The sequence below is a fragment of the Rhinatrema bivittatum genome, chromosome 18 (assembly GCF_901001135.1).
Source record: "Rhinatrema bivittatum chromosome 18, aRhiBiv1.1, whole genome shotgun sequence".
Lineage (NCBI taxonomy): Eukaryota > Metazoa > Chordata > Amphibia > Gymnophiona > Rhinatrematidae > Rhinatrema > Rhinatrema bivittatum.
This window is the reverse complement of record NC_042632.1, coordinates 24,577,507-24,865,864: the sequence shown is the minus strand read 5'-3', so window position 1 is coordinate 24,865,864 and position 288,358 is coordinate 24,577,507. Positions and strand designations below refer to the sequence as shown.

The 288,358-nt window shown below is 42.7% G+C and overlaps 3 protein-coding genes across 8 annotated transcripts; 2 read left to right on the top strand and 1 right to left on the bottom strand.

The window, feature by feature from the left end:
- Positions 1–81,978: 81,978 nt before the first annotated feature.
- Positions 81,979–103,634, bottom strand: NUDCD2 (NudC domain containing 2). 2 transcript variants are annotated; one of them, XM_029583577.1, is made up of 5 exons: positions 103,316–103,634; positions 102,004–102,052; positions 96,360–96,511; positions 88,045–88,154; positions 81,979–82,664 (listed from the first exon to the last, which is right to left on the bottom strand). In XM_029583577.1, exons 1-4 carry the CDS (start codon positions 103,502–103,504, stop codon positions 88,053–88,055), a joined length of 492 nt encoding a protein of 163 aa, XP_029439437.1. In that variant the 5' UTR covers positions 103,505–103,634; the 3' UTR covers positions 81,979–82,664; positions 88,045–88,052. The 2 variants fall into 2 exon arrangements, with proteins under 2 accessions (XP_029439437.1, XP_029439438.1); XM_029583578.1 differs by lacking the exon at positions 88,045–88,154 and having other exon boundaries at positions 103,316–103,631.
- Positions 103,635–103,852: 218 nt separating this feature from the next.
- Positions 103,853–194,334, top strand: HMMR (hyaluronan mediated motility receptor). 3 transcript variants are annotated; one of them, XM_029583574.1, is made up of 22 exons: positions 103,853–104,243; positions 111,622–111,720; positions 112,122–112,258; positions 115,257–115,334; positions 122,436–122,624; positions 132,480–132,563; positions 133,509–133,620; positions 137,704–137,769; positions 137,900–137,973; positions 138,058–138,144; positions 146,179–146,279; positions 147,011–147,097; positions 147,753–147,931; positions 153,884–154,032; positions 155,502–155,716; positions 162,388–162,501; positions 164,802–164,960; positions 165,990–166,145; positions 166,253–166,355; positions 172,096–172,272; positions 180,081–180,243; positions 194,254–194,334. In XM_029583574.1, the coding sequence occupies exons 1-22, from the start codon at positions 104,198–104,200 to the stop codon at positions 194,268–194,270; spliced, it is 2,592 nt and encodes an 863-aa protein (XP_029439434.1). In that variant the 5' UTR covers positions 103,853–104,197; the 3' UTR covers positions 194,271–194,334. The 3 variants fall into 3 exon arrangements, with proteins under 3 accessions (XP_029439434.1, XP_029439435.1, XP_029439436.1); XM_029583575.1 differs by having other exon boundaries at positions 103,859–104,243; positions 112,122–112,213; XM_029583576.1 differs by lacking the exon at positions 103,853–104,243 and adding an exon at positions 111,431–111,468.
- A 5,482-nt stretch (positions 194,335–199,816) lies between these two features.
- Positions 199,817–287,688, top strand: MAT2B (methionine adenosyltransferase 2B). 3 transcript variants are annotated; one of them, XM_029583557.1, is made up of 7 exons: positions 199,818–199,998; positions 222,664–222,858; positions 227,563–227,677; positions 235,440–235,592; positions 260,354–260,547; positions 275,014–275,127; positions 283,854–287,688. In XM_029583557.1, exons 1-7 carry the CDS (start codon positions 199,936–199,938, stop codon positions 284,022–284,024), a joined length of 1,005 nt encoding a protein of 334 aa, XP_029439417.1. In that variant the 5' UTR covers positions 199,818–199,935; the 3' UTR covers positions 284,025–287,688. The 3 variants fall into 3 exon arrangements, with proteins under 3 accessions (XP_029439418.1, XP_029439417.1, XP_029439416.1); XM_029583556.1 differs by having other exon boundaries at positions 199,820–199,998; positions 260,351–260,547; XM_029583558.1 differs by lacking the exon at positions 275,014–275,127 and having other exon boundaries at positions 199,817–199,998; positions 260,351–260,547.
- The last annotated feature ends 670 nt before the right edge of the window (positions 287,689–288,358 follow it).

The following is a 288,358-nucleotide window of genomic DNA, read 5'->3' as shown; positions in this document are numbered from 1 at the left end:
GACACAATACCCTTATTAAATAAACATACACATGCTTACTGTGACTCCTACATCGCTCTAAGCTTCAACAGCAAGAGGTAATGGAAAAAAGGATTTGCACTCATAAAGAGGGGAGTAGCTGGCTTATTACGGCGGTTACTACCCCAAACCAAATATGCCTGATACTTCACTTTCAATGCATATACAGCATAGCTCTCTGCTTCAATGACAGGGGAGAAGAATAACTGATACTTCACACATCCAGCAGAGCTCTCTGCTACAACGGCAAAGGAGAAGAAAAAGGGTTCGCACTCAAAACGCGGGGAGTAGCTGGCTTGTTACGGCAGTTACTACCCCAAACCAAATGTGCCTGATACTTCACTTTCCATGCATATCCAGCATGGTTCTCTGCTGCATCGGCATGGGAGAAAGACTGATACCTCACGCATTTCCAGCATAGCTCTCTGCTTCAACGGCAGGGGGAAAAGAAAAAAACAAAAACAAAAACAAAAACAAAAAACTGATGCTTCACGCATATCCTGCATAGCTTCAACGACAGGGGTGAAGAAAAAAAAGGATTCGCAATCACAAAGCGAGGAGTAGCTGGCTTGTTACGGCGGTTACTACCCCAACCAAATGTGCCTGATACTTCACTTTCAAGGCATATCCAGCATGGCTCTCTGCTTCTACAGCAGGGGAGAAGAAAAAAAAAAACCAACAAGAGCTGTACAACATAGACTAGGTAAAACAAATAAGCATGGGTGTAGCTTGCTTATCGCGGCGGTTACTGCCCCTACTACCCCTAACTAATCAAGCTAGATATTTCACTTGCATGCAGCTCCATCACTGCTCTCTACATTAATGGTGGGGGTGGAAGGGGAATAGAACAAGGAGCTAAGAGTAACAGATAAGAATGAGAGAAAAAATGTGTGAGGCTTGCTGGGCAGACTGGATGGGCCATTCGGTCTTCTTCTGCCGTCATTTCTATGTTTCTATGTTTCTATATGAGTAACATCTAACAATAGGACAGAAATGGGTCCCTTTTTTAAGGTCACATAGTAAACAGATGGGTGGAGAATATGGACATTTTTTTAAAAGAACACAACAGATCTGGTACTAATGACTGAATGTGCCTGCTGGTACTGGTGAATGTGAGGAGTCCCAGTGCCTTTCCGACTATTCTGTTTTTAATCTTTTGTCTAAGGTACTTTCAGCAGATATGTTATTGTGTTGAATAAGGGTATGTTCTATCCCTACTGAAAAGTATGATGCTTTTACTACTCGTGTGGAGTTTCTTACGTGAATAAGACTGGTTGATTTTTTTAGGTCCCAAAGAACACATGGTAGAGAAACAATCTAAATTACATAGACCATCTGTGTAGATGCCCCCGGAACATCACCCTTTGATTATAGTCAATCATTAGTTTTGCAGGATTTGGAGGCTGAAAAAGAATGGATAAAATTCAGTCTGACCAGGGATGAATTTTTGGCTATTAGACAATTGCGGGACAATAGATCTATTGTAATACACCCCACTGATAAAGGTGGAGGTGTAGTGGTACTGGATTTGACCATTAATAGATACATAAAAGAAATGGCATTGTGATGAAAATTCGATGGAAATTGTATCTTTTCATTACTACTGAGCCAATTGAAAAAAAAAAAAAAACAAACACGGTTGTTCTCACTGCCTGACCACAACAAAAATATATCCTCTATAAAATGCTTCCTCAAACGAATCCACTGCCATTATGTTTTACATTCAGACAACATCCAACAAGGCATTGATCTGTGCAGTCTGGGTAACCAAGCACCAGGGTAACTTGCTTGATGCAGCAGTTACAACCCTTAACCATAAGCCTTATGCTCACCTTTGATGCAACTCCAACATTACTCTCTGCATCAATGGCAGGAGGTGGAAGGAAATTTGAATCAAACAGTTACCAACAAGAGCCCTGAACTTGGTGGTAGATGAAACAGATAAGTATGGGAAAATAATGAAACAGATAAGTATAGGAAAATAAGTGTGAAAGCTTGCTGGGCAGACTGGATGGGCCGATTGGTCTTTTTCTGCCGTCATTTCTATGTTTCTATGTTCTGCAGCAATATTAAAACGATCTCTAAGAAAAGCAAGAAAAGGCTCCACAACAGAACATTTAAAAATCTCATTTGTGATACTTCGTTTTATACACTATCCAAACAGAATATACATAGCATAGTACTGATGGCAGAAAAAGACCAAATGCTGCATCCAATCTGCCCAGCAAGTAACTGCTGATCTGAGCAGGTTGCCCCAATGCCTTATGTTAAGGGTTTGAGAGAGTAATAGGAACCAAGGTGGCATGGTCTAGTCTCATGATTTTCCATGGAAAGAAAAAAAAAGAAGATTTTTCTTCCCATAGGAAATAATCATCGCTGTGGGGAGAAAGGGAAACCCAAAAGGTTATTCCAGCCAGAAGGGTTCTGCGAGATGAATAAATGCAGCATAAGTGGGTCAGTCAGTAACCCTTGGTAGTCCGGGTCAATAGGAAGCAGAAGCCATTAATAGAGTATCCTTGCTGACCACTTCATGTGTGTCCAATTATTTTTTTCTGACTATTCCAAATACATTTTGTCAGCCTTAAATTTCCTACAAATAAATCCTTTTGCAAGAGTTGATATTCAGGAACACCCCAAATATCTGATGCTAGTTGCCCAATGGTTTATGTCCTTAGTGAGCTGAGCTTTGAATTTTTCACGGTAATGGATCTGTCTCAGACCTCAGCAAAGCACTGCATTCAATATAAAATACAATATCAACATACAGAACCTGGAAATGGAGTGGTCTAACATTTAAAGCATGGGTCACAGACCCTGTGCAATTGATTTTCTATGCTCACTCTCTGTTAAAAGGACCTCATCTGTTTTAATCTATAAATTATGTATTAGCTTACAATTGTATACTGTGTGTAAAGACCAATTGGCATACAGCACAAGAAAATCCAATACATTAACCAAGTACTGTCAGGTTCAAGGCAATCTTTGAATGCTGGGAAAGTATTTTGTCTGTCTACTTACTAGAAATGGAACACCACGATTGACATAGCTCTCCTAGGCAATTGACTTCCTATGGATTCTGGGTCTCAAACTTGTACATGAAAATACAGCCTGCATTTCTATTTCCTTAGACTCTAAGCATCAGGCTGCATACATTTTCCTAATTATTCTAAGCCTTTTCTCCCATTCTGTGTCTATGGGGGAAAAAGCTTATTAAATCGGGCCTTTAATTTTAAATGTGATAATTAATTCTACCTAATTTGTTAGGTAAGATACTACTAAACTTGCTGGGCAGACCAGATGGCCCATTTGGGTCCTTTACTGCTGTCATTTCTGTTTCATGTACAGGCACTGAGTATAGGTCAGATTCTGAAAGATTACTATCTAGTGAACCTTTCTATTACATTCACTTCCTATTGAAGCCCCCCTCCCTTCTCTTATTGGATGAACCATGCAGTGAAACTTGAAATTAACCAGGAAAAGAATATTTGCTTACATCATTACATCACCAGACCTAAAACCCTTCTCTCAGCAATTTTATGAATGTGTTTCAAAAGCAAGACCTGAACAGGGCTGATGTAATAAAACCCATGCTAAAATTGGAGTTAGATTTTAGCATGGATTTTATTTAATGCATGCATTTAAAAAAAATGCAGTGCTCGTGGAATGCAGGAAGCTAAGTGACATGAAATAGACCTGAAGTTAAAAAAAAAAAAAAAAGTGTACTAAACAGAAAAAATGTTTTGACTCATGGTCCATTTGCATACCAACATATGCTTTAATAAAAAAAAAAAAAAGTTCCCGACCACTTCAGTGGTGTTCCTGTGCCTGATGCCGCCGAATCCCTTTCTGTCACGATGAAATGAAGTCTGGCAAGGCGTTCCAGGCAGCCTAGGTCCACAAATTCTCTTTCACTGTCTGCCCCCTCCACTGCCACTTGACTGTGAAGAAACCAATCCCCTTTTAGAAGGCTGTCCTTTCCGAACTGGGGATTAGTCCTGGTGAAAAGTCCAAGCAGGTGTCAATGAGAACAGACTTGCTGGAAGAGGCAAGGTTTTCTCTGGCAGGAGCTACCAGTGGGAAGAAGGGATTTGGAGGGCTTGGAAGTTCCACATGATCCAAATTAATGTTTTTTAAGGAGAGGAGGCAGGGATTGGGAGGACCTGGACCCAGATGTGCTGGACCAACTTCATTTTAAGGTGGGGGATGGGGAGGACCTCCCCAGACCTGGACTCAGCTTGATTTAATCCTGAGTGGGAGGGGGTTCAGCAGACTGGGGACAGGGAGGAAGAGAAGGGACCCACTCGGCCCACCTGAGTGGGATTTGGTGTCTTCTTTACCGCGGGTAGTTTAACATCTGCTCTGACCCAGGAGTTACATTTTTCTCGGTAAAGGGAGGCACACTAGGCAGCCTCCCCACTAATGTGCTTTCCTTGCATTGCAGGGTCATAGCTAATAAGGCTTAAAGAAACATAGAAATGACGGCAGAAGAAGACCAAACGGCCCATCCAGTCTGCCCAGCAAGCTTTGCACTTTTTTTTTTCTCATACTTATCTGTTTCTCTTGGCTCTTAGTAACCTTTTGGTTCTATTTCCCTTCCACCCCCATCATTAATGTAAAGAGCAGTGTTGGAACTGCATCTAAGTGAAATATCTAGCTTAATTAGTTAGGGGTAGTAACCGCCGCAATAAGCAAGCTACACCCATGCTTATTTGTTGTTGGTTGTTTTCTGTATATAGATCCACTTTTCTTCATTCCCCCTGCCGTTGAAGCAGAGAGTTATGCTGGATATGCATGAAATATCGGTCTTTCGCCCCTGCCGCTGAAGCAGAGAGCTATGCTGGATATGCGTGAAGTATCGGTCTTTCTCCCCTGCCATTGAAGCAGAGAGCTATGCTAGATATGCATTGAAAGTGAAGTATCAGGCTTATTTGGTTTGGGGTAGTAACTGCTGTAACAAGCAAGCTACTCCCCGATTTTTGTGAATGCAAATCCTTTTTTCCACATTTCCTCTTGCCGTTGAAGCTTAGAGCAATGTTGGAGTCACATTAACTGTGTGTATGTTTATTGAATAAGGGTATTATCTCCAGGTAGTAGCCATCATTCCCGCGAGCCACCCACTCTTCATTCACGTCCTCTAGACTTTATGGATCCACAGTGTTTATCCCACGCCCCTTTGAAGTCCTTCACAGTTCCGGTCTTCACCACTTCCTCCGGAAGGGCATTCCAGGCATCCACCACCCTCTCCGTGAAGAAATACTTCCTGACATTGGTTCTGAGTCTTCCTCCTTGGAGCTTCAAATAGTGACCTCTGGTTCTGTTGATTTTTTTGACAGAAAAGATTTGTCATTGTCTTTGGATCATTAAAACCTTTCAAGTATCTGAATTTGCATCAGACATGCTAAAGCTCACCACAGGTTTTTTTTAGCATGGGTTTTGTCACCCCTAAAGCCCTTTATTACAAACCTGGGCAACGTTAGTGCAGAAAAACCAGCGCTAAAATAAGAGTAAAAACCCGTAGTAGGTTCAGTGCTACTTATTATATCAGCCCCAGTACAAATGATACATTTTGACTTTGGGTGAAACATGAGAAATCCAAGAAATTATTAGGACCATGAGAGCAGAGACTATTACAATATGAGGTGCCTAAGGAGGTAAAGCCATCCTCACATTTTGAAAAATTTATTGTGTGAGCCACACTGTTCTCAAATTCCACCTATGTCTGGCGAAATAGCTACCCATATACTGGAGGTGTGCATATGTACATTCTGCAGCTGATTTGCGTATATTGGACCCTCTAGTTTCTAATTCCTGCACAGGGAGAACAGATGCTTATGGCAGAAAGAAGGAAGCAGCCAAACATCTCTGCTGGAGATCTGCAGCTGCTCATGGAGCCATTCCTGCTGGACAAGGAGCTGCTCCTTTAACCAGTGGGGAGATGGGGGGTAACTGGTCACTGTGACCACCTCCCGACAAGCTTTTGGCAAATAGCCTGTCCTTGTGTGCTGAAGGACAAAGAAGGGGGATTGAAGGTAATATCAGGCTACGCTGAGTGCTTCTCTTTGTCCTGTTGTGGGTAAATACAGATTCTTTCATTTAGACCTGCTTTAACTCTCACAAGCTATGAGTATGGATAGGGATGTTCATGTGTTCCAAATTTTATGCACATTTTGTAAACAAAAAAGTTTATTTTTTTTAGTTTCTTGCAAGTGGAAAGAACAAAAAATCTACTTACTATAAAATATCCAAATTTTTTTGGATATTTTCAGTTTGTTGAAACAATTAAAAACATACGGCCACACAACAAAATGCCACCGGCCAGCCTTGAGACCGACAACATTTTGTTTTCTGGCCATAAAACATTGGTGCTGGTCTTAGGGCCAGCCGGCATCTTTGTGACTTGGGAGCTGACAGGGCAGGTGTGACTGAGGATGGCTCCTGCTGCTTTCTACATTGAACACAAGAACATAAGACTTATGCCATATCGGGTCAGACCAAAGGACCATCAAATCAGTATCCTGTTTCCAACAGTGGCCAATCCAGGTCACAAGTAGGGACTGGCAGAGGAGATAGATTCCATGCCGCTTATTCCCAGGGATAAGCAGTGGATTTCTCCAAGGCCACCTTAATTGTTTATGGACTTTTCCTCCAGGAACTTGTCCAAACCATTTTTAAATGCAGCTACACTAAATAGCTTTCACCACATCCTCTGGCAACAAATTCCAGAGCTTAGTTATGCGTGGAGTAAAACCAAGGGTCCATCAAGCCCAGCATCCTGTTTCCAACAGAGGCCAAACCAGGCCACAAGAACCTAGCAAGTATGCAAACACCAAGAAGATCCCATGCTACTGATGCAATTAATAGCAGTGGCTATTCCCTAAGTAAACTTGATTAATAGCAGTTAATAGACTTCTCCAAGAACTTATCCAAACCTTTTTTAAACCCAGCTACACTAACTGCACTAACCACATCCTCTAGCAACAAATTCCAGAGCTTAATTGTGTGAGTGAAATAATTTTCTCTTAGTCTTAAATGTGCTACTTGCTAACTTCATGGAGTGCCCCCCCCCCCCCCCCAGTCCTTCTAGGGGGCACTCCATGAAAGAGTAAATAACCGATTCACTTCTACCCATTCTAGACCTCTCATGATTTTAAACACCTCTATCATATCCCCCCTCAGCCGTCTCTTCTCCTAGCTGAAAAGTCCTAAATGAAAATTAGTTCTTACCTGTTAATTTTCGTTCCTGTAGTACCACAGATCTTTGTACTCTTTGAAAGAGTAAACCGATTAACATTTACTCGTTCCACTTGTTCATTTTATAGTCCTCTATTATATCTTCTCAAAGCTGTTTCTTCTCCAAGCTGGAGTCCTAACCTCTTTAGCCTTTTCTCATAGGGGAATTGTTCCATCCCCTTTATTATTTTGATTGCCCTTCTCTGTACCTTTTCTAATTCTGCTATATCTTTCTTGAGATGTGGTGACCAGAACTGCACACAATACTCAAGATGAGGTCGCACCATGGAGCGATGCAAAGGCATTACGATATTCTCTGTTTTATTCTCCTTTCCTAATAATCGCTAGCATTCTGTTTGCTTTCTTGGCTGCTGCACACTGAAAATTTCAACATATTATCCATGGACACCTAGATCCTTTTCATGAATGGTGACTCCTAATGTGGAACCTTGCATTGTGTAGCTGTAATTGCAGATAAAAAGTATGAGGGAGAAAAATGTTTCTTCCCTTTACACATTTGTAGTTTTTAATGCAAATTATTCATATTATATTATCATATTATTCGCATTATCCTAAAAATTAAAAAAAAGCTAGTTGTGGCAAGACTTTATGATTATGTGTGAACCAAAGCATATAAACCAAACAAATGCTTAGTAAATGCACAGGTGTTATGAATAGTTCTGCCGCAGAATTTTTTCTGGGCCATATCAGATATTTGAGAAAACAATAATTGTATAGCTGTTTGTTTCTCCATTGTTGCACTGCATACAGAGTGTGGCTTGCTGCGGTTTATACAGGGTGGCCCATGGAAAAGTAGCCTGCCTCCATTGGAGATGGGCTACTTTTCCATGGGCCACCCTGTATTTCAGTTTGTGCCTGCACATTTCTGTGTGCGCTTTATGGTCTATTTTATTTTGTATTTAGTAAGGATCTGTGAGTTTTCGACAGATGTGACCAGGATGAGGTATTCTGCTACTGTGACGTTTCAGTGTAGTTATCTATAGCAACCTGACTTGTTCTGTTTTCCTGATAGGATGTGTATAGGTGTTTTAGGACCTGGAATAATATTTTCAGTGTTGCATTTTCATGGGTGGTGATCTTACTGTTTAAATGCTGACAGTTAGTGTTTCTTTGGTATGGGAAACTTACTATCTTCTAATTGTAGTTCAGTTTACTTATGGCTTTCAGAGGGCTAGGCCCTCACCCAACACAATTTACAATAGGCCTAATACCATAGGAGTTCCAAGTGTCTTTTTGCAGGGTTTCCTCATTTGTACTATAGCAGTGCATGTAAATAAAATATACATGTGATAATTTGAATGCCCTTTTTCATGTAAAATCTATTATAAATGCACAATTATTAATTATGGGGTACATTTTCAAAATTGTGCAAACAGCAAATTTATGTGCAAATTTTCAAAACTGCTCACATAGCATATGTATATCCACCTTCACACATATATACGTCCAAAAGAACGGGGCACTATAGGGGCATTCCAGGGCAGAGCAAAGATGCTATTTTATAAGAGACTTGTGTGCATATATTTGCCAACCTAATTAGCTGGCGTGATATTAAACATGATTATTTTCTAGTATTGACTGGGTGGGACAACTGGATGAACTGGGGGGAGCTCAGGCTGAAGAAACCAGGTGGTCTAGATAACCTGGAGGATGAGTGGATGAATGGTGGACTAATTGATAAACTGGTTAATTTCATTTAAGTGTAAATGTTTTAAAACTGGCCTAATCAAGTAAGACCTACTTTATTTTTGCACATAAAATAAACGCACGTATATTTTTAAAATAGGAGAAGTTCACATGTTCAATGCATTGCTTATATTCATATGTATGCATAGATACGCAGATATGTTGTAGGGTAAAAATATGAGAGTATGCGATAAAACTACACATACCCATATGTGCATATGCTACTGTGCCTAGTTCTTTGAAAGTTCTCCTCCCTGTGTTTTGAGGACAGTGGAGTTGGGGAACACAAGGCTGTAAGATTTACCTAGGGTGTCCCCTGCACCAACCCTGTGTTACAAAGCGTGTCTCACAGGGCGCTCCTGTGAGCCACCTCACTTATCCCGACACTGCCAGCATTTTTCCACAGCAGGAATGCCGCCTGTGCCCAAAGCATATCACCATGGCAAGGGACACCGCCATGACACTGCTCCCCGATATCTCCTTAGGCATATGCACCCCCGATGGCACAACCTTTAAAGGGCCCACGGTGGGAACTCAGCTGTGGTGCCCTGTGATGACATCACTGACATTTCTGTACTTAAGTCTCCCTTGGAAGAACCACTGACTCCTCAGCTACGGGGGTCTCCTACTTTGTAGTGCATGTTGCTCAAGTTCCTGGTGTCCTGTGTTACTAGTTCCTGTCGTTCTGTGTTCCCGGTGTATCATCCAGCCTTGCCTCATCCTCCTGCTTTCCTCATCCAGCCCACTTGTCCAGTCTACAGTATGTCCTCATCCATCCTTGGCTTGACACTCCGGATCTTGACCTCTTACTTGGTCCTGACTACGTTTGCCTGCAACCTGGATCTGACCACAGCTTGTTACCAACTCTGTTAGTCTGCTGCCTCCCTGACCCCAGTGAGCTTTAGGACTTTAGTTATCTTCATTGCCCTAGGGACCCATCTAAGTCCAGATAACTACCAGAACCCAAGGGCTCAACCTGCGGGAAAGGCAGCCAGTAAAGGTGGAGCTCCAGATAGTCCCGCCACAGGGCGTGTTTGTCAGCTGCAAGCGTAGGCCTTGTGGGTTCGCCCTCAAGGCTTTGTCAACTACGCCGCAGCACAAAGGGTTCATACACCCACTACCCTTCATACCCTGGGAGAATTCACCACACACAAACCCTCATCATTCACCTATTTCCCCCCCTTCCCCAGGGGGAAAATGCTGGGGCAACATATCAAGGTGAGCCTGGATGTTTCTAATCAGGTGAGTGGTGCCCAAACAATTAGGATGGTTTCTGTTTAGGCCATGTTTGCTTGGTCTCTGATTTCATCTCTTGGTACTTGAAAATCTTCTCCCTCCACATTCATAGTAAAGAACAGTGGCTTAGTACTAAACACCTGTATTAGTAATGCTGCTTTTCTCAGGGACAGCTCATCCCTGCTTGCAGACAAAGACCCCAGTGATTTTCTAGCATCAGGCGTTTTATTAACTGGTCTGAGAAGGAATAATTACATTTTATGATTTATGCAAAGAATGTACATAAGAGAATGACTAAATGTAAAGAAACTGAAGTGGGAGTGGAGGCAGAGCTGGGGGTAGAAGTGGGTGGAGCTAGGGGCAGAGCTTGGTTGTCCCCTTCAACCAAGAACCGTGTTCTGATGCTCCTGCTTTAGGTGTCAAACATCCACCAGCAGTTGTTCCTCACCTGAATGCTAAACAGTTTGATCTCATCCACCACAGTGAAGCCCTAAAACAATTCAAATATTTTCTACATCAGCCCCACTAAATGCATACAGTTTAATAATCTCATGCCATTTGAAATTTTACTTCCAAACTATCATCTAATTTCCTTTTTTTTTTTTTGCTTTCAGCATTGAGGAGAATGCAATTATACCAGAAACACTAAACCATCAGTGGAACATCTGCATATTAATACAGAGTTATATATTTTTTTTTATCACAGATAACAGGAATAAAAGCCTTAGCATCCTTTTCTTTGTTACCATGAAAGCCCACATACTTTGCATGGTCCTTGCAATATTAATCTTGCCAAATATAATGCAAAAACTTGCACATCAAAATATTCTAATGTGATACTTGCATAGAATGAAAAGCTGAATATTAGAGATGCAAAAATGCAGGCACTGTTCCAAGTTTAAGCCATCCCAGTCTCCCTGTAATTCATGCCAAGTGTCTGTTTCGCTGGCTAGTTAAGTCGATGGTGCTGGGGATTATCCAGAAAAGGAAAAAAGTAGAACAAGCAAGCAAGCTAAAAATCAATTAATTTGGAAACAGTTTAATTCCTGAATATATTTTCGGTAGCAGGAAAAAAAAAAAAAAAAAGAGGCTGCGAGTCAAATAATTCTATTAGGCCTGTTTACCAAACTGATGTAAAATGTGCTTAAAGTGCTTCCACAGGTAAGCTTTGTGGAATTTACTAAACTGGGCACCGCAACTGAATAAATCCCGTGGCTTTTTACTTGCATTTCCATGGCCGGGAACTTCATGTGTTAGCATCTCAGGACCACCATCTTAAAGGTAGGATGACCGCGTGGTCCATGGGACACTGTAAAGTCCCCAGCCCATAAATCTTTTTTGAAAGTTTAGCCACGGTTAAGCCCTGCCCTTAGACTCATAGCCCAAATACCTTTGCAAAAACATAAACCCCACTTTAGCTTTGCATCCATCCCCCCCCCCAAGCTTTCTTCACAATCTTGGAACATCTTCCAAAGGCAGGCGCTGCTGGCTGAGCCGCAGCTCTCCTCTGCCCTGCACAGAAGGGGCGAAAGGAGGATTCATGAAAAACAGTGTACTTATTAAAAGAAGGTAGGTCTTCAAGCAAGAATGACGACTGGCATCTGAAGGATCTGATGAAAAGGAAAACATTCGAAGGACTGGCTGGAAAGAAGAGAGGAGCTGGGAAAGGATAGAATGGAAAAGGAAAGTCGATTTATTGGGGATAATACAAGATAGCATACGTTTATTTATATTTTGTCAAAGTGAATTCTAATGAACAGTAAAAATGAAAAGCATTTCTCAGAAGGGCTGAAGCCTTTTAAGAAGTGACTTTTGCCAGCAACAGTCTAGTGGCAAAAACTTGCTAGGACTATTTGATGTGTCAGCCCAATAGCCTGTACTCTAAAGATCAATGTATTTTCTATCAAAAATATCAATTGGCCTTTTTATTGGTTGGCAGTGCAGGTCGCAGGGGTTTTGCAGACGCAAACTCTCAAAAGAGAATAGTAAAATAGTTTATACTGAAACTAGGAAGAGCAGTGAGAAACAGCGAAGCTACAAGAAGCCCAATCTTTGAGCAATGAGATCTGACCTCTCTTGTGTGCATCAGGAAAACTGTTAGTGTTCGAGGTAGTTGTGGGTGGATCCTTGGGCCGAGAGCAGATGACCACTCCCCCAGGGGAAGATCCCGAGAGGGACCACCGGTCAGGCTCAGAGTATGGAGGCAGACACATACTAGTTCTTTTATTAAACAGAATACTGAACCACCAGAGGTGGCAGTAGTGAGCTGAATTGCCCGGCTGGGCTGTAGTCCTTCAGATACTGGAACAGCGATCCTGGATAACTGAGCTGTAGAGAAACTGAATATAGTGAGTAGGCAGGGTATGCAGAGTTCAGGAACAGAACCTTGATGGTAACACTCACACAATAGTTCTTGGAAGCAGTCCAGGAGCTGGAATGAAGTAGGCCCTCGAGGAGCGAGTACCTGGTTCCAGGGAATGCTCTGAGAGAGAGAAGGTAACTCACTGATGTTGTAGGCAGCGAAGACTTCCTGGCAGAAGTGGTATTCAGTAGCAAGTCCGGGAACAAGGGCCCTCGAGGAGCGAGTACCGGTTCCAGACTGCGATCTGAAAAGCAAAGAGAAAGCGAGGCCCCCGAGGAGCGGGTACCCCTGGTAAGTCCGAGGACGCAGAGTAGCTTAGGTAGAGTAACCCCATGCTAACTCGATTTGTTAGCGATTACTGAGACCTTAAACATCTGGTGCAGATGACGTCATCTGAGGGGGACACCCCTGAGGTTCGCACCACTGCTGGTATTTCAGTCAGGGCCGTGCGCCACACGTGCGCCCTTAGGCTGCTGGGAAACATGGTGTGTGCAGCATCCAGCTGGTCTGGGGACGCTGCGGCAGCCAAACTTCCAAAAGGCAAAGAGGGAGTCGCCAAAGAGGTAAGGTGGGCGTAGTGGAGAAGTTGGGCAGAGACGGTCACAACAAAAACTGATTCTGTCTGCAAAACTAACTTCAAGCACACTCCGACTTGTGAGAGAGGAGAGGGAAAACTGGCAACAAGTTTCACACCATTGCAAACCCATGGCTCAGGCCATCCTCAGTTTCATGGACAAGATATTCACACTTCCCATACAATTCTCAAGTTCTTCTCTGAACTTCAAGATTCCCTGTTGGGGGTGGAAGACTTAGACCCTGAGTGTTGTTGAGACAGTCTTTGCATATGGCAGTAATAATCACGCTGGAAGCTAATTGTGGTTTCCAACTTAACAGACTACAATTGATGAAATAGTGAAAACGACTATTTACAACTTCTCGTTCAATCCAATCCATTTATATGGTATTCGTAGCTCTTCAAGAAAGCTGTGATTTTGTAACTCTTACTGCATTTTTTTTTGTTACCATCTCCTTTTCCAATTGCAGGGGTAGGATTGGAATTCCCACACAGAATTGTTGGATTAGGATTCCTTTCACTTCATTATGCGCCTTTTATTTCATTCCTGAAAACAGAGAGTAGGATTAAATGGTCAATTTTCTCAGTGGAAAAGGGTAAACAGTGGAGTGCCTCAGGGATCTGTACTTGGACCGGTGCTTTTCAATATATATATATAAATGATCTGGAAAGGAATACGACGAGTGAAGTTATCAAATTTGCGGATGATACAAAATTATTCAGAGTAGTTAAATCACAAGCAAACTGTGATACATTACAGGAGGACCTTGCAAGACTGGAAGATTGGGCATCCAAATGGCAGATGAAATTTAATGTGGACAAGTGCAAGGTGTTGCATATAGGGAAAAATAACCCTTGCTCTAGTTACACGATGTTAGGTTCCATATTAGGAGCTACCACCCAGGAAAAAGATCTAGGCATCATAGTGGATAATACTTTAAAATCATCGGCTCAGTGTGCTGCAGCAGTCAAAAAAGCAAATAGAATGTTAAGAATTATTAGGAAGGGAATGGTTAATACAACAGAAAATGTCATAATGCCTCTGTATCGCTCCATGGTGAGACTGCACCTTGAATACTATGTACAATTCTGGTCGCCGCATCTCAAAAAAGATATAGTTACAATGGAGAAGGTACAGAGAAGGGCAACCAAAATGATAAAGGGGATGGAACAGCTCCCCTATGAGGAAAGGCTGAAGAGGTTAGGGCTGTTCAGCTTGGAGAAGAGATGGCTGAGGGGGGATATGATAGAGGTCTTTAACATCATGAGAGGTCTTGAACGAGTAGATGTGACTCGGTTATTTACACTTTCGAATAATAGAAGGACTAGGGGGCATTCCATGAAGTTAGCAAGTAGCACATTTAAGACTAATCGGAGAAAATTCTTTTTCACTCAACGCACAATAAAGCTCTGGAATTTGTTGCCAGAGGATGTGGTTAGTGCAGTTAGTGTAGCTGGGTTCAAAAAAGGTTTGGATAAGTTCTTGGAGGAGAAGTCCATTAATGACTATTAATCAATTTTACTTAGGGAATAGCCACTGCTATTAATTGCATCAGTAGCATGGGATCTTCTTAGTGTTTGGGTAATTGCCAGGATCTTGTGGCCTGGTTTTGGCCTCTGTTGGAAACAGGATGCTGGGCTTGATGGACCCTTGGTCTGACCCAGCATGGCAATTTCTTATGTTCTTATGATCCTTGCCAATTGTAAAGGTAATTTAGAAGCTCCCTCTCAACTTTTAGAATTCAGGTTTTTCTAATTCAGCTTAGTTGATACACTGTAAAATCCCATAAACGCCATACCTTTGTCCAGATGCATTTACTCCATCAATCCAAACTCCTCACAGTCCTTGGTGATATCTGAAGGGCATCTCTCCACTATTTATTTATTTATTTATTTAAGGTTTTTATATACCGGCAATCATGAAAACATATCTTGCTGGTTTACATAAAACGGGAGTGCAGTATATACATCAAACTAGAACTATGGTGACCGAAGATGCAGTTACATTTAACAGGGTAGCAGAACTTGGAGAAAGAAGGAAGAGAGAGGAAAGAATAGAAATGGTTAGACAATATACATGTTAAATACTATATACAAAAGGCATGGTTAAGAGCTAAATGTTTTGAGGAGTCATTAGATTGTGTCATTAGATTGTGTCCGGGAAAGCTTGCTTGAACAACCAAGTCTTAAGTCTTTTCCTAAAAGTTAGGAGGCAGGGCTCCTGTCTGAGGTCTGTAGGAATGGAGTTCCAAAGGAGAGGGCCAGCTGTGGAGGTGGCACGATCTCTTAGGGTAATGTGTCTGGTCGTTTTCGTGGGGGGTACTTGGAGGGAGCCTCTTAAAACATCTCTGGTAGGTCTTGTCGAGTTGTACACTTGGAGAGGGATTTGTAGATCAAGGGTGGTGAGTTGATGTATGGTTTTGTAAATGACAGATATGGCTTTGTATATGATACAGAAGTGTACTGGTAACCAATGAAGCTCTTTCAGGATGGGAGATATGTGGTCTCTTTTCCTTGCGCCTGTCAATAGTCGGGCTGCTGAGTTTTGTACCATCTGTAGTGGTTTGGAGTAGGATGAAGGAAGACCTAGCAATAGAGAATTGCAATAGTCTAATTTCGAAAAAATGACTGCTTGGATGATCGTTCTGAAGTCTTGAGCGTGGAAGAGAGGTCTTATCCTTTTCAGGACCTGGAGTTTATAGAAGCAGTCTTTGGTTGTTTTGTTGATGTGTGCCTAAGTGATAGCACAGTAGTCAACACTACTAACTCTCTGAAGTACAACTTCTCTTCCCCAGAATAAATGAAGAATCATTCCTTCAGTGACTTTCATAGATCCATGGGTCTCTCAAGGTGAGTGGCTCCTACTCTCTTTCTAAATGGTAGCACTGAGTCCCTGGGCGCTCAGGCAGAGTAAAAATAAACCAGTTTCCAAAAGTTAACACAAAATGAGGAAAGAAGAGAAAACCAAACTTTTCTCCAGCTGGAATCATTAAGGGGAGAAAGGCACCTTTTCTTCTAGTCCATATATATTTGAGTTTCTTTCCAAGAAATCCAAAGGTCATTTTCCCATACACAAAACAGTAACCAGGAGCAAGCATGGTAGCATGTTGCTTCTGGAATAGGCAACTTAAAATTCTTATCTGCAAAATGATGCCATGTGTTTTTACAGGCAAGGACGCCACAATTCACTTCTCCCACATGGGGAATTTACTCCCAAACAAGTGAGTAGAAAAAAAGTTAACGTTTAAATAATTGGCGTGGTTCTTTTGTAAAGAATCAGTAAAGCATTCTACACTCTTAACCCTCTAATTACATTTGGGACAGTCACAAATTTACCCCACAATACTCAAGCATACAGTACAGTAAGATACATATATAACATTTTAGGAAAGCAATCAAAACCTATTACTGTAATAGTTATGAGCATTAACTACAACAGGATCTGCAAGTAGTACAGGCATTCTAAATCTCAGGTCTTGCTCCATCCTATAGACTGAAAATTAAAGATAAGTATCGTATCATCACATTGAATATTTTCACATTTATAATGTAAACCATTTTAAGTCAGTCTTAAAATCTTCCTGAAACACATTCTAAGACAACTCCTTTTCCTTATTTCACAAAGTACTTATTGGTCATACATCCAAAAAACAATCCAAAATCCACAAACCAAATTAATATTATGAAAAATACACTCTGGTAACTAAATTCAAATTTCAAAAGACACAAAGGCTTAATGTTTCCTCTCTTAAGGACCATTATAACACAAATGTATACAGTTTTTATGAGCAAATTTAAAAAGCAAAACATTTTTTTTTTCATTTGAAGTGTTCTCAAATAACTTTAGTGGACCAATAATTATATATGACCAGTAAAGCGGAGGAAAAGTTGTAATTAACTGCTTCAGGGTTATGATGGTCCTTAAGAGAAAGAACATTGTGTCTTTAGAACTTTGAATTTAGTTACCTGAGTATATTGGTCATACATAGCATCTGTGGTTATTCATACCTTACACCTGCCTTTTCTGTTCCAACCACCCCCTCAAACAAATGTAAAATGGACTGTCATTCTCCAGGCCCTGTAGGCGGACTGTCATTCTCCAGAGTAGAGGTTCCCAAACCTATCCTGGCTGGGGTTCCTCCAGGACAGATTTGGGAACCTCTGCTCTGGTATACGCAGTATTTTTTGAGTTAATTTAGTATATTAAATAGTAATCTCTCTTCTCTGGGGTTGCCAAACATTATGCTATGAAAGACAGGCTGAACCAATCCTGGTTTTACTCCATTGTGTCTATGGCTTACAGTTGCAATTTCTTTTTTTTTTTTTAAGATTTCTAGCATTTGTATATGACTTATTTGGTAAGCTGCACTGCTCCTTTTATGAGATATTATAAGAGACAAGTTTTTTCTCTTTCTGGCTCTTGGTATTCGGTGTATATCAGCACCTCACACACTACAGTGTGCGGAAAATCAATGCTGGAACCAAAACTTCTGGATCAGGCTTGGATTTTTCAATATGAAGAGTAGGTTTATGCCTAGGAGGGCAGATATCTGGGGAGAAGGGAGAGCAGTAGGCAGAACAAGAATGTGTCCTGCCCCCCAGCTTAAAAAAAAAATAAAAAATTGAAAAACCTACGCTGCTCTTCTGATGTTTGCCCATCATCGCTAAGGCAGAACAGTCACCATCCCAGCAGATATAGGGAAGGCAAATGGATATTTATTTATTTAAACTTCTCTTATTAACCACTTCCCCAGTTCTACATTAGATCTATCCACAACCACTCACCACTTGCTCAAAAGGGCCAGCAACAAACTAAGGAAAACGTCTGCCTCAGGTCCATGCCTGCAGCAGAGCTAAACAAAATTGCCATCTGCCCCTAGCACTCTCGCTGCCTGATGTGGCCTGTACTGAGGTTATCCAAAACCATCAGCTCCATTGCTCTCCACTCTGCCCATGCACCACTGTTCCCCTTCACCAAGGCAACAGGCCCTGTGCCACCACTATAGTCCCAACCCCTCCTTCTGATGGAGCCCAGATCCAAGTGAAAATTTACTGCTACTGTCCCCTTCACCTCTGAGCCAGCCCGGGTGGAGCCAAAGTACAGCTGCTGCCATTGTTCCTCACAGCCCACTGCAGCCATACAGATGAGAGACAGACTCACAGAGGAAAGTGAGGCCAGCATTCAAGTCTTCTAATCAGCGCCTACTTCAACGGGCTCCTTTTCTTCCTGTAGTAGTCAAACAGCTGATCTGACGGCAGGGGGGGGGGGGGGGGAGGAGAAGACCCAGCGGAAGCAGGAACATCTAGAGGCACCTGATGCAGGCCTCACGCTCCTCCTGACTAGGCTACAGGGAGGAGAGAGGAAATCAAGGTTTCCAGAAGGTTGGAGGAGCAGTTTTCAAGATGGGAACTTAGGAATACGTAGGGTGAGGGAGAGGGAGAGAGAGAGAGATTGGGAACAGAGATGGGACAAGGTTAGGGGGCAGGACTATCTGGGTGGGTGGGGGATGCCACCAACAGTGCCTAGGGGTGAAAAAAAACATAGATCCAACCCTGTCTGGGAGCCAGACACACAAGGGTCAAAGAGGCCTATGACCACTAAGCACTTGAACTGCAAGAAGCCTTCTGAAGGTAGATGTTAGGTTCCAGGAAAAGGATCTAGGCATCATCGTGGATAATATATTGAAATGCTCAGCATGACAGTGGTCAAAAAAGCAAACAGTTAAAAATTATTAGGAAACAAATGAATATCATAATGCCTCTATTGTACCATGGTGCAACCCCATCTACAGACTGTGTACAATTGTAGTCACCACACTGCAAAAAAAGATATAGCAGAACTGGAAAAGGTTCAGAAAGGGAGCAACCAAAATCATAATGGAAGGAAAATGTGAGGAAAGCCTAGAGGTTTAGAGGTTAAGGCTCTTCAGTCTGGAGAAGAGACTGCTGAAAGAAGATATGATAGCGGTCTATAAATTCACGAATGGAGAGGAATAAGTAAACGAGAATCTGTTATTTACTCTTTCAAAAAAATAAAAATAAAATAAAGAGATCCATATTCAGCTTAGCTGGATAAACCTAACCGGCTAACTTACGGGCCAATAAAGTTTTTTGTTTTCGTTTTTTTTTTTTTTACTTTTGGTAACTTTCTGGACCTCCAACTTAATATCGCCATGATATTTAGTCAGAGGGTGCACAGAAAAGCAGTTTTTACAGCTGCACCACTGAATATACCTATCTAAAAGTTTGCTGGATAGCTTATCTGGCTGACTCTCCTTCCAGTTACATCCCCACCCCATCCTACCCACCACTTAGCCGGCTAATAGATATGGTCATACCAAGAATTATCCAGCTAAGTGGTGGCCACTGATCCCCAGGCAGATATTCAGCTGTCGCCATTTAGTCAGGTAAATTGAAACTTATCCGGCTAAGTGGCACTGAATATGGACCTTCAAAAGACTAGGGGGCACTGCATGAAATTAAGCAGCACATTTAAAATAAATTGAAGAAACTACTTTTTCACTCAAAGCAAAATTAAGTTCTGGAATTCATTGCCAGAAGATGTAATAAAGGAAGCTGGCATAGCTGGGTTAAAAAAAAGGTTTCGACAAGTTCATGGAGGAAAAATTCATAAACCATTATGAACCAGGTCGACTTGAAGAATGCCCCTGGTTATCCCTGGGAGTAAGTAACATGGAAGCTGTGTGGAATGATGCTAAGTACGTTTAACCTGGATTGTTCACGGCTGGAAATAGAATACTGGGCCTTGCCGTACTCTTGGGTCTGACCCATTAAAATGTCTGATGAGTTGAGAACCATCTGAATCAGTATTGGCAGTGGTCAAGCTGAACTGAAATGACAATCTGCTAATGATAACGGGAAGCATTGACCAGGAAGGTTCTGGTGATGACACAAGAGCATATTTCACTGTAAACAAAAGCCTAAAAAATATCAAACAATACAGAGTATTTAAAAAAAAAAATATGTGCAATAGGAAAAAATCAACTTCTTTTAATAAACTTCTCTCAGATGATTTTTTCCACTAAATTTAGATTTGTGGCACTAGGAAACACTAAGAGCCTGACTTATAAAACAAGATTGCCATCTAGTGTTATTTTTCATCCTAAGTGGGGGGGAAGCAAGAAAACACATATCACCGATTTTTATAAAAACTCTTTACAGCTACATGAAGGTCTTAATTTAGGGAGCAGTAACAGGGAAGGCGGCAAACCGAATTGAGAACTCAGTCGAACCCCAGCTCTATAATAATCAATGGGGGACAGGCAAGTCTGAGGCAAGCCACAGGCAATAGGAAAAGACTTCTTGTGTTTTTTAAATTTAAAAGAAAATCCTAGGAAAACAGCAGTGTCATTTGACTAATACATTGCCCACCAAATGGAAATGTAATCACTTAGGGCTGGATTTCATCTTTGCAAAACCAGCAAACTAGATATAGTAAAATAGGGGGCAATTTTCAAAGGGTTTATGCTCCTAACTTTGGCTCCTAAATTGGCCCCATTGAAAATTTACTAGGGATGAGGCTCCTAGAGACCAAAATTCATTAGGCTGATTGGTAGACAAGTTATCCAGGTAAAATGAGCAGGGGCAGCTCAAGGCAATCTGCTGCCTGAAGCAGGGATGAGATGGCACCCACCCCTCCCGCAACCCCCTTTCCCACATACTCATTCACTTCTCCCCCTCCCCATAAGAACATGCCCTGCAGGGTCAGCCCAAGGGTCCATCAAGTCCAGCATCCTGTTTCCAATAGTGGCCAATCCAGGCCACAAGAACCTGACAAGTACCCAAAAACTAAGTCTATTCCATGCTAGTAATATCCCCATGATACCTCCTCTTTCATTACTGGTAGCAAGGGACCCTCTGCCTCACTCATGGTGCTGTTCTAAGAAAGACAGCACTGGATTCCTAAGCTAAAGTTTCCAGCTTCGCCTCTGCCCATCAGGGTTTTCAAGGTATAAAATAAGGTGGAGCCCATTTTTGTGAGGGCAGTGAAAGGTGTGACTAAAGTGGAATATCCATATTTGAATTGCAAGTAGTAGTGGGCAAGGCAGAGGAACCTTTTCAAGGCTTTAAGCAAACCAGCTAAAGCCAATCCTAGATAGTCTTCATTTTTTCGGGATCTGTGTGTAGGCCATGGTGAGAAATATCCCAGGAATCCAGTTCCACTTGCTCGAAGGTGCATTTTTCAAGTTTGGCATACACATGGTTCTCACAGAGTCTCTAAAGCACCTGTTCAACATGCCCTCTGTGCTGGTTCAAAGAACGTGAGAAAATGAGGATGTCATCCAGGTAGAATAGGACATGGAAGAGGAGATCTCGAAAGATTTCATTGAACATGTGTTGGAACACAGCTGGCACATTGCAGAGGCCAAATGGCATCACAAGTTACACATAATGCCCAATGTGGATGTTGAATGGCATCTTCCATTCATCCCCTTAATGTATAAGGATGAAGTTATAGGCACACCAGAGGTTCAACTTTGTAAATGTTTGGGTCCCTTGTAAAAGATTGAAAAGTCTGGTTATCAGGGGCAATGAGTGCCTGTTTTTGCACTGATGGCACCAAGGCCCCTACAGTTGATACAGAGCCCAACAGACCCATCCTTCTTCCCTACAAAAAGAAGCCTGCCCCTACTGGGCAGGAAGAAGTGGATAAATCCTCATTCCAGATTCTCCTTGATGTAACTTGTCAGGGCTGCAGTTTCTGAAGAGGATAAGGGGTTGACTCTGCTCCTAGAGGACATCTTCCCCAGAACTAGGTCAATGAAGCAGTCATAGGACCTGTAGGGAGCAGCATCTCAGTGTGTTTCTTACAAAATATATCAGTAAATGCTGCATATTGTGGTGGGAGTCCAGGGAAGACTGGTGCTGAAGTCTGATCTACTGGTAATGGTGAGGATGCCCAAATAAGGCATTATTATTTACATGAAATTCCCCAGCGGGCAATTTGCAATGCCTGCCAGTCAATGATGGGATTTGTATTGCATAAGCTAAGGCAAGCCAAGAATGATAGAGTTGAATGCCTTAGGTAAGACAACGAGATCTGTTCTTTGTGCAGTGCCCCAATCTGTAGGGTGAGCAAAGCAGTAGTCATGGCCAGGTAGCCTAGAAGGGGTTTTCTATAGATCAAGAAGATTTTGACTGGTTTCTCGAAAGTCACTACAGGGAGATGGTATTGGTGTTCCAGTGATTCTATGAAGTTTCCCACAGGGCCGGCATCCAAGGCGGCCATTTTGAAAATGCTTCGACTGAAGGAAAGCCCTTGTGAGGAGTCCATGTAAGGGAAATGACGTTTTGGGGGCCATTTTGGAAATGTTGAAGCAGGAACGGGGAATCCCAAACTATCCTAATAAGGATGGTGACGTCGTTAACCTCTGCTAATATGAGAGAAGATTAGCAGAGGTTAACGACGAATATTAGCAGAGGTTAACGACGTCACCATCCTTATTAGGATAGTTTGGGATTCCCCGTTCCTGCTTCAACATTTCCAAAATGGCCCCCAAAACGTCATTTCCCTTACATGGACTCCTCACAAGGGCTTTCCTTCAGTCGAAGCATTTTCAAAATGGCCGCCGATTACGTCACTTCCCTTTTATGGACAGCGTTCGAGTGCAGTCTGTTAGGGGTTAGCCCAAACCGTAGCAGTTTCAATATGGCCGCCGCTGACGTCATTGCCCTAATATGGACAGCCCTTTGTCCCAAAATGGCCTCCACAGTGACGTAGGTGCCCATATAAGGATACACTCACAAAATTTGGCGCTTTTTTTCGCCTATTAAAGGTCAGCGTTCCCTGATCTCGCGCTGCCGATAGTTCATTCACGGCACAGCGATTGACCACAGCTCTTTGACAAGGTAGTATACAGCGATACAAGTTATGCACCGTTCTAAGGTTAATACGGGGCGTTTTATTTCATGTCACTTTATTTATAGAGTGTTCACAGAGACGCCGTCCGGTTCAGCAAACTGAGTCAACGTTTTACACACAGTGAGTGTTCCTCCAACCTGCACTGCCATCGCATTCTAGTGGTGGGACTTAATATGCACTTATTCCCTCTTGCTTTTTTTATCCGCAGTAAAGCAGAGTATCCAAGGCAAGAAATAAAAGCAGTTATCAGTGGTATCCGACCCCCTGAGGAAGGAGGTTTCCTCCGAAACACGTCGTGTTGGCAATAAAGTCGGATTCGATCGCTTGATCTTCTTCATCATCAGCTTTCTACAACCTCACGCCGGATATTAAAGCCGCAAGTTAAGTACAACTTCACAGCACAGTTAGAGACTTTAAGTGCGTCGGGACAGCTCTCCTTACAGCGTCCCATAACATCCAGCTCACTGAGACCTATGATTATAATATTAAGAGAAGCTTGCACCATTATAAGCTCTCATTAAACCCTGACACAGGGTATGCGATATATGAGGTCTCGGTGAGCTTCCCACCCTACATTCTCTTCGGTAAGAGGACTGTAGCATTGGGAGGCGAGGGGCATACTGCAGCCGGCCAAACATTACTATCAGTTTGTCCAAGAGAATGACATGAGAGTCTGTTGGAAAAAGGAGAAAGGGCATTCTAAAATAACTGGTGTTGACAAGCTTGAGAACGATCTTGCAGACCAACTTGCCAAAGACAGTACCACTTCAGAAAAGTTCTGGCGCATGGAGGAAAGCCCCTCGTTAGAAGTCAATGTGGTAACCAGACCGCAGGCTAAACAAGTTGCCACACAGTGGGTCAGTGAAGTGTCAGCTTTTGAATTAGTTAATGCACAAAAGAAAAAAAACCCACACACACACACTCAGGAAGTTTTATGCCTATGTGTCCCATCACCAAGGCAGACTGTCATACAGATGAGGAGTTACAGCTTCTGTATGCTTTCAGAAATCAGTTTCAGATTAGAAAAGATCTGCTGCTACAGACAAGTAAAAATGGAATTATGCAGTGTGCAGCATCCCAAGCATATCGAAGAAACATGCTACAAGGACAGAGGCGATAGAATCACTTATGAAGCGCTAAAACAAGTAGCATAGGAACATAGTAATAATGGCAGAAAGATCAAATGGTCCATCCAGTCTGCCCAGCAAGTTTCTTATTATAGTAACTGCTGCTCTGGATAGATTACTGCCAAGCCTTGGGTTAAGGGTAGTAATATTTACAGTCAAAATCATGCAACTACAAAGCCCATAACAAAATTACTGCTAGCAACTTTTTTACGGGGCGAGAAGCCTTCATGATAATTCAGATAATGCTGTTTGAATGTGCTTTGCTTTTACATTTGGCCTTAGAAGCAGTCCTGGGCTTTTCCACTAATGTCTGCATATCAGTGCCCCAGAAGGTAAAAGTCAGAGCCCAAGGTTGGCTGTTGTCTGAATCCAATTCCCCCTTTTGCCCCCACTGTCAAAATGGAGAGCAATGTTGTAGTTGCTTCAAAAGCATCAAGGTTAACTAGTTAAGGAAAGTAATCCCCATGCCTTCTGTTAAGGGTAGTAACTGCTGCTCTGTGCTGTTACCCTCGTGTGCCCTTTTCTTCATGTCCAACCTCTAGCATTTACAGATCTGCAGTGTTTATCCCATTGCCTTTTGATTTTGTTTACTGTTTTTGTCCCCTCACCTCTTGTGGAAGGGCATTCCAGGTATCCACCACCCTCTCGGTGAAGAAATATTTCCCGATGTTGGTTCAGAGTCGTTCCCCCTGAGAATCTTAAAGTGTGTGTCCACATCAGGTAAGGACTGGCACTTAGAGCCATTCCCCACCGTATGACAGATGCCCCCCCCAGCCAAGGACTGTCACTGTAACGTCGGCAGGAGATAAAAACAAGCATGTCAAATTGAAGTGCTTCTGTAAATGCAGTCTTTCAATGTCATTTTATTCAGCCATAATTCAGTGAACTCTACTGGGATACAAGAAACCCAGTGTCTAATTGTCACAAGAGTGAGATCCACAGTTATAACAGCCACCAGCACATTTATGGCCCAGAATGAAGTGGAAAAGGAACACTTGCATATAGCACAGTCTTTTCGCCAGCTATAAAATGTTATATGAACTCAGCTGTCTGGCAGTCAGAAGGGAGCCCCTGGCAGCCCACACATGGTTATGGGGGTCAATTACAGTTCCTGCCAGTCACAATTACCTGGAAAAGCTATATGAACATCAGTGAATCTCTTCTTCTAATCAGATGCCAAACAATCATTAAAATTGCACAGTGTGTTTGATGCAGTTTGCTGATTAGTAATTGCTATATGAAGTGGCAAATCAAGTGGACTGCTTTGTATAATTATGTTCCAAACCTTTAACAGGAATAACCAGCACAGCATGGTTTACAAAGCATAAGTTTCGCACTGCAAGATTTTACAGCCAGGGCAATGGGCTATAAGAACAGCAGAGAGAACAGGCTATAGTCTGTACTTTAGTGCAGGCTGGAGAAAAGAGTCCAGATACAAAAAGCTGAAAACATAGGGCCAGGCCAGCAGGTACGAAGAGGCCAGAAAAGCTGGATGGGCATGCAGGGATGAGTATGCCATCACCCCATCATGAGATGCACTGGATTAAGCAGGTCAAATAGAGGTTCATATTCAGATAGCAAAGTTATCCAGATAAACTTATCCGGCTAATTTTAGAGATAGACTCAATAGGCAGTCGCACTGTTGAATATAGCTGGCTATCTTAGAGGTAGCCAGCTAACTTTAGGATAGCTTTGTCCTGACCAGACTTAGATGGCTATGTTAACTGGCTGAATATCAGAGTTAGCTGGTTAACATAGCCAGCTAACAACTCCCACCAGTTACACCCTTAACTTAACCAGCTAAATTCTAGCAGGCTAACATTATCTGGCTAAAATTTAGTCAGGTAAGTTCCCAAATATTAATTGAGCCGGCTAACTGCTTCTGAATATGGACCTCCATTCCCAGGACAGCTTCTCAACATCCTGGACCTCTCTTCCTCTCACACACTGTCCATGCCAGCTTCTGGGAGTACCGGGACTTATCCAGTGGAAAGGGCGATGGGTTTCAACCTCCTGGGTCCTTGTGCAATAGTGGGTAACTCAGTCAATCGAATTCACACCCCAACCTCTCATTCTTTCAGTCACTGGTTGGCAAATACTCATACAATAGAGGAGTCTTCAAGGAGCAAGGCACTCTTGGATAAAACATGGAATCCAAGGATGGTGTTCAACCGAAATTTACTTCAAGTTAAAAAGGATGATCTGGGATAAAATTGTTAAAATAATGAATAGCAAAATAAAAATCATAAAAAAAACTGTGGTTTGGGGGGGGGGGGGGGGCGCATGTGTACACCGGTTGAAATATGGCTGCTTGATGTCATTGCTCCTACCTCCTCATGGAAACGGTTTAAGATTAATTTGTTGCAGTGTGTTCTCAAAAACATTAAACAGCAGGGTTTCTAAATAAGCAGGACATTTTGGGAATATATTTGTTCCGTGGTTTACATTTCTTAGTCGAAATGCAGGAGTGGCTTACCTCGCATTTGGCTGCTGTCCTCACAGTAACCAATGGAGAGATAAAGGGTTTCCTATGCTTGCATTTCTTGCCTGGCATGCACTCTTGGAGGGGGTAAGGCTCCCTGTTAATTCTGGAGTACTAGCCAGATTAAAAGCTATCTGAGGAGACGGGAGCCATTTGTAGGGAAAAGTAACGGACACTGTGCATTGCAGGCCATCTAAGCCTTTCAAGGGAGGTTCAGCAAGTAAACAACCCCTCTGCCTCCTCTCAACCCTCACCCGAGCATTTCATAACAAGAGTAGCATTTAAAATTCATTGAACAGCAGGCCATTTTCAGCTTCAGTACTATTAGGGCTGTCTTTCTGTACAGGGATGGCCTACTTGTCTAAAATTTGTGCACTTCTCACTTTATTTAAATATCCTTTTCTACTGAGAAGAGTATTAGCCCGTGGACTAACCAATGGACTGCAGGGGGCCCTGATAGCAGGTGCCCTTTAGGACAGGTGGACTTCCTGCCTTTGGCCTTTTCCTAGGAACAAAAGAGGTGAGGGGGACAGGGAAAGGACAGAGACAGAGAGTAGCTATAGGGCTGGAGGAAGATGGGCTGAGAAAAAGGCTGAGAATGCAGGACAGAGAAAGCTAGCTGGCAAATGGAAATAGATGTAAAAGGAAGGTCTGGGAGAGGAACTGAAAGAAGGAATTCTGGCTAGGAGAGGAGGAGAGAAACTGAGGGGGATGAGACAGATTGAGAAAGGGGACATGGGATGCGAGAACAGAGGAGAGCATAGAGTCAGAGGGAGGATGTGACCTGCGACAAGCTAAGGAGCTGGCATAGGTGTAAGTATGTGGTGTGCCACCCAGGATTTGCTTCAATTGATTGGGGGATTGTGGGGTACCATTCCCCCTTGTGCATACATATAATGATAATATTACAAACGTTCTCCTTTAAAATCTTGCATGATACATCCATTATGTCTGGGGATTTCTAGCGGAAGGGAGGAGGCAGCAACCCATGCAGCTGTGGCCCTGCTTCTGGGGAGATGCTGACCGCTGAGCTGCCAGAACTCGGGACGAGCATGTGGTGGATCATCTCCACTATTTCCCTGCAGACGCGGGGTTCCGTGTAGGTGCACCCCTGCCTGCTATAGGGGTGTTCCACTCACTCCCACCTGAAGGATTTTACCTGGCACTAAGGTTTTAAGGTGGCTGAAACTTTAATGGGGGTTATGACATTTGACAGCCGAATTGACCGAATGATTGTAGATGCAGATTGGGGACCCGAGGGCCCTACATGCAGGGTGGAAAACCCAATGGCTCTGCATGCATCGTGGGAAAGGAGATGACTCCGCTTTCAGTATGGGGAAGCAGATGGACCAATGTCCTGGCTGATGTGGTTCTGGTGGTTGTGTTATTTTACAAGGATGATAATTGGGTAATTGCCAGGTTCTTGTGGCCGGTTTGGCCTCTGTTGGAAACAGGATGCTGGGCCTGATGGACCCTTGATCTGACCCAGCAAGGCAATTTCTTATGTTCTTATGTAGCATTTTAGGTTTTGGCTCTTTATGACTCTTACTCCTTCCTAATTATAAAATTGCTGGATACTGTTTCAGCTGGTCCCTTGACTGACAGGAGTAATGGAGCAGAAATCTAAATTACACAACTGAATTGTCTAAGCACAACAAAGTTCCAAAAGGACAGGAAATGACAGACTAGGTCCTCATCAGCTCAAGATTCCCTTTAATTCCAGGTAAGAGAGCTTAACTTGGATAGGCCATTTACTAAGGTGGATTTAGCAGCCTTGATTCATGAATTCCAGCTTCTGTGCACTGAAATTTCAGGGGCAATTTCTACTTTACAAAAGGATGTGAAAGACCTAAAAGAGTAGCGCTTGTTGAAATTCACAAGGCAGAGTAGTTTTTAGTTTAGTTTATTGGTTTTTATATACCGACACATCAGACAAGCCTTCACATCGGTAGTAGACAGACATCTTAATGCATTCTCAAACAAAGACCGTGGAACAAAAAATACAAATGCTAGAAGATCAACAAAGATTTTGAAAACAGAGAACAGTGAAAGTCAGGAATGTTTGAAATTGAAGGAACAGAGAAATCTGCAAGAAACAGCCAAGGAAATTTACCAGCAAGTTGTGGGGTCTGGCTCTGGTCAAAATCTGAAGCTGGACAGAATCCATGGAGACTCAGGATATGCAAATTTATCTCATGCATATTCATTGTGGAAACCCTGAAAATGCAACTGGCTATGAGGTCCCTGGGGCAGTTTTTGGGAAACCCTGGGCTAGGGTACTATTTTTGGAAATGCTTCCCAATAAAATTCCAGATAAGTTTACATATTACCTTCAAGGCAGTGAAGAAATTGTGTGGCACGGGGATAAAGCAAGAATATCTGAGAAAGATAAGGGATCTAGGTTTCCCTGATTTTAGGCTATATCAAAAAACAACATTTAAAAAACAGCATCTTATGTCTGCCCAAAAGGAAAACACTGGGTCAAATTGGAGAAAGACTGGGCTGAAGATCGGGGTGGGATTTATCTCCTTGGGACCTTTATTGGTCCTTTTTGGACACTTGGAATAAGGTGCTAGTTGGTAATCAGATTTCATCAATTCCTCCCCAATGCCATCTCTGGGATATTAATTTAGCATGTGCATCTTTGTAAGATGGAGAGAACTTCATTTTGATAGGGTCAGTGAGATGTATGATAATGGGAAAACTCTTTCAATTCAATTGCTAAGGTTAGGGAATGTTGATGTTGCCTGTGTTTCTGTCTAAAGTGTCCATTAAAAAGTCCTGTAGTAGGTATTTGTCTGCTTTTGAACAGTTAACATTCGGTCCTTACCAAAGTCAAGTTAACATTTCTAAATGATATTGCCTTCTACAACCCAAGGAATAGAATATGATTAGGAAAGTAAAAAGGAAGTGGGAAGATATTTTTGTTTTAAGTTACGAAAACATTTTTGCAGTATTAAAAAGGGAAATGCGATGTGCTGCTACACAGAAAAAGTGTATTAAATTCTGTATCAATGGTATTATATCACAGATAAGTTAAAAAAGATGGAACGTACGAGACATGACCACTGTTAACATAACTGCAGAGAAAGAGGCATCTTTTTTCCATATTTCAAGCCCTGCCCTTAAATCCCGGTCTATTGGCCTGAGATTCTCTTGGATACATCACTTTACAGATATTAAATTGCCTTTACAACCAATAGTTATAATCTCAGGCAAACCACAGAAAGCATTTCCTTTGGTTGCAGAAGGGGTACTAGTCTGGCTAATCATTTGTTAGTTGCAGCCAGGCTAAATGTTGTATGCCACTGCAGATCATCCTTAAAGCCCACTTTGGTTGAAAGGTTATAAAGTCTTTTCAACTGTGACAGTACTATGCTAATGTGCCCAAATATAGAAGCCTTTCAGTTCCAAAATTACACCTCTACAACTAGGAGTGGTTTAATTTAGCTCAGGGTAATTTGGGATATTAGAATAGCAGCCTGATATACAGTTAACATTTTCTGGAGCTCATCTATGCGTTGCTATTTGGATTGCAAATGGATGGCGTAGTTTGTTCTCTTTGATGTTGGGCTTTTAAGTCAGATACGAGACTATTTTCTATTGATATCTTTTTCCCCACATTTGGCATTGTAATGCTTTGTTCAATAAACATTTTTCTAAAAAAGCAATAAAAAGCTATGGTTTTCTTGTCTATAGTGCTTTCCCTATTCACATTCCTCTCTCCAAACCAGTTTCAAAGAACCCTTTTGTCATGGAGAGTGGGATAAGTCTCTTCAGTCCACCAGCATAAATCAAAGGGTAAGATGGAAAAAATCCCCTTCCTTCAAATTTATAAAATATTCAGTTCTTCAACAGCCAGCAGCCTCTGCCCACTATGTCTAGTCATGGGATAAAGCAGCCACCCTCTAAGATTTTCCATCTTCTGTTCTGGTCACAAGCTAAAAAACCCAGAGCAAAGTCCAGCACTGCCAAAGAGGGGATAGCCAACTATAACAGGACACAGTCAAAAATATCGCCAAACACTTCCAAAGCTTCTCAAAACTCCCGCTCTTCAACACCTCTTGGTCAATCCACCAGAAAGCAGAAAGATCCTTTTGCACATGCTAAAGGAGCAATTTATACCCCTTAGACCATCCCAAAAATGGGATCCCCAAAATGCAAAACCCCATAATAGATGGAAAACAGGGACAGTATTCATTGCAGAGGCAGAGCCCTGTTACAAATAGGTTACAGGAACAGATAAGGTTGTAATGCAGGAAACACAAGATCTAAGATCTGGAAACAGTTGCCCAGAAGAGGGGCAGGAGAACAGTTACTACAACAGGTTCAGGAAGAGGAAGAGAGCTGTTCTTCCAGTCGTAAGCAGACTGCCATGGACCAGTTGCAGCACTAGTGATAAGTTATTCCAGTTCCAGCACAAAGACATACTAAAGCATAGACTCCTTCCCCCATTACTAGTGGGATACATGGCAAAGCATGAAGCCAGGCTGTACGTATCTAGCATGGTAGATGAAAGTCATGCAGTTTACTGCAGAGAATGTTTCAGTGTGGCTTGCAGTCCTAGATTTTCTTGTAGTACTATGTAGTAAGAAAGATCTATCTAAATTGATTTTACCCAATAGTAACTGGGCAATAATCAAAGGTAATGGGAGACTTCAAAACTTCCCCCCTGCTCCATGGCTACATTTTATCCAGGAAAACTCATTACCTGCACAAAAAATTTAGCAGAGTAAAAGGAGACAGAGCTGGGGGCAAGACTCAACTTTTGCCATTGAGCGCTGATATTCAGCTCAAGTTAGTCAGGTAGTCAGAAAAATAGTTGTTCTAAAGTTACTTTCCCAAGTATGTTCCACTGAATATCCCAATAAAGTTACCCGGGTAACTTTCCCACTTACAGTAGAAAAGGATCAATAGGCCCACACAGTCTGCCTGGTTTTTCCAAGTTGCATTGCTTTAGCCAGTCGTCAACCAAATAAGCTCGTCTTCTGCAGGATATTGGTCCTTATCTAAATCATTTTTGTCTTCCCTTTGGCCCTCAACTATTCTGGATATATGAGCATACAAACTCCCATACTTAAATGAAAGCCCAAGCCCCATGTCTTTTATCCAGCCCCTCGATCCCGTTCTTACCATTGCCCTTAACTGTTCCAAGCATGCTTACATTTTGTCACAGTGCTGGTTCCACTTTCTCTCTCTACTGGTTATTTCAGGAATCTCCTACCCTCTCTGTAGAGTATTTCCTCATATTTCATATGAGACTCCCTTCTTCCAGTTCTCTCTCTGAAAGTATTTTTCTATAACAAGTTAGATCTAGTTGTATTTTATGCCTGCTAAATATCTTAATGTTTCTATGACACACCTTTTCCCTTAATATGTTTTGAGGGTCCAAAATCTTTTCAGTTTCAAGTTTATGTTGCAAGTCCTATAGCATCATAGAAGCCCCTTTAGTGAACAGATTCCATCTCTCAATGTTACAGTGGCCTCCAGAACTGGAGAAATTACTCAAGCTGGGGTCTCCTTAGTGACTTATCCAAGGACTGTCTTGTCTCCTTTTTCCTGCTGATACCACCTCTCCTTAGGCAACCAAGCATACAGATATTCTGTTGCTTTAATATATTCACTTTATAAATTATAAGTAGCCATACATGTGAGGAAAACCTTCAAATGCGTTCAAAGAGACTTCATACACATAATGTGAAACTGATCAATGTACTTATTTGTGGTTTGTATCTAAGAACCACTTTGAGTGATTAAATGCCCTTACACTGTTTGTAATCACAGGTCTCATAAGAACTCACAAAATTTACATCTAAATTTCATAAAACTAGCAACAAAATTATACAAGTTCATCGAATATAAACAAAAACACTTATCTTAGTGCTTCGTCTGATGATATGTTGCCATTTTATTTATTAACTGGCAACCTTCAGGTTATCCGAGAGGATTGCTCTTAGGTCTCCTTACTGCTCAACAGCTGCCAGTTCCTGTCTTTCTAATTGATAAGTGGCTAATGAATTTTTATACCCCATGGGGCGGATTTTAAGAGCCCTGCTCGCCGGGAAGCCTATTTTACATAGGCCTACTCGGCGCGCGCAGAGCCCCAGGGTTCTCCGAGGGGGGCGTGTCGGGGGCGGGCCCGGTCGTCGCGGCGTTTCGGGGGCGTGTCGGCAGCATTTTGGGGGCGGGTACGGGGGCGTGGCTACAGCCCGGGGCGGTCCGGGGGCGTGGCCACGCCCTCCGTACCCGCCCCCAGGTCGCGGCCCAGCACGCAGGAGGCCCGCTGGTGCGCGGGGATTTACTTCTCCCTCCGGGAGGCGTAAATCCCCGGAGAAAGGTAAGGGGGGAGGTGTAGACAGGGCCGGGCGGGTGGGTTAGGTAGAGGAAGGGAGGGGAAGATGAGGGGAGGGCGTTAGAGGATTCCCTCCAAGGCCGCTCCGATTTCGGAGCGGCCTTGGAGGGAACGGGGGTAGGCTGCGCGGCTCGGCGCGCGCCGGCTATACAAAATCTATAGCCTTGCGCGCGCCGATCCAGGTTTTTAGCAGATACGCGCGGCTCCGCGCGTATCTACTAAAATCCAGCATACTTTTGTTTGCGCCTGGAGCGCAAACAAAAGTAGGCCTATTCGCGCTCCTTTTAAAATCCGCCCCCAAGTGAATGGTAGCTTTTGTTTAACAGTTTCAGGACTAGGAAAGAAAATATGAATTCAAGCTGTAGCATATGTTTTTATTATCCATGTGAACTGTACTTATACTGGACAGTATATTTCACATTCTAAGATGCTGAAAGGAAACAATTTACGGTTCTTTATCTCAGGAAACATCATCAGTAGAAACATGCTATCTGATTTTCTCCCTAGGATACAAATCTGGTTGATAGTGTGTGTATGTCAATTGATCTCTGTGTTTTAAATAAAATGTTTTTGAGCAAAAAAAGAAAAGACATTTTTATAAACCCTATAGGTGGAGCAATGTCAAAGCTATCTCCATACAGAGAAAAAAAAATCAATGTGGTTACCTTACAGTTGTGGTTACCTATCAATGTGGTTACCTTAAAGTTGAACTTTAAATAGTCCCTAAAGTTGATGTGTGCTGGCAGAAGCCTTGCAAATAATAAATCTCCCTGCTCTTTGGTTTGTCTGTCTTTACTTTGTAATTACATGGAAAAAAATGCAACTCTAAGCAGTAGCTTCCCAGTATATTTAGAGGTCAATATTCAGTAAGCTGACTAACAGACCTAGCAGGATAACTTTAAATGGATGAAAAAAAAAAAAAAGCTATAATTTTCATAAAATCTAAAATACTTGTCTACTTATAAATATCCAGCTATAGCTGACTAGAACTATAGATGGGTAGCCTTGTATCCGAATACCACCACTTAGCCGGATACCTCTGTTCTCCACCTATGTAACAATATTCATGTGTAGCTAAATTATGCAGATATCCAAAGTGGCAATATTCAGCATGTAGCTGGATAACTCTTGCCAATATCTGGCCTTGTGGTGATTTTTGACACCTAGCCAGATAAGTTCATCATCATGTGGTACAGCCCTGGGAAGAAGCATGCTTTCTATAGGATGTCTTTTCATTTATCAAAATGGCTGCCTGCTGTTTAATGTATTTTGTAGGACCCAAAGTTATGTGCGTTTTGATGTTTTTCCAATGCAATGCAATGCAATCTGGAAGTCTCTAATGAGCAAATTTGCACAGAGTCTGCTTAAGCAGGTTTAAGGTTTTCTATTACCCTGATCTAAAAACAGCAATATGCTCCACAAACCAACACCTTTAAGAACTTCCATCTCTTGGCCTTTTGTTGAACATACTGCAAAGCTACATTCTCACATTGCTCCATCTCCTTTATGACAGTGTAAGCAGGTTTAGGGGTGCAGGGATTTGTCTGCTACAAGACACTGCCAGCTGCCCTCCCACCTTACTTGCGATCCTGTCAGGGAAAAGACAACATATATTCTCCTCAGAAATAGACTCATTTATCAGATTTGGCAGGACATAGGATTTAGAAAAACAACAATTCCTATCTAACATCCTGGCCACTAAGCACTAGTTTTCTCCTAAAGAAAGTTCTGTATTATGGGTGGTAACAAAACATGCCATAAACTTTAGTCCAAACACAACAACCAATGGTACAATGAAAATATCAGAACTGCCAAACGTCTACTCAGAAAAAAAGAAAGAATGGCGGAAAAACAAAAACTCTACCACACTAAATAACTATTGGAACAATCTAACAATACAAAAATATCATCAATAATGCAAAAAAGAATTTCTTCTCCAATAAACTCTCCAAATTTCATCATAACCCCAGAATGCTATTCACAATAGTTCAAAAACTTACCAAAACCACCCAAGATTCTACATGCACCAAACATGGAAGTGACGACTTTGCGGACTTCTTCAACAACAAAATAGCTCATCTCATCCAATCCAACATAACCAACAACCAGAACAACAAACTCAACAGCATGATAATTTCATCCTGGTCAAACTTTGACATTTTTATTTTATTTATTTAAAATTTTTGTATACAGACATTCGTTAGGCAAACATCACATCGGTTTCCATGTAACATAAACTGGCCAACAGGGCTTTACAATGAAACTGATAAGGGAACTGGGTAGTGGGGAGGAGGGGGGGAGAAACAAATGGAAAGTACTGTACAAATATATAAGCGTAATAAAGTGGTTTAAATATAGGCAATGAAAAGTTATATACAAGTATTATAAATTTGAATATAATGAAAATTATATACAATGTAACTTATTTACAATAAAAGTTCTGAGGAGGAGTTTGGAGGGGGAAAGGTATGCTTGGGGGTATGAAATTAAAACTATTATAAACAAAATGAACCCAGCCAACCATCCATTGGACACCATCCCAATAACCTCCCTCAAAACAATCGAACCAACCATTGCTAAAACCATCACCAAAATTGTCAATTTATCATTGACCAAAGGCTACTACCCCAAATGCCTCAAATCTGCTGTCATCAAACCAATCCTCAAAAAGAACAACCTGGATCCAGAAATCCTCACCAACTACCGCCCCATATCAAACCTTTCATTCCTAGCCAAAACCATTGAAAAAGTTGTACACACCCAACTAGATGATTATCTGGAGTCAAACAACATCCTACATCCATCCCGATTTGGATTTAGAAAAAACCTAAATACAGAATCTCTCATCTCCCTAAATGACATCATCATCAGAGGCTTTGACAAAGGTGAAAAATACCTACTCATACTCCTTGACCTCTCAGCCGCTTTCGACACAGTAAACCACAATATACTGTTAGAACGACTGTCAAATATTGGCTTTTCTGGTACTACATTACAATGGTTCTCGTCCTACCTCTCTGAACGTACATACCAAGTAGTGATCAACAACACCCCATAAAAAATGATTGACCTCAAAACTGGAGTTCCCCAAGGTTCAGCCTTATCTGCTACCCTCTTCAACATATACCTCCTACCCATCTGCCAACTACTAAAAGATCATGGAATCTCACATTTCCTCTACGCTGATGACATTCAGCTTCTAATTCCCATACAAAACTCAATTGAAGACGCATACAAAAAAACCTCAGATATACTTATCTCAATCAAGCATCTACTAAACTCCCTGAAACTCATAATCAACTTTGACAAAACTGAAATCATACTCATGGATAAAAATCCCAATCCAACTCCGCCACCCCTGACAATACTAGATAAACAAATGATAACAATAATCCCTACCACCCATACCAGGAACCTTGGAGTTACCATCGATGCTGATCTCTCTTTCAAATCCCACATAGTAAATAAAACGAAAGAAGGATACCACAAGCTACTAACCCTAAGACATATAAAGCCATTTCTCAACCCTTCTGACTTCAGAACCATCCTGCAGCTGCTTATTTTCTCCACCTTCGATTACTGCAACTCATTACTTATTGGAATCCCTTCACCATCCCTCAAACCACTCCAAATACTGCAGAATTCAGCTGCCAGAATCCTTACAGGAAAAAAAAAGAAACGGACACATAACACCCATTTTATCCTCTCTTCACTGGCTACCTATTTCTGCATGAATTACCTACAAATCAATGACCATCATTCATAAAATCCTAAATGATGATCTTCATGGACTAAAAGGCTTAAACATAACCCCCTAAAACCCACAAAGAAACCTACGCTCTAACGACGCAGGATTCTTAAACATCCCCACCTTAAGAGACGATCATCTTTCAACTACACGAGAAAGAGCATTTTCCATTGCCTCCCCCAAAATTTGGAACACCCTACCCAAAGAACTGAGGACCCAGCACATCCTGAAAACATTTTAAAAAGACCTAAAAACATTTTTATTCCGCAAACTCTATTCTATCTGACACCTGATCATCCCAGCCCTCAACAGAACTTGCAAGCATAATCCTCCTCTTCATGCTCTCCTGATGTACCCTCCTTTTTCACCCCTCCCTGCTCTCTCACTTGATTCATTAAGTTCATTGAAAATGTTCTCCTCACTATTCCGTTATTCAACAACTAAGAAAAAATGTTTACTGTTCCCAACTACCATGTTAACTCCATTTGACTGTATGCTAATTGCATATTTTGTAAACCATTATGATGGCTCTACCGAATAACGGTATATAAAACTCTACAAATAAATAAATAAATAGTCTGCTTAAGATATTAATACTTATGGCTAACTTACTTACCCCGGATTCCAACATCAGGAGATACCTCTGAAGCAGGTTCTGACTGAAGAGCAGAAGAAAGTGGGCAGGCTATGCAGGAAGGAGGTTAGTTTCTGGCTCTGGTGCTTGCCAGCTGCTTGGGCTGGTTCTCAACATTCCTCGTCTATAACTCCGTGTCACTCTCTACACCTGAGCCGGGGTCTCCTCTCTCCAATCACCTGTCCACACTAGGTCTTCTCCCTTTTCGATAGCCGGGAGGGCTGGTCTGCTTCTGGATCCCCTTTCCATTCATGGATTCTTCGGCACAGGTTTCAGGGTCGCTCTCAGGATCTGCTCTCTGGGTTTTCTCCCAGGGTTTGTGTCTCCTTCTTCTGGGTGGATGTTGCTTGCCTTCCTTCCTTCTACCTTGCCCCATCTTATACTTTCAACCTGATGAATATGCATAACCTCAGGCATAACCTTGTGGTGGTGGGTGGAGGGTCTTTTGCTGCATTGCAGGTCTTCCCCCCCCCCCCCCCTATTACTTCAAGAGGGATCCTGCCACATTGCAGGTCCTTTTCCCCCCTCCCATGCTGTATATCAGTGTTTTTCTCCATTTTAGGTTGCCCCCCCCTGTAAGGGTGAGTGTCTTTCTGACTTCTTCTTGCTTGCTGTCCCTGACACTTGCTTAGGATCTTAAGTCATTGCCTCTCTATCTGCTTTATATTTGCACAGGAACTGACAAACAGGCACATCTGAGAAGGTATCCTTCAGTGTATCAGGACAAGGCCTCTTCATTTTCCACAGTGACAATGTTTTAAAGTTCACCTGGACAAAGTTCCTTCTCTTGCTGCAACAGTGCCTCTTTGGATCCTGTCAGAATTTGGCCTGTACATGGCTATTATAATTCATAATTGGTGCATCAGTGGCAAACATGAGATATCTCCCTATATCAGGTGTATCAAGCATGATGCCAAACCTATAGCTGATTCTTAAGGTGCCAAAAGGATCTATCTGGTCATTACCTGATCATCAGCTATACAAAAAATAAAAATAAAAAAAACAAAACCAGAAGACAAGCATTCTATATGCTTGTCTAGATAATTTTAAATATAGCCGGTTATGTGACTTAACTGGGTAAAAGCTCTTTAACTGCAATTAAATAGCAATTTCAGAACACCGGATTAGAGGTATCTGGCTATATGGCATAGATTTATTCAGTTATCATTAAAATGTAGATAGCTGCTCATTTTTAGTTGTTAACCGGTTATATTCCTACCAGTTTCCAAGAGGTTGCCAGCACAGATTACTTTTGGCTATACTTATAGCATGCTTGTGACTGTTATCTGCTGCTTTAATACACAAAGACCACATATGTAATAGCAGGGGGAGAGGGGGGAATCACAGTTCATATCAGTTCAATATTCTTGTCAGTGGATCTTGCATAACACTGTCATTATGGAGTAAATATTTACCTAGAAGTGTTCCACAGTCTTAGAAATTGGCCAGCAACAGGTGCCTGAATTTTACAAGTCTGGTATATCCAGAATGCTCTCCATTATCCTTCTTTGGTGCATGGATCCCTAGTAGAATAGCTATGTGAGGAGAATATAGTAGGCACAATGATTTGGCAGACAATGTCTGTGTTATATAGTAAGACTCCTCCCATCTTATCCAGATATCTGAAGTGTATCTTCAAAATACCAAAGATGCATTCAATGACAGATCTGGTGTATTTATGAGACCTCCTGAATCTTTCTTCTGTTGGGTTTCTAAGTGGGATGAACAGCCAATTTTTTGTGGGTAGCCTCTATCACCTATGCAGTGGAAAAAAAAGAGAAGCAGCTTATAATACTTAATGTTTATGAAGACAAGCATGCTGTAAAGTGGCTGAAAGATGTATTATGTGGTGCTCTAGTACATAAAGCAGGAAGCTCCTGCATGGATCAGAGGCGACTGTATGTCTCACCCAAACAGTACAGTTTGGTTGTGTACAAGAGAAAAGAAGATCCTGGGGGTAAGTGATAAGGAAAGATGAATATCCTGGATCTTCTGCATTCTTACCAGTGTCACATGCCAGAATAGTAAATGCTAAAATCATACAATGTTGGAAGAAAGTACTTTTGTAAGCTCTGACTTACCTAGGAGCCAATCCCTTGCTACTTCACCACTCTCAAACTCCTCAAGAAGCCCAGAATGTGTGAGAACAAAAGCATCATGGCAGGATCCTGGATACTTGACTAGGACAACTGTGATGATGCCCCCGTCATTACAAACTACCTGCATAGTCACTGAATGAAATCCTTTCCTGTTCCTATATGCTCTCTCATACTGCACTGAAGGCCTTAAAGCCACATGTGTACAATCAATAACACCAACCACAGATGGAAAATCTGCCATGCTAGAAAAAAACTGAGGGGCTTCTTTTTCTGCTGTCTTGCATATAGGAAGAATATGTAATTGTTCATTTTTTTGGCACAGAGCTATAATAAATTGATTTATACAGTGAGAAGTGGCAGACTGAGCTATGCCAGTACTATCACCTTCAGTAGTCTACCAGTGGTTATAAATGCCAAGGCAGTGGTGACTTGTGTGTACTGGCAAAACATGGCTTTTCGGCATGGCATTCTCTAGATCCTCTTTGGCTAAGCTACAACTATACAGTGCCTATTAAAACGGTACCTAGTGAAAAAGATATAGTTGCAATGGAGAAGGTACAGAGAAGGGCAACCAAAATGATAAAGGGGATGGAACAGCTCCCCTATGAGGAAAGGCTGAAGAGGTTAGGGCTGTTCAGCTTGGAGAAGAGACGGCTGAGGGGGGATATGATAGAGGTGTTTAAAATCATGAGAGGTCTAGAATGGGTAGATTTGAATCAGTTATTTACTCTTTCATGGAGTGCCCCCTAGAAGGACAGGGGGGGGGGGGGCACTCCATGAAGTTAACAAGTAGCACATTTAAGACTAATAAGAGAAAATTATTTCACTCTCACAATTAAGCTCTGGAATTTGTTGCTAGAGGATGTGGTTAGTGCAGTTAGTGTAGCTGGGTTTAAAAAAGGTTTGGATAAGTTCTTGGAGAAGTCTATTAACTGCTATTAATCAAGTTTACTTAGGGAATAGCCACTGCTATTAATTGCATCAGTAGCATGGGATCTTCTTGGTGTTTGGGTACTTGCTAGGTTCTTGTGGCCTGGTTTGGCCTCTGTTGGAAACAGGATGCTGGGCTTGATGGACCCTTGGTCTGACCCAGCATGGCAATTTCTTATGTTCTTACTTATTCTTCTGAGAGGTCAAAATAGTTGATTCTGCATCTGTACACTTTCTGGGTATCTATCTACCGCTGAGCCTCTCTCCTTCACTGCTACCGGCATAAAATGGGAACCTTGCTGCAGCCTTGTAAGCCTACAACCAGAAGTTATACTCCTACAGTCATTTAAATTGCTGTCTGGATAAGATCAATCATGATTATTGAAAAGTCCGCTGCTGCAGATATCTGAACAGCTGTCCTAAGTTTAGCCACACATATGTCACAGCTAGGCACCTCTGAAGAGCTGAAAATTTGGCTTGTTTAGCTATGATTTGGCCACCCCAAAATGTCTTTTTTTTTCCTGTTAACTGGGGCCATTTATTTATGATATTTAGCGCCAGTTAACCGGAAATGCAGCCACTGAAAGTACCTTGTAGTCGGATGTTTCGATGATACTTGTTATATTATAACTTTTCCAAGGTTCTGTTCGATGTAAACCGGTGTGATAAGAATCTTTGTCTTGAACGTCGGCAAAAAGTTGTAAATAAATAAATAAATAAATGTGCTTTTTATCCAGCTAAGTGCCAATTTTATATGGATAAATGGTACCTTAGTTTTTGAATATAGACATCAATGTTTTACAGCATGAGCACTACCATATGTAGTAAGTACACCCCATATAAATCAGGGATTGCAGGGATCATAAAATATATGTCCATTTTATATTAAAAGGAAACTAAAGACATGGCTGTTCTGCCAAGCCTTTCCCACTACAAGCCCCACAGCCTGACTTAGAACTGTTCCATCTCTCACTAATGTAAATAAACAATCGCCAAATCACGCTTATTAACTATCAAGAGGTCGGCTCCCTGCCTCCCTCCCTTGTATATATTACTTATCTTCGTTCACCCTTCTTTATTTCCTACTCCCAGTTAAAGCATCCTTGTTATAATGTAACTTTTATTTCTCCTTTAAATTGTTCCTTGTTGATTGGTTGGTTATAGTTACTGCTTAGTTCGATGTAAACCGAGTTGATTTGATTTGTATCAAGAAAGTCGGTATATAATAGCCTTTAATAAATAAACAAATATATGTCCAGATAGCAAGTTACTGTATTCACTATAGTATCAGGCAGGAGCTGCTGTGACATTTTTACAGGAAAACTTATTGAAGATTGGATTTGACTTTAAGAAACAGACAGCACAGATTGGTTTACAAGCTGCTTTGGTTTAAACTGTCACATATTTTTCTAATAGAAACAGGATTTTTATACCAAAATTCTTAATTTTTTGATATGGGTCATACTGGCAGAACTCACCTTGGTTTTTAAGCAAGTCATCAGATCTTTGAAGGACAAGTCACCTGGAAGCTTAATGGAAATTGTATCAGATTCTGAAAATTGAGATTTTTGAACACTTCATTCTTACGGTACAATCTTTAAAGGTTCAGACACTGCACATATGTACACACAAGTTAGCCTCGTTGAGCCACACAAAAGGGATTTTGCTAAAATGTTTAAGTAAAACGTTTGATAAAGGAAGAGCAGCATCCAGAATCACGAACAGCTGACTCCATGCTCTGATTGAGGGAGATTTTACTGTCTCCCTCACAACAGTCAGATGAAAACAGGGAAACCTCTTAGAAAACTCATTACATCCTAGGATCATCCTGTTCATTATATCCTCTGCATCATGGGTAGGCAACTCCGGTCTTTGAGTGCCTGACTTCAGTGAGGTTTGCAACATATCCACATTAAATATACATGCAAATGCATCTCATGCATATTTATTGTGGATATCCTGACAAACTGACCAGCTTGCAACACTTGAGAACTGGAGTTGTCCACCAGAGGTGTACATCAAGGGTCAGCACCAAATTTTATGGCAAAAAGACAAAAAACCTTTCTACATTTCCTAAGGAGATGTTGCTATGTTGACCCCACATGGGCAGATTCCAGCTGGGGTGGAAGAGAAACCCACACCTCTTCTGAAGAGGAAAGATTCCCCATATCCAAATTCATTCACACTGCCACATGTTTGAACCTGAAAATGACTGTGGTGCCAGCATTCGAGGAGTGGTGAGTTGTGAGGTAGGGCTTCTGGCATGTTGGCAATCCCAGCACACCCCTGAGCTACATGTTCAAGTGTCAGTTTTTCCCAGTTCTCTCATTAGTTTCCCTCCTCTGTCTGTCTAATTCATCTATACTATTTTCAATTTTTTTTTCCAAACCCGAGGCATTGATTTATTTTTTTTTTAGTAATGTGTGTTCATATTAAACCCTTAAGGCAATGTGTCTTGTCATATATATTGTACTAAGTTCTTCTACTAGTGCAAATATATATTATCTGCACTGCCTTCAACCTTCCTGTACTTAGAGAGATGGTCCCTGATCTTGGTTGAAACATTCACTGATTTGCTCTGTCCTACCAAAAAAACACAACACAACATACCCCTGAAATTCCAATAGGTCTTTAGGCTGTGTCCTTTGCTCCTGTCCCTCAATTCTCCAAGATAACCCTAAACATATTTTAAAAGTGGAAACCCTGCTATTTATTTTTTCCATTTTGCACTCTTGCAAGCCATTGACTCTACCTATGATACATCATAAGCACTCCAGTACTGTACTTATGCCTTGCCCTCTCCAAAATTATTACTCTGGCTTGAAAATAGTTAAAGACTAAATGAAATGTAATGAAGTGTTCTTATCTCTATAATTAGCTGTAGGGACTGTTACACATCATGCTGAAGTGATTGCAGCAATTACCTGCATAATCATGACAAGAATAGTACAGAGTGCAAAGAAAATTATTGTAAAACCATGGAGGATAACATTCATAACGGCTCATGTGCCCATATACACATTTGTATAGGTGCAGGCAAATTTACTACTATATTTTATAATTCGTGCACAAATGACATAGCCATGTTATAAAGTAGGTGAACGTGTACGCACCTATGAACTTGTATGTAAAAAGTGCGATCCACGCAAGTTTGGACTTATCAAAAAAAAAAAAAATAGCGGTACTTAGCTGGATAAGTCTAAAAAGCTTTACTTGTCCATCTAATTAGATCTTTTCCAACTTACCGAGTATTTACGATAGCTGGATAAATCTGAAACAAAAGCACTATTTATCCAGGAAAGTTCAAATTTGTCTGTCTAAATAGCAGCAAAGATACTCCTTAGCTAGAAGAGTCAGAATTTAGACCAATAAGTGTGCAAAAATGATACACACATGTATTTGTACTTTAAATTTTAAGGGAATATATGAACAGATTTAACTCAAATTAAATGCATTTAACCCCCATAAGTCAGGGATTTTGTAACATGCGTGTGGCAATAAAATGACCAGTTCACCCAATCCATCTGCAGCTCGTGAAGACCCACCTGACTCTTGATCCTGATGTCCCCCCCATTTTATCTGTCTTTCTGATCACTTACTCCAGATACCGAGCAAGAGTAAATATACACAAGTAAAAAAAAAAACAAAAAAACACCTTACGTGCGTCCCTTTGGCAGGTTGGAAAATAATAAACGTATGCGCGTCACTGTTGGCCCCTCCTTGGAATACCCCTCCCCCGCCCCTTTTTTCACACCCACGTTTACTCGCAGTCTCCAATATACGGGCTTAAGTTGAGGTTTTTATTTACTAGCTTATATGCTATTTCATGCACGCACATATTTTTTTACGTGCACATCTTTAAAAAATTCACCTCAAAGTGCAAGCAAACATCCCTACAACTTATCTGAACTACTACCAGTTAAATCTGATGCACCCTAATGATTAAGGATGAAACACCACTGAGGTTACGAAGGGGCAGTTAAAAAGGAACGGGAAACGAGCATTTTATTTTGTACGCATTCTTATTCTCCCCGGAACTGCATAGCCATTGACTTTGATGCCTTTGGGTCTCAAAATGCTGGAAAGTTAGACTGCAATAGGTTATTTCTACAATCTTAAAAGCTGTGATACCTTTTAAAGGAGCAACTGTACGTATGCTCAGAACTTCCATCCTTGCAGAGGAATGGCTGCCCCAAAACAATTCATTGTAACTTATTGCCCACCTAGATTAAACTGCACCTCTGGCTGGATATATTTTAGCCCTATATGAACTGTGAATTAGCAAGCATCAGTTTTACACTGTAATGGCAGCAATCCCCTGGCTGCTCACCTTGCTGCTAGCAGAGAAGGGGGAAGGGAGCCGCGATGACGTTATTTGGGAGGGTCAGAAGAATTTCATAGGTTATCTTATTGGGATCCCGAATAGTGGCAATCAGTCTGAACATGAGGGCAAAATTAATGTTATGCAGGCTTCTCCCTGTGGGGCTGAGATGTTTTATATACCTCATTTAAATATGCATGAGGCTTACAAGCAGGGGATAATTTTCAGCCAGTGTAAGATCTGCAGATACTGTTTGCCATCAGACTTTACATTAATTTCAAAGTGAAAGTATGCACTTACTTTCACTGTGAAAAGTTATCTCAGGAAACCTACCTGCACACATATACGCTTGTTAATGTGTGTGGGGAGTTTCCCAGTGGAAGCTTTTGAAAATTAAGAACAATTCTCTGCATACACACCCCCAAAGCATCTCCAATATGCAGAGAAAAATATATACACAAGGTGCTTGTGTATTTTTCCCCACGTATCATGCAAGCAATTTTACAAGACAGCTGTGAAGTTCTCACTGTGAAGTTGATCCCCCTAAGCAGCTAATATTGTCCTTTTTTAGGGGATTCCATGAAAAATCCTTCTAGACAAAGCTCATAAAAACTGATGAGAAAAGTGGGTCAGCGTTGTTCACACTTCCAACTAACAAGAGCTCAAAGCGTGTTACGTGTTGGTTGTACATCAAAGCACATACAGTACATGGGGAGGTAATCTCTGACGTAAGGCACTAAAGGTAGCAGCAGAGATAATCTCTGAAGAAAAGTAGAATGGTAGCAGCTGCCCTAGGAACTGCAAAAGAAGAGCAGAGGGAGTCTGGAAATGAAGACAGTATCTGTCAGCATAGCAACAACATTAAAACAACATGAATTACTTTTTCAGATTAAATGCAGGTCACTTGATATTTCTCTCAATCAATTAATCTGCTTCTAAGTGAGCAGTAGATGACAGATTATTTGTTCTGCCTATTCACCCATTCCTTATCAGCTCTTTTTTTACTCTACTGCAACATTAGCCTATGTCTCATTCATGGTTCTGAGAGAATTTATCCCAAATCTCAAAAGGTTATTCACGCAAGACATTTCATAATAGCTGGAAATACATTTAACTAAAATTAATAACTTAACAGAGAAAGTAAACACAGAAATTAAAGATGCACCATAAATACAGTGACTGATTCAAGTCTCAGGAGGAGAGCTGCATGCTGATGAATGTTTATGCCATTTCTGATAACTGAAGGATATTTCATATCCCACCCATAGCCATATAAGAAATGTTTATTCCACTTCTATCTACACTTAAGTAGCCTGAAATGGGAGGGGCATGGTGGGGAAGGGCATTAGAAAACCCAACTCCTTCTACACTCAGAGCTAGACCAGAGTCTAACGCCTCAGTTTTAATCAAACAGAAGATAGCAAAGTCTTTTCTTATCCTTTGATGCTATCTGGTGTAAGATGACAAAATTACAGTGTGAGTGACTGGTCCCAGTTAGAAGTGAAACAGCTCTCTAGATAGAAAACAGGGATAGTTTAAAGACTTGGGTAGTTGCCTGCCATGCTAATAAATCTTATACAAAACATCATAAATTCCCCTACTGCGGGAGTTTGATGGCAAATACAGAACTTAAGACAATTCGATTTGGGGATTTTAATATGGTGTAATATCATAGTCATGGTATTTTCAAGTTGGATGTTTACATTTAGCTGACACTTGGGCACTCCCAGCTGCCTCAGCTATGAACACTGTAGGAAAGACACCACTGACCTTACATAAGGATGTGCAGCACTGAACCTGAGACCTGCTGCTCTGCACACACACACTAAACTCCTTCTTGGCATAGACTTGGACAAATGCTACACTAAACTATACAACCCCAGCCCTTCACGTCACTCCTCTATCCTATGCTTCCTAGAGATCCCCTGTCCAAGACATGCCCAACATGACTCCCCTAGGGAAAGCTGTGTATCAATACTCAAAATAATAAATCCAGATGCCAGAAAATCATATGATTAATACTAAATTATAAAAGTCTAGCTAGAAAATGCAAGTATGTATTTTGAACTGGGGAAACCTCATAAAGTGCCAATATAAAGATGCCTCCTATGGCTACTTAATCCAACTCCAATGTAAAGGTTGTTGGAAAAAGGTTATAATCATTGGAAAACCCCAGCAGTCCAGTGTAACTTAAGTGGTGTACAGCAAAATGATGCTATACCACTTCAAAACTCACAGTTCTGTCGCAAAGATGCTGAATTGAAAGCTTCATGCAATAAGTCTTTTAATCCCGACACTGCAATGTTTCGAGTGGGTTCTCTTCATCAGGGAATGACTTTTAAGCATGGATGATATCCATATGTCTAGGCTGTGAGAATTCACCTGAGAGAAATGTTCAAAAACATACGAACTTCATAATGATGAACAAACATCTATAATACATGGCATGATTTGGAAAGTGTAGGCTCACTGAAAAATGATAGCAAATCTGCTTACCAATAGAGTGTTGTGCTTACGCTGAAATTGTGGCAATGCTATTTTTCTGGGTCAAAAGAGCTTCTTCTTCACTCAGACTAATGTAATATATAAATGAAAATGAAAAGTATTGTCCATAATAAGACTCTCGGACAAGAATCGTGATCAAACAATGTAAAAGGTAGTTGCAAGAAAACGTACTTACATGCGCGATGTACTCTTATCGCTGCCTACACTTTCCAAATCATGCCATGTATTATAGATGTTTGTTCATCATTATGAAGTTCGTATGTTTTTGAACATTTCTCTCAGGTGAATTCTCACAGCCTAGACATATGGATATCATCCATGCTTAAAAGTCATTCCCTGATGAAGAGAACCCACTCGAAACATTGCAGTGTTGGGATTAAAAGACTTATTGCATGAAGCTTTCAATTTAGCATCTTTGCGACAGAACTGTGAGTTCTAAGTGGTATAGCATTATTTTGCTGTACACTTAAGTTACACTGGACTGCTGGGGTTTTCCAATGATTATAACCTTTTTCCAACAACCTTTACATTGGAGTTGGATTAAGTAGCCATAGGAGGCATCTTTATATTGGCACTTTATGAGGTTTCCCCAGTTCAAAATACATACTTGCATTTTCTAGCTAGACTTTTTTATAATTTAGTATTTCCCCTAGGGAAAGAGCATTCTCTACAGTAGATCCTACCTTATGGAACTCTCTACACTGTCATCGTCACAACACTGACGACTCTAAAGAATTCAGAAAGAAGCTTAAGACCTCTCTCTAACAATGCCTTCAAAGCCAGTCTGATCCATGATTAAGTTTGTCCCAGTCTTTCCCAAACATACTGTCAAGGCCTCAACTTAGGCCAAAATAGGTCTTGGTATTTTTTTTTTATACTTTTAATGTGTATGTTTTGTTGTACCCTGTTCCAAACTTTGGAAGAAGCAGGAAATAAGTGATTTTAAATGAATACAATGATCACTGTGGAGGTTGAATGCACAACCTTGCTGATAAATTGCATAGAGGAACACAGGCCTGTTGCACTGAATTGCAGCCTGGTCCAGGTTCCAGGCTAGGTTGTCAGCCAAGCAGTTGTAAGGCAATTACAACTGCTTGGTTGAGAAAAACTGGAGAAAGTCCACATTTGTTGCTTGGTGACCCAGCCAGAGAAGTTGAGAAAGGTAAGAACCATGGTCTAACAAAAAGTGACCAGCCAAATTAGGCAGAGAGAGGGAGCCTGGGAAGATTGTGGGTGACTATCTTTCCTTCAATTGGGAGTCAATCAGGAGTATTTTAAGAGGGTAGGTTTCTGGGTGTCCCTAAGCCTGAGCAGTGAAGTGTTGCAAGGGGCACACATATAGTCCAGTTGAGCAAATGGCTAGAAGTTAAACCCTGCTGGGGTCTTAGGCACCGACAAAATAAGCACACGCTATGAAAAACGTGAACTCTTGCTGCAGTAAGCTACTGCTATGCAAATGTAACTGGAGTTAAAATAAGTGCATAAACCTAAACATGTGCATGTTTAAGCTTATAAAAATGATTTATGCACAAAAACCATGATTTTCCAGCACAAAATATAGTTTATCCACACATGCTTTGTGCGCTCACAAAATATGATGTAAGAGTATGAACCATGGTTTATGTATATTATGTGTAGAATGGAACAAAATGGTCGCAAGTGGAAGAAAAAAGTTTAAAAGTCACGATAAAACGTCTGCTTGAACGTGACAATATTTAAGAACTTAATAAAGTCAGATGATATTTAATTATGACTCAGCTCTGTGATGGCACGTTTCAATCACTGGTCAGTCCATAATGCTTCAAGGAACAAACTGTTTATAGATTTGCTTTTGTTTTATATGCATTATTAAAATGTGCTTATGTAAAAAAAAAAGCTGTCACTGATTTCAGAGGCTGGATACAGTGATAGCTTCATTCAGCTAAAGTAATATTGACGGAAGTTCATCTTTTGAATGTTGCTATACTGGTGGCATCACACGAGTGAAGCATGTTGACAGGTTTACATCTGATAGCAGCAGTGCTATACCTACACAGCTCTCATTGTAATATTTCAATTTAACATTTGTAGGTTTTCATTCATATTTTTCATGGACAGTAGCCAGTGTGCCATTTCAGTACATAAAACCGAGGCTTCCCAGGATTTTCTTTTAAAGCCCTCTATTCTCTTACAATGCATGCAACACTGTCTGGTGCTTTCTTCCCGGCCAGGACTGCATCACATGATCAATTCGTGTCTATTTTATGCCACATCAGATCATCAAGAAGGTACAGTAAGCATCCGGCTCATTGCAAGAAACAAACATTTGCGAAACAGCCCAACACTTGTAACCCCACAAGACCCATAAAAAACCCCCCAAAAAACCCCCACAACTCTCAAACAGAGCTTGAATGTGGTAAATTCTGCAAACCCTGCAAATATTCTTAGAAGTTTGAAATGCAAGTTATTTCTGAACCTGAAAACTCCCCTCTCTTATTTGAAGACAGCTCTCAAGACAAATCATTACACTCAAGGAAAAAAAAAAAGTTATCCAGAAGAGACGCATTGGCACTGATGCACCATGAAAGACACTTCAGCACCAAAGCCTGCACAGCTCCAGGACACTCCTGGGTCCTCTTTAATGATGCATGACTGCTTGTAAAGGATGAAAAACCGACAAAGAGAATGAGAACCTCAACTGGAAAAATCAGAGAGAGGAGCAGGAACCCAGGTGGTGAGATGCAGGAGTTAGTAATGGCCTGCCCTTCCTATCAGTATCAATTTCCAAACCTCTGCCAGAACCCTGGACCTTGGCTGGCCAGAAGCATGCGACGTAGGAGAATCTTGATTCAGGAGGAGACAGAAAATAACTGACGATTGCAATTTTTCTAAACTGTTTTCTCAGCCTATTTGTTGGACCAAGGCCAGCGCTAGGTTTTTTTTTTTTATGCCCTGCTTGAACAATTACTTTTCATTCATTCCCTGTCCCGGGACCGACAAAGCTCCAGCTCCCTCCAGTAATTAAAAATGGACACCCCTCCAAACCCCAAATCTTCATCCCCTCCTCCAGAACACGTCTGGTGCCTTGCATTTCAAAAGAATTTTTACATGAAAAAGCACATCCAAAATACAGTCTTCTAAAGTAAAAAAAAAATCACTTAAAACATGCCTGTCATTGTTTCCCCACACTAATCAAGCACAAAACACACACACACATCATCAAGAATGCTGTGTAGCACACCAGTCTCCATGGTGCAGGCAGTGCGGACATAGAAAGAACTTGTATGGCCAAAAGGAGAAGCACAACACACCACCAGCATCTCTTCCAAATTTTAAAACCAAGAGGGGGGGTGAAGACACAAACTCATCACAATACACCAGCTCCCCGCAGGAGAAGGGATACATTGGCGTGGTGTGGACGGTCGTCTTATCTGCATGTGGCTGCCAGAGCTCCCTCCCTGCTAAGAACACTAACAAGCTGATGCTATATGGACACGCTAAAAACATGCATCCAAACTGGGCACACTTTTTTTTTTTTTTAAACATGCGCACGATCGCCTTTCCTAGGCACCCTATACAATAAGCATGAGCTACCATGCTGCAAAGGACATACTAGGGATAAATTGGGCGTCCCTAGCGCATCCATGGCATCAGGTGCCCAGGAGACGTGGCAGTGCGTGAGCTAGGAAAACAGATGCTCAGTTTACGAATGTCTGGGTTTTTCCCTCATGGCAGCTGTTTTACTGGCACAATACGCATGCATAATGTCTTTGCATAGTGCTACTTTCTGTGGTTCTTCCTACTTAGTAGCGCAATGATATTAAGCAGGAAGAACCACAGCAGCTTTTTTTTTGTTTTTAAGTTGGGCCCGTGACGTGCGGAAAGACTATGCCTGCTCCAGGGAAGGTGTAAAAGTTTACAGATTAAAAACTGCGCCTCAGGCACACAGGGATTTTTTTTTTTGCATCGTGGGCCAATAGCTAATAGCACTCATCACATGTAAACGCCTTTGTTTGGACAGGGGTTTTGAACGCACTGATCCCCTTATTGCAGCGAGGGTTATGGACGCGCGTCCAAAACGCACGTCCAACCACTCATTAAGATGTGCGCTAGACTGGGCCCCAAAAATCAGTCAAATCCAGGGCTCTAGGCATCTTCTCGGCGTCTCGCTCAGCCTGGGGGATTAGACAGGGGCTTCAAAAACAAAAAGATGGGGGGGGGGGGGGGGGAACGAGGAGGTGCGGTGTGCATTGTGTACACTGCAAAGTGAGTCCCAACTGTCCATGCTCTACCTGCTACTGATTAATTGCCAGACGCTGGGGTTCATGCTACAGCTAGGACACAGAGGCACATAGTGTTACACATGTTCTCAGAAAAGATTTTCTACATGTTTAAAAGCACGGCAAGGTAATGAGAGCAGAACCTAGGTGCTGGCCTGGATCAGAGTATCAGGCAACTGATCCAATCTTAAGACGCACTGGCTGGGAAACACTGATGTATATTATATATACTTGCACTGCTGTGGTGCCAACCAGAACACTGTCCAAAGAGACACTTGGAACCCATGTGGTATTAGGTCTATTGTAACATGTTGGGTGTGAGTTTTGACCCTTAGTCACCCATGAGTAAACTGAATTACAATTATAACATTGAGAAAGGAAGATTTTGCTGCTGGCCAAAGAGGATCGGCAAGTATTGCGTTGGGAAATTTTAGGGGTAGAGGTGAAATAGTGTGATCTTTTAGGGTATGTGCCGTAATAAAAAGCAACCGCAAGGCAGGTAATTCTAGTGCCTGTCTTTCAGAAGGCATTTGACAAAGTTCCCCATGAGAGTCTCCTGGGAAAACTAAAAGCCATGGGGGTAAGAGGCAATATCCTTTTGTGGACTGCAAACTGGCTAAAAGACAGAACACAGAGTAGGATTGAATGATGAGTTTTCTCAGTGGAGAAGGGTAAACAGTGGAGTGCATATTTATAAATGATCTGGAAAGGGGAATGATGAGTGAGAAGACCAAATCTGCAGATGAAACAAAATTATTCAGAGTTCTTAAATCTCAAGTGGATTGTGAAATTGCAGAAAATTATTTTTCACTCAATGCACAATTAAGCTCTAGAATTCATTGCCAGAGAATGTTAAGTTAGCATAGCTAGATTTAAAAAAAAAAAAAAAGTTTGGACTAGTTCCTGGACGAGAAGTACATAAACGGCTATTAATCAAATTGACTTAGGGAATAGTCCCTGCTTATTATTAGCATGGGATTTACTTATTTATTAGGTATTTGCCGGGTACATGTATCCTGGATTGGCCACTGTTGCAAACAGGATGCTGGGCTTGATGGACCCTTGGTCTGTTCCCATACCAAAACAGAACTAACTGCCTGCACTCAAACCTATGAAAATTTGACACTGTAAATATTATATTATTTTAAATATTATATTACACAGTAGCAGAATATCTCACTTTAGTCACACACACAACACAGTCAGACCCTCACCAAATAGAGAATAAGGAGGCTATAAACAAACTTGCAAACTGAACTGGAAACTAAGCCAGATTCTGTATGCAATGCAACCATGGAAAAACAAATATTAGGAATGGTGAGAAAATAAACAAAATCAAGAAATATTTCAAACAATTATAATAGTAAATTCTCTCCTAAAAACTAATTAACAGACTAGCCAAAATCTCTCAAACACCAATAAAATGTTTCAAAAACAGCAGACACCACCACCACACAATAATTACAATTATGGAAAACGTTCTTGCACAGATGGCAGTGAGGGACAATTAATAGATCATCCTGTGAATGTTGAGTGTGGGACAGTGCATTTAACTTAATCAAGCTGGATACGTAAACTGGACTTTCCCCTTTAATTTTAAACACAATGATTAGGATTTTGCATGTTATTCTCTGGAACACTGGGAGCCAATTCAATTGGACCAAAATGGGAGAAATATGATCAAGTTTATTGTGAGTCATTGAACAGCAGCATTTGGCAACAATTGTACTGCTCAAAGCCTACATTTGGGCAACACAACCATCAGAGCATTACTATGATCAATCGAAGATGTTATTGCTCGACAGCTCTCTGGCCTGACCAGACTTAGCCAGCTATGTTAACCAGCTAACTTTGAATTCTGGAGATGGCCGGATAACATAGCCAGCTAACAACTCCTCCCAATTACGCTCCTAGGTTAACCAGATAAATTTTACCAAGCTCCAACCATACTTTTTTTTTTTTAAAGCACTTCCAAGTTCTCCAGTCACACTCTTCTCCTTCCAGTTTCTGTGTCAGACTCCCCACATACTTTGTAAATCACATTTTTATTTCAGTCAGTCAATCTAAAGAGGTGACTGGAACATATCACCATCGTTGCTTTAGGAATGGATTTGACCATCCCTGTTTAGAGAAGAGCTTTGACTTTGAGGGTAATTTCATAAACAGCCCACACAGCAGTAAAGAATGGGCATACATTCACTTTTAAAATCCTTGGGTAATTGGCTCAGGACGCATACCAATTAGCTTGCACAGAGTCACATCTGCTCTACGTGCCTACTTTCTAAAATCAAACTCCATTCAACTTCGAGTCCTCAGCCACAATAAATGACTTAAGAAGGAGATTACATTTTGGAGGCAATCTCCATTGCACAAGCTGGGGAAGGTCCAAGAATATTAAGTATTGATGGAACTTCCCTTCTGGACTGCTTTTTGCAATTAGAGGAACATTGCATTGAATGTTGTTAGACTGTAAGCTCTATTGGGAAGGGACTGTCTTTTTGTACAGGGTGGCCTATGAAAAAGTAGCCTGCCTGCGTGGTACTGGTATTGGAGGCGGGCTACTTTTCCATGGGCCACCCTGTATATTTATACAGCGCTGCGTATGTTGTGCAGCACTATAGAAAGGTTAAGTAGCAGTAGTAGGATACGAACAGTATCTGAGACACAGGAAGTTTTCAAAAGCAGTGGGAATAGCGGCTAATATCCCTGTGACTGCATCAAAGAACTTAATTGCACGAACAGAGACCCTTCCAAGATGGCAGCGTGTGGGGATGGGAGGAAAGAGGTTGCAGGGCCAATTAGGAGATTCGATGGCTACTCCGTCGGACCGTGGCTGAAATTCTTGGGACATACTGGTTTTGAAATCTAGTTGGGTATTTTGGTGACTTGAACAGAGTCCCTTTGCTCTATTCAGTTTCTGTTATTCAGTTGAATACTATATTATCTCCAATGATGTTTCCTTTTTGTTTTTTCTTTTCTCTGTGACTTTTTGGTTGCTTATGGCTTTCATGAGATCAGGGGGAGCTCTTCCCCTTGAATTCTTATAGGAATCTCGAGCTTCCATAGCGATGCTTCAAAAACCCATTTAAAAAACATTATGAGTACCTAATGTAATCAAGGGATTGCATGGTTAATGGTTGGAGTTATAGGTATTTTGCTTCGAGCCATAGAGAAGGGAATTGGTATAATGTTCTCATAGCATTTTGTTTATGAGGTAGAGTTTCAACTCACAGACCCCAAAGGGAGATATTTGCAACTATGAATAAAGGCAGAGGGCTCTTTGTACACATTAGTTTGCGCATATGCCCTAATAAGGAGCAGGAGGCCTTTTTTTTTGTCTTGGAAAGTTGATAACCCACAGTGAAGGCTGCCTGACCATTGGAGGTGATTTTAATTTGACCAGGGTATCTACTTTGGATAACACTTCTCTAATGGTTTGTGGGATGCAGAGAGCATGTATTGCTCTAACTCATTTGATGGATAGCTGGAACGTGGTAGATATTTGGAGGCAGTGTTTCCTTTCTTCTAGGGACTATACTATCTTTTCTAAGCCATACAGCTCCTACTCCCGTATAGATTATTTTCTGTCGACAAGGGAATAATGAATAGAGTGGTTAAAGCAATGATAGGTAATATCACTTGGTCGAACCACACTCCTGTGTGGATTGACCTACAATTCACAAATTATGATACTGGCAAGAGATATTTGTGCCTAAATAAAAATTTATTAAAAGAGTCTTTTTGTGTCCAATTAGCTACAGATATACAAGAGAATTTCCATATTAATCAAGGGTCTGTTTCTCTAGTTGTTGTATGGAAATGCTCCAAAGCTGTTATAGGAGGAAAGCTGATCTCATGCTTCCTTTAGAAAGCAAAGGAGAAAACTAGGAAAGATCTTTTTAGCCAGTGTATTTATCTTCCCTAACATTCACAAAATTTCTTTAGCCCCTTTAGTATAAAAGAACCTAAATGCAACTAGAGAAGAACTAAAAGCACTTGACGATAACACCACAGCATATCAATTAGAATTTTCCCAGCAAGTCTATATTGAGGGAGGAAATAAGGAAGGAAGATATCTTGCTAGAAGGCTGAAGTCATTAATGGTCTGTAGCCATTAATGACTTCAGCCTTACTGATATTAGAAATTGCTTCTTGCAATTTTATGCTGATTTCTATAGTGAAAATAGTAAGATAGATGCATATTTGGCATTGGTACCCTTACCTAGGATCACAATGAACACCACTTAGTGTTATGACTGCTGAAATTTTACAAGTAATTAAGACCCTCAAAACTGGAGAATACCCAGGCCTTTATGGCTTTTCTGCAGATTATAAGCTATTTTCTCATATTTTAGCAGTGCCTTTAGCCACAATGTTTAACTGCTTAGAGAGAGTAGGTCTGACTCCAGATAACAATCTAGCAGGTATTACATTTATTGCCAAACTGGGACGAGACAACACTGTGGGTCATAAACCCATTTTGATAATTAACTTAGATCTTAAAATATTGGCTAGAATTCTGGAAGAGTATCTGAGCGTTATATCATCATAGTTATCCATAATGATCAAGCTGGTTTTATACCACAGTGAATTGTGGCTGAGAATGTCTGTGTGGATATTATTTGGTAGATTAAGCAAGAAAATCCATCTTTTACTCTCTGTAGATGCTGAAAGTGTTTGATATGATGCACTGGCCTTTTTTGTTAAAATCTCTGGAGAGCATGCATTTTGCAAAGTCCTTCTTAGGATTGATTGAGAATCTATTTGATGACCCACAGGCATGTGTCAAGGTTAATAGAGGATATGGGGACAGTGTTTTGGTTGGTAGAGGTACTAGGCAAGACTGCCCATTGGCGCCATTACCTTTTGCTCTTTTGTAAACTTTTTCCATTAAAGTTGGGGAGCTGTTAATATTAGAGTTAAATTGGGAAGCGCTCAATATAAATTATCCCTATTTATGGACTATATTCTATTTACATTGACTAACCCCGATGAAGCACTTTGCAGGGGTGGTGGAGGAAATGCAGCCATTTAGTGATGTGTCAGGATTTAAAATTAGCCTGGATAAATCAAATTCTGAACCTAACAGTTTCAGAACTTCTATTGGGTTGGCTTAAGCAAAAATACCCCTTCAAATGGGCTAAGCAAAAGATTAAATATCTGGCGTACACTTTATTTGTTTATATTTATTTATATTCTGCTTTTCAACACTTCAAAGCAGATTACATTCAGGCAATGTATTTATTTCTCTGCCTCCAGAGGGCTCACAACTTAAATTTGTATTTGAGGCAACACAGGGTAAAGTGATTTGACCAAGGTTAATAGTTATGTCAAGGATTTGTTTCATTTGCCGCTGTTAAAGGTAATTACAAAAGATTTGGATAAATGGGAGGGGTTGTTCTCGTGGCTGGGGAAAATTGCAATTATCAAGATGAATATGTTACCCAGATTCAATTACCTATTTTTAACTTTACCCAATGCCCATTGTTATATCTTCGGCAGTACTGAAATCATGGCAAAAAAAAGATATTTGACTTCATTTGTAAGCGCAGATCTCCAAGAGTTCAAGTAAGTTAGCTTTCAGCCTAAAAACAGAGGGGGGTCTGAGTGTAATCTAATGTGATATTATATTACATCTCAATTAAGAGCAGTTACAGACTGGAACAAGAAGGCCTCACAGAAGCAATGGCTACACTTAGAACAATACTTGATTGGCCCTCGCCTATTCAGGCTCCCTACACGGGAGCCTGAAAAATCATGGAGGCCATTGGACAACTTACCCCCATCTTTGGGAAATAGTCTTAGGCTTTGGTCCCTTTGAGTAAGAGGAATTACTTTTTCAATACTTTTCATTGGGTCTCCTGGTAGAGGCCTTGCATGCTTGGAAAGATAAGGGAATTTATTGCATGGGCAACTGGATGTATGGGGAAAAGTTACTGAATTTTAATTTCATGGTTCAGAAGTTTGGTCTGGCTACCCAGGAGATTAGCTTATACACAACTCCAACATTTTATCTCTTTGAGGGTTGTAGGAGATTGTCTATGGGAAAAATCCTCTTTGAAACGTATTATGACAAGGCCGATGTCTTAGACATTTCTTCTAAACTATACAGTTGAAACTCTGAACTGAAGGACCCTCCATCTTTCATTAGAGATTGAGAGGGATTTGGGAGATCCACTGACAAATTGAATGGGACCTCATTTTAAACACAAGTAAAATTTCCATATCAGATACAAAGTATTATTGCAACAATATTTCTACCCTCGAGAGGCTTCATAGGATGCACCGTCAGGCTAACAATAGATGCTGAGGGCTGTGATGAGGTGGGCTCTTCTACCATATTTGGTGGACATGTGGGCTAATGGCTTATTGGAAGCTTATTGCTACTTGGATTGATGAGATGGTGGGAGTGAAATATTCTCAATCCTAAAACTTTATTGAAATTACTGGTGCCAGCTGCTGATTGTTTGCTACGAAAGCTACTTACTCAGATTTTCTTAGCAGCAAGATGTAAGATTGCTATGTTCTGGAGATGTAAAAAGGTGCCAGCTTTGGGCAATATTTTGACTCTGTCGCAGAAAAATTTGGTCTTGAAATTTGGTCTCCTTTTGTGACTTGGTATACTAAGCGCAACCTGTAATTCTACAGGAGCTGTGGACTTGAATATTTGTACTATTTTAGGCAGTATAGTGCACAGTATTGAGACTGTTCATCTTTTTTTTGTCACTGTATGTTTAATTTTTTTGTCAGCTTTCATCAGAGTCATTGCTGCTCTTTGTATCTAGGTGGTGAGGGATGACTGGGGAACTAGATGGTGAATGGGGGAGGAACCTAGAACCCTGTTATTGTGGCCATGTAACTGTTTTGTTATTGGTATTGATATTGTTGTATTTGCTCTTTGCTGGTTATAATAAAAATTGTGAATTAAAATTGCAGCCAATTTTAGCTGCAATAGAAAGATCACACTAATGGGGAATATATCAGAAACCCCAAGTATGACACATGTGGAATAGCCATACAAATGCTCAAGAGCAACACTTATGTCATAGGTTGTATGACAGTCTAGGGATTCATTTTTTTAAAAAGTATCACATTTTGGCATAAATTCGTAGCTGCAAATAAAATACCTACTACAGCTATCATATCAGGAAGCAATCATTTTGTTTACTGCTGCACTGCAGTTCATTATTTTTAGAATCTGTTGATTTGATAACGAGCTCTAGCCTACATTTAGTTTCTAAAAGAATCGTAGAAGGAATTGTCAAAATTCAGCAGCTAGGCTGTAGAATAGCAGAGGGTGCCAATTTGAGTGCATATTTTAGGCATTAGCACAGTGATAATTGGCCCTCATTTTGTGTCCTTTCTTTCTGCTCTCCACAAATTTCACATTTTTATATAAATTGCAGGATTTCAACACTTTACTCAGCTAAAGTTGTCCACTACTTTCTATACAAGCCTTTAGTGTAACAGAAAAAGTCTGAGGGTTACACACGACTGTGTTATGCTATTCAAAACAGATCTGAGTAACCAAAATATGCAAAGTAACCTGGTTCTTAGACCAATTACTGCAAAGACATAATTCATGAATATTCATTGTAAACACAACATAAACCAGACCTTTCTGGACCAGATTAGAGATCCACTGATTTAAAAAGCTGTTGCAGTAGAGGAACTTAGGAAGCTTCCTGCCTCCAATTCAACATCTTTAGGTAGTCTAGGCCTTTAGTCAGCTGACGATACAAAAACAATGCCCTGCAGTTTATGGAGGTGACAGAAGTAGCTTATAACAGGAAGGAAACTCACTGCAGGGCATGTGTAGAACACTTCAGGTAACCTGCAAGAGAAAAAAAAATAGCCCAAACTGGAAAAGCCCTCATGAAATGTACACTAGATACAAAAGCTTCCAGCTGTTGCTTATTGGATTTTGATTCCCATGAACAACGTTTGTAATGCTCTGTGCAAATAACTGATTGCTGAATATACCCAGCTAAGTAGCAGGATAACGTTATCTGGCTAACGAGTTAAGCCACCCAGCGGCTGAAAATGGCCCCCATAACCTTTAGCACAGTCTTCCTGATGTGGCTTATTTCATTGCCTCATATAAATTCATATTAATACCAAAGGTTTAGCTTAAGAACAAAATAAATGCCATACTGGGTCAGACCAAGGGTCCATCAAGCACAGTATCCTGTTTCCAAAGGTGACCAATCCAATGCATAAGTACCTGGGAAGTACCCAAACATTAAATAGATCCCATGCTATTAGTGCCAGCAACAAACAATGGCTATTCCCTATTGATTAATAGCAGTTTATGGACTTCTCCTTCAGGAACCCAGCCAAACTTTTTTTTAAACCTAGCTACATGAATAGCCTTAACCACATCTTCTGGCAATGAATTCCAGAGCTTAAGTTATGTACTGAGTGAAAAAGAATGGTCTCCGGTTAGTTTTAAATGCGCTACTTGCTCACTTCGAGTTTCCCCTGTGTGTTCAAAAGAGTAAATGACAGATTCACATTTACCCGTTCAAGTCCTTTCATGATTTTGTAGACCTCTATCATATCCCCCCTCAGTCTTTTCTTCTCCAAACTGAACAGCCTTAACCTCTAACCTTTCCATGCCCTTTATCATTTAATTTTGGTCTCCCTTCTCTGAGCTTTCTCTAGTGCAATATCTTGAGATGCGGTGACCAGAATTGCACATAGTATTTCCATGTGCGGACTTACTATGGATAGATAATGCCTAACATTTTTTGCTTCTTTTAATGCTACAGCACACTGAGCCAATGACTTCAATGAATATCAACTATGATGCCCAGATTCTTTTCCTGGGTGGCAACTCCTAATAAGGAACCTAACATCATTAAACTACAGCATGGGTTATTTTTCCCCCATGCATCACCTTGTACTTGTCCACATTAAATTTCATCTGCCATATGGTCGTCCAATCTTCCAGTCTCACAAGGGCCTACTGCATTGTGATTGAACTATTCTGAATAATTGTGTCATTCGCAAATTTGGTCACCTTACTCATCATACCCCTTTTCCAGATCATTTATACATATATTGAAAAGCATTGGTCCAAGTACAGAATCCTGAGGCACTCCATTCTCTATTTCCTGTTTTTGAAACCAGGGACAATGCCTCCTATCTTATGACTTTTCATAGAAGCCTCTCATGAGGAACTCTGTCAAACACCTTTTGAAAACCCAAATACACTACTTCTATTGGTTCACCTTTATTCACCCCTTCAAAAAAAATAGCAGATTTGTGAGGCAAGACTTCCCTTGGGTAAATACATACTGGCTGTGTCCCATTAAATATGTCTATCTATATGTTCTGTGAATTTATTATTTATAATAGTTTCCACGATATTTCCCAGCATTGAAGTCAGGCTCACCGGTCTATAGTTTCCTGGATCACCTCTGGAGCCCTTTTTAAATATTGGGGTTACATTGGCCACCTTCCAGTCGAGGTACAATGGATGACTAGTGATGTTACAAACTACTTGTAATAGGTCTGAAATTTCATTTTTAAGTTCTTTCAGAACCCTGGGGTGTATATCATCTTGTCCAGGTGATTTGCTACTCTTCAGTTTGTCAATCTGGTCCACTACAAATGACTCTCAGAGAGGTTTTCTATGAATCTTTCTATGAATATTAAATTGTGTATTATATTAACTGCACTTTGTCCTCTTTGGGTCAACCTTTATATAAAACAGATAAACAAAAGAATGATATGATAGCACATAATTGATGACTGAGAAATTAATGCTAGAAAAATAGTGGAAACTATCCTAAAGAACAAAATCACAGAATATATAAACATGCTTTAACGGGACACAGCCAGTATGGATTTATCCAAGGGAATTCTTACCTCACACGTTTTTGAATGGGTGAACAAATATGTGGATAAAGGTGCACAGGTAGATGTGGTGTATTTGGATTTTCAGAAGGTGTTTGACAAAGTCCCTCATGAAAGACTTCTTTAATAAAAAAAAAACAAAACAAAACAAAAATTAAAAAGGTAATGGGATAGGAGATGTCCTCTCATGGATAGCAAATTGTTTAAAAGTCAGGAAATAGTAGGGTTAAATTGTCAGTTTTCTCAGTGAAAAACGTAAACAGTGGAGTGCCTCAGGGATCTGTACTTGGACCGGTGTTTTTCAATATATTTATAAACAATCTGGAAAGGGATAATAAAAGTGAGGTGATCAAATTTGCAGATGACAATTCAGCATTGTAAATCACATGCAGATTGTGATAAACTGCAGGAGGACCTTGCAAGACTGGAATGGCAGATGAAATTTAATGTAGACAAGTGCAAGGTGATACATATAGGGAAAAATAACCCATGCTATAGTTACATAATATAGGGTTCCATATTAAAAGAGTTACTACTAAGGAAAAAAGATCTAGGCATCATAGTGGACATTGACAATCACTGGCTCAGTGTGCTGCAACAGTGAGAAAAAAAAAAAAGACAAAAACAAACAACGCTAGGAAGGATTAGGAAGGGAATGGTGAATAAAACTGATAATGTCATAATGCCTCTGTATGGCTCCATGGTGAGATTGCACCTTGAGTACTGTGTACAATTCTGATTGCTGCATCTGAAAAAAGATGTTTGCACTGGAGAAGGATGACCAAAATGATAAAGGGGATGGAAACGCTCCCCTATAAGAAAAGGCTAAAGAGCTGTTCAGCCTGGAGAAGAGACAGCTGAAGGGAGATATGATAAAGGATTATAAAATCAAGAGAGGACTAGAATGGGGAAATGTTAATCTAGTTTACTTTTTTAGATTATGGAAGGTCTAGGGGCACTCCATGACGTTAGCAAGGAGCACATTTAAAACAGTCAAGCTCTGGAATTCGTTGCCAGAGGATGTTAGGGACGTTAGTATTGCTGGGTTTAAAAATGGTTTGGAAAGTTCCTGAAGAAGTCCATAAACTGCTATTAATCACGCTGACTTGGCCAATAGCCACTGCTATTACTGGCATTTGTAGCATGGGATCTATTTTATATTTGGGTACTTGCAAACTGGATTGGACACGGTTGGCAAAAGGATGCTGCGCTTCATGGACCCTGGGTCTGATGCAGTATAACAAATGTTACTGCTCACGCAAAAACGTGGTATTTTTACCTCCAACTGTTCTTTAAAAGTCCTTTTTCATGTAAATCTCTTATAAGTGCATAATCTTTAATTATGTGGGAAATAGGCCATGGCAGGGGGGAAATGGTGCAAGGCTGCAAGATTCACCTAGGATTCTTAAGACTTCTGTACCAACCCTGGTCAGGAGTCATACACATAAAGCACACAAGGAAACAGGAAGCCATAAGTGTCCAGAGCCAGCAGAGGCAGAGAGAAAACAGAGATAGCAGGAGACTGGGAAGCAGAAATAATATACTCCCTAATTTGCTCAGCATAGCAGAGTCTGACTGTGTTTGTCCTCTGATAGGGAAACACTCATTGCTTTCCATGCTACACAAAACAGCCATAGGGGTAGATTTTAAAAGGCTGTGCGCTTTCTACCAGGCGCGCGCACATGTACACACAATTTTATAATTTGCGCGCGCCAAGTTATAAAATCCAGGGTCGGTGCTCACAAGGAGGTGCACAATTGTGCACCTTGTGCATGCCAAGCCACGTTGCCTTCCCCGGCAATTTTTGGCAACACTATCTCCTGTCCCTTCACAGTCTCCTTGTCTCTGCTGTTTCTTACTCGCCCTTAGTGGTTATGGCAGCTAGTTTATGCAAGGGTTAATATTTCAGAACGTGAAGAACAGTTATTTAAATAGGCTTCTACCAGGCCAGGCATTCCTGAAGGGCCTGAGAGGAAAGGGATAAATCATTTCATAATTTGATGGCTTTGATGTGGGTGCTCATAGGCCCTTAGTCACAGTGAAACAATTCTTAATGTGCCACACAAGTAGTAATTATTCTCCTAAGCTTTTGATCAGACAGCCATTAACAAGTATATTGTAACATGACATTTACATAGAACATAGAAATGATGGCAGAAGAACACCAAACGGCCCATCCAGTCTGCATAGCAAGCTTTTGCACTTTTTCTCTCTCATACTTATCTGTTACTCTTGGCTCTTTGTAACCTTTTGGTGCTATTTCCCCTCCACCCCCGCCATTAATGTAGAGAGCAGTGTTGGAACTGCATCCAAGTATAATATCTAGCTTAATTAGTTAGGGGTAGTAACCGCCGCAATAAACAAGCTATACCCATGCTTATCTGTTTACCCAGACTATGTAATTCAGTCCTTGTTGGTTGTCTGTATATAGATCCACTTTTCTTCATTCCTCCCTGCCATTGAAACAGAGCTATGCTGGATATGCATTGAAAGTGAAGTATCTGGCTTATTTGGTTTGGGGTAGTAACCGCCGTAACAAGCAAGCTACTCCCCGCTTTTTTTGTGAATGGAAATCCTTTTTTCCACATTATCTCTTGCCATTGAAGCTTAGAGCAATGTTGGAGTCGCATTAACCATGTGAATGTTTATTGAATAAGGGTATTATCACCAGGTAGTAGCAGTCATTCCCGCGAGCCACCCACTCTTCATTCACATCTTCTAGACTTTATGGATCTACAGTGTTTATCCCACGCCCCTTTGAAGTTCTTCACTGTTCTGGTCTTTACCACTTCCTCCGGAAGGGCATTCCAGGCATCCACCACCCTCTCCGTGAAGAAATACTTCCTGACATTGATTATGAATCTTCCTCCCTGGAGTTTTAAATCGTGACCCCTGGTTCTGCTGATTTTTTTCCCCGCCGGAAAAGGTTTATTAACTTTGGATCATTAAAACTTTCAAGTATCTGAAAGTCTGTATCATATCACGCCTGCTCCTCCTTTCCTCCAGGGTGTACATATTTAGATTCTTCAATCTCTCCTCATAAGACATTCGATGAAGACCATCCACCTTTTTGGTTGCCTTTCTCTGGACCGCCTCCATCCTATCTCTGTCCCTTCGGAGATATGGTCTCCAGAACTGAGCACAGTACTCCAGGTGAGGCCTCACCAAGGACCTGTACAAGGGGATAATCACTGCCCTTTTCTTACTCGATACTCCTCTCTCTATGCAGCCCAGCATTCTTCTGGCTTTAGCTATCGCCTTGTCACATTGTTTTGCCAACTTCAGATCGTTAGACACTATCACCACTATGTCTCTCTCCTGCTCCATGCACATCAGTCCTTCACCCCCCATGGAATACAGTTCATTTGGATTTCCACTCCCCATATGCATGACTTTGCACTTCTTGGCATTGAATCTCAGCTGCCATATCTTTGACCACTCTTCCAGCTTCCTTAAATCTCTTCTCATTCTCTCCACTCCTTCCGGCATGTCCACTCTGTTGCAGATCTTAGTGTCATCCGCAAACAAACAAACAAACAAACCTTACCTTCTAACTCGTCCACTAAGTCGCTCACATAGATATTGAACAGGACCGGTCCCAACACCGATCCTTGCGGCACTCCGCTCAACACTGCTCTTTCTTCAGAGTAAGTTCCATTTACCATCACATATTGTCTTCTGTCAGTCAACCAGTTTGCAATCCAGGCCACCACCTCTGCACTCACTCCTAAGCTTCTCATTTTATTCACCAGCCTCCTGTGTGGGACCATATCAAAAGCCTTACTGAAATCTAAGTAGATGACATTGAGCGCTCTTCCTTGATCCAATTGCCTAGTCACCCAGTTGAAAAAGTCAATCAGATTTGTCTGACAGGATCTTTCCCTGGTGAATCCATGCTGCCTTTGGTCCAGCAATTCTTCAGACTATAGCTAGTTCACTATTCTTTCTTTCAGCAGTGACTCCATCACTTTTCCCACCACCGAGGTGAGGCTAACCGGCCAGTAGTTTCCAGCCTCCTCTCTGCTCCCACTCTTGTGAAGCGGGACCATCACCGCTCTTCTCCAATCACTCGGCACCACTCCTGTTTCTAGTGCTCTATTGAACAGGTCACGCAGCAGACCCGCCAGCACATCTCTGAGCTCCCTCAGTATCCTTGGATGAATCCCATCAGGCCCCATGGCTTTGTCCACTTTCAGTTTTCCTAGCTCTTCCCACACATTCTCCATTGTAAATGGAGTTACATCTACTCCACTCCCCTCCAGTTTCTTGTTAATTAGTGATGGGCCTTCTCCTGGGTCCTCTTTAGTGAACACCGAACTGAAGTATTCGTTTGGTATTTCTGCCATTTCTTCATCTCTCACTACACATTGATCCTTTTTCACCTTTCAATTTCACTATACCACTTGGAACTTTTCTCCTATCTCTGATGCATCTGAAAAATGTTTTGTCACCTCTCTTTACCTCTTTGGCAATCCTTTCTTCCACTTGACCTTTTTGCCGTCTTGATTACTTTCTTCGTCTCCCTCAGTTCTACCAGATATTCTTCTTTGTGCTCCTCCCTTTGGGATTCTTTATATTTCTTGAATGCTGTTCTTTTAGCTTTTATTTTGTCAGCCACCTCCTTTGAGAACCATATAGGTTTCATTTTTCTTTTGCTTTTCTAACATATAGATTAGTTGCCTTGATAATTGCTCCTTTTAGATTGGTCCACTGTTGATCCACATCTCTCTCGTTCTCCCAGCCTTTTAGTTCTTCCTCCAAGTACTTCCCCATTTCATCAGTCTGTTTTTGAACTGCAAAACTCGGGCCTTCGTGCTTCTTCTACGTATCCTGTGTGTGATATAAAACCATATCGTTTGATGATCACTGGGGCTGAGGTGGGCGCCCACCTGGACATCAGACACATTATCTCCATTAGTGAGCACTAAATCGAGTATAGCTCCCTCTCTCGTGGGTTCCATTACCATTTGTTTGAACAAAGCCCCTTACAGGGCATCCACTATTTCTCTACTACTGTTAGATTCTGCAGATGGGATTCTCCAGTCTACATCTGTCAGATTAAAGTCTCCAACGATCACTTCTCCCTTCTTTCCCATCTTTTGGATGTCTTCAACCAGATCTGCCATGCTCTTCCTTTTGATTTGGAGGCCTGTAAACCACTCCAGTATAAATGGATGCCCCATCATCTTTTTTTAGGTCGGCCCATAGTGCTTCTTCATTGCCCCATCTTCCTTGCAGCTCAGATGCTTGGATATTGTTTCTGACATAAAGAGCCACTCCTCCCTCTTTCCTATCTCCTCTCTGTCCTTCCTTAACAAGTTATAGCCCAGTATGGCCATATCCCAATCATGAGATTCCATAAACCATGTCTCCGTGACAGCAACAACGTCCAAGTCCGCCTCCACCATTAGGGCTTGCATATCTGGGAGACTGAGGAAGAGGTGTTAAAGAAGAAGAATATAAGTGAAAGGGAGTCACTGCAGTGAGACATGGACAGCACACAAACTGAGGATCACTGGGTTTTACTGCTGGGAATGCTGGCCAGACTAGAAACCACATGAGGCTGAACAAGGATAGTTTCTTTTCGTGATACCTTAACAGAAAACCAAGGCAGTTCAAGAAAGAGAAGGCAAAAGAACCCACAAGTAGGCAAGGATCCTGAAACAAGGAACTCACAATAGGTAGGAACAAGATAAAGAATTCAGGAAACAGGAATTTGAAGGACAGGAAGCAGGGAAGCAAGGCAATGTACCATCATCATCATCATGGATGAACCAGCAGGGATGCCAGTTGGAGGTGGGGCTGAAATACCCAATCAAATGATGGCTAGTCCCTACTGGACTAGTTGGGACAGGAAGCCACCTGCACACACGGCCCATAGAGAACTGGCTGATAGTGATATAGAATCCCCAGAAGAAGGAATAGTTACTCCTGGAGGATCAGCACCCCAAGATCCACCTTGCCTTACATAGAAACATAGGGGCAGATTTTATAAATCTGCGCACACGCGTACTTTTGTTCACGCACCAGGCGCGAACAAGAGTACGCGGAATTTCAATAGATACTCGCGTATCTATTAAAATCCGGGGTCGTCGCGCACAAGGCTACCCAAAATCGGCAGCCTGCGCGCGCCGAGCCGCACAGCCTGCCTCCGTTCCCTCCGAGGCCGCTCCGAAATCGGAGTGGCCTTGGAGGGAACTTTCCTTCATCCTCCCCCCACCTTCCCCTACCTAACCCATTCCCCTGGCCCTATCTAAACCTCCCCCCTACCTATATCACGAAAATTACGCCTGTTCGAAGCAGGCGTAACTTTGCGTGCGCTGGGCCGGCTGCCGCGCTCCATGTTCCGGTCCGGGGGCTGCTGTCACACCCCTGGGCCAGAACCACGCCCCCACACACGCCCCCAAAATGCCGCATCACGCCCAACACGCCCCTCCATGCAAGCCCCGGGACTTACGCACGCCGCCGAGCCTATGCAAAATAGGCTCGGCGCTCGCAGGGGGGGTTTGGAGTAGGTTTTCGGGGGGTACGCGCATACCCCTTTGAAAATCTACCCCATAAAATGACGACAGAAGACCAAAACGGCCCATCTAGTCTGCCCAGCAAGCTTTCACACTCCCCCCCCCCCCTCATACTTATCTGTTACTCTTGGCCCTTAGTAACCTTTTGGATCTATTTCCCTTCCACCCCCACCATTTATGTAGAGAACAGTGCTGGAACCGCATCTAAGTGAAGTATTTAGCTTAGAATGTTAGGGGTAGTAACCACTGCATGAAGCAAGCTACTCCCACGCTTATTTGTTTACCCAGCCTGTGCAATTCAGGCCTTGTTGGTTGTTGTCTGAATATAATCCACTTTTCTTCATCCCCCCACCGTTGAAGCAGAGAGCTACGCTGGATATGCATTGAAAGTGAAATATCAGGCTTAATTGATTCGGGGTAGTAACCACCATAACAAGCAAGCTACGCCCCGCTTTTTTGTGACTGCAAATCCTTTTTCCACATTTCCTCTTGCCGTTGAAGCATAGAGCAATGTTGGAGTCGCATTAACCATGTGTATGTTTATTGAATAAGGGTATTATCTACAGGTAGTAGCAGTCATTCCCGCAAGACACCCTCTCTTCATTCATAGTTTTAGTCTTCACCACTTCCTCCGGAAGGGCATTCTAGGCATCCACTACCCTCTCCATGAAGAACTACTTCCTGACATTGGTTCTGAGTCTTCCTCCCTGGAGTTTTAAGTTGTGACCTCTGGTTCTGCTGATTTTTTGCAATGGAAATGGAGATGAGGATTAATTAATTTTGAGACAAAAATTACCCCTGCTCCTCCTTTCCTCTAGGGCAGAGCTTTCCAAACTTTTCATGTTGGTGACACACCTTTTAGACAAACATAATTTCGGGACACAGTAATTAATCTACAAGCAAACCGGAGGTTAAAGGTTAAATGAATGAAATGTATTTCGACATTGTATGTATGTTTCCTTAAATATATACATAATAAAATGTTTCACGACACAACATATCTTGTGAAAACCTTTCGTTTATATTTTTTCCATAAATAAACAGACACACTTCTCATCTCCTTTCTACTATTCAATTCAGAAAACCTTGCCCATCGGAAATACTTAGTGATCAGCTGTCTAAGGAACTCACGAATCTAGACCTTTCGAATCCTGACTCAGCCCTAACTTCCTGGCACAAGATCACTGAAACAGTTGCTAACAAATGGTGTCCAACAGTCTCTAAAACAATCAATCCTACAAAAAAAGGTAATCAACCCTGGTTTACCCCTAAACTAAAACAGATGAAACAGGAGCTACGCCACAGAGAAAATATTTGGCGAAAAACACCCAACTCAACTACCTTGTCTAAATACAAAGGCTTTCTACATCATTATAGGACCTCTATTCTACTAACAAAAGAGAATTCTACGCCAACAAAATTAATCATTTTCAATACGATGCCCAAGCCCTATTTGCACACGTCACTCAAATCACAAAATCAACTCCTCCACCCATCCCAGACGAACAAGCTCTATCTAAGGCTAATGAACTTGCTTTATTCTTTCAACAAAAGATCCTGAATACGCTCGCCCTTCTTCCACCAAATACTCTACCTCTTACCTCAGACAAGAATCCTCAATCAAGCAAGGGAGCCAAACTTGAAAGCTTCGAATCAATTTCTGTTAAAGAGATTGAATCCCTTCTAAAAAGACAAAAACCATCTAGCCATCCTGCAGATAATATTCCTTCAAATCTCCTGCTTCTCATTCCAAATACGATTGCAAAACCTTTAACAAGTATCATAAATTGCTTTTAACCCAAGGAAGTTACCCTGACAGCCTAAAAACTGCGTCACTCAAACCCCTTCTCAAGAAACACAATCTAGACCCTAATGTACCTACCAATTTCAGACCCATCTCTAATTTGCCATTTTTAGCCAAAATAACAGAAAAGCTGGTAAACACCCAGCTTTCAGAATACCTGGAAGATCAAAATATCCTACACCCCTCACAATATGGCTTCCGCAAAGCACGCAGCACGGAAACCCTCCTTATCTCACTTACAGATCATATTATAATGGGTCTTGACAAAGGCTACTCCTTTTTATTAATCCTGTTAGACATCTCCGCGGCGTTTGACACCGTCAACCACTCCATTCTTCTGGATCGCCTAACAGACATTGGTATCTCAGGATCTGCCCATAGTTGGTTCAAATCTTTCCTCTACAATAGATCTTTTAAAGTTAAAATCAACAACAAAGAATCGCCATTAACAAAATCCAATTTAGGAGTTCCACAAGGATCTTCCCTTTCCCCAACCCTTTTTAATATTTACCTCCTACCCCTTTGCCAATTGCTATCTGACCTTAATTTAATTCATTATCTGTATGCAGACGATGTACAGATTCTTATTCCTATTACAGAATCTATTTCAAAAGCACTTTCCCACTGGAATAACTGCCTTATATCTATCACTAACCTCCTCAATAGATTAAATCTGGTCTTTAACTCTTCAAAGACAGAGCTCCTCCTCATCTCAGCAAATGAAGAAAATATTCCCATACCATTCCCTCACAACACATTCATCACTCATAAGCAGGTGAGAGATCTAGGAGTAATTCTCGATAATAGACTAAACCTTAAGAAAATGGTTAATACTACATCCAAAGACTGTTTTTACAGACTCCAGGTTCTGAAACGACTCAAGCCACTTCTTTTTTTCAAAGATTTCAGAACAGTACTCCAGGCGTTGTTATTCTCCAAGATTGACTATTGCAGTGCCCTCCTCCTTGGCCTACCCAAATCGACCATTAAACCGCTTCAGATGATTCAAAATGCTGCAGCGAGATTACTGACCAACACCAGCCGCGGAAATCACATCTCACCCATCCTCAGAAACCTACATTGGCTACCAGTAAATTTCAGAATCCTTTACAAAGCAATTACCCTAATAATTAAATCCATCCATCAACAACTCCATCTCAGCCTTGAAATACCCTTCAAACTTCATTCCTCCAATAGGCCAATTAGAGATAATCATAAAGGTACTTTGAATTACCCCCCAACTAAAGCCTCACGCCTTTCCTCGACCAAAGACCGAGCTTTTTCAATAGCAGGTCCTTCTATTTGGAACAACATTCCTTCAAGCCTCCGACTAGAACCCTGTCTCACTACGTTCAGAAAAAAACTTAAGACGTGGCTATTCCACCAAGCCTTCGATGATCCTCCAGACAACCCTTAGTCTTCTTTTTCCTCACTTGGACGTAGAAGATTAAAGTCCTACATCCATTCAAACGAAGAACTCTGGCACTTACTGAATAAAGCATCTTTTGCATTAATCCAAATTCCTTTTGGACTATGCTTCTTTAATTATTTTTTGGCCTTTAACTTCCTTCCAGCTCTTAAGCTTCCCAAGTTTTTTACTCCTTGTTAAATGTAACTTTATCTTATTCTCTTTTCTTGTTAATTACTTTTATTTATTGCTTCTGTTATACCCTTGTTTTATGTAAACCGATCCGATATGGTTTATTTACTATGAAGGTCGGTATAAAAAAGTGTTAAATAAATAAATAAATAAAAATATATAATATTCCAAGATTAATGTTATTGTTATAATTTATGAGTAACAATAATAAAACAAAGTTATTGTGTTATTCAATTTACCTCTTTAATGAGATATATGAGCTTGATGGGATGAACACAGCTTTTGAATATTTGGTGTTAATAAAACAGTCCAAAGGGTCTTCTGCATAATTTTAAAAAGCTGGCCAGTTTCACACTATATAATTATTTGATAGCCTCATTCAACTAATTCTATATGGCTATGAGAGTGAAATCTGGAATTTATAGGAAGGGACAGAATGTCAATATAAATCCTGCACCTCCAGGTCTGTAACTCTGTGCATCCACTGAAATTCCCCCAAACAATGGAGCTTGGATGTTTCCCTTACAGCTCATCATACTAAAAGATATTTTCAAATGCTGGTGTCACCTCACAGTAACAGCAGCACAAACACCTTCCACTGCCAGGCACATTGTGAATTAAAATAAAACCTTGCAAATAAGAAACTCAAAATCTATACTGCAATCCCATTGTAACATAACAGTAATAACACCAAGGACTCAAACAACAATAACCCTACCTGTGAAAAAGCATGGGTAAATATTACACTGGGTCCTAGAATACCAATACACTACCTACTGAGGAAACAAAACAAACCCGATTGCTATAGATCCCTATGCTAGCAGAATCTCTCATCATGGTCACACACACAGAGCAGAGACAGACCCTCACCAAATACAGAATACAAAATAAAGGAGCACAAATTAGACAAAAACTGAAATGGAAACTCCAAGAAGCCAGACTCTGTGTATTAACAATGGAAAAACAGAACCACCATTCCTCATAAAACAAATAAAATCAAGAAACATAAAGCATCAGTTATAATAGTAAAACCATACTAATAAAAGAATATTTTAAAACTACTGATAAATAGAATTTCTATTAATTAAAATCATATACATTTTTTACAATTCCCCAGAGGTTATCCTCTCTCACACAGACTCTCATGTCCATTCTCTCTCACACATACACTGTCACATACATACACATTCATGCTCTTATACCCACCATAACCTCTCGCTCTCACAGACACTGACACACTCTCAGGCTCTAAGACACTCTCTCCCCCTCCACACAAACTCTTACTCCCCTGGATTTTCTCATACACACTCTGGCTCCCTCACATACACACAAACACACACACCCAGGCAAGCTCCCAGTCATTCTCACACACTAAAACTGACCCCCAGGCAGGCTCCCATTCATTTTCACACCACTCCCTCACCATCCCCCAGGCAGGCACCCATCCATTCACACACATACACCCCCAGGCAGGCACCCATTCATACACATGCACACACTAAAGGCAGACCCCCTCTCTTTCTTTTGCCAGCAACCTCGGAGCCTCTCTCATTCCTCTGCTGCCACTGATGCCGCATGGCTATTGGGGAGGCGCTGATTGCTGCTATTGGCACTGAAGCCCATTCTGCTGCCTCCTCTGTGCAGGCCCCGTGGGTTTCCACTTCCTCCATGTTGATCTCGTACATTGTGAGATCCACATAGAGAAAGTGCTACTCTTGACATTAACAAAGATTACATGTGCCAATGATCTTAGTTTTCTAATCGGTTGGTCCCAGGCTTTTTTGTTCCACCTCCCCTTTCTTATTTTTTTGCCAATTCATTTCAAATTGTCTTTTTTTCTATTTCTTTTCTCTCCATCTATCTTCTTCCCTCAAACATACAGTCAGGTTCTCATTCTCACATGCTTTCTCTCTCACACACACACACAGGCTCTCACTCTCACATGTTCTCTCTCATACAATCATTCATACAGTCTCTCTCTTGCACATGCTGTCTGACTCTCACACACCCAGGCTCTCTCTCACTCCCACATGCTGTCTTGCTCATGCACAGGCTCTGTCACATGCTGTCTCTCTCTCACACACACAGGCTCTCACATGCTGTCTCTGCAAACATTGAGGTCCTCACGCCCACACCCAATCTCTCAACTCACCTCATACACGCACACAATCTCTCAATTCAGCTCATACAGGCACCCAATCTCTCAACTCAGCTCAGCTCATACAGGCACCCAATCTCTCAACTCAGCTAATACACGCACTCTACGGGCCCTCAGCCTCTCTCTTACCTCTGGGCCTCCTCTTCACGGGTTGCTGCAGGATCGGCTCTGCAGCGGCCCTGATCTTCTCAGGCCGATCGCGGCGACTCTGATCTTCTCGGGCCGATCCGATCCGCGGTGGGGGCCCTGCTACCCGGGCCTCTTCTCGCCCGCTGCAACAACGCGGCTCCTCTTCTGCTCGCGGCTGCTTCATCTCCTTCCTGCCCGGGCGGCTCCGGCAACATTTTTCTTCCGGGGCCGCGTGGGCAGGAAGGAGGCGGAGCACCTGCACGTTTAGACGTGCCCTTTTTCTTCGGGCCGTGGTGACGTGAACACACCACGGCCTTACCGATCTTCCTGCTGTGTGTCTGCGGCACACAGCACAGCAATACCTCACTGCTCAGCCGCCAGTGGGATGAGCTCCACCGGCGGCCGCATTGGCTCCCACTTGCCGGTGTGTCACGTGCACTGGGCTTGTGCGACACACCGGCACACCTCAGGCGACACACTAAAGTGTCGCGACACACACTTTGGAAAGCTCTGCTCTAGGGTATATATATTTAGATTCTTCAGCATGTCAGCATGAAGGTGCCCAGCATGCTTTCTACCTTGGTTTACCGCACACTACATTCCAAGTGGACTGCCCAGCACATACTAACTCCCCCTTCCCAGTCTAACCTTAGCACATTAAGACCCTCAGCACTCTGCCCCTACCCCAGCATGAACCCAGAACTTTCCTCCACCCCAGAATACACTAAGCTCCCCCAGCTCAAATTCAGTACTCTGAGCCCAGCCCTCTCCAATCCCCTACCCCATACCAATCCAGTACTCTGTCCTTCCTCACAGCCCATCCTGACCCAGCATTCCCTTCTTCCCACACAACCTTGGCACATGTCTGACTGGTGGGATCTGAATTTATTTATTTATTATTTTTATATACCATTCAGGTACTGTAGGGCTTCTAAGTTTTGTACCTGAGGCAATGGAGGGTAAAGTGACTTGCCCAAGGTCACAAGGAGTGACAGCAGGACTTGAACCCTGGTCTCCTGGTTCATAGTCCACTGCTCTAACCACTAGGCTATTCCTCCTCCCTATGTGTGTGCTCTAGCACACACATATGCGTACCCCACCATCCACAAAGCAGCATACATGCATGTTCAGTACAAATATACATACCTACCAAACTGTATGCAGAGTTCGCACAGCTATGCGCACATGCTCCACAACAAGCAGCAAGGTGAACAAGCATGCTCATGCATGCACACTCCACCAATCATAGGCCAACACACTTAGGGAGAATGTGGTATTATATATAGATAGATACTGAAACTCACAGAACTTCCAAATAGAGACTGATGGAAATGAACATGGTGAGACATTGTAGGTGTTATTTCACAAGAATATGCTTCACCAGGCACTTATGGGAAATATACTTATTTCTCAGTGCCTCTGAAATTATACTGTAGTTTTATTTTGTCTGCTGGGTCTGATGTAAGACCGTCAAGGCTCTCTATTGCACCTGTTATATTCATCAGGGAGATACAGCCCTTTATTAACAGCTCAGAGGACCCCCACCCACCTCCCCATATGCTTTTGATTAAAATAGGATGAATGGGGCTAAAAAGTTTGGAAAGGGATTTTGAATGGATTTTTCTTTCAAAACCTGAAAGAAAACACTTTTTTTTTTTAACCATCGATTGTCTTCACCAGATCATAAACTGTTTCTCTTGTGCTGCAGTGCTATACTGCCATCTTCCGTACATTTTGTACTAAAGAAATGAAAGAAAAGCAACTGCCTTAGAGAGAAGGTCATAGGAGTTTAATTTTCTCTGTACACCATCCTTCCAGTTTGGATCGCTCTTGTGCACAGACACCTCAAGGTGCACATCAGAACATTTTAGCAATATTTATGTTTTGAGCTATGAATGCTTTATATCATTTGTTCCCAAACCTTCCCCTGTCAGGTTTTCAAGATATCCACAATATACATGCATGAGATTTGCATGCAATAGAGATAGTCCATGTAATTATGTATGTTTCTTTGTTAACCGTTTTGATTAATTTCCCAAATTGTAAAAGTGGTAAACAAACATTTCTAAATAAATAAGTCTCTCTTATGGATAACCTGAAAACCTGTCTGCCTAGGAGTAGACTAGGATAAGCTTAGCAACCACTGCTTCAAATTATTTGATTATGAGATTATGAGTAACTATTGAGGAGATGTAGAAAGCTGAATATAACAGGCATGTTTTTATTCAGTCTATAAACTAGATGGGAGATCCAAACCCACAGCTGGCACAGATCTCCTTCTACCCATGCAAACCAAACTTTGTATCAGTTCTATGTGATTACATTTCACCATGTTAAGTCTTCCTTGTAAAATACATACAGAGGTCCATATTCAAATAAATTGTCCGACTAATTTTGGGAGTTAGGCAGACAAATCTCCAAGGTTGATTTCCCCCACCCCTGCCCAGTTGGTAAATTTTGTGAGTTGAGTTGCACTCATAAAATGTACCCATATAAAGAGAGGAGGGACTGGAAGAATTCCCAAGGTGCAGATAAAAGTTATGTGGAGAAATCTGGTTGGAAAAATACACCAGAAAATTAGCTGGATAAAATTATGCACATAATGATCTGGAAATATTCAGCAGCATGCTTATGAGTTATGCCCTGCTGAATATTTGGAGAAAGTTATATGTATAACTTTATCCAGCAAACCCAGTACACTAGACCAATGTTTCTATTCAACAGCTCTGGGTTCCTTATTGATGTACAATCCTCTCAGTATGCATTGCACCCAATATTCAAAGTACGAAAACGTAAACTTTTACGAATTTAAGTACAAGTCTCCCCAATTCTCTTCATTCATAGTTACTGTCGAGGTAAATAGGAGCACTTCAAGGACTTCTGTTAAGTACTCATGTGAAAAAGTGAAGGTATTAACAATAATGCGCAAAACAAAAAAGTCTTTGATAGGCTAAGATATGCATCCGTTTTGCCTTTTAAATTTGGATTGTTGGCAGCACTTGTGGCAAATTTGCCACCATCTTTTTGAAAGTTAAGTAACGTCAAGTGAGGCCGTACGGAGGGTAAACTCTAGGAGTACCATTTAATTGTGTCTAAGATATTTCATTTTTTGTTTTGTGCTTTTTTTTTTTGTAGATGTGACTGAGTCCCCTGATGAAGGCATTTGTCGATGCCAAAACATTGTCAATGTTGAGTTCGTGTTTGAGCACTTGAGTGCAGAAAGAGCGAATTTTGTTTTAAAGATAAGTAGAAAATTTTTTTGCTAAGAAATAAAAATGACAATAAGGGTACGGATAATATAAAGTTCACCAGTAGACAGGGAAAAGGTAAAGGATGTGATCCTAAATACTTGTTTGATGATACTGGTTGCATTCTTGTGCCTGTAGATTAAACTTGCTAAGCACATGAAAAATCTGATACCATTTCCTATAGAATCATATTTGAGATCCTAATAACTTTAGATATTTTATACTGATACATAATTAAAAGCACATACAAAGATAAAGAAAATTTACATCTCATCATGAAAATCAATAAAAATAGGATCGCAAGCAAATACATGACAGTACACTAATTTTTTTTTTTTTAACTTTTAGATTATCCTTTATACTGCCATCCATAAGCATTTGCCTTGGAGGGCAAACAGATTTAGACTCTGGTTTTTAATTCTGACCTGTTAACCTATCTTGGAAAAAAAGCAGACTATCAAATGTTTAATCCAAAGGAAAAGTGGACCAGAAAATGAAGACAGTCTAACAATTTTATAACCTAAAATGTCTAAAATTTGGAACAGCAAGTAAGTTTTGCAAGGAGAATGCAAAACCACAGGAGTAATGTATGGAGGCAATAAAGACTGCAAACTGTTTTGCACATCATCAATTACAGCCTTGTGAATGAGAATTAAAACTTTGAACTTACTGTAGTTGTGAGTTACATGAAAAAACCCTCCAATTAGTTATAAAATGGGTTACTTACTACATGGAGTGCCTCCTAGTTTTGGATTATTTGAATGAGTAAATAACTTATTCACATTTACCGGTTCTATTCTACTTAATTTTATCATATCCCCACCCTCTATTCTCCAAAAAGAACAGCTCTGACATCTTTAGCCTTTCGTCACTGGATCCATCCCTTTTATCGTTTTGGTCATCCTTTGTACCTTTTCCAGTTCAACTATATCTTTTTTTGAAATGTGGCAATTTGCTCCCTTTTACCACAAAATAGGGAGCGGGTAATCAATTTTGTGATTGAGGGGAGCACCATGACAGGAGCAAAATTTGTAAAGGCCTCATGGGTGCTCTGGACCAAGGCACTAAATCCTATGGTTGCTGCCATTTTCCTCTGCAACTGAAGATAGTCCAACTTCTTGTTTTGTATCAAAACGAGCATCCAGTTTTTTTATTTTCTGGGATGAATGAAGCATGCTCTTGGCAAAATTGACTATCAAACCTAAATATTCTAAATAGTTGATGTCTTTATGATACATTGCTTCCCCCCAGGAAAGATTTGGCTCTGATTAATCACCTGTCCAGATATGGTTGAACCATTATTCCTTCTTTTCTCAGAAATGCTGCCATCCCTGCCATTACTTTGGTGAATGTTCTTGGAGCTGCTGCCAACCCAAATGGGAATGCCCTGAACTGAAAATGTTTCCCCGGTTATACAGAAGATATTTTGTTGATATGTTTCTTGAACTGGGATGTGGAATTAAGCCTCTGTTAGATCTAGTGAAATCTTATTCTTTTTTTGATACAGACGGTATTGACTGAACAGTGTCTCCATTCAGAAACGTGGGACATTTAACCCTTTTTAAATCTATAATTGGTCTAAACGAGCCATTCTTTTCTTGGAATCAAAGAATACTGAATATCCTTGACTTTGTTCTTATAAGGAACAGGACATATTGCTTGAGAGGTAATTTGTTCAGTATGGTTTGTACCTCAGACTCTTGCTGGTGTAAAACACATGGTGGAGTACCGGGGATGCTAATTAGTGCATACCTTTTGTTTGAAACTAAAATGTATCTACTCTTAAGAGAATTGTAAATATCGTGATTGGCTTTATAAAATAGAGGATCCACAGTTTCTCATTGTGTACTGTGTGAAGTTGCAGAAACCCTGTGTTTCTGATCTTGTTTTTCTATCTCCTCAAATGGCACAAATTCTTCCTCTGGTTCTTAATTTCCTGGTCTATGCCTTCTCTAAACCATAGAACTCACCATCACCTCTATAAAACCTAAAAGTTGGTCTTTAGCATTTGAAGTTTTGATTCCCCTAGCCTTTTAACTACATTTTTCTAGTTCTTCTCTGAACAGCCTTCTTTTGAAATGCAATGTACAAAGTCACATCAGTGACCAAGAATCAGCAGCCTAATGTCAGAGACAGAAGTAATCTTGATCCTACTGCTAGGAAGTAGTCATCTTGAAGAAACTCTGAGATCATCAGAATCATTAAGACTGAAAGATACGCCACTGCAGATTTAAGCCTTCAGAAAATTGTGGTAACCAATGTAGCAGGGCTCTGGATACATAACTTGTGCAAATTGCTACTTGGACACAAAGGAGTTGAAGAGCTCTTACTAAAGCATGTTCTATTTTTCTATTCTTTGAATATGGTGCCTCCTTCCCTCAGAATATTTATCTGGTCATCATGGAGACCACTGGTATCAACCCATGTCATTTACAACAAACGCTTGTGTCTCTAATGGAAAAGGAAAATAAAGCTTATAGAAATTTCTCTTTAATCGGAGAATACCATGCTAATAATACCATAATACTCCAATTCTGAATGGAGAGGCTACACACTAGGAAATTACCTGTTATGTGAACCCTGGAAATTGGAGTTGTGCCACATGATTGGAGAAGAATGGTGGTGGTCCCACTTCCCAAAAGTGGTAGCAGAGAGGAGACTGGGAACTACAGGCTGGTTAGCCTCACCTCTACTGAAGGAAGGATAGTTAACTGTCTACAATAAGGAGGATTGCTAGACTAGATACAGCATGGATTCACATGGGGGAAGGTCCTTTCAGACAAATCTCATTGATTTTTTTTTTCTATCGGTGACTAAAGAATTGGATTGAATAAGAGTGTTCCGTGTGATCTACTTTGATTTCTGCAAACCTTTTCATATGGTCCCACATAAGAGGCTTGGAAAAAAATTAAACACTTGGGAGTGAGCGTCATGGTGGTAATGGCATACATTACAAATTGGTTGATGGCTAGAAGACAGCATGTAATGATATATGAAACCTAGCTGAAGAGACAACAGTGTTAAGTGGTGTGCCACAAGGATCAGAGTTGGGACAGGTTATGTTCAATATCTTTGAGCGACACTCCGGAAGGGATAGAAGGTATAATTTATCTATTTGCATATGATACTAAGATCAGCAACAAAGTGGATAAACCAGGAGTAGAGAGAATGAAACAAATTTAAGCAAACTTGAACAGTGGTCAAAGATATGGCAGCTGGGATTCAATCACAATGAAAGGAGGAAGGACATAAGAGTTTAATGTCCATGCTGGTGCTTGTCAGCTAAGGGGTCACAATTTGGCTTTACTAAATGGGCAGTCCAATTACCATAATGACAGCTGATGTCACTACTCCCGTGACCCTCGATTAGCACTGTTTTTTTCATCATCAATTTTACTTTTATGCTCCCCATTACTGGATGCTTTTCACTGTCAGCCTGACCTTTGTTTCAAGAGATTGTAAGCTAAGCTTTTTCAATATACTTTGACTATCAGTACTTCATTGTGTAACCCAGTTGTGACTGTTTCTCTTTATCCTTTCCTAGATACTTATAGAGCAGCTGTAATATTAGAATTTTTTCCAGTATAAATTTACTTTGGGTAAGTTTGACTGAGTCAGTTTTTTTGAGTAAAGAGGGGAAGCCTAGTATCTTGAGCACTTTCAGTATTTTAACATGTTATATTTCTCCTTGCAGATTTAAATCTACATCTGTTCAATGTATTGACCTATCTGACTATTTTCGGTAAGCTGACTTTTCAACACTGGTTTGCTTAATTTTCAGGTTCTGTGTGTCCATGTTGTAACACTGCCTTTCTGAAAGTATTATCTATTGTTTGGTTTGGTTCCCTCCCAATGCAGTCTTCATGAAACAAGGCCCGTCTCTTAAACTGCAATAAAAACTTTCTACAATGATGGAAAATATGGAGCCAGTTGTTGTTCTTTTTGACTTGTTGTTCGCTGGGGACTGTACCTCGCTTTCTTGTTATACACATGTCACACATGTTTTATTCTATACTGCCCTTACTTTTTTGTATGCTGGTTCCTAATAAAAACCGTTTAAATACAAAAAAAAACAACTTTCTACAAACGTCATGGACATTGCTGAATTTATGTCCTTTCTCCTTTCATGGTGATTTACTCTTATATGGTTAGACTTTTTGCCTGTTCGCTAGTTGAGATTCAATATCAAGAAGTAAAGTATCATGCATTTGGGGTGCAGAAATCAAAAAGAGCTGATTGGGATGTAGTATGAAAGACTTTTACACGGACTAAGAGGGACCTTGGGGTGACAAAGTGTCTAGCAATCTGAAGGCAGAAAAGCAAATGCGAGAAGGCAATAGCTAAAGCCAGAAGAATGCTGGGTTGCATAGAGGAATAACCAGTTAAAAAAAAAAAAAAGAAGAGTTGATAATCCCCTTGTACAGGTCCTTGGTGAGGCCGCACCTGGAGTAGAGGGTCTGCAGACCATATCTCAAAAGGGATAGACAGAATGGAGGACGACCAAAATGATGGTGGTGGTGTCTCCATCAAATGACTTGAGGAGAGGTTGAAGGACCCAAACATGTATACCCTAGAGGAGAGGAGGTGCAAGGGAGATATATGATTCATACCTTTAGATACCAGAAAACTTTTAATGATGCATGAACTTCAAACCTTTTCCACTGGAAAGCAAACAGTAGAACTAGGGGGTCATGAAATAAAGCTTCAGGGAGGGGATGACTCAGAACAAACATCAGGCAATATTTCTTCACGTAGAGAGTGGTGGATGCCCTTCTGGAGGAGGAGAAGTCAAAAACAGTTAAATTCAAAGGGACATGGGATAAAAGTGTGGATCCCTAAAGGGTAGAGGACAGAAATGAAGAAAAGAGTGCATGGCAGTAACCCGCTTGGTGAGACAGTTACTACCTTTAAAAAGAAGCACAGGGATTATTACCCTCAAACAATAAGCCTTGATTCATGTGACACAACTACAACATTCCTCTCTGCTTTGATGGCGGGGAGGAAAGATGGGCAATTGGATTTACACAGTAACCAACACGGGCCCCAACTTTTAAAGTGTGGAAGTACTAATTTGCAGACATAAGGGAAAAGGCATAGGACTGCTTCTGACAAGCCAAAAAAAGTCAGCATTTCTAGAATTTTCAAGAAGGCTCCTCACCCAGTAAAAAATGTTGCTAGCAGTCATTTTTATGAGTTTGACAGTTGCTTAGTTTATTGTAAATATTACTACCCTTATAAAGATTGGGAGGATAACTCCAGACTACCCTTGAGAAACCTGGCGGTGACCTACACAGTGCAGTATATATTACCGTAAGAAGTTTGCTGGGCAATCTGGATGGACCACTTGGTCCCTTTCAGCTGTCATTACCACAATATTTTACTATATTTAAAACTGGTAACAAGATTAGGTTTTTGTTTTTTTTTGACAAAACTGGAAGTCATCACAAAACTGTTTACTAAATTTAAAGAATAAATGATTAGCAAAGAATCTCTCCAGCTATCGCCTGTAAAAGCTGCTTCTCGGTAACACGTTTTGAGAATTTTATATAAATGGCACTTATTACATCCCTTGCACCATGTTCTCCCTGTCTGAAAGGAAATCCAAGCAAGGGCTTCCGTTCCAGTAGTGTCACCAAGATCTTCAACAATTGTTCAAATGCCACATCACAGCAATCTTCCTTGATGGCAGGCAGCCTGTTCAGGGGCTTGCAATACTACAACCTTCCATGCCCCTCTGTCCTTCCTTGACATTGTTAGCATTTTTTTTGTCGGAGTGTGACCCCAAAGAAATGTTATTTTGCTTGGCTGGAGAAATCTGGTCCCCCTTTTCTGTAGTTTCCAGAAATTTCTGCCCCACTGAAATCAAATCCAGGATTCTACAATGGGAAAGGAGAAAAAAAAAATAGGATTGTGAAAAAAAGTCCAAAACAATTCATTCTGAAGAAACGACTGTAGATACAGCATCCATTGACAAGGACATTCAACCAATACTACTATATAAGATGAAAAAAATCATTAACACTTCAACCAATGTAAAACCTGTTTTATTTCTGTTGGTTATTTAAATATATTTTAAGGGGGTGAAGAGAAAAGCCATTTCAGTATAGTAACTTCCTTCCTTCTCCAGCGTTGTGCTATTTTGATTTTTACTTAAAATGTACACAACTTAGCTTTTGCCTGTGAATGTGTTCATCTATTTTTAGCATAACATTTCAATACAAAATTTGCTTTATAACATTGGTCATGCTCCATCTAATTGCTTTTACATAGAGTTACCAGATGTATTTATATACCATTTGGTTACTTTCTTAAATACAGAATCCAACCAGAATATTACATGGGAAAAGTACGGTAGTGAAGTATATAGTTTTGTTTTGTTTTTTAACAATCAAGCAATGCAAAAATAACTGGATATGGCCTATTAGCCAGGGCAATGAACATACTCATATGGATAGTAAAAAAAAAAGAACGCTAAGAGAGAAAGATTGGGGGAAAAGCAGAGAAGTACACCGCTTTCAAAAAACTCTTCTGTCAAAGTTTCTGGAGGTTTGACTGAGCATGCCTTAATCCGAGCCGGGTCCCCCTTCAGTCCTTCTCCGCAGACCTTTCGCCTCACATTAGAGAGAGCTCGTGGCTTTTCTTTTGAAAACCTCTCACCGACTTGTTCTGGTTTTTGAGAGTGAATCAATCGAACGCGGGTCCCCCTCTGTTCCCTCTGGTTTCCCCAGTCAGATTTTTCGGCAGTTCGGTAAGATAAAGATCAGCTGATGGCCGCTCCTTTTCGCAGTCTAGTGGCGCGCAGTAATTGTGCACGTACGCTGTGTGATCACAGTGCCAGAACACTTTCTTCAACAGCCAACGATTAAGGTCCTCCCTTCCGAGAAGAGCTGCGACAACCCCACTGAAGTCATTTTACTGTTTTTTTTTCTTGTACGTATTTTGGATAGTGAAGGGCATGGTGGAATTGGATGGGGTGGGGGGGGGGGGGAGAGGGAGGTGAGGAAAGTTTTTTGGGATTTAGGATTTGGGGGGGGGGGGGGGGTGAGGTTGATGAAAGCAGAGCTCAGGCACAGAGGTTCTCCCACCTAGGAGAGAACTTAGCGCTAGGAGGTGGGATTACATCAGGACTGGATGTCGTGAGAAATGTAGTCAGGGGTTGATAACCAAAAGGAAGCCTTGGCTTTGTTTTCTCATGCCGTTGCAGGGAGTGGGGATGGGTGGGGGTTATGATTAAAAACTGACGGTTATGTAGGTTCCTACTGCATCAGTACATGAGGTGTTCATACAGCCTTTGTGGACAATGGCCTAATTCAAAAGTGACTTTTGTCCTTTGGAAAGTGTGTGGCATAGCTACGCTTATTAAAAAAGAAATGTTACCTTCTTGAAAATAAGAATCTGTGCAGGTGGCAATGTTACAAGAGATGCACTTCACAGACCAAGAACATGAGAAATTATATAGAATGAGTGGGGCAGGGATTTTATGCACTCTTTAATTCAAAGAGTAGAGAGGACTGTATTCATATACATAAAAATGTACTTATTGCAATTTAAAGCGCATAAGGACCCAGAAAGCAGATTTGTTCTCCTAAAAGATCTTTATATGGTCAAAAAAATCCGATTAATATGTGTGGCCCGCATGGAGATCAGCTTTTTACAAGGATCTTGAATTCTCAACTGCTGAATTCACTTCCTGTCCTATTATAGCTGGAGGGGACTAGACTGTGTGTTTAGACCCGAAATGGATCAATCTGAGAAAGCACAGGGAATGGTAGAGGCTAACAAGGTTTTAAAAATGTGGTTCAATGTCTGAGCTGGATGGATGTATGGACTGTATTTGAGTTGCAGGGACTCAAGAGATGGATTTAGGCACCCTTAGGCACTGTTGGTGCTGTCGCCTCCCGTCACCCACAGAGTGTGGAAAACAGGGAGCACAGGTGGTCTAAAGCACTGCCACCCCTCATTTCTTGTGGCAGATCGGGGGCAGAGTCTGTGCAAAAAAAAAAGTAAAATTCTGAAGCAAACTGGCAGACATTTCCATCTTTTATATTATAAAAATGAAAGTTTTACAGTATATTACTATAATTTATTTTAATTGTGAAGAAAAGTGATCTCAGGTATCAGTACAGGAAGGGGACCTCAAAAATGGGGAGAGGAAAGGAGGATCAGGAATGGGGTGAGAAGGGGCAGGGAGTGGGACAAGGAACGAGGACTAGGGATGGAGAAAGGTAGGAATCTGGGATGGAGATAAGGGAGGTAGGTTCCAGAAGATAGGGGATAGAATCCAAGGATCAAGGGAGACAGGATTTGAGTAGAGGTGTCCCTACCATGCTCCAGTCCTGCATCCCTTCTCTCACATACATGAAGACTGCCCCCTACCCATGTTCCCCTGACAAACCCTCCTCAGCTGATCCACTCATTTCCCCGTCTCTTCCCACCCTCCACTGATTTATGTGCACTCCCCTCATTTCCTGTTCCCTGCATACTGCCTGGAGGGGGAAGGGCTGGATCACACAGTGCTGCTCTTTGCAGAGTAAGATCCAGGAAAGCTAAAAGGCAACAAAGTCTTCAGCCAACCTAGGCCGAATGTGCCTTACTGACAAATCCAGGCCTGCAGGGCCATTCCCTACAGTTGCCTGAGGATGTTTTTTGTGCTCAGAGTCTGTAGAACAGTTAATTTGGCAGGTATTTTGATTTTATAAAGACAGTATAAGCCTCTTGGTGATCAACAACTCCAATATGTTTAAACAAAAATTTTTTTTTTAATTTTTTTTACTATTTATTATTTTTAAATTTTATTCATTTTTTCCCTTTTTCTAGGACCTTCATAACACCACACGGAGATAGAGCAATGCTACTCCATTTTTTCACCACATAGGGTCATTTTTAATCATTTGGTCCAAAATGTCCACACAATTTAAGGATTTTTTTTCTCTTGCTAAAAAAACGCTAGCTTTGTTAAATGTCATTTAAAGTACTTCCCTTTTCGGGTGATTATTCAGTTATCCAGTCCAGAGTCTAGTCAGACGATCATGTTTTGCTTCCCGCTTTTGATATTTTGATTTGCCATTTTTCAGATCACAGTTTTATTGAGCTGAGCATGTTCCTCCTTTAGTCTTTGGAGACAACACGTTCACGGCAGTTTAACCTCTCAGCCCTGAACAGGAAAGTTTCAGGAGATGATTAGAAAGGAAATCATGAAATTCACTCATCTGGACCTTACAAACCCAGCTGCGCTTTGAGAGATGTTAAAGGAGATGTTGAGGAGTAAAGTTATAGGGTAGACAGGTTACCAAAAAAAAAAGTTTAATTGGCTAAAGAGGCCTCACTTGAAAGGGAGACTCAGATTGGAAAAAATACACACAAATGAAATAGGTCCTGGAAGATTTAGAAACAGCTCGTGGCCCAAAGCAGAGAATTGGAGGTGCTACAAGTGATTCGATTGAGAAGAGCATGCGTTATCCATTTCAACATTTCTACAAACATGGTCTGTTTGTTTTTTCCCCCATTTTCAGAGCACCTTAATTTCTGGTATGAGAAATGGGCAGGTAGCCAATAATGTTAAAGATATCAGTGCTTTTAAGGTCTATTATGAGACCCTGCATGCAGGGAGAGAATCAAGTTCACAGGAGGCTATTCAAGTCTTTTTGAAAGAAGCCAATTTTGCCAAGGTAACGAACAAAATGAGAAGCTAAGGGAGCCTATTTTATTAACATTATTGTATAAGGCAGTCAAGCTGTTACCAGGTGGATTTTTTTTTACAAAAGGCTTTTCATAAATTGGCACTGCCTATGGATAGCACTTTTGAAAATGAACACACAAACTGTGACGGAGGCCACTATTGTATTACATAAAAAGGGAAGAGAGTCTGGACCCAGAGTCATACCGGCCTACTTCTCTTCTAAATATAAAAACTCTAGCTAAAATAATGCTACCCCAGTTGGTCCTGGAAGATCAAGTGGGGTTCATGAAAGGCCAGCTCTCTTCAACTAACACTAAGAGGGCCTTTCATATCTCGCTTGAACGCAGATAAGCTTCTGGGCCTACTGGCGTCTCTGGACACTGAAGAGGCCTTCGATAAGCCTCAATTTAGCGTATTTGCTACATAAAAGTGATCTTAAAACTTTTATATGGACTTTATTAGTTGAGTTGGAGCTGGAGCCCTATACTCAAAACCAAAGTGGCAAGGGTTCTTACAAATCTCTTTTCAGTTTGTTTTCAATTAAAAAGGGCACAAGACAAAGGGGACAAGGGGCACCCTTGCATGATCTCTTCATTACAGTGCTGGCACAGGCTATGCGCATGGATAAGGACCTCAGGGGATTTGTATTTAATCGTCATTCCCACAAGATTTCCTTCTAAGCAGATATGTTAATATGAGATCAAGAACCACAAGATTGGTAGGATTGACTAGAATGCTGATTTGGGACTATAGACTTGGAACATCTATGAATACAGCACAAGTCATAAGCTGCTTTGGCACAACTATTGACTTAAGGTACATTTATTTGTCCTATTGATTTTGTTAAAAATGTGGTTTTGATGCTTTATAGTTTTATATACGCAAAGAATACACTGATATATTCTAAACTCTGCTTTGAGGTGGCATAGATTTGTGACATAAGTTAAAGATTCCTAGAATTTTTTTTTGTATTGAAGAAATACTAGCTATGTACTCCTGCTGCCAGCCCTCTGCCCCTGCCCTAACAAATTATTTGGTGCAGTGGGGAAAGCAGGCGCACATGGTGATTGCATTCCAGCTTCTTGGAGGACTGTTAGGAAGCCTAGCCCAAGGATTCAAAACTTTTACAATGTGACATCCTCCCTCCACCACACACACTTTTTTAGCCCTTGGAAAATCACATGGCCCCACAGGACAACCGAAACAAACTTGCAGCAGTGCGATTCCCTTCCAACAATCACTCTACTCTCACCTTGCTGCACTCATATTGATCCTCTAGTCTACATTCTCTCTCTCCTAGCCTTGGCCTCTCCAGGTGATCCTCTTACATTCCCCCAAGCTCCTCTCACCTCCCAGACCGCCCTCTTCTTGCCCCCCCCCCCCCCAAACTTATCCTGTCATTTTCACCCCATTCCCCATCCCCCACCAGAATATATACAACCTTCATACTATTCCTGCATCTGACTCCTCCCTTCAAAACACCCCTTTCTCTAAATATTACCTTGGGGCAATACCAGTGGAAACGTTTTTCTTTTGGGCCTCAGGTTAAAGGAGAATAGGATGATGACAGGACCAACCTCTTTCTTTATTGTACGGTAGATTCAGTGGTGGCAATTTTCAATCGGCCCATGTACACTTTGCCTTCCCCCTCTCCTCGTGTCTGGTTCTTAGTGTGACTGACTGTTACCTGCAAATGACAGCAGCATTAGTAATGAAATTCAGCACAGTGCCTGTGAGCGAGTGTAAGCTCACAGGCCCAGCAGCAGCTCTGATACCTCATGTAGGGCTTCTTGCTGCAGGGCCTATGAGGGGGTCCTGGCTCACAGGCCCCTCGCTGCTGCTGCTTCGGGAGCCTGAAGAGTGCTGCCATTTGAGGCACATGCGACCCCAGCTGAAGATGTGTGACCTCCATTTGAAGTCCTGACCTATAGTTTAGGAAGCCAAGCCACTCTTCCTCCCTGCACTTTTGTTCATATAAATGAAACAATATTTGGCTTTTGTTTCAGAATAGGACGGTCAAATGTTTTGAGGTCTGCAACACTGCAGTTTAAATCCTTGTTTGGTTTCTCCATTAGTTTAATTCATAGATGTGACACTCTTAAACTGAAATGCTGGCTCCCTTTTGGGTGTTTTGTTTTTTAGGAAAAAAAACCCAAACAATTTTTGCATTCAGAGGAGAAGAGAGTAAAAATAGGCAACTTAGCTTATTCAGTTTGTTTGTGGCAAGTTACACTAATACACATTTTTAAGATGCAAAGTTGTCAACAAAACAAAAAAAAAAAAGCCACACACCCCCCCAACACCAACAATTCTGCAAGACATATCAAATAAAAACCATTTGATCAATTCTTCAGATAGATGAAATGATCATTTCCTAGCGTGTAGCCAGATGGACTCGGGACCAATGCGTTTATGCTCCCCTGCCAGGAGATGGACAGTCTGTTTCAAAGAGGATGTCACCCTAGATGTAGCCCTCCAGTGACTTCAGCCCTTCAATATTTCTCAGTCTCCACCAGATGTAGACATGCTTTCCTTATGGGGATCGCTGTACCTTTTAGAAGAAGAAATTTTACTTTTAAATAGAAAACATTGAGCCTCGCTCTCCTGCGCTGATACCTAAAGATCCCTCCCCTAGTTGAGAATTCCTGGGGTGATTTCAGAGATCCCTCAGAGGTGTGCCTTGGTCCGGTAGCTGGTTCCCGGCGTGGGCTTTGCTGCTGAAGCAGCTGAAAAGCAGCAGGTGCAGTAAGCTGAGCACAGCAGTGACTGACAAAAAGCCCTCTTCTCCCGCAGCCGGAAAATGTCTCTGTACTCAGCTGGTAAGCACAGAGCCCCCAGGTAAGTGTGTGCGTTTTAAAAAAAGAAAAAAAAATGTCTTCCAATTCAGAGATGTTGGAGGGATTTCGGTAAGACTTTCTCTGGTAGTCTTGCTCGACGTACTGTACCAACGTTGTTCCCGATCCTACTGAGGTAAAGAAGCGTGTTCAGCGGCTCCTAGTGGGCTAGGCTCTGCTTTAGGCTTGGGTGGCACACCACGTGGTAGGCCGTGGTGGCACCATCTTATGCGCGTTTTTGTGCCTGTACTGCTCACCATAGAGCTTTGGTACGCACAGTGCATGTTGGCTCTGCGCACGCGCTGTGCATGTAATGCTGTACACGGGCTGGGCACATAGTGTAGATAACATTGCGGTCGTGAGTCTAAGGAAAACAAAGTTATCAGGTAAGTAATTTCTCCGTTATAATTTCTACTCCCATGGGGTAAAATGTTCTCCATAATCTCTCCCAAAAATGATGCAGAGTGCTTTTTTTTGTTTGCTATTTACGAACAACTAAGTGCTCTAAAAGCATGTATTTAAGCACTTTCAAAAATGTGTCAAATGCAGCTCCAAAGGGGAATAGGTCCATAAATATAGGACTTCACTTCTAAAGGCTCTTCTGCCTAATGACGGATGGCCAGAACTCTCAAGATGTTAGATGCAGTAATGGTCCCTGTCATGGGCCGATACAGTACCCCACGATTGGACTCGCTAGCTTTACCCCTTATTCAGTAAGGGGTAATAGTGCATCCAACCCCTCCCGAACCTAATAGTGCCTGCAACATGCAAATTTAATATTGTGTAGATTATTCTTTCCTGATCTAATTTACTACTATACTGTGGCAAGCTCCAAAGAGACTTGTGAGGGAAGCCACAGAGGCCAGCAATCAATTTGAAGGAGCTACAGTGTTCAGTAGTGAAGACTGGAGTGGAGATGCACTAGTCAACCATATCAAAAGCTCTGCATACAATGGCCTGCACGGGAGGGTGGCTAGAAAGAAGAAGCAATTACTAAAGAAAAAAACCACATCAAAGCATGTCTGACGTTTGCCAGAAAGCATCAGTGACCCAGCTAAAATATGTGATAAACGTTTTGTGGTCAGTTGATCCAAAAATGGAGCTTCTTGGCCAAAAGAAAGGCAGCAGGTGCAGTAAGCCGAGCACGACTAAAGAGGTTAGGACTTTTCAGCTTGGAGAAGAGACGGCTGAGGGGGGATATGATAGAGATGTTTAAAATCATGAGAGGTCTAGAACAGGTAGATGTGAATCGGTTATTTACTCTTTCAGATAATAGACTAGGGGCACTCCATGAAGTTAGCATGTGACACATTTAAAACTAATCGGAGAAAGTTCTTTTTTACTCAACGCACAATTAAACTCTGGAATTTGTTGCCTGAGGATGTGGTTAGTGCAGTTAGTATAGCTGTGTTTAAAAAAGGATTGGATAAGTTCTTGGAGGAGAAGTCCATTACCTGCTATTAAGTTCACTTAGAGAATAGCCACTGCCATTAGCAACGGTAACATGGAATAGACTTAGTTTTTGGGGACTTGCCAGGTTCTTATGGCCTGGATTGGCCACTGTTGAAAACAGGATGCTGGGCTTGATGGACCCTTGGTCTGACCCAGTATGGCATGTTCTTATGTTCTTAGTGTGTGGTGCAAATCTAACACTACCCATTCTTCAGGAAACATTCCAGCAATGTGTGGGGATGCTTTTCCTCAGCAGGGAATGGGCATCTTGGATGGTGCAACATATAGTAAGAGAGTGCAAGACAACCTGCTTTAGTCTACTAAAAAAACCTAAAACTTAAGAGTTCTTTTCAGAGAAACACTGATCCCAAGCATAAGGTCAAAGCAACACAGGCGTGGTTAAACAAAAATCTGAATGTTCTACAATGGCCAAATCAAAGTCCAGATCTCTCTTCAATTGAGAATCTGTGATACTATTTGAAAATTGCAATCCACAAGTATCATCCAACCAACCTGGAGAAAATCTGCCAGGAAGAATGGACAAAGATCACTCCCAGTGTGCAGCCCTGGTAGAAGCTTACCCAACATACGGGCCGACACAGTACCCCGCGATTGGACGCGCTAGCTTTACCCCATATTCAGTAAGGGGTAATAGTGCATCCAACCCCCTCGAACCTAATAGCGCCCACAACATGCAAATGCATGTTGATGGCCCTATTAGGTATTGCCGCGCAATACAGAAAGTAAAACATGCAGCCAAGCCGCACATTTTACTTTCAGAAATTAGCGCCTACCCAAAGGTAGGCGCTAATTTCTCCGGGCACCGGGAAAGTGCACAGAAAAGCAGTAAAAACTGTTTTTCTGTGCACCCTCCGACAATATCATGGCGATATTAAGTCTGAGGTCCCGAAAGTTAAAAAAAGTAAAAAAAAAAAAGAGAAAAAAAATTGAAATAGGCTCGTGGGTCGAAAACCGGACACTCAATTTTGCCGACGTCCAGTTTCCGAACCCATGGCTGTCAGTGGGCTCGAGAACTGACGCCGGCAAAATTGAGCGTCGGCTGACAAACCCGCTGAAGCCGCTGCTCCTGTCAAAAAAGAGGCGCTAGTGTCCCTAGCACCTCTTTTTACCGCCGGCCCTAATAAAATAATTTAAAATACTGAATCGCGCGCTCTCCCGCGTTTTTACTGTATCGGCCCGATACTTAGCTGTTACTACAGCAAAATTTGTGGTTCTACCAAGACTAGTCTGAGGAGGTTGAATACTTTATGCAAGCAGCAGTTTTCAGTTTATTTTATAAAAAATGCAGAGATAATGAATTGTGGCTCTGAATTTGATTTAAGAACATAGTGTTTGTTCCAGACAGCATGTTTGTTGCAATCTGTTAAAGTGTCATTTTGTAATCCAGACATCTGACATTTTTTTAGGGGGTCGATTACTTTTGCAAGTGATTATGATAGCTCTTTACTAAGCAATATACAGCCGCAGCAGTTCAGTTTCAACTTATTTTCACTTTATTCCATGTCATTTCTGCAATTAATGGAGCTCATAAAATTGGAGTTGACATACATAAACCATCAGAAGTTAACATAGTTGGAGGTGGAATTTATGAGCTGAATTTTAAGCTGAGCTTTACCTTCTGTGAATTCATATTTAAAACTTTATGTACCGCACCATAAGTAAAACTATCAGAACTGTTTGCAATAACATTCTTAAAATATATAAAAACAAACGTAATCGCCCACTTTACTACTAAACCCTCTTACCCCTGCAATACCACCCATTCCAGCACTAGGGAATAGAAAAACCTTAATGTTTCCAGAATTTTTCATAGTTCTGTTCCGACTGCACTGCATTTGGTAACATATCCATAGTTTGTTCATGCTTTTTATATACCGTTGTTCTAAAAAGGTAGATCACAACGGTTTACAAATATAGCATTGAAATACATTGTAGAAAGGTAGTACATTTCAAACATTAATATAATAGTGTATAAAAGATATAAAATATATAAGAAATATTGCTTCAAAAATGGAATTAATTCCAGGGGATTATTTAAATAGAAGATTTAAGAAATTATCAAATTAATAGGAAATTAAGTATAATATCAGGTCATTTTAATAAGTAGATTTGATAACTTTCAGCTGAGTTCATAGGCTTTTTTTGAAGAGCCATGTTGAGCTATGCTGGTAAAAGCTTTCACAAAAACACTGCAACCAAAATCCATATCCTGCAAAGTCTCTCCAACACTGGTAACCAATGAAAGTAAACCAGCAATGGAGCAGCACAGGATTTCTACTTTTGCTGCAAATTTAACCTAGCTGCAGTATTATGAATAAGTTGGAACTTCTTGATCACCTCAGTCGGTAACCCTATCAATAAAACATAAAAGTAATCTAACACCACAAGAATTGGAGATAAAGTCACTGTCCAGAAAGCAAAACACTTAAATAGGGCCTCAGTTTCCTAATCATTCATAATTCTAAGTAAGCAAACGGAACCACCTGACAGACACAGAAGCTGTTTAAAAACAGTCCGAAATCTCTAACATAGCCATCGAATACAGGCTTTTATCATCTGGCTCTCTAAGCCATCAGCCTCCCTATTTGAAGAATTTCGGTTTTGGCCTTATGTAAAAAAAAAAAGTTTACTAGCATTCATCCACCAAGAGATCTTTGTCAAATAGTTTCTAATCAGATGAACAGTTGCAGTTATGCCTCAATCAATAAGCAACGGAAAATGGATGTCATCTACATAAATATATGCAGTGTCATCCAGCTCTTGAAAGATCCGCTACAGGATGCATACAGATATTAAAGGGTAAGAGCCAGGATCCCTGAGGAACTTCCTTCTGGTTGCGGATATGCCCCTGCATCCTTTCTTAAAAGGTGATAACACCTTCTTACTCAAGCTCGCCTACTCACATGCCCAAGAGTAACTAGTGGTCTACCAGATCAAACATGCTGGAAAGATCCAGCAAGATCAAAAGTATTGTCTGGCCAGCACTATCTGCTAAGGACATCACCACCATTTCTGTTCTCTGTCCAGGGCTAAATCCTGACTGCCTAGCCGATAAACCACCAGAACCTTCCAAAAATTCAGATTTAAGGACTCTCCCCCCCATGATTTTCCCTAAAACTGCAAATTAGAAATTGGCCTACAGCTTTCACATTTTGTTGGATGCAAATGAGATTTCTTCAAAAGTTTAGCTTTACCACCACTCTTTTCAAACTCTGGAAGACAACCCTCCCTCACTTTAGTATTATCTTGTAGACTATAAATAATCAAAACACATAATAAAGACACCATATGATTGCATTTGATACACTTCACTTAAGTACTAGACAAAACGTCCTCCACAATCCCCCTCCCGATCCTTCCCATGTTAAATAATCCATGCTTTCAGTCTCCTTATACCTCCAGTAAAGTCCCCACGTTCTATCATATGCCTTGTTCTTCTGGAGCACATGTCAGCTTTTCCTAAGACTGCAATATCATGTGTTTTATACACCATTGAGCGAGCGATGGTACAGACTTTCAGTAAGTTGCAACTGTAAAACATGCTGCATGAAATAGGCAAGCGCATAGTATACACTGTCTGCCCAGTGCTATAATAGGACCATAACCCCAGCTCGCCTAATGTTGCCCAGAAATGCACATGACAGCCCAGAATTCTAGTAGTTACCAAGTCAACCCTGGCCCAGAACTCAGACAGCAGAGCACAAGTCCACCATACATGAAAATATGTCCCAACTTCTTCTCAGCCCCTCCAGTACAATCCTGACTGTGGTGAAAAGGCAAGATAATACCCAGAGTCTCTATAAATCCTATCTGATTTATACATAAATTTAACCTTCCTACTACAGATGGAGACTTTACCGCCTTCCAGATAGCTCCTCAGTTATCTTGTAAAACTCAACCCCAGATCTTCATTTTATGTATCTGAGTGATGAGGGGTTCCTTTTCTTCATGTTAGTTTAATAGCACGGAACAAATAATTTTGTTACCTACTTCCATAAGTACCTGTGAGGGTTGCCTCTGTACCCAGGATGTGCCTTCTACTCTAGACATTTGTAGCTGGTATACCATGTACCTCTCTAGCCTCTTCCATTAAACTAGTCTTTCAGGGCATCAAGAGACCCATCCATGTTCATCCCATAGTTGGCCCAAAACTTTGTCTTGGGTCCCCCACCCCCACAATTCAGTAAACTCAGTATGAAATGTGGCAATTGAGATATCCGGTGTATGGTGTATGCAAACTTAAGGGAATGTTCAAATGCTTAGTGTGTGCTATGACTTGACTGAATGTGTTAGTGTCGGATTAGATCTCAACACTTGTTTGAGAGGAAACTGGTAAAAATGAGAGAGATGCATCTCTTCCACCTGCTCCTGCCAGTCATAGCGGTTTGAGCATCCGATTGAACCATGCTGGTAACACAGGTCAATTTGGAGGCCCAGTAAAACTGGAACAAGTTGAGAAGTGCAAAACCTCTGCCATAGAGTGTGGAGCTTTAGCCTAGGGGCCATGGCTTGCCCAATAAACCGGAAAATAAGTCCATTCAGCTTTGCAAAGAATTTCATGGGGAGTGTGATAGGTGTTGGAATAAGTACATCAATTTAGGTAAAACTGTTCATTTTGAGAATCCAATCCTACCTGCTCGTGAAACACAAAACCCAGACAACTTCTGCATATCTTCTAGTATTTGTTTTGCATACTGGAGCATAGTTTTTAGAAATATCACACTAGTTCTTAGGTATAAAGATCTTCAAATACTTAAACCCTGGCTCTGCCAACTTGAAGTGAGACTTGCACTCCAATGACAAATAGACTGTTTAGAAGGTACAGGCAATTTCATTCAAACCCAGCACTCCCACAGCCATGTTTCGCCTCTTAAGGCTTTTTCAAGGAGGCTCAAGTAGACAATATTTCACAAAAAGTGCACTTCTTTCAACAGCAACATTACTGTTAGGTGCGCCATTTCTCCATCTCTCGTGTGTACTCAAAATAAGTTCCATATGAAGCAATTCTTGTCCTAAGACACAGTGAGTGCACAAACCTCCCCCGATACAATCCTCTCAGCTCCACTCCCCATCCCCTCCTTAGTACAGCCCTCGCACTTTCCTCCTCCATGCCACACTCCTTCCTTCCTCCCACCACACCCTGGTGCAATCCTCTCCCTTCCCCTTCTCCCTGTAGCCCTTGCTCGCTTCCCTCCTCCCAAACCCAGCATAGCCTCCTCACCCACCCCAGAACCATGATCAAGTCCAAAGACATTTTATGTGTAGGTCCCCTTGCAGATACTTCTAATGCCTTAGTGTGCTCCTGCCAGTCAAAAAAAAAAAAAAAAAGCAGCATTCTCCCCAAGCAAGCAAGTGCATGCATATTTGAGACACCTTATCTACAGCATTATCACCATTGTATCAGGGAATCATTGTGCTGGAGGTAATAGAAAAAGTATTTCTAAATTGCCCATTCCCCTTTGTCCCTCAAGACTAGGCCTTTCACCTGCATAGTCCAGAAATCTGCTCACAAGGCTTTTGCCAACATAGTCAGTGCTTGCAAGCACCTAGTACAGCCCTCAAACCACAAGTCTCATTTGTCTTACCTCTCTCTGAAGCCTCTCCAATGTGAGCTTCCGCTGCATCTGGTCTTGCACCCAAAGATCAGCAGCATAGTCCTCTTCCAACAAAGACGTCCAACAATTCCCAGCATCTCGATTTGACTTTGTCAGAACAATTCGTACCAGTTTTCTGTCCTCTGTCAACAAAAGACGAGTGAAGGAAAAAAACAGAACAGATGTTAAGACTTATTCCGCACCAGACCAAAAAATGTGCACTGAACTTCAATGTATATTTTCATTACTCATGCTAAAACAGATAACTCCTGTTGCAGTAAGCTTACAGTATGCTAATGCATTGGAAGTTTAAAAGCATGCTAACCTGAAAATGTACAGACACTTAGCACACACTGTGTACAAATCTTTATTTCATTTATAAACTTCATTACAGGAAAAAAACCTCATGCACAAGAAATCAAGTAGAAAAATAGTTACCCTCACAAAAAAATCAGACAAAAAAGCTACAATAACCTACTTGATCTACAGTCATGTGGAAGAAGGGAGGGGGCAAAGAAATGAGCAGAAAAACACAAGGAGAAAAATTAATAGCAGCCAGCCTAAACTCATAACAGAGAAGCTTTCCTCATCTAAACAGCTGAAGAAGTTCCTTTAGACTTAAGGAAAGCAATCAGCACAGAAAAAAATACAGCTATTTCCCTGGTAACACTATGCACGCTCCCATGTCTAAAACTTGACAATGCTGGAAAATTCTTAAGATGATGCCCCTAGAAGAGTCAGGATAAATCCTGTGTCCCCTTAGTTTTGATCTCATCTTCAGAATTTTCCAAGAAATCTGTTAAATTGGGGGATTCGGTCAGGACATCCATAGATTCTTCATATTTTTCTAGTTCATAACCAGGGAGACAGTGATCATGAAAAAAAAAAAAAAAAAGAAAGCTTAGCCCCTCAAGGAAATATTCTTTAAAGCTTGGAAGGAAAATCAACCTGATTAGCCACCAGTTTCTCTCTGTATCTTTCATGAAATCCATTTATTCTTTAGCGATGTTATATCTTTTGTTAAAGAGGCACTGGTGTCTGTAGTTCGAAATTCTGCTATTTTAATTTTAGTCACCAAAGGCCCATTCCCGATTAGAGAACTTACAGACTACATCCAAAATGCTTACTACTGAATCACCACCATACCCCAACCAGATTATCCTGAACTCTGGGAATTCTGTACCATAAACCCTGGAGAACACTACCCGGTGCCTGTAACGTTTCCTCAGTACTCACAGAACTTGCAAGTGAGGGACTGACTGCCTTGGAGATACCAACAAAAACAGTAACTTTGTGGTGCAATGACATCTTCTTGGTGAACCTCCTATGGAATCTGGTCTGCTGGTTGTTCGGTTGACTGTCAATTCCCCCTAGCCACAAAATCTGATTCAAGATAACCCTCAGACTCCACCCTACACAGGACTAACCAGAACCTCATGGTGGTAGAGCATTTCCTGCTGGAGAGATCTGAAGGAAACCTTTGGGCAGCAGCAACTACCCCAACAGAGGGACCAGACCTCTCCTCCTCCAGCACCACTGCCGCAGCCTTTCTAGTGCTATGGATAGCAGCGGGGTGTGACCTAAAGAAGCTGTCAATCTGAGGACCTAGGTGTTGGGGATTCCAAAGGGCGAGTGACCCTTTTCCTCATCACTGCAGTCAAAACATGCAAACAGCAGCAAATGTTCTGCCTTCAGCTATTATTCCTTAGCTTTAGTGGCTATGCAGTCAGTTAAACCATATTCCCAGCTTCAGATAACATAAAAAAAAACTGATTAGATGAGAGGAGGCTAATCAGCCTGGAAACTACAGACTGATTAACTTTCCTACCACCAAGATGAGGCTAATGGAGAATCCTGAAGGAAAGCATAGTGAACTATCTACAATCTAGTGGGGGCTGCTGGACCTGAAGTACCAGGGGCCTCTGATAGACAAATCTAATACATATTTTTGATTGGGTAACTAGAGAATTGGATTTAGGAAGAGCTTGCGATGTGATCGACTTGGATTTCAGAAAGGTTTTTGATACAGTAGTGCATAGGAGACTTGGGAACAAAATATCTTTGTGAGCGACGTTGCGGAAGGGATAGAAGGTAAAGTTTGTGGATGATACTAAGATCTGCAACAGCGTGGACACTCCTGAATATGTAGAGTGAATGAAGAGGAATTTAAGAAAGCTTGAAGAGTGGTTGAAGCTTTGTAAGCTGGGATTCAATGCCAAGAAGTGCAGAGTCATGCATCTGGGATGTAGTAATACAAAAGAGTTGTATGGTATTGGGGGGTGAAAGACATGCGTATGGACCAAGAGATGGACCTTGGGGTGATAGTGTCTAGCAATCTGAAAGTGGTGAAGTAATGTTACAAGCCAATAGCTAAAGCCAAAAGAATCCCGGGCTGCACAGAGGAATAACCAGTAAGAAAGAGGAGGTGATGATGCCCTTGTACAGGTCCTTGGTGAGGCCTCATCTGGGAGTACTGAGTTCAGTTCTGAGACTGTACCTCAAAAAGGAGAAACACAGGATGGAGGCAGCTCAGAGAAGGGCAACCAAAATGGTGTGGAGTCTACATTGGAAGACTTGAGAGGCTGAAGAAAGGAGGTGCAGGGGAGATATGACATAGATCTTCAGATACCTGAAAAGTTAATGATGCACAAACTTCTAACCTTTTCCAGTGGAAAGGAAACAGTAGAACTAGAGGTCACAAAATGAAACTCCAGGGAGGACAACTCAGAACCAATGTCAGGAAATATTTCTTCATAGAGTGGTGGACACCTGAAATGCCCTCCCGGAAGAGGTGAAGAAGATAACAGAATGAATTCAAAAGGGCATGGGACAAATACTGTGGATTCCTAAAGTCTTGAAAAAAGGGATCTTGTAACATTTCTGCATGGGGGTAACCTGCATGGAGCGGCAGTTATTACTATAAGCAAATTGCTGAGCAGATTAGATGGAGCATTTGGTCCTTATCTCCCATCATTACTATGTAAACAGAATGAGAAGGCATCAAGAGCAGCCACACAGGTTGTCACAGCTGTGATAAGTTCTGTCTGGAAGTTCAGTAGTCCAAAAGAGGCAACTGGAGCAGAGACAGAAGCTGTAGAATGTGAATAGTGAAAAGCAATGCTTCTGGTGTGGCTTGAAAAAGGAGTCAGGAGCTGCTGCTAGCCTGCAGGGAAGCCCAGTGCCAACCGAAGGAAGCGAACTGTTCCAGGCATTCCTAGCAGCCAGGGACCAATTAGACGAGGCAAGAGAAAGCAGATCGAGAAAAAGCAAAATCAGGAAAGATCCAATAAAGAGCTCAGAATTATTCAAAAGACAACCAGTCAGAGGACAGAGCTCTACGACAATAACAGAATCCAAGCTGTGCAATATCAATGACAAAGCAGCAAGGAAACGCATAGCCTTTAAAAAAAAGGGTCTCAATTGGTATATTCTATTTATACAATTAAAATGGTTGACTCATTTGTTAGACATTCCTGGTGTGGGGATTACTCTAGCACACAGGCTTTTTTCTATGTTGCTCCTACAATGTGGAATAAACTTTGTGTGCTTAAGAAATGAAGGCAGCAAGAAGGAGTTTAGACAGCAGGTAAAGGCCATGTTAGAGAAGCATTTGGTGTTACATACTAAAAACAAAATTAAAATTCTGTATCTTAATTTATATTCCACTTTTCACACTTTTTTCAGCACTTCAAAGTGGATTACATTCAGGTACTGTAGGTATTTCCCTATCCCCAGAAGGCTTACAATCTAAGTTTATCCTCCATTGCCTCAGGTACAAAGTGACTTGCCCAAGGTCACAAGGAGCAACAGTGGGACTCGAACCCTGGTCTCCTGGTTCGTAGCCCACTGCTCTAACCACCAATTTTATTATGTAATCATGTGATCTGCCCTGGACAGATTGCTTCTAGAAGCGTGCGGAATATAAGCTTGTAAAAATAAATAAAATACATATTGTTCAAATATACTGTGAAGGCAGAACAGCAAAGGTGAATCAGACTTCAGAGTGTGTGCACAGTGTTGCTAACACGCCATCTTGGCCTACCCCCTATTATGTTTTATGCACATAAATTCCAAGTAATGGACCCCAGCACCATAAATGTTGAGTTGAGTCCTATAGTGTAACATAAAAACTCTTCTCCTAGTAAAGATTTTTAGGCTGTTTCCTTTTCTAAAACAAGAGTTCCTAACCCAGCCCTCAGGGAACACCTAGTCAGGTTTTCAGGATATCCACAATGAATATGCATGACAGACTTCCATGAACTGTCTCCATTAGATGCAAATCTAATCTCATGCATATTCATTGTATCCTAAAACATGAGCTAATGAATTTTTAAAGCTTTATCATGCACCAATTAGAATCATGATGGACTTCTACCATACCACACTACATGAGTCACAGAGCCTTACCTTGCAATATAAGCATTTCCTCAAAGTGCAAAAGAGCCCGACCATGAGCAGCTGGGACCCAAGCCCTGTGTGGCTTTTAAGGCAGGCCAGCAGATGTGTGTCAACCTTAATTTAAAAGCTTTCAAAGACAGCATCACTAAAAATTGTTAATCAGGAATCATCCCTCCCAATAAATCCATCCACACACTTATCTAGCTTTAGATGGGATGGAGCATGTATTTTTGTTTAAGAAAGAAAGCTTTTATTAATATTTTGACTTGACTGACCACCATCTGATTTCTAAACTATTATGGTGGTTAACAATAAAAAGAAACCAAAATACATTTCTAAGAATGTGTGAAGGAACAGCCTAGTGGGTAGAGCAACAGACTGAGAAAAAAAAAAAGGCAACCAGGGCTCAAATTCTGTTTGTTTCAGCTAAAAGTTTAGAAAGGAAGCCCTTTGGGGGACACAATACCTACTGTACGTGAATGTAACCCATCTTGAGCTACCAATGAAAAAGATGGAGCTAAAATCTGAATTAAAAAAAAAAATTTAGAACAAAATAAAGTTCTAGTAAGTTTTGCCTTACAGTACACCAATTGTTCCAAACATGTGGAAACCCCAGCTGGTTTGGTTTTCAGGATAGACAATGAATTTGCATACAATATACAAATATTTCTCAGGCATATTCATAGCAAGTTTCCTGAATAGCTAAGGTCTTCAAGAATGGCTTGGGAACAATAAAGCACATGGGGGGGGGAGGAAAGAGCCTCTCTCAATATACTTTTTGCCCTAATAAAATATTTATAAAATTGATGGGCATGAGGGCAGAACTTCACTGATTTCAAACAGCAGTCAACTGCCTCAAAAACACAGCTTTTGTAAATCCATACTTCCTAATGTTTGTGGTCACCTGGTCCTACTAGGAAAGTTTTTTGCTCTTTAATTTTTTCACAAGTGAAAGCATGGAAACGAGGCCTCATGCCCTGCCACAATTAACTGCCACCACTTAGGGCTTGACTCATCAAGGTATTTTCACATAGACAGTGAGAAAAACTTTAGTGAATAAAGTCCTTAATTTGCTATTGAATTATATCACAACACTTAATATGAAGGAGTAAGAGTACTGCAGGAAGTCTAGGCTCTATTATGTGACTTATCAATCTAATGTCCCTTCATCTTCAGGGATACCATCACCAATCCATGGTATAAGAAAAAATTGAACAAAGTAGGTTTGTATACTTGCCTAATGTCCATGTTCCTTCATCAGCTATTGTATAATCGTATAGTTTTCCCTGAAAAACAGTCAGAAAAATCAGACAAGGAACTATAGTCAGAGGCAATCAAACTGCTGTAGTGCAGCCTTAAGAAACTGGAGTACACTATAACAGTAAACATCTTTTGTTCAAAAAGTATACAGGAACATGTACAAGTTGTCATATCTTTTGCTGGACTAAAAAATTATGTACTCATGAGCTTTTAAGACCACATAGATCCTTCATTCATTCCACAGTCTCAAATACAGGTTGTATCTCTTCTGGTGATAGGAAATACCAGAATGCTTAAATGCAATCTGTTTTAAAGCATCACAAAAAGGTGGAATATAAAATAAAATTGTCAAAAAGAGTAAGTGCACAAAAAATAAGTTATTAGTATTAAAGGAAGAAAACATAGAAAGAGGATATTGAAGATCCAAAAAACAGGTGGACCACTATTTGAGGCTAGTGTCACTATTGGGTTGGGGGATCTGCAATATGATAGCAATAGGTCTGCTAGCTAATCTCAACAGGAAAAGCAGTTTTGCTGCCATAGCCTATTGTGTACAGTCACAGTATTAACTGGACATACTAAAAGTTGAAGTTATGCACAAAAGAACTTTGTATTTGCTAGAAAAGTACACCAGCAATGTCATAAGGGGCTCATATACCAGTGTGCTACCATTGCACTTCTAGCAGAGAAACTATACCACTGCATGCAGCTTAATAAATGCTAAACTTATAATGCGTTGCAAATTGGAGGTGTGAAGGAAGATCTAAGACATCTTAAGGCAAATGCAATAAGTAATTTGCCCTGAGAAACAAAACTGGAAAATCCTTATCAGGGCCTTAGTGAAATCTAAATTGCACTTCATCGTGTTTCAGTGCAATATAAAAGTTACTATATAAATAACTCCTTAAAACAAACGTCTAAAAAAACATAAAAGGGAAGCCCTCAATCTCTGCTCAGGATTCCCTATCGCCTTGCTTACCATCTTCCTACCTGTGCCTTAGCCTAGTTTCTTCCCAGTCCAAGGGAGAAGGCTCCCAGCGTAGAATAAGCACCTGCTCAACAGTGAACGTGAGCGAAGAAGCTTCCCGTGAAAGTATTTTAAGGTGTTTTCCTCTTTTTGGACCCCAGTCACGTTTTCCTTCAAAACACTTTTCCAGCTAAGCTATAGAGTTCACGTTTTCCCAAAGACACCGCAACCATGCCAGTAAGAGAACCGGAAAGCGGTTCAAGAGGCCCAGCACATGAACAGAACACACGGGAGCCGCCGCCACCAGGGGCTCGGCCCTCACCTTCAGAATCTCCCGGCCCTTCACCCGCAGCAGGACGCGCCTGCTCTCCAGCTGGCACTCGATCTCTCGGGCCACCGTGCCGGCGGGGACGTCCACTTCGACAAAAACTTCTTCCATGGTCTGATACCACTGACCCCAGGGAGTCGGGCAGGACACCACCCCGCTCCGCTCTTCGAAGTGCACGGACATGACCGGCAAGGGGGGGCGCGGAGCGTCGCTCTACGGGGGACTTCTAGTGACCGCACAACTCAGGCAGAAGCCGCGCGCCGCAGCCGCCATTACAGCAGGTCGCCGGCGCATGCGCGCCGCCCCCCAACAGCAACTTTTACATCGACTTCCGGGTCACATGACTAAAACCGACGGCAGCTCTCGTCATCTTTGTTTTGGGCACGAAAGCGTATCGTGAGGTTTCACCCTAACGATCGTGGTAGGATGTAATCGACCGACATACCGTCACCTTTAGCTGATTCCCTCCTTCCCCAAATCAATATCGCCCTTGAACACGTTTAACACTCAATATATATGGAAACCTCCGGCTGTCCTCAACTACCATGCACAAAACAATTCTGCAGTGTTTCCTCTTATTTATTTTTTTATTGAAAATTATGGAAGTCCTGCTTTCTCGGCCGAGGAAGTTATTTCCGGTCCTCGCGTCGGTTGCAGGCTAGGGGGGGAAGAAGCGTTGTCGGACGTTTTTTTGCTCTGTGGGCTCTGATTGGCGAGGACCTGAACTTCCTCTGCCAGCGGCTGCAGGGATTGGCTGGACGGGGCCAGGGAGGCGGTGTAAACCTGGCGAGCAGTTATTTGAATTCTAGCGTGGGATGAGGGTGTGTACGAGAGAGTGAGCGAGCTCTGGTGTGAAGTCTTTATTGTTTTGTGACTATGTCTTTCCCCAAGGCGCCGCTGAAACGTTTCAACGAGCACACGGGTGAGCAGTGCAGTCTCACGTTTGGGTTAAGATTAGAGGGAGAGGGGGAGGGACCGTGAACCCCGAACAAATTTATTTATTTATTTATTTGCGTTTTTTCTATACCGGCATTCATGGTTAGAAACCACATCATGCCGGTTTACATGTAACAAGGGGTGAGAACAGAGAACGGAACATAAACAAGTGCAAGTTGTTTAGTTTAAATGCAACACACAACATAAATCTGCTGTGTGTTGCATTTAAACGGGTCTCTGATCTATTGCGAATTTGCTGTTGTCTTTTAGGAACTTCTTAAAGTTGAATTTTCTATCCCCTGAGATCCAATATGATCACACTTTTTTTTTCTTCTACTTTTTTGGTATCCTGACTTTGGGAATGCTATAAATGCCATGCGAGTAGGATTGCCAACTTTTCCGGAGACCAGGACTAGACATTCCTGGACTGAGGAGAGGTTGTCCCTCCATTTACATACATTTGTATAAGTTCCCATACCTGGGGACTTGTCCTCCCGGTGGCTTGCAAGTGGTTCTGAGCTGGACAGCAGGCAGCATGTCCCGACCAGACACAAACCCGTCCTGGTGGTTTGTGGATCCTGTGTGAATGTGCAGACATCACTAGCCAATGCAATAAAAGCAGGTAGAAAACAGGTGCTCATAGTGAGTGCCCGTTTTCTTAATGGGCCTCCATCCACCTCTCCTGGGCATGCAATGCAGACTGGTAATGATGTGCTGCACTAAAGAGCAGGCGCTAGGGATCAGTTGTGTTTCCCTAGCAGGTCCTTGGCATCGGGCACCCAGGAGACGTGGGTTTGAAAAACTGCCGATCAATTTACAAGCGTCCTTTCTCCTAACCCGAAAACAGACAGTGGTAAATTGAGTTTCCATCTCACTAACCTGACTGCTGTCAAGACTTTTTCTTTTTCATGATGCTGGTTTCTGTGATTCCTCTTACTTAGTATTACCACAATATTAAGTAGGAGGAACCACAAAACTATTTTTTTTTTTTTGCTTTTTTTGTTGATGGTGCTGGGGCTGCCATTAATTTTTATGGGTTAAAACATGTACGTCTGGTGTGTGGCTTGTTTTTTTTTTTTCTTCATCTGGGGTATTAGCTAATATCCTCATCGACAGGACACTTACTGGTTTGGACACACATCTTGGATGTGCTAATCCTGTTATTGTAGCGCATTCAAAATGCGTGTCAAGCTGTGCCCTAGGCTGAGTGCACTGTAGGTGAGGGTGCACGGTAGTGCTGAGCCAGGCAGTAGCAGCAGACTCCCAGCTGGTGATAATGGCAGCAGGATAAGTAGGTCCCCATGAATTCCACACTGTGCAGCAGTGGCAGCACTTTGGCAACAGTTCTCATGGTGCGCTGTACATTGCATGCAGGATGCAGCAACAGCAGGCAGAGAGATGACTGCATCGACAGTTGAGCAAGCCACAGCAAGATTGAGAAGGCTGAGACTTGCAGTGGCAAAGTGAAGTAAAAAGGGCAAATGTGAACCGCTAGGTTTTTAAAACTTGCTTGCAGTGGAAATTACATCTTGATGTAACTTCCATTCGGGCAGATTCAGTAAAGTCCGCAGGAGAGCGGGCGAGCGAACGCCCAGGCCACTCGTCTGTGCGTGCAATACAGTATTTAAATGAGGCTCGGCGGTAGAAACGGGCAAAAGGAGGCGCTAGGGACACTAGAGTCCCTAGCGCAGAGCTTTCCAAACTTTTCATGTTGGTGATACGCTTTTTAGACAAACATAATTTCGGGACACAGTAATTCAGTCTACTAGCAAACCAGAGGTTAAAGGTTAAACTAACGAAATGTATTTTGACAATTTACGTATGTTTCCTTAAATATATACATAATAAAATGTTTCACGACACAACCTATCTTGTGAAAACCTTTCATTTATATTAAAAATATATAATATTCCAAGATTAATATTATTGTTATAATTTATGAATAACAATAATAAAACAAAGTTATTGTGTTATTCAATTTACCTCTTTAATGAGATATGAGCTTGATGGGATGAACACAGCTTTTGAATATTTGGTGTTAATAAAGTCCAAAGGGTCTTCTGCGTAATTTTAAAAAGCTGGCCAGTTTCACACTATGAAATTATTGATAGCCTCATTCAACTAATTATATATGGCTATGAGAGTGAAGTCTGGAATTTATAGGAAGGGACAGAATGTCAATATAAATCCTGCACCTCCAGTTCTGTAACTCTGTGCATCCACTGAAATTCCCCCAAACAATGGAGCTTGGATGTTTCCCTTACAGCTCATCATACTAAAAGATATTTTCAAATGCTGGTGTCACCTCACAGTAACAGCAGCACAAACACCTTCCACTGCCAGGCACATTGTGAACTAAAATAAAACCTCGCAAAAAAGACACTCAAAATCTATACTGCAATCCCATTGTAACATAACAGTAATAACACCAAGGACTCAAACAACAATAACCCTACCTGTGAAAAAGCAAGGGTAAATATTACACTGGGTCCTAGAATACCAATACACCACCTGCTGAGGAAACAAAACAAACCAGATTGCTATAGATCCCTATGCTAGCAGAATCCCTCATCACAGTCACACACACAGAGCAGAGACAGACCCTCACCACATACAGAATACAAAATAAAGGAGCACAAATTAGACAAAAACTGAAATGTAAACCCCAAGAAGCCAGACTCTGTGTATTAACAATGGAAAAACAGAAGCACCATTCCTCATAAAACAAATAAAATTAAGAAACTTAAAGCATCAGTTATAATAGTAAAACCATACTAATAAAAGAATATTTTAAAACTACTGATAAATAGAATTTCTATTAATTAAAATCATATACATTTTTTACAATTTCCCAAACACCAATAAAATATTTCAAAACAGCACATACCGTATTTTTCGCTCCATAAGACGCACCTGACCATAAGACGCACTTAGGATTCAGAGGGGGAAAATTAAAAAAAAATAAATTGTGCTAAACCGGCTCTGCGTCTGGGCGTCTTATGGAGCAAATTAGGGGAGTGCATAGTTTTTTTTTTTTCTCCCCATTTTGTTTTCGGGTCTGGGGAGGGCCATTTCGGTCCACTCCCCAGATCAGAAAATTTTTCTTTCTGTGGGAACCCCCAAACCCCCATCCCAACCCTTTAAATTAACAACCTCCACCCCCCTGACCCCCCAAGACCTGCCGAATTAATTTCCTGCAACCCCCCACCCTCCTGACCCCCCCCCAAGACCTGCCGAATTAATTTCCTGCAACCCCCCACCCTCCTGACCCCCCCAAGACCTGCCAAACGTCCCTGGTGGTCCAGCGGGGGTCCAGGAGCGGTCCGGGAACGATCTCCTGGGCGTGAACCGTCGGCTGCCAGTAAACAAAATGGCGCCGACGGCCCTATGCCCTCACTATGTCACTGAGACCGACCGCTGCTATTGGTCGGTCTCAGTGACATAGTGAGGGCATAGGGCCGTCGGCGCCATTTTGTTTACTGGCAGCCGACGGCCCTATGCCCTCACATGTCACTGAGACCGACCAATAGCAGCGATCGGTTGTAGGAAATTAAGTCGGCAGGTCTTGGGGGAGTCGGGGGGGGGGGGTGTTGTTAGATTTTTGTTTGGTTTTTTTTTTATATTCGCTCCATAAGACGCACATACATTTTCCCCCCACCTTTGGGGGAAAAAAAGTGCGTCTTATGGAGCGAAAAATACGGTATATCAAATAACACCCAATAATTAAAACTAGTAAGGATTTTAAAAAGCTCCTGCTGTCCATACGTGGGAGCTCTTGATTTCCAGTCACCCTGATATTGTCCAGGATTAGGAGGTTATCCTCTCTCACACAGACTCACATGTCCATTCTCTTTCACACACACACACTGTCACATACATACACATTCATGCTCTTATACCCACCATAACCTCTCGCTCTCACAGACACTGACACTCTCTCCCCCTCCACACCCCCCCCCCCCTCCACACAAACTCTTACTCCCCTGGATTTTCTCATACACACTCTCTCTGGCTCCCTCACATACACACAAATACACACACCCAGGCAAGTTCCCAATTATTCTCACACAAACACACACACCCAGGCAAGCTTCCAGTCATTCTCACACACTGAAACTGACCCCCAGGCAGGCTCCCATTCATTTTCACACCACTCCCTCACCATCCCCCAGGCATGCACACATTCATTCTCACACATACAGACCCCCAGGCAGGCACCAATTCATTCTCACACACACACACACACATACTACACACAGGCCGGCACCTATTCTCACACATACAAACCCCAGGAAGACACCCATACATTCTCATACACAGACACACCCTCAGGCAGGCACCCATGCATTCACACACATACACCCCCAGGCAGACTCCCATTCATACACATGCACACACTAAAGGCAGACTCCCTTTCTTTCTTTTGCCAGCAACCTTGGAGCCTCTCTCATTCCTCTGCTGCCACTGTCACTGCTGCCGCATGGCTATTGGGGAGGCACTGATTGCTGCTACTGGCTCTGAAGCCCATTCTGCTGCCTCCTCTGTGCAGGCCCCGTGGGTTTCCACTTCCTCCATGTTGATCTCGTACATTGTAAGATCCGCATAGAGAAAGTGCTACTCTTGCACATTCCCAAAGATTACATGTGCCAATCAATAAGAAGTAATTTATTTCTTTTTTTTTACCTTTGCTGTCTGAACTTAGTTTTCTAATCGGTTGGTCACAGGCTTTTTTGTTCCACCTCCCCTTTCTTATTTTTTTGCCAATTCCTTTCATATTGTATTTTTTTCTATTTCTTTTCTCTCCATCTATCTTCTTCCCTCAAACATTGTCAGGTTCTCATTCTCACATGCTTTTTCTCTCTCTCTCTCACAGGCTCTCACTCTCACATGCTCTCTCATACAATCATTCATACATGCTGTCTGACTCTCACACACCCAGGCTCTCTCTCACTCCCACATGCTGTCTTGCTCAAGCACAGGCTCTCACTGTCACATGCTGTCTCTCTCACACACATACAGGTTCTCACATGCTGTCTCTGCAAACATTCAGGTCCTCACTCCCACACCCAATCTCTCAACTCACCTCATACACGCACACAATCTCTCAACTCACCTCATACACACACTCTACGGGCCCTCAGCTTCTCTCTTACCTCTGGGCCTCCTCTTCACGGGTCGCTGCAGGACGGGCTCTGCAGGGGCCCTGATCTTCTCGGGCCGATGGCGGCGGCCCTGATCTTTTCGGACCGATCCACGGTGGGGGCCCTGCTACCGGGCCTCCTCCTCTTCTCGCACGCTGTAACAATGCTGCTCCTCTTCTGCACGCGACTGATGCTCCTCCCCCTTTCTGCCCGTGCGGCACCGGCAACATTTTCCCTTCCGGGGCCGCGTGGGCAGGAAGGAGGTGGAGCATCTGCACGTTTCGACGTGACCTTGTTCTTCGGGCCGTGGTGAGGTGAGCTCCACCACGGCCCTGCTGATCTTCCTGCTGTGTGTCTGCGGCACACTGCACAGCGATTCTTCACTGCTCAGCCGCCAGTGGGATGAGGTCCACCGGCGGCTGCATTGGCTCCCAGTTGCCGGTGTGTCACGTGCACGCTTTTGTCTGGCGGCTTGGCTTATGAGCGGAGGCAGCTAAGGAAGAAAGGTTATCCGGACGCGGTGGTTTCCACTCTCCTGCAGGCGCGCAGATCTTCTACTACGCTTCCTTACGCTAGGGTTTGGAAAGTTTTTCACACCTGGTGCGGTGCTCTATGTATTGCGCCCCGACGTACGTCAGTGGGGCATATTCTTACGTTCCTACAGGACGGTCTGAAGAAAGGTTTGGCATACAATTCACTTAGGGTTCAAGTGGCGGCGCTGGGGTGCTTGAGAGGTAAGGTCGAGGGGTTCTCCCTTGCATGTCATCCAGATGTTGCTCGTTTTTTGCGAGGCGTTAGGAACTTGCGTCTGCCGGTGAGGGCTCCCTGTCCTGCCTGGAACTTGAACCTTGTTCTCCGTGGTCTGTGTTCGGCTCCTTTTGAGCCTTTTAAGACTGCCTCGCTGAAGGACCTAACTTTAAAGACGGTTTTTCTGGTGGCCATTTCGTCAGCTCGTTGTATCTCGGAGCTGCAGGCTCTCTCGTGCAGGGAACCGTTTTTGCGGATTTCGTCGTCGGGAGTCTCCTTACTCACCGTTCCATCCTTCTTGCCAAAGGTGGTTTCGGCGTTTCATGTTAATCAAACAGTGGAATTGCCTTCCTTTTCTGAGGAGGAGCTGAAGTCTTCTCAAGGTCGAGAATTGAGATGTTTGGACGTCCGTCGGGTGCTCCTGCGGTATTTGGAGATTACTAACGAGTTTCGCAGGTCAGATCATCTCTTTGTGTTGTGGAATAGTCCCAGGAAGGGGCTTCAGGCTTCAAAAACTACTATCGCTCGCTGGTTGAAGGGCGCGATTGCGGCAACATATATTGGCTTTGGTAAGCCTGTCCCTGACGGGCTTAAGGCTCATTCGTTGCGTTCCCAGGCGGCTTCGTGGGCAGAAAACCAGTTGGTGTCTTGCCAAGAGATATGCAGGGCGGCCACTTGGAAATCCTGGCATACGTTTGCCAGACATTATCGCTTGGACGTTCATGGTCCGCCTGCGGAGTCCTTTGGGAGCAGCGTGATTCGAGCCGGACTCTCGGGGTCCCACCCCAGTTAAGGCAGCTTGGGTACATCCCAGCTGTCTGGACTGATCCTGGTATGTACAGGGAAAGGGAATTAGTTCTTACCTGATAATTTTCGTTCCTGTAGTACCAAGGATCAGTCCAGACGCCCGCCCAAGTTTTCTGGGAGTCCGCTCGTGTTCGAGATTTCTCGATGACAGATTATCTTTACAGTTGGTTGACAAGTTTCGACGGTAAGTTGTCACTGTTTTGTGTTGTGCTACACATTTTATGTTGTCATGGTTGTTCCTTGTTTGTCAAGGAAGTTTTTGCTTGATCTGGTCAATGAGTTGTTAAAAAAAAAAAAAAGGAATATATATATATATATCTCTCTAAATTTTGCAGTGGCTACAGTGGTCCTGTTGTTAATTCTGCTTTGATATCACATATACTGAAGGATCGCAGGTGGTACACCGGTATATCTAGGGGGTGTCTTCAGTTTTCTCTCTGACTCCATCTGCTGGAGGGGAGGCATAACCCAGCTGTCTGGACTGATCCTTGGTACTACAGGAACGAAAGTTATCAGGTAAGAACTAATTTTCCTGTGTTATATTTATCAACACAGAGCAAATCATAGGTTAGGGGTTAGACATAGTAATTAATTCATAAGTGTGGTTTTTATTCATGTTGAGTCTTGGAATGGCTGATTATATTGAACATTATATTGTCTTATTCTTAGGATGTGCCCCAGCTCCAGGATCATATGACATAAAAATCCCCGACTACCTAAAAGGACCTGTGTCCTTTGAGAAATCGCAGCGATTTAAAAAGATGAAAGGTAAGAGGAATACTGCAGTTCCTCACGTTTGGTTAGACAAGCGTGTACTGCATTTTATAATATTTCAACAGGAGTGTGATTTATCAAAATATTTATGGAAAACCAGTATATAGATCGTTTTTTGTTTTTTTTTTGTTTGTTTTAATTTACAAAGCAAATAAGCAAAATTAAACCAAATGAATTAGTAAATCTAGTATGCTCTGGACATGAGTCATAACAAAGGGGGTGGGTGGGTACAGAGGGTCATTGTCCTGGTTATCTGCTGACTTAGCAATCTCTTCCTTGTAGTAAAGAAGCAGAAGTCCAATACAGGTTTTTCTTGTGGAAAATTGAGTTGCAAGCACTGTTCTGGAATGCATGCAATACTGGCTTCTCTAATGAAGTGTATTTCTCCTCTTCAGAAGGTGATGGGGGTGGTATCCAGCAGGGTGAAAGTGAGAAGGCTATGTCTCCGCCAGGATGTTTTCGCAAACATCAGTCTCTTGGCTCAACGGTAAGACGTCTTGTGATTGACTCCACCTATCTTCATATTAAGCTGGTTCGCTGCTTATTTTATGTTGAATTCTATGTCCACCTTGTCTGAGGCTTTTTAGTTTCTATCTAGCTGCCCAAAGTGAACAGACCATCTGAAGCCTGAAGGGGAGCACCTGCTATGGCCTGGCCGATGGGAGTCTCTTTACCTTCTGCCAGCTTGGTCTACCATCTCCAAATGGGCAGGGGAGATGCATGTTTGGGACCTTAGACAAAGCTTCCTTCCCCCTTTAAGTTCTAGCATTGCTGAGTTGGTGCACTAGAACCAAGGTTCTGCCTTGTGGCTGTATTTCAGGGTCATGCAAAAAATGCATGTTGGCCTTTACCATGCAATATGCTAACCAGGTCATTAGCATGCTATTCTATGTTCTGCATATGCAGACACTATTTTTTTAATCTCCCTATATACACAGTAAAAAAAAAAAAAAAAAAAAGGGCCTTAGTACATTAAATAGCATGTGCTTAGAACATAGGCCCCCTCAGTGTGGCTTTATACTAATAAGGTAGTGCAGGTATAATTACTGAAGGTATACCTTGCATACGTTTTGGAAGGTTATTTTTTAAAATCAATTTGTTGCATTTGTTCATATGTGGTGGATTGTTTTTTGTTTTGTTTTTTTTTATTTTGTCTACTGTTTCCGTTCCTTTTGCATTCTGGGACATAAAAGGATCTCAGCTAGTAGAGAAATTATATTTCTTTCCACTTCATGCCCTGTGGTTACACTTGTATTTCTAGATTGTACAAGTTTAAAAAACAAATAGCAAGGTTAACCATGGGTATTAAATGCTCTGTGAGGCCATGTACTGGGTGGCATTAAATCTTTTTATTTTTTTTATTTTTTATTTATACTTTATTTTCATAATTATCATGACAAATTCTGTCACATACAATATATCCAATATTCTAAATATTCAATAGTTGTTTAACATCAACTTTGAAATATTATAAAACATTTATATTCTAAATTATTAGATATCCTAATTACCATGTAATATCTTGCAGAAATCCAGCATTCAATAATGAGCTTTATAATGAAATTTTCCCAGGTAAAAAGAGCAGTGGCTTCATTCCTCACTTTATTCGACAACATTTTTTTTAATCAACTTTATTCCCCAATATCTTTCTAGATTCCAAAAATATTTTCAAGTCTTCAGGCTCAAAATAAATATACTTAGTATTTTCATACCTTACTAGGCATTTACATGGATATCTGACTAACATTTGGACTCCCACTTGGGCAGCTAATGTCCTCAAATCTAAAAACTGTTTCCTTCTGATTTGAGTCGCTCTAGTTATATCAGGAAAGATCCAGATTTGATGATCTAAAAATGTTTCTGTTCTGTTACGAAGGAACAGTCTTAATACTGTATCCCTATCGGAGGGAAATACAAAGTTAACCAATACTGTTCCTTTTTTTCTCTATTTCTTCAGTAGACGACTCAAGAATTTGTGAGAGATCCAAAGGAGGCACTTGCTCCTGAGTTATACTATATTAAAACAACTAATATATCTTAGAAATAGGCAGAGAGGCCTCCTTTGGAATCTTTAATACTTCATGTAAAGATTTTTTAAACTGATCCTGTAATAGAGAAAATCTGGTTAGAGGAAAATTGATGACCCTTAAATTTAAATATCTTACTTCATTCTCTAACCTTTCTAGGTTTCTAGTTTGTATTTTTAACCCTTGAATTAAATTAACCTGTACTTTTTGTATTTGGGACACCTGTTGTTCAATTTCAACCAATTTTTCATTTTGTTTTCCTAATTTTCCTTCATTTTCTACAACACGGTTATTCATCTGGAGATTAATAGCAGTTAATTTAGATACAGAGCTTTCAAGTGTAACAATGGCAGACCATACTGAGTCCAATGTAATTATTGGTGGCTTCTCCAATTTCTTCATGGGGGTTAGGTTGACCAATTTTGTCACCCCCTCAGACAACACTTCAGAGAGTGAACTGGGGTGACCTTCCACTTTTCCCTCTAATCGTGGAATTTCTCCCTGTATTTCAGGAGAATCCACTAGATGTAATAATTTGGTAGAATATTTTCTTGTAATATAGTTTGAGAGGGATGAGATGGAGTTGTCGGTGCTCCCGGACTTAGAGATATTGACGAAGCAGACAGATCTACACTTAGCTCCTCTGCTAGAACTGTAGCGCTTCTCTCGGGAGGTTTATCTGAAGCCATTTAAAAGAAATTTTTGATTTTCCCTTGGATTGGGGGGGTCACTATGGTCGAGATCTCCATCTCCCTTAACCTCCGCTTCGCTTCCTCTTGGTGTGAGGCATTTATTACTAATATAGTAGTCCTTTAAAAATCGAAGATTATATTAACACTTTTCAAAATATACTTCTGTTGGATACTGCTTCAAGTTGGAGGAGCTGGAGCTATATATTTAATATATAAGAAACCAATTTAACTTTGAGAAGATAAGGAGAACAGCAAGCTTGTCAGACAAAGCCGCTCAGCTTGGGCAACGCGCGCTGATGTTGACTTCGCGCCGTGGGTTGGGCAGCTTTTCTAGGCCCCAGATGATGTCAGACGCGGAAGTGTCCTGTTCCCGTCTGGGCCAGAGCAGTCCTACCCTTGGCAGGAGATAGAAATCAATTTAAAAGGTAATATGCGCCATTCTGTCTTCATCCAAAAGTCCCACGGACCGCTCCACTCTCTCCAACTCCTCACCTGGGTGGCATTAAATCTTAACAGTTCATGCATGTTCTGTATCTAGTTTTGAAAAATCCCATATACTAAATGGCAGCAATATGTCAGTTATAATGGCATTTTGCTGTGAGCAGGCAAAATATATTTGTAATATCGAAATTGCATTTATTTTGTTACATAGGATTTGTTACATGTCACATTTTTCTTTATTGGTTTTTTTTTTTTTAGTTTTTGGAATATTTAGTTCCACTTCATCTCAAAATGTTATCAAAGACTCATTTTATACAACTGTGCATTGTGAAAATGTTTGCAAAATTGTATCTCTTGCTTCTTTGAACAGCCAAACTTGCATCACAAAGGTGAAAAGGATTCGGATTATCACAAAGAAATGAAGAAACAGAAAATGCTTGAGAAGGAGGTACGGAACAACTATTACAGATTTTAGAGTTTAGGTGATATGTAATGAAAATATAGTAAATAGACTGCATCTGATGAGGCAGTGCCTATCTGATATGGCAATCGAATTCTCCACATGTTTCTTTTTACAGGTGCCATGAATATGTCTTACAGAATTCTTTCAATATCTGGAGAATCCAATCAAATGCAAAAACGTTCTGTCATGCATTTGGAGTTCAAAAATCCAAGGAAGCATTGCATGTGGGTTGAAGTTTGACGCTCACCAAATAGGAGACTGCTGTTAGTGTGAGGTGTGGTGGTCAGTCTTGTGCTCAATGTGACAGGGCAGTGCTTAGAGAGATATAACGCAAAAAAACTTGGGATTAAATTATCGCCAACTGTTTTGTAGAAGCATTATGTTGTAGAATGTCCTTCTCCTTCCTGCCCTCTCCCCACCCCCTCTCAAAAAAAAAAAAATATTCTGGAGACCTCTCTAAAATGACAGAGGAGATCTTACAAAATAGTGCAGAGTAGGCAATATAAGCCTGACAATAAATGTAAGGATCTAAATATGCAGACCTTAGAGGAGGGTGTGCATTTGTATGTCAAGCATTTGGATGCCTAATGCAAGCATTAGTTTGAGTGGGGAGAGTTCTAGAACAAGGCTGAAAGGGGAAGACTTGGGAGTTTCTTAAATAGAAAGGGTTGTGGTTATAAGAACCTCCCAAAAGAAATGTAGCCAAAAATAAGAGCATCAGATGACTCCATGAATGGGAGTGAAAAGCCAAAGGGTATGTAGGGTTCAACACAGCTTGCAGTAATGAGTGCAGAAATTGAAGTTAATGTACAAATGCCCATTAATTTGTCCATTGAGAGCAAGAGGCAATACATGGAAGTCCGATACCAGTTTGTAAGCATTAGTATAGTAACTTCACATTTTTCAATTTACAGGTATTGTTTGGCAGGAGGTGTTCTGCTTATTTAAGTTTAGTTTTATACTGGGTTTGAAATTGCAACCGGAATGGAAATATACAGATGATGGGGCTTGGTATTGTCTATCTATGTTCTGTGCTTTTTATGTTTAGATCATGGAAGGTTCAGAAGGACGTTCTCCATCCACTTCAGCGGAGTGTACACAACGATGGTGCATCCCAGTTAGCTATAGGGCTGCAGTATTTGTAGGATTTAAAGGATTAAGTAGGTTGTGTGTTAATGTGCTGGTTTATGGTATTCTAAACCAGAATGTTAAATCTGTTCTACTAGGACAAGCAGGATGGTAGACCTCACATGTGGGTGACATCATCAGATGGAGCCCAACATGCCACTAACCGTGCGTTCACACGGGGGTCCCTCTTCTGTCTCTCTCTTTTTTTTTCCCACGAACTGTTTGCCTTGCATTAGTTGGAGTTCTGCTCTTTTGATTAATTTTCAGGTTTCCCCCCCCCGATCGATTTTCGGCTTTTACTGCGCTGGGTCCCTCTCTTTCACTCTTCGGTGGCCTTCCCGCGGCGCGGTACGTTAATTTCTTCCTTGTTGCGGTCGATTCCTGGTGTGTCGCTCTCCGGTGGCCACCGGCCATCGACCGCTTGCCGGCTGTTTTCTATGGTGTTGTCCATGGACCATGTCTATCACTGATCCACATAAAGTTTGTATCCTCTGCCTGGGGGTGTCGTACGACATTTGGGGGTGCATGCTCATCAATCTGACACCCCCAAAGGCTGTTGCGCATGGCTGAATAAGTTGGAAAAGCTTTTTGGGACCAAAAATGATCGATCTACTCCACCATCTGAGGCCGGTGGGAGCCATAATATACACCGTCCCTTTCTATTCCTCCATTGGGAACCTTCTCGAGAGAAAGGGACCGGTCATAGGCCATCTCCGGTGTCCTCGCATTCCAAAACATCTGGATCTTCTCCATCCTTGGCACCGGGGAAGGACTGGGCCGAGCATTGAGGGAAGTCCAGTAAGCATCGTCACTGGTCGCTGTCTCTACATGGCACTGGGACAGGTTTGGCACTGGCGGCTGCCATGCCAGCACTGAAGCGACCCCCAGGCATTCCCCAGCGGTGTTAATGCTGGGCACCGAGCCTCCTCGTCCTGGTGACGCCTCCCCCCTCCTCCTCTTTTCTCAGTCCATTTTTTTCTTCAGATTTTCAAGAGTTGGATTTCAGGGTTCAGCTAGCGGTGCTACAAACCCTACAGGGTATCGAGCCGCTATCGACACCGGTTCCCGTGCCAGTGCCTGCACAGTCTTTTAGTGCCCCTGCTCGAGCGTCTAGATGTCCTTTTGGGCGTACTACCAACACAACCGATGCCTGGGGTACCATTAGTGCCCCAGCGGTCACTGATGCCCTCCTCCAAACAGATTCCCATCATCAGGTCCGAGGAGGAGGAAGAACCAATGCCGAGGCCACTAGTTCCATAGCTGCGATTCCCCGGTCTTGGGCCATTGTGGATCGCGGTGCCGTTGATGCCCTCTGTGCCAAAAGCAAGAGGTTTGAGCAGGTTCCCTCCACGTCAGCCCCAGGGGACCTTAGCGAGGAGGAGGCCCCATTTGATCTGTGGGGGGATGATATCTCAGAGTCCTCCTGAGATAACTCAGATGACCTTGTCTTGGACCAGTCTCCGCTGGACGAGAGGTGTAGGTCTCCTCTCTGGGAGATGGCGGAGGCCATCTCGTTTCAACTTCTCACTGAGGAGAATCCCTGGCACACAATGCTGGAGGTTCTTCAGTTCGTAGATACCACTAAGGAAACAGTGGTAATCCCAATCCATGACATCTCAAGGAGTTACTCCTCAGGATCTGGGACCACCCCGTGAACGTTCCTCCAGTTAATCAGAAGGTGGACGTGATTTACTTAGTGCAACAAGCATTGAGGTTTGAGAGGCGCCATCTCCCACATCAATCTGTTATGCTTGAAGTCCGCCTTCAAGAAAGCGAAGCACTCCTACACCAATGCCTCTCCACCCTCCAGGTTGATAGCATAGGGTGTTAGATGCCCTGGGTAGAAAGGTTTACCAGGGTGCTATGCTCACTGCCCGGCTTGCCTCCTCCCAGCTGTATATGACCCAGTACAACCGGAACTTGTAGAAGCAAGTCCAGGAACTGTCGGAGCGCATGGAAAGTGTTCTAAACATCAAAATCACAGAACATATAGAAAGACATGGTTTAATGGAACAAAGTCAGCATGGCTTTACCCAAGGCAAGTCTTGCCTCACAAATCTGCTTCACTTTTTTGAAGGAGTTAATAAACATGTGGATAAAGGTGAACCGGTAGATATAGTATACTTGGATTTTCAGAAGGCGTTTGACAAAGTTCCTCATGAGAGGCTTCTAGGAAAAGTAAAAAGTCATGGGATAGGTGGCGATGTCCTTTCGTGGATTGCAAACTGGCTAAAAGACAGGAAACAGAGAGTAGGATTAAATGGGCAATTTTCTCAGTGGAAGGGAGTGGACAGTGGAGTGCCTCAGGGATCTGTATTGGGACCCTTACTGTTCAATATATTTATAAATGATCTGGAAAGAAATACGACGAGTGAGATAATCAAATTTGCAGATGACACAAAATTGTTCAGAGTAGTTAAATCACAAGCAGATTGTGATAAATTGCAGGAAGACCTTGTGAGACTGGAAAATTGGGCATCCAAATGGCAGATGAAATTTAATGTGGATAAGTGCAAGGTGATGCATATAGGGAAAAATAACCCATGCTATAATTATACGATGTTGGGTTCCATATTAGGTGCTACAACCCAAGAAAGAGATCTAGGTGTCATAGTGGATAACACATTGAAATCGTCGGTTTCAGTGTGCTGCGGCAGTCAAAAAGCAAACAATGTTGGGAATTATTAGAAAAGGAATGATGAATAAAACGGAAAATGTCATAATGCCTCTGTATCGCTCCATGGTGAGACCGCACCTTGAATACTGTGTACAATTCTGGTCGCCGCATCTCAAAAAGATATAATTGCGATGGAGAAGGTACAGAGAAGGGCTACCAAAATGATAATGGGAATGGAACAACTCCCCTATGAGGAAAGACTAAAGAGGTTAGGACTTTTCAGCTTGGAGAAGAGACGACTGAGGGGGATATGATAGAGGTGTTTAAAATCATGAGAGGTCTAGAACGGGTAGATGTGAATCGGTTATTTACTCTTTCGGATAGTAGAAAGACTAGGGGACACTCCATGAAGTTAGCATGGGGCACATTTAAAACTAATCGGAGAAAGTTCTTTTTTACTCAACGCACAATTAACTCTGGAATTTGTTGCCAGAGAATGTGGTTCGTGCAGTAAGTATAGCTGTGTTTAAAAAAGGATTGGATAAGTTCTTGGAGGAGAAGTCCATTACCTGCTATTAAGTTCACTTAGAGAATAGCCACTGCCATTAGCAATGGTTACATGGAATAGACTTAGTTTTGGGTACTTGCCAGGTTCTTATGGCCTGGATTGGCCACTGTTGGAAACAGGATGCTGGGCTTGATGGACCCTTGGTCTGACCCAGTATGGCATTTTCTTATGTTCTTATGCCTCAACAGTAGCAGGATGCCATTTTGGCGGTGGTACAGCCGGGTCTGGAGGCGGGTAAACATGAGGTGAGATCCACCTATGATTTTGAGATGGTGGCCAGGGTGGCTGCGGCAGGCATTAGCGTCTGCAGGATGACCTGGCTCGGTGCCTCAGACTTTCATCCGGAGGTCCAAGAGAAGCTGGCAGATCTGCCCTGCACAGGGGAGAATATTTTCGGAAATAAGGTCAGGGACATGGTGGCCTAGTTGAAGGACCAACATGAGACCCTTCAGCACCTGTTGGCCAGCACCTCTGACCTGCCATCCTCGATCAGAAAATCCTCATGACAGGATTCTAGGAAGTCTTATCGCCAGAGGAAATATTACCCTCCTGCCTTGAGGGCGCGCATGCCATGCGCAGGGTCTCTCCTGACAATAGCGGGCCCCTAGGACTCAGACAGCCCCCCAGCAGAGCCCCACTACAGGGTTTTGACTGGGAGCAGGAGAGCATGAGCCAGACTGCTGTACCCTTGGCGCTCTGCCATCCAGTTGCGGGCAGGCTCTTGTCTTTTTGTGGACCACTGACCCCGCGTTACCTCTGACAAGTGGGTTCTCTCCATTGTTCCCCAAGGGTACTAGCTAAAATTCAGGGATGTCCACGTGGACTCTCCCCCATGTCCATCGTGGGCCTCATCCACTCAGCAGGAAATACGTTTGACAGAGCTGTCCGCCCTTCTAACGGCCGTAGCCATCGAGCCTGTTCCTCTGCGTCAGCGAGGATGGGTTTCGTTATTTCCTGATACCAAAGAGAACAAGGGGCCTCTGCCATAATCTCGACATCAGAGCCTTGAACATTTCTTCAAAGAGAAGTTCAAGGTTGTCTCTTTGGGTGCCCTGATCCCACTCCTGCAAAGAGGAGACTAGCTGTGCTCCCTTGACTTAAAAGATGCCTATGCCCACATTAAGATTTTCCCTGGTCACAGGAAGCATCTCCCATTCGTTGTGGGCAGGGAACACTTCCAGTACAGTGTGTTGCCATTCGGTCTTGCGTCAGCCCCTCTGGTTTTCACCAAGTACCTGGAAGTGATGGGGGGTGCACCTCTGCCATTGGGGTGCATATGTTCCCCTACCTAGACAACTGGCTAGTCAAGAGCGCCACTCAGCAGGGTGCACTGCGCTCTGTCTGACCATAAGAGTGCTGCAGTCTCTGGGGTTTGTCATCAATTGCCCCAAGTTCCTTCTTTCGCCAGGACTTCATCGGGGCCAGAATGGGCTCAACTCAAGCCAGGGCATTTCTACCCCACAATCGTGCGCTTGCCCTGTCGTTCCTTGTGAGTTCAATCCACCGAAGCTGGCAGGTTTCAGCTCACTGCCATCTGACCCAGAAAATTTATTTATTTATTTATTTATTTTTAGATTTTTATATACCGGTGTTCCTATATGAAATAAAGATCACATCGGTTTACATTGAAACAGAACATGAAAATTGCCAAAAGGCATTACATAGAACAAGGTTATGAAACTTGGAACAGTGTACATAAGTTCAAAATTTAATGATAACGTTGTAACATTGATGACCAAAAGATAAAGGAGAAAAAAAAAAAAAAGACTTAAACAATTAAGTTGACAGGTCTTATTGAGCATAAAAATTATAACGTATAAGTGAGAACGTCTCAACTGTCCTGCAGCAAGAGATTAGATACCGAAGTAGGTAGTGGTATGGAAAATGGGGGTTTGTGAAGAAGATATGTTCTTGCTGGTTGGAGGGGAAAAAATGATGATCATGGTCCTGGAAAAGCAAAAGGCATTTGTCCATATTACCTCCTTGGCCCGTCACTACATGTGCAGACTGCAGTGGACCCTGCGGTCTTGGTGGACGCAGGCAACCCAGGACCTCAATACACGTGTCTGCATTACGCAGCCTCTCCAGGTCTCCCTGTTTTGGTGGGAGGATCTTTCCAATCTGGAGCAGGGGGTCCCATTTCAAGTTCCTCCGCCCCAGGTCATACTGATGACTGATGTATCCCCCCTGGGTTGGGGGACGCATGTGGACAGCCTCCGCACACAAGGTTGCTGGTCAGCTCACGAGTCTCAATATCAGATTAACTTCCTGGAGCTTCGTGATCCGCTATGCTTTTTGGGGCGTTTCGGGATCCCACAAAGCAGTCCTGATTCAGACAGTCAGGTCTGAATCAGGACTGTGGGATCCCGATCACATAGTCAGGTGGCAATGTGGTCATAAACAAACAGGGGGACACTGGTTTGTTCCTCCTCTGTCAAGAGGCATTGCAGATATGGGCCTGGGCTCTGTCCCATGGCATGCTCCTACGAGCAATGTACCTAGCAGGGACAGAGAATGTGGTTGTGGACTGCCTGAGTCTAGCGTTCCAATCATATGAGTGGGCACTGGATCCAGCAGTAATGGACTGGATCTTCCGCCTGTGGGGAACCCCAGATATGGACCTCTTTGCCTCCCCTTGCAACAAGAAAGTGAGCCATTTCTGCTCCCTGTTCAGGGCAGACACGACTGCCTGATGTCACCCATCTGTGAAGACTAATATCCTGCTGTCCTAGGAGAACAGTAAGCAACTTTGCTTTCTTTGCTCTTTTTTCAGATCCGTTCTTTGGTGAAGGAACGTGGAGATCAGGACAAGAAACTTCAGGCTCTAGGCGAGGAATTCAAGAAGACTGAAGCTAAGCTGTTTGCAGCAGTCAGGGAGAAAACCTCACTTTCTGCGAATGTTGCTTCACTGGAAAGGCAGCTGGCTGATTTGAACAAAGCCAATGAGTTACTGAAAACTAAAGTAAGTCTTATTTTCTTGCTCAATCAATATATATTATGAAAGCACTAACATGCCTTAGCCTCTATATAGGAGAAAGTAAAACAAATAGTTCTCTTAATAAGGAAATAGGAGGCTAATGAAAATTTTATTTAGGGATGTTTGCATAAGGAGAGCAATTCCCCTTACATGTAGAGACCCTGGTTTCCTACAGCAGACTTTTTTTAATTCTGTGGCTGGAAAATCTTTGGCTATTGTGGCAAATTTGCACAATTTTGCATACAGATTCTCAGCTCAGACTTTGCAAAAAGTGTCAACTTTTTTATTGACTAGTCAATCCAGTACAGCCCAGCAAGAAGGTAAAATAACTAGAAATCAGAATAAATCAATTCACTCACTGTATTTCACTGCTTTGTGTTCTAATCCTTAGGTTAAATTTAAGGACCTTCATAACATGGGGAACTTCACAGTGATGTGCGTATAGTGCTTGCTTTTCCCCAAAATATAATCTGTCCTGTTTATCCTCACTTGTTCTTTGTTTTCCCTCTTTATATGCAACAAAAAAAAATATCAATACATTTCTCTTAGCTTTGATTATAATTGCTTTCTCGGACATGCTCCACATTTCAGATAGACTTCCTGCTTCACAGGATCTTCTCTCGAATCTTTTGAATCCAGAGCATTTTTGAAAGCTTTTCCTCTGACATGCAGCATTTTATTTCAGTGTCAGTGTTTTTTAAACCATAATTTCTTAGCGTGTAGCCAGATGGACTCAGGACCAGTGGGTTATATATACTCTCTTTCTAGCAGATGGAGACTGAGTTAGGTTTCAAAGCTGACGTCACCCTAGATATACCCCTGCAGTGATCTCAGCCATTTAGTTTCTCTTCGTCTCCTGGCAGATGTGGGCATTATCCCCACACCAGCAGCATTATTCCATCTATTTCATCCTGCCCAAGAAAGAGGGTTCATTCCGACCTATCCTGGATCTCAAGAGCGTCAACTGTTTCTGCAGATAATTCACTTCCGCATGGAAACTCTTCACTCCATCATAATGGCAGTGCAACCAGGAGAGTTCTTAATCTCCCTGGACCTCTCTGAGGCCTACCTTCATATCCCAGTCCATCAAGACCAGCAGTCAGATTAGCTTGCCGGCAGTTCAGCATTTCCTATGCTTTGTAGTACTGGGCTGCCATTATCAGTATCGGGCATTGCCCTTTGGCCTGGCAACCACCCCGAGAACATTCTCCAAAATGATGGTGGTTGTGGCGGCGGCACCGAGGAAAGAAGAGATCCTGGTGCGCACTTACTTGGCTGGCTGATCTGAGCGAAGTCGTTGGAAGAGATCCTCCAGGAGACCAGCAGGATCCTACACGAACTCTGGCCTTGAACATGGACAAGAGCAGCCTCAAGCCCTCCCAGTCCTTAGAGTACCTGGGAGTCTGATTCAACACCAAGCAGGACAAGGTTTTCCTCTCTCCCTCCTTCAAGGAGAAGGAAAACTGATGACCAAGTGCATCAGTTGATGAACACAATATGCCCCTGGGTGTGGAACTATCTCCAGTTCCTCATGGCATCAACCCTGGAAGTAATACCGTGGGCGAGGGCACACGTGGTCTCTCCCATGCTCTCTGCTGTCACGTTGGAATCCACTGTCTCAAGACTTCTCTATTGCCTCCACCTCCTGATGAAAGTATGCTCTTCACTCCAGTGGTGACTACAGGAAGTTCACATAAGCAAGGGTGTAAGCATGACCCCACCAAACTGGATTGTTCTCGACGGACGCAAGCCTCCGAGGGTGCGGAGCTCACTGTCAGGAACTAACATCCCAGGGGCGATGGACCAAGGAAGAGGCGAGCTGGAATATAAACAGCCTGGAAGCGCGAGCAGTCAGATTAGCTTGCTGGCAGTTCAACCACAGGCTCCGGGGACAAGCAATCCACGTGATGTCTGACAGCGCAACAATGGTTGCCTAAATCAACAGTCAGGGAGGAACCAAAAGCCACCAAATGTCTCTGGAGATAGACCCCCATATGGAATGGGCAGAGTTGAACCTACAAGGGATCTTGGCCTCCCACATCATGGGAAAAGACAACATCAGAGTAGACTTTCTCAGCAGGGAAAGCCTGGATCTGGGGGAATGGATATTGTTGACCAGAGCCTTCCGGCATCTAAGTCGCAGGGGCCTCCCATCCATCGACCTACTGGCTACATCTCACAATGCAAAGGTTCCCCGGTTCTTCAGTCACAGACGAGATCAGCGCTCCTAAGGGATAGCTTCCCTCGTTCAGACCTGGCCAGAGGAGGACTTACTGTATGCCTTCCCTCCGTGGCCTCTTCTGGGCAAAATCATCCTCAAGATTGAGCACCACAGAGGATTAGTCGTCTTGTGGCTCCGGATTGGCCCATACATCCATGGTATGCAGACAGGCGGAGGCTTCTCGTGGAGAGTCCCCTCTGCCCTTTCCCCCCCCCCCCCCCCCCGGCCCCCACCCACCCACCCACACACAGGGACCTTCTCCAGCAAGGCCCGATTCTTCAGGAAGATCCAACTCTATTCTGTTATGGTCTGGACCTTGAGAGGCTTCACCTGACTAAGCGTGGTTATTCGGCGATCGTGATGGCCACATTGCTCCGCGCACGGAAGTTCTCAACGGCCCTGGCGTACGTATAGATCTGGAGACTATTTGAGGCTTGGTGCGAATGTCAAGATCCCCATGACTCTGGAATCTATACAGGACGGCCTGAACAAAGGATTCTCCCTTAACTCCCTGAAGGTCCAGGTGGCAGCCCTCTCCTGCTTCAGGGCTGAGGTGAATGGAACAGTTTTTGGTGCATCTGGACTTGACCTGTTTCGTAAAAAGGGTAAAACAACTCTGACCACCCTTAAAGTGGCTGGTCCCCCTATGGAACCTCAATCTAGTATTGGACGTCGTAGCAGGGCAGTCTGTCGCTACGCCTATTAACACTAAAGACTGTATTCTTGGTGACGATATGCTCGGCTTGTCGCATCTCTGAACTACAGGCGCTGTGTTGATAGGAACCGTTCCTTCAATTTACTCCCAGGTACAGTACAGCTTTGCACTGTTCCCTCCTTCTTACCAACGGTAGTCTTGGAGTTTCACCTGAACCAATCCATCTCCTTACTGTCCCCGGATAGATGCAAGGACACTGAAGGCTACTGCCTTCTTCGCCATCTAAACGTTGATAGACTTTTAGTGCGGTATCTGGAAAGTTCAGAACCGGTGCGCAAGACAGATCATTTGTTTGTTCATCACGGGGGAAAAGAAACATGGTGAAGCGGCTTTGCAAGTTACCATAGCTTGCTGGATGAAGGAAGTAATCAAGGGAGCTTATGTAGAGGCAGGGAAGCCTTTACCCCCTTCAGGTCAAAGCTCATTCTACCAGGGCCCAGGTAATATCATAGGCGGAAGCTAAGCTGTCTCCCACCATCTGTCGAGCAGCGATGTGGTCCTCCTTACACACCTTCTCCAGTTTATACTGCCTGGACGTCCAAGCCTATGAGGGTGGAGCTAACCAGATCATGGGTAGCCTCACACTCCATTCGGGAGTAGCTTTTGTACATCCCATTGGTCCTGAGTCCATCTGGCTGCACGCTAGGAAATGGAGAAATTACTTACCTGATAACTCCGTTTTTCCTTGGTGTAGACAGATGGACTCAGCATCCCACCCATGGCTGCTCAGGAGAGGCGCCAAGGAATTGCCCATGAGGGGAATCTAGATTCTATGTGATTGCGGGTAAGCCATTGCCCTATCCCTAGTTCAGGGCATCTGTAGTATTGCTGGGATTCAGCTCTTATGTTGGTTGAGTACAGTTGCAGTCTCCAGTTTTTAATTTCAATTCTAATCAAGTTCTTCAATAATATGTCCGCAATGGCTTTTTGAAGAGAATACTGAATGGCTGAGGTCACTGTAGGGGTATATCTAGTGTGATGTCAGCTTTGAAACCTGACTCCTCCATCTGCTAGTAGGGGAGCACATAACTTTGTTTTCCTTAGTGTAGACAGATGGACTCAGGACCAATGGGTTATCAGGTAAGTAATTTCTCCATTTAAGTGCATGACGTTAAGACATTTTAGAAACTTAACAGCGAAATGTCGTTTTTGAAATAGTGCAACCATCCCTTTTATGTTTCCTTGAGAAAGTCCAAGTCTTTCCAGGTTTGATCGTCTGTATGCTAAAAAATGCTCTTGTCATTAATAGTGTCATGCTGTTAACTATACAAATAGAGATGCGCATATATTTGACATATAAAAACAGGGGGAGGTTGAATTAGCACATGTTTGAAAATTGCCATCAGTAGTGTCAGTGATCAAGGCTTCTATAAAGTGAAATTAATGCCATCTGTCAGTTGCAGACTTTAAACACATCAAATTCTTCATAAATGGTCTATGCTTGGCCACATATTCAAGTGCATGAACCTTTGTATAAAGATGAAATTCTTGTAAAGTGACAATGCCAACCAGAAATTATCAAGTTTATCTTTGGTTTGATAAGAATTTAAAATAATCTTTGAAGGGTCAAATATTCTGACTGCTTTCTCTGACTGTCAACTTCGAGACCCTCACTATCCCCAACCTCCATTCACCCAACAGAATGAGAGGGTTTCCTGCAGGCTGTCTGCAAGGTGAGGGGCCAGAACAGAGAGAGCTGTGATTTTGAAGGCAGTCAAGCACCCTGCACCTTTATTCAAAAGATGGAATTAAGAAGTGTGAAAATGTTCAGGGATGTTTTGTGTGGCAGGATGTCAATTTATGCAGCAAGGGACACTGCTTATTTGCTAGGTGAATTTCTTGGCATTCCTCCACAATATCTTAAACATTGCATGCAAAATTCTCATGCATATTAATTGCAGATATCTTGAAAACCCAACTGACTGGGTGTATCCTAGTATAGGATTGGGAACAACTGACCTAGCTCATGAGCTAATCCTCTTCCATCAGATGGAAAACATGCAAGAAACCAAATCCACACAGTGGGCTCTTCATGTTGTATTATTTAGCTGCTTTCTGCTCCGCTGCATCAAATTTTTTTTTTATTATTTGGATTTCTTGTTTGCTGCTTTCATTGACAAAATGCTTGAAATGAAGTACATAGATGACATCAGTCTAATGACTGCAGTTTTAATACAAAGTTGAATAAAAACGTTTTCCTTTTTTGTTCAAATGTACCATATACTTAAAGTAACTTTTTATGGTTTCAAATGTTATGTTGCTATTTACCATATGCAGTCCACAAGACACTGTTTAATTTAAAAAAAAAAAAACACTGATTGAGCTAATTACCCGTAAGTCAGAAAAAACAATGAGGCTTTCACTTATTTTTTTTCTGAACAAGGGTTGGATTTAAGATTAAGATGCCCCTTTGAAGCTGTGTTGGCATATGGCCCTAAAATAAGCCAGGGGGAGGCTCCTCTTTGACTTGGATCTTTTTCTGTCTTCAGGGCCAGATCTTACCTATTATAGATCATGATTCAAGGACGCTGAATGCGATACAATACAAATGTGGTTTTACAATTTGTGTTAACTTAATGGCCTGGGCCTAGTGCATGAAATGATTTAGAATGTCCATCATACCCTGTACGCTCAAAATGGTGTCACCTGGACATCAGCAAGGAGGATCAGGTGGCTTTCTCCTTGAATGTGCTATATGTAATGGTTGTATGAACACCCAATACTGATCAATGGTTCCTGATACCTTTTTCAAATCCTTGATGAAAAGTTGAAAATAAACTGTAAAAATGTTGCCAGCCTTGCTCAGTTTTTCAGCTGTCTAGCAGCAAATCTCTATTCGTAAAATATGTTCTCGAATAAGCTTTCCTAGTGCATAGCCAGATGGACTCAGGACCAATGGGTTGTTTCAAAGGTTCTTTTGACACTGCATCTAGATACTTCTCATTTTCTCAAAAGGGTCAAACAGATTAGGCCAGCCTTCCACCTGGTTATCTTAATTTGGTCTTGAGCCTTGACTGAAGTTTCTATTGAACTGTTAAGATCAGACTTTCTCAAGGATTTAACCCTGAAAACAAGTTTTCTTGATGGTTATCTACTCAGTGAAGCAGATCTCTAGCTCTAGGTGCCTTCCTGTTGGGATCCATTCGTCTTTTCCAAACAAATAAAGTGACAATCAGAATGGATCCCTATGTACTGCTGAAGGGTGGTGTCTAGTTCCATCTGAACTAGGCCGTTTCATTCCCAGTATTTCACAAGGATTGCAGCAATGAAGGTGGTTAGCCTTACCTCTTTCGTGGGAAAATTTAATGGAGGTTCTGCTGAAAGGAAGGATAACGAACTATCTACAATCTGATGGGTTTCAGGATATGAGGCAACATGGTTTTACCAGAGGAAGACTGTCAAATGAGCCTGATTGGTATCATTATTATTATTTTATTTTTTTTGTGACTGGGTGATTAGAGAATTAGATCAAGGAAGAGCACTCTTTCAGTAAAGCTTTTGATACTCCCCCATGTAGGAGGCTCATGAATAAAATGAGAAGCCTGGGAGTGAACCCCAAAATGGTGGAATAGAATAAACTGGTTGGCTGACAGATAGGTGGTGGTGATAAAGGCAGCCTTCTCTGAAAAGTGAATGGTGATAAACAGAGTACCTCTGGGTCTGTTCTGGGACCTGTTCTGCTCACATTTTTTGAGAACAATATTGCGGAGGGGTTAAAAGATGGCTTGTGTGTTTGTTTTATTTTTGGTTTTATTTTTGTGGATGATACAGAGGTCTGCAACAGTGGACACCTCTGTAGGAGTATAGAGAATGACAACTGATCTAAGAGCTTGAGGAGTGGTTGAAGGTTTAACAGCTGGGATTCAATGCCAAATAAATGCAATCACATATTTTGCATGTAATAATCCAAAGGAACTGTATCTGGTGGGGGAGAGACAACTCAGGTTGATAGTGTGACAATCTGAAGGTAGCGAAGCAATATCACAAGGCAGTGGCTAAGGTCAGAGAGATGCTGGGCTGCATAGAGGCGAAACCAGTAGAAAAAAAGTGGTGGTGATAATACCCCGCTACAGGTCATTGGTAAGGCTTCATTTGGAGTAATGTGTTCTGTTCTGGAGACTGTATCTAAAAAAAAGATTGCCTCTATGGAATGCTATCAAAATTACATGGGGTCTGTAACTAAATACTTATGAGACTGGAGGACCCCCTTTTCAAATTCTGTCTTTACCTTCCTTTGTATCTAACCTGCCAGTGCTTATGTTTTCTTCATTCAAAGCAAAAAGCCTGCAAGGGTGTCAGACTATGAAATGACTGAGGGGTAAAAGGGTCACTTAGGGATGGCAAAGCTATAGGGGAGAGATTAAATGAATTCTTTGCTTCGGTCTTTACCGAAGAAGATTTAAGGCAGATACCCATACCAGAACTGTAACAAATCTTGGTGAACCGGGGAGATGTACTGGGCAATTTGACAAACTAAAGAGTAGCAACTCATCTGGACCAGATAAATCCCAGAATGCTGAAAGGACTAGAAAATGAAAATACAGATTTACTATTAGTAATCCATAAGCTATCATTAAAATCGGCTACAATAACTGAAGATTGGAGGGTGGCCAACATACCACCATTTTGTAAAAAAGAATCTGGGAAATTGCAGACCATTGAGCCTGACATCAATGCTGGGAAGAATGGTTGAAACTATTTTATAAAGAGCAAAATTACTGAACATATATAGTCATGATTTTAATGGGACAAGTCAACATGGATTTAATCTAGAGACGTCTTGCTTCACCAGTTTTTTGGTTTTTTTTTGTTTTTTTTTAAGGTGTGAATAAATACTTGGATAAAGCTGAGCCAGTTATGTGTGTCTGGGTTTTCATAAAGTGTTTAAAGAAAGTACCTCTGGAAGAAATTTAAAAAGTCATTGGATAGGAGGCAATGACTTTTTTGCAGCAGTCAAAAAAGCAAACAGAATGTTAGGAATTATTAGGAAGGGAATGGTTAATAAAACGGAAAATGTCATAATGCCTCTATCGCTCCATGGTGAGACCACACCTTGAATACTGTGTACAATTCTGGTCGCCGCATCTCAAAAAAGATATAGTTACGATGGAGAAGGTACAGAGAAGGGCAACCAAAATGATAAAGGGGATGGAACAGCTCCCCTATGAGGAAAGGCTCAAGAGGTTAGGGCTGTTCAGCTTGGAGAAGAGACAGCTGAGGGGGGATATGATAGAGGTCTTTAAGATCATGAACGAGTAGATGTGACTCGTTATTTACACTTTCGAATAATAGAAGGGCTAGGGGGCATTCCATGAAGTTAGCAAGTAGCACATTTAAGACTAATCGTAGAAAATTCTTTTTCACTCAACGCACAATAAAGCTCTGGAATTTGTTGCCAGAGGATGTGGTTAGTGCAGTTAGTGTAGCTGGGTTCAAAAAAGGTTTGGATAAGTTCTTGGAGGAGAAGTCCATTAACGACTATTAATCAAGTTTATTTAGGGAATAGCCACTGCTATTAATTGCATCAGTAGCATGGGATCTTCTTAGTGTTTGGATAATTGCCAGGTTCTTGTGGCCTGGTTTGGCCTCTGTTGGAAACAGGATGCTGGGCTTGATGGTCCCTTGGTTTGACCCAGCATGGCAATTTCTTATGTTCTCTTCTAGATATGAGAGCTGGTTAAAAGATAGAAAACAGAGTTGGGCTAAATGGTAAATTTTTCTCAATGGAGAAATGTGAATAGTGGAGTGTCCCAGTGATCTGTACTGAGACCACTGCTTTTTAACATTTTTTATAATTGACCTAGTGATGGTAACAAGTAAAGTGATCAAATTTTGCTGATATAAAATTATTCAAAGTTGTTAAATCACATGAAGATTGTGAGAAATTTGAAGAGTATCTTGAGAGATGACATTTAATGTGGACAAGGTCAGTGTGATTTATGTAGGGAGGAAAAATCCAAGATTCCACATTGGGAGTCACCACTCAGAAAAAGGATATCGTTGCCACTGTGGATATGTTGAAATCCTCTTCTCAATGTGCAGTGGTAGTCAAAGCAAATAGAATGGGAGGAATTGAGGAAAGAAGTGGAGAATAAAACAAGAGAATATAATGCCTCTGTATCACACCTTGAGTATTGTGTGCAGTTATGTCACTACATATCAAGATATAATAGAATTGGAAAAGGTACAGATAAGGGTGACCAAAATGATACAAGGGGTGGAACGATTTCCCTGTGAGGAAAGGCTAAAGAGATTATGGCTCTTCAGCTTGAAGAAGAGATGGCTGAGGGGCGATATGATAAGAGGCCTATATAAAACAAAATAAAGGCGTAGATGGGTAAACACGAACGTTTACTCTTTCAAAACGTACAGATTGGGAACCTGCAATGAAGTTACTAGGTAATATTTTAAGACATAAAAATACATTTTTTTTGTTTAGTGCATAATTAGACTTTGTAGTTTTGTTGCTGGAGGATGTGGTAAAAGCTGTTAGTGTAGCTGGGTTCAAAATAGGTTTGGAGAAATTTCTGGAAGAATAGTTCATAAACAAGGTATACTTTGGGGATAAGCAGCATGGAATCTAAAACCTTTTTGGGATCCTGCTAGTGATCTGGATTTGCCCCTGTTAGAAACAGGGTTTATACTTTAGGTCTGACCCAAAATGGCAAATCTTATGTTAAGGCAATGAATGGTAAGTGTAAATTTAACTTTACAAACAGTTTTGATTCTCTTTCAAGGGCAAAAGGATGTAAGCCTGACTCCCCCCCCCAATATTTCTACATTTATAGATCAAAACAAGAATTATAGTGCTCGTTTATCAAATGAAACTTTTAGGTTAAGTCCCTAATTTGTTTTTAGTTTAACTCTTGGTTTGTTTTTGTTTTTCCCCCTTCCCTCCCCTAAGTTTTCTGATGGCACAAAGAAGAGAATAAATAGTCTCTGCACGGAACTGATGGAAAGCAAGAATATAATGGATACAAGGGATAAGGTTGGTGTTCTGGAAGTTGTATTTTTTTTTTGTGGATTATACTTTTATCCTAGGGATTGGAGCAGAGGAAATTGAAAAAAGCTAATAAAAATTGGGATGCCTGGATGGAGTAGGAGGATGATCTGGTTTGGATGCATCTTGCTTTTTGGTTTTATTTGATCCTAGGACTGTATAAAATAAATTCAACACAAATTTCTGTTTGTGTATAAGAAATGCTGCACTGCAGATGTACAGCTCTTATTAAACTTTTTTTTTTTAAATAAAGTTTTTAAGCACTGAAATGCCAATAAAACTTAGTATTACCTTTTTTTAATGTAGAATGGCTCCCAGCTGTCCTAGCTGCAGGGATCCATTGCCCAAATGCCCCGAAACAAATCCGCAGGACCAGGAAGTGTGTGTGTTTGCTTCTGGAGCTCTAAGTCCTGGAGTTCACACTATTCCTTGGGAGAGGGAAAAGGAAGATCCCGGTTACTGAGTTTCCAGGTCTGGGAGCTCTAGAACGAACACCTCTGGGGCCCTCCTCGCCCCTCTAAATTCCCATGCACTCTGCCTGTAGCCCAGCTTTATTGCTTCCCCATCAGCTATTTTAAAAATATCATTTGTGTTGGTGGGGATGGAGGGTGCTTTTTGGTCCAGCGACTGAGAGCTCATGAGCCAGAAAGCAGCTTTTTAAGTCGGTGGATTAGAGTTGAAAGGTGAAATGGTAGTAAAACTTGACAGCACTGATTTTTTTCTTTACTATTATTTTATTGCACTTCTAATTTCTAATATGTATTTTATTTTAACTACTGTGTGCAGTAATTAAATGTTAATGCATTTTTAGCACGGTTGTCTTATATCAGCCAGTGGTGCTTCAATAGTGTCCCAGCATAACATGTATGTTGATTTATACTTGGCATTCATTCATACCAAGATCTTTACCTTTTAGTTTTGTCTTATCCACAGGAATTCAGCTACCTCCAGTTCAACTTAGAGGGCCAAATTAAAGTGTTGCAGACTGACCTGGAAGCCTCCAAAGCTACTCTGACTGCTGTGCAAGAGAGAAATACGTTTCTAGGTAAACTAATTTGGGTGTCTGCTCCCTAAACCCAGGGTGTGTAGAACAAATTTACATAAAGGCACAAGCTCCAGCCTCAAGGATTTTGCAATCTAAGTGGCTTCCTGAGGCAATGGGATCTTCAGTGGGAGGATCAATTGTATAAACAGTATTTCTACCTGGTGTCTTCCAGTGGCTTTCAAACTGGGAGCAGCCTGTTGTGCTATGGGGGAACAGATGTGAAAGAACACGGCTTCGTCTCTAACTTTAATTACCACATCCTCTTTGTCCACTTAAACCAGTCCATACTGATAGGTTATGCTCACTGACCAGCAGATGGAGACAGATATGAACAGGCTCGCTGATGTCACTGCCTGCCAGTATTCTATGCCCAGCAGATGGTAGGCAAGCTTTCTGTGCTGGAAGCGAAGGCATGGTAGGCTGAAAAAGATAAGTTATTGGAGAGGTTCTGTTGAGCAGGGTCCTAGGGTCCGCTTTAATCTGACTTATTCTGATTGGATTAGAATAAAAAAAGACACAACTGACCAGAGAACCTTGGTTGCCTCCCTTAGCATAGCGTTCCAGGACCACAGAGAACTTCCAGGGGGACTGGGATTGTTCCTGGTTTCTCCCTTTTTCTCCTTCCCTTCTCTTTAGGTGCCTGTCACTTTAATGGTTGGGGCTGTTACTTTGATCTGCCGCTAAAAAGAAAAAATAAATAAAAAGGCATGGTCCCAAAGGAAGGAACCCTAGCTCAGCAGCTGGAATTTGCCATGGCTGGAGCCAGGGCTGTACTGAGTGGGTGAGTCACCTGAAACTGCAGTAATTTTGAGTCTACATGTGAAATGCAGGGAGGTCAAACATGGTGGGAGCTGAGCACCGGAAGAGGAGCATGCTGTGCTTCACCAGCAGATTTCAAAAACATTTATCTTAAAAATAATCCTTGCAAAGACAAATGGGATGCTGTATGATGTCTGTTCCGCATTAGAACTTAGATGCCCGACATTGCAATGTTTTGGAAGATAGGATTGCTTCCTCCTTCATGGGAACAAAGGTAATATTGCCAAGGTTAATGTTAGCAGAGCCCAAATTTCTAAAGAAAAATACAAGAAAAATGTATTTAAAAAAAAAAAATAAATTATTAAAGGGAAAACAAAAATAAAAAATTTTTTGCAATCACATAAATTTGGTGAGGCCAAAAGGAAAAACAATAACTGGAATATCTTACTCACTGTCATAAAAGGAACTGCAAAATTCAATGAAGCCACCACTTAAATTAATCAAGGTATCAAAGATGCCTTTATCAGGAGAGATAAGATATTAAAAAAAAAAAAAAAGTCAAGACTACCAAAAAGCACATCAACAAAAAAAACCCACATCATGATTGCAAAAATTGCAGAACTTACTGTGGCAGAAACGCTGTTTTTGATCTCCAACCATGCTGAAACCCGGCAGCTGAAGAAAATGCAAACAGACCGCGGGCATCATCTAAGGGCTTTAAAAAGAAAAAAATGGCGCAAAAACAGTTGCCAGTCATTGGAACTGAGTAAACTCCTTCCGGTTTCCTTGCTGTATTAACACATAATCACATCTCCTTCAATGAATTTGTTGAGGTGTTCCTATATTAATCAAAAAAAATGGAAAACAGCGAAACCAATCTCCCCAAAACATTAACAGAAGGAAAAAAAACCCCACTAAAGTCGCTGTCCATGGTGTTAGCACGACGTGCCAATTGCTGATATGAGATGGGAATACAAATAAGCAACAAATCATAAATTGAATTGTGTGCTCAAGCAAAAAAAGGCGGTCAAAAAAAGTGGGGGCAAATATGCCAGAAACTAAAAAATGCAAAAAAAGAAAGACACCTTGAACCATGGAACAAATCATACAAGGTGCCAATTAATTATATCATTTAAACCAAATGAGGCTAGAGTATTAACTTTTGTATATCAAAAGGTTTCTCGATGATTCAACTGTGCTCTAAGATCACCTCCTCGTGGCAAAGGAGGTATATGTTCCAGAACAGACCAAAGAAGATCTTGAAAAGTATGGTTGATTTGCATATAGTGAGACATTATGGGAGCTTGTACATCCCAGGTCATCATGAGACTCCTATGTTCAATTAAGCAAACTCTCACAAATGGCGCGGTAAGACCCACATATAATTTTGGGCAAGAACATTGCAAAGCATATATCACATTGCGTGATAGGTGTTATAATGCTATTGACTGTCATACCTAGTTGGGCAGCCGGTCTTCCTGGTAGGGACCCAGATGGTGTGGGTGATGCTGATCCTTATTACCTGGAGGATGGGGAAATTCCTCTGAGATTGAAACCGTATAGGACTATGTTGTGGTTTTTTCATAGAGATGAGTTACCGACTCTGATTTCCCAGACATTAAAGATGCTGGGAATCCCTGGGGCTGAATCCATGTCTGGGTCAAAGAAAGATCCCATTTTGATTTCTTTTTGTAAAGCCTCTTGTATCTTTTTCCCTGTTATCGAAGCCATTCAAGAATTAATTGATCTTGCGTGGGGCGCCCCGGAAGCTAATTTCAAAGGGGGGAGGAGTATTGGAAGGATTGTACCCTCCACTTCCTTAGCCCATGTGCGGATTTGGCAAGTGTTTGAGGTTTGGTCTGAAGATCGGGGAATTCTTCCTCGCTCGGAATTTTTGTAGGTTGGATTGAATAAAGGATTGGCCCATGATTCCTTAAAGGAAGCGGCCCTTGACTGTTTCAGGGGTCAGGACAATGATGGACCCTTGTCAGCTCATGTAGATGTGGCCCATTTCTTGAAAGGAGTGAAACATCTTTGTCCCCTCTTGCGGAGTTTTAATCTGGTTTTGGATTTCTTAGCAGGCCCTACCTTTTGACCAATGCGTAACCTTTCTTTGTGGTTGTTGACCTTGAAAACTGTTTTTCTTTTGGCAATTTTGTTCTGCGTGTTGAGTATCTGAGCTGCAGGCCTTGTCTTGCCGGGAGCCATTCCTTCAAGTGACTTCAGGGACGATACAGCTGCATACTGTTTGTTCCTTTTTGTCAAAAGTAGTCTCTGATCTTCACTTGAATCAGTCCATTTCCCTGCCATCTCTGGATAGGGCGAGAGATCCTGAAGAATATTGCCTGTTGTGACCCTTGGATGTCTGAGACATATCGTGAGGTATCTGGAGGAAGATGTTCCTCCAGATACCTCACGATATGTTCTCACAGTGGAAGCAAACAGGTGGAGCTGGCTTTGCGGGCTACAGTAGGTTGTCACGGCCGCATATGTTGATGCTGAACAGCCGTTGCTTAAGGTTAGGGCTCATCTTAGAACACTATCTCTGCTATAAGCGGTATAGAAAAATCTGTAAGTAAATTCCACTAGGGCTCAGGCAGTGTCATGAGTGGAAGTTAGATTGTCATCTCCTGTTGCCATTTGCCAAGCTGCAACATGGTCCTCCTTACACATCTTTTCCAGGTATTATCATCTGGATGTGCAGGCCCAGGAGGATGCAGCCTTTGCACGTGCAGTTTTGGCTGGACCACAGGCAGCCTCCCGGCCTATTTGGGAGTAGCTTGGGTACATCCCACTGGTTTTGGATTCATCTGTCTAGACACTAAGAAATGAGAAATTACTACTTTCCTGATAATTTACTTTTCTTTAGTAAAGACAGATGAATCTAGCTTCCCGACTTTGGCTGCCAAATGATTGTGCTATGGTCCTCCTGCTTAGCTACGTATTTCCAGGAGTTACTGGTAAATGTTAATCCAGTCCCTAGACTAGTGTTAATTCATTCTTTGTCTCAGCTCAGTAATTCCAGTTGGCTGAGTGCTGGAATGGGTTATCTATTCTTAATCAAGTTTTTTTGTTTGTCTGTCCCACAGTTGGCTTTTACAGAGAATACTGGCAGGCAGATGTCACTGCAGGGGTATTTATACTATGATGTCAGCTTTGCTCCATCTCCATCTGCTGGTAGAGGTGCATAACCCACTGGTTCTGGATTCATCTGTCTACTAAAGAAAAGGAAATTATCAGATAAGTAGCCAGTTCTCTCTTCTTTTTTTTTTGGTATCAGTTGAGAATTTGTGCTGACTTTTTACTACTTTTTTCCTTTTCTAGAGGAAGTTCACCAGGAAGCTAATTTACACAGTGAAGACTTGGAGACTGAAATGGACAAACTGCATGGCAAGTTACCCTGTGCTTTAGTAATTTATTGAAATACCTGATAGCATGTCCATAACACTGTACGCAGAGTGAACTCAAATAACTGGCATTTAGTTACAACTTTTTCTGCACCCCTTTCGCCCCCCTCTAGCTTTGGTAGAAGAATTGAGAGAAGAAAAAAATGCACTTCAAGGTCATCTGGCAGATGCCCAGGACCAGATTAAAGTAAGTGCCTTTTAAAGCGTTCAGCTATCTGCTACAACTTCCATATCTTTGATCTAGGACTAACCTGCTTTTCTGCCTCTTAAGAACCTGTGTGATCACCTGAGTACCCGAGAGAAAGAGGATGAAAACGAGCTACAGCTTGCCAGATCTAGGCTGGAAGAACAAACACAGGTACTGTAGGCTCAGCGTTGTAGTCCGCTAGTCTTCTGTATTACTGCAGGCATGCAATTTGCTGCTTTACTGACCTCTACAGAATCTTTACATTTTTACCCTTCACAGCAAAACATTTTTTTTTTAATCTGAGTAAAGAGAAAATGGTTTAGAATAAGTTGATCCTAGTGATGAACGGTGCATACGGAAATTGCTTCTTTAATATTGAGAGAAACTTTATGGCAAAGGCAGATCAAGCCATCAGCATCTTAACAAGGTAGAAAAATTTAGTGTAGAAGAACTAGAGAAATTAAGGCACTTAAGTGCCTTGAAAGAGGATTTTAGCTTCTGCCTGCATTATCTAATATTTTTAATGTTTAAAGCTCAGTACAAAGACGAAAGCAGACCACTTATTGTTTAATACCATATAAAATGCTAATTAGCTGTCTTCTACCACTGCCATGACGAGGAGATACAATGATGTAAACAGTACAGGAGCTATAATATCTTCAGCATTTAACAAAAATGGTCTTACATTTGTACATTTTAGTATGGTTTACTTTGTGGCATAGCTATGGTGTTTTTATGGTTGGTTGTTTTTTTTTTGTTTTTAACAAACAGCTTTGCCTCAGAATTCCAGGCTCTCTGCTATAATCTTTCTTTGTGCTGCTGTGGACAATTAAGGGCATTGATAAATGAAATGATGGGTACAGGGAAGGGTAACCAGAATGCATCTTATATGAAAAGGCTGAAAAATGTAGCTTCTCTTTGCTTGGAAAGGGCAAGGGGACATATTTGGTCTATATTCAGCTGCTGAGCGGCTAATTAATTAGCCAGGTGCACCTATCTGGCTGACTTATCCAAATATTCAGTGGCATGGCAGCACCACTGAACATACCCAGCTGTCTTACGGCCAATAACAGTAAAATCGCGGGAGAGCGGGCGAGAGCACAGGCCACTCTCCTGTGCGCGCGATACAGTATTTTAATTTATTAAAATTAGGGCCGGCGGTAAAAAGAGGAGCTAGGGACACTAGCGCGTCCCTAGCGCCTCTTTTCGGACAGGAGCGGCGGCTGTCAGCGGGTTTGACAGCAGACGGTCAATTTTGCCGGCATCGGTTCTCGAGCCCGCTGACAGCCACTGGTTCGGAAACCGGACGCCGGCAAAATTGAGCGTCCGGTTTTCAAGCTGCGGGCCTATTTCAAATTTTTTTTTTTTTTTTTTTACTTTTACTTTTTAAACATTCGGGACCTCTGACTTAATATCGCCATGATATTAAGTCGGAGGGTGCACAGAAAAGCAGTTTTTATTGTTTTTCTGTGCATTTCCCCGGCGCCGGCAGAAACTGGGTAGGCGCTAATTTCTGAAAGTAAAATGCGCGGCTTGGCTGCACGTTTTACTTAGTGAATCGTGCGGGAATACCTAATAGGGCCATCAACATGCATTTGCATGTTGCGGGCGCTATTAGGTTCGGGGGGGGGTTGGACGCGTGTTTTGGATGCGCTATTACCCCTTACTGTATAAGGGGTAAAGCTAGCGCGTCCAAAATATGTGTCCAAATGCCGGCTAACAGTGTGCTCCATCGGAGCGCACTGTACTGTATAGGCCTGTTAAGTTAGCCTGATAGGTATATCTGGCTAACTTTAGACTTGCCCTACAGTGCAATCAATTAGCCAGTGAAGTTAAGCGGCTAACTCAGCTCCTTCCGGAAACACCCTTTTCCCGCCCTTGGAACACCCCTGACTTAACCAGCTATATTCTAGCTGAATAACTCATCATCTGACTAGAATATAGCTGGGTAAGAGTTTTCTAAAGTAGTGGTTTGGCCATTTAGACGGATAACGTTTTTTAGTTATCCGTCTAAATGGCTTTTAAATATTGGCCCCAATAGTCTACAACAAATATCACCAAACTTAAGTGAAGGGCTGAATTCAACCTTTGAAATGGTTGAGTAGTAGAGTGGGGATGGGGGATTTGGTCCTTTAATTTAAAATGCCGGTGAGGGAGCAGGATTCCCAGAAGTGTGGCAGATAGGCTGTCGGTAAAAATATTTCTAGGAAGTTTGCAACCCTGTTTCTTCACTAGGGGCCTTACTACTTGCTTTCCTACTTCCTCAACATTTGCCCCCTGGGTAAGTGAGGGAGTATACATGAATGGCACTCTTGCTCTTTGTCCCTTCCCCCTCCCTTTCTCTTACCCAGTTGTCTTCGTCTTCTGCTGGTGGGAGTTCAAAGCCTTCCTGCTCTGATCCAGGTATATTGAGCTCGTGGGAATTGCAGGTCACATTTGCACAAGATCAGCGGTGACTGAACACTCCTCTGGCGAGCCACATTAAACGTGCTGCTAGGAGCCAGATAAAATTTGGCTGTGCGATGTAGTTTGGAGATCCCTGGTCTTACAAGATCATGAGCAGAAAAATTGCTAGCAAGAGGCGGTCGACCCAGTCCAAAAGTATTAGGATCAGTGGACATCAATGACCCTGTATGTCAGCAGTTTCAGGACTAAGACACTTCCTTAGTCAGTGCTATGCTGCATCCCTGCTGTGCTGTAGGATGCAGTCACAGCAAAGCAGGATTCAAGAAAGGCCTGGATGCTCCTCTAGAAGAAGACATGAATAGGGATTAGTCTGGGTGGTAGCCAGGTCGCTATTTACATATCTAGAGGGAGTGCTTAGATGAGCTCTGTTTTGTTACTCTGGGACCACTGTCAAGAGTGGACTAGATGGACCTTTGGTCTGACCCAGCTTAGCTGTAATGTGTACATTAACAAGAAACTCTCATGCACACAATATGCCTATCGAGTAGATTAGCTGCTTTAGCTCTACTTTTGTTGGTAACTCTTTTTTGTTTTTTGGCACAAAACATATGACCAGACAGAGGGCTCTTACTGTGAACACATATGAGTAAGGAGGGTATCAGACAAGTGGTGAATTCCAACACATAGGCACAGAGAAAAAAGTACAATATGCAGATACACTGTTTGCTAAGTATTTGTATTAAAAAAATATAAATAATCATGTCTGTTTGTAGAAAAGTAGTTCTTTTTGGAAGTTCTCAGAAACGTGCCCTTTTCTGTTTCTAGTGACTATGGCAGTTGGAGATGGCGTAAACTGCTTCAAAGTTTAACCTTGCTGACAGCACCAGGAGCTGTTGTCTCATTTTGTGTTATAATCTGTTGGAGCTCTAGAAGCTATTACATGCTGCTTCTATCTCTAGAGCTTCAGGAAATTAATTCTTCATTAGTTAGATCAGTCCAGATGAATGGATTATGCTTTACCAACCAGCAGATAAAGATCAATAGCTTTGCTGATGTTATCCCATATAGGCATCTGTGTTGACAGCAGGCAGAATTCTGACTTCAGCAGATGGTATGGATGCATCTCATGCTGTGGACAGGAGTCTGGATAAACATAGCAGAAAATGCTTGGGGGCGCTCTGGAGGCGAAAATCTAGCATTCCCTTCCTCGGTTGAGCATGGTCCTTGTGCCCTTTTGGCTCACTTTCCAGAGGCTTCTGCAGTGAAAGGCTTGTCTTCCCTCCTGTCTCCTTTTTCTCCCTTTCCCCGGTGCTGGCAGGACTGACTTATGCACGCTGTCTGTGATCCACGTAGACCGCTGAGCCTGGGGACTTGCTGGAGTCCCATGTCGTTTCACCGATCAGTTGGCATCGTTGGATTCGGACAGTGCAGGGATCTAGGATCGTGCCGTTCCTGTGGGGAGGAGAGCTCATCCTTCCCCACATCCCAAGGAACTAGTCTCCACGGGCAGTAGCCCTGGAAGACATAGCCTCCCCTCCTGCTTGCCAGTCTTGGCAGTGCAGTCTTCTTTTGGAGAGAGGGTGAGCAGGAGCCTGGGCTAGCAGCTTGCTGCAGCACCTCTGTGCCATGCTGTTGTGGCATGGCACCGTACCTCTATTTCGGGGAAGCATTCCCGATATCGTGTGCTCCCTTCCCCCCAACGGGCCTGCGCTAAGTGCGGGGAAAAATGGCCATTTAAACCTGCTCCTCAGCACAGCAAGGGCCTCGGCTAACTGTTACCAACCGGTAGTGATAGAACAACAGCCAGGAAAAATAGTGGAAAGTGTTCTAAACATCAAAATCACAGAACATATAGAAAGACATAGTTTAATGGAACAAAGTCAGCATGGCTTTACCGAGGGCAAGTCTTGCCTCACAAATCTGCTTCACTTTTTTGAAGGAGTTAATAAACATGTGGATAAAGGTGAACCGGTAGATGTAGTATACTTGGATTTTCAGAAGGCGTTTGACAAAGTTCCTTATGAGAGGCTTCTAGGAAAAGTAAAAAGTCATGGGATAGGTGGCGATGTCCTTTCGTGGATTGCAAACTGGCTAAAAGACAGGAAACAGTAGGATTAAATGGGCAATTTTCTCAGTGGAAGGGAGTGGACAGTGGAGTGCCTCAGGGATCTGTATTGGGACCCTTACTGTTCAATATATTTATAAATGATCTGGAAAGAAATACAACGAGTGAGATAATCAAATTTGCAGATGACACAAAATTGTTCAGAGTAGTTAAATCACAAGCAGATTGTGATAAATTGCAGGAAGACCTTGTGAGACTGGAAAATTGGGCATCCAAATGGCAAATGAAATTTAATGTGGATAAGTGCAAGGTGATGCATATAGGGAAAAATAACCCATGCTATAATTACACAATGTTGGGTTCCATATTAGGTGCTACAACCCAAGAAAGAGATCTAGGTGTCATAGTGGATAACACATTGAAATCGTCGGTGCAGTGTGCTGCGGCAGTCAAAAAAGCAAACAGAATGTTGGGAATTATTAGAAAAGGAATGGTGAATAAAACAGAAAATGTCATAATGCCTCTATCGCTCCATGGTGAGACCGCACCTTGAATACTGTGTACAATTCTGGTCACCGCATCTCAAAAAAGATATAATTGCTATGGAGAAGGTACAGAGAAGGGCTACCAAAATAAGGGGAATGGAACAACTCCCTATGAGGAAAGACTAAAGAGGTTAGGACTTTTCAGCTTGGAGAAGAGACTAATGAGGGCGGATATGATAGAGGTGTTTAAAATCATGAGAGGTCTAAAACGGGTAGATGTGAATCGGTTATTTACTCTTTCGGATAGTAGAAAGACTAGGGGGCACTCCATGAAGTTAGCATGGGGCACATTTAAAACTAATCGGAGAAAGTTCTTTTTTACTCAACGCACAATTAAACTCTGGAATTTGTTGCCAGAGAATGTGGTTCGTGCAGTTAGTATAGCTGTGTTTAAAAAAGGATTGGATAAGTTATTGGAGGAGAAGTCAATTACCTGCTATTAAGTTCACTTAGAGAATAGCCACTGCCATTAGCAATGGTTACATGAAATAGACTTAGTTTTTGGGTACTTGCCAGGTTCTTATGGCCTGGATTGGCCACTGTTGGAAACAGGAACCTGGGCTTGATGGACCCTTGGTCTGACCCAGTATGGCATTTTCTTATGTTCTTATGTTCTTACCTTGAGTAGAACCGCTGCAAGGGTCAGCCAAGATGGTCAGGACGCAATCCAGGAGGCAGGCAGCGAGGCAACAATCCAAAGACAGGAAAGCCAGCAATCCAACGAAACACACAAGCAAGCCTGTAGCGAGCCTTGTGCTAAGGAGCTCAGTGTGCCTAGTCAGCTTCTAGAAACTTTGACATACGTATTTCCTTTTCGGGCTCAATCTCAGTGTATGAGGAGTACAAAGACCCAGGGGACACACAATTAAGTTACTAGGTAATACATTTAAAACACCTGAAGTTTCATTTGCCGGTCCTGTTTAATGTAGTATAAGTTAAGACTCATATTGTTTAAACCAAAAATATGTCACCCACCACCTACAGTAAAACAAAATACATATAGAAAATGCATTCAGCCCCCTCAAAAGATGCAAAGAAATTGCTTATCTGACAATATCAATGGAACCTGGAAGCAACTCAAACACAGCAATTGTTCCTTTCAACTGACTGTTCAGGAGCTCAAAATGCCAGACATGAGCCCATGTTTCGGCGGACTACACCGCCTGCCTCAGGGGCAAAGTAAACAGGAACAAGTGTTTAAACGCCCTGAAAAGAGGGTCAACAATCTTCGAAACAGTCAGGGGCTGTGTATCACAACACACAAAATGGTGAAAACACACCTTGCTATGTTTGACACTATATAACAACTATTCTTAAGAACTTTAATCATTGTCCTTTTTAATGGGATCAAAAGGCACCATTCCCATAGTCTTCATGAACAAGTTTAATATCCTCAGTGGATAAAACGTCTTTAGGATGTGCTTAGACTAACTCCTATCAACTAAATGTTTCTCTTGACTCTAACATTATCGATACCCACATCCAAATTTAATTTTGCCCTTAAAATCTTTTACTAGCCCCTTTTTAGTAGAGAAGCTAAAGTCACAGAAATATCTGCATGGCTAGGAGAGTGGTGAAGTTTTGAAAAGGATTCAAAAGAATGCCAAACATGAACGTAGGCTAAAGAAGTGATCTTTAATTTATATTTTAATATTTTGCTTATGAGGATGAAAAGTCTTTATTAGCTAAACTTAACCTCTCTAGCATCATGTTATAACATCATCTATAGTTAGAAGATTTTAAAACTTATACTATGTCATGGGGATACTGGCTTTAACTGTCGCTACACCATACATACGTGGTAGTGATGTCACAGGATATCTGCCTCCAACTAGAAGAGGGACTGGTGCAGCAGACACAAAGGAAAGGAAATTTTATAAGGTAAGTCTCTAAATTTCTCCTTCTCGGCTCAGAAGTGCTCTTTGCTAATTTTATAGTAATTGTCCGCAACAGTTGGGCTGAAGGCAGTGAAACTTATGCTGTTTGCATACTTGGAACCCTGTCCCGTGCATAAATGATTTATTTACTTGATTTATATTCTTCTTTTGGGCACTTCAAAGCAGATTATATTCAGGTACTGTGCATGTTCCCCCAGAGGGCTCACAATCTGTACCTTTTGTTACATAATAACAGTACAGCACAAGCAAATTGACAGCCCCAAAATCAGTGTTTAAGAAATAGCCTTTTTAGCCCCCAAATTTTCTGTAACTTGAGACAATCGATGGGGTTGGTCAGGGGGTAGCCCTTCCGTTTCTCATGACTATGGCAGTGGGAGCGGTATCAGCAAAGGCCAGGACGTTTGCAAGGAAAGTGCTTAATCTGCTGTAAATGGATACTATTTTTATATTAGTGTATACACAAATACAAAATGTATATCTGCATGTTTAAATACTTTTTACATTTTTTTCCGAGCTGGATAGATTAAAAATCTGTAGCTGTGTCCATGGTAGGATTCACCACTTGTCTGCAGCTCTTTACAAATTAAAATTGTGTGACATTTTTTCAGGAAATTAAGCACATTGGCTGACTTTCTTGCTAATATTTTTTTCATATGCAGTGTTATTGTTTGTAAAAACACCCAAATGTGTTTTCTCTTCTGTTGTATAGAATATAAGACCAACAAAACCACTTGCTTTTTTTGATTTAGCAGGTCAAATGGGAGGCAGTGGGACAGATAAGGTAACATGTAGATGGGGAAGGCGTATTTTTGATTATCTCACTCTGATGGAGAATCCTATGCTAAAAAAAAACCAACCTAGAACCACTTGAGATGACTGAAATCCATGTTGAGCATCAATTATTTCAGAATTTACCAAATTTTGCATCTTGTGAAATGACACATCTTAATTTCAGAAGCACTGAAGTTAATGGAATTGAGGAATCACAGTTGAAAAATTGAAATAAGTGTTCAGTGGAATTAGACATTGCTGACTCGAGACAGGCAGAGACATTGGCCCTAATAGATTTTTAAAGAAAACTAGTCTGAATCAAAATTAAATGCAGCAGTAGATTTTAATCAGGCCGATACCTGGCTTTAACATTCGTTATTGAAGGCTTCTCATACATTTTATAGTGAAAGTAACTAGATCAGGCTTCCTGAACCCAGATAAGTCACAGTTCAAGTATAGCACTGTTGATATGTTTTTTGCTGGTAACTGAATATGTGGCTTCATTGCATTTGTTTTAAAGAGTCTGACTGCTAAAGTGGAAGAAATGGAAACGCAACTGCAGGTAGCTAAGAAGAACCTTGAACATTCACTGGAAGAAGTGACCCAGCTCAAGGAGAAATTGTAGGTGCTATGTTTTATATACCTAACGAGGATGCTTATCTTTTAACTACATTAGACATTTGTGCAATAAATGCAAACAGGATATTAGCTTGTACTGAAATAGGATCATGCTGGTAATAAGTTTAAAAAAACACCTATACAGGGTGATTCTCCGGTATGTATCTGTCCACAAAATAAAATCCAAAGCCATAATTAAAGGATAGACAAGGAAGAAATAGTATGCTTTTAATTTTATTTTTTTGGCAGCATGTATATGGATCTAGTCATCACCCCAGAAGGTTAGGGGCTTCATCACTGGATGATTTGGCTATGATTATGGCTCCAGAGATTTTATTCAAAAAGAATACTAAAGGATCCACCAGTGTATATTCAAACAAATAATCAAAATGGCTGGTGTATGTTATTAATATCAAGGACTGCTGACTATGTTTAAAGTATTAATTTTAGAGGAAAATATTCCTCAGCACTGGTGGTGTTTCTGAATGTATATCAGATTTTAAACCAGTTGGTGCAATCATGGGTCTTTTTAAAAAACAAAAAAAAAAATCTCTTCAAACATTTTATTGAAATCTTTTTTGTGTTTTTTTTTTTTTACTTTAAAGGACAGTCTCACTTTAATGACTGGAATGAAGTAAGCTGGAAAGAGATAAAAAAAAAATATATAGAGAGAGAGGGAGGGAAAGCCTGGCTTACAGTTGAGTTGGCATCCCAGAAATGTTTCTTTTTTTCAGAATTGTTGCTGATCACGAGAAGGACAGCTTGATGATTGAAAAGGCAGAAGCAGAAAAAAAGCTCTTGGAATATACAGCAGAGATCGGGTAATCTTTTTATGTAAATGAACTTTTGTTTTGCCAAACAGAATATATTTTGTTTAATAATAGAATCTACTTAACATTTCTGTTGAATTCATTCCATAAATAGATTCCTATAAAATGGTTCATGTGGGTTTTCTGGATGGCACAGGACTATGGATTTGTTATATTGACTTGCATAGATCCTTGGATATTGTGGATTTATAAACATATAATTAAGTTAAGGTTGTTGTGGTACAGCTTTGCAATATAGTCTTTTTATCATAAGAAAATATTTTCTCTTTGCAGTGAAACTCTTGGGACATTTAGCTTCTTTAACTAGTATTGCAAGTTGAAATTGCAGACACCATAGCAACTACAGTCAATATGCCGAAATATTCTAACAAATGGTGGCAGTTTTGTAGGGCCAATGCATTGCTAATTGTACAAAGAGTCCCTTCATGAGCAGTCTTGCTGAATCATGGAAAGTTGGTATTAAGTCAGACTCCTCCAAGATCACGATATATAAGATCACACATGGCAATAATGAGCACAAGGATGCTGACTTGGCTCAGGTTTTCGCCTTGTTACTATATGAGATCACTTGACGCCCCCTCCTCCACACTTGCTTGTAATAATCCTGTATTTGGATTACCAATCTAACTTTGTGGGTTTTACGTAGCAAAGTCTCTGCACAAGTTGAAAAGTATAAGCTGGTTTTGGAACAGTCAGAAGAAGTACTGAAGCAGAAGGACTCTGAGATTTCCACCCTAAAGGAAGGCTTTAAGGAAGAAAGGGAAGAACTGTCAAAGCAAATCAAAGAGTTGGATGCATGTCTTCTGTCACTTGAACAAGAAAAAGGTAATTTATGACTTCCTTAGGGTCTTATATCTGCAGCATGCTTAAACTTGGGCATACATCTCTTAGATGCTTGGTTTAAGTACAGCTCATTCCAAATTGTGCATATTTTGGCTAGGGTTAATAGCAATAGTATTTATTTATATTTATTTAGAGCTTTTCTTTACCGGCATTCATGATACAATCACATCATGTTGGTTTACAGGTAACAGGGGGTGTAATAACTTTGAACAATTAACAAGTGGAGAGCAGCAAAAAAAGTTACAATAAAACAGGGGCAGCTGGAACTGGGGGAAGAAGAAGAGAAGCAGAAGTAATTTAACAATAAGAAGAGGAATAATTATTAACATAGTGCTGATCTGGAAAGAAATACGATGAGTGAGATAATCAAATTTGCAGATGACACAAAATTGTTCAGAGTAGTTAAATCACAAGCAGATTGTGATAAATTGCAGGAAGACCTTGTGAGGCTAGAAAATTGGGCATCCAAAGGGCAGATGAAATTTAATGTGGATAAGTGCAAGGTGATGCATATAGGGAAAAATAACCCATGCTATAATTACACAATGTTGGGTTCCATGTTGGGTGCTACAACCCAAGAAAGAGATCTAGGCGTCAGAGTGGATAACACATTGAAATCGGTTCAGTGTGCTGCGGCAGTCAAAAAAGCAAACAGAATGTTGGGAATTATTAGAAAGGGAATGGTGAATAAAACGGAAAATATCATAATGCCTCTGTATCACTCCATGGTGAGACTGCACCTTGAATACTGTGTGCAATTCTGCTCGCCGCATTTCAAAAAAGATATAATTGTGATGGAGAAGGTACAGAGAAGGGTGACCAAAATGATAAGGGGAATGGAACAGCTGCCCTATGAGGCAAGACTAAAGAGGTTAGGACTTTTCAGCTTGGAGAAGAGACGGCTGAGGGGGGATATGATAGAGATGTTTAAAATCATGAGAGGTCTAGAACGGGTAGATGTGAATCGGTTATTTAGTCTTTCGGATAATAGACTACGGGGCACTCCATGAAGTTAGCATGGGGCACATTTAAAACTAATCGGAGAAAGTTAATTTTTACTCAATGCACAATTAAACTCTGGAATTTGTTGCCAGAGGATGAGGTTAGTGCAGTTAGTATAGCTGTGTTTAAAAAAGGATTGGATAAGTTCTTGGAGGAGAAGTCCATTACCTGCTATTAAGTTCACTTAGAGAATAGCCACTGCCATTAGTAATGGTAACATGGAATAGACTTAGTTTTTGGGTACTTGCCAGGTTCTTCTTCGCCAGCAACAGGACCTGGAGGTATAGGCCTGGGTACAGACTTGACTCGCGTCTCTCCCTGAGGTGGTCTTCTGGGGTTCTTTACATCTTGAACCTTGTTGATAGGAAAGTTAGGTGAGTCAGTTGGGTTCGGGAAAGGCTTGTCTAAACAACCATGTCTTAAGCCTTTTTCTGAATGTTAGTAAGCATGGTTCCTGTCTGAGGTCAGGGGGAATGGCATTCCATATAGAAGGTCCCGCTGTAGAGAAGGCCCGTTCTCTGAATGCTAGATGGTGTGTATCTTTAGTTTGGGGGACATGTAGAGATCCTCTGTAGGCTTCTCTGATGGGTCTGGATGAGGAGTGTAGTCTGAGCGGTATTTGAAGGCTAAGAGGGGCTTGAGAATAGATGGTTTTATGGATGATGGTAATGAACTTGTGGGAGAATTCTGAAGCGTATTGGTAGCCAGTGTAGATTTTTGAGAATGGGAGAGATGTGATCTCTTCTGGTGTTTGTCAGAATTCTGGCAGCCGTGTTTTGTAGCATCTGAAGAGGTTTAATGGAGGAAGAAGGGAGACCTAGCAAGATAGAGTTGCAATAGTCTATCTTGAAGAATATTACGGCTTGGAGGACAGTTCTGAAGTCTTGAAAGTGAAGGAGTGGTTTGATTCTTTTTAGTACCTGCAGTTTATAGAAGCCGTCCTTGGTAGTGCAGTTGATGAATGAATGTTTTTAAATTCAAGCGATTGTCGATTAAAACTCCTAGGTCTCTTGCTTGGGTGACAAAGGTGTTGGATGGTGTACTTTGTGTAGTATTTACTATTTTCTGGGGAGATGAGGAGGAGTTCAGTCTTCGCTGAATTTAGAATCAGGTTTAAACTAGAGAGGAGGAGGTTGATCTCTCATCGGCAGATTTCCCAGTACTAGAGCGTTTTTGTAATGGATTCTTTAATGGGGATCAATATTTGCACGTCGTCAGCATAAAGGAAGTGTTTTAGTTTAAGGTTAGTTAACAGCTGGCATAGAGGAAGTAGGTAAATGTTGAAGAGAGTGGGGGAAAGAGAGGAACCTTGCGGAACTCTTAGTGAGGAATTGCAGCGAGGGGATTCTTTATTGTTAATTTTGACCTTGTAGCCTCTGTTACTGAGGAAGGTTTTGAACCAAGTAAATGCCGTTCCTGTTATTCCGATGTCCGTCAGTCAGTTGAGGATGGAATGGTTGACTGTGAAAGCCACAGACAGGTCAAGGAGAATTAGCAAGAAGGATTGTCCTTTGTCCAGGTCCATGATGAGGTTGTCAGAGATATGAGAAGGGTTTCGGTACTTAATGCCTTGCGGAACCCGTATTGGGTAGGGTGCAGTATTTTATGATCTTCTAGGTAATCGGAAAGTTGCGAGTTGGCTAATTTTTCCATTATCTTGGCTACAAAAGGAAGATTGGAAATAGGGCGGAAGTTGTTGGGGTCTTTTGGATCCAAATTTGGTTTCTTTAGTAGAGGTTTAAGAGATGCCAGTTTTAGGGCGTCTGGGAAGATTCCCTGAGATAAAGAACAGCTTATGATATCAGCCAAGGGTTTGGAAATGGGGTCAGGTATTAGCAGGAGTAGTTTTGTAGGGATTTGGTTGAGGGGATGGGAGGAAGGTTTCATTTTCTTTAATAGAGATTGGATCTCTGAAGCAGTGGTGGGTTCAAACGATTCAAGAGAGATTTTTTTGGTTGGTAGATGGTAGGGGCTAGGGGGCAGCAGAGTTAAGAGGTTGGAGGTTTTATTTTGGAAGAAAAGCGCCAATTCGTCAGCTTTGGATTGTGTCTGGTCATTAGAGATTGTTGGGGCGTTAGTTTGTGTTAGTTTGGATATGTAGGAAAATAATGCTTTAGCGTCGAAGATAAGGTCGTGGATCTTGTGAGCGTAGAAAACCCTTTTTGACCTTAAGGTAGAATTCCTGTAGTGGTGGAGAGCAAATTTGTATGCGGATAGGGTACTGGGGCAAGGGGCTTTGCGCCATTTGCTTGCTTTCTTTCTGAGGTTTTGTTTGCGTTTTTGGAGTTCATTGGTGAACAACGGTTGTCTTTTTGGGGAGTTGGGGTTGAGTTTTTTGATGATAGTGGACATAATTTATTTGCTACTGTCTCTGTGATGTTGCTTCAGGATAGTAGGGCGGCATTGGGATCTGAAAGGTTAATGTGCGGCAGTTCTTTAGCCAAGTGGCTGCTGAGGTCTTCGGAGGAGCAAGATCTTCTGTAGAGAAACGAAGATTGAGTGGGGTGAGTGTTACAGGTGGCTGAGATTAATAAGTGATCTGACCAGGGGACCTCTGTGCATATAGGGAGGGATGAGTGCGTAATGCCAGAGTTTATGAAAATAAGGTCCAGAGTGTGGCCAGCTTTGTGGGTGGGCTTATGATTGATCTGCTTGAAGCCCATAGCTGAGAGGGTGATGAGAAAAGCCTCACAGTTGGTTGTGAGTGTGGTGTTGTCAACATGGAGGTTGAAATCTCCTAGGATCATAGCAGGGGAGTCCAGATTCATGTGTTTTGCGATAATTTCTACTATGGGGGAGGCATCTGATTCAAGAAGTCCTGGCGGGGCGTAAACGAGGAGGATTTGGAGTTGGTCTGTTTTGAAGAGGCCTATTTCTAGTTTTGAATCAGATTTTGCTGGGAGTTGGGAGAATCTCAGCTCTTTTTTGGCTGCTAGAAGAATGCCCCCGCCTCTTTTCTTTTGCCGGGGAAGGGAAAAGAAGTCTTAAAGCTGGGTGGGGAGTTGATTTATTAGTGCTATATCTGTTGGTTTAAGCCAGGTTTCTGTTATGGCGCAGATGTCCGGTTTTGCGTCTAGGAGATAGTCGTTGAGGATCAGTGATTTCTTAGTGAGGGATTGAGCATTGAATAGTGTACGTGAGAATAGAGCGAGGTCTAGGAGTTGAGTAAGATGTGAAATCATGATTGGGATAAGGGTCTTGGTGGTGCGAGGTTGAGGTTGTGTTATTGCTTTTCCTGTGATGAGGAGACTGTGGTGAAGAATAGGGATTGGGAGGCCTGGGGCATTATGATCTTGTTGTGATGGGGAGGATGGGGTTGAATGCTGGGGAAGGAGGTTGGATGGATGTTGGAATTGGAACGCTTGTAGCAGAGCTAGGGCGAGGCTGACAGCTGGTGGGAGAGGCCCCGGTCCTGGGTTGCACTAAGGGGCAGGCCCCTTAGGTCGCGCGACGCAATAATTTAAAGGGTCTCTAGCTGCCCTCTGATTGGCCTGGTGCCTTTTCAGGGGGCACAGCTAACTCACCGCGTGGTGATCGAGGTTTCCCTTTGGTTTTTTTTCTCTTTCTCTCTCTTTCTTTTTTTTCTCCCATTTGCGCCTCATTCTGCACGGCTTACCGATTGGTGAGCGGGCTCTTGCCCCGGATGGGCCGTGCGAGCCCCGGCAGAGGTGGTGAGGTTGGTGCTGGGAGTGGGAGGGAGCCATACTTCAGTTTAAGATGCTTTACAGAGCTTGTTTAGAAATACAACAATCTCCCCTTGAAGAGGAACATGAACTGAGAAATAAAAGAAAAAAAGATACATTTATTAAATAAAATAGATATGGTTCCTGTAAGCCTCCTTGTTCACAAATTAGTGCATTGTGGCCCATGTCTTTATTTTCTGAAATGAGGGCATTCAGAAATCCTTTTTCTGCTGTCATCTGGTATGTTGAGGATACTAGACCACTGGCTTCTCTAGTCTGACTAGTTTCTTTACTAGTAGAAATGCTTTCTTATCCAGGGGTGGATTCCGGGTAAAGGCCGGCCCAGGAGATACCCCATTGTCTGCCGAGCACAGCTTTGCCACTGCCACGCTTGGCAGACCACGTGACCAGAGCGACCGGCCCACTGGGGGATGCCCGATCCCCCGATAGGCCAATCCGCCCCTGTTCTTATCCATGAGCTCTTTTGAAATTGTAACTTGAGCAGTGCTGTAGTATCCTTTTATCCTTCGAATTCAAAAAGGATTCTGGGTAGGAATATGTAAGGGAAAAAAATGTTTGCTTTATGGGATCAGTATTTTGAGCCATTTCAAAAGCTATAAATTATGCTTATGTAGTAGTATTTGGAGAAGAGGTAGAAAGACATTGAATTCCAGTAGCATTACATGATACATCCTACCAGTGTTTTATGAAACTATTCTCTGCACATTTATTCTGCTTCAAAATATATGTAGTCTGAAAAAAAGACAAGCATTTCAGGGATGGATGTGTTGTTTTGTTTTGTCTTTTTACCTTCAACGTTATGCTACCTATCCCTATCAAGTACAAACACGGAAAGTATATTTCACCCACTGTGTGTGTGTGTGTGTGTGTGTGTGTGTGTGTGTGTGTGTGTATATAATCCTCTCCCCCTTCTGAAGTATAGCTGAAGAACACCAATTTGTTAAATTTTTCATCAGAGGGGTTTATAGGTGATCAAATGGCTCTATACATCTTGGGGGACACAGTGCAAATGAGTAAGGTATGGTTTAAATGTTACTTAGGAAAATATTTTCTGCCACACAGTTTGCAGACATCTTGATGCTGACCAAGTTAATTTACTACTACTGCTAGAATGTAGTTTGTGGAAGGGTTTGATGCCCCAGTAATTATACAAAGACCCCTGTACTTGTTTAACAGTAAATTAGACTATAGTAACCACAGTACTTGAAATTGTTTGCCTGTCCTGCAGAAAATTGTATAACCGAAGAACAATTAAAAGAGCAGAATCTAAATGCTCAGCTAGAGCAGCTGAGAGGAAAGCTAAACCAAGAGGAGCAAAACCTAATATTGCTACAACAAACAAAAGACACACTTCTCTCTTTACTCAAGGAGGAAGAGGTAAGCAAAAGCAGACACTTTGTTTTTCTTCTTCTCTGGTCCTGGGCAGTAGCATATGCGAAGGGCGAGCAAACATGCCGACCCTTATAGATGGAGAGATGAAGGGTATCCACCAGTCAGCCACACTGCCAACCACTGGCTGAAAGCCCCCATTTTGTTTCTCTTTAACATTTACATTTATTAACATTTCTTAATCGCTCAACACAATGAAGGCCTGAGCGATGAACAAAAATACATACATAATCAATTTAGCAAAAACAGAAATACAAATAAAATGCATACGACCATGCTTGGTTTAGCAAGGAGTAGTGTGGGCACATAAACTGACACCTTGTAGTCAAGACATCTCACACCCAGCCCCAGAGAGAAAAACACCCAAACAGACTCAAGAGGACCTAGAGATTCGGACACCCCACACCTAGACAGAAACACAAGAAGAACAGACTACAGCCCACCAGACACACACGCAAGCCCAGCAGCACAGTGTTGGTGCTGAACCTTCTTTCTTTATATTTTACCTTGTGCTGATTATTTGTTGGTGCATGATTCTTTGGTGTAGGTGATTTGTTCGCAGTCTTTGATATTTTTTGGAATTTGATTCTTCTGGAGACTTTTTTTTTCTTTGCTTTTTATTGGTTGGTTCATCTGAAATGAGCTTGATAATTCATATTTAAGCTTTAAATCTCTGAAAGATGAAGTCCACTGGAACATACTGCCTCAGGGGCCACAATTTGGCTAATCATGATGAGATCCCAGACATCTGAGACAAAGATCATGTTGGTCTTTTACGGATATTTTATGACATTCTTTTCATAGCTTGAATGAGCGCTTATGTTTCTTTTCCAACGAAGTACCTAGTTTCTCTTCATGAGACTTTTTTTTTGTCTTGGAGGAAAAAAGGCTTTTTCTCGAACACTAAGGAAATATCTAAACTTTTAAGGAAAGTTGTTCTAAAATCGCAGCAACATGAGAGAGAGCTAGCCTACCCAACTGTTTGCGAAGCAGACAAATTTAGAAGAAGGGCATGCAGTGGCACAAGGAGTCTCACACGGGTTCAGGAAAGTTTAACGTTCTGGTCTGAGAGAGAGCAGCACCCAACTCTGTGCCATCAGATGTCATCCACTTGTGTGGCTGTATCATCTGGCTTGTCCATGGAAAATTGCTTGTACCATTGTTTGGAAGAGGTATTAACGCAAAGGCTTATTTACCTATTTTACCAATGGCACTTTTTACAGGAAGTGTGTTTAATTTTCTAAATACTGATCTAATCTAGCCAACTTAAAGATAAAACTAGTCTGAAATGGAAAGCTCTCCATGTCTCCACTAATAATGTGTAATACGTTTTAATAGAAGTGACTAACTTTTGTTGAAACTGCCATAAATGTAAGCTAGAGGGAACGACATTTGAGGTTAAGATGAAAAACAAATTGATTAATTGGATGCTAGAGTTGCTGATCTTGTCTTTGTAGGCAGTGTCTGATTCTTTACGTCAAGAACTGTGCCACGTCCAGGAGGAAATGCTGAAGGAGAGAGGTCTGCTGGAGGAAGAGCTGGAAGGAGCCCTTGATGAGCTGGATAGATTACAGCTTAAGGAAGAAGAAACTGAGAAGTTCATAGCAGGGCTGGAAGAAAAAAATAAACTGCACAATGTAAAGCTGGCTCTATTAGAAGCAAAGTTGAAAGGGTGAGAGCAAATATGGATTGTCTTTGTATATCATGCAAAGGCAAGACTATAGGTACTTAGGTTACTGTGTAAGATCCATGTTGAATATTAATGCTGCTGAAAATAGATAATACTGCATTTGCAATCAAAATATTCAGTAATATCCCTCATTGACAATTGAGCATGTGCTGTGTATGGCATCCAGTTTTGTCTAATATAAGACACTTTGCTTTCCTTATATAATAGAATGCACTGAGGATTTTAGATTGCTCAGCAGCTCATCAACCTACTCAAGCTGTCTAGGCAGCTCTTCTCCTGAAGCACACTGCCTAGGCCCCATGCTACATCTTCATTCCAATCACATTTTGAGGTGAAGGTTATCATTTGTTCCCTGTATGTACCCAGATCAGTCCAGATTCCTGAGTGTTTATTTTTGTCCTAGGAAGATGCTTCTAATTGATCATATGGTAGAAGGCATGGGGAAGGGGGTACTTTAGCTCCCATCAATAAGCAGGCCATTTGGAAAAAGGACCACAGCACTGACATGCTAGTCCCAAAGAATTGCTCTAGGCTAAAGGGTTTCCTATAAAGGGCATAAGATTTTGGCCTAAAAGATGTAGTTCCTTAACATACCCAGATCAGTCCAGAGAAGTGGGTTATGTATCCCTATAGCAGTGCCCAAAGCTTTGTTCTCTGACTCCATCTGCTGGTAGGGATACACAACCCACTTCTCTGGACTGATCTCTCTCTCTCTCTTTCTTTCTATATCTATATGGCAGGGATGCACTCCTGCAGTTTTTAATTTGATTTTTTCAGTAGTTAGAATTTTTTTCTTTTACTTGCGGTCGCTTCCTGAGGTGTTAGGCACCTTCGTGGGCCATCCCTCAGTGGAAGCCGGGGGATTGGATATCCCTGTCAGGGTCTCGCCCACTCCGGGTCAGTGTGTGAAGGCCAGGGGCTCCTGGTTACTTGCCACTGACACTGCTACAGCTGCTCCCTTGATCCCTGCTAGAGCATCCCCTGTTTTGCCTAAGTAAAGTTTTATAAAAAAAAAAGAGCAAAGTTTCTCAGTTTGTGCATCTGGCCAGATGCAATCGGCTCTGAGGTAAGGAGTCAGTGCAGTGGGATTGGGCCCTTGGAGACCGTGTGGGGAGGCTGTCAGCTTCTGGACTCCCTCAGCTCCCGGAGCTCCGGGCTGCCGTGGAAGGGGTGAGTTTCCTTTTTAGACCAGCTGTTTTTGCTACTTCTCGGCGGCATTTTCAGTCGGGGACAGGCTGTGTTTGCCGTGGTGCGCGAGGTTTTTTTAAATTTATTTTTAGGACCGATTTGTTTTCGCCTTCCTGACTGATATTTTCCCGCGTCATGGCTGCGAGCGGTGGTGCGGCAATCATGGCCTTATCCCCCTTAGATCACGAGGCGGCACGCTTTCATAGATGGGGCCACGCTCAAAATTGCCGGCCAGCCGCGTGTGTGGCCACATCCAGAGTGGTCAGGCTCCAGATGCGGCCTTTGTATGCCCCGATTGTGCTCAAGAGGTAGGAGACTTGTCAGGACTGGAAGAAGCTATTGAAAAGATCAGATGCCTGCCTGAAGAAGGAAAGACTGGCTATAAGTCTCTCCAGTACCTTTCTTCTTTAAAAGCTTCTAGCAGATGTTACTTTGCTTTCCTGCACTTTTACCACATGAAAATTTCCAGTGCAATCTACTAAACTGTAGTATCTGTTTACTAAATCCCACATGGCTGAGCCATGGAAACCCTATGCTCTGTGATACTGGCCGTATAATTGTGAGAGTTCTTAACCTCCCTAGACCTACATACATATTCCAATCTGTCAAGAACATTTGTTTCTTTGCTTTGCAGTATTGGGTCGCCATTATCAATTTCAGGCGTTGCCCTTTGGCCTGGCCACCACCCCCAGAACATTTTGTAAGATTATGGGGGTCATAGCGGCAATATTGAGAAGAAAGGGAATCCTGGTGCAACCGTACGTGGATAACTGATCCAGGCAAAGTCCGTGGAGGAGAGTCCCCGGGTGACTGACAGGTTGACCTCCTTAGTTAATGAACTCTGGTCGTAAAACTGGACAAAAGCAGTCTCAAATTCTCCCAGTCCTTGGAATATCTGGGAGTCTGATTCGACACCAAGCAGGGCAAGGTCTTCCTTCTAAGTGGATTAGGAAGTTGATGTCCCAAATGCATCAGTTGATGAGCACGATATGCCCGATGGTGTGGAGTTATCTTCAAGTTCTCAGTTTCATGGTGGCAACCCTAGAAGTAGTGCCACGGGCGAGGTCACATATGCGACCTCTTCATCGCTCCCTGCTGTTGTGTTGGAACCCACAGTCTCAAGACTATTCGATTCGCCTCCACTTACTGATGGAAGTATACTCTCTGCTCCAGTGGTGCTGCAGGAAGCTCACCTGGGTAGGGGCGTACTCCTGTTCTCTCTGAACTGGCTGGTCATTGTGACAGACATGAGCCTCCAGGGCTGGGGAACCTACTCTCAGGAACTGAGGGCCCAGGGACATTGGACCTAGGAAGAGGCCCTTTGGAATATAAACCGCCCGGAAGCCCAAGCAGTCAGGCGTGTCTACAATTCAACCACATACTCCAGGGTCAAGTGGTCCATGTAATGTCGGACAATGCAACAGCAGTAGCCTACATCAACTGCCAGGGAGGAACCAAGAGTCAGCAGGAGTCACAGGAGATAGACCTCCTTATGGAATGGGTGGAAATACATCTACAGGCGATCTCAGCCTCCCACATTATAGGAAAAGATAACATCAAAGCAGACTTTCTAAGCAAGGAGAGTCTGATGCAGGAGAGTGGGTGTTGTCGGATAAAGCTTTTCAGCTTGTAGTAGATCACTGGGGTCTCCCGTCCATTGACCTGTTGGCCGCATCTCACAACGCAAAGGTTTCCTGATTTTCTTCAGTCACAGATGAGATCTGGGGACAGACTTTCTCATTCAGACCTGACAGGAAGAGTATTTGCCTTCCATGGCCCCTGCTGGGCAGGGTCTTTCGCAGAATCGAGCACCACAGGGGATTAGTCCTACTAGTAGCTCCAGATTGGCCTAGGCGTCCGTGGCATGCGGAGACTGCTGGTAGAGACCCCTTCTGTGCCCCCCACAGTACAGGGACCTGCTACATCAGGGACCAGTTCTTCATGAGGATCAGACTCTATTCTGTCTTGCGGTCTGGCCCTTGAGAGGGCTCACCTGATAAAGTGAGGATATTAGATGGCAGTAATTGCCACCTTACTCCATGCATGAAAGTTCTCTACGTCCCTAGCGTATGTGCGGTTCTGGAGAGTATTTAAGGCCTGGTATGAGGAACATGGTGTTTCCCCTCGGCAGTCAAAATCCCACTAATTCTGGAATTTTTGCAGGATGGCATGAATAAAGGTTTGACCTTTTAACTCCTTGAAGGTCCAGGTAGCAGCTATCTCCTATTTCAGGGGAGAGGTGCACGGAACCTGCCTGTTTGCTCACCTGGACATGGCCCATTTTCTGAAAGGGGTGAAGCAACTCCGGCCATCCCTAAGGTGGCTGGTTCCCTTGTGTAATCTTAATCTAGTAGTGGAGTTTCTGGCAGGCCGTCCTTTCAGCCGCTGCATATTCTTTCTTTACGTTTATTAAGCTTGAAAATTGTATTCTTGGTGGCTATATGCTTGGCATGTTGTATCTCTGAATTACATACAGGCCTTGTCGTGTCGGGAACGTTTCTCCGGATAACTCCAGAAGCGTTACAGCTTTGTACCATTCCATCCTTCTTGCCCATGGTATTTTCGGACTTTCATTTAAATCAGTCCATTTCGTTGCCATCCCTAGATAAGCACAAAGATGTGGAAGAATACTGCCCCATCTGTCATTTGAATGTCAATAGGCTATTGTTGCAGAATCTGGAAGTTTCAGACCTGGTCTGAAAGACGGACGGCCTGTTTGTCCTTCACGGTGGAAGGAAGCAGGGCGAACCAGTTCTGCACGCTACTGTAGCTTGCTGGATTAAGGTGGTGATCACAGGAAAGCAATTACCTTTTCAGGTTAAAGCTCATTCCAATAGGACTCAGGCGGTCTTGTGGCCGGAAGGTCTCCAATCGACATCTGCCAAGTGTTCTACCGCCTGGACATTCAGGCCCGAGAGGACGCAGCCTTTGCAAGGGCAGTGTTAACCGGACAGCGGGCAGCCTTCCGCCTCAATCGGGAGTATGTTTTGTACATCCCATTGGTCCTGAGTCCATCTGGCTATACACTAGAAAATGGAGAATTACTTATCTGATAATTTCATTTTCCTTAGTGTAGACAGATGGACTCTGCATCCCAAGAATGGTGCCAGGGATTCGCTCATGGAATTACTATTGATTCCAAGAGATTATGGGTAAACTTTCATCTAGTCCCTAGATCAGGGCATCTATAATTTTACTGGAGTTCAGTGGTTGGTTGAGTACAGTTACGGCTATCTCTTTTTAATCAAGTTTTTAATCGTTTTTTCAATAGTATATCCTCAGTGGCTTTTGAAGAGAATACTGAAGGGCTGATGTGACTGCAGAGTTGTATGTAGGGTGACATCAGCTTTGAAACCTGATTCTCTCTCCTTCTGCTGGCAGGGGAGCATAACCCATTGGTCCTGAATCCATCTATGTACACTAAGTAAAAGGAAATTATCAGCTAAGTAATTTCTACATTTTATCTGAATTTTCCTTTCCTTGAATCCTGCTGCACCAGTCCAGGATCCTCCTGGGAAGTTGAAAAGTCTTTGAAGCAGTGTACCTCTTTTTAAAGATTGAAGCAACCAGAGGTTTATTTTTTGCTTCCTCTTCCTTTTTCTACCTCTTCATTTATTCAAGAAAAGTTTGGAACACTCATTTCTTTGGAGGATCCTTTTTAGTATTTCAAAATTGTATGTATGTGTTAAGAGTTTGACTTATAGGATTTTTCTTTTCCATGGCTTTAACATAATACTGGCTTCTTGCTGGAGCTGCACCATTTCATGGAAAAAGTTGTCCTCTGTCTCCATCTGCTAGCAGGGGGAGATAAGCCCCATGTCTGGACTGGTGTTGCAGAATTCAAGGAAAGAAAATTTATCAGATAAGACTAAATTTCTCCATGCACAGCATTTGACTCCACATAGGTGACCCCTTTTCCCCACTAATGGCCAGATTTTAAATCTATTAAATAAAGACCTGTTATATTTAGATGTATGTTGAGTGTGCCTTCATACGATGCAAACTTAATAAGTTCCGCTATCGTGTATGTGAGCCTTGTTGTGGCTTCTAAATCATTAGGCACCTCAATATTGGTTGTTAATTTATGTTAATGTCCACGGGTTTGCGTACTCTTCAAAATAATTTTTATAACTTTGAGTGTTATAACGCATTGGCCTTAGCCGCCACTTATCTTGTGCTTGCTCGGGTAGTCAGTCTTGTGCCGCCGACACCGGGGTGTTTCGGAGCGAGGCTCCTTCTTCACGGGCTGTGCATTGTCAAGAGAGACCGCAAGAACACAGCTGTCGAATATACACGGAGCTTAATTGACAGCACTACTAACGCCGAAGTCCACAGAAATTCATATAGCTGCTTCAGCAAATTTCCACAGTGTTCTTGCGGTCTCTCTTGACAATGCACAGCCCGTGAAGAAGGAGCCTCACTCCGAAACACCCCGGTGTCGGCGGCACAAGACTGACTACCCGAGCAAGCACAAGATAAGTTGCGGCTAAGGCCAATGCGTTATAACACTCAAAGTTATAAAAATTATTTTGAAGAGCACAATTTTCAAGCTTAATAAACATGGACATTAACATAAATTAACAACCAATATTGAGGTGCCTAATGATTTAGAAGCCACAACAAGGCTCACATACACGATAGCGGAACTTATTAAGTTTGCATCGTATGAAGGCACACTCAACATACATCTAAATATAACAGGTCTTTATTTAATGCATTTAGTTACATGTTATAAGAGATTGGGTCTAGTATTACTCTACAGATTTTAAATCTGCCATGCATGCGCGTAAAAATCCAGCCCTGAAATAACTTGAAGAAAAAAAGTTAAAAAAAAAAAAATACGGGGGTGGGATTTAGATGGTGGGGAGGGGGTAGGAAAGTTCCCTCTCTTAAATTGGAGGGAACTGGGGGAGCCCTGATCTCGTCGCCGAACAAATTTGTAAAATTTTTCAACCCCCCCCCCTTGCGCGCTCTGCCCGCACATACGCACGCGGATTATAAAATCCGGCGCGTATGTGCGCACGACCCACATATTTTATAACATGTGCATACATGTTATAAAATCGGCGCGGCCATGTGCGCTCACACACCTTTTAAAATCTATCCTACGTGAATATGTTTACCTGCTGTGAGGGAGAAGTTTTCCAACCAGGGGAATTAGTGGGTAACACCTGGCTAAGCCTCTTTCAAAAATTATTCTTCCCATCACACTAGCTTTGGGATTGAGCGCATGCAATAGGGATAAAGATTGTCAACTTGCTTTGAAGAAGGGTAAAAATGTATGACTATTTGGGTGAGCAGAAGTGCTATAGCAAAAGAGTTCTGTACTGTCCAGTTTAAATCCAGCACTGGTCAGGAAGTAAAGAAATGCTATTGGAATGCTTTTAAATAGCCATTTAGAAATAAGCTGTCAGTCTAACAAACCTTTTGGATTGTAGCACATGGTAACACTCGTTTCTGTTCAGGAGGGCTGAACTGGAGAGAGTCAATGAAATGAGCAGTAAAGAAATTGCACAGCTCAAAGAAGCACAGAGCAGCACCTTGAGAGAGCTTGAGGCGACGACAGCTGCGTTGGAAAGGTATGTGTTGAATACTGTAATGTTGTTGGATCAAGTGAACCAATGATCGAGGGAGAAGATATTTTCCTGTTCTAAATACGTCACAAAAAAGGAAACTGACAGCAAGCAGGCAATGTATGTTTAGTTTTGGTGCTGAGCATGATTGTGATCCACTTGTGTGGCTAAGCTGAACTGCTGATCTTCACAGAATATACATTCTTGGAAAATAAAGACCTGTTTTTGAAATAAAAAGTAGGAAATGAAGTTAACTTTAAGTGAGTATAAATTCCTAAATGGTGCATCTTCACGAAAGTTAATTTACATTTCAACACAATTGTTTCCTTTGTTTAGTTATTGAATTTGGCTTTCTTAAATATTAAATTAAAAGCGTTAATTTCCCTGTAAAAATATTCCAGCCTTACTGATAACTTTTCTATGAAGATTTGCTTTCATCAAAATAACATGAATACTGGGTTATTTAACGTTGTGGTTACAGAAAGCCAAGCCGCATATTTGTAGCAGGTCTTAAAAGGCAACAGCTCATCACTCACAGAAATCTATTTCCCTAAAAAGCGTTTGCTTCCCCAGTCAAAGCTATTAATTAAAACTTAAGCCATAGAGTCACTGCAGCGCAAGGCTTGTCATTTCCCAGATTTCTGGAAGATTCTGTTGAGTGTCAGGTGAAGTTTCATGACCCACTTGTAACTAAACTGCTAGGTTCATCAAACATCTGAACAATTTACTTTTCTCTGTGGACAAGCATCTCAAACAGTCACGTAAGATTGGTGATGATGTCAGGCTGTTTTTGTCTCTAAGCTCAAACTTGAGTTGTTGTTTCTGAACGTGCATGGGACTTCCTGCGCTAGCTTCCCCACGCACATCTTCTCAGTCTATTTTCATCCACTTCGACGTACGGTCGAGAATCATCTCTCAGCATCCCTGCTATTTTCAAAAATGTCAACTGAGAAAAAGGGGAGAAACTCAGGAGCTTTGCTAGGTACTTCAGATATCTGGCATGAACCCAGAGGTCTCTTTCTTCACTTACTTCCTGCCCCTCATCCCCAGGGTTGCCAAGTTTTCCACAGACCAATCCTGAACACTTAGGGGCAGATTTTATAACCTTTGTGCGCGCTACCCGGTGTCCACAAATGTAAACGCGATTGTATAAAATCCGGGGTCGGCGGGAACTTTCCTTCCGCTCCCCCACCATCTTGCCCTACCTAAATCCCTGCCTACCTTTATTTCAGGAGTTATGTCTTGGAATTCCAATTAAATTAAAAAAAAAAAAAAAAAAAGCATCCTAAACCGCATGCATCTACAGCTGAACAAACTTTACATACTCTTGATTACAGAAGAACCCTCTTATTTTACTTAAAAATAACAAACACTCAGGAATTCAAGTCGGCTGTTAATTTCATGCAATATAACAAAGAAAAGTTCAGCAGTTAATCCTTATTAAAATGGTTGGTACAATGCATTTTATATGCAAACCTGAAATTAACAATACCGTATCAATAAAGGCCCATCAAGTGCGAACAAAGAACATTGATGTCTCAGAATCCAGCACCTCTCCAGGATATTTGTAGAGCAACCACATGGTTACTCCATAAAAGTATGGACCGTTATTTATTTGGGCAAGTGATGCTGAAAAATATCTTTAAATTAATCAAACTTCCTGCAGTGCATAAAAAAAGATGCCAAGAAATCTTTGACTATCAAACCTACTCCAAGGCAACTCTCACCTGGAGACTCCCGTCTTGTGCGGCTATTTGGGATGCTTGTCTACAGAGAAAGCGAAGTTGCTTACCTGTAACAGGTGTTCTCCAAGGACAGCCAGCCACCCCCCCCCCAGGAAGTTTGTTAGGTTCAAAGAGACCGAGGAGACTTGTACATGGGGACACTAGCTTGGGAAAGCCCGCAAAGAAGAACTCAAAACTTTCCGAGCTGACTTGGTGCCATTGGATGATGTCGCCCATCTTTAGAGATCTTCGTTTTCAGTCTTTTTAAAAATTTTGCCTGCGTATTTCAATGTTATAACACACAGTGGAAAAATGACTTTGATATAAAAAAAAAAATTAGTGGAAAAGTCATTTTTCCACTGATTTTTTTTTTTTTCATCTAACATTGAAATTCCTAGGCACAATAAAAACTGAAAACCAAGGTCCTAACCATCTTGCATGGCTATTTGTTCTGCTGCTCACAGAGAAAACCTGTCGGCAAGCACCTTTTTGTTTTCTCCTTGATATACAGGTAAGCCATTAAGTGTGGGCTGAAATGTTGAATGTGAGACTGCTGACTAAGTGCTTGTTCTTTGTGTTTAGTTATAAAGTGTCAGTGACTGGAGAAATGGAGAGCCTAAAGATGGAAAAATCATTATTGCTACAGAAGGTCAGAGAGGCAGATAAAACTGTTCAGGATACACAGCAACGTTTACAAGAGATGAGGCGTTCTAAGGATAAAGCCATAGAAGACTATGCCAGGTAAGAGGGGAAAAGGCATGACTGTGGTGCTATGCACATATGAGTGATAAACCATGTCAGGTGATCATATGATGCCCAAATGTAATACCACTGAAACAGTTCTAGAAGGGTAACATCTGCAAGAGCTTCAAAATATTGGAACATTTTTTTGGCTACCTTAATTCTAATTTTGAGATGTACAAAATGATGAAGAGAACTTGGGTGTCTGTCACCAAATCGGAAAGGCCGAAACAATTGCCATGATCTTGGATGAGTGAAAAACATTAACTGGTGAAAGATACTAAGATGCTTTCAAAGAAACTTCCCCAACACTTCCAAAGTATTCACACACTTACACACGTCTCGCAGAAACAGGGAAAATAACATGTTTGGGAGTATGCTAAAAGGTGCCTTCCAAACTACTACCTCACGTCTCCATTCACACAACCATCGCAACCACACTACCTATACACATGGCTATATACCAAAAAGACACGCACCCATAATACCTTACCCAAAAACCCTATACACATCCAGTTCCCCATTCACCCACACACTTAGCCCTTCTACAAATCTGCACTGGAAAGCATTCCTGGAGCCATGTCACTGATTGTTCTTCTTATCTGTCTTGCCTACAAACTGCAATATTTCCCTTATTACCTTTTTCCCTGCCAGAGCTGCCCATGATACCCTCCCTCCATCTTTCCTGCCAGCTCAGTGGAGTCATGTGACTGGCAGTCAAGAATGGGCATTGGATGTCTTGTGTAATCTTTACTTGGGCAAAGGTGTTTGAAGATAAAACATATACTATCAAATTTTTAGACTGCTCTAGATCTAATGCTTACATAAGCATAACAAGACAAGTTTTGGCTTCGTCCATGAGCAATCTATGCCTGTTTCCCATGTATAAAATCTTATGCATCTTCATTTTGGATATTATGAAAACTAGGCTGACTTAGACCCTCCAATAAGAACTTGAGAAATGCCGGTCCATGCTGCTAATGCAGTTTTAACACTAATGAAGTAACATCTATCTTCCTTAATATTAAGGGACCTAGAGGATGCCCAGGCAAAACTAGCAGTAAAAGAAACTGAAATGAAAATATCTTTAGAATCCCACCTTGTGAAAACCACTGAATTTCAGAACCGCATAGATCAACAGAGTGAAGATATTATGAAGCACCTTGAACAGCTAGAAAACTTAAGGTCAGTTACGACTTTGAGACTTTTCCTGTTTCGTCTCTCTTCAGGTTGTGTCTACTGTTTTTTATCTTTTCTAAAAAGTTAATCTTATTAACTATATCTTTATTTAGGAAAGAGACTGCAAACGATAAGAGGATTATTGAGCTAAAGGAAGAAGCTTGCACCTGGCGCACTCTGTATGAAGATTTGCTCAACAAAGTCAAACCTTTCCAGGTATGCTGTATGGTACCATTTTTGGTGACAAGAGTAACTGTTTTCTGTGTTTGTATTCAATAATTATGTAAAATTAAGCCAATTTTCATCTAAGTAGTTTGAATTATATTAATTTAATTTAGGTTTATATTCCGCTTTTCACACTTTTTTTTTTTCTTCAAGCGCTTCAAAGTAGATTACATTCAGGTACTCTGTTTTCCTATCCCCAGAGGGCTCACAATCTAAGTTTTGTACCTGAGGCAATGGAGGATAAAGTGACTTGCCCAAGGTCACAAGGAGCAACAGCAGGACTTGAACCCTGGTCTCCTGGTTTGTAGCCCAGTGCTACTGCTCCACTCCACTATTAAGAATAGCAAAGCTGAGTTATCTAACCATCCTGGTGCCTTTCTGGTCTGGCAAAAAAAAGTACCAATTCAATACTGCATTTAGTCAAATAACTCATTCTGCTTGCTGTTTCTGACTTGTGCAAAGTGGATCTTTCTAGGTATTTTGTCTATCCTTGTACAGTTAATGGCAGTTTTCTAGCATGTAGCCAGATGGACTAGGATCAATGGGTTATGCTATCCTGCCAGCAGATGGAGATAGTCAGATGTCACCCTAGATACATCCCTGCAGTGACTTCAGCCCTTCAGTATTTATCAGTCTCCAGCAGATGGTGGACATACCTCTCCTATGGGGATTGCTTTTTAGAAGAAGTTCTATATTTAAATTGGAGAAAAAATTGAGCCCCGCTTTCCTGCAGTGATACCTAAAGGTCCCTCCCCCAGTTGAGAATTCCTGAGACGATTTTCTAAGATCCCTCAGAGGTGTGCCTTGGTCTGGTAGCCAGTTCCTAGTGTGGACTTTCTGCTTAAGCAGCTGAAAGGCAGCAGGTTAGGGAAGCAGAGCGTGGCGGTGACGACAAAGCCCTCTTCCACCCCCCCCAACTGTCTCTGCACTCAACTTGTAAATGCTGAGCCCAAGTAAGTAGGGAAAAAAAAAAAAAGATTTACCTCCTGATTGAGACATTCGGAGCGGTTTCGGTAAGACTTCCTCCAGTATCCTACCTTGGCATGCTGTTCCATTGTCTTTCCCGATCCCTTTGAGGTTAAGGGGAAGTAGGCTTCAGAATGGGTTGAGTGGCCCCCTCCCCCCGGTGGGCTAGGCCCTGCTTTAGGCTTGGTCGGCTTGGAATCTTTTCAAAGCTTTCATACAGGCGCAGTCTGGAACCTCAGCTGGTAAGCCCTCCCTCTCACACTTCTATTGGCAGAACTCAAGGAATCCTCGCCTCACCAAGGGTATCCCTAGCAGGGACCCGAATGACACGGATGAAGAGGAGAATACAGATTCCTTGGAAAATGGGTAAATTCCCCCGGTTTAGAACAGTTTCAGACCATGTTACAGTTTTTCCATAGAGACAAATTGCCAGCCCTCCAGACCCTGAAGATTCTGGGAGTTCCTGGGGCAGAACCAAGAACCCCATTCTGATTTCCCTACGGAAAACCTCTTGCTACTTTCCAGTGTTGGAAGCCATCCAGGAGCTGATTGATCTAGAATGGAATGCACAGAAGCAAGCATTAAAGGGGGGGATGAACGTTAGAAGCTCTATAACCACTGGATCCAGCACTAAGAGAGCGTTTGTGTTTCCCTAAAGTGGATGCGCTGGTCTGTGCCATTTCTAAGCGACCTCTATCCCAGTAGAGGGAGGAGCAACCTTAAAGGATGTGCACAATAGATGGATGGAGTCCATCCTTAAACAGGCCTTTGATGCAGTAGCAGTGACCTTACAGATTGCTTCTTGTTGTGCCCTGGTAGCTCATTCGTGCCTACTCCTCTCTTACGATGTGGATGACTCGGGGGGTGAATTCCAGAACGATTATGGAACCTGCTGCCTTTTTAGGTTACGCGGGCTCTGATCTAATCCTGGTGGCATCCAGAAAGCAGCTATGACTGCGGAATTGGTCAGCAGACGCAATCTCCAAGGCAAATCTTACAAAGTTGCCCTTTAAAGGACCACTCCTTTTCGGAAGCGAATTAGAAAAGCTAGCCAGTAAATGGGGCAAATCTCCAGTTCTCAGACAACCAGAAAATAAGAGAAAGCAGTTACAGCATTCCTAGCCTATGAGGGGTCGATCCAGGGGCTCCCAACACTTGCCCCTACAGAAACTCAACACTTCAGAGGTCTCTGCCATTTGGGAGATTTTAGTCCTTTCGTAGTTGACAGCCTAAGAGAGGGGCAGGCTCGGGTTTAGGTTAGTCCCAAACCCCCCAATGAAAATTTGCCATTCCACTCTCAGAACGAGCAAATAAGGGGTTGACTGTCCCTTTTTTACCAGAGGTGGGTTGAGGTCACTTCAGACAAATGGGTACGGGAGGTCATATGAGAAGGATATGTGCTGGAATTTCACAGCACTCCTCAGGACATATTCATGATGTCTCCTTGCCACACCCAACATAAGCAGGCAGTGAAGACTATTAATGCTTCTCAGGATGAGGGCTATAATCCCAGTACCTGCCCTCCCAGGAAAATATGGGGCATTCTTCCATCTATTTCATCCCAAGATGAAATAGATGGAAAAATGCCCCATATTTTCACCCAAGAAGGAAGGTTCCTTTCACCCCATCCTGGACCTCAAGAGCGTCAACAGACATCTACGAGTGAATCATTTCCATATGAAAACCCTACGTTCAGTGACAATGGCCATACAATTGGGAGAGTTCTTAACCTCCCTGGACCTATTCAAGGCCTACCTACATATTCCAATCCGTCAAGAACACAGTTTCCTATGCGGTACTTGGTCACAATTATCAGTTCTGAGCACTACCCTTTGGCCAAGCCACCACCCCCAGAACATTTTACAAGATTATGGTGGTCGTAGCGGCAGCATTGAGAAAAGAGGGAATCCTGGTGCACCCGAACTTGGACGATTGGTTGATCCAGGCCAAGTCTGGGGAAGAGAGTCTCTGGGCGCCCAACAGGTTGACCTCTTTGCTTCAGGAACTCGGTTGGGTTGTAAACCTGGACAAAAGCAGTCTCAAGCCCTCCCAGCCCTTGGAATATCTGGGAGTCCAGTTTGACAACAAGCAGGGAAAATTCTTCCTTTTGACCATGCAGATAAGGAAGTTGATGTTCTAATTGCATCAGTTGATCAGCATGATACGCCCAACGCTGTGGAGCTATCCAAGTTCTCTGTTTGGTGGCAACCCTGGCGGTAGTGCTATGGGCGAGGGTACACAACCACTTCAACACTCGCTACTGTCACATTGGAACCTGCAGGCCTAGTTTGCCCCCATTTACTGATGGGAGTATCTTCTTGGCTCCAGTGGTGGCTTCAGGAAGCTCATCTGAGCAGAAGTATAACCCTATCCGCTCCGAACTGGCTGGTCCTCACAACAGATGTGAGCCTCTGGGGCTGGGGGAGCTCACTGTCAGGAACTGACTGCCCAGGGATGTTGGACCAAGGAAGAGACCCTCTGGAACATCAATTGCCTGGAAGCCCAGGCAGTCAGATTGGCATGTCTAGAATTCAGCCACAGACTCCATGGTCAAGCAGCCTGGGTCATGTCTGACAATTCAATGGCAGTAGCCTACATCAACTGCCAGGGTGGAACCAAGTTTCACAGGAGATAGATCTCCTTATGGAATGGGCAGAAATACATCTACAGAAGATCTCAGTCTCCCATGTTGTAGGAAAAGACAATGTCAGAGCAGACTTTCTAAGCAGGGAGAGTCTGGATCCAGGAGAGTGGGCTTTGTTGGCCAAAGTCTTTCAGCTGATAGTAGATCGCTGGGGTCTCCCAAGCATCGACCTGCTGGCCGCATCTCACAATGCGAAGGTTCCCCAATTCTTCAGTTGCAGAAGAGATCCGTGGTTCCTGGGGATAGACACTCTCATCTATTCCTGGCCAGTAGAGAAGTTGCTGTACAGCTTCTCTCTGGCCCCTGCTGGGCAGGGTCATTCACAGAATCAAGCACCACAGGGGATTAGTCCTACTAGTAGCTCCAGATTGGCCCAGGCGTCCGTGGTATGTGGACATGCAGAGATTCCTGGTGGAGACCCCTCTGTACTTCCCACCATACAGGGACCAGTCCTTCACGAGGATACAACTCTATTCTGTCTTACGGTCTGGCCCTTGAGAGGGCTCGCCTGCTGAAGCGAGGATATTCTGTGGCAGTAATTGCCACCTTACTCCACACACAGAAGTTCTTTCCGTCCCTAGCATATGTGCAAGTCTGGAGAGTATTTGAAGCCTGGTGCAAGGAACGCGGTGTCCCCTCTCAGGCGGTCAAAATCCCACTAATTCTTGAATTTTTGCAGGACGGCTTGAAGGCTTGACCTTGAAGGTCCAGTTAGTGGCTCTCTCCTATTTCAGGGGTGAGGTGAATGGAACCTGTCTGCTCATCTGGATGAGGCCCATTTTCTGAAAGGGGTGAAGCACCTCCGGCCATCCTTACGGTGGCAGTTTCCCTTGTGGAATCTTAATCTAGTATTAGAATTTTTGATAGTGCCCTCCTTTCAGCCGCTGCACAGTCTTCCTTGCGTTTATTAATCTTGAAAACGATGTTCCTGGTGGCTATATGCTCGGTGCATCGCTGAACTGCTGAACTGCAGGCATTGTCGTGTCAGGAATTGTTCCTCTGGATGACTCCAGGAGCCTTACAGCTTTGTACTATTCCATTCTTGTTGCCCAAGGTAATCTCTAAGTTTCATTTGAATTGGTCCATTTCGTTGCCATCTGTAGACAAGGACGTGGAAGAATACCGCCTCCACCATTTGAATATCATTAGACATTTAATGCGGTATCTGGAAGTTTCAGAACCAGTCTGAAAGATGGACTGCCTGTTTTGTCTCTCACGGTGGAAGGAAGCGGGGCGAACCAGCTTCGCGGGCTACCATAGCTCACTGGATTAAGGTGGTGGTCACAAGAGCCTATGTGGAGGCAGGAAAGCCATTACCTTTTCAGGTTAATGCTCATTCCACTAGGGCTCAAGCAATCTCATGGGCAGAAGCTAGACTGCTATCTCCTGTCGATACCTGCCGAGCAGCAGCGTGGTCCTGCTTGCACACCTTTTCCAACGCCTGGATGTACAGGTCTGAGAGGATTCAGCCTTTGCAAGGATGGTGTTAACTGGACTGCGGGCAGCCTCCTGCCCCGCTCGGAATAGCTTTTGTACATCCCATTGGTCCTGAGTCCATCTGGCTACACGCTAGGAAATGGAGACATTACTTACTGATAACTTCATTTTCCTTAGTGTAGACAGATGGACTCGGGCAGCCGTGGGCGAGATGCTAAATTCTGTGCCAAGGATTCACCCGTGGAGTGGATATAGATTCCAAGAGAGTACAGGTAAGCCGTCATCCAGTCCCTAGATCAGGGAATCTATATTCTTACGGGGATTTAGTGTTTATGATTGGTTGAATACAGTTACGGTTATCTGTTTTTAATCATATTTTAAATCAAGTTTTTTCAATTTCTACAGTGGCTTTTGAAGAGAATACTGAAGGGCTGAGGTCACTGCATGGGGGTATCTAGGGTGAAGTCAGCTTCAAACTCTGACTCAGTCTCCATCTGCTGGCAGGGAAGCATAACCCATTAGTCCTGAGTCCATCTGTCTACACTAAGGAAAACAAAATTATCAGGTAAGTAATTTCTCCATTAAATATCTTTATAAGGTACATAAAAAGATTTCAGATCAATAGAGCTTCTAAGGATAATTTTGAAGCTAACCTTTTCAATTATAGAACCTTATCTTTTTCAGCAACAACTGGATGCCTTTGAAGTTGAAAAAAATGCTTTGCTAAACGAACATGGCATAGCCCAAGAAGAAATGAATAAACTGAGCGATGCATATGCAAAGCTATTGAGTCATCAGAATCAAAAACAGAAAATAAAACATGTCATGAAACTGAAAGAGGAGAACACTCAGCTCAAACAGGTTAGTAAATTAGTGCACAGGTGTGCGTCTTTTTTTTTGTTGTAGCTTCTTGAGAAAAATGCTAGTTTTTAATTTAAAGATTTGTGTAGATACATAGAAATTGCAATGCAATGTAAACTGCATTTTCCTTATCCCACCAGACCAGTCATGTTGGTATTTGCTCCCCTACCAGCAGATGCAGGCAGAGAGCAATCTTTTTTTTTCATTACTATATAGGGAATTGTGCCACCTGCAGCCTTTCCAAATTCTGTCTCCAGAAGATTGTAAAAGTGCAATTCCTGCAGCCTAGATTCTGGGAATGGAGGAGGTCCATTCCTTGAGTGGCCCTCTAATTGAGCAAAGGGTTTGATGGCCTTTGTCTTGTCTTAGTCTGTGTAGGGAGGAGAGACAGACGCCAGAGAAGTCTGGTTCCGTCTGTTTCCCCTCCCCCCTCCAGCTTTGGGCATTTCAAGGGATAAAAGATCTGCAAAAGGGGTCAGTCTGGTAGCTGTTGGCAGGAAAGATATCTTCTCCTAGGACAAGCAGGATGGTAGTCCTCACACATGGGTGACATCGTCGGATGGAGCCCGATCTGGTCCACAGCATGTCAGTATCCATGCGGAGTCACTCTTCAGTCTTTCCGCGAAGCTTTTGCCTCGCAACTGTGGAGCTTGTGTTAAACTTTTTGGAAAACTGTCCTATTCTCATTTTTTGGGTCGTGCCGGGCCCCTCAATCTACTGGAGTCAGTTATTAGGTGTCACGGTAAGTGGGTTGTTTTTTTTTTTAAACGTTCTTCGCGGTTGATTCCAGACTGTGCTGCTTCCCGGTGCCCACGGAGCTGCTGGTGCCTGCCCCTATGCCTTTGGGGCTCCTGGTGCCTTTGGATTCTCAGCCTAGGGGTGCAACGGGGGGGCTCTCCCTCTGGTGTCCCCAGGTACTCTGAATGAAGAGGATACTCCCTATAATCCTTGGGAGGTTGAGGCATCCCCGTCCTCTTCGGAGGACTCTGAGGTCTTGCCCCTTAGCCTTTTCCCCCGAAAGAGAGGCATAGATCTTCGCCGGAAGACTTAACTTTTGCCAGCTTTGTGAGGACTATGGAAGAATTGGTGCCATTCCAATTCTTGACTGAGCTGGACTCCAGACACAAGATGCTAGAAGTCCTCCAAGTGGAGGATGCCCCTAAAGAAGTGGCAGCAGTACCGGTGCACGCCATCTTTAAGGATCTGTTTGGCTGTGGGAGTATCCCATTTCGATCCCACCAGTAATCCAAAAGACTGATGCAACTTACTTGGTGCAATCCATTACAGATTTGAACAGCACCAGCTTTCACACCAGTTGGTAGTGGTAGAATCAGCCTTGAAAAAGGCGAAGAGGTCATGGACCCATGCTTCGGCTCTCCCAGGCCATGATCACAAAGACTGGGATGCAGTAGGAAGGAAGGTCTTCCAAGGGTCCATGCTGATGGCCTGGATTGCATGTTACCAACTCTATATGAGCCAATACTCCACGAACATCTGGAAACAAGTTCAAGATCTGGTGGAACGCCTCCCACAACACCTTCAAGAGGCTTTCCTGAAAGTAATTTCAGCAGGGGCTGAAGTGACAAACACGAGATCTGGTCCACTTATGACGTGTTCGAAACTGCGGCGAGGGTTGCTGCGGCGGGCATAGGCGCTCAGTGTATAGCCTGGCTTTGAGCCTCTGACCTCTGGCCGGAAGCTCCCTGTACCAGGGAAAAATCTCTTCGGAGATAAAATCAAGGAAGCAATAACACAGCTGAAGGATTATCACGAAACCCTCCAGCATCTTTTCGCCAGATCCTCAGGCAAAAAGTCCTCAAGTCAGAGTTCAAGACATCCCTTTTACTGCCTGAGGAAATATCCTTCAGCAGGCAGGGCGAGATCTCTGTGTGCTGTGCCTAGGAAACACATGAGGCAGCCGCATCCCCTCTACCACAGCCAGGCCTGTATCAGTGTCCTGCCATGGGAGTTTAAGCCAGCAGCCCATGCCCGCGATAGACAATCCCCCAGTCAGAGGCCACCTGCGCTTCTTCTTAGACCATTGGCTCTCAGTCATGTCTGACCAATGGGTCCTGTCCAGCGTTTGTCGGGGTTACAGACTGAACTTTCAAAAGGTCCACCCTGAAATCCCTTCCGTACTCCTCATGAGGGGTTTTTGGTGAACCAGAAAGTACTGCAAGTGGAACGCCGCACTCTTAACGGCTCGAGCGATTGAACCTGTTCCACCAAACCAGTGAGGCATTGGGTTTTATTCCAGGTATTTCCTGACTCCCAAGAAAACAGGAGGCCTCCGTCCTATCCTGGACCTGAGAGCTTTGAACAAGTTCCTGGTAAGGGAAAAGTTCAAAATTGGTTTCGCTGGGCACTCAAATCCCTCTTCTGAAGAGAGGGGCCTGGATTTGCTTCCTCTAACTAAAGGATGCCTACGCTCACATTACAATCTCTCGCAATGGTGGGAGAGGAGCACTTTCGATATCAGGTGCTCCCCATCGGCTTAGCATCTGCACCCTGTGTATTCATGAAGTGCCCAGCAGTGGTGAGTGCTTATTTCAGAAAGCAGCAAGTGCAGGTCTTCCCCCTTCTTCGATGATTAGCTTTTCAAGAGTGAAACCAAGCCGGGGGTGCTACAGTCCCTCCAATCTAATCAACTACCTGAAGTCCCATCTTGTTCCATCCCTTCAGCTAGACTTCATTGGGGACAGATTTGACACTATTCAGGGCTGGATGTTTTTGTCCTGGGACCGGGCACTGACCCTAATATATTTGGCGGGGGGAGGTCTCCTGAAGTCTACAGGCCTCTGCACACAAGATGCTATGTCTCTTGGGTCACATGGCTGCGACAGTTTGTTACACCCTTTGCCTGGCTACACATGTGCAGGTCATAGTGGACTTTATGGTCCCAGTGGCACCAGGCCACCCAGGACCTTCGTGCACACATCAGGGTCACCACACCACTTTGGGAAACTTCTGTGGTGGGAAACCCAGTCCAACTTGAAGGTGGAGATACCTTTCCAGTTTCTTCCTCCTCAGGTCATTATCACTACAGATGCCTCCCATGTTGCAGATCTCTGCACCCAGGGTCGCTGGACCTCGCAGGAACAACAATGTCAGATAAACTTCCTGACAGCAGTTACAAGCTTTATCTGCTGTTATTAGTATGTTACTATGATACAGATATACTGAAGGACTGCAGGTGGCACTATATTCTATATAGGGTGATGTCATCAAAACAGTTCTCTGCTTCCATCTGCCAGTATTGACAAAAACCCCAATTCTGAACTGGTCTGGTTATTCGAGAAAAGAACATTAGCAGGTAAGAATCACATTTTTTCATGAATGGGGATTTGGGACTGGCTAGCATATATAATAAATTTAACAGAATTTGTGTTCATTCTACATAAATGCAGTTATATAGTGAGACTTTTTAAAGCAATAATTCCAGTATAGACAAATTGTGCACTTAAATAGCAATATATCATGTTCCCCAGCACTCACCATCAACATATACTGGTGCTTGGGGGCTATAATAGGTTGCTTTCTTTATTTAAAGCTATTGATCTAACTTCCTGTGTAGGATCTGCATTCTCCTTATGGTTTCTGAAACTAATGTACTGTCAGGGAGGACCATGGCAGAGGGCCAGCAACTTTGTCATGATACCTTCATGTGAAAAAGCCTCTGTGCTCCTTTGACATACAGGATTTATACCTACATGTCAGAGTTGCAGTTTTGCTTCAGAAATACCTAAGGTTCACCCTTGAAGTTTTGTAATTTAATTGTATAATTGCTGTTGGTTAATTTATATAACATTACAAGGTATGCATAGCACTATACACACAATACAATTCTGCTCCATGGAGCTTAGTCTAGTGAAGACATACAGTCCAGAAAAAATAAGTTCTGAGTTATCTAGAAATGATTAAAGTAACAGCCATGAGCAGGAAGAATTAAGGTTCAAGTTTTTTCAAAAGTGGCCTGAAAGAGGGTTGTGTTTAGGCTGCATTTGAATCTGGAGCCCGCTTTTAGGAGAAGCTAATCCCATGCATTTGGTGCAGCAAGGTAGAACACATGGAGTCTAGGTTTGGTGATGAAGATGGGCACAGATAAGAGCTACTTGTCTGAATGATGTTTGGGAAGAGCAGTGTATAGGGCAATAGGTAATAAAGAGCTGCAGAGTGAAGGCACTTGTGAGCAAGTGGAAGTCTGGCTCCTATTTACTACATTACATTGCATTTTACACTTGAAACTAGGGGTTTTCTCATTGAAATGGCATTGGTGGTAGGGAAATCACTAGGGATGTGAATCGTGTGCCATATCGTCTTAACGATTGAAATCATGTGGCAGGAGAAGAAAATGGTGTTTGGCACGATTATTTCGTTGAAAAATCGTTAAAAATTGTTTTTTCCGATTAGTGCGCACTAACGGGAGTTAGTGCGCACTAACAGAAATTGATACAATTTGACACATTTCAGGTCAGTTAAGGTCAGTTTAGGAATGAATATGTATTCCTATTGGCTGCCCTCTTATTTATTCATGTTACCAAGATTCCCACTGACAGTATATGGGGGATGGGAAATGGAAACAGTTGGTAGCTTGACAAAAAAAGTAATGTGATCAGTCAATGTGACTAGAACTTGTGCCCTAACCCTGATACCAGGGGTGTTGTGATCCTCCTGCACACAGTGCCCTAACCCTGGCACCAGGGGTGTTGTGATCTCCATGTACACACAGTGCCCTATCCCTATTAATACCAGGAGTGTTGTGATCTTCCTGCACACAGTGCCCTAACCATGCACCAGGGGTGTTGTGATCTCCATGCACCCAGTGCCCTATCCCTACTAATACCAGGAGTGTTGTGATCTTCCTGCACACAGTGCCCTAACCCTGGCACCAGGGGTGTTGTGATCTCCATGTACACACAGTGCCCTATCCCTATTAATACCAGGAGTGTTGTGATCTTCCTGCACACAGTGCCCTAACCCTGGCACCAGGGGTGTTGTGATCTCCATGTACACACAGTGCCCTATCCCTATTAATACCAGGAGTGTTGTGATCTTCCTGCACACAGTGCCCTAACCCTGGCACCAGGGGTGTTGTGATCTTCATGCACCCAGTGCCCTATCCCTATTAATACCAGGAGTGTTGTGATCTTCCTGCACACAGTGCCCTAACCCTGGCACCAGGGGTGTTGTGATCTCCATGTACACACAGTGCCCTATCCCTATTAATACCAGGCGTGTTGTGATCTTCCTGCACACAGTGCCCTAACCATGCACCAGGGGTGTTGTGATCTTCATGCACCCAGTGCCCTATCCCTATTAATACCAGGAGTGTTGTGATCTTCCTGCACACAGTGCCCTAACCCTGGCACCAGGGGTGTTGTGATCTTCATGTACACACAGTGCCCTATCCCTATCAATACCAGGAGTGTTGTGATCTTCCTGCACACAGTGCCCTATCCCTATTAATACCAGGAGTGTTGTGATCTCCAGACTGGCTGGGAGCAGGGATGCAGCTCTGCATGGATTACTGGGACAGGCAGCCCCAGACTGGCTGGGAGCAGGGATGCAGCTCTGCATGGATTACTGGGACAGGCAGCCCCAGACTGGCTGGGAGCAGGGATGCAGCTCTGCATGGATTACTGGGACAGGCAGCCCCAGACTGGCTGGGAGCAGGGATGCAGCTCTGCATGGATTACTGGGACAGGCAGCCCCAGACTGGCTGGGAGCAGGGATGCAGCTCTGCATGGATTACTGGGACAGGCAGCCCCAGACTGGCTGGGAGCAGGGATGCAGCTCTGCATGGATTACTGGGACAGGCAGCCCAGACTGGCTGGGAGCAGGGATGCAGCTCTGCATGGATTACAGGGACAGGCAGCCCCAGACTGGCTGGGAGCAGGGATGCAGCTCTGCATGGATGACTGGGACAGGCAGCCCCAGACTGGATGGGAGCAGGGAAGCAGCTCTGCATGGATTACTGGGACAGGCAGCCCCAGAGTGGCTGGGAGCAGGGATGCAGCTCTGCATGGATTACTGGGACAGGCAGCCCCAGACTGGCTGGGAGCAGGGATGCAGCTCTGCATGGATTACAGGGACAGACAGCCCCAGACTGGCTGGGAGCAGGGATGCAGCTCTGCATGGATGACTGGGACAGGCAGCCCCAAACTGGATGGGAGCAGGGATGCAGGTCTCCATGATCCGTGATCTGGTGGCCAGTGTGGCTACTTAAAAAATACACTTACCAACAATCAATTACCACATATATTTGAACTGTGTAGTTCCAGCCAGGAGCACCTTTCTAAAATGCACAGTGATTGGCAAATTCAACATGCACTAGCATTTCACATGCCTGCTAACAAAAATAATAAACAAACAAGTTCTAGTACATGAGTGATGATCATCACGTTACTTTTTTTGTCAAGCTTCCAACTGTTTCCATTTCACATCCCCCCAACCATTACCTCAGTGGGAACATCAATAGATAAGAGCACAGCCAGCCAATAGGAATACATATTCATTCCTAAGTGACCTTTACTGACCTGGGAAGTGTCAACAATTTGTATCATTTTCTGTTGGTGTTCGTGAGTTTCCAGTTCCATTTCCCATCCCCCCAACCATCACCTCAGTGTGAACCTTGGTAAAATCAATAGATAAGAGGGCAGCCAGCCAATAGGAATACATATTCATTCCTAACTGACCTTCAGTGACCTGGAAAGTGTCAATTTGTATCATTTTCAGTTAGTGTGCACTAACCCGAGTTAGTGCGCACTAACTGGGAGTTAGTGCGCACTAACACGATTTAACGATTTTTAACGATAAATCGTTAGAATTTCTATTGTATCGTGTTCTATAACAATTTAAGACGATATTAACATTATCGGACGATAATTTTAATCGTTGAAAAACGATTCACATCCCTAGAAATCACACAGCTGAATTTTGAACAGACTGCAGTGGAGAGAAATCATTGGTAAATCCATAAAGATCAGGTTACAGTAGTCCTAAGCAGGAAGTGGTAAAAGCTGCTGAAGGTTTTGGTAGTATGTTCAGTAAAAGGATATCTTGTAGAGAAAGGAACACTTAAGTGCAATGCACGTGTGCAGAAAGAAGCATCAAAAGTACCCCAAGGCTTGAAGTAAGGGGACTGGGAAGATGATGATTCTGTGATCACAAAAGTGGGTTTGCTGGGGAGGGATTTTATTAATCTGTATGGACCTTGAAAACTAGTGTTCCACTTTTCAAGCAATCTTTGGAGATAATGCTGCAAATTGAGGCTACACTCATGCATCTGCAGTAGAGCATTAGCCGAAGGAATAACCTGATTTCTCACTCCCTTAGGTCATCACAAAGAGGCCTTTTGTACACTTCCTTCCCCAAACAAGCTCGATTGATGGTAACCAGAGTGTGTCCTTTATCGGTCACTGTTTCCACCCTCTGGAATTCTCTTCCTGAAGCTCAATGGCTTATGGATTGCATGAAAATGTTTTTAAAGCAATGCTAAAAAAAATAAAATAAAATAAAATTTGTTCGAGCGGGCTTTTTGCCCAGCATTGATACATTTTTCTCTTTTTCAGCAGCGTTTGCTTAACTTATTATTCTGTGTTTTATATTTTTTTTTTTATTTGCCTGTTACTACTTTTATTGTACAAGTTAGCTTGTACTTTACATAGGGCTATAGCGTAAGCGACTTATAAATAAAAATAAATTGAGATCAGAAAAATCCATTCATTCCATAATGATTTTCTTATTTAAACTATAAAAATTTACTAGTAGAAAAAACAGGTCGGGTAACCATTGTTTATGTACCACAGGAGGCTTCCAGACTGCGTTCCCAGCTCGCCATTGAGAGGCAGGCAGGAAAGAGGCTTCAGGAGCAGCTGAACATAGTGCAGGGCGTACACCGATTTGATCCTTCCAAAGCTTTTCAGCATCCGAGTAAAGAGAACATGGTCCCTAAAACACCCCTTAAAGATGGTAAGTGTAACTCTTCTGTAGAGCAGTTTTCCAGCAGAAATGATTGGCCAGATTAAAGAAATGTATATATCAAATGGTGTAAAACATTTTTATAAGGAAGTTTGAGGAAATTTGCTAGTATAAATAAAATGTACCAGGTTAGCATTACATTATATTCCCTTGCAGCAGTCTTGCTTTTGTAAAATTTGTGGGGAGCCACAAGTAACATTTTTGGAGCACACATTCTCTAGGGATCATGTAGGCTGAAAGATTTGGCTCAACTCCTTTAATGTTGCAGGTTAACTATAAAGGAAAATTAGTTCTTACCTGTTAATTTTCATTCCTGTAGTACCAAGGATCAGTCCAGACTGCTGGGTTATGCCTCCCTTCCAGCAGATGGAGTCTGAGAAAAGCTGAAAGGCACCTCCCATATAACCTGGTGTGCCACCTGCGATCCCTCAGTATAATCAATATCAAAGCAGAATGAATGTAACATATGGTAAACAACCAATGACTAGATCAAGTCAAACATTAACCTCTGAAATAACTATAAACGTTTGACAAAAAGAACTATGTCATGTCTGAAGGTATGTTCTGAAAAAAATCTGCAAAGAGAAACAATACAATCAGTCGAGTGGGACTCTCCTTCCTCTGGGCGGGCGTCTGGACTGATCCTTGGTACTACAGGAACGAAAATTAACAGGTAAGAACTAATTTTCCTTTCCCTGTCATACCAGGATCAGTCCAGACTGCTGAGATGTACCCAAGCTGCCCTAAAGGGGGTGGGACCTGGAGATCCCAGCTCAAAGCACACTGCTGCCAAACGAATCCATCTTCGAATCCCGCACGTCCAAGCGGTAATGCTTGGCAAACGTGTGCAAAGATTTCCAAGTAGCCGCCCGGCCAATCTCTTGGGGTGAGACACATCCGCTCTCGGCCCAGGACGCAGCTTGTGACATAAGAGAATGCACCTTAAGTCCATCCGATATGGGACGCCCGTGTGACATATATAAGTTGAAGCAATAGTGTCTTTCAACCAGCAGGCAATGGTAGCCTTAGAAGCCTTAGTCCCTTTCTTAGGACCACTCCACAAGACAAAAAGATGGTCTGACAATCGGAAAGGATTAGTTACTTCCAAATACTGCAAGAGGACTCCGCGAACATCCAATTTCTTGAGATCCTGAGCCTGATGAGCATTCCTAACCTCATCTGAGAATGCTGGCAACTCAATCGACTGGTTAACATGGAAGGGCAATACCACCTTAGGCAAGAAAGAAGGTACAGTCCGCAGGGAAACCCCCCCCCCCCCCCCCCGAGTCAGCGATGCGCAGGAAAGGCTCCTTAAAGGACAAGGCTTGAAGTTCTGAGATCCTTCTAGCTGAACAGATAGCCACGAGTAACACTTAAGTGTTAAATCCTTTAGCATAGTTAGCTTTAAAGGTTCAAAAGGAGGACTACACAGACCACGAAGAACCAAATTTAAACTTCAAGACAGACAAGATCGAGCGCACCGGCGGTTTTAGGTGTTTTGACACCCTTCAAGAATCTGACCACGTCCGGGTGAAGAGCAATGGAAGTACCATCAACCTTATCTCAAACAGCACAAGGCTGCTACCTGTACTTGCAGTGAGCTGTATGCCAAACTTTTCTTTAGGCTGTCCTGCAAGAAGGCAAGAATGTGACTAATGGCAGCCTGCCGCGGGGACACACTCAACCCACGGCACCATGAATCAAACACCTTCCATACCCGAACGTAGGTAACAGAAAGTAGAGGTTTTACGAGTGTGGAGGTCACTCCGGGGCCACTAGAACAACCTGTCCCTGGTGGGATTTGATCCGGCGCAAAACCTTCCCCACCAACGGCCATGGGGGAAACACGCAAAGGAGAATATGTGGAGGCCAAGGAAGAACCAGAGCATCCACCCCTTCCGAACTGTGCTCCCTTCTGCGACTGAAGAAACGAGATGCTTTCGCGTTCAAACGAGTGGCCATCAAGTCCGGCCGGTGATGAGCTGCAGGGCCTAGTTTGATAGTTCCCATTCTCCGGGATCTGGCTTCTGCCGGCTGAGGAAGTCCGTATGTTGTCGACCCCAGCTATGTGAGGTGCCACTATGCAAGACAGATGGCATTCCGCCCAGTCTATCAACATGTCCGCTTCGGAGGCTACTAGCCAACCTTTTGTGCCCCCTTATTGGTTTATGTAAGCCACGGTGGTCGTACTGTCGGATAGGACCCGTACCGCCCAGTGATGAACTAATGGAAGAAAGTGGCGCAGCGCCAAGCAAACGGCCCTGGTTTCCAAACGATTGATGGACCACTTGGTCTGTGGCAGCGTCCAAAAACCCTGCGCTGACCGCGACTGACAGACTGCCCCCCAACTTGTCAGGCTAGTATCAGTTGTCACGATGATCTATTGAGGGGGCTCCAGGTCCACGCCTCGAAGCAAGTGATCCAGAATCAACCACCAATCCAGACTGGACCTGGCCGGTTCGAGGAGCGGTAACGGCAGCTGGAACTCTGCTGACTTGGAGTCCCGAGAAAGTAGTGCCCTCTGCAAAGGCTGCACACGAGCAAAAGCCCAAGGGACCAACTCCAAGGTAGATGCCTTAAAACCAAGAACCTGCAAATAAGTCCCACCCCACGGGTAAAGGAAGAGCTAACAGGCGCCGAACCTGAGACATTAGCCGCTCCATGTTCACCAGTGGCAGGGAAACCTTGCCCATACCGTTGTCAAACCATGCTCCCAGAAATTCCAACACCTGGGACTGAATCAGTTGGCTCTTGGTATAGTTGACAACCCAGCCGAGGGAACTCAAACGACTCAAAACTGATTGTACTGCATTCTCGCAGAGCACTTTCGACTTCGCTCGGATGAGCCAGTCGTCCAAGTAGGGATGTGCCAATATGCCTTCTCTCCGGTCTCGCTGCTACCACCACCATCACCTTGGTGAAGACCCTCGGAGCAGTCGCCAGCCCAAAGGGTAGGGCAGAAAACTGGTAATGTTGCCCCATGATCATGAACCGTAGAAATCGCTGATGATATTCCTGGATGCCTATGTGGAGATAAGCCTCTGTTAGATCCAAAGCAGCCAAAAACTCACCTTTGTGGACAGCCGCAATGACGGATCTTAATGTCTCCATTCGAAATAGAGGGATTTGCTTCAAATCCAATATCTGGCGGAATGAGCCCTCCTTCTTGGGAACGATGAAGTAAATGAAGTAGCAACCGGTCCGACGCTCGGCTGCGGGAACCAGAACAATGGCTCCCAGAGCCTGCAATAGAGACAGTGTTTGAAGAACCACTTGCTGCTTCGTCTAAGACCCTCTGGGAGATACTAGAAATAGATCACAAAGGGGGTCGTGCAAAATCCAAAGCATAGCCTGATTTATAATGTCTAGAACCCACTGGTCTGAGGCTATCTTGGTCCATTCCTCTCGAAAGCGGAAGAGTCGCCCCCGATCTCCGGAACTGAGGGATGGGCTGGCGTCCCTTCATTGGAACGCTTTGTTGTTGGCAAAGGCATGAGAGGTTCCAGAGCGCTGAGACTGCCTGCCACGAAAGGAATGCGCCCATGCTTGAGACCTTGTGGGCGGCTGCCGAGGGATGTATGAGGAAGAGCCCCTACCTGAGCGGAAAGCAATGTCCTCAAAAGCAGCCCCAAAATGCGCCAGGTGAACGAAATGATCTGGGCTTGTCCTCTGGTAGCTTGTAAACTTTGTTCTACTCCAAGGAGCAAACCAGTTGCTCTAGCTCGTCTCCGAATAAAAGCTTGTCCCGAAAAGGAAAGGAACCCACCTGTGACTTAGAGGAGGCATCCGCCGACCAGTTAAGTAGCCATAGAAGTTGCCATGCGGAAACCGCTGAAGCCATAGTGCGGGCAGAGGTGCGGAGGAGATCATACAAGGCCACCGCAGCTTCCATGCGGTTCACCTGCTCAGCTTCCTCTGGAGGAAGGTCCTGTGTTGTAAGCATTTGTGGGACCCAGCGGAGGGTGGCCCTCTGCATTATGCTGCTGCAAACCGCGGCCCTCGCTCCTAATGCTGAAACTTCAAAAATCCGCTTAAGCAAGACTTCCAGCTTCCTATCCTGGAGGTCCTTGAGCGCTGTGCCTCCTGTAACAGGACTGGTAGTATGCTTGGCAATGGCCATGACTGCCGAATCCACTTTAGGGATCTTAAGATCCAAAGACTCATTAGAGAGTGGATAAAGCTTTTCCATGGCTATGCTGACACACAGGGTGGCTTCAGGGGTATCCCATTCCCGTGACATGAGCTGGAAAAGTTTTGGATGGAAAGGAAACATTGCAGCAGAGCGTGAAGCCCCGATAACACAGTCTCCCGGCGAAGCATCCGGAATCGCCTGTGGAACTGGGATCTCCTCAAGTTCCTGAAGCACATGGGAAATCAACGGGGTCCAGCTCCTCCTTGCAGAACAAGCGGCGTATCTGAGGATCATCCCATTCCACTGGATCGGCACAGCCCACATCACGAGTGGAGGGGTCCTGAGTCACGGGATCCGCAGATGGGACAGGAATGGAAGGTCCATCACCCTGGACCATGCTAAGTACCCTCAACCCAGGTCTCTCTTGGGCTGCTGTTACCTTAAAACACTTAGCTTGGGCAGGAGACCGATTTTTCCCTGTCAATTTCAGCTTCTACATAAGCCTTATGCAGAAGCAATACAAAAGGAAGAAAACGGGTGAGGTTTCTTTAAGGCAGTCCGTCCCCCCCGTCCCCCCATCTATAGAAATGGGGGTGGGCTTGAGTCCCGTTGAAAATCGCGCGGCCTTTGAGAGTGAGTGCCGGCGGGCACAGAGGAGGAAGCTCCTCTCCCTCCCCTGTTGAATCTACATCCGGTTCTGAATGAGGCAAGATGGCCGCCGCCCCCATGCCGATCGGGAGCGTGCTGGGCCTCTGCCTCCGAGGAGGCGATTCGTTTCGGTGTCCCCTCAGACGCGGCAGGGCTGTTCCCCTGCCCGAAATCGGCCGCTGCAAAGGCCCCTCGCCCCCAGGGATACACCGGGAGCAGAGGCCTTCGCGGGAAAACCGGTACCCTGGCTCCCCTCACGCCGTGCAAACTGCTCCCCGCAGCATGGTAAAAGCACGTGAACTCAGTCGGGTGACAGGCTACCCCTTCCGGAAGCCCGGCAGATTAAGACAGGAGAGGGCCGCAAAATGTGTTGAAAAAACAGAAATAAAAACCCTCTCGTGTTTAAAAAAAAAAAAATTATTATTATTTTTTTTACTAACTTTAATAAGCTTTCTAAACTCAGGGGAACAACCTCCCTGAACCACCAGGACACTGGATCAGAGGAATTATCTGCTTCTCTGGAATAGCTGTGCCTCAGAGGTATGCTGCTTCTCTGTAGGAGGGGGAGAGTGACCGGCCCACCGGTAAGTCCTCCCCATGATAGCTCACCAGGTAGGGGACAAAATGCTTCTCCGAGAAAAGGCTGTAGGGCAATGCCCTGCCTTGCCTGTCTGTGTCCTTCCTTTTTTTTTAAGAATTGATCTAGTCAGAGGATTCTCCCTTGAGTTTAAACCAAACCTGTAAGCGGGAACCCTCCCAATTTAGAGATGATCAGGACCACAGGTTATGCTCTCTCAATCTGCTGGAGTCAGAGAAATATTGAGGGATCGCAGGTGGCACACCAGGTTATATGGGAGGTGCCTTTCAGCTTTTCTCGGACTCCATCTGCTGGAAGGGAGGCATAACCCAGCAGTCTGGACTGATCCCAGTACGTACAGAGAGTTCGAATTCTAATTCCCTGTACATACCAGGATCAGTCCAGAGAAGTGGGTTGTGTATCCCTACCAGCAGTTGGAGTCTGAGCAAATCTTTGGGCACTGCCATATATACTATAGTGCCACCTGCAGTCCCTCAGTATTTCTGACTCCAGCAGACTCTTAGGGATACACCTGCAGTCTTAGTATTTTTAGTTTGAGTTTTTTTAGGTTAGATAGTTTTGATTTTTTTTCTTTTTTCCTGCGATTGCTTCCTGAGCTGTTAGGCACCTTCGTGGGCCATCCCTCAGTCGAAGCCGGGCGTCCGGGGGGGTTAGATACCCCTGTCTGGGTTTCGTCTGTCAGCTCGGGGGGTGAAGACCAGAGGCCTTCAGCTGCTCCCTTGGCCCCTGCAGGAGGGAAGATTTCTACATAAAGTTAATTTAAAAAAAAAAAAAAAAAGTTTTGCTGGCTTTCTTCAGCTGAGCTGAGGTGAGGTGTGGGTGCAGGGGAGTGGCCTGCGTTTGGCAGCTGTTCAGGGAGCTTAGCTGTGCATTTCCTCGGCTCCGGGGTGCGTCTGGAGGGAGGAGGTGAGTGTGTTTGACGGCACCTCGGTTGTCAGCGCATCTCGCCACGATTAGCAGCTCAGTGCTTTCGGCAGGGTCCGGAGCACCATTTTTTTGTTTCTTTTCCCGCGTCGGAGCAGCGCGCGATTTCTCAGACTGAGCCTCTCTCCTCAGCACGGGTCTTTTTACCTTTAGACCCGCAATCTTGGCTGGCAGCTTCCCGGGTATGTGGGCACTTGAGGCCCCCCCCCCCTTTTTTTTCTGGCCTTCCTGTATTAGGCAGCTGCCTGGCAGGTGGAAGGCTCGTCTAAATCGGTTGTTCCCTCCCGCAGGGAAAGGACAGAGGCCCCACAAGGCGGATCGGGGGAAGAGTTCCCCCCCCCCCCCCTCCCCCCCATTTTAGCCTCATGGGGGCCGATCTCAGTCTGAGAGTTGGCGATCTCACACCACTCGATTCCCCAGAGGGGGACCCGGAAGGATTTTCCCCTGAATTTATTTTGCTGATGCATCAAGCTTTTTTGGCAAGGAAGCATGCAGCATTTAAAAGGCAGGGGCAGCCGGGGGACCTGTCGGAGCTTGTAGCCGCAGCTACGGCTGGGAGAGTGCCCTCGTCCGGTGGCGGATGCCCGGGAGCCGCAGGATCTGGCTTCTGGGGCGGGGGCTGCATCAGCCTCTGCTGTGGGTCCAGCGGATCTGGATCCAATCCTGGATTTGGGAGATGTGGATCTGGATGACCCGGATGGTAACGACGACATCCAGCCTACTGAAGGGGACGATCCCAGTGTGGTGCGTCTGTTTAAGAGGGATGAGCTGCATCCACTGATTCCCCAGGTATTGGATATCCTAGGCCTGAAGGTTTCCCAAGAAGATTCAGACAGTGGGATCCAGGACCCCACAACGTCTTTTCCATTACCTAAGAAGGTTCGGAAGCTGGTTACCTTGCAAGTGGGATGCTCCTGATGCGGGCCTGAAGGTGGGCATAAAACATGCCATATAGGGTCAGACCAAGGGTCCATCAAGCCCAGCATCCTGTTTCCAACAGTGGCCAATCCAGGCCATAAGAACCTGGTAAGTACCCAAAAACTAAGTCTATTCCATGTTACCCTTGCTAGTAATAGCAGTGGTTATTATCTAAGTCAACTTAATTAATAGCAGGTAATGGACTTCTCCTCCAAGAACTTATCCAATCCTTTTTTAAACACAGCTATACTAACTGCATTAACCACATCCTCTGGCAACAAATTCCAGAGCTTTATTGTGCGTTGAGTGAAAAAGAACTTTCTCCGATTAGTTTTAAATGTGCCCTATGCTAACTTCATGGAGTGCCCCTTAGTCCTTCTATTATCCGAAAGAGTAAGAAACCGATTCACATCTACCCATTCTAGACCTTTCATGATTTTAAACACCTCTATCATATCCCTCCCTCAGCCGTCTCTTCTCCAAGCTGAAAAGTCCTAACCTCTTTAGTCTTTCCTCATAGGGGAGCTGTTCCATTCCCCTTATCATTTTGGTAGCTCTTCTCTGTACCTTCTCCATCACAATTATATCTTTTTTGAGATGCGGCGACCAGAATTGTACACAGTATTCAAGGTGCAGTCTCACCATGGAGCAATACAGAGGCATTATGACATTTTCCGTTTTATTTACCATTCCCTTTCTAATAATTCCCAACATTCTGTTTGCTTTTTTGACTGCCGCAGCACACTGAATCGACGATTTCAATGTGTTATCCACTATGACCCCTAGCACCTAATATGGAACCTAACATTGTGTAATTATATCATGGGTCATTTTTCCCTATATGCATTACCTTGCACTTATTCACATTAAATTTCATCTGCCATTTTGATGCCCAATTTTCCAGCCTCACAAGATCTTCCTGCAATTTATTTATTTATTTTTATTTATTGAAGGTTTTTATATACCGGCAACAATGAAAAACATATCTTGCTGGTTTACATAAAACAGGAGTGCAGTAGATACATCAAACTGGAACTGTGGTGACCGAAGGTGCAGTTACATTTAACAAGGGTAGCAGAACTGGGAGAAGGAGGAAAAGAGAGGATAGATTAGTAACAGTTAAACAATATACAAATTAAATACTATATTAAAAAAAAAACCATGGTTGAGGGCTGCTTGTTTTGAGAAGGAGACAGTGAAGTCATTAGATTGTGTCCGGGAAAGCTTGCTTGAACATCCAAGTCTTAAGTCTTTTTCTAAAGGTTAGGAGGCAGGGCTCCTGTCTGAGGTCTGTAGGAATAGAGTTCCATAGGGGAGGACCAGCTGTGGAGGTGGCACGATCTCTTAGGGTAACATGTCTGGTAGTTTTTGCGGGGGCTACTTGGAGGGAACCTCTATAAGCATCTCTGGTGGGTCTTGACGAGTTGTAAATTTGGAGAGGGATTTGCAGATCAAGAGTGGTGAGTTGATGTATGGTTTTGTATATGACAGATATGGCTTTGTACATGATTCGGAAGTGTACTGGTAACCAATGAAGCTCTTTCAGGATGGGAGATATGTGGTCTCTTTCCTGGCTCCTGTCAGCAGACGGGCTGCTGAATTTTGTACCATCTGAAGCGGTTTGGAGTAGGATGAAGGGAGACCTAGTAATAGTGAATTGCAATAGTCTAATTTCGAAAAAATGACTGCTTGGAAGATCGTTCTGAAATCTTGAGCGTGGAAAAGAGGTCTTATCCTTTTTAGTACCTGGAGTTTGTAGAAGCAGTAGTTAAATCACAATCTGCTTGTGATTTAACTACTCTTAACAGTTTTGTATCATCTGCAAATTTGATTACCTCACTTGTTGTATTTCTTTCCAGATCATTTATAAATATATTGAACAGTAAGGTTCCCAATACAGATCCCTGAGGCACTCCACTGCCCACTCCCTTCCTCTGAGAAAATTCTCCATTTAATCCTACTCTGTTTCCTGTCTTTTAGCCAGTTTGTAATCCACGAAAGGACATCGCCACCTATCCCATGACTTTTTACTTTTCCTAGAAGCCTCTCATGAGGAATTTTGTCAAACACCTTCTGAAAATCCAGGATATAGTTTTGCAGAGCTATGGCAAAACTATATCCTCTGACAGATGTTTTGGACCTCCTAAAGATCCCGAAGGTGGACGCAGCGTTGTCTGCAGTTACAAAGAAGACCACGATCCCGGTCGCGGGGGCGGCCGCTTTGAAGGGCATGCAGGACTGAAGGCTGGAGATCCAGTTGAAGCGGGTCTTTGAAGTGGCTGCATTGAGCCTGCGGGCGGCGGTCTGTGCTAGCCTTATGCAGAGGGCATGCCTCTGCTGGCGGTGATGCCCTGCATGCCACAAGATTAGAAGCGGACATTGCATATGTGGCAGATGCGCTGTATGATCTGGTGCGGACCTCTGCACGGAGTATGGTGTTCGTGGTGTCTGCGCGTCGACTCCTCTGGCTTCGAAATTGGGCGGTAGACTTGTTCTCCAAGTCCCAGCTTTGTAATATCCCCTTTAAAGGCAAGCTTCTTTTCGGAGAGGAACTTGATAAGCTGGTTAAACTGCTCGGGGAGTCTAAGGGCAATAAGTTGCCGGAAGATAGGAGGCCTTCTAAGAAGGTTTTTCCCTCCCCATCTCGCTTTCTGGAGTACCACCGTTTTCGTACGGGCAGATATTCCGCGCCTTCGGCTTCCGAACAGGCTCCGGGACGTCAGCAGTCCTTTCCTGGGGGTCGTCGCGCCGGTAGAGACTCTGGACACCTCTGCGCAGGAACCAGTAAACCCGCCCAAGTCACGAGTACCCATTACGTCGTCTAAGCTGTCGGAGGCAGATTATCCAACTTTTACACGGAATGGGAAAGGATCATCTCAGACTGCTGGGTTCTGGAGGTGATCAGAGACTGCTACGCTCTAGAGTTCTCGTGACCAGTGCGGGAGGATTTTGTGGAGTCTTGCGTGGCCTCTCGCACCCGACGCGGTTCAGGTAACTCTGCAGCGGCTTCTCGAGCTGCGAGCGATTGTCCCAGTTCCGAATACACAACAGGGACGGGGAAGATACTCAGTTTACTTTGTGGTTTCCAAGAAGGAGGGCACGTTTTGTCCCATCCTCTATCTTCAGAAGGTGAATCGCTGTCTTCGGATCCCTCGTTTTCGAATGGAAACCCTGAGGATGGTAATGGCTGTTCAGAAAGGGGAGTTTCTAGCCTCCCTGGACCTCACAGAGGTGTACCTTCATATCCCCATCCGGGTGGACCACTAGCTGTTTCTGCGTTTCAAGGTCTTGGGGGCAGCACTTCCAGTTTCGGGCTCTTCCATTTGGTCCCGCAACAGCCCCTCTAATGTTCACCAAGGTAATGGTGGTTGTAGCGGCCTTCCTTCGCAAGGAGAGGATTTTGGTCCATCCTTACCTGGACAACTGGTTGATTTGCGCAAAGTCACGGGAGGTCTGCGAGAGATCAGTGCGCATGGTGATGGTGATCTTAAAGTCGCTTGGGTGGGTTATCAATGTGCAGAAGAGTCACTTGGAACCCACTCAGGAGTTGATTTACTTGGGAGCGCAGTTCGACACCTTGCGCGGAAAGGTGTTTCTGGCACTGGACCAGGTGACAAGTTACAGGACCAGATCCATTCTCTCCTTTTGGAGGAAGACCCCCACAGTGTGGCATCATCTACAAATTCTGGGGTCCATGGTTTTCATCTTGGATTTAGTGCCGTGGGCGTTCTCACTTATGACCATTGCAGCAGGCACTGTTATCTCAATGGAGTCCGGTGTCTGGCATCAAGGGCATTGGCAGGTGGAATTGTTCAGAGTCGAGAGTCGGCCTGTTGTGTTACTATCGTGCGCCAATCTGGAATGGGGGGTGGACTTGGAAACCCCAAATTGGTTGATAATCTCCACCGATGCCAGCCTATCCGGTTGGGGAGCGGTGTGTGCAGACAAATCCGCCCAAGGTCTCTGGTCTCAGACGGAGGGTGCACGGTCCATCAATCGACTCGAGACAGCAGTTTGGCTTGCCCTACAAGCATTCCTGCCCTGGATCCGGGGCAGAATGGTGTGTTCTCCGACAATGCGACGACTGTGGCTTACATCAACCGACAAGGCGGGACAAGAAGTCCTGCGGTAGCACTCGAGGCGTGACTCCTATTCGCCTGGGTGGAACGTAATCTAGAGGGGATTGCTGCGTCTCATGTCGCAGGAGTGGAGATCATGCAGGCGGATTTTCTCAGCAGACAGCAGCTCGATCCGGGAGAGTGGGAGCTGTCTCCCGACACCTGGAACCTCATTTGCGCCAGGTGGGGTGTACCGCAGTTGGATCTGATGGCAACGCCGGCAAACACGAAGAGAGAATTCTTCTTCAGCAGTCGACGGGAGCAGGGCTTGGTGAGTCTCGATGCTCTGGAGTGCCCCTGACCCACGGGAATACTACTTTGCCTTCCCTCCCTGGCCCCTCATCGGTCGGCTTCTCCGTCAGATAGAGCTCCATCCAGGCAGGGTGGTGCTCTATGGTTGGTTCGCAGATCTGGTTCATTTGGCTCTTGAGGGCCCCTTGTAACTCGCGTATCTACCGCAGCTACTTCGGCAGGGTCCAATATTTTCAGATCGGGAGGATCACTTCTCTCTTGCAGCTTGGCTTTTGAGAGGCGACATTTATGCTTGAAGAGCTATTCCGAACAGGTCATTTCTACACTCCTACAGGCGAGACGCCCAGCCACCTCTATGGCCTGTGTGGAAGCTGTTTGAGGCATGGTGCCAACAGCGTTCCTGCGATCTGTTAGCAGTAAATGTCCTGCAGGTCCTGGACTTTCTGCAACAGGGACTTGCTAAGGGGTTACTGTTCAACTCCCTTCGTGTTCAAGTGGCAGCACTTGGTGCATTGCTTGGCAAGTTTGCGGGTAGCTCACTGGCAGTACACACTGATATTGCTAGGTTTCTCAAGAGGGTTAAACACTTATGGCCTCCCATCCGTTCAGTGTATTCTGATTGGAGTTTGAATCTATTGCTTCGGGTGCTTTATGGTCCCCCTTCGAACCTCTCCGCAGAGCTTCTTTGAAGAATCTAACTTTTAAAAAACGGTCTTTCTGGTGGACCCTTTGCTTGGCGCATCGGATTTCAGAGTTACAGGCAGTGTCATGTCGGGATCCCTTTCTTCGCATTTACGATGAAAGGGTGTCCTTGCGCATGGTTCCGTCCTTGGTTCCCAAAGTTGTTTCGGCTTTTCACGTCAATCAGACTGTGGAGCTTCCGGGCTTTCCTCAGTGCTCTCGTGAGGCCTCTCAAGGCAGGGATCTGCATATGCTGGATGTGCGGCGCATCTTGTTGCATTACCTGGAAGTTATTAATGACTTTCTAAGGTCCGATCATTTGTTCATTCTTTTTGGTGGCCAAAAGAAGGGGGACAGGGTGTCTAAGGTGACCATCTCTCGTTGGATTAAAGAGGCCATTTGTTCGTCATACATAGCCAACTGGCACCAAGTTCCATTGGGTCTCCACGCTCATTCCACTAGTTCCCAGGCTACTTCCTGGGCAGAATGTCAGTTACTGTCGCCTCAGGAAATCTGCAGGGCGGCGGTGTGGTCTTCATTGCACACTATCACTAAGCATTATCGTCTGGACGTGCATGCTGCTGAGGGGTCTTCCTTCAGTGAGTGTTCTGCTTGCGGGTCTTTCGGGTTCCCGCCCAGTGTAGGGTGGCTTGGGTACGTCCCACTTCTCTGGACTGATCCTGGTATGTACAGGGAAATGAAAATCGGTTCTTACCTGCTAATTTTCGTTCCTGTAGTACTCAGGATCAGTCCAGAGGCCCGACCCTTTCTTCAGCTACCGAAAGACAGCCTTACTGAGCTTTTTCTTTTTCTGCTGCTGGTTGCATGGGGCTCCATTTTTGCAGACATGGTTGATGGAGCAGTTTTTTTAGTGGTTGATTCGGTTAGGTGTTTTGTGAGGGCGAAGGGCTGTTCCATTTGAGTTCCCTTCGCCCTTTCTTTGTTAGTTTGGTATATGTGGGCTTGGGTACAAGTCAATACTGAGGGATTGCAGGTGGCACTATAGTGCCCAAAATTTTGCTCTCTGACTCAATCTGCTGGTAGGGATACACAACCCACTTCTCTGGACTGATCCTGAGTACTACAGGAATGAAAATTAGCAGGTGGTAACCAATTTTCATATCTCATTTAAACATGCAATAGCCCAGGAAAATAACAGATGTTAATTTCCGAGCCTGTTCAATTGTTGCCAGTTTTTGGTTGTGTTTTTTCCATTTTTAATCACAATTAAAGGTCAAGGGTTAGTGAGGGTACTTCAGGAGGCAGTGCTCCCAGACCCCAGAGGATGTTTCGGGCATAGTCAGTGGCTAACACCTGCATCAGAATCAGATAGAAGCTTCAGTCTGTGGTGGTGGTAGCAGCTTTATGGTTATGAATGTAGGCCCTTGGTACTTCACCTTGACTCCTGCTTATCTCTTCCCAACAAAGACCATCATGAGTTGAGCTGTAGCATGGACCAGGTTTTGTATGAAGACTGACTGATATAACACAACTGGCCTCCCCCCCCCCCCCCCCCCCGAAAATAGGCTGCTGTGTACTTGCATGTTATTATCTTACTATTTTAGTGAGCAGACTGCATCCAGTGAGAGGACTGTTTTTTTACATCTTATGTGGCAGAACAGATTTTTTTTTAAGCTGTTGGTTCTCTAAGACAGTGAACAAGACTCTTAGCAAAAGTGATCTGTAAACTTCTATGTATGCTTACATACTTTATATATTTCTTATTGCAGGTAATAAGAACAAGTAGCAGTCCCATTCTGGCTTTTGCCTTCGGCAGTGGCTTGCTTGATATCGTGTGGCAAAACTTGTTTAAAAAAAAAATAGCCTTTGAGATATGTAACAGCATACAAAGAAATATTTGATTTGTGGCAGGCTATTACATGAATGTTGTCTGTCTTTTTTTTTTCTGAATTATTTTATTTTGTACTGCTTAACTATTAGTTTAATATCTATGTTCACGTGTAAGAAATTGATTTTAAATAAAATAAATGCTATATGTATCTAAAATAGTTATAATGATTATGTGCAAGACTAACTTTTATTGTATTCAGTCAGTTTGTCTATTATAAAAGGCTTATTTTTATATTGTATATCATGGTTGTGAAGACTTTGAAATTGCTGTATATTCTGCTATTAGCTGTAAAGGAATATAAAATATATATGGACCATTGCTTTGTGTTTTTTCTTCCAATTTAATAAAATCCTTGGTGAGTTTCAAGAAGCTTATCTAATTTATTTATATTTAGTAAGCTCACAAAGTTATTGTACAGTTCTGAGTATTTTTCATCTCCAGACATTGCCAGTGCAGCAGAAGCTTTTTTTTCTTAAGATTTCAGCATATCCCAGAGTCATACAGTTAACATCTCCCACTAGGCTTTGTTACACTTGAAGTCCTGTGTGGTGCCTGACAGCTGATTAACCTGTTTGGAATCTAAGCACTTATAAGAATGCTGTAGATTATTAAGTGTTAAGGTAAAGTCCTCTGATTCTTTGGACCTAAATCATATGAGAGGAGGTAGGGAGAACGAAGTCAGTAGGAGAGAAAGAGAGTAACTCCATTAAGTGTCTTGCCTGGGCTTTAAAGAAATTCCTGGGTAACTCAAACTCTGGCTTTAAAAGCATTTTTGGTTTTGTCTTGTTTGAACTCTGTTGCATTGATCTCTAACTGTGCTAGTTGCATTTTTTTTCACTAGGCAGCAGAGAAGAATCACCCTTCATATTGTGTATGTGTGTGTGTATCATCACATGTTTCCTGACACATGGTAGCTGTTTCACAAGCCAAACCTCTGGTTTAAAATGCTGTGCTCACATAAAAAAAACATGCTATTGAAGCGTACCACAGAACATTAAATGCAAGAGTTATAATGCTCTGAATAATGGCTCAGAATGAAATAATATTTTGCCATTTACATCCCTCCCCCCTACACACACACACACAATTTATAGAATTTTCTGTGTTGGTTTTCAGCACAGAACACAATCTTTGCTTTTGTATTGCTAATCTGCCATAAAGTAGGATAGTTTTGTTATTTAATGGTAAATCATAAAATAGACCTTTTGGATCCTGATTGCAGAGTGAAGTTTTAGAATTCATTAGCTTGTATCATGAGTGCTAAGCAATATGATTATTTCTGGCTATTACTTTCAAGGCAATGCTCTTAAAATCATTTTCCTAGCATGTAGCCAGATGGACTCAGGACCAATATAGGTGATATGCTTTCCTGCTAGCAAATGGAGATAGTCAGGTTTCAAAACTGACATCACCCTAGATACACCCCTGCAGTGACCTCAGCCCTTCAGTATCCCTCCGTCTCCTAGCAAATGGGCCATGCTTTTCCTATTGGGATTGCCATACCCTTTGGAAGAAGAAATTCTACTTTTAAATTGGAGAAAAGATTGAGCCCCCGCTCTCCTGCGATGATATCTAAAGGTCCCTCCCCCAGTTGAGAATTTCTGCGATCCCTCAGAGGTATGCCTTGGTCCAGTAACCAGTACCCGGCATGGACTTTGCTGCTGAAGCAGATGAAAGGCAGCAGGTGCAGGAAGCAGAGTGCGCGGTGGTGACGGCCAAAGCCATCTCCCCCAGCAGCCAGAGACAGTCTCTGTATTGAGCCAGTAAGCGCTGAGCCCAGGTAAGTAAAGAGAGAAGAGGATTCCTCCCGATTCAGAGACTTTGGAGGGGTTTCAGTAAGACTTCCTCCATACAGCCATCGTTCCTGATCCCGTAAGGGGAAGTGGACTTCCAAGCAGCTTGAGGCCTCCCCCACCCCTGGTGGGTTAAGCCCCGCTTTAGGCTCAGTAAGCACACGTCGTGGTAGGCCACAGCGGTGCCACCTTGCGTGCCTTGTACTTGCAGCTGGGCAATACAACATCGCTTGCATACGTACGGTCACAACTCTCTAATGCAGAATTTAGGGAAAGCCAAGCACACAGGCTGTGCGTGCGCCTTGCTACAGCCCGCATAAGCGCACAAACTTTTTAAATGTATGCCGGCTGAACATGCAGTTACCGTCCCTAATGACTCCAGCAGCAAAGAAACATAAGCGCCATTCTCTCTGCACTGCTTGTCATATTAGGGCTACACAGTCTGACCTGGAGTCTTACTTATGTCAGAACTGCGAGGAGGATGGCCTCCCTAGACTTTAGTAAGCCCGGCTCCTCCCAATCAGAGGATGGGTCAGCCACAACCTTGACCAGAGGTCCCCCACTGAGGAAGGAAATCCAGCGGCACCTACCCCAGTACTTCCTGGGCTAGGCATGGACCTTCTCTTGGGTGGAATTTTTTAAGGTCTTCAAGCCTTCATGCAGGCCCCTGTCTGGATGGAATCCCAGCCGGTAAGGCCTCTCTGTCCCAGCACTATCTGCAGTCCTTGAGACATAACCTTGCCTCACCAAGGATATCCCTGGCAGGGACCCAGACAGCATGAACGAAGAAGGGGGATCCAGAGTCCTTGGAAGATGGGAAAATCCTACCAAGTTTAGAACCATATTGGACCATGTTAGGTTTTTTTTCCATAGAGATGAATTGCCAGTCCTGGTTGCCCAGATCCTGAAGATGCTGGGAGTTCCTGGGGTGGATTTTACGACAGAACCAAAGAATCCCATTCTGGTATCTCTATGGAAAGCCTCTTGCTATTTGCCAGTGCTGGAAGCCATCCAGGAATTGATTGACCTGGAATGGGATGAAACTGAAGTGAGTTTTAAAGGTGGACAAGCATTAGAAGCTTGTCCACCTGCTGGATCTTGCCCACCTGCTGGATCTGGTGGCAAGAGAATGTCCACATGTCCATAAAGTGGTTGTGCTGGTCTGCGCCATCTTGAAGCAAACAACTATCCCAGTGGAGGGAGGAGCAGCCTTGAAGGATTTGCATGATAGGCGGATGGAGTCCATCCTTAAACAAGCCTTTGATGCAATAGCAATGACCTTAGATTGCTGCTTCTTGTTCTCTGGTAGCTCGTTCGTGTCTGCTCCTTTCTCGGGGGGGGGGGAATGACTCAGGGGCAAATTTCAGAGAGGTTATGGAACCCGCCGCCGCCTTTTTAACTGATATGGGCTCTGACCTAGTCCGAAAGTTGGCCAGAGGCATGGCCTCAGTGGTAGTGGCCAGAAGACAGCTATGGCTGCAAAAACTGGTCAGCAGAAGTAACCTCCTAAGGCAAACCTCACAAAGATGCCCTTTAAGGGATCACTCCTCTTCGGAAACAAATTGGAAAAGCTGGCCAGTAAATGGGGTGAATCTCCAGTTCCCCGGATACCAGAAGATGAGGGAGCAGTTACAGCGCCCTTTGCCTATGAGGGGTCGATCCAGAGGGCCCCAATACTTTAGCCCTACAGAAACTCGACATTTCAGAGGTCTCGGCCCTTTGGGAGGTTTCAGGCCTTTCAGAGTTGACAGTCCAAGAGAGTGGCAGGTTCAGGTTCGACCCGACCACCTCAAAGAAGTTTTTTGCTGACCCATCTTCGGAACAAGGAGATAGAAGAGGGACAGTCACCCCCCAATCAGTGGTGGGTCGAGATCACTTTAGACAAATGGATACTGGATGTCATAGGTTAAGGATTGTGCGCTGGAATTTCGCAGCACTCCTACGGACATGTTCACGTCTCCTTGCCACTCCCAACACAGGAAGCAGGCAGTGGAATTCTACCTTGGTAAGGCTCCTCGGGTTGAGGTCTATAATTCCAGTACCTGTGCCCCAGGAAAATACGGAGTGCTGAGGTCTCCTCTACCATTTTCTGCACAGAATTTGGTAATTGTGCGCAGGGGGGGGAAATTTGCGCAAATTCTGTGCTGGGCAGTAGCACAAAATCCTCCCCCCCCCCATCTATGAGTAAGGATTAGCAGCCTGTCTAGTTCTGTTTTTAATAGTATTTTAGAGCCTAGTGTAATATTTGCAAAGTTGCATTTTCATAGGTAGGATTTTTACTGTTGGAGTGCTGGCAGTTAGTGCAGTTTTGGTATCGGAGGTTTACTATATTATAATTATAGTTGTTTATTCATGGCTTTTTGAGTGCTAAGTTCAAAGATAAGAAATTGCCATGCTGGGTCAAGCCCAGCATCCTGTTTCCAACAGTGGCCAATCCAGGCTACAGGTACATGGCAAGTATCCAAACACTAATTAGATCCCATGCTACTGATGGCTATTCCCTAAGTCAGTTTGATTAATAGCAGTTAATGGACTTTTCCAAGAACTTATCCAAATCTTTTTTTAAACCCAGCTACACTAACCACAACCTCTGGCACAAATTTGTTTAATTGTGTGCTGAGTGAAAAATGTTCTCTAATTATTTATTTATTTTTATAGTCTGCTTTCAGATTAGACTCAGGTACTTATATGTAAATTTGTAGCTGAGAGGCAATGGAGGATAAAGTGACCTGCCCAAGGTTACAAGGAGCAACAGTGGGACTTGAACCCTAGTCTCCTGTTCTAACCACTAGGCTTCTCCTCCCCAATTTAGTTTTAAATGTGCTACTTACTAACTTCATGGAGTGTCCCCCAGGATCGGGGCAATGTCTGAATGTTTGCCAAGGTACCTACTACCCTTCCCTATCCAGGGGGTCTGGGGTGGGGGGCGCATGTCCGTTTCTAAAAATATAGATTGCAGGATAAAGCTGACTTTTATTTAATGGGCCTGGGGGGGCGGCAGCACAGTAATTTTGAGGCACTCCCTCCCTCCCTTTGCATTGCCTCAGATTTGGTCAGGGCCCTACCCCTACCCCACGGATCATGTCCCCTTTAAAAGTGGTTAGGTTAACTGAGGATCTGGAGCCATTGGAAGCCCTGGCAGTCTAGAATACCCTCTGAGGAGGCTAAACCACGGCCCTTGGTTTAGACATGTAACAGCGAGAGGTCATCACAGGCTGAAACTCAAACACAAATGTTTGGTAAGTTAAACCGAGACACGGGAAGGTTACCGCTACTTCCCTTGTGCCATTTATTTATTTATTGCAATTTACCGTTCTCTTCTTAGAAGGAAGTCACTCGCTGTAGCAGAAGAGGAGCGACCATAAGAGCAAGTCAGTCCTAAAAGGGGGCAGTGGGTCACTCGTTCTGGCAACGGGCAGCCTTCCTTGCAGCTCGCCTTTCCGGTTAACGTCCAAAACATGCCGCGGACTTTGCTGTCGGTAACTTCTCCCCGCTGCGGGCTCGGCGCGCGCGGCCCGAACCGAGGAGCGCTGTGGCTTTAAGGCTGCGGGCGGGCGGGCGGCCCTTCGCTTCCGCTCCACTGCCCAATCACCGGGCGCCTTCTCGGCGATGCGCGGCGGCAGCAGCCAATCAGCGCGTACGCTTGCTGGGGGGGGGGGCCCGAGCGTCGGCGCGGTGGGTTGCCGGGCTGTGGCAGCGGCTGCGGGGGGGGGTCCCCGTTGGGTGGAGGAGGTCTCTCGGTCCTCGCGCTAGCGGGTGCCGCCGTCATGGTGGGCCGCCAGAAGGAGCTGAAGATCCGGTTCGTGCCGGGGCACGTGGAAGTGGTGCAGGTGAGCTCGGGCGGGGCCGGGCCTCTTGTCTCTCCGCCAGGGCCTGGTGGCTGCGGCCCGGCGCGGGGAGAGGGACCGGCGGTCTTTGGTCAAGCGCCGGGCGAGCAGGAAGCAAAAAATGTCGCTTTGGAATAATTCGCTGCTTGACCTCAGGCGGCAAACGGGTTTCGTGTCGCGGGTTTTGAAAGCTCTGCCTTCTCGTCGTTAGAAACGAAAGCAAGTTGGTGCCGCTGCGCTGTTCCTGATCAGACTCCTCGCTCCGGTATTAAGCATTAGACTGACGAGGGGAACAGATCGTTAACATAGGGCAAGTTATTTTGAAAACGGGGGGGGGGGAATGTGATCAGGATAAACGCTACAGCTCTCTTATTCCAAGGCAACGGAAATATCTACGGTTCCTGAATGTAATCCACTTCGAAGTGCGGAATATAAAGCTAATAAAGACATATGAACAAATCGGGGTCGGATTATAATGGAACCGGTTCGGTGGGGGAGTGAACTCTTCAGACCCATTGGGGGTGCTGGCCTCAACACCCCTTACCGCTCCCTAGATCCAGTAAAGGAGAAGGTGCTCGAGCATCCACAGAACGGGCATCTAGGGGTTTTATTACCGAGAAGCTGACTTGAATGAAGACCTTGGTGACCACCAGCGACTTTTAATTATCTTTCTGGCTGGTGAGAGGAATAAGGTGTAAATAATATAATTATATCTAGCATTCCTTTATTGCTTATTTAGGACCCCCACCCTAAGAGGTATAGCAAAGTTATATTACTATAAAATCAAAACTTTTACCTTGGAAGGAAGTAGTTTTCGTGCTGGGAATGTGATAGTATGAGTTTTGAATAATTTGTGTCTTTTTTTTTTTTTGTACGTTTTGCAAGAAATTTGCCCTGTAGTTTGCCTGCTGTTCTGTGAAGGTTCTTAAAGTCTGTAGTACGTTAATGAGCATTAATTTTGGAAATTGAAAAAAAAACAATTGACTTTGCTAGATTTGAATGTGTATGTTTATATGGTATACTAGTATCCCAATTTATGAAAAACGGCAAGTCATATTTGGAAGTCGGATAATGTTATCATTTTTTAAGAGATAAGGTTGGTGCACTTCCGAGTGAAACAAGATGTCTTTAGCGTTTTATCATTATGGAGGCATGGTCCCAGAAGAATAATGCCTTTCGTTTTGGGGTAGCAGGGTGAAATCACAATGGAGATCAGTGTGGCTGCATTAGGTGCCCAGATTGCCCTCTCAAGACTTTCATTTCAGGGAGTTCGTTAAAACTGATTTTTTTTCAGCTCTCATTCTTTGAGACTCCACATGTACTGGTTAGACTTGTGAATTTATTTGTAAATACATTGCTTATTGTTTATCTGTTAGGCATTAACAAAATATTGATTATGCTCAGGTTTGTAAATATATGCACCTTGAAGGATCATATTGGAAATAACTTTTCTGTATCCTAGGATTGTTATTTGTGAAGATTCTGCTTTATGCTTTACTCTCTCTCATCCTGGAGAATGTAAGCAGGTCTGTTTTTCAAGCTAGCCGCAATGAATATTCATGAGAAATGTTTGTATGTATTTGGTTTAAGGACCATGTTCATTTGTATTTTTTATCTACTATAGAAATTGGACCTGTCTATTGTCCTCAAGGATTGGAAGTAGTCTAGCCTTGCTTTTAGAAGTTTCTGTCTATGGACTTGTGCTGTGGAAGCCAGCAGTGCTAGCCAGTCTTCAGCCAGGCATGGGACCAAATCTACTGGAGATTTCTTGATTGATTTTATTTATATACCGCTTTTTAGCACTTCAAAGTAGATTAGGTGCAGAGAATCCCAAATCACCCTCCTCATTGGGAACAGTTAGCTTAGGGGCTTATTTACTAAAAAATGTTTTCCATTCTATGTCTATGGGAAAAATGCTTAGTAAATAGGGCCCTTAGTTACTGGAAGTCTTGCTTTTTTACTTTTCCAGAATCTTGCAAAAACTTCATTATTAGTGACAAGAAAACAGAGCCAGCTCTGTTGTTCTTCTCTGTTCAACAACACAGGCCGATGCAATATCATGAGCGTGTTAAATGGGCGCTCATAATTGAGCCTGTTCCCTTATTGCACCAGTCCACCTCTCCGGAGCGCTTGATGCAAAATGCAAATGGGGTGGCTGCGGTAAAAAGGAGGCGTATGGGGAAATTGCACGTCCCTAGCGCCGCCTCGGCAGTGGGCACCCAGGAGAGGTGGCTGTCAGCCGGTTAGGAAAATAGACGCTAGGTTTGAGTGTCCCTTTCCATAACCTGACTGCCGGCACCCTTTTTTTTTTTTTTTTTTTGTTACATTTTTAATTTTTTAGTTCCTCTGACTTAATATCGCATGATATGAAGTCTGAGGACGTACAGAAAAGTAGTATCTTCTGCTTTTCGGTATACTTTTTGGGCTCCTCTAAGATTAAAGCCTGCTTGGGACAGGCGTTAATTTAGGGAAGTAAATATGTGTTGTTAGCATGGGGGGAAATAGATAATAAGCTCATCAACACGCATTTACATGTGATGAGCGCCATTACCTATGTGTGTGACTGGACGTGATTCCAGTCATGTGTTGAGCCGTGCGCTGTGGCCAGTGCTCTGCACTACATTGGCCTTAAAGGTAGGATTACAATTTACATTTCAGTAGTGCATTCTGTCTTTAAGATTCTTTCTCTCCCCTGAGCCGTGAATCAACAACTCTGAACAATATTGCTTCTAGGGAGAGATCTCAAAATGTAGGTACCGGCAAAGAGGCAGAGGACTAGTGAGATCAGAAAGGAGACAGATGTACTCAGACACACAGTGATCAGAGCTGTTAATTAGGAAAAGCTTTCAGAATCTTCACTTATTTCACTTTAGAAATAAACTAAAAACCAAATAGGGGATTACAATGATTTGATTTTTTTTTGTCAGTTGAAAGAACTATATTCCTGTCATTGCTACTTTTAAGAGCTTTAAAGGGACAGAGGACTAGTTTATTAGGATTTCATTAACGTAGAAACATAGAAATGACTGCAGAAAAGGACCAAATGGTCCATCCAATCTGCCCAGCAAGCTTATGGTAGTATCTGCTGTGCTGTGTAGGTTACCTCATGCTTATCAGTTTCCCACACCGTAAAAGTCAGGGCCCTGGTTGGTTGCTGTTTGAGTCCAATTCCCTGTTACCTCTTGCCATTGAAGTAGAAAGCAATGTTTGAGTTCCATCAAAGATTCGGGCTTATTGGTCAAGGGTAGTAACCACTGCATCAGCAAGTTACCCCCATACTTGTTCCCCCAGACTGTAAAAGTTGGGGCAATATTTGGTTGCTGTATGAATCCAATTCCCCTTTCGAATGGACCAGCAAAAAAAGAACTTTCTAATTACACATGAAAACAGGGAGGAAGAATCTTAGAAATGAGGAAGGATCTTAACAATTCTTGGGATTCATTTTCTGAGAAGGAATGCTGCAGTTTGATATACAAAGTTCAATAGAAACCAGCAAACAAGGTGTAATGGTTTCTTTTTCATTAGACTAACCGAATACATTTTGGAGCAGTTATCAAGTTTATGCAGTGTGATTATTGCCATCCCCTCCCTGTGTGGCTAGAAATGCACACTGTTCGCTTTTAGCTAGGGAGAAAAGCTGGGTTATATTGGGAGAAGGAAATTGTGCATGAAGATTGCAGATATTTGATTATGCATGTACTTTCTAGCACATACTTTCACTTCAGTGCAGGAGCAAAAGTATGCAGGTACTTTTTACTTAGGCAGGCTGGGGTTTGCCAAAGCTTTCTCTGCAAAAAGCTTTACTTTTTTTTTTTTAATTCTTGCTTATAGTTTTCAAATCAAATATATATAATATATTCAGTGCAGAAACATTGGCATGTTGAAAAAACAAGAATATTTATGCAATATTATAACAAAGAAATAATATTCAAATTGGCACTTTAGACTACAATATGGTGAGGGAGGAGCCTTTAGGAAAAAGCCACGGGGAATGGCTAACAAACAAAATACAATGTTTTCTATAAAAAGGACGGTAGCTGCATAGCATGAAAATCAACCCTTTTACACATTATCCACTCTATCTGTAGTAGGTAAGGTCTGACTTCTCCGAGCTTCCACAAAAGATTGTAACTGGTTAGGATCAAAGAAAACAAATTTAGCAGACTCTACGGTTATCACACATTTACAGGGATAACGAATAACATAGGTTGCTCCCAAAGAGAGCACTGACACTTTCATAGCAAGAAACTTTTTTTCTCCGCTCTTGTGTTGCCTTGGTTATATCTGGAAATATCCAAATCTTTTGGCCTCTAAACAGAGAGTCCTTGTTCCGAAAATATAAACGCAGAATATTATTACGATCTTGCATAAAAACAAATGACACCAACAATGTAGCTCGATATAACACATTTTCTTCTCCAGAATTTTCAAGGAAATCAGTCAGATTAAAGAGAATATCAACAGCATTATTATCCAGTGATCTTCTGTTCGTTGGAAGAAAATAAATCTTTTCCATAGAAGGGAGAGCATTCTCTAGTAGTTTCAGAACTTTTTAAATACATGAAAAATAGATCAAGAGGTGTAATCAAAGGAATTTGAGGAAAATCAAGTATCCTCAAATTTGCAGATCTGAGAGAATTTTCAGCATTCTCAATTCTGCAACAGATAGAAGACAAATCTTTGATAACATTTACTTGTACATTTTGAATTTCCACTGTATTAGTTTTCACCTCTGTCACTTTCTGTTCCATAGAGTCCAACCGCGTTTCAAAAGATTGAGAGTTGTTATATAAATCTGTAGTTAAAGAGACCAAATCATTAAGAGACTTATTTACTGACATTAGGACAGTCCAGAGATTATCCAGAGCCACAGTCAGGTTCTAGGAAAAATTGTAGAAGAAATCCCTGCAAGTGTATTAACTTGTGCCACACTTGCTTTCTGTGAATCTGTTGTCAAAGAAGGCAATGAGACCGCACTATCCTCAGTGAGTTGTGCCCTTTGAGGCCCTTCTTCGACTTCCAAATGCCGGATTTGTGCCTGCAAAATGGTGGACACCGGGCCTGGTGAAAAAACAGAGCCTTCCAGCTCTACCGAGGCAGCATGTCCAGCAGCCTTCCAGCTCTACCGAGGCAGCATGTCCAGCAGGAGGGCACGGAGTGGAACGGTGATCGGGGCTAAGAGAAACATCTGCCGCCAACGGGCTGGCGTCTCCAGGTCCGACCAAGCCGGCTTCAATCACCAAACTCCGGGTAAATCGCGCTTCAGTTAGAGATGTTTGGCGAAGGGGAACCGGCGAACTTGACGCCTTCCCTTGTCGTACAGCTCCTTTCCGTTTCCCCATTACAAAGAAAAACTTGTTCAGTGGAAATAATTAAAATTGATGGGGGATTTACTGGGGGCTGTGCTGAAACGCGTCTGCTATGCAGCGGCCATCTTGGTTCCGCCCAGAAAGCTTTACTTTTGACAATGAGCCTGCAGTTCCAGGAGGTGGAGGGTGCTCATTATTGCCTTCCCCATGACTAGCTTTCAAAGAGTTGTGGTTCCTTCATACAGTATGTGTAAAATGAGCAAAGCGTAATGTTTTAGTTTATTAAAAATGTCTTTACTGCTTTGTCAGCAAGAGCTCTAAGTAGTTTACAAGCATAAACAGGACAAATACTTTAGACTGTTTATTTGTATTGTGTTTGATATAAAGTAACCTGTATTTACAATTTAAAACAGCAATATAGTACAACTTAATCACAGTCATAGATCATACATGTCACTAAACCTAAACACGTAACCCAAATTTATACATCGGTAACATAATCACATTTATAAACCATCCTGCCTAGTGTGACACTAGCATTCTAGTTCTGTTGCAGAGCTAATTCTGACTTTCCGTTATCTCATGCACCTCAGATATTACACAGCTATATTTCTAATACCTTTCTAAACCTGCTTATATTAGGTGCCAATCTGATATCTTTAGGCAGTTGATGCCATAGCCTGCGGGCAACAAAAGTAAAACTGCTGGCTCACACACTGACCTCAGGTGCTTTTTAATGAGGTGAACAGACTATTTTTATTCCTTTAAGATAAAAATAAATCCTGCACCGGCAGTTTAGTATCTGTGTCCTCCCCTTGGTCTGTCTGTCTTTATTTTTATCTTTTTCAGGTGCCGGCAGGACTGACTGAATGCAGTCCATGGGTGATCCGTGTAGGTTGCTGAGCCTGGAAACTCGCCTGAGTTCTAACCGGGCAGGAGTTCCATGTCGTTTCACTGATCAATTGGCATCGATGGAGGTTCAGACAGTGCAGAGATCGAGGCCCACAGTGTTCCTGTGAGGGGAAGTGCTCATCCTCCCCACATTCAAAGGAACTAGTCTCCACAGCCAGGAGCCCTGGATGACAACGTCTCCCCTCCTGCGTGCCGGGGATGGCAGTGCAGTTGTCTTGTGAGAGAGGGTGAGCAGGTGCCTGGGCAAGCAGCTTGCTGCCACACTGTTGATCTGACGCATTGATGTCAGGACCGCATCGGGGACCAGGACTACCATTGAGTGCCATGCTCACCCTTGACACCATCAAGGTTCCGAGGCGCCCTTGATGCCATGGGGGTGAATGACCGCCCTCGATGCCAAAAGGGCCTTCTGTCCCGTAGGCATCTGTGGACATGGAGTCTCGATGTACTGGAGTCATCGAGTGCCTTGAGCCTCAAGGTGGCGGAGTAGCGGCACCAACCTCTAGAGCATTTATGTCCCATCCATGCCATGGATGCCTCTGTCCCATTCATGCCCCAGATGCTGTCAAGGTGTCCTCGGGGTTGTCTCAGTGCATGGCCGTCATGGAGGCCATCTGGATTGGTTGCGCACCGATGCCTTTCGTTGCCGCTCTTGACAATGTCAAGCACCATCAACAAGGCACTGGGATCCCCATTGAGAACCCTTGAGTGCCACTGAAGTCCTCGAGCGACAGGGATTTCAGCCTTGAATGGATTGAGTGCCAGGGTCACGATTTACTCAAGGAACCCTGGTATACCGAGGTATCCAAGTGCAGTGGTCTGGTGTCCTGAAGGGGCGAGGAGGGGCATTGTATGTCCCATCACTGGCCTAAGGCTATTGGGCACCATGGATGCCGATGATCTTGGGGGCCCTGAGCTGCTGGGATCAGGGGGCATCAGAGGCCCCGCCTGGATTTGTGCACCATTGGTGTTAATGAGCGCTAGCGGCTATTGTCAGCCATAGCTGCTGATGAGGGACACTATCGAGCTCGCAGCATTGATGTCCTCGGACGGATAGGTGAGTCAATGGGAACAGTTGATGATGCTAGCTGTCATTGGTTACTTGGCATGTTGGGGCTACAGAGCCTTTGCCTGCAGTGCTGCTGGCATCCTTTGAATCACTGGTCCATCATGCCTTTGGGCACCAAGGTATCTATTGGTGCCACTGGGCTGGTGAAGTCAGAGGGCGCCTGTGGTGCCGGGGATAGTGCTATATACTGTCAAACTGATTAAGATGTGGTCCAGCACTGTTGAAGCTCTGGGTGCAGTGTTTGGTGCCCTTGATGTGATCCATGGTTGGTGAGCACGAAAACACGGTGGCCCTACGGGCATTGCCACTACTGTGGGCACAGTGGTTGTGGTTGGATGCTGCAGGACATGACAGAGCACAATGGGCACTGTCGGTTGCCATGGACTTCGCTGCTGTTCCATGAGGAAAATGGCAGTGAGCCATTCCCGACATAATTCAAGGGCTTTGTCCAGCCTCTTGGAGTGTGATCATGTACTGGAGGGGGTGATGCCATAGAGCACCACCCACCACCATGCCATACCCAGAGCCTCAGTGGTACTGGGGATGCCGTCGTTACTGTTCCTATGCACTCCACTGGGAGTTACTGTAACAGTGGAGCGCAGCATGCGCGGTAGGGTACGGCAAAAGCATCTACTCTAAGGACCTCTGGCGATGGCAGAAAGCATTTGCCCTGTTTGTGCAGTTTTCAGCCATGCCAGGGTTTTGCCATTGTTGCGTCAATTCTGCACCACAAAGTGCTGGGGAGCACTGGCGAGAGAGGTGTTAATACACACTTTGTGATTTGCCTTTTGTCAGTGCAAAACCACCGACTCTAGCAAGTGGTTCTCGGTCCTTGCTGTGTATTGGGATTCTACCCACAAGTCGCCGCATCTCAAAAAAGATATAATTGCGATGGAGAAGGTACAGAGAAGGGCTACCAAAATAAGGGGAATGGAACAACTCTCCTATGAGGAAAGACTAAAGAGGTTAGGACTTTTCAGCTTTGAGAAGAGACGACTGAGGGGGGATATGATAGAGGTGTTTAAAATCATGAGAGGTCTAGAACGGGTAGATGTGAATCGGTTATTTACTCTTTCGGATAGTAGAAAGACTAGGGGGCACTCCATGAAGTTAGCATGGGGCACATTTAAAACTAATCGGAGAAAGTTCTTTTTTACTCAACGCACAATTAGACTCTGGAATTTGTTGCCGGAGGATGTGGTTAGTGCAGTTAATATAGCTGTGTTTAAAAAAGGATTGGATAAGTTCTTGGAGGAGAAGTCCATTACCTGCTATTAAGTTCACTTAGAGAATAGCCACTGCCATTAGCAATGGTTACATGGAATAGACTTAGTTTTTGGGAACTTGCCAGGTTCTTATGGCCTGGATTGGCCACTGTTGGAAAAGGATGCTGGGCTTGATGGACCCTTGGTCTGACCCAGTATGGCATTTTCTTATGTTCTTATGTATGGCAAGTGGGATCATAGGTGTGCTGCCATCTATAGGATAGGATACAACTAACTGTATGAGTACTGGTTAGCATGATTTTACAGCAGAGGGTTCTATTCTCTGGTGGCCCTCTACTGTATGTGTGTGTGTTTCCCTTGTGGCGAGCACAACAGGTTGTGTGCCGTAGCCACAGTACTGACCTAGGATGGTGTTCCTGATCGAACCCTAAGGGGGGAGTAGACACCAAGAGGGTAGTGTCGGGAGTCTTCTCCTTCCTTAGAAGAGGAATATGTCTTTCGACCCCTTCCGTGTCAAAAATCCCCTTTGTGGGGAAGCCCCTGTGGCTCCATTCCTGGCAGGTTTATCGCTGAACTGGAGCCTCCTTGTAGGCCAGGGGATGGCAGTCATCTGACTATTTTTGTTGGGGCCCCTTCATTGATTACTATGGTGGCCTTCCCCATCCGAGCGTGGCTGCCAGTGGCAGATTGGTCGCTTCTGAACCTCAACGTTCAGTGATTTTGTCTCGGCTCTCAATTGGAGAGTTGATAGGTTTTTCGGGATCGGGAGGCCTCTTTTCCCATTGCTTTCCTGTCCCTTCAGGGAGGGGGGGATTCGACTGGGTTCCAGGGCAACTCTCTTATGGGCTCCCTTCTAGATGCCTAGTTGTTCAACCCGACAAGGGGTGTCCCTCGTTGTCCATTTCCTGGAGAAGGCATGTCACGGCTTCTGACTGGTGGTTCTCTCGGTTCCTCATAGGATCCGAGAGCCGGTCGAGTGGTAGCGCCTCTCCTAAGGCACAGCAGGTCTGTTTCATGTGGGAGCCTTTCCAGAGTAGCTTCCCGATAAAGATTAGAGATTTCTCTTGTCCAAGAGATACCTTTGATGCCTGCTGAGCTCAATGGACTATTGCCAGTCTTTCTCGCCTGCAGGATCCGACCTCAGTGAGGAGGGTTCTAATCCATCTAATTGGCACATTTGCCTTTCAACCTATCGCCATATCCATTGCTGAGGGAGTTGGGATGAGGGACCCCACAACAGAGGTGCTGCTCTTTGGTTGCAGTGGCTTCCCCATTTTGGGGATAATCCACTCTGCAGATAGGGGAGTCCTGGTTCATGCAACGATTGCTTCCTTGGGGGGAGTATATGTTATCATGGCTGAGGTACCAATACCTGAGTCAGGTTCAGGGCAATCTGTTCTGAGATCGCCCTTGCCCTGCCCTGGTATCTTTAGGGTTTCCAGGCCGGTGAAGAAATTCTGTTCAACAGGGGTTTGCACTTGCGGCATCCCGGCTTCCTGTCTCCTAATGGAATGTTTATGGATTTCTTTCCTGTGGAATTTGCTCTCAGCTTCAAATGCTCCAAGCAGGCTGAGGGCTATCTCTGTGGGTAACTCCCTACTGGAATCGGCAGTGAGATACTCACTTGGGGTTGTTATACAGCCCAGTGACTTGTTCTTACCCCTGCAGTCCAGCGGTCTGCCTCCTTGTGTTCTTCACTCCTTCCGACTTCCAGTTGGAATGTCGGAGGGAGGAGAGGAAAAATGAAGTCATTCATGGAGTATCTTAGTGTATATACTTGCAGGGAAAGATACACCACTTTTTCCCTTTATTTTCGCCAAGCTCTGGCCACTACTGCCTTTAGCTTTTCTAACTTCACTAGCTTGTCCAAAGTGGAAGGACTCAAAGGAGGAAGCTCAGGAGGAGGAAGATGAGGAGATGCTGTGTGCAGTAAACAAAGTAGGGCCTGGCCCTGCATGCTGCCCAGGACTCATGCTGTAGCTAGGAAGGAACTTGCATGATTGCATATGTTTACGAGCCCACTGTTTGTGCTGGCCTGGGTCTGAGCACCAGCAATGGTGACTTCTATGGCACCCCTGAGCAGGTTTGAAGGCAAGATAGTTGAGAGACACTGCTCTATCATACCCTTCTCTAAGCTGAAGGAGCCCTGTGTTCATAAGGGAGCTGTTCAAAACCTTAACCATTTTTCTTGCCCATCTGTGTACTTTTTCCAGTTCCATGATCCATTTTCAGATGTGACCAGAACTGCATACAACATTCAAGGTGCTGCCATTTTATTCTCCATTCCTTTCCAAATAATTCCCAGCCTCAAAATTAAAAAACAAAACACACAAACGTCACAGTAGAAAAAAATCATATAACCCATCTAGTTTTCCTATCCATATTAACTACTCAGCTCTCCCTCCCTCAGAGATCCCCTGTGCTTGTCCCATGCTTTCTTGAATTCAGATACTGTCTTTTCTCCGACAGTCTCCTTTCATTTGAGAGGTGTGCATTAATACTTTGAAGATATTTAAATCTCATATCTTCTCTCTCACTTTTCTTCTTTGATATAGATGTGTGTGTAGATATATATATATATATATAGAACACCAATTATACCAATAATGTTTAGTCCAGAACTCTAATGAAAATATTAGAGAAAAAAAAGTATAATATAAACATTCCATAAAGTATGAAAAAATAGTAACATAGGAAAACATTCTAGTAATACAAAAAAATGAATTTTGCGTAAACAATAAATATAAAAAAAAATTTCCAAAAATGTGACACATCGAAACATGAAAAGATACACAAACTATGTATGTTGGGGAATATTAAAAGGGGTGTCTGTCGTTGCCATTGCCAGCTTACCAGTTTGTTCACCTAGTTAACAGCTAGGGCCTTCAACCCCACCCTGATTTTAATAGTTTATAATCCCCCCCCAGACACTTTAAACCCCCTTGAAATGGTTCGATCCTTTTTATTTTATAAACTACACGTCATCTATAGCAGAATAAAAGTTATGTGGCAGAAGACCTCGGCGTGCGCTGGGTTGTGGCAGTATTCATGCGTACATCGTACATCTCTTAGCCAGGCCTCGAAATACACAGGCCTGGCAGGACCACACCCAAGCCCTGCCCCTTTTGGGAAGCTTTTCAGATGTGCACGCAGTGGGTTTTAAGCATGGGTCTGGGCACTTTTTAAAATACAATCGGCACGCGTAAGCCCAGCTTGAGCGCACATCCGCTAACTGATGCGTACAGCAGATTTTTAAAATTCACCTTTTTGTTGTTAAGCATTTCTGCTTTCAGAGATGTTAATTCCAGCAGTATTTTGCACCACCTGTTTTTCCACAGCAGCAGCAGCTTCTGACTTGGCAGATGTCAATGGGGAAAAACAGCTGAAGATGCTGCAACAAGCCCTGCCCAAACTTGGCCCTAGTTTTTGACCAGCCTTGTCTCTCTCTGACCTTGACCTCTCCTATAGGGGGAAGGATCCATCTTTACTAAGATTGTGGTTAATTTTTGCACCTCCCACCTTCCAGTACTACCCCATTGTTCAGGCTTCAATCGACTCAGCTCCATCTTGAAGTGAAGTCTCTAGTTATCCAGCAGTTGATAGAACCTGTCCCTCCAGACCAAGTGAGGCCTCCACACTCAAGTGGGACATGTTATGTCAGCCCTTTTTATCCTTGGTGTGTGTCATAGAAGAAATGAAGGGATCACTCTAGTGGTGAGTAGACCCGAACATCCTAGACATTGGGGTTCCCCTTCGACTTCTACCCCATCAAGTAACACTGGCAACGGATGATTTCACTGGGGAAGGGGTGTACCCACGAGTTCTTTCTGAATCTAAGGAACCTGATTGTCAACAGAATGGCTGTTTTAGGTCAGTCTTTTGGAGCTTTGAGCAATGAGACAAGTCATGAGAGCTTTTTCGCATCTCCTTTAGCGAAACAGAATTCTAATGAAAACAGACAATCAAGTAGCAATGTTGTATGTCAACCAGGAAGGAGGCACAAGTTCATGGACCCTTTTCCAGGAATTCCTGGACCTTCCTACAAACAGCCTATCTTCCCAGGCAGGTTGGCGGATTGCTTTAGCAGAGTGTTTCTTCCTCATGAGTGGCCTCTAGATCAAGTAGCAGCAGATAGGTTGTTTGATCTTTGGGGGTCACCTGTTGATTGAGGGGTCACCAACAGGAAGGTGGAAAACTTTTGCTCCATTCTTTGAAGCAATGTTGTATGTCAACCAGGAAGGAGGCACAAGTTCATGGACCCTTTTCCAGGAATTCCTGGACCTTCCTACAAACAGCCTATCTTCCCAGGCAGGTTGGCGGATTGCTTTAGCAGAGTGTTTCTTCCTCATGAGTGGCCTCTAGATCAAGTAGCAGCAGATAGGTTGTTTGATCTTTGGGGGTCACCTGTTGATTGAGGGGTCACCAACAGGAAGGTGGAAAACTTTTGCTCCATTCTTTGAAGCAAATTTAAATCTGCTCCAGATACTTTTCTGCTCATATAGGATGAGATTTACTGTATGCTTTTCTGTCTCTTCCACTAATACCCAGAGCAGTTCAGAAAGTGGCCTAGAATCAAGCATAATTGATTCTCATCACTCTAGCACAGGGGTCAGGAACCTTTTTGGCTGAGAGAGCCATAAACGCCACATATTTTAAAATGTAATTCCATGAGAGCCATACAATATGTTTAAAACTAAATACAAGTAAATGTGTGCATTTTAAAGTACAATAAGTCTCTGAAAATATTACACCAGGCCTAAAGACACCAATACATCTCCTATTAGGAAAACGAACCAAGTCAGGCTGCTATAGAGTCCTACACAGAAACTACACGCCAGCAGAAAACCTCACCTGAATCACGTGCTGTCCCTCACCTAACATAGAATAAAGAGACCAAAACGCATAACAAGAAGAATGCAGACAAAAACTGAATTGGAAACTGCAACAAGCCAGAGTCTCTGTATGCAGTGTAACAAAGGAAAAAAGAAACATCACACATCCTTATAAAACAAATCAAGAAATATAAAATCATCAGCAGTAAAACTGTACTAACAAAAAGAACATATTTCGAAACAGCTGATGAGTGGAATATCCAATAATTAAAAACTCATATAAAACATTTCCAGATACCAACAAAATATTTCAAAATAGCAGACACAAAGATCCAGTAATGAAAAATAATAAGGATACAAAAATTTTTTTGCTCTGCATACCTGGGAACGTTTGATATCCAGGTGTCCTGAGATTGTTCTGAATTAGCAGGAGGTGGGGTGGTTTGCTTGGAACTTTCTCCTCTCTGTCACATACCAGCGCTCTCTCTCACACTGGCTCTCAATGACACACCTATACACACATGCTCTCAGTCACTCACATATACAAATGTTTTTTCTCTCTCACTTATATAGGCTCTTAATTACACATTTACACACATGCTGTCTATCTTTTCACGCTTACACACACACAGGCTTTCAATCACATAAATACATGCTGTCTTTTTCTCTCACACACAGACTCTCATTCACATGCTTACAAACATGTCCTCTCTTTCTCTCATTTACACACAGGCTCTCAATCACATACTCACATGCTCCCTCACCTAAATCAGCTCTCAATCACACAGACACACATGGTCTCTCTCTCTCATTTAAACACAGGCTCTCAATCACATACTCACATGCTCCATCACCTAAACCAGCTGTCAATCAGACACAGACACACATGATCTCTCTCTTACTTATACACACAGGCTCTTAATCATACATACACATGATCTCTCTCACACACAAAGGATCTCAATCATACACACATACTCTTTCAAACAAACAGGTTTTCAATTACAAACTTACACATACAGGTTCCCAATGGTAAACTTACATTCATGCTCTCTCTCTCACAGGCAGGATCTCAATCACAGACATACTCTCTTTCACATATACAGGCTCTCAATCATTCACATACATGCAATCTCTCACTCACACACACAGGATCTCAAACACACATGCTTGCTCGCTCATTCACTCTCTCTCTCCCCCCCCCCCCCCCCCCCCCCCCGGGAACTTGCGGCAGCAGCAGCCACCTCCCAACGCTAACCTCCTTCATTTTCAGCCCTCGCGGAGGCGAAGGCGGAGTCCCATCGGCCGCGGTTGAAGATTTTCATTTTCCTCCGAGCCGCGCTGCAGTCTTCTTCCCGTCGGACACTAGCGTGCCTGCGCGGGTCTTCCCGCGCAGGCACCCGATGACTCCAGCGTTGGCACCCGGCTGACACCCGATGACTCCCGCGCAGGCACCCGGATGACTCCAGTCGGCGTGCTCTCTTCTCCTCCCCCCCCCGCGGCCCGGAAGAGGAAGTGGTGAGCATCGGGTGCCTGCGCGGAAGAAGAGACCACGCTAGTGTGGTCTCTTCTTCCCGCGCAGGCACCCGATGCTCTCCACTTCCTCTTCCGGGGCGGGGGGGGGGGGAGGAGAAGAGAGCACGCCGGTGCCGCTGACTCCAGCTGTCCTGCCGCGTTCCGCCCGGGCTGACAGCATTTTAAGCCCGGGCGGCGGAGGACCAGGGAGCAGCTGGGTCAGCGGGGAACCGCGAAGTATGGCGACACTTGTCTGCGAGCCAGATGCACCCCTTAAAAGAGCCATATCTGGCTCGCGAGCCATGGGTTCCCGACCCCTGCTCTAGCATGACCCAGACAAGTGTGGTTCTTGTACTTTGTCCGGTTGTCAGTTAGCCCTCTGATTTCTCTATGATCCAATCCGACTTTAACTCGAGGAGGGTTGTCTGTATCATCCAAATCTTGCACCTCTCAACAGCATGGATGTTGAGCGCTCGCCAAGCGCTTTGCTATTATTACCCAAGGAAATTGAGGGAATTGTATTTTCCACCAGGAAGCCTTCTAGAAGGGCTTACAAATTTAAATGTAAATGCTTTTCTTCTTGGTATCAATAGAGCGCCTTTGACCTGTTCTCTTGCGTGCATCAGTAGTCAGTATGCCATCAGTCAAAATATATATCCATGCCATAGCAGCTATACTGTGTTCAAGTGGATGGCAAATTGCTATCCTTATCCTTTAATATCAAAGTTCATGAAAGGCTTTAGGCCACCAGTGCCATAAGATCACAGCTCATGAAGCCTCATTACAACTTCCTTGAAGTTTCTAACATAGAAAATAATATTCTTTTTTTTTTTTTTTTTATATTTGAAGTTTTTATTGATTTTTCAATATTAGACAACAAAAATAGGTATATAATTACACCATAATAATTCAAATTATAAATATAAATCCAACTTTGTTTTAAATAACATATATTGGTCTAATTATGATCTAATCAAAGGATAACATTTCTAATATCTGTATATAACCAGAGGCATAGCAAACTAAGGGAGCAAATTTAAGAAATATTGATTTATTCAAAACTTGCATTGGATTCCTGCTATATTTTTCTTTTTTACTGGATTAAGCTTGGAGACATGGCTATTCTTTTTTGCTCAACAAAAACTTTAAGATGCTCAGGAATAAAGAAAATATAAACATCTTGGTTTTTCTTAACAATACATTTACAGGGATATCTAAGGGTAAATGCAAATCCCATTGCCAGCAATTCCTGTCTAAAGGTCAGAAACTCTCTTCTTCTAGTTTGTGTTAACACGGATAAATCTGGAAAGATTTTTACCCAACTTTCGTGATACATAATAGGGTATTTACTAAAATAACGTTTCATAACTTTATTTAAATCAAGCAAGGATGAAAATGCAACTAGTAGTAATCCCCTATCAATTATCTCATTGTCAGTACTCTCAAGGAAATCTGTTAGATTGCCCTGGAAGGGCATCTCCTCTGTAGTCAAGTTGGGATTTCTTTTTGGTAGGAAATAGCAATAGCTAATGGTAGGCAACTCATTTTCTAGAAAACATAGACTTTCCATAAAAAATAACCTTAAAGTTTCCATCGGGACCTGACCAGCCACCCTAGGGAAGTTAATCAGGCGCAGATTAAACACTTATTATTATTTTCAAATAATTCAAGTCTTCTAGATAGGTAATCTCTATCTTTTGCTACTATTGACTTAAATTGTAAATTATTTTCTTCTTTATCTTCTAAGACCTTTATTCTTAATTCAGAATTTTTTACACTTTCTCGGATTTGCATTAATTCCTGCTGATTATTCCCTGTCGCTATATCAACTTTTTTCTCTAGTCCTTTTATATCCATTGACATTTTAGCCATCATGTCCCAAAGCAATTCCAGTGTGACCACCGCAGGGCGCTTAAGAGTTTCATTCTGGTCATCCACTACCGTCTGTATTCCTCCCTCCGCTGTTAAACCTTCTCCACTCCTAGACGGGGTTCCTATCTCAGATGTAATAGATCCTCCTTGTGACCCTCCCATGAAACTATCCGCTGCCCTGCACATTGGGGGTACATCTAGATTGGGACTCAGCGAAGCTTCCTCCCTTGACATGGACTGTTCTCCCAATAAGCCCAAGTTAGCAGTATCCTTAGCTGCTGGAGAAGCAGGAGTAGATAAGAAATGAACTATTTGTTGCTGGATTGGCGATGGAGGGGGTAGTGGTTTCTGCTTTTCATCTGAATCGAGCCATTGTGTTACCTACTTTATTTCCAAAGCTGCATGCTCATGAGGGGGAGAAAACAGTAAATTCATGGGATTGGAAGAGGGCATTGACTTATCACGGTTCACAACATTTTGTCTTATGATCCTAGCAGACTGGGCATAGTTGCCAAGCACGCATTGTCCAACTGGCTAGCGGACCGTATTGCCCATTGCTGTGCTCTGACTGGCCTCGGTGCTCTGGTCATTTCAGAGCCTACTGTCAAGGCTCATTAAATAAGAGCCATGGCTACCTCAGTGGCTCATTGCAAGCTGAGATTATTTATTTATTTATTTCGGATTTTTATATACCGACATTCTCAATACAAGTATCGAATCAGGTCGGTTTACATATAACAAAACTTTCGCACAAGATTATCGAAGACATTTGAAAAGCTACAACTTGGTCATCAATTCATACCTTTGCATCTCATTATTGTTTGGACAATCTTTCAAGTAGTGACAGTAACTTTGGACAGCAGTTTTGTGCAGCCTGTTCACCCAGTAGTCCACTCTCCACGGTGTGGGTCCAGGTTGCTTTTTCAGTAATTGCTTGGCTGCACCCTTCAGCTTGGGAATCCCACATGTTGTTGCTAACTCAGCCTGCTTGTTAGAGAATGCAAGTTTGCTTAACATTAACCAGGGTTCTCTATAGACAGCAGGATGAATTAGTCATGCTTAATACCCTTTCTATCTGGCCTCATTCTGTTCCCTTAACTTCTCTGCAGTAGCAATTCTGCAGGGGCTGCAGTAGCCTTGGTGGCATCTTATTTATCTATTTATTTATTTATTTATTTTATCTAGTTTTATATACCGTCCGGTTTCGCCATCACAACGGTTTACAAAGTTTCGATGTTTAACAGTGTTCAAAAATTCATGCACTTGTTGAGATAGTTATTGAGGGCATTATAGACGTAGTATGGTAGTCAAATTGTACTGGTTATATTATGTTCTTGCATTGGTTCTGTATGTTGTTATGGGACGGTAAGGAGATAAGTTATAGCATAGTGTCATTGGGTGTTTTGGTAGGCTTTGGTGAACATCCAAGTTTTTAGTTCTTTTTTGAAGGTTTTTAGATTTTGCTGTGTTCTCAGTTTGGTTGGGAGGGTGTTCCAGAGTTCGGGACTTCCTAGGGATATGGCTCTCTTCCGAGTTGAGGTGAGTTGTTTGGGCCAAGCAGGTGGGATTTTTAAAAGACCTTTGTTAGCTGAATGGGGATTTCGGTTTGAGTGGAGTTTTATGGAATCGCTTAGCCAGTTTGTTTTTCGTATATTATTTTGTGTAATATGGTTAGTATTTTGTAGTCTCTCCTGTATTTTATTGGGAGCCAATGTAGCGATATGAGTGTTGGAGTAATGTGATCGTATTTTTTATTTCCTGAGAGTATCCTGGCGGCTGTATTCTGAAGGATTTGGAGTGGTTGGATGGTGGTGAGAGGTAAGTTGAATAGCAGGGAGTTGCAGTAGTCCGGGTTGGAGAAGATGAGGAGTTGAAGGACTGTTTTGAAGTCGTTGGGGGAAAGGAAAGGTTTTAGATGTTGTAGCGTTAGAAGTTTGTGATATCAGTCTTTTGATTTTTGCGGTGATGTGGTTCTTGTAGGATAGTTCCTTGTCAATTATGACTCCTAGGTTGCGGGTGTGAGTGACAGGGGAGATTGCCGCATTTTGGTTCATTATGTTGAGTGGTGGTAGTTGCGTAGGGATGTTCTTTTTGTCCAGCATGATTATTTCTGTCTTATCGATGTTTAGGATGAGTCTCATGTTGATTAGTAGTTGCTTTATTTTGGTGAGGTAAGTGGCTGTTTTTTTGTAGGTGTCTTCGAGTGTTGTGCATTGGGATTAGTATTTGGATATTGTCAGCATATATGAAGTGAGTCAGTTTAAGGTTTGAGAGGAGGTGGCATATCGGGAGGAGATAGATGTTGAAGAGTGTTGCAGCTAGGGCGGAGCCTTTGGGGACCGGTGTCAAGATTTATTTTCTTTGAGAGGGTGTCGCTTGATACCTGGTAGGTTATTTGTGATAGACAGGATGAGAAGCATTGTAGGGTTTTTTCATTTGCACCAATTTCAGAGAGACTGTCAATCAAGATTGAGTGGTTGACCGTTTCGAAGGCTGTTGATAGGTCTAGTAGGACTAGAAGGTAGCTGTGGCCATTGTCAAAGCTTTTGAGTACGGTGTCGTTTAATGCAACGAATAGTGACTCAGTGTTGTTTCCTGAAGCCAAATTGCGTGGGGAGTAGGAAGTTGTTCCTTTCCAGGTGGTTGCTGAGTTGGGAGTGGATGATTTTTTCAATAATTTTGGCAATGAATGGTAGGTTTGATATGGATCGGTAGTTTAGTGGATTTTCTGGATCCAGGTTGGTCTTTTTCAGTATGGGTTTGATAATTGCTAATTTTAGGCAGTCGGGGTAGTTTCCTTCTGTGAGGGATAGGTTCAAGATATCAGTTAATGTTTTGGTTATTGATGGTTCGATGGCTTTGATCGTCTGTATGGATATGCTATCGATAGGGTGATTAGCTGGGTTCATTTTTTTTATGATAGCTTGTATTTCCAGTGCTGATGCTGAATCAGGCTAGCTTGGTGATTGATTTGTATTTTCGGGTCTTGTGTGTTGTTGAGGTTGTTATTTTGATTTTTTCATTGGATGTTGGTGATGTTTGATCATTGGAGGGTTTGGTTAGGCTTTTTATGATATTGAAATCATTCTTGGGTTATGTTGGAATTTGTTTGAGTAGAAGTCTTTTTTTTGCGTTGTGGATAAGTTTTTTGTAGTATGCTAAGTACTGAATGCCTACCGATCACAGTCTAGTTGTTTTGTTCTGCCAGGTTTTTTCTTTTTTTCAGAGTTCACGTTTGGCTGATCTGATGTTGTCCTTGTACCATTGGTTCTGGTGTGTTGGGTTTTTTATTGTTTTCTTTTTCTTTCTTTCTTTCTTTCTTTATTATTTATTTTTTTATATACCGACATTCAATCTGAGATATCACATTGGTTTACATTTAGATACTGTAGGTATTTCCCTATCCCCAGAGGGCTTACAATCTAAGTTTTGTACCTGAGGCAATGGAGGGTAAAGTGACTTGCCCAAGGTCACAAGGAGTGACAGTGGGATTTGAACGCTGGTCTCCTGGTTCGTAGCCCACTGCTCTAACCACTAGGCTATTCCTCCTCCCCATCATGGGGTTTATCTTGTCTGCTATTGTTTTCGTGATGGTGAGCCAGGAGGAGGTGGCGTTTTCTGCATTAGAGAGGTCTAAGTTTGTTAGTTCTGTTTGTAGATTATCTTGAAGTGTCTATGTTGAAGGGTGGCCGGTAGGAGAATGATCTTGGTGTGCTCTTTTCTGTTGTAAATTTACAGTTGGAAGTCAGATTGGAGTAGATTAGAGAGTGGTCTGACCAGGGGATATTAGTGATTCTTGTGTTATAAGTAGCCCGTATGTCAGTGTTGATGAAGATGTCAAGTGTGTGGCCTGCCTTGTGCGTTGGGCCTTTGATGATTTGACTTAGGCCTAGGGTTGAGAGGGCGTCTGTTATTGAGGTGCATGTGGGGGAGTGGAAAATTGAGTCAAAGTGTATGTTAAAGTCTCCTAAGATGATGATGGGTTTGTTGATAGTTTAGTTTGGTCAAGAGGAATTCTATCAGTTGTGAGCAGTTCCGATCTAGATAGTTGGGGGGACATTATACAAGACAGATTTGTAGTGAAGGTGAGTCGAACAGTGCAATTTCCAGTGGTGGGTGGGTGTTGGTTGGGAGTAATTTCATCTGTAGGTTTTTTTTGATGATTAGCATTAGGACGCCTCCTTTCTTTTTTGGTCGGGGGAATGAGAACATTCTGTAGGTGGGGTTACTGATTTGGTTGATTAAGACTGGGTCGGTGTTTCTTATCCATGTTTCCGTGATGGCTATGAAATCTGGTTTGTAATTGTCAAGTAGGTCGGAGATGATGGGTATTTTCTTTACTATGGATTGTGCGTTGAATAGTAGGAATGATAGTGCTATGTAACTGCTGTAGGTCTTAGTGTTTATGTGAGTGATGTTTGTGTGTTGGTACGCACAGTATTTCTTTGTTTTTTTTTCTTGTTTCCTTCTATGGGTTATCCGTGCTTTGATCATTTCTGTGGGTCTTGAGGTGCATGTAAGCGGGGGTTTGAGCGTCATTTCTTGTGGAGTGTGGCAGCAAATTTACTGGGTTTGAGGTCTGCACTAAGGGGTGCACAAAGGGGAGTGCCCCTTTGTCGCGCTTCTTCGGTGTGCGACACCTGAGGAGCTCTTCTTCCCCTGCTCACAATTGAGTTTGCAAACAGGTTTCTTGAGAGTTGTATCCCTATCAGAAGAGCTGCTAGTACCACTTATGAGTGTTTGAATCAGTGTATTCATTTTTAAAGATTATATGTATTCAGATGTTTCATAAGTTCTAACATGGCTTCCAAATCTGTCCTAAGATTCTCGCAGTCACTCGGGTTTAAAAGATTTTCATGGAATATGGATGAGATGTATTTGTATACATTGGAAACCCATTATGGGCGTCCTAAAAACCTGACTAGCTATGGGGTTGTTAAATGCTATTTTGCATTTAACAAGCTTTAGGAATGACAGTCTAAATGCCCCTTGTCTCTTTACTTTGCTTTTTAAAACTTTGTTCTTTTATTTTGCATTTTTAATATCTGTACTTGCTATGTATTTTATTTTATTTGATGTATTTGTTTTATATATATATTTTGTAGTTTTGACTTATGATTGTGTGTTGCCATATGCAAACCGCTTAAACCTACCTAAATTATATCGGCGGTATATAAAAGATTTAAAAATAAATGTTAGTGAATCCCTGGTTTACGAGCGGTAGTGGTTTTTCTGCCTGTTCACCTACCTGGAATTTTTGTTTGAACTTGCCTCTCTTTCCCTATTGCAGCTAGAGTGGAAGGTGGAGGCTGGCTCTGACCTGGTATCTTTTATTTTTTAGAAAATTACACTGTGTACAGGTGTTTTGGTTGATAAGCAGGCTGAATTAGCCATATGGGTGACTGCATCCGGCGGAACCCACATGTAATAGCTAATTCATCCTGCTATCTACAGAAAACACGGTTTACGGTGAGATTTGCTATCACATTTTAACACAGTTTGAGGCACTCTTAAGATACAAGTTTTGTACCTTTTAGGGTTTTTCTAATACAGAATGTGTTAATGTACAGGGTTTGACACCTCCACTGGAGCCAGTGGAAGATTTCTGCTTTGTTGGTTTCAGCCCCAGTTGAGACCCAGCAAGGAGGAGTCCACTGTGTCTGCCCAGTTGGGGTGTAGGAGGACATAGTGCAATATTGGCAGGCTTTAGTGGGGAAAGGATGGGGACATGGAAGGGGGAGAAAAGATGAATGAGGGGGTGGGGAGTGAGGGTGACATTGGGGTGGGGAGTATCCACTCACTATCTACTCTTACCACTTCCCCTGAAAAAAAAGCAAATTGGGGTGGAGGAGATGGTAGCATGACAAATCCTGGAGGAAGTTTTCAAATCCCATTAATGAGATAGACGAAGTAAATGCTCCATTTCTTTTTAGGAGGATGTTGCCATCCCCAGTAGACGTGTACTGGTTACTGGTGCCACAGGACTTCTTGGCCGAGCTGTGTACAAGGAGTTCAGTGAGAACAACTGGAATGCAGTTGGCTATGGCTACAGTCGAGCAAGACCCAGGTTTGAACAAGTTAATTTGTTGGATACAACTGCAGTCCATGACATGATTCAGGAGTTTCAGGTAACAGTCCTGCAAAGAACTTAGGTTTTGTATGTGTGTATTGAATACATTTTGAGCTGTTTTCCCATTCCTATCTTAATAAAAGAAGTTAAGCTCAAACAGTTGTACATGTACTGCAAGAAGATTACTGTGTCCATCTACATTGTACAGTAAATCTGTTCAAATGTGTTTAAATAGCATGCATTCATTTGAATTTTGGAACATCTTGAAATTATATAAATAGCTATTTTAAAGGCTTGCAAAATAATCACTTTTTTCCTGTTAGTTATGCATACTGCTAATTAAAATTAAAAGTCCATCTACTTTTTGCCTTATTGAGATTATGGTGCAAAGAGCTCTTCCAGGGCTAGATACCCCACTGGGGTTTTGATGTGTGGCTTGTGGGATTCTTTGACTCTTGGAACTGTTTCTCATTGTCCCAGTAAATAGTGCAGTGGCAGTGGAAAGAAAATTTAGTATTTAGCTAGAGAGCTCACCATTTAGCAGAATTGGAAAGTAGATGAAATTAATATAGAAAGTAATGGTACATATATGATCTGTCTCTTAGAATCAGTACAAAGGCTTTGCCATAAAACATAACATAATGTGACTGCTATAATGCAGAACCACTTCCTGTATTTAAGCTACACGACTAATGCACTTTGAGAACCGCAACTTTTGTGTGTTAGGGGGTGAAAAACATTTAGAAAATTTGGTAACCACATCTTTTGGTCTAGGTGTGGTTTGTTTTTTTTTTGCAAGAGGGGGGGACAGGATCCTTGACCTGTTTTGCCTGGTATTACATATTTGGTGTGCATTGGGTTTTTCTTGCCTTTTTTGGTAGGGATTTTAGTTTTCCAGTTTTGCTCAAGATTTCTTTTTGTCTTTTTAAAAATATTTAATTTGGGTTTTTGTTTTTTTTCTCTGTCGACAAGCAGGGCTGAATTAGCCAATACATGTGGGTGACATCATCTGATGGTGCCGAATGGACCTTTTCTCTAAGTTCATGTGCAAACACTGCTGAAGTCCCTCAGTCCATTTTTTTATACAAGGTGCAGCACTGATATGTACCCTACTTTCATATGTTTGTTTTATTTTGCTGCCTTGCTACCTCAGCAGCCCCCCAAACGGCACACTTTAGTGCTACCAAAAAAAGAAAAACGAAAGATTACTTCACAGGATGTTCAGTTCTAAAAATCCCATAATAAGTGGGTTTAAACACTGGGCAGTAGGATGATGTCTATTACCGATGGTCATAATGTCTGCCACCGCTGCCTGGGACTGGACTATGATTAGGCAAATTGCTCTCATTGTGGCCATTTGTCTCTGCAGTCACAGAAATTGAGGACCTAGAAAATGGTGAACTATGTAAGACTCTGAGAAGCTATAGTTGCTGCTCCTCCTGGAGTGCAACCTCCTCATGCTCCCCGAGTGTAGAGTTGAAAAGGAGCTCCTCTGAGGTCACCCCCCATCTGCAGAACAAGCTGGTTCCTAAGGTTCGAGTAAATCAAAATCTAAGGAAAAGCTATGCACACCTAGAGCCAAAAAAGCATTGATCGGTGCCATTGACACACAGGGTTTAATTAACACATTGAGTCCTGGAGCATGTAATATATTGAGCCGTGACACCAGTATTGCTCTAAGAGACTGAATATGTTGCGTTTTCATTGATGCAGTGGTGCTATCTACCTAGTTTTCCATTTTGCCAGTACAAAGAATTGAAACCATGGGTGTTGAAGGTAACGTAATACCTCCACCAATCATCAGGACAACATCGCCAGCCAGACTACTAGAACAGAGCCTTTGACTGGGGGCACTAGATCCTATCTGTTCCATGGTCCCCTTTATTATTTATTTATTTATTTATTTATTTATTTTTGGTTTTTATATACCGGTCTTCTTGCATTATATGCAAATCAAATCGGTTTACATTGAACATTTAAACTTGCTTGAAAAAGCATTACATGTAACAAAGAACATCAAAACATGAAAAACCTGTTGGAACAAAAAAAATAAAACATTATTATACTGTATATTATATTATATTATATTATTATACTGTATATTACTGGCCTCCAATGCAGAGCTTTCAGAACCCAGATGAGGTGCAGGGAGCTTCAGTCTTATCAGAAGATATTCCATCTCCTGCACCCAAAGAGCGACTCAGAGCAACAGTCAACTTTACATCAGACGTATTATGCTTTTAAAATGCTGTACTATCAGAGAAACCACTTCTAGCAGTTTCAAAGGCACCAAATCCTACTTCCCCCAGCTAGAAGTCAGCAACAAGAACTTAATCGTCCACCAAAGGTGGCACAGCAGGCCCAGTCCATGCTTTTTGACCACTTTATAAACCCAACAGCCATCCTCCCTGGTAGGAGGGGAGGATTCAACTCTATCTGGAGGAATGGTGCTAGCTTACTAAAGACTGCTAGGTATTAAAATTGTGGCATTGTGATACTGCTTTACATTTCTCCCAACTCCCCAAGCTCCTTCTTGCTCAGTCTTCAATCCAGATTCATCTCATTCAGTGCAATTCCACCTGGAAGTGAAGTCGTTTTAGTCAACGAGCAATAGAACCTGGTCCATCCCAACAGCATGACCAGTTCTGCTCTATCTCTACTTCCTTGTCCCCAAGAAATTTGGGATATTGAGTCCTATTCTGAATTTAAAGAGCTGGGAGAAATTCAGAATAAGCTTCTCCCTACAATTCTCCCCTTCATCCATAAGGGAGAATGGATGTGTGTCCTGAATTTGAAGGATGCCTATGCTCATATTCCCATCTGTCCCTTCCACTGGTTTATCTACACTTTTGGGGGACTCCTCTTGTTGCCAGTATAAAGTATTGTGCTATGGACTATCAGCAAGGGTCTTTACCAAATTCCTTGCTGTCCTAGCAGCACATTTTCTTCATCAAGGAATCCAAGTCTTTCCATATCTAGATGACTGGCTAGTGTTAGTGACTTCTGCAGTTGCTAGGTTTTGAAAAATCATCTAGTTCCCATTCGGAGAATAAAATTCATAGGAGCATGGATGGATTCCCTGCAAGAAAGAGACTCAGATTGAGGGGCACTAACACTAATACAATACATCAACTATTGAATGCAGAATAAATATCAGCCAAAGACGTTTTAATTGTCCTGGGTCACATGGCAATATCAGATCATGCAATTCAGCTAACTTGCCTTCACATGCGGTGTTTACAGTGGGGCCTCTGCTCTCAATGGAACCAACAAACTCAACCCTTGACGAACCTGATTATCTTGCAAGGCATGAAACAGCTTCACTGGTGATTACAACCTTTTATCCTCCAGGAGAGGGTGTCACTCCAATTGTTTTTCTCCTCAAATAGCATTGGCAATGGATGCCTCCTTGAGGTACCCCCTCATCTTACAACAAAAATTAGTTTTCCTGACGTCCAGAACTCTCTCCTTTTTGAATTAAGTACTCCTGCCCTCTGCCTCTGATACTGAATTGTACCATTTGATCGCTGAATCGGGTAATCCCCCGCTGTGATATCAGAAGCACTCCCCATTTGTATCGTCCCCTCAAGTGTCTATTCCATTATAAGTTGCCAGAACAGTTCTTTCTGAGCATCATTTTGGAGCTCCCTGTTTCTAAACACCACCACAGCCAAGATGTCCCAATTGGCATCTGACAGCTTGAAATCACCTAGTAATAGCACTGCCCTGTGCAAGAATATTATCAAACCAAAGCCAATCACCCCGAAATTGTCATAACATTTCTAAGGTAACAATTCAAGACATTCTCACATCACTTTTTACAAATGTTTTCTGCTCTTCTCTGGAGCATTCTTATACTTGGAAACTCATATCTTGCACCTTAATTGATGCTTTAAAGGACATGAAATACCACACCAGAAATAATATGCAGCACCAAATACTAAGTGTATTTTCCCAAAGTAAACTTAAGAATATGCAAGAAAAAATATATATCTTTAAAGTCTTGCTCTTCTCCTGGTCCCAGATGCCAAATTTTAGATACCCGGGTAACCTGGTGCCTGGGATTTTTCCCTGGTATGATGCAAGACTTTGCACCTTTTGAAACAGTCTTTTATGTATAATATATAGGTTTGCCTCATTGTGCTCTGTATTTTAATGTATTAGGAGAACTTTTTTTTTAAGGGGGAATGGAATGGTGATAGTATGGGTTCTGGATGATGGAAAAGCAAATGTCTAGTCAAGCTAACTGAATAGAAATCTCTCTTCCCATGCAAAAGGAGAAAGTGCCCTACTCTTTGGGGAGGAAGAATGTAGTCTGCTAGAGCAGATTTCTTAAGTCCCCAGTAGTTTCTAGTATAGTAACCTATGGCCATTCTCTCTTCAGAACTGGGGCAAACTATTCAGACAGTCTGCACTTTCCAGAACAGGTGTAACCTTTTTAGCACTGTTCACCAAGCAACGTAGATGAATTTTCCATATTTTTTATATTCATGTGTTTTGTTTTTTTTGCTAACTTTGTGTCAAGGATTACTTAAAAATGTTTACCATATATTTTTTTTTAAATGCTGTGCTTCCTATGCAAATCTGCCGGGCTGTTTCCATAGACCAGGAAGGAGCCCTGTGTAACCGTGGAAGAGAATATGTTGAGCAGACATAAGCAGAAGGGATCATTTGCTGATAAGGTTGTTTATTTTTTTCTTGCATGAGTCAGGCACAGATTCTAATCATACTTTTATGTCCTGTTTACATTTTCAATTTACAGCCCCACTTGATAGTGCACTGTGCAGCAGAGCGAAGGCCCGATGTCGTAGACAGGCAGCCCGAGGCTGCGTTTCAGCTCAATGTGGTTGTTTCAGAACAATTAGCAAAAGAAGCAGGTAAAGAAAGAAAGGTTTACAAGTGTGCAATGATTTCCATGTAAGATATAGCAGTAGACCATGTGAGGTACTTCATTAAAACATCACTCCTCCAGCTAGGACCTCTTGTTTTTTCTTTCCTCTTATCTTCAAAATAAAATTAAAAAAAAAAAGACTGGAATGGGGCCTTAAGTAACATTTGTTGGTATTTTTCCAAGCTTATTGAAATACTGGCACCAACTAGAAAATTGTCCCATTATGCAATGAAACCAGCTCTTCATCTGACACTGCTGGCAGCAGGTGGTAGACAATCCTGGCACTGGGTATGATAAATAAGGTGTTGGCTTTTTTGCTATTGGAGGCTGGGTGGAGGAGGCATTTCTCCTAACTTGAGTTAGCAGGAGCTCTAGGGCATTACTATCTATATTTAGAGGAAAAGCCATCCCTGATGGGATAGGCAAGCTTTAAATTGGTCTGACCCAGTATGGCATGTTTATCTCTCTCTCTCTCTATCCCTATTAATGAGAAGAATAAAATATTACAGTAGCAGAAAAATCTTTATTTCTATTTTTCATTATTTAATACAAACAATATCTGTTAACCGCTTATTTAAAAACTCTATCCAAAACATCTTTTCAAACAGAGACAAATATCAAAATTTATTTACCGTATTTTTCGCTCCATAAGACGCACTTTTTTTCCCCCAAAGGTGGGGGGAAAATGTATGTGCGTCTTATGGAGCGAATATAAAAAAAAAACCAAACAAAAATCTAACAAACACCCCCCCGACTCCCCCAAGACCTGCCGACTTAATTTCCTACAACCCCCCCACCCTCCTGACCCCCCCCAAGACCTGCCAAACGTCCCTGGTGGTCCAGCGGGGGTCCGGGAATGATCTCCTGGGTGTGGGCCGTCGGCTGCCAGTAAACAAAATGGCGCCGACGGCCCTATGCCCTCACTATGTCACTGAGACCGACCGCTGCTATTGGTCGGTCTCAGTGACATAGTGAGGGCATAGGCCGTCGGCTGCCAGTAAACAAAATGGCGCCGACGGCCCTATGCCCTCACTATGTCACTGAGACCGACCAATAGCAGCGGTCGGTCTCACTGACATAGTGAGGGCATAGGGCCGTCGGCACCATTTTGTTTACTGGCAGCAGACGGCTCACGCCCAGGAGATCGTTCCCGGACCGCTCCTGGACCCCCGCTGGACCACCAGGGACGTTTGGCAGGTCTTGGGGGGGGTCAGGAGGGTGGGGGGTTGCAGGAAATTAATTCGGTAGGTCTTGGGGGGGTCAGGGGGGTGGAGGTTGTTAATTTAAAGGGTTGGGATGGGGGGGGGGGTTTTGGGGGTTCCCACAGAAAGAAAAAATTTCTGATCTGGGGAGTGGACCGAAATGGCCCTCCCCAGACCCGAAAACAAAATGGGGAGAAAAAAAAAATATGCACTCCCCTAATTTGCTCCATAAGACGCCCAGACGCAGAGCCGGTTTAGCACAATTTTTTTTTTTTTTAAATTTTCCCCCTCTGAATCCTAGGTGCGTCTTATGGTCAGGTGCGTCTTATGGAGCGAAAAATACGGTATTTAAAAACTTTTCTATACCGTCGTTTAGTAGTATACCATCACAACGGTTTACAGATAGGCACATAAGTCTGGTTAGGATTATAAATTAGCTAGTAGGTGCCAATAAAGTTTCGGTTACATGACTCAAATAATATACGCTATTTAGATTGTGGATTGGAAATTTCATTTATATGAATAATAGGATATCCATATGAGAATACTGTACTCTTAAATTAATCTTTAGGTATGAGAAAAATAATAAAGGAGGGATAACTGCTATTTGACTTTTAACAGTCTGCCGGAGTTCTCTTTCTTGTCCGCTAGTATTCCTTACTCCCCACTCTCATTGTGAAAAGCTTTTTTGAAGAGCCATGTTTTTAAACTTTTTTTAAAGAGTTTTACATCTTTCATTAGTCTTATTTTGAGTGGTAGTGTGTTCCATAATATTGGACCGGCTAGGGATAGTGCTCTCTCTCTTACTTGCGTCAGTTTTGCTGTCTTTACAGAGGGAATGGTTAGTAGAGCTTTATTGGCTGATCTTAGATTTCTCTGGGGGACATGTAGTCGTAGTGCAGTGTTTAGCCAATCAGTATTTTCCTCATAGATTAGTTTGTGGATTGTGCATAGTGTTTTAAATTGCACTCTTTGTTCAATTGGCAGCCAGTGTAATTCAGCGAGTGTTTGAGTGATGTGATCTCTTCTGCTTTTTCCAGTTAGAATTCTGGCTGCAGAGTTCTGTAGGATTTGTAGTGGTCTTAGTGTTGTATATGATAATCTAAGGAAGAGTGTGTTACAATAGTCTGTGCTCGTGAATATAAGTGCTTGAAGAACGGTTCTAAAGTTCGCTTGGGTTAATAGGGGTTTTAGCCTTCTAAGCACCATAAGTTTGGCATAACCTTCCCTAACTTTCACTGATATGTGTTGCTTAAGATTGAGTTCATTGTCAATTATTACACCTAGGTTTCTGGCTTTTTCGTTTAGTTCCACTGTCTGATCCTTTTTACGTTTGGGATTCTGTATTAATTCAATGGTTTTTCTTTCAAGGTGTATGAATTCTGTCTTTTCAATATTAATTACCAGTTCCATTTGGCTTAATAGTTGTTTTATTATATCTAGGTACAACATTGCTAAGTTTAGTGTTTTTTCAATTGTTTCCTCTACTGGTAGGATTAGCTGAATGTCGTCAGCGTATATGTAATGTATGAAACCTAGTCCTGCCAAGAGGTGTCCAACACAGTCTTATGATATCCTAAAAATGTCCCTTTATATAGTCATAAGGATAAATCCTTCCAAAGATGCTTAGCAATAAATGGTGTTACCATCCAAATCAGTCTTATTGTTAATTGAAAAGCTGTGATTCAGCTTCCAAGTAGTAGATGTAATAATCTCAGGTCTTTGAAGCGCTGGCCATGAATCTCCAAATCTCTGCTTGCTTGTTGTATGGTGGCCAGGTTTTAGTTAGCCTAGGAGGCCCAGGACACTCTGGGAGAGAATGGCCCATACCTGGAGCCAGGAGCTGCCTTACTGGTGGATGCTGGCTATGATTTGGTGTGCACGGTGGCTCAAGGGGTGGCTTCAGTGATTGCAGCCTGAAGGCTCCTGTGGCTATGAAACTAGTCTGCTGATACTATTTCAAAATCGAACCTTACAAAGTTACCTTTTAAGGTATGCTTGTTGTTTGGAGAGGAGTTAGAGAAGATGGTGGCTCGATGGGGAGAGTCAAAATTTCTTCAGTTACTGGAGGATAAGAAGTTGACTCCCTGATTTTCTCAAGCCAAGGGGCAATTTCGGAGCTCTCGGCGTTTTCGCTTCTCCAGAGGTTTGAGTAGTCAGAGGTCTGACATTTGGGAGATCTCAGTCCTTTCGGCAAAGAAAGCTAGGCAAAGACAGTGCCTCCGGCTGCAGAACCCTATGTTCCTTCCAGTGAAGTTTTGGGGGTCCATCCTCCGGTGCTGGAGGTAGGCGGTCGCCTGCCTCAGTTTTATCGAAGGAAGTGATGTGGTTCCATCTATCAGTGGGTTTTGGAAGTGTTGTGTGACGGATATGCTTTGGAACTTATCTATCCTCTCTGACGCATTTATGGTTTCCCCCTACAACTCCGTAAAAGAAAGGTCAGCGGTCCAGTGCATGCTGCAACTGTTGTGCACCCTAAAGGCAGTGGTTCTAGTTCCAAAGGATCAGGAGAGCACAGTGTGCTATTCTATTTACTTCGTGGTTCCCAAGAAAGAAGGTTCGTTTTGACCTTTTCTGGATCTTAAGGGGCGTCAGTCGGGCTCTCCAGGTTACCCATTTTCAGATGGAAACGTTAATATCAGTGATCATGGTGGTGAAGAAGGGAGAGTTTCTCACTTCTCTGGGCCTATCAGAAGCTTACCTTTATATTCCAATTCGCATGCAGCATCAGCAATATCTGCGCTTTGCAGTGTTAGGTCAGCACCCAGGACTTTTTCCAAGGTAATGGTAGTAATGGTCGCAGCCCTCAGAAAGGAGGGTATTATGGTTCATCCATCCTTGGACAATTGGCTAATCAGAGCCAAGTCATTGGAAGAGAGCAGAGTGATAGCCACCAGGGTGGTTCAATTATTGCAGCACCTGGAGTGGATAGTGAACTTAGTAAAGAGCAATCTGCAGCTATCTCAGGACCTAGAGTATCTGGGCATCCGGTTGGACAAGGTGCAAGGCAAGGTCTCACATTCAGAAGATTTGGGGTCGGGTCCAGGCCCTGCTTGCAGCGATTGGCCTGTCATATCTGCAGGTGTTAGGATCTATGACTGTGATAATAAAGCTTGTAACTTGGGCGCGTTTGCATATACGTTTTCTGCAGCAGTCTCTCCTTTCTCGATGGAATACCCAGTCTCAGTACAATGTGATGCTGGCCTTGCCTCCAGAGATGAGATGAAAGCTTCTCTGGTGGTTAGGGGAGCATCTAGAAAAAGGTATGGATTTGGAGTCTTCTTACCAGGGTCGGATTTCCCATAAGGCCAATCTAGGCCATGGCCTAGGGCGCAGCAGTCAGGGGGGTGTATATACAGCAGAAATAACTATCAAACGTTTACAGATTTTTCAGTATTTTGAAAACGCCATATAAAATGCTGTGTTTTAAATTTATATCCATATATTGAGCGGTACAGTTATGTTGCCCATCTCTACAGTTTGCGCTGTCTTGCTCAGTCACAGGAAAAAAGCATTTGCTATTTCTCTCACACACTCAGCGTAAACCACGTGTTAAAGGAAAATTCCAGATTTGGCGTTACAATAGTGATTCCAAATGATTCATTAAGCTCATATTGCTTGTCTTATACATATCTACTGATAATAGGTACGTAAAATATATCGTTATTACTTTTTTTTATTCGCTGTTTTTTGTATCGAATATGTCATCTGGGTGAATAATTTGAACTAGCCAAAGAAGTAATCGTCATACCTCGTATGGGTTATATAGGCAGACGTCTGCATTTTGCGGGCTGGCCCGACCCAAACCCATGGGCCAGGTCGAGTTCAAAATATTTCAGGTCGGGTCGAACAAAAGAACTTCCGCGGGGCGATGGGGGTCCCACGGGCTGAAATTTTTTTTACTGGTTTTGGTCTGTTTTATTTTGCTTCTGGGTTCACTCGTTGCAAGTTTTAAAAACATTTAAAAAAACAAACTATTACATATTAAATTTCAAATCAACTCTTGAGGGGGAGGGGGCGCAGAATTGTGCTTTGGCTTAGGGTGTAGAAATGTGTAAATCCAGCCCTGCTCCTGACTAGTTGGTGTTTACCACAGATGCGAGTCTCCAGAGTTGGTGGCACAAGGAACTCCTGAAGAGGTGACTTGGTCCATCAATCGACTGGAGGCTCGGGCATTTCGACTAGCCTTCCTTCAGTTTGCGGATCGGTTAGAAGGAAAGGCGGTGAAAGTTATGTCAGACAATACACCAAGGAGGGACTCTAAGTCAACAAGTCTGTCTAGAAATTGATGTAATTTTGCCATGGGTGGAACTTCATTTTCAAGCTGTGTCAGCCTCCCATATAGCTGGAGTAGGCAATGTTCAGGCAGATTATCTGTCATCACGAGTTGGATCTGGGAGAATGGGAACTGACTCCTGAAGTGTTTCATCTTATGATTCGCTGGGGGGTATCTCTTCCTGGATCTAATGGCTACGCACAAGAATGTGAAAGTGGAGAGATTTTACAGTCTGACAAGGGCTGTTCAAACTCTTGGAGTGGTTGTCCTAGCCAGGCTTGGCCGCAAGAGAAGATAGTCTATGCGTTGGCGCCATGGCCCATGATCGGCTGTTTGCTGCAGAAGATAGCATGACATTCAGGCCCTGGATTAGCTGCTCAGGCCGTGGACCACAGATCTGATTCTTCTGATGGTCGACCCTAGGTAACTCCCTCTTCTCAGGGGGTTGTTATGACAGGGACCAATTTTTCACAACAATCGGAGTCAGTTTTGTCTTACAGTTTGGCCCTTGAGAGGTCTAGGCTCTTAAAGCGAGAAGGACAGTTGTGGAAACGTTTTAGAAAGCGTGTAAGTTTACCACCTCCTTGGCATATATTGGTACTTGGCGGATGTTTATTGATCATGCTTCTTTGCCCGCTTCAGCCCTTGTTCCCTTAATCTTGGAATTTTTTTTACAAGAAGGTCTAAGAGATTAGTCTTAAACGCTGAAGGTGCAGGTGGCTGCTGTAGCATATTATCCGGGCCGTGTGCAGGGGAGACTGCTCTTTTCTCACCCAGATGTATCTAGGTTCTTGAAGGGAGTTAAACACCTTAGCCCTCCCTTGTGTTTCCCGGTACCTTTGTGGGATTTGAATCTGTTTCTCTTCTTTCTGGCGAGTCCAACCTTTCATCCTCTTTGGAGTGTTTCCTAGTGGTTACTAACTCTGAAGACTGTGTTCTTGGTTGCTAATTGTTCTGCAAGGCGGATTTTGGAATTGCAAGCCTAGTTGTGCAGAGATCCTTTTTTTTTTTTTTTTTTAAATCACTTGGGTTAAGGTGCAGATTCGGACAGTACCTGCCTTTCTTCCAAAGGTGGTTTCAGAGTTTCACTTAAACCAGTCTGTGGTGTTACTATCCTTGGATAAGGATATGGATTGTCAGGAATACAGGAAATTGCAGCCGTTGGACGTGCGCCAGCACTTAGAGCACTATCTGGAAGTTATGAACGAGTTCCGGAAATCAGATAGGCTTTTTGTTCTTCACCAGGGAGTAAAGAAGGGATAGGCAGCTTCTCGGGGCACAGTGCCTCATTGAATTAAGGAAGTAGTGTCAGCAGCCTATGTGGATTTCGGGGAGCCTCTTCCGAGACAAGTCAGTACGCATTCGACCCAGGCTCGGGCATTTTCCTGAACAGAATTGCGTTTGCTTTCTCTGGCAGAGATTTGTAGAGCGGCAATGTGGTGTCTTTGCATACGTTTGCCAGGTGTTACCGACTGAATGTGGTGGCGTGGGAGGATTCTGCTTTTGCTAGGACAGTGCTGCTTGGGCCTCAGCCTCCTGCTCTTTAGGGAAGTAGCTTTTGTACATCCCACTGGTGTGGCCTGGATGGAAGAGGAAGGTGAAATTACTTCTTCCCTATTAATTTCCTTTCCTCGAAGTAAGGCAAGCCAGCCCACCTTCCTGCCCTGGGCTTCCTTGAGGTGGCCAACTTTCTTCGTGGTATTAGATCCTTGTCCAGAAAGGAATGATGTTCCAGGATATTGCATGCAGCTGGATTTCCACAAACTAGGTAAGTGAGTTCCATTCTTCTAAAATACTCTGATTGTCCTAAGGTACTATGGTATGATCTGAGTCCAATGTTTCTGTTATAAAAGAAAAAAAAAATCAAAAAGGTTAAGTTGAATAGTGTTTGTAGGATGCATTATTATTGTTAATGTTTAGTGGTTAGTGTCCACAATTTGCTTTTGGAGAAATACTGACTGGCTGGTGCCTGAGCAGAGCTATTTGAGGGCGACGTCAGCAAGTCTTTGTTCTCTGTCTCCACCTGCTGGTTGGCGTGCACAACCCATTGGTTTGGACTGGCTTGTCTTGCTTTGAGGAAAGGAAATTATCAGGTAAATAATTTCACTTTCTGTGACATTTTAGCGTAGACTTCTCATTATAGATATATGCTTTAGAAGCCTTTATGTAGAAAATAAAGTACTGCCTACCCTATGCACATTTATACACAAGCTACTGTATTTTTTGGAGATGGTGCATAATCTGATAACATTGCTTTCCTTTCCTCCTAGCAAGAGTAGGAGCATTCTTGATATACATTAGCACTGATTATGTGTTTGATGGAACCAACCCTCCATATCTAGAGAATGATGTACCAAATCCATTGAATCTTTATGGTAAACTGAAGTTGGAGGGAGAAAAGGTAGTCCTGCAGAATTATGAAGGTAAGAAACTCACATGCAAGAAGGCTCTAGATGTGCGTTCTCACTTTGTTCTTATGGAAACTTTATTGACACATGCAAACTGTATCTAGTTTTTAACAATTGCTATTTAATTCCTACAGGCATGCTGGAGTATCACTGTATTTTAAATGTTATAAGACTGTTAGAACAGAGATCTATGAATCTGAAAATTACAGTTTAATTCCATTATCAGCTGCTACCTGATCTTTAGTAGGTCATTTCAAATACCTTTGCTTATAGTTTAAACATAGAACATGATGAAAGACCACATCTACTCTGCCCTTCCACATCTGTTGAGCTTTATAGTCCCTTCATCTCTCTGACATCCTCTGTTCTTGTCCCATGTTTTCTCTGTTGACAAGCAGGCATGAATTAACCATAACGTGTGTGACATCTGATGGTACAGGAACAGACCCAACTCTCAGAGCTGAGTAAAGATTGCGCAGGAGTTCTCAGGATGCGCTGCCTCATGATCCCCTCAATCTTTCTTAATGGGAGCTATTGCATGAATGCATCCCTATTATCTTTTCTACTTTTTCTGGCCTAGTGCTCCTACCTTCCTTGTCTCTTCCAATTTTTTTCTGCCGTGGCCATTCAACCCCTCAAACAGAACTTATTTATTTAAAGAGCTTAAAAAAACCATAAGAATGGAGAAGCCCAAGGCCAAGAAGCTTGCAGTAATGGATTAAAGGCCTGCATCTGCGAGTGCCAGCTGTCTATCATGGATATTTATTTTTATTTTTTATTTAAAAATATTTCTATACCGTCTTTTCAAACTAGTTTGATCAAGACGGTTTACAAGAATCAATTATATAGATCAAGTTAACCAAAAGATAAATTAAATAAAATATAATAAATTAAAAATAAATCAGCAAAAAGTTAAAGAAAAGTACAGAAAAAAAATACAATAAACCATCATAATCCCTGCTCAAAAATAAATAAACTAATTTTTTACAAAAAACAGATAAAGAAAGGAAATAAGAGAGCCTAAAACTTTAACTTGTACAATCCAGGTTCCTAATAAGTGTATAATCAAACAGTCAGAAACTGCAGAGTACATGGCTTATAAAGGTGGGGTGTTCAATTTTCAAGATGACCATATGCAATCTTAAATAAGTTTTTACTGCCTTCTTAAATTCATTGTGACTGGAGATTTGCCTTAAGGTGTTAGGGAGAGAATTCCACAACATCGGTCCTGCCACTGAAAAGGCCCTTTCCCTAGTCATATTAAGTCTTGCTAATCTGACTGTGGGGACATCAAGCAGATATTGCGATATTGATCTGAGATGTCTCATTGGTTTATACAATCGTAAGGATGTGCAGAGCCATGTTGAGTCTTGATCGTAAATTAATGAATGAATTATAGAAAGAACCTTATATTTTACTCGGAATTTAATCGGGAGCCAATGGAGCTTATACAGAATAGGGGAAATATGATATCTCAGAGGTAATCCTACTAAAAGACGGGCCGCTGAATTCTGTATTTGCTGCAATGGTTTGATCGCAGAATCTGGAAGACCCAAGAACAAACTGTTACAATAGTCTAAACCAGAGAACAGAAGAGACTGAAGCACAGTTTGAAAATCATTTTTGAAAAGTAAGGGTTTTAGTCTTTTTAAGGTATGCAATTTGAAAAATGAATTTTTTACCAGATTAGAAACATGATGTGATAGAGATAAATTTGTGTCCATTTGAATTCCCAAGTTACGGGCGACTTTCTTAACTTTAATTACCTCGTTACCCAGTGTGACCAATGAAGGAGGGCCGGTCGGGGAGTCCTCTAATACACTCAGGAGAAGAAGTTCTGTTTTTTTTGTATTAAGTTTGAGTCGGCTATGACTTAGCCATTGTTCAATTGTTTTAACATAGAGGTTACAAAGTGAAATTGTCTCAGCCCAAGAAGATTTATAGGGGACATAGATTTGGATGTCATCCGCATAGATCTTAAAATGAACATCCAATGCAGCTAAGATATGACACAGTGGAAGGAGATAAACATTGAACAATACCGGTGACAGGGAGGAACCCTGTGGTACCCCAGTATTTTGCATATAAATTGTCGAACTTTTGCCTTTAAAATTTATTTGGCATTGACGATTGGCAAGGTAGCTAGTAAACCAATTCAATACTGTAGCTTGTATACCAATTGCTTGAAGTCTAGCTAAAAGAATCTCATGATCAAGCGTATCAAACGCTGCTGATATATCCAACATGATCAAAAGGTAATCAGAATTAGAGTCAAATCCTCGTATATATGTATCAAAAGATGAAAGCAAAAGGGTCTCGGTTGAATAACCTTTTCTAAATCCATGTTGTTCTGGATGAAGAATATCATGTTCTGATAAATACTCTCTCAACTGATAGAGCACAGATGATTCAATTGTTTTTGACACCGAGGTGAGGGAAGCAATTGGTCTAAAATTTGTGAAGTCTAATGGCGTGGATGTTTTGTTTTTTTGAATTGGTGTGATTGATGCTAACTTCAATTGATGTGGAAAAATACCAGATTCCAATGATTGATTTATAATGAAACATATGGTTTCTGGGCAATAGTCACCCAATTCTTTAAAGATGGCTCCCGAACAGGGATTAAATGGAGAATTAGATGCCTTTTGTTTTTTTATTAATTTTTGAATGATATCATTTGAAACAGAATCGAAGGAACTCCAGCTGTAAACTGGGTTTTGAACAGCATAGTTAGGATAAGGTAAATTCTTAAATTCAGCCACAATCTTATTTGTTTTTTGCTGAAAAACCATAGCTATATTCTCACAGGTGTCTTCATCAATCCCCAAAACGTCGGAGCTTGGGGGTGACACCAATGACTTAACTATATTAAACAGAATATGTGGATTATTATTAGCCAAATTAATTTTCTCTGCAAAGAATTTCTTCTTAGCTATATTTATATCTTGTTTGTATTTTCTCAATATAGCAAAATATATATTTTTATTTTGGGTGTTTTTTTTGTTTTCTCCATCGACATTCACTTTTTCTCAAAGATCTTTTTAACTCATGCAATGTGTTTGTATACCACGGATTGTTTAAGTTCTTCTTCTTATTAATAACTATAGTTTTTAATGGGGCAATTGTGTTTAAAGTATCTAGAATAGCATTATTCCAACAATCAATTGTTTTTTCTACTGAATCTTGCACTATCCTAGGTAATTTATTAGCAAACTCATTCACAAATTCTTCGTTAGTAAATTTTCGTCTAATATTAATCATTTTTCTGAGGGGTGGTGCTGTAGAATTGTTATTCGTAATAGCTGTAAATGAGATTAAATGATGATCAGACCATGGAACTTCTTCATTCTTAACTGTGTCCAATGGGATAGAGATAGATTGAGGGTTAAAGAACACCAGATCTAGTGTGTTTCCCTTTCTATGAGTGGGGGCAGAAATTAATTGCGACCAACCTAAACCGGCCATAGCTTCTAAAAATGAAATCACATGAGTGGGCTTGTTTAATGAATTTACATGTACATTAAAATCCCCCAACAGAATAGTATTCTCCAAATTCAAATTTAAAGATGTAATAATTTCTAAAAAATTTGATAAGTACTTCTCTAAAGTAGTTGGAGGGCAATAAACAATAATGAAATTCACTGGAGACGCTGTAATTATAAGAATTTCAAAGGGATCTGTATCTGCTACAATTTTTCTAATCGGGTTAAAAGAAGATTTTATAAGCGCCAAATTTCCACCTCCTCTACGTTTCAATCTAGACAGAGAAAAAACTATATAATCCTTTGGACATAGACTGTTTAGTAATACCGTATCTGTTTCCAGTAACCATGTTTCTGTTAGTAACAGTATATCTGGCTTTCTATCATTTAAAAGATCGTTAAAAACCGGAATTTTCTGCCTAATGGATTGGGCATTGCAGTACACTATTGACATTGCGGTTATTACAATAGGTAAACTGATAATCGTGGAGGTAATAGAACATAAATTGTACCTGTTAATATTATGTGATCTATACCGTACATTACGTTCTTTAAAACATGGATTATACCGACCCTGTCCGAGTATTTTCTGAATCTCCATGGTTTCTTAGATCTCTCTCAGTCTACTACCTCGTAGTTTCACTCAAGTTTCGCGAAGGGGCTCGCAAAGGGGCAAGCCCCTTTGACTCGCTCCTTCGACGCGCGACGCCTTCGATATCACCGCGGCTTTGTAGCAGCGTCTCCCCTTGATGACGTAACGAGTTGGGGGCGTGTCCAGCCTGAGCTGGATCGCTGAAGCGCGGGAGTGTTGTTAGAAGAATTCAACTAGCCTGCAGAGGCTTCACCATTCAGTAAAAACACAGTCTCTGAGTAGTAACAAGGCGGACAGAGCCAAAAAAGTAGCCCCTCCGGTATCACCGCGGCTTTGTAGCAGCGTCTCCCCTTGATGACGTAACGAGTTGGGGGCGTGTCCAGCCTGAGCTGGATCGCTGAAGCGCGGGAGTGTTGTTAGAAGAATTCAACTAGCCTGCAGAGGCTTCACCATTCAGTAAAAACACAGTCTCTGAGTAGTAACAAGGCGGACAGAGCCAAAAAAGTAGCCCCTCCGGTATCACCGCGGCTTTGTAGCAGCGTCTCCCCTCTGTTGCCGCTTAGCTCTGGACCATGACTCCTTCAACCGCTACAGCTGTAGTTGGATGTCCCCCAGGGCACAGCAATGCTATGCCAGGAAGCTGGAGGACCTAAGGAAGGTTGATAAAAGTTGATGAAGGAAGCTTTCCACTCTTGATCCAGTAGGTATGGAAAAATTCCCTATTGTGCACCACTTTCCTTCTCTGAAGATGGCCTCCAGATCTACCTTGAGGCAGGTATTGAGTATGGTGCAGAGGCTTGAGGCACAGAGAAAAATGCCGAAGCAGCACGGGTCATCCCCTTTTGAGCTGAAGGAAAGACCTGTGCCATCGATGCAGAGTTCTTCTGGAGCACGTTCCTTCTAAGGAATTGAGCCTTATTGGCTCAGGTACCATCTTCATTCATGGTGTGGAAGATCTCCATATTAAGCCATCTGTTTTTCTCAGACCTGGGGCTAACTAGGTGCAGTCAATGACATTGGTGCAGCGCTCACATTCTAAGGAGTCCTTAAAAATATCATCATGGAAGACTAAAGTGCTGTCTGTAATATTGGAGGGGAGCACTTTGGCGAGGATACACCACAGGACTCCTGGGCATCATGGCACAGAAGGAGCAAGATGTCTTCTAAGGAGTGAGTTTCTAGTCAATGGGAGTTGCTGAAACAACTCCTCTTTAGCTTAACCAACAATCCTGAGTGAGGATGAGCTGAAGTTATTCTCTGGAGCTGTTTTTCCTCCAGATCTTGGTTGAGTTGCTCTCTGAGTCATGGGGGTCCGGTTATTGGAGCTAGTGAAGAATTTCTTAGCCTCCATAAGTCCTGAAGACTGAAGAGGGAGACTAGAAATGTTTCTGTCCAAGATGGAAGAATATTTCACACACAGTGAAGCTGCCTCAAGTTCCATACCAGTACATAATTCACTACTGGAACTTCCAGCATTGGGAGTGGTTGTATTTCCTCCCCAGGGGGGAGTTTATTTACAATTCAGAAGTGGATTCACTCTACTCTGAGTTTTTTCTCTGGACCAGAGGTGGCCTCTGCCTCAATCACTGCCTTCATCATTGAGGTATTTCCTCAGTGGTCAGGAGATGAGGATTCTATGAGGATTCTATCTGATCACCGTTCCAGACTTACTCCAGCATACCTCTCCTCCAGAGGATCTCTACTCCAAATTTCTGGATAAACTGTTAAACAGTGAGAGGAAAGAAAAGGGCCTGAGAACAGATGTCTTTGGACTGCAGCCCCCAGTGGATTTGATAGCTACCTGCAGGCTGCGCGAAGATTTGGGATCTTCTAATTTCTTCTCTGTTGCAGTGAAATTGGTATAGAAGTGCAATGAGCGCAGTCATGATCAGTCTAACATACTTCCTGGAAAGGATTCAAAGGCATTGGATGCATTTGGGAAGAAGGTCTACCAAGATTCCATGCCTGGATCATGGTTCACCAGCACCATCTGGTGCAGTATTTGACAAACTTGTCCAGAAGCTTAAAACCCTTGATCGAATCATCAGCCTCCAAACAAGCAGATTTCCATTGAGCAGTGGAAGACATGGAGGGATTTGAGAAGTACCTTATCCATTTCATATATGAAGCTTTTTATACTATGGCCAGGGCTTTGACTGACTGCTTGTGTAGTTGTGGGTGTGCAACTTTCAAAAGTTGTGCTTGGTTATTTCATGGATGAGCCCTGCATAGGGCACAGCCTGTTCAGTGATGATGTTTGAGAGTTACAAGAGAGTCAGTCAACCTTACAATCATTGTCTGCTGCAGCAAGAGACTAACCGGTCTGCCTTGACACCAGTATTTCTCTTACAAGTGTTCATTCCACCAGACCTCCCTTCCAATCTTTTCAATATCAAGCTCTTCCCACTTGAGGTCAGTAGAGAGAATAGTGTCAGCACAAGTTTTAGTAGCATAGGTATCCTAAGTTGGGCACCAATTTTTGGTGACTCTGAGGCTTGCCTCCTGTCGGAGATTTATGATCCAAACAAAAAAATAACCTCCCAGCCTAATTGCAGCTGCGGGAGGACCTGGCTGTTAAATATCTCCATTCAGCAACTTTTAGTTTCCATTGCACAGAAGAGAAAAAAAATTGATATGCAAAACTTTCTTTCATTATATTTATTAGAGACAAAGTTCTACATGGCTATGGCACAGTTGCTCTATTCGTCTGATCTGCTCCTTAGCCCTGGGGCTCATCTCTAATATCTTTCATTAACAGGGCATTTAATCAATCAATGTTGCATTCCTATATCACATCATTTATTCTTATTGTCACATAATTTGTCCAATCACAGACCTAATTTAAGGTCTACTGCCAGTCATTTATTGTCCCATTGTAACCAAGTCCGAAATGCCCATTTTTCATACATACTAGGTGTCAACAATTATATCATGCTAGGTGTCAGTTGCAAAGTCTGATGCAACATTGCACAATCCATCCTTCAAGTCAGCACGTAACCTGCTCCATATTTTGACTACAAAGTATCCAAACAAAATCTAACAGTACATTCACTTCTTGAGATAACAGCAACTCAGAACACAACATTCTTTTAAGCTCTTCAAAATCTAAAATATTTGTCTTTTTATGTATCCATTGTGCTTTTCCATATAGCCACTCCATCAAATAGAGAGACCTTTAAGAATCCAGGAAAAGGTATTTTGAACTCAAATTCCACAGTTCCTCCCTTTTTCTTGGGTCTGTGTATTTAGGAACGCTATATCCCCTAGTGAGCGTTGTTCCATTAACCCAGATATAGGCATGCTACAATTTGAACACTGATCCTCTTCATTTCCTTTATCCCCTAGGTGTCCTGATCTCCCTCATGCCAGTGTTCATTAAACAGGACTACTGTCATAAGTTTTCATTGACATGATGAGACACAGAGGTCATAGTCTTTATGTACATGTAAAAATAGAAAAAACATTGATAACTTATGCAAAATAATAAGAATCAAACTAATCCTACTACAGTAATCCATATCCATCCAATAGTCTTTTCCAATTCTCCCGCCCAAAACACACCCTTATGTGCCAAGAGTTGAAAAGTTTGGGGTTTTTTTCCCACAGGAACATAATCAGGGAGGGCTCGAAAACACCCTTTAGCTAAAGTTGGCCTGCGTGCAAATTTGTCATAGCTGCAGGTGGAATTACTATATTTGGTTCTTGTAACTCTTGTTTCCACCTAATTGTGAGTTTTACTGGAACTGCCTGAAACATGTAAGCTGTCATGAGAAGCAGAAGTTCATACACAAGAGCAGATCCAACAATCTGTTAGATTTTAAACTTCTTGATAGGCATTAGTGAGATGCACATAGCCATCATCTTCTAGAATCATTAGTGGGCTGGCATCAATCCTGGATAGGATAGCCAGCACTAGTAGAGAACACATCATTATTTTTAATTCTATTGCTTGAAACAGCCATGGAAAAAGCTTTTAAGTATAAAACAAATCCAGATGTAGAAGACGGTTCACTTTCTTGAAACTCTGATGAAACAGCACCTGACTCCAGGGGACACCTGGCTGTATCAGGGTACAAGTGAGGACTAGAAGACACACTGGCTTGTTTAAATGTCCGCAGAGCCGGGCATGTCTCACTGTCTGTGTTCTCTATACTTCTGCTGGACTGCAAACAGTACACAAGTCTATCTTGCTTTATTTATTTATTTATTTATTTATTTATTTATGGAATTTATATACCGGGAGTTCCTGTATACAATACATATCACTCCGGTTCACAGTTAAACGGTAATAACTACTGCCGTGTGGCAGTTTACATGGAACAAAATTTTTTTTTTCATTGGAACAAATCAGAACTTGATTTATATCAGAATGTGCAGGATTAGCACTGTCCCCAAAAGCTCAACCTCACTTGGAGGGCTCTGCACTCATGTGACTGTGTATTAGGCTTTATCAACAGTCTCTGTGAACTGCTGCTGGATCTCGGGTTGATCAGAATACATCTCTGTAGAAAGTTTGTAAGCTTTCTTACAATGGCTAATGTGCAACCAAGTTGGCAAGGCCTTATCATTTTTTTTAATGTACTTGATGAGGTCACTTCCATGTTGGCCACAAACAGTATTTTCTTTTAAAAGCCTTGAGGCATACAAAGTCACCTGGTTGGATATCCGGAAAGTCTGTGTTCAGTGATCCTTGGAATAGCAGAGAAATCTGTTGAACAATCTTTTTGTTGTAGATGCAATTGTAATACAACATGTAGAATTAATTCATCTTGCGCAAAGTTCATATCTATTGGCACTTTGGCATATAGGCACAGGCATAGGCCTACCAAACAATATGTCATGAGGAATGAGTCCATGCTTACTGTTAGGCATATTTCGTATGTTCATTAAAGCCAAAGGAAAAGCATTAGGCCACTTCCAAGATGATTCAAGAGTAATTTTTCCACTTTAGTCTTTAAAACATAATTGTATCCCTCCACCAATCGTCTGGCTTGTGGTCTATACTGTGTATGAAACTGTAACATATCAGAGCAGTCCCCAAATTTTGCATTACCTCAAACACCTCTAGAATTCCAAATCTTGGAATTAATTCTTTCAAACGTTTTTTTTTTCCCTACAGTCTGTGAGTCTGTCTTAGCGGTTGGAAGCGCTTATTATGTAGTTAAAACCCCCCCCCCCCAAAAAAAAGCCCCTATTAAAATATACTGTAAATTCATTACCTGTGGCATGATTATGAAATTCATTTGCAATCGCACAAATGGGCCCCAAGGGGGGTCAAATTTGAGGGCGCAAGCCCTTCCTCACATTATAAAGAGCACAAGTGGAACATCTCTGTATTATTGCCTAAACTATTTTTCCTATCTTTTGTGTCCGCGAATGATCCAAAATCTTTCATCACCCCCCCATTTGCCAGAGAGAAATGGAATAAACCACTGGCAAAGTAAAGAACAATGGAGATTGCAGTGTTCTTGCAGAAGTTAACTCTGAAACGGACTTATAGCAGAGATTGTTTACACAGTGACAGACAAAGCACAAAATCAGAAAAAATTAAAAAAGAAAATTAAATAACTTCACTATGTTAAACTAAAATTAATATTTGTTTTCAAGGCTATTTGGGAAATTTCCACTTTGAAATCAGACCAAAATAATTTGGGAATTCTGTGTAGAAAATCTTAAATATGTTAGCTTAAGTAAAAAAAAAAAAAAATAAGTGTAACAGGAATATATGAAACTATAAATCATTTGTGATTCTAAAACTTTAAATATAAAACAGTCCAGGAAATATTTCTGTAAGAGTAACTACAAACGCTTAGAACATTTGGGGTGTAATGTATCTGGCATCATTAGGATATATCATACAAATTTTAATTAATGTACTTTAGCATTGAATATTTTATTTTTACAAATGTTTACTCAAATAACTTAGTCTTTCTTTACTCATTACCATGCCACTACTCATTCCTCTGTTACACTTTCACCTTCAGACACCTTGGCAGTAACTTTCTGTTCAAATAAATTTTGCTTGAAAGGAGAGCTCATTCAATTTTTCTTCAAGATATGAACAAAAAAACAATCATCACAATGTTCTTCAAAAATACGTTTAACAGTTCATATTAAAGTCCAGTGGTAGGCAAATTCATCTGTGTTCTCCCAGGCAAGCATTTGTATCCAGGAGCAGTAATGTTCTGAACTTTAGTTTGGAGGTGACTTCAGATTAGAAGAGCAGCAGAACCATATCAGTAATGAATCTGTTAAAATATCTCAAGAATAGTTTAGTGCTTTGTAATATGAAGTTGGTCAACAGACAGTGATGTTCCAATTATAAGAAAAGTAGTCCAAGTGCCTGTAACTAAAAACTCAGCTGAGCTAAAACATTCTAACTTTTCTCACAGGACAAGCAGGATGGTAGTCCTCACAAATGGGTGACATCGAGGATGGAGCCCTGTACGGAAAACTTTTCTGTCAAAGTTTCAACAAGCTTTGACTGACACTGGCACACTGGGTGCACTGAGCATGCCCAGCCTGCAATTATCCCTGTGAGCCACAGGTGTCTCTCTCAGTCTTCTTTTTTCCGCTCTGCAGTCAGCATAGCGGTTGGAGCTCTGTGAGGATTTTTTAACTAATTACCTCATGGAAACACTTAACTTTTCACTTCAAAAAACACTTTTCCCTGCACAGGTCTCCCTCCGCGTACGTTTTTACGACACTCGGTGAGTACTAATTCTTATTTTTCGGTCGGTTCCTGTCACTATCTTAAGGCTGTTAACTGACTGAAGCCTTCCCTTCCCCCATTTTTCAGTTAGCTTTAAACAGCTTGCGAGTATCTCTGTGACACTCTGCTTGCTTATGCTAGTGGGGTAGGGATTTTTTCCTTAACTTTAGGACCTCTGTAGCTTCAAGTCCTTCGTTCCCTGGTACCCTCACGCAGTCGATACCCTATCGCTACACCGGGACCCTCCTAAACCGCCCTGGGCTTTTATATGTCATCAGTGCCCCTCCCCCCACGGTGCCCTGATGCCTTTATCCATGTTTTTTGCTTTTCAGTGCTACCAGGCTTTTTCCTCCTACGCACTGTTTTTTTCCTTGGGCTTCCTCGGTGCCGTCCCTACCCGGATGCATGCCATTGACGCACACGCTGTTAGTCACTGCCATGCATACTCGGGTCGCCGCCACCGCTGCCCGAGACACTTTTTAACGATCCTAGGGTCACTTCATCGATGCCACCCCCCCTTTTGGGGATGCCATCGATGCCCCATCCTCCCCACCGATGTCAGCCCTTTTCCATCGGTGGGCATCGGTGCCACATCGATTCGTCGGTGGGCATCGATGCCGGATGGTCCCCATCGGTGGACATCGGTGCCGGATGGCTTGTCCGTCGATGGCATTGGTGCCGGATGGCCGTCCGTCGATGGCATCGGTGCCAGGTCCTTTTGCATCGATGGACACCAATGCCCAGGTGTTTCATCCATGGGCATCTATGTTAGAATGCATCCATCGAGGGCAGTTGATGCCAGGCTGCTCCCATCGGTGAAATTCGATGCCCAGGTGGGTCCCATCGGTGGGTATCCATGCCGGCTCGATTCCGTGGATGGGCGTTGATGCCAATGCCAGCCTTATGGCTGGCATCGATGCCCATGCCGATTCCAGGACTGGCGTTGATGCCGGGATGGAATTCATCGACTGGGAGATCCATGCCATCGATTCCATACGTGTCCATATCGATGCCACCGACACACGTGTCTGGGGCACCGATGCCATGTACACTTGGAAATCTGAGTCTGTCCAAATCGATACCGTCAACGTCTGTGGCCCTATAGTTGATGCCGTGGCCATGCCACAAACGGCATAAATGCCCGCCTCCATGCATCGATGCCCTCGACACCTCCGTTTTCCTTCGGTGTCCTTGACGCCCTATTGATTCGACTTCGACTCAGTCGATGCCGGTATCTTTTTCAATAACGGCAATGTTTTTTCGATTATTCGATTCCACATCGTTTCAAAGATACCTATGCCACTGCTGTCAGTGCCCGTCACTGTCATCATTCTCCTGGCCAGTCATCGACGATTTTCATACCCATTTTGATGATATCCTCTAAGCCCCTTAGGTTGCCTTCAATATCGTCAATACCGACATAGCCCCGCCACATAATACCCTCGCCTCCTCACATTGCTCCACGCTTTGGGTTCTTTTTTAAGCCCCGTATTAGCTTAAGACACTCCATTGTGTCAGGAGCAGAGCAGGCGTGCTGACAGTTCGTCATCGATCGCCTTCCAGGACGACGAGGGCTTCCATCTCGGCGCTGGGGAAAGACCGGGCCGAGCACCGTGGCACCCATCATCGCCGACATCGTGATCGTCCGCCGCTGACGCCATCCAGCACATCGGTGCCATCCTTCTCCAGGCTGGACAACGCTCGGGCAGAGCGACATCACCACTGCCATCAGCACTGTTCCTACAGTTTTGGCAGTCCTTGGTGATCCAGAACTTCCGGATCCAGGTCCGACAGCTTCTGCATTGGCGTCACGACACATCGAGCCGCTGTGACGAGGGAAGGGAACATGAGTTCCGTTAGGGCTCCTCTGTTCCTGGCGTGCCCCACCGTCAAGTGGTGTGGGACTATGGCCATCTGTTACACTTAGCAGTCTAAACGCCACTCACGCCTGGCCTGTCTCCTCTGTACCTGTGCCACCATACCGGGTTTCAGAGCGAGATGGACGTTTACGTCCCCGGCCTTACCCTCGAGGACTCCGGAGACCGTCGGAGTCGTCAATCTTCACCGGCTCGTCTTGCGGCGATCCACGTCGGATGGTAAGTACCCGCTTCGGCGGCATTCCCATAGAGTTGTGTTCTCCCATTCGGACCGTGGTTCGAAAAGTTCTGGGTCACATGCCTTTTAGAACTGTATTAGTGTCACATATCGCTATGTTAGCTATGTTAGCCACAATATCAGGAGAACCCCTCTATCTTCTTGGGATTGCAGCAGGGCTTCTTCTCTTGTCAGTAACAAGTCCCTGTGCCGACCAATGCTCTGACTCTTGGTTCCCTCCCAACCAAGGTCCAGCTGCATTGGCTGATCTGCTAAACATGAGATTCAGCAACCATTGCCCCATGTACAAGTCCACCTTGAGGCCTGGCCACAGGTCTCAGTGTCTCCTTGTACAGCATACAGAAATGCGGGTACCACTTACCGCTCACACACCTGCAGGAGCCTACATGATATCCTCCATTGGGACACCTCCTGGTCTCCCATCTGGTCCGATATCAGAGCGGCCACCCCACCTTGTACCAAAGTCCCGGTACACTCCCCCAGGCGCTACGAAGTGCAGAGGGGAGAAGGGAGGGGGGTTGGGGAGTTTTAATTGCACTATTCTTTCTTTTAACAGAAAATAGTTACTCTTCGCACATCCTGGACCTAAGAAAATCCAACTTTCTTTAGACGTCACAGGTACAATGGTATCTTTGGTTACCATCACTCCATACTGCAGTAAGTACATTATTTTAATGTTTCTATGTGCTTTATGGTGAGTCAACATTACAACCCCAAGCTCTGCCGCTGGCACCAGCTTCGATAAGTGAACTGTCTCTTGCATCACTGTTGGTGAATGCTGTTTTCTCTGCGGAGTGTAACATCATTCACTTTCCTTGCATAGACTACTGCTAACCACTTTCAGTACATGCAAGGAGCTCTCACTTTTTTCAGGACTCACTATACATTTACTAACTGGGATTACTGTCACTGCCATAAATCCCTTCTGTAACACTTCTGGACACCACAGTCTTAAGACCCTCTTGTCCAGCATGCGCACAGACATTCTGATACATTGTTATATGTCCCTGCGCATATTTTCCATAACCTCAGCCTTTCAACTTTTCATGGTTGGGCTATGGGGTTTCTTCCCACTATGCATTTTTCTCATAATTCAAAACTGCTATGGGTTATATTCAGTGACATTCTATACTCAATGGACCTAAGTGGTTTCATTGCTTTCGTCCCTAATTCTTATCCCAGTTCGAACTAGGATCTAGTCTCCTTCGACTCATGCTCGCAATTCCTTAGGGTTATAAAGTTTCTCCTGAAAGCTGTCAACCCATTATGCATCTATTGCACTCCAGCATAGTTTCTCATAAACTTCCTGGACGTTGCACCCATGAGTTATGCCCTTATGCCTTCCAATACTGCTTTTGCAACAATTCTTTGTGCATACAGACAGCCAGCATAGGGACAATGTGCTTTCCAACTCATAAGCACGCATTACCTCTTAGCTGCTCTGCTAGACAGCTGCGCAGCTCTACCCTTGGCCCTTGTTCACTTCATGCGTCCTTGGGCCACATATCTAAGAGATTTAATGAACGCTCTATCAGACCTTCTCCACGTAGGTTCTATCCTCTCGAATGGTCTCAATTACATGTGTACAGGGCAAATCTTTTAACGCTGAGTTTAACTAAACTTTCCTCGGCGTCTGCATCATTCCATACGATGCACAGGTTCTGCTCCCTGCACATGTTTCCTATGCGTTCCCTTAGATGCCTTTTCTTCCATCAAAGGCCTCTTCAATATATCTCTTCTGCTGCCTCTCGTAGCCAGCATTCTTCTAATGTTGAACTGGGATGGGGTTCAGTATTCTTTTCCCCACTCCCTGACTGAGATCAGTATGCTTTCCCATACTTCTCAATCCATCATATCAGTAACCTTTTATTCTCTCACCAGTCAGTCCCAAATCATAGACTTACTGATGTTCTTAGGTTCTGGTAGCGTCACAAAACCTTCTAAACATAAATCTTGCCGTTTAATATGGCAGGCTTTACCTCCTGACGCTAAAAAAAAAAAAAAAAGAGGTATTACCCCTTTTACTTTTCCACCATTTTTTCTTACTCCCTCGGATTCTGTTCTCCAGACATCCTCCACATAGATACACCTTTCTCTTAGGAGGTGTATTGTTTTGGGAGTTGGGTTCCCGTTTTCGGTAATCCTCTCTGAGTCGGCTTACCATGGATTATCCACTGATCAAGCCGCCTCTATTTCTCTAATCACGGAATGAACATATATATTCTCCTTATAAGTCTCATACATTCTACATTTGAGCCTTTCCATTCCTCTCTTCCACAGTTTGGCAAGGGAACTTCTTTCCCTCTTAATGTCATTCCTGCCAGCAGGGTCCGTGAGTTATGCACTCTTTCCATACTCACCTGACTCCGTTCCTCTGCCACTGAGTAGTTCTACGCATTCAACTTTCTATCCTTTTCAGGTAGATGTTGTATCTCCTTTCCTCAGGAAATACTCTATTAATTTTTCCTAACCTCTCTCTCTCGCCCTAGGGAGAGACTGGGTTTTCCACATTCCTGGACAGTAATGCTGCGCTTACATTCTATCTACATTGTACTGCATTCCATGTGAATTCCACTTGACTCTTTCCTTCATGCAAGGGTCAAGCTGCTACTTCCAGTGGCCACACAGACCTAATCCTTCTGATTAAGTGGTCTATATTTCCTTTCCTACCAACAAGCAGACATTTCACTACAACACTGTGGGTATCCACATACTGTTGTGTCCGTCTTAGCCTTAACAGCTTCCCTTTGGTTACTGCTGCTTGTACTTTTTTATCAGGTTGCAGCCTGGAGTCCTCTCCATACCTTCGCAGCCTATTATTGCTTACATTTGACTAGCCGGCATGCTCCATGTTTGGCCAGTCCGCCTACTCTTACTTTTTTCAATTCACTACCCAACATCCTTCCACGAACCCATTATGGTGTTGCGGATGCCCTCCGTTCCCATTTCCACCTCAGTCGTTACGCCTTTGCGCATCTGCGGTGTATCTGGTGCATTCCCGGGCATCCTCAGCTCGGTACTCACCCATTTGTGAGGACTACCATCCTGCTTGTCCTGTGAGAAAGCAAATGTTGCTTACCTGATGTAACAGGTGTTCTCACAGGACAGCAGGATGTTAGTCCTCACGAAACCCGCCCGCCACCCCCGCGGAGTTGGGTCTGTATACTTTTATTTTAGTTTCGCTTGCGCTTTTTAGCTATAAGACGAGACTGAGGGAGACACCTGTGGCTCACAGGGATAATTGCAGGCTGGGCATGCTCAGTGCACCCAGTGTGCCAGTGTCAGTCAAAGCTTGTTGAAACTTTGACAGAAAAGTTTTCCGTACAGGGCTCCATCCTCGATGTCACCCATTTGTGAGGACTAACATCCTGCTGTCCTGTGAGAACACCTGTTACATCAGGTAAGCAACATTTGCTATCCCTATCAATTAAAAAGCAGAATGAAAATACAAACAAAAACCAAACTTTGAAATGTTTGTATGCTAATGCCAGAAGTCTAAGAAGTAAGATGGGAGAATTAGAATGTATAGCAGTGAATGATGACATAGATTTAATTGGCATCTCAGAGACATGGTGGAAGGAGGACAACCAATGGGATAGTGCTATACCGGGGTACATATTATATCGCAATGACAAAGAGGAGCACCTGGGAGGCGGTGTGGCGCTTTATGTCTGGGATGGCATAGAGTCCAACAGGATAAACATCTTGCAAGAGACCAAATGCACAATTGAATCTTTATGGGTAGAAATCCCTTGTATGTCAGGGAAGACTATAGTGAGTATACTACCATCCACCTGGACAAGATGGTGAGACTGATAGTGAAATGCTAAGAGAAATTAGGGAAGCTAACCAAATTGGTAGTGCAGTAATATTGACTGGGTAAATGTATCTTCGGTAGATGCTAGAGTTATAAAGTTTCTGGATGGAATAAATGACAGTTTTATAGAGCAATTGGTTCAGGAACCAACACAAGAAGGAAGCAATTTTAAATCTAATTCTCAGTAGAGCACAGGATTTGGTTAGAGAGGGAACAGTGATGGGGCCGCTTGGCAATAGTGATCATAATATGATCAAATTTGAATTAATGACTGGAAGGGGGGACAGTAAGCAAATCCACAGCTCTCGTGCTAAACTTTCAAAAGGGAAACTTTGATAAAATGAGAAAAATTGTTAGAAAAAAACTGAAAGGAGCAGCTACAAAGGTAAAAAGTGTGCAAGAGGGGTGATCATTGTTTAAAAAAAAATAAAAAAAAAATACCATCCTAGAAGCACAGTCCAGATGTATTCCACACATTAAAAAAGTTGGAAAGAAGGCAAAATGATTACCGGCATGGTTAAAAGGGGAGGTGAAAGAAGCTATTTTAGCCAAAAGATCTTCATTCAAAAATTGGAAGAAGGATCCAACAGAAGAAAATAGGATAATGCATAAACGTTGGCAAGTTAAATGTAAGACATTGATAAGACAGGCTAAGAGAGAATTTGAAAAGAAGTTGGCCGTAGAGGCAAAAACTCACAGTAAAAACTTTTTAAAATATTTTCGAAGCAGAAAGCCTGTGAGGGAGTCAGTTGGACCGTTAGTTGATCGAGGGGTTAAAGGGGCACTTAGAGAAGATAAGGCCATCGCGGAAAGATTAAATGATTTCTTTGCTTTGGTGTTTACTAAAGAGTATGTTGGAGAGATACCAGTTCCGGAGAAGGTTTTCATGGGTAATGATTCAGATGGACTGAACCAAATAACGGTGAACCTAGAAGTTGTGGTAGGCCTGATTGATAAACTGAACCTGGACTGGATGGTATACACCCCAGGGTTCTGAAGGAACTAAAAAATGAAATTTCAGACCTATTAGTAAAAATTTGTAACTTATCATTAAAATCATCCATTATACCTGAAGACTGGAGGATAGCTAATGTAACCCCAATATGTAAAAAGGGCTACAGGGGTGATCCGGAAAACTACAGACCAGTTAGCCTGACTTCAGTGCCAGGAAAAATAGTGGAAAGTGTTCTAAGCATCAAAATCACAGAACATATAGAAAGACATGGTTTAATGGAACAAAGTCAGCATGGCTTTACCCAAGGCAAGTCCTGCCTCACAAATCTGCTTCACTTTTTTGAAGGAGTTAATAAACGTGGATAAAGGTGAACCGGTAGATGTAGTGTGCTTGGATTTTCAGAAGGCATTTGATAAAGTTCCTCATGAGAGTCTTCTAGGAAAAGTAAAAAATTATGGTATAGGTGGCAATGTCCTTTCGTGGATTACAAACCTGCTAAAAGACAGGAAACAGAGAGTAGGCTTAAATGGACAATTTTCTCAGTGGAAGGGAGTGCGCAGTGGAGTGCCTCAGGGATCTGTATTGGGACCCTTACTGTTCAATATATTTATAAATGATCTGAAAAGAAATACAAAGAGTGAGGTAATCAAATTTACAGATGATACAAAATTGTTCAGAGTAGTTAAATCACAAGCAGATTGTGATAAATTGCAGGAAGATCTTGTGAGACTGGAAAATTGGGCATTGAAATGGCAGATGAAATTTAATGTGGATAAGTGCAAGGTGATGCATATAGGGAAAAATAACCTATGCTATAGTTACACAGTTAGGTTCCATATTAGGTGCTACCACCGAAGAAAGAGATCTAGGCATCATAGTGGAAAACACATTGAAATTGTCGGTTCAGTGTGCTGCGGCAGTCAAAAAAGCAAACAGAATGTTGGGAATTATTAGAAAAGGAATGATGAATAAAACGGAAAATGTCATAATGCCTCTGTATCGCTCCATGGTGAGACCGCACCTTGAATACTGTGTACAATTCTTGTCGCCGCATCTCAAAAAAGATATAATTGCGATGGAGAAGGTACAGAGAAGGGCGACCAAAATGATAAGGGGAATGGAACAGCTCCCCTATGAGAAAAGACTAAAGAGGTTAGGACTTTTCAGCTTGGAGAAGAGACGGCTGAGGGGGGATATGATAGAGGTGTTTAAAATCATGAGAGGTCTAGAACGGGTTCATGTGAATCAGTTATTTACTCTTTCAGATCATAGAAAGACTAGGGGACACTCCATGAAGTTAGCATGGGGCACATTTAAAACTAATCTGAGAGAGTTCTTTTTCACTCAACGCACAATTAAACTCTGGAATTTGTTGCCAGAGGATGTGGTTAGTGCAGTTAGTGTAGCTGTGTTTAAAAAAGGATTGGATAAGTTCTTGGAGGAGAAGTCCATTACCTGCTATTAATTAAGTTGACTTAGAAAATAGCCACTGCTATTACTAACAACGGTAACATGACATAGACTTAGTTTTTGGGTACTTGCCAGGTTCTTATGGCCTGGATTGGCCACTGTTGGTCTGACCCAGTATGGCATGTTCTTATTGGTAGCAAAGGATAACTAATATCAAATAGGTGCATCTTAACTTTTTTATGGTTACAGTTTACTTGGTTATTACAGAAGTATAAATTCCATCTGCCTTAATTCATAAATAAATCTTTAGGATGGCAATAATGTTTTTTATTCAGAGTAAGTTCCATTTACCATCATGCATTGTCTTCTGTCAGTCAACCAGTTTGCAATCCAGGCCTCCACCTCTACACTCACTCCTAAGCTTTTCAGTTTACTCACAAGCCGCCTGTGCGGGACAATATAAAAAGCTTTGCTGAAATCCAAGTAGATGACATTGAGCGCTCTTCCTCGATCCAATTCCCTAGTCACCCAATCAATCAGATTTGTCTGACAGGACCTTCCCCTAGTGAATCCATGCTGCCTCTGGTTCAGAGCTAACTGTAGATAGTTCACTATTCTTTCTTTCAGCAGCAACTCCATTACCTTTTCCCACCACCAAGGTGAGGCTAACCGGCCTGTAGTTTCCAGCCTCCTCTCTGCTCTTGTGAAGCAGGACCACCACCGCTCTTCTCCAGTCACTCTGCACCACTCCCGTTTCTAGGGATCTATTGAACAGGTCACGCAGTGGACCCGCCAGCACATCTTTCCCTCAGTATCCTGGGATGAACCTCATCAGACCCCATGGTTTTGTCCACTTTCACTTTTCCTAGCTCTTCCCATACATTCTCTTCTGTAAATGGAGTTTCATCTCCTCCACTCCCCTCCACTTTCTTGTTAACTAGTGACGGTCCTTCTCCAGGGTCCTCTTTAGTGAACACCGAACCAAAGTATTTGTTTCATATTTCTGCCATTCCTTAGTCTCCACACATTGATGCTTTTTACCTTTCAATTTCACTATACCATTTTGGACTTTTCTCCTTTCTCTGATGTATCTGAAAAATGTTTTGTCACCTCGCTTTGGCAATCCTTTCTTCCACTTGACTTTTTGCTGTCTTGATTACTTTCTTCGTCTCCCTCAGTTCCACCAGATATTCTTCCTTTTGATCCTCCCTTTAAGAAATATAAAGGATCCCAAACGCTGTTCTTTTAATTTTTATTTTATCAGCCACCTCCTTTGAGAACCAGATAGGTTTCATTTTTCTCCTGCTTTTCTTTACTTTTCTAACATATAGATTAGTTGCCTTGGTAATTGCTCCTTTTAGTTTGGCCCACTGTTCCACATCTCTCTTGTTCTCCCAGCCTTCTAGTTCTTCCTCCAGGTACTTTCCAATTTCAACAAAGTCCGTGTTTTTGAACTGCAAAACTCGAGTCTTCATGCAATTTTTTTTTTCCCCCCGTATCCTATTTGTGATACAAAACCATATCATTTGATGATCACTGGTGCTGAGGTGGGCACCCACCTGGACATTAGAGACATTATCTCCATTAGTGAGCACTAAATCGAGTATAGCTCCCTCCCTCATGGGTTCCATTACCATTTGTTTGAACAGAGCCCCTTGCAGGGCATCCACTATCTCTACTACTGTTAGATTCTGCAGAAGGGATTCTCCAGTCTACATCTGGCAAATTAAAATCTCCAACAATCACTTCTCCCTTCTTTCCCATCTTTTGGATGTCTTCAACCAGATCTGCCATGCTCTTCCTTTGATTTGGAGGCCTGTAAACCACTCCAGTATAAATGGATGCCCCATCATCTTTTTTTAGGTCGGCCCATAGTGCTTCTTCTTTGCCCCATCTTCCTTGCAGCTCAGATGCTTGGATATTGTTTTTGACATAGAGACACTCCTCCCCCTTTTCTGTCATCTCTGTCCTTCCTTAACAAACTATTGCCCGGTATGGCTGTATCCCAATCATGAGATTCCGTGAACCACGTCTCAATGACAGCAACCATGTCCAAGTTTGCCTCCACCATTAGGACTTGCAGATCTGGGATTTTATTGCCCAAACTGTGAGCATTTGTGCTCAAAGCTTTCCAGCTTTTCTCTTTCAGATTACTGCTTTTCTTGGACTCCTTTTATGACTTATTTAGCTGAGTTTTGTTATCCACTTCACCCTTTTCCATTGCATTTGTATTTGGGGGTGACCTTCTAATTTCCTTCTGCCACCCCCGGCATCAAGTTTAAATGCCTTAAGGCATAGGATTTGAATTTCTCTTAGGATCCTTTTTCCTGCCACAGACAGATGTAATCATGTAAAGAACAGAACTTACTGATCTATCACTGTAAGTGAAAAATTGTTTTCTGTTTAATTTATTACCTTGGATATTTTGAACATTTCATTATTTTCAATACCTACAAAATAAGTGGAAATGTTTTTTCTTCAAAAAATGTTAACATCCCATCTTAAAATTAAAAAAAATAATTTTTTAAGTAGGCAGAAAGTTTCATACATATGTGTAGGCGTCCCTGCATAATTTGTTGCAAATATAATCATTAACCTCCTACCGCCTCCATATTAGATTTTTGTGAAATATGTTTTTGAACGTTTGAAATTTAAAGTCCCAAAAATGTCATGACATCCGTTGTGGTGTTGGCTCAAAATTATCTTAATTGATGGTAAACTTATGGCTTGAAATTTAAATTTGATAATTGTTTAAAGCGGGTACCTTCCAACTTCCTGTGTGCTGTCTACCTTAATGATGAATCTCGATCCTGACACGCTCGTGTTTCAGGCTTCGCGTCTTTCCTCAGGGGAGTATCACTGTAAAAAAGCTCCAACAGCAGGGTTATTGCCTCGCTATGCTCTTTATATTCAAGCTGTCTATGTTAAATGCAATTTCTCCTCTCTGTACCATCCAACAAGGTGTCATGGACGTCTACCCACTTAAACAATTATCAAATTTAAATTTCAAGCCATAAGTTTACCATCAATTAAGGTAATTGATGGTAAAACAGTTGTTATCATTATCCTAAGCACTTCGTTCCTTAGTCTTTTTCTTTCCAGCAATCTTTGCTTCCAAGTTTACCTCCCTTGTTGAATGTAACTTTGTTCTTCCTGTTACCTACGGTTTCGTTACAGTTCCCCCTTTTTGATGTAAACCGACCTGATATGGTCCCTACCATGAAGGTCGGTATAGAAAAGTGTTAAATAAATAAATAAATAAATAATTTTGAGCCAACAACACGACGGATGTCATGACATTTTTGGGACTTTAAATTTCAAACGTTTAAAAAAATATTTCAAAAAAATCTAATATGGAGGCAGTAGGAGGTTAATGATTATATCTGCAACAAATGGTGCAGGACCTTCTGCCTACTCCAAAAAAATTTTAAAAAAATTTTAAGGTGGGATGTTGACATTTTTTGAAGAAAAAACAGTTCCACTTATTTTGTAGGTATTGAAAATAATAATGACATTTTCAAAATATCCAAGGTAATTATTTTTTCTGTTTAATTTTTTGCTTACAGTGATAAAACAGTAAGTTCTGTTCTTTACATGATTATATATTATTGGATCACTGGCTTTTGTGGTGTTTATTTATATATTGGTTTGTCACGGACAGATGTAAGCCATCTTTGACAAAGAGCTTTTTACTGTTCCTAGGTGAAGCTTCTTCTATTATCAAAAACGATTTTTCCTTCTTTAACTCAAGGTAAAACGCTGTTTGAACACTTCTGTACCTGGACTGACAAGAAAAATGGTTTGGTCTCTAAATTGTATATTATCCTTGATGGGGTTATTGGGGAGGAAAAGCTAAGGCATTTGTGGAATATCTTAGTGCATACCTGCAGGGAAAGATACACTACTTTTTCTCTCTGATCAATAATGCCTTTAGCTTTTCTCTCTTCACTAGGTTGCCCAAAGTGCCTTCCTATTCACCTGACTGATCCTGTAGACAGGGTGCGTGTGTGTGAGCTTCAGGCCTCTCCCTGCTCAGGAGTTGGGCTAGTGATCTATTCAGGGGGTGCCGTTCATCCCCTGAAACTCTTGATGCTGTACTGCATAGTCGGCTAGGTCTGATGCTTCGGCACATAGGGTCTGTCTCAGGCCCTGCCATTGTTGCTGATTATTCTCCAAGCGTTGCTTGGGCTTTTCTGCCTATTGAGCCTATCAGTTACACTTGGGCACACTTCTGCAGAGACATTCTGTCCTTTGGATGTCAGTGGACCGCAATTTCTTTCTGGGGAGTTCTCTGGCCCCAATTGGGTTTTCGGTTGTCTAACACTGAAGGAAGCTGTGTGGTCTTCATCCAAGAGTCCTTCTCTTGTGTACATTCTAGGCTTTCTCCTGTACCCAGGAAGTTCAAGGCCTACTTTATTGCCAGGGTTACTGATCCCAAATCCTGCTTGTAATGTTTTCCGTGATGCAGAGCATCGTTCGGCTCATACTCGCATCACTCCTCTGCCTTAGGTGCCCCTTGCACGCATGAGGGTTTTGTGTCGTCATTTCTATGGTTTTTCTTTGTAAAACCCAAACTCTTCTCCAGCCTGGACCCCTTGTGGATCAGCTGCTTCACAGGCAAAAGGGAGATGGGTAGTGCAGTTTCCTGCTCTGTCCTACTCGGACAGCCTATAGCTAGGGATTCACTATATCCAAATAGACATCTTCCATGACTACCTCTAGATATGGGACTTTATAATCCCATACTGTGAGCATTAGTGTATATAGTATTCCATATTTTGTACTCCCCGCCTCCCCATTTCTCTACAGTTGTTTAAAGCTTGCTTACCTTAGGGCTTTGTTTATGCATCCTCAGTGATGTTAGTTGAAAGCCCTCCTTGCTAGGTTTGTCATTCTGTTCTGGAACGTGCTATACCCCTTCTTGGAGAGGTGTGGACCACATCTCTGCAATCCTTGAAACATTATCCCTTAGCCCAGAAAACCAAAATGCTGCTGTTGACACCATCTGTGCAACCATGTCTGATTCTTTAATTTTGATTGGGAGAACTGAGTACCTGTGTGCTTTATCCTTGCTGCCAAAGCCGTTATATGATGAACTCTTAAAGGCAAAGATGTAATCATGTGAATGAATCAGGATTTTAAAATGTATTTCCTCTGTTTTATCCCTAAATGGAGGGCCAATGGTGCCTTCAGCTTCCAAATTTAGACTCAGTAGGTCTCCATTTAACTGTTAACCTGGACATTTGTCCCAGAGAAAACAATTGAATGAGGGAGCTGTTCTTATAATTTGAGTGATGAAAACTTCCGCTAACTTTGGAAGTCTTTCCTTACACATGAACAATGAGAATTAAATAATAATGAAAAGTGCTGCGTGTTAGGAATGCTTTTTTGTTTAAAAAGTTAATCTTCTCCTGTTGTGGTGACTATTTCAAACTGTTGTCATGCTTTGTAATGTCTGTAAACACCACAGACTGATCAGTGGGATCTGATTGGCCAGTGAAAGACTGTTGCAGCATTGCGGTTCTGGGATGAGTCTCAAAATGCTTTAAAAAAAAAAAAAATACATGTATAGTATGTATTACTTCCAGAAACTTATTTAATAAATGCTCAAATAAGCCTACTTGTATGGTGGTTATTGAGCTTACCTAGGTGTAGAATACATTATTATTTGCCTGCTTTTTATTTTTTAGCAGGAGCGGCTGTAGTTAGAGTGCCTGTATTGTATGGAGATGTTGAAAAGCTGGAAGAGAGTGCCGTGACCATTTTGTTTGATAAAGTACAGTTCAGTAACAAGCCAGCTAACATGGACCATTGGCAGCAGAGGTACCCTACTCATGTAAAGGATGTGGCTTTCGTGTGTCGACAGCTGGCAGAGAGGAGACTGCATGTAAGTACTTTCAGGGCCTAAGTGTCCCCATAACGTATGAATTGGATCCAGGTTCAATACCTGAGGCATGATCTTTATTTTAATTAGCAGTAACCTTTTTATTGAAAGCTGTTTTGAAGCATTCTTCCACCTGGAATCAGACCTCACAACTCCTTTTACCTTTAAAAGAGCAAGCAAAGGGGGACCCAAAAAAGCAATGGAACTGGGTTGTGGAGATTTTTTGCCCCACTTAAGGTTGACACTTTTTGCCAGTGGCTTGTGTACAGATTGCCAGAAGATGCTCAATATGTGCTACTTTTGAACTCAAGAGGAGATTGTTCAAAAATTGCTCTGGGGCCAGCTCTTCAGCTTGTCTGAGGTTTTCTGGAATTTAAATAAACTGCTGGCAGCAACTCTCCCAGTTCTGCTAGTAAAGGTGGGTGTGTTTTGTTTTAAATCCCATATTTTTGTGTTCCCCCCCCTTCCTGGTTTTTGCTTGAATATCATGAGGAGGTCTCTTTCCAATGGAGAGGTGCTTTAAGGCACAACTTTCACGCTAGATAGCTTCTTCTAAGCACTCCTTTATAATATAGGTAGCCAGGGCATACACGCTCGCATCCGCCCTGATACAAAGTTAGTAGAATACACAGACAACAAGTTAGAATCAACAGGGCTGCAGCTTTATTACATAACACAGTAGGTGCCCGAGCCCAGATACACCAAATTAGGTGACTCCCAGTAACCACCTACCACCATGCAGCAAGATGATCAGTGCTAGCCACCCGGCTAGCAAGTTCCATAAGCCTTAAACTCAGTATTGCAACCCCTGCCACTTCCCAACAAGGGGCCCATAGTAGACAATTGCACCCAGTTGTCCTCATAAGTCGAGTTATAACAGGAGCCAAATAGCAGCAAATTAATTAACTCTGAACCTGATAGGCTCAGGCCCCCCCCCCCTCCCCCCAGCTCCGACAGAACAAACCCCACATAACAAGGAAACCAAGAGAAGGGTGGCTGGGAGGGAAGCGACCGCGGCAGCAGCAGGGATGCCAGCCAAATGATCAGACATTGGCATCTCACAGCTTAAACCCCGCCCACTCCCTGCAGCCTTAGCGTGCTGGGAGCCAATTGGCACGCCGCCACCAAATTAAACTCAAAAAGCCTAATGGCTGGAGGGCAGGCAGACATTCCCACCAACCCTTACACCAGTAGCCGCCCCCCCCCCCCCCCCCCCCCCCCCCCCTCTTAGTCCCTGCTGTCAGCTTAACCAACAACTGCGGCAATAACTTCCCTCTCCAATTACTTTGGCTGACCGGGCACAAGGCCCGGTCGACCTCCCAGAAGTCTTTAATTCAAAGAATTAACAGCCCCAGTGCTTCAATTGTGCTCAAGTCACCCACAGATGCATCCACAAACGCCTGTTCAGCCAAATATGCTCCCTCTCTCGGTATAGTATTTTCTTGAACTTCCCTCCATTTACTATAATAATTTCCATCCCTCTTCCCCCTTTCATTCCTTTACAGCATATTTATATGAAGTGGCAAGCCTGAACCTGTCCCTATGCAATAACTTCAGTTTTTGCTTAAGGTCTTTTCTTTTAACACTGATTAAAAAATGTTATTCCAGGTTTACTCACTGAGGAAGAAATGCACTAACCATGTAGTCCCATCCTGAACCTGCTTAAAAATGGTGTTAAGTGGGATTGTAGCAATTTGAGTTTTGCCCCATGGTTCACACAGGACCTGATAGAATTTGGAAGATTCTCCTGAAAAAGGAGAGGAAGTGGCAAAAGCATTATACAGAAACCTTGAAGCGAGAGTACCAAGCTACTTTGTTGAGCAAATATTTTTTACTAACTCACTGGAATTGTCCCTTAACAGGTTGTTAACCTATTTACAATAATGAATAATTCTAACTTCTAGATCAGTAGGATGTAGTAGCAAGAGCCCTGAATATTATCAGAGTTTTGGTTATTTTGAAGCTAAAATCCTTGGCAATACAAAAACACCTAGGTTCCAATATAACAAGTAACAATGTGGTCAGGCAGTCAATAATCCCTAATTTGTGGTCAGATTTTTATCCACCTACATTGAAGGATATTACTTCAGTAATTTCTGTTTTAAAGAGCATCACATCACCTCTGGATCATGTCCAGTCTATATTTTAAAGAATTTAAAAGATATTGCATATGAGATTATTTGGAAGGTGGTTAATTGCTCCTTAGCTGAAGGGTTTGTCCCTGGAATACTGAAACAGGCGACAGTAAGGCCTATTCAAAAATACTACATTTTGCTAGTTAGTGATATTACCACTTACCTTTCCATATCAAATTTGCCTGCATTATCAAAAATATTGGAAAAGAGTATATTGTCCCAATTAGATTATTTTATCCAGGAGTACAATGTGCTTGATGAAAATCAGTTCGAGTTTAGGAAGTATGCAGCCCATACTTTATGGAATATCTTACCTTTAAATGCAAAGAGCGTGACAGATGCCAAAATGTTCAGAAAGTGAATCATTACTTTGCTTTGCAGGAGAGGCATTTGTTGATGCTCATGATCATGGAGTGGTGGTTTTGTTGTTTAGTTTACGTGTATTGATTTTAAATGTTGTATTATTTAATTGATGATGTGTGTTATTTTTGTAAGCCACACTGAACATAGTTTTGTATGGAAGTTTGTGGCAAACAAGATTTTAAATAAAATTGTTTGTGGAGGACCTGCTTGGATCCACAGGAGAATGAGGAATTCCATTTTCCTAGGGTGGACTTCTTGGTAGCAGTTAATGTCATGCAAAAAAAAAAAAAAAAAAGACAGGCTTTAGGACTGTGTTCATATTTTCCAATCATGGCATGGTGCAGATCTGAAATTCGTCTGACGCAGACCCAGGAAGACTTGGGGCAGTGTTAGGACCAGGGACCGTGTCTCTAAGCTGGGGTTGGATATATTTCCGTGTGCTGCTCGGTCAAAGGGGTATAACTGTTCAGCAGTTTTTCTGGAGCAGTCTCACTCTGATTTGGCAAGGTAGCCTTTTCAGGGTCAGCTCTTGTTGAGGGAAGAGCTAGAGAGGTTGATAAAGGCATAGGACAAGTCTAAGGTCCCATGACTTCTGGAGGATTGAGCTAAGGTTATAACATGGAGTAGTTTTCTTTTCCATCTATAAAAGGCAGGCTCCTCCTCCAGAGCTTGGGGGGGTTCTATTTCAGGTTATAGGGGTAAGTGGCTTTGTGTGTCTTTTTTTCCTGAGATGGGCCCAATTTACTGTGGACCAGTGGGTCCAGGAGTTAATAAGAAAGTTGTATTCTACCATTTGCTTGTTCTAATTCCACCATCTTTATGGTTTTCCCTTGTCATTCAACCATGAGAAAACAAGCGGTAGAGCTATTTGGCAGCGGCTCCTCGAATTTAAGCCTGTGCTTCCTGTTCTGGGAAGCCAGGGAGTACAAGGATGCTGCTCCATTTACGTTTTCCTTGGTGGTCCTAAAGGGGGGGGGGGTGTCTTTTTGTTCCACCCTGGACTGATGTAGTCCACAATTTCTTGAAAGTAGCCTGCTTCAGGACGGAAACTTTAAGATCAGTCCTTGGGTTGATTCACAAAGGGGAGTGTTTATCTGCTTTTGGTTTTAACAGGGGTTGTTTTTTTTCTATTTTCCAATCTGGATGGATTCCTGGCATTTCCTCAGATTTGCGGTGTTAGGTTGTGATTTTCAGGTGCTACTTTTTGGGCTAGCAACAGAACCAAGAATCTTTTAAGGCGATGGTGGTATTGGCTGCAATACTGCACGAAGACGAGGGGTTTTTTTGTTTTGTTTTTTTGCTGTTTACTGCTTTAGTTGATTGGCTGATTAGAGCAAAGTTCTTTCAGGAGAGCTTTTCCAGTGAATGATCAGTTGTTGGGTTTGGAATATATTATTTTCTTTCCCAAACCAATTTTCACTCCTCTCACACACTGATTTTCTGGAGAGCTGTGCTGCAATCTTCTGAGCTTCCATCTCCCAAGCTGTTCTTATGCCAGGATACGATGTTTTGCTAATATTCAGATCAATTTTGTCTTCTGGTTTGGCTTTTTAAAGGGCATGTTTAGTGAGGAATTGCTAGTCTCAGGACACTGTGGCTACAAATGATGATTAGAAAACTTTCCACTTCTTTGCATATTGGAGTTTGAGGATTGGTGTTCTGGGCATCGTGAAGCTCCTGGAAACTCATCAGTCCCTTGGTACTGGATATTTGCGAGAAACTCTCTGTAAGGGTTTGGCTCTGAAGGCGCTCCTGGTGCAGGGGACCGCCCTCTATTGCTATAGAGGGAGCATGCGAGACAAGCTGCCCATCTGGATGGGTGTCAAGTTTTGAAAGGTGGTAAGCACATTAGACTTCTGCTGTGGATTGTGGTTCTGCCTTGAATTGGAAATTAGTTTTCTTTCGTGGTGGGATCCTAGTTTTCTCCTTTTAAGGCTATTTCTGCCAAACTGCTTATTATTTATTTATTTATTTATTTATTTATAGATTTTTCTATACCGGGGTACGTAAATAACATCACCTCGGTTTACATTCAAACAGTAATACAGCATTGCGCTTTACAATTTAACATGGTAACTGAACAAATACAATACAGTATATAACTATGTATTAAAAGAATATAAGCAATATATGAGAGATTGTGGCGGATAGGAAGAGTAGTTGAGGATACAGATCATTGATTAGTAGGCTTTTTTAAATAGCCAGGTTTTAAGGTTTTGTTTAAATTTTTTGTGACAGAGTTCCTGGCATAATTCAGAGGGCATGGTGTTCCATATAGTTGATCCAGCAATGATGAAAGATCGTTCTTTTGTACTAGAGAGTTTAGTCAGATTGGGTGCTGGGATATTTAGTTTGGCTAAATTCTGGAATCTCGTTGGGCGGGAAGACATTTTGAATTGCAGTTGATCTGTGAACCAGAGCATTTCTCTGTTTTGAATGGCTTTGTGTATCAGCGACATAGATTTATAAATTATCCTGTAAGCCACGGGTAGCCAGTGCAAAGACTGAAGAGCTGGAGTGATGTGATCATGGCGGCTTGTGTCAGTGATAATGCGGGCAGCTGCATTTTGCAGCATTTGCAAAGGTTGAATGGTGGCTTTAGGTAGACCCAGTAACAGAGCATTGCAGTAATCAATTTTTGATAAAATAGTTGCTTGTAAGACTGTGCGGAAATCATATTGGTATAATAGAGATTTAATGTGCTTCTGCTGTCTCTTCTCTCATCTCCCTTCTCCCCTTTGATTTCCTTATATATTTACAGTGCCTTACATGTATTACCATCACAATGTACGTTTGTTAACTTCTCCTTCATCTGCTCCCAATTTTAGGAACCTTCGTTCCTTGTAAATAGTTACCCAGTTTCTGTTTGCTGATGTTCTTCTTTTGTATGTAAAGTTTTACTGTTCTATGTAATGGCAGTGCCTAAAGTTCTGTTTAATGACACTGTCAAAAAGTTTGTTTACTGGAAACCGATACGATGTGCAAACGGCTATCGGTATATAAAATCATCTAAATAAATAAATAAATACGTTTAAGAGTGTATAGCTTAAAGAAACCATTTTTTACCGTGTCCGCGATGAATTTTTTAAACGTGAGATTGCTGTCGATGATACCAAGGCTGCGTACTTGTTGTGAAATAGAGGAGTTGTTTTGAGAAATATCAGAGTTGATCAGAATTGTATTTTTTGGAGGTGAGATTATGATAAGTTCAGTTTTATTGGTATTTATAGCCAATTGGTTGTCTGTGAGGATTGTTTTAATTTCTAATAAAGCTACCTTCCAGGTACTCAGTGCATTTGTGATTGTGCTGGTTATAGGTATGAGTATTTGAACATCATCTGCGTAGATGAAGTGTTGAAGACCCAATTTAGAGAGTAACCGGCATAGCGGTGTAAGGTAAACATTGAACAATGTGGAGGAGAGAGAAGATCCTTGGGGGACTCCTTGAGAGAGGTTTCTTGGCTTGGATTCACTTCGTCCACATCTAACGCTGTATGTTCTATTGCTCAGGAATGACTGAAACCATAGTAAAGCCGATCCCGAGATACCTATTTCAGATAGACGGGTAATAAGGGTGTTGTGGTTTACCGTGTCGAAAGCAGCTGATATATCAAGAAGGGCGATGAGGTATGATTTGCCAGCATCTAAAGCTTTTAGTAGCACCTCAGAAAGTGATATCAAAAGCGTTTCCATGCTGTGGTACTTTCTGAACCCATATTGGGATGGGAAGAGTATTTGATGATCATCTAAATCAGTGATTTTCAACCTTTTTTGAGCCGCAGCACACTTTTTACACTTAAAAAATCCCGGGGCACACCACCAACCAAAATGGCACAAAATGACACTAAAACAGTACATATTATACATATGTTTAAAAATATAGATTCTAAATGTATCTATACTCATTCAGTGTGAAACCTGGGCCTGTTTCGATGAACACAAAAGGGATATCCTGGCAGGAATGGTGGAAAGACACACACGAAGCTCTTCCTCAACAGTTCTCAGTCTCTCCCTGTTTTTAGTTTTTATGGCAGTCAAGCTTGAGAAGCCCAGCTCACATAGATATGTGGTTGAAAATGGGAGCAATGTCAAAATAGCTTTGTTGGCCAGAATGGGGAACTCCTTGGCAACAGATAACCAAAAACTGTCTAAAGGAAGATCAGCAAACTTTAGCTTTAAACCGCGATCTTGCTTCAGTTCAATGAGTTCCTCTTGCTCCTTTAAAGTCATGTCCTTTCCAGCAATGGATAATGAACTGTATGGGTCCCTAACCCAGTCAAGGCATTCTGTGAAGGCTGAAGAGAAATAAAACGACAATTTCTCCTCAAGAGTTTTCAAATGTCTGCCAATCACCTCGCACATTGCAGCAGTGTTGCCATCATGCAGTTTCTCGGTGAGCGGGAACATCTGAAGGTTGCCACCCTGAACATGTTGTTGCCAGAGCTGCACCTTTAAACGGAATCCGTTCATTTTATCAGTGCTTGTAAGCAGGTTTTCATTTCGGCCTTGCATCCGTGTGTTCAGTTCATTCAGATATTGAAATATATCAGCCAGGTATGCCAGCTTTGTACACCACTCATCACTTGCAAGCAGCTTTGAAAAATCGGACCTCTCGTTTGTCAGAAATATTTTAAGTTCCTCTCGCAACTCATACACACGGGCCAGCACTTTGCCGCGTGACAGCCACCGGACCTCCGTGTGGAGCAATAAGATTTTATGTTCCGCTTCCATTTCTGTACACAAAGACGCAAATAAGCGACATCGCAAAGGTCGCATCTTCACAAAGTTCACTATGCGCACAACATCATCCAACACAGGAACTAGATCTGCTGGTAAGGTCTTTGCAACGAGGGCCTCACGGTGCAAGAAACAGTGGGTAACAAGAACATCTGGGTTTCTTTCTTTAACCCTACTTACAAAGCCTTTGATGCGCCCGACCATGGCTGCGGCTCCATCAGTGCAGACACCTGTGCAGTTTTCCCATGTAAGCCCACTTTTATCAAGATATTCCGATGTGACCTGGAATATTACCTCTCCTGTTGATTTTTCTGGCAGTGCCTTGCAAAATAGGAAGTTTTCTCTAATGGCTTCTCCATCCACAAAACGCACATTGGCCAACAGCTGACAATGTCCACTGATATCCGTCGACTCATCAAGTTGCAAGGCAAATTTCTTACTGATGCGCACCTTTTCCAAAACAACTGTTTCAATGTCAGCAGACATGTCATCAATCCGTCTGGAAATTGTGTTATCAGAGAGAGGCACTTTAGCTATCTCTTTGGCTGCGTCAGGGCCAAGCATCTCATTTACAATAGCTTTACAAGCTGGTAGTATTTCTGCCACAGTGTGAGACTTTTTTGATTTAGCTATGAGTTCAGCAACAAGGTAGCTAGCTTTGAGGGCTCTCTCATTTACCTGTGTGCTTTTTCTCAAAAAAGTTGCTTCTTTCTCATTGTTTGTACGTAAGCGTACAAAATACTCCATCGGCTTGTTTTGAACGGAAGAGTGTTTCGTTTGGAGATGGCGTTTAAGCTTGCTTGGCACCATGGCGCTATTGGATAGCTTCTCACCACACACCAAGCACAGTGGTGTTGGTGCTGTCGCATCCCCAGTGAAAGTAAATCCAAATGAAAGATAGCTTTCACTGTATTGCCTTGAGCTCACCGTCTTGTCTTTTTTCTTTTGTCGACCTCTCATACTAGGGCCTTCATCTAGGTCAGAATTGTGTCCAGGGTCCTGTTCGGCATTTGCCTTTTCCATTCTCAAATACTTCTCCATCACTGCTGAGATAGTGTGCGCAGCCACACACTAAAATAGAAGAGTATTACATTATCTGCCACACTTAAAGGACCTCTGCCAAGCATATACTGCAATATAAAGGGGTACAATGAGAAATACTATGGTCATGAGGCCAGAGTACAAGTACCAGCTCGGTGATGTCATTGTCGCGCGAGCATTCAAAGCTCGCGCATGTGTTATTGTACACGGCTCCTACACTGTAGGAAGCGTGACTGCGCATCGTAGGGCAGCGGTCAGGAACCTTTTTGGCTGAGAGAGCCATAAACGCCACATATTTTAAAATGTAATTCCATGAGAGCCATATAATGTTTAAAACTAAATATAAGTAAATGTGTGCATTTTATGTAAGATCACACTTTTAAAGTACAATAAGTCTCTGAAAATATTACACCAGGCCTTAAGACACCAATACATCTCCTATTAGGAAAACGGACCAAGTCAGGCTGCTATAGAGTCCTACACAGAAACTACACGCCAGCAGAAAACCTCACCTGAATCACGTGCTGTCCCTCACCTAACATAGAATAAAGAGACCAAAACGCATAACAAGAAGCATACAGAAAAAAATGAATTGGAAACTGCAACAAGCCAGAGTCTCTGTATGCAGTGTAACAAAGGAAAAAAGAAACATCACCCATCCTTATGAAACAAATCAAGAAATATAAAATCATCAGCAGTAAAACTGTACTAACAAAAAGAACATATTTCGAAACAGCTAATGAGTGGAATATCCAATAATTAAAAACACATATAAAACATTTCCAGATACCAACAAAATATTTCAAAATAGCAGACACAAAGACCCAGTAATGAAAAATAAGGATACAAAAATTTTTTTGCTCTGCATACCTGGGAACGTTTGATATCCAGGTGTCCTGAGATTGTTCTGAATTAGCAGGAGGTGGGGTGGTTTGCTTGGAACTTTCTCCTCTCTGTCACATACCAGCGCTCTCTCTCACACTGGCTCTTAATTACACATTTACACACATGCTGTCTATCTTTTCACGCTTACACACACACACAGGCTTTCAATCACATAAATACATGCTGTCTTTTTCTCTCACACACAGACTCTCATTCACATGCTTACAAACATGTCCTCTCTTTCTCTCATTTACACAAAGGCTCTCAATCACATACTCACATGCTCCATCACCTAAACCAGCTCTCAATCACACACAGACACACATGGTCTCTCTCTTACTTATACACACAGGCTCTTAATCATACATACACATGATTTCTCTCACACACAAAGGATCTCAATCATACACACATACTCTTTCACACAAACAGGTTTTCAATCACAAACTTACACATACAGGTTCCCAATGGTAAACTTACATTCATGCTCTCTCTCTCTCTCACAGGCAGGCTCTCAATCACAGACATACTCTCTTTCACATGTACAGGCTCTTAATCATTCACATACATGCAATCTCTCACGCTCACACACACACACAGAGGCCCCCCCGCGGCCCGGAAGAGGAAGTGAAGAGTATCGGGTGCCTTCGCGGCAAGAAGAGGCCACGCTAGTGCGCTCGGCATCGGCCCGAAGAAAAGAAGACTGCAGCGCGGCTCGGAGGAAAATGAAGAGGTTCAACCGCGGCCGATGGGACTCCGCCTCCGCGAGGGCTGAAAATGAAGAGGTGAGCGTTGGGAGGAGGCTGCTGCTGCTGCTCGCGAGTTTCCGGGGTGGGGGAGAGAGAGAGTGAATGAGCGAGTTCACTCTCTCTCTCCCCCACCCCGGAAACTCGCGAGCAGCAGCAGCAGCCTCCTCCCAACGCTCACCTCTTCATTTTCAGCCCTAGCGGAGGCGGAGTCCCATCGGCCGCGGTTGAACCTCTTCATTTTCCTCCGAGCCGCGCTGCAGTCTTCTTTTCTTCGGGCCGATGCCGAGCGCACTAGCGTGGCCTCTTCTTGCCGCGCAGGCACCCAATACTCTTCACTTCCTCTTCCGGGCCGGGAGGGGGGGCGAAGAGAGCACGCCGGTGCCGCTGACTCCAGCTGTCCTGCCGCGTTCCGCCCGGGCTGACAGCATTTTAAGCCCGGGCGGAGGAGGACCGGGGAGCAGCTGGGTCAGTGGGAAAGTGTGGCGACTGTCTGCGAGCCAGATGCAGCCCTCAAAAGAGCCATGGGTTCCCGACCCCTGTCGTAGGGGAACAAAACACAGGGGGCACTATAGTTTGGGGAACTTTCTCCGCGGCACACCCGACCATGTGTCGCGGCACACTAGTGTACCGCGGCACACTGGTTGAAAATCACTGATCTAAATAATCAGTTAGTTGTTTGTTGATGACTCTTTCCATAATCTTTGAGAGGAAGGGTAGGTTTGATACTGGTCGAAAGATTGCTGGATCAGATGAATCTAGGTTAGATTTTTTTATCATTGGGGTAATGATAGCATGTTTAAGTATAGAAGGAACTATGCCTGTGGTGATGGATTTGTTAAGAATCTTTGCAATAGGTTTTGCTATTGTAGAACGTATTGTAAGAAGAGTCTTAGTAGGTAAGATGTCTGTGGGGTGGAAAGCTGGTTTCATTTTCTTTAGAATTGACTCAACTTCAATACCAGTAGTAATCTCAAGATTAGATAGCTTTGTTTCAAATTTATCTTGAGCGGCTGATGTAGCTTGGTTGGTGTGAAAAGGAGCAGGAGATGAATTAAATCTCTTTAAAATAGAATGTATTTTGTTATAAAAGAATGTAGCTAGTTCCTCACATTTTGAATCATCATTGTTGTTTAGATTGTTGTGAGTTGGAGCAGTAACAAGGCTTTTGACATATTGGAAAAGTGCTTGAGGGTTGAATTGATATTGATGAATTCTGGAAGCATAGAAATCTTTTTTTGTTTTGTCGGTGGTTTGGCGATATTTGTGTAGTAATGATTTGAATTTTAATAAAGTCGTGGAATTTTGGTTTCTGTGCCATTCTTTTTCTGTCTTACGTAGCTCCATTTTCATAGCTTTAAGCTCGGGAGTATACCAAGGTTTTTTCCTTATTATTTTTTCGGAATTGATTTCCTTGGATTGAATAGGACAGAGTTTCTCTGCTATGTTACTAGTAATTTTAAACCAAGAAGAGGTAGCTGTTTCAGCGTCTGTGAGATCTAAATTTTTGAGATCTTCTGATATCACATTAATTTCATCTGTTTGACCTTGTTTTCGGAAGTAGATGGTTTTTTTGCTGTGAACATTAGATGGTAATTGTTTTATTGTACAGCAGGTGTCAATCCGAAAGTGGTCCGACCAAGGAATTGGAGTGCAGAGGGGAGGTTTTGTATCAATATGGGAGTTAGTAAAAATGACATCAAGGGTATGACCAGCTTTATGAGTCGGGTTAGTCACAGCTTGTTGAAAGCCTAGAGCATTAAGAGAGGTTAGTAAAGATTCACAGGCTGGGGTTAGAGGGATGCGATCAAAGTGTAGGTTCAAATCCCCCAAAATAATTGTTGGGAGGTGAATATCAAGGTTTTTGATAATAAATTCTGTTAGTAGAGATGGGTTATTCTCAAGTATGCTGGGGGGGGAGTAGATTAGGCAGATTTGAAGATCCTTAGATTTGAAAAGGCCAGTCTCCATTTTGGAGGAAGGGGAAGTAGTTTGAACTGTAAGGTTAAATTTCTTTTTGGCAGCCAGGAGAATACCTCCACCTTTCTTTTTGATCCTTGGAATGGAGAAAACATTGTAAGTGTCAGTGGGAAGTTGATTTATTATGGCTGTGTCAGTGTCTTTTAGCCATGATTCAGTGATCGCACATATGTCTGGCTTTTCATCTGTGAGGATATCGTTTAGTAGGGTGATCTTTTTTTTAGAAGAGATTGTGTATTTAATAGAAGGATGGAGAAAGTTATTAGACCTAACATTTGAGTGATAGGTGCTACCATAATAGGTGTTAATGTTCTGGTTAATGAGGAGTGTTGGAGAAATCTAGCCAGTTTATAATTCACGTTGAAGTGTTTGATAGTAGGAATGTGGCGGGAGAACATTTCTGATTGGTGCATAATTTAATGGTACTAAGTGAATAGGCAAGATGTAGGGGCAAGCTCTTTTATTGCTGTAGGGCCCAGAAATTGAAATACTCTAGACGCGCAGGAAGTTTTGATAGCAGCGTGGTCAGATAAGGAAAGCCACTGAAGAAAGGAGGAGAAGAAGAAATAGTAGTCCTGAAGTTAGTCAGTAGGTTAGGGATTTGGGTCAAAATGAAGCTTGCTGGAGTGTGTCAGTGGTTGAGAGAGGTCCGAGTGAAGCTTGCTGGAGTGTGTCTGTGGTTGAGAGAGGTCCGAGTGAAGCTTGCTGGAGTGTGTCTGTGGTTGAGAGAGGTCAGAGTGAAGCTTGCTGGAGTGTGTCTGTGGTTGAGAGAGGTCCGAGTGAAGCTTGCTGGAGTGTGTCTGTGGTTGAGAGAGGTCCGAGTGAAGCTTGCTGGAGTGTGTCTGTGGTTGAGAGAGGTCCGAGTGAAGCTTGCTGGAGTGTGTCTGTGGTTGAGAGAGGTCCGAGTGAAGCTTGCTGGAGTGTGTCTGTGGTTGAGAGAGGTCAGAGTGAAGCTTGCTGGAGTGTGTCTGTGGTTGAGAGAGGTCCGAGTGAAGCTTGCTGGAGTGTGTCTGTGGTTGAGAGGGTTCCGAGTGACTCGGAGAAAGGCCTGCGCCGATCGAGCACCATGTTGATGCCCAGCTTAGCTTGGACACCTGCTCAGCATAGCTTGATGCAGAGCAGAGACCCTGAGCTCAAATGATCCACCAGCCTCAGCCTCCCCAGGAGCTGGGATTCGATCGGCGCCCAGACCCAACGGGTCTGGGCGCCGATCGCGCAGGCCTTTCTCCCCAGGAGCTTCGCAGCGGCGGCTGAGCGGCAGAGCGGCTATAGCAGCAGAGGTCCGAGTTTAAAGGGACACAGCGCCAGCAGTTCAGGCAATTTAAGTAAGTTTCAGAAGTTTAAATCTCCCACTCTGATGTTAATTGGCTGCTATCTGTTGGTGGGAGGGTCCAGGAGACGTAGTCGCGCTGATGGGCGGCACGGCTGGCAGGCAGGCAGCGCGATCGGAGGCTGGGCTCGCCGGGGGCAAGGGGAATATGAAGGCCTTACTCTGAAGATGCTCTTCCTACTAATACTAATAATACTAATTATGGTTTTCAAGGATTAGATCCAACCTTGTATATGGTTTGTTCCCTTCTTTCTGCTGATATGTCAGGTTCCTGCTCTTCCTGTCAAGTTCCTACAGGTTGCCACTTTAGGAAGAATGCATTCTTTGATCCTTGGACGTAAAGGGACATCTTTTGCCAAGTCTCAGGATCTCTGGATTTTTAAGGGAGATCTTTCTGTATAATGGAGTGCGGAGAAGTGAGGTCCCCACTAGTTAAGTGGCGCACTGGTTTAAAGAGGTGTATATATGGAGGTTTATGTGGAGTCTGATACTTCATTGTCAAACTAGATTTGGGGTCGTTCCACAAGGGCTTAGATTTCTTCCTGGGCGGAGTTGCAGTTGGTTTCTTCATGGAGATCTACAGAGCAGCATCTTGGTCTATATTGCATCCTTTTCTGTGTGCTGCAGTCTGGCTGTCAGAGTTGCTGAGGTGGCATCTCTCACCTTAGCAGTTTTGCAGCAGTTTTGGGCAGCTTCACATCCTATTAGGGAGTAGCTTAGGTACATTTCACTTGTCTGAACTGGTCTGACTGGATGAAGAGAGAGGTGAAATTAGTACTTATCTGAATACAGTCAGGCCAGTCCAGGACCCTCTTTATGCTGCTGCTATTTTCAATATCTTCATTCACTCTGTCTTGCAGTTAATGATTTTCTCAGATAAGTATGCAGGATTGGTAAGCATTATTGCTTCCTGAGCTTTGCTGCAAGTGAGTGGTTTCTTATGCTACTATTGTACATTTCTTCTTCCTTTAGTTGTTGTTTTTGTTTTTTTTTCCTGGAAGTGCACTAATCTAAAGATGATTATTATATTAACTGCTGTTATGTTATCCTCAATTGGCTTGATACTGGCAGGCTGGTGTCAACACAGAGGTATATAGGAGTGACAGCAGTGAGTCTGTTCTCTAACGCCAGCTGCTGGTGTGGTGTGCATAACCCACTTGTCTGGACTGGTCTGACTATATTCAAGGAAAGGAAATTATCAGGGAAATAGTACTTTCATCTTCATATCATCATAAAGTTTTCATCTTTGCAGGATTCCTCATTAAAGGGAATATTCCACTGGTCTGGTAATGAACAGATGACCAAATATGAGATCGCTTGTGCTATGGCAGATGCCTTCAACCTTCCCAGGAGTCACTTGAGACCAGTAAGTGAAGTCTCTAAACTACACTGGAGGGTGAATGTAATGCCACCCATCCTCAAAAGGAAAAAAATAAAACAATTTTAAATTATGTGATTTAGGGCTTGACACACAGCAAGGGGTTGCTTCCACCTTTCATGGTGGTGATTAGCACTCGGAGCATATCAGGGAATTGTGTTACCTGGTATTTTTAAAGTGGAGGACATGTCACTCACAACAAGCACCAAATTGCAATGAAAATAAAATAAAGCTGTTTTCTCCTTATTCAAGCATACAACACGGTTTGTTTCCTATTAAGCATCCTTGGGTACATAAGAACATAAGATTTGCCTTCAGGTTCAGAACAAAGATCCATTAAGTATCTTGTTTTTTTGCTAGTCCAGGACACAAGTACTTGGCAGGATCCCAAAGGGTAGCTAGATTATCCCAGAAATAAGCAGTAGATTACTGCATCTCCATCTTAATAATAACTTATGGACCTTTCCTCCAGGATCATGGCCAAACCTTTTTTTAAACCCAGCTATACTGACTGCTTTCATCACATCCTCTGACAATGCATTCCAGAGCTTAATTATGTTCTTATTCGTTTTAACTTTATATTTACTGATTTTCTTAATTATACAAAGATACAACTTTGTACATGATAAAACATACAGGAATCCACAAATACAAAGTAACAAGGAAAAAGAACAATGAACAAAATAAAAATATGAATCCCTATGCTTCCTGAACATCAACATTACAGAGAGAGGCACATAAACTGCAGGGAATATAAGCAAATCAGTATAAAGGAAAAAAGCATAGCATGGTGAACCGCTTTATATAATATCGGCAAGGACTCAAACTAGGGGCGACACACTATTGGAAACGTCCTAAAAACCATAAAAGCTTTCAATTGCTCAGGGACAAAAAAGAAAAAGCATTCACTAGCAGATTTGATGACACATTTACATGGGTAACAAAGTTTAAAGGAAAACATCAAGAGCAAAAGCCTCCTCTCTCAAGGCAAGAAACCCCCTTCTCCTTTCCTGAATTGTTTTAGCAATATCGCTTCACCATAGAATAGAGCAGTGCTTCTCAACCGGTGTGTCGCCAAGCGCCGGCAGGTGTCGCGTGCTCCCGGTCTCTCCCGCTGCTCTTCCTTCCCTGCTGCCGGGCTGTCAGCACGTTCAAGCCCAGTGGGAATGGCATCGGTGCTAGAAGAAACTGTAACACCCGTGCTTGCCCCCCCACCCGTGACCCGGAACAGGAAGTGATACACAGTGCGGTGTGCAGGAAGGAGAAAGAACCGTGCCACGTGTAAAAGTAGCAGCGGCCCCCGAGCAATCGAAGTAGCCGGTAATCAGGAAAGGAGACAGCAGCATGAGCCTCCCGCGGCCGATGGGATTCTTCTTTCTTGGCCTGTGGGAGCTGGAGGAGGCGGCTGCTGCAGCTACCATTTGTGCTGGGGGGGGGGGGGGGAGAGGAAGTGAGTGAGAGAGAGAAGCAGCCAGACAGCCTGCCTGTGTGTAAGTGAGAGAATGTGTGTGATTGAGAGCCTGTGTGAGAGAATGTATTTGATTTGAGAGCATGTGTGTGATTGAGAGAAACTGGTCAGAGAGCTGATGTGTGTGTATATATGTGAGAGACAATGAAAGTGACTGCTCAGGGAAGATGACTGATGTGTATGTGAGAGTGTGAGACATTAGTCAGGGAGGTGACTGTGTGTGTGTGAGAAAAAGCATGGAAGTGAGAAATCTGGGTATGTGAGAAAGCATGGGAGTAAGAAGCCTGGTGGTGTTGGTGGTGTGTGTCAAAGAAAGCATGGGAGTGAGAAACCTGATTATGTGAGAGGGAAACCTGTGTGTGCATGCATGAGAGAGAGACTGGTTGGTAAGGTGATGGTGTGTGTGAGAGAAAGAGACTGGTGTGTGTGAATGTGAGAGAAAGAATGTGATTATGGGAATGAGAAGCCTGTGCATGTGAAGAGAGTGAGCATGGGAGTGAGAAACCTGTGTGTGTGTGTGAGAGAGACAGCATGGGAGTAAGAAACCTGGGTGTGTGAAACAGCATGGTAGTGAGAAGCCTGTATATCTGAAAGAGAACATGGGAGTGGGAAGCCTGTGTGTGTGTATGCATGAGAGAAATCAGGTGACTGGTGTGTATTTGTGTGTGAGAGAAAGAAAGTGATTATGGGAATGAGAAGCCTGTGCATGTGGAGAGAAAAAGAATGGGAGTGAGAAAACTGGTGAGAGTGTGTGTGTGAGACAGAGAAGTGATTGAGAGTGAGAAGCCCATATATGTAAGTAGAATACGGGAGTGGGAAGCCTGTGTGTGTGTATGGCATGAGAGAAACTGTTCAGGAAGGTGACTGGTGTGTGTGTCAAAGACTGGGAGATGATTGGTGTGTGGGAGACAGAAACTGGTCATGGGAGCATGACTGGTATGATGTGTGTGTGAGAGACATAGGCCCTACAGAAGAGGACCATGAGTATAGAGCTTAGCCACTACTGCTGCTTCTGTTGTGTGCTACGGCCTGCATGGAAGAGGAGTAGGAGAGCTGCTGGAGGGGGTAAGTAAAGGTGGCTTTTTAAGCTTATTTTTCTTGATTGACTGCCATTTTTATTATTTAATATTATGTGATGTCTGCTTTTTTGAAACATTTTATTGGTGTTTGAAGAATTTTTAATAGTTTTTATGAGTTTTTAATTGTTGGATGTTGTTCTGTTCATAGCTGTTTTGAAAAATGTATTCTGCTTATTAGTATAGTTTTACAATTATTTCTGTGTGGGGATCTATAGCTGCTTGCTAGTTCTGTTTTCCTAATAAGCGGTGTATTGGTTTTTAGGGCCTGATTTAATATTTGTAGTACTGCCTTTTCATAGATAGGGTTGCTCCTGTTTGAGTGTATTCCATAATACAGGTGTAACTGGTGCAGATAAGTTTATGTGCATTACTACAGATCCTGGGAGTATATTAGGTCGGTTCTGTGTCTGTTACCGAGATGAGATATTTTACTAGCATGTAAGTGTTTGTATCAGTCTTATTTGTTGTGTTTTCTCAAGACGACATGCATTGCTGGTAAACTGCTGTCTTTTCATAAGTAGGGCTAATGAGCCTGGAAGTAGAAGGAGTTTGAGTTGCTGTTACTGAGATGACACCAGAACCAGAATATCTTTTTTGTAGGGTGAGTTGTATGGGGAATGTCGTAATTCTGTTTTACATCCATTATTGTGGGTTAGGAGGGTTCCCGTGGATGCAAACTGTACTTTTACATCTCGCCCCGTGACAATCATGGGTTATTGTGTCATGCATGTGAGAACCATCTGTCAGGTGTGTCCCACAGAAAAAAGGTTGAGAACCACTGGAATAGAGAACCATTTTCCTGAAATATAAGTTCATGACCCTACCAAGGTTTTGCTCTATAACAGACAAAACAAGTGTAGCTTGTTCAATTAGTTTTAAATGTACAACTTAGTATCTTCATTGTGTGTCCCCTAGTCTTTGTGCTTTTTGAAAGAGTAAACAACCAGGTCACATTTACTTGTTCCACACCATTCAATTTTTTATAGACATCTATCATATCTCCCCTCAGCTGTCTATTCTCCAAGCTGTAGAGTCCTAACCTCTTTAGCCTTTCCTCATAGGGTAATCGTTCCATCCCCTCTATCATTTTGTTCGCCCTTCTCTGTACCTTTTCTAATTCTGCTAGATCTTTTTTGAGATGTGGTGACTACATCTCAAACCAGAACTACACACAATACTCAAGATGAGGTTGCACCATTGAGTGATAAAGGCATTATTATATTGTTTTATTCTCCATTCCTTTCCTAATAATTCCTAACGTTCTATTTGATTTCTTGGCTGCTGGCTGCACACTGAACAGAAGATTTCAACGTATCAAGAATGATGCCTAGATCCTTTTCCTGAATGGTGACTCCTAATGAGGAACTTTGCATTGTGTGGCTATAATGTGGGTTACTCTTTCCTATAAGTATCACTTTGCACTTGCCCACATTCAATTTCATTTGCAAGGTCCACTTGAAATTTCTCAGTCTTCTTGTGATTTAACAACTTTGAATAATTTTGGGTCATTGGTAAATTTGATCGTCTGTCATTGTTCCCATTTCCAAGTCATTTAAATTCATTAATGTCAAAAAGCAGTGGTCCCAGAACAGATCCCTGGAGCACTTCACTATTCACCATTGTGAAAATTAATCCTTTAGCCCTACTGTCTATTTTTTATCTTTTAACTAGTTTCCAATCCGCAATAGGACACTGTCCTCTATCCTGTTACTTTTTAATTTCCTAAGAAGTCTCTCATGAGGAACTTTGTCAAATGCTTTCTGGAAATCCAGATATACTAGATCAAATGGCTCATCTTTATCCACATGTTTATTTAAACCCTTAAAAAAAAATAGATTCCATTTTGGCTTTGACTCATTAAACTATAACTATCTGTTTAGTATTTTGTTCTTTGATAGTTTGTATTGTTTTGCCTGGCACAGACTCATTGGTTTGCACTTTCCTGCATCACTCCTAGATCCCTTTCTAAAAATGTCACATTGGCAACCCTCTAGTCTTCAGATACCATTGCTGATTTTAATAATAGTTTATAAATTACCAATAGCAGGTCTGCAGTTTCACTTTTCAGTTCCTTCAGTACACTGGGGTGTATACCATTTGGTCCAGGTGATTTGCTACTCTAGTTGTTCATTTTCCCTTATTTCTTCCAGTTGGATTGAGATTTGTTTCTGTTCCTCTGAACAATCATTTTTGAATATTATTTCTGGCATGGGGGTGTCTCGCTCACATCTTACTCTGTGAACAATGAAGCAAAAAATAAATTTAGTTTCTCTACTATAACCTTATATCTATGTGCCCCTTTTATCTCGTCATGTATTGGTCCAGCTGACTCCATGCACACTTTGTATTTCAAATGTACCTGAAAGATTTTGAGTTTTTGCATCCACAGTAAACCTTTTAAAATTCTCTGCCTCACTTATCAATGCTTTGCATTTAACTTGCCAGTGCTTATTTAGTTTCTTGTTTTCTTCAATCAGATCCCTTTTCCATTTCTTGAAAGATATTGTTCTAGCTATTATAGCCTCTTTCTCACCTCACCTTTTAACCATGCCGGTAATCATTTAGCCTGCCTTCTGCCTTTTCTAATGTGTGGAATACATCTGGTCTGGGCTTCCAAGATGGTATTTTTAAACAAGGTCCATGTCTGTTGTAAATGCTTAACCTTTGCAGCTGTGCTTTTCAGTTTTTTCCTAACCATTTTCCTTTTTATCACCCTTTTGAAAGTTAAATGTGTTTGCAGTAGATTTTAGTGTCATCCTTCCCAGTTAAGTCAGTGTGAGCTTGATGTGATCACTGTTGTCAAGTGGCTCCAACACTGTTACCGCTCGCACCAAATCCTGTGGTCCACTAAGGACCAGGTCTTAAATAGTTTCCCCTCTTGTTGGTTATTGTACCAGCTGCTCCATGAAGCAGTCATTTATTTCATCTAGGAACTTTACCTCTCTAGCATGTCCTGATGTGACATTCACCCAGTCAGTACTGGGGTAATTGATATTGCCCATTATTACTGTGCTGCTGATTTTGTTAGCTTCCTTAATTTCTTTTAGCTTTTCCTTGTCTATCCATTCTGGCCAGGTGGGTAGTAAAACAGCCCACTGCTATTTTTATTCCTTTTTCATCTGGAATTTCTATCTATAAATATTCAACATTTCATTTTGTTTCTTGCAGAACTTTTATCCTATTTGACTCCATGTTCTCCTTAATATAAATATATAGTGCCACCCCTCTACCAATTCTATCCATCCTATCAGTTTGATATGATTTGTTCCCTGGTATCACAGTGCCCCAGTAGATATTCTCCTTCCATTAGATTGTATCCACCTCTTCATTCAGTGCTATATATTCTAATTCTTCCATCTTATTTTTTAGACTTCTAGCATTTGTATACAGACATTACAAAATATGGTTTTTTTTTATTTATATTAACCTGCTTATCAGTTGATGGGGGTAACTTTGGAATCTTTCTGCCCTTTACTTAAAGGCATCTGGTCCACTATAGCATTTATTGCAACCTCTGTTTCTCCATACTTCCAATAATCAAGCTAGAACTGCACTAAAACTTTTTTTTTTGCTGCTTCAAATCTCCAGTACAATTATTATTCTGCTTTTCAAATGCATGGGCATATCTCCAAACTTTGTGACCTATGGACCTTTTGTAAATCTACACAAACTAAAATATTGAATTTCAGAAAGTAAAACCAGCTTCACTGATGGTGCACAAGATCTGAGAGATTCATTAACTTTATTCAGTTTAACAACATTGGTGTAGTTTGTTTGATTAGATGGGGGGAGGGGTGGAAAGGGGAGCTGATTCAGTACTAGCTTCTAGAGCATTTGGTGGTGGGGGCAAAAGCACTTCCAGAGACCAGGCAGAAAATAACCAAAAAGATGTACAAGTAAAAAAAAAAAAAAAAGTAGCCCAAAATCCAGACGGCAGCTGAAAAAAAATTTCCCGCCTGGGCTCATTGAAAGGTATCCCAATTGGCTGCAGCTGATCTTACCTGCCGGGATCTCTGGAACTTTTCTTCTTACCTGCCTTGCGGGACCTGGACGCCGGGGGAGGAGCCGGGTGAGATGCCATAAAATCGGCGTTCCCACTCCTCCACACTCGCTGCAGCTGATCTTACCTGCCGGGATCTCTGGAACTTTTCTTCTTACCTGCCTTGCGGGACCTGGACGCCGGGGGAGGAGCCGGGTGAGATGCCATAAAATTGGCGTTCCCACTCCTCCACACTCGCTGCAGCTGATCTTACCTGCCGGGATCTCTGGAACTTTTCTTCTTACCTGCCTTGCGGACGCCGGGGGAGGAGCCAGGTGAGACGCCCTAGGATACTAGGCTTGATGGACTCTTGGTCTGACCCAGTATGGCAACTATTATGTTCTTATGACAGCTACCTTCTCCCCGGTGCTATGTAAAATCCTATCTAAGTGACACGTGAGGTCAGCTACCTTTGCACCAGGCAAGCAAGTTGCCAAGCGATCCTCAAATCCATCAGCCCCCAAGCTATCTACATTCCTAATAATCAAATTCCAACTACAATGGCCATCTTAACCCTTCCCTCTTGGGCACGTGCCTCTGGAGACATATCCTCTGTGTGAGCAGATACAGCATGACCTTGAGGAAAAGTCCTAGCTACAGGATTGCCTCAGCAAGGTGATGCTCTCTTCCAGGTGACCTTTCTCCTCCAAGGCAGCACAGGGGCTGCCAGATTGGAGATGGGACTGCTCTATTGAAGGTCTGCTCTGTATAACTTAGCTCCTCCAGTTCTGTCACTCTAGTCCTCAGAGATCAGACTCATTCTCTGAGGGATAGGAACTGTTTGTACCTAGTGCACTCACACAACTTCTTGCCAACTCAGAGATAATCATACATATATGGCACTTAATGGATAGCCTCCCTCTCCTTGCTGGATTAATATTTGCATCTTAATTTTGTTGATTTGTTTTATAGAATTAAAATTTCTAAGGGAGTTGGGATGAAAAGGTACTCTAAAGTACTTTGTAGTCTTTTGATTTATTTTACATTTGTCTGTCAATGATCTCAAAACACTACCATTACTCTATAACTAGCTAGTTACCCACCTTATTGACTTGATTTGAATTAAATTTGTTTTTATCAAAACTACAGTAAAATTCTAGTAAGGGGTTTTGAAAAGCACGTGCCATTTGGCCTTTGAGCATTGCATTTGGACCCCCCTGCTTTAAAGTATCATCATTGTGCTTAGTCCCCATGCAGAAATGAAATCTTCCAGGTTCTCACAATTCTGCAACCAGGGCTGAGTTCCACAGTAGTTGTGGGAGCTAGAGAATGTCAGAAAGCAGCAGGTGTGACCTAATGTCGATGCTGCACCTCACTCTTTAGCTGCTGCAGCAGTGCTCCATCGTCCTCCATCCCACTACTGCTAAAGGATACTAACTGGCCTACCAGCTGGCACGACCTGCATCCTTCACATGGTTGCTTGGCATGGAGGAAGACAGTTGTGGCAGGCCAAGTGGCAGCAAGGGAGTGGAGGAGGAGAGAAATTGTGATTGAGGAAGGATTTGGGAGAGGAGTGAGAAGACCAAGGGGTGAGGGTTGGGGGGAGAGAAGAGGAGTGCATATTTAATGAAAGGAGAGGGACTGGGGAGAGGAAGTAGAGGAAAAGAAGCAGTACCTGGAGATAGGATGGTAAGGAGGCCATAGTGAAAGAGCGGGTTTAATAAGTGTGATAAGGAAGGAAAAGCTATCAAAGATTAAAATTAAAGTGGAAAAACGGAGAAACCCTTTTCGGTGTGTTGCAGTGTTTTCTATAGACTGGGATCAGTGTAACCTTCTTTTTTTATTCTATGCACGTTTAGGGGAAAATAAAAAGAAAATTACACACATAACCGTGTGTACCTGCATAAAAACAGGGTTTGAAAAATGCTTGCCCTCTCGTCCAACACCACCACGAATGTGGCTAAAAGTAATGTGCTGGATTTCAGTCCCCAACTTTTTAGCTGTGCTAAAATTGGATTGGGGGGGAGGGGCATGGGGCAGGTATGTCCGGGAATTTCATTTTGAGGGCTACTTTGCACCTGTTTCAGTGTAGATGCTTCATATTGCTTCATATTGCTTCATATTGTCTGTAACCATTGATTCACATTTCAGTCCTGCAAAGATAACATTGCCTCTCTTTCCTTGCCAGCTTTCTGATGGCCTGGTGGTAGGTGTTCTTCGACCAAGGAATGCTCAGCTCGACTGCTCCAGGCTAGAAAATCTGGGCATTGGCCAGCGCACACCGTTTGAAACTGGGATCAAAGAGTCGCTTTGGCCTTTCTTGATTGATAAGAAATGGAGACAGACCGTCTTCCATTAGGCAGGGGTATTTCCTCCCTACTTTGTTAAAATTCTGAGATGTGCGGCACTTTTTTTTTTTTCTTTTCAAAGAGAATTTAGTTTTCTACGGGTAGTTCTACAAAATTCCAAATATTATCATGATCTTTTTCTGTCAATCAAGTTTAACTGGTTGCTCCTTCCTTTGCATTTGGGGATGCAGTGGGTCTGAGAGATTTGCAGGGAATTAACAGCTAAATGCACAAAATTCAGATTTCATTTTGGTTAAACGTATAGATTTTTGCTATGTAGAACATACAATTAAAAGAGAGAACATCAAACCAACCAAGACATCACACAGTCAGTGTTTTGCATTCCATCAAGTTAGGGACTTTTCAACTTTTAGCCAGTGCCTGATCACCAATATTATCTGAAATCCTGACTACAGGAGCTTGGCAAGAATGCAAAATAAAATTAAGTGGCTTCACTTTTTTTCAAGAACTAGCTGATTCACTCCTGTTTTTCTGTCATTATATATATTTCCAGTCATGCTTGTGTTTGGGAAATCTGAAGTATTGTAATGTAGTAAAACTAGGATTGCATCGGCCTGCCCTGAACAAATTAGAACCTGTAGTTAGTTAGATCAGGGCTTCCCAAACCTCGTGTGGCAGTCCACAGCCATTCAGTGAATATGCTGGAGATGCAGTATATGCAGCCTTACCTCATGCATAGTCACTGTGGATATCCTGAAAAGCCGACTGGCTGGGGGGATCAGCAGGGCAGGTTTGGGAAGTCCTATTCTAGGTTCACTAGTTGCTGAAAATATGACTGAGATTCTGTGCAGTCACTGAAATTTCCTTCCTACATCAGCCTGTTTCCTCAGCAAGAGCAGGGGTGGACAAACACATGCAGAGGGTGTTGGGGAGCGGGGAAGAGAAGGATCTCCCTCAGAAATTCCAGACCGTTTTGAGCTGAGAGGTTCATGGCAGTGATGTCACTTCTCGCCCATGGATGTCAAAATGCCAAGTATCTCCTCCTCTCTCTTCATTGTTATGTCCTTCGCTGACTCCCCTTCCCCATGCATATTACAAGTGACAGGGCTGGGACCTATATCTCACTGCCACAGACCAAATGGAAGCCTCACTTAGGCCATAGTTTGTCCACCTCCAATCACTTTAAAATGGTTCTAGGAGATGTCCTAACTTGTTTCATGTTCTTTATTCTTATTAGGTTTGAGCTCAGATCAAAATGGACTATATAAAAAAGATTATGTGAGATGTTATTTTTGGAATCCCTAACTGTAGAATTTATGCTTAAATATATTTTCACAAACATGATGCTATTTGAAATCCTTTCTGTCTTTTTTTATAAGTAAAAATGGGAACCCACAATGTTTCACTGTTGTCCGTCATTTTAATGCTGTATACAAAGGAGCATTTCATGTCACATGGGGCTACATTTTCAAAGGTATGCATTTGTGCATCTAAATTCAAATTTATGCATCCATTGTTACTTACAAGATCACTAGATGTCCAGCCCGGTCTTCAGAATCCCCTATTTAGATGTATAAGAGAGAGATAATTATCAATGTGTTAGACATTTGTATGTTAAGCACCTTCTTGCATGAACTTACCTTTGTCCCTCTTTCTTTTCTTTACAAAGATGCATTTCCAAACGTTAATTCTTTAAAGGAACCCTGGAGAAGCACTGAGTAATTTAACAGAAACATAACTGCAGTTTGACTGTATGTATTAAAAAAAATTCAATCTCCCATCTGCATTAAAATCTAAAATACTGCAGACCAAAGTTATAAAGAATAATGTATTTTACATAAATCAGAGCATGCTCAAAAATATTCATGTATGGATTATGTACAAAGAGCAGACCCTGGAATAGAAAATTGTTAAATTCTAACCACTTTGGAAAACAGAAATGTGTATCTTCTGTCACAAGAAAAGGAGCCAGAGCCTGAGCTATCCCTGTCAGAAGAGTACTGGGAATTTGGACACTATGCTCTAACACAGCAAAATCACAATATATTTATTGTAGCATTTACACACAAGTATAAATGATTCTAAGCACACGATACCTAGCACTGCTGTTGCAAATTACTTTTGATCTAAAACCACATTTTTTTTTTCTTATAGAATCAGAGGGTTCTAACTTGGACCAAAAAGACTATTTTTCATATTTTATGCCCATACTGCGAAAGTCTGAACTAAGATATAGAACTAAAATTAGAAAACAGGATCTGACTCAAAATACATTTGTATGACTTGGAAGCCATATTATGCAAAACATAATAAAAAAAAATGTTCAGTCTATAAACTGCATGGAAATTCTGACATCTTTAAAAATCCTTACTGTCAACCTTTATAAAAGCTTTATACTAACCAACATACCCTCTTTCTTAGATCCTTTACTATTCGGTACAGGATTAGACACACAGTTTCTACCAAATGTAGTTTATTTGGAAGTACTATTACATTTAGACAGCCAGTGTGTTTTGAAAATTACGTCTAAAAGAAAATCATTGTGCCCACTGTTTCCCAGCCTTCTAAAGTTAATGTTTAGGCTGCTAAAATTTACATAGCTGGACAAGTTAGGTTTAGCCTGTTGCTGGCCACTGGATGGGATCTGGCCCATGCAGTGGCACCAGTGTCTGGATGGTTCCCAGTCCCATCAATAATCTGTTCCTCTTTTCACTATCTCAAACAGCCCTCCGTTCATCTTTATTTTCTTCTTTCCATCTCACAGCACACCCTCCTTTACCACATTGTCCTGTTTCCTCTTCTATCTGCCCTTCCCATGTATATTACAAGCTTCCAGCTCCCCTCCTTCCCCTCACCCATGATCGTTCCCTGTAGGACTGGGCCAGGAACGCTTTCTTCTATGCAGCTAGATCTGCTCTGAGTCCTTTGGGGCATGCTGCTAGGCTGGAAATCCCAGTTGTTGCGGCAGACTTGCCCTGTTAGATGTCTGTCTAATGCCAGTAGCAGTCTAAATGCAGATTTTAAATTCCAGTGTTCCATGCAACCCTTTGAAAATCTAGCTCAAGATACTAAATAAATAAAATGAAAAGTCACCTTGTCAGTCCAAGTTAATTCTTATTGGTAGCCATGCACCAAATCTGTACATTCTTTGGAAAGGATAGCTGATCCAGATATCATGAAATGCCAAGTAGGTTGTAACAGGTACTACATAGACTACTAGCAGGGGACACCACCATATGCATTTTAGCAGAAAATTGAAAAAAAAAGAACCACTTTGAACTGTGATAGTGTTGTTGGCAGTTCTTACTACTTCTCCCTTTAATGTTCTCATATTCTCACCCAACCGCTTAGCAAAACCATAAAAAGAATATTTTAAATAGCTATATAACTTGCTTAATTTATTTACAGATGTATTTTATGGATTATGCCCTCTGGCATAACTGGTTTTTTTTTTTTTGTTTGTTTTTTTTAAACCCCTTCCCCCACCCCCGATTAAAACCTAAGTGGCTGAAATCCTCCTCAAACAAACCTGAAAATGTCAACGGTTTTATCCTTTCCTAGCTATTAGCAAACCTATTTGCACAAATTAGTGCTTAAATGTGTACGATGGTGTCCTATTAAATGACATTCTTAAGCTGGATGTGGAAGTGGGTATGATGCTTGTTTGTAACATTTTGAAATTTTTCACCTAAATAAAGAATGGTGTTTCCTATATATTTTATTTAGTAATTTATTAAGGTATGTGCCATTTACTATTACTGCCTGCTGTTCAATAAACTACAGAGCATCATTCTCAAACACTAGTTCTGATTTTATTCATTGATTTCTAGTGTTGTTGGAAGTGCTCTCACTTGCTTAGCATTATAGTTTCATAGCCAAAACCACCAGACAAGTGTACAGCATCCAATCAGTTTGCTACACAATAGATTTGAATAATTTTCCTTCCTCTTTCTTGTATTTTCATCATCTCCTTCCTCCTTACTGGTCCCCTGTCTTCTCCTTGGAATTGCTGGCCTATCCTAAGGCATGCCTCATCCTATGAACCTCTGATGTCTTCTGTTCTGTCATGGTTGCTACTTCACCTTTTTGTTCTCTGAAGAACCTGACTGCAAAATTTCAGTGCAGAAGTTTATATTAACCTGCCTGAATTCCATTCATTAAAAGTATATATTTAAAATATGTATAGCCTGCTAATAGCAAGCCAGCTGTGCTAAGCAGGTTACAATATAAAAAACATATAAATACATATAAACATAAGGAGTAAAATGTAAGCATACACAATGACAGCAGCCCAGGGTAGCCTCATCCTTCTGCATCACAGGAATAAGAGGTGATGTTCTGTGATGAGATGTTCTAGACAAAGGTAGGGGTGGGAAACTTGCAT

Bases quoted from the DNA above. Each gene is read 5' to 3' on its own strand.
- HMMR (XM_029583574.1), top strand. From the start codon at position 104,198: ATGTCTTTCCCCAAGGCGCCGCTGAAACGTTTCAACGAGCACACGG. The intron at 137,770-137,899 runs GCAAGTTACCCT...GCCCCCCTCTAG, and splicing joins TGAAATGGACAAACTGCATG to CTTTGGTAGAAGAATTGAGA. The intron at 154,033-155,501 runs GTAAGCAAAAGC...TTGTCTTTGTAG, and splicing joins CTTTACTCAAGGAGGAAGAG to GCAGTGTCTGATTCTTTACG.
- MAT2B (XM_029583556.1), top strand. From the start codon at position 199,936: ATGGTGGGCCGCCAGAAGGAGCTGAAGATCCGGTTCGTGCCGGGGCAC. The intron at 227,678-235,439 runs GTAAAGAAAGAA...CTTTCCTCCTAG, and splicing joins ACAATTAGCAAAAGAAGCAG to CAAGAGTAGGAGCATTCTTG. The intron at 275,128-283,853 runs GTAAGTGAAGTC...TTTCCTTGCCAG, and splicing joins CCAGGAGTCACTTGAGACCA to CTTTCTGATGGCCTGGTGGT.
- NUDCD2 (XM_029583577.1), bottom strand. From the start codon at position 103,504: ATGTCCGTGCACTTCGAAGAGCGGAGCGGGGTGGTGTCCTGCCCGACT. The intron at 102,053-103,315 runs GTGAGGGCCGAG...ACTGTTTTTCAG, and splicing joins AGGGCCGGGAGATTCTGAAG to GGAAAACTATACGATTATAC. The intron at 96,512-102,003 runs GCAAGTATACAA...TTTTGTTGACAG, and splicing joins TGAAGGAACATGGACATTAG to AGGACAGAAAACTGGTACGA.